Source organism: Betta splendens, chromosome 2 (genome assembly GCF_900634795.4).
Source record: "Betta splendens chromosome 2, fBetSpl5.4, whole genome shotgun sequence".
NCBI classification, from domain to species: domain Eukaryota; kingdom Metazoa; phylum Chordata; class Actinopteri; order Anabantiformes; family Osphronemidae; genus Betta; species Betta splendens.
In genome coordinates, this window is record NC_040882.2 from 20905769 (window position 1) to 21135771 (window position 230003).

The 230003-nt window shown below is 47.2% G+C and overlaps 13 protein-coding genes and 2 long non-coding RNA genes across 30 annotated transcripts; 7 read left to right on the forward strand and 8 right to left on the reverse strand.

The window, feature by feature from the left end:
• Window positions 1-58858: 58858 nt before the first annotated feature.
• On the reverse strand, window positions 58859-62561 carry LOC114847839 (uncharacterized). 3 transcript variants are annotated; one of them, XM_029137929.3, is made up of 10 exons: window positions 62261-62531; window positions 61618-61881; window positions 61176-61439; window positions 60768-61028; window positions 60116-60223; window positions 59936-60046; window positions 59794-59844; window positions 59672-59713; window positions 59522-59587; window positions 58859-59292 (listed from the first exon to the last, which is right to left on the reverse strand). In XM_029137929.3, exons 1-10 carry the CDS (start codon window positions 62319-62321, stop codon window positions 59258-59260), a joined length of 1263 nt encoding a protein of 420 aa, XP_028993762.1. In that variant the 5' UTR covers window positions 62322-62531; the 3' UTR covers window positions 58859-59257. The 3 variants fall into 3 exon arrangements, with proteins under 3 accessions (XP_028993762.1, XP_055362974.1, XP_055362975.1); XM_055506999.1 differs by lacking the exon at window positions 59794-59844 and having other exon boundaries at window positions 62261-62558; XM_055507000.1 differs by lacking the exon at window positions 58859-59292 and having other exon boundaries at window positions 59672-59709; window positions 62261-62561.
• A 1652-nt stretch (window positions 62562-64213) lies between these two features.
• Window positions 64214-66155, reverse strand: si:ch1073-220m6.1 (uncharacterized). Its single transcript, XM_029138720.3, has 5 exons — window positions 66009-66155; window positions 65407-65709; window positions 65026-65295; window positions 64807-64949; window positions 64214-64726 (listed from the first exon to the last, which is right to left on the reverse strand). Exons 1-5 carry the CDS (start codon window positions 66040-66042, stop codon window positions 64379-64381), a joined length of 1098 nt encoding a protein of 365 aa, XP_028994553.1. The 5' UTR covers window positions 66043-66155; the 3' UTR covers window positions 64214-64378.
• Window positions 66156-66755: 600 nt separating this feature from the next.
• Window positions 66756-75080, reverse strand: kcnj10a (potassium inwardly rectifying channel subfamily J member 10a). The gene is made up of 6 exons (XM_029138705.3): window positions 74594-75080; window positions 70969-71355; window positions 70480-70691; window positions 70138-70269; window positions 69465-69642; window positions 66756-68433 (listed from the first exon to the last, which is right to left on the reverse strand). The coding sequence occupies exons 2-6, from the start codon at window positions 71345-71347 to the stop codon at window positions 68036-68038; spliced, it is 1299 nt and encodes a 432-aa protein (XP_028994538.1). The 5' UTR covers window positions 71348-71355; window positions 74594-75080; the 3' UTR covers window positions 66756-68035.
• LOC129603776 (uncharacterized) lies at window positions 71355-72788 on the forward strand. Its single transcript, XR_008693985.1, has 2 exons — window positions 71355-71673; window positions 72234-72788. It is a non-coding gene; the product is annotated as an uncharacterized LOC129603776 (long non-coding RNA).
• Window positions 75081-81131: 6051 nt separating the features above from the next.
• On the forward strand, window positions 81132-83314 carry pnp5a (purine nucleoside phosphorylase 5a). The gene is made up of 6 exons (XM_029132698.3): window positions 81132-81365; window positions 81864-82033; window positions 82116-82219; window positions 82297-82472; window positions 82546-82736; window positions 82820-83314. The coding sequence occupies exons 1-6, from the start codon at window positions 81343-81345 to the stop codon at window positions 83032-83034; spliced, it is 879 nt and encodes a 292-aa protein (XP_028988531.1). The 5' UTR covers window positions 81132-81342; the 3' UTR covers window positions 83035-83314.
• A 73-nt stretch (window positions 83315-83387) lies between these two features.
• On the reverse strand, window positions 83388-98230 carry capn1 (calpain 1). Of its 3 annotated transcripts, none has more exons than XM_029132688.3 (23): window positions 98075-98230; window positions 95809-95921; window positions 95311-95616; window positions 94036-94105; window positions 93001-93119; window positions 89697-89830; window positions 89086-89254; window positions 87934-88017; window positions 87389-87474; window positions 87212-87286; window positions 86925-87085; window positions 86422-86582; window positions 86296-86307; window positions 85986-86197; window positions 85872-85911; window positions 85733-85798; window positions 85585-85642; window positions 85405-85469; window positions 85200-85268; window positions 85044-85122; window positions 84854-84970; window positions 84702-84760; window positions 83388-84598 (listed from the first exon to the last, which is right to left on the reverse strand). In XM_029132688.3, the coding sequence occupies exons 3-23, from the start codon at window positions 95566-95568 to the stop codon at window positions 84572-84574; spliced, it is 2121 nt and encodes a 706-aa protein (XP_028988521.1). In that variant the 5' UTR covers window positions 95569-95616; window positions 95809-95921; window positions 98075-98230; the 3' UTR covers window positions 83388-84571. The 3 variants fall into 3 exon arrangements, with proteins under 3 accessions (XP_028988521.1, XP_028988504.1, XP_028988513.1); XM_029132671.3 differs by having other exon boundaries at window positions 95798-95921; XM_029132680.3 differs by having other exon boundaries at window positions 95717-95921.
• A 572-nt stretch (window positions 98231-98802) lies between these two features.
• sf3b2 (splicing factor 3b, subunit 2) lies at window positions 98803-105668 on the forward strand. Of its 2 annotated transcripts, none has more exons than XM_029142604.3 (22): window positions 98803-98975; window positions 99389-99435; window positions 99642-99692; window positions 99852-100082; window positions 100295-100330; window positions 100527-100623; window positions 100759-100853; window positions 101059-101167; window positions 101241-101338; window positions 101471-101677; window positions 101759-101881; window positions 101964-102044; window positions 102158-102385; window positions 102473-102622; window positions 102795-102884; window positions 103516-103623; window positions 103815-103922; window positions 104176-104318; window positions 104476-104577; window positions 104678-104777; window positions 104877-105068; window positions 105305-105668. In XM_029142604.3, the coding sequence occupies exons 1-22, from the start codon at window positions 98846-98848 to the stop codon at window positions 105374-105376; spliced, it is 2598 nt and encodes an 865-aa protein (XP_028998437.1). In that variant the 5' UTR covers window positions 98803-98845; the 3' UTR covers window positions 105377-105668. The 2 variants fall into 2 exon arrangements, with proteins under 2 accessions (XP_028998437.1, XP_028998438.1); XM_029142605.3 differs by having other exon boundaries at window positions 101244-101338.
• LOC129603790 (uncharacterized) lies at window positions 103807-104515 on the reverse strand. The gene is made up of 3 exons (XR_008694011.1): window positions 104454-104515; window positions 104151-104356; window positions 103807-103940 (listed from the first exon to the last, which is right to left on the reverse strand). It is a non-coding gene; the product is annotated as an uncharacterized LOC129603790 (long non-coding RNA).
• Window positions 105669-108447: 2779 nt separating the features above from the next.
• Window positions 108448-142971, forward strand: LOC114842575 (phosphofurin acidic cluster sorting protein 1-like). 2 transcript variants are annotated; one of them, XM_055506812.1, is made up of 24 exons: window positions 108448-108991; window positions 126395-126482; window positions 126971-127060; window positions 127496-127621; window positions 129872-130016; window positions 130112-130203; window positions 130928-131005; window positions 131851-131910; window positions 132743-132903; window positions 133602-133695; window positions 134318-134398; window positions 134687-134805; window positions 134878-135013; window positions 135271-135375; window positions 135445-135551; window positions 135770-135924; window positions 136015-136125; window positions 138077-138179; window positions 138257-138299; window positions 138377-138419; window positions 138500-138638; window positions 138752-138990; window positions 139170-139286; window positions 139379-142971. In XM_055506812.1, the coding sequence occupies exons 1-24, from the start codon at window positions 108837-108839 to the stop codon at window positions 139495-139497; spliced, it is 2706 nt and encodes a 901-aa protein (XP_055362787.1). In that variant the 5' UTR covers window positions 108448-108836; the 3' UTR covers window positions 139498-142971. The 2 variants fall into 2 exon arrangements, with proteins under 2 accessions (XP_055362787.1, XP_028984030.1); XM_029128197.3 differs by having other exon boundaries at window positions 108450-108991; window positions 134315-134398.
• Window positions 142972-143730: 759 nt separating this feature from the next.
• klc2 (kinesin light chain 2) lies at window positions 143731-150540 on the forward strand. Of its 4 annotated transcripts, none has more exons than XM_029128257.3 (14): window positions 143731-143966; window positions 145456-145701; window positions 145804-146143; window positions 146588-146804; window positions 146896-147085; window positions 147165-147338; window positions 147432-147531; window positions 147914-147963; window positions 148163-148230; window positions 148363-148471; window positions 148654-148803; window positions 148907-149031; window positions 149425-149482; window positions 149577-150540. In XM_029128257.3, the coding sequence occupies exons 2-14, from the start codon at window positions 145474-145476 to the stop codon at window positions 149658-149660; spliced, it is 1893 nt and encodes a 630-aa protein (XP_028984090.1). In that variant the 5' UTR covers window positions 143731-143966; window positions 145456-145473; the 3' UTR covers window positions 149661-150540. The 4 variants fall into 4 exon arrangements, with proteins under 4 accessions (XP_028984090.1, XP_028984096.1, XP_028984081.1 ...); XM_029128263.3 differs by having other exon boundaries at window positions 143731-143911; XM_029128248.2 differs by lacking the exon at window positions 143731-143966 and adding an exon at window positions 144292-144424.
• On the forward strand, window positions 150537-158539 carry prkd4 (protein kinase D4). Of its 2 annotated transcripts, XM_029128234.3 has the most exons (19): window positions 150537-151863; window positions 152163-152338; window positions 153555-153693; window positions 153842-153973; window positions 154055-154209; window positions 154292-154475; window positions 154728-154811; window positions 155280-155439; window positions 155615-155738; window positions 155974-156051; window positions 156134-156344; window positions 156457-156482; window positions 156565-156637; window positions 156749-156855; window positions 156933-157094; window positions 157272-157370; window positions 157447-157714; window positions 157887-157972; window positions 158197-158539. In XM_029128234.3, exons 2-19 carry the CDS (start codon window positions 152174-152176, stop codon window positions 158359-158361), a joined length of 2418 nt encoding a protein of 805 aa, XP_028984067.1. In that variant the 5' UTR covers window positions 150537-151863; window positions 152163-152173; the 3' UTR covers window positions 158362-158539. The 2 variants fall into 2 exon arrangements, with proteins under 2 accessions (XP_028984067.1, XP_055362789.1); XM_055506814.1 differs by lacking the exon at window positions 150537-151863 and having other exon boundaries at window positions 152245-152381.
• Window positions 158540-159255: 716 nt separating this feature from the next.
• actn3b (actinin alpha 3b) lies at window positions 159256-182703 on the reverse strand. Its single transcript, XM_029128211.3, has 21 exons — window positions 182324-182703; window positions 168969-169083; window positions 168715-168834; window positions 167978-168064; window positions 167126-167213; window positions 166904-166982; window positions 166344-166425; window positions 165932-166017; window positions 165691-165783; window positions 164986-165216; window positions 164601-164748; window positions 164347-164497; window positions 163544-163652; window positions 162497-162637; window positions 162188-162370; window positions 161366-161500; window positions 160964-161143; window positions 160710-160856; window positions 160350-160415; window positions 160096-160254; window positions 159256-159833 (listed from the first exon to the last, which is right to left on the reverse strand). Exons 1-21 carry the CDS (start codon window positions 182456-182458, stop codon window positions 159675-159677), a joined length of 2694 nt encoding a protein of 897 aa, XP_028984044.1. The 5' UTR covers window positions 182459-182703; the 3' UTR covers window positions 159256-159674.
• A 311-nt stretch (window positions 182704-183014) lies between these two features.
• Window positions 183015-192188, reverse strand: rbm14b (RNA binding motif protein 14b). Of its 2 annotated transcripts, none has more exons than XM_055506817.1 (4): window positions 192066-192188; window positions 190322-190674; window positions 189010-190039; window positions 183015-188920 (listed from the first exon to the last, which is right to left on the reverse strand). In XM_055506817.1, the coding sequence occupies exons 2-4, from the start codon at window positions 190668-190670 to the stop codon at window positions 188599-188601; spliced, it is 1701 nt and encodes a 566-aa protein (XP_055362792.1). In that variant the 5' UTR covers window positions 190671-190674; window positions 192066-192188; the 3' UTR covers window positions 183015-188598. The 2 variants fall into 2 exon arrangements, with proteins under 2 accessions (XP_055362792.1, XP_055362790.1); XM_055506815.1 differs by lacking the exon at window positions 192066-192188 and adding an exon at window positions 191997-192014.
• A 32-nt stretch (window positions 192189-192220) lies between these two features.
• On the reverse strand, window positions 192221-202857 carry LOC114842654 (copper chaperone for superoxide dismutase-like). The gene is made up of 9 exons (XM_029128375.3): window positions 202817-202857; window positions 196382-196583; window positions 196182-196254; window positions 195597-195734; window positions 194944-195118; window positions 193846-193906; window positions 193639-193716; window positions 193406-193509; window positions 192221-193155 (listed from the first exon to the last, which is right to left on the reverse strand). The coding sequence occupies exons 1-9, from the start codon at window positions 202840-202842 to the stop codon at window positions 192996-192998; spliced, it is 1017 nt and encodes a 338-aa protein (XP_028984208.2). The 5' UTR covers window positions 202843-202857; the 3' UTR covers window positions 192221-192995.
• On the forward strand, window positions 201042-224317 carry gal3st3 (galactose-3-O-sulfotransferase 3). Of its 5 annotated transcripts, none has more exons than XM_055506818.1 (4): window positions 202858-203371; window positions 215475-215635; window positions 219284-219386; window positions 220070-224317. In XM_055506818.1, the coding sequence occupies exons 3-4, from the start codon at window positions 219298-219300 to the stop codon at window positions 221391-221393; spliced, it is 1413 nt and encodes a 470-aa protein (XP_055362793.1). In that variant the 5' UTR covers window positions 202858-203371; window positions 215475-215635; window positions 219284-219297; the 3' UTR covers window positions 221394-224317. The 5 variants fall into 5 exon arrangements, with proteins under 5 accessions (XP_028984170.1, XP_055362793.1, XP_028984195.1 ...); XM_029128346.3 differs by lacking the exon at window positions 202858-203371 and adding an exon at window positions 213413-214550; XM_029128337.3 differs by lacking the exons at window positions 202858-203371; window positions 215475-215635 and adding an exon at window positions 201042-201380.
• The last annotated feature ends 5686 nt before the right edge of the window (window positions 224318-230003 follow it).

A 230003-nucleotide genomic window follows, 5' to 3' on the forward strand; every position in this document is an offset into this window, starting at 1 on the left:
AGAAGGTCAATTACTCACCAACATCATTTCTGTATGTATTCAGCACTGAAACAAAAATTTAAACAAGATCAAACATAAACAGTATTAAAGACATTTATAATCCAGGTGGTGTTTTATCAGACACATTTACTTTTTCTTAACTATTAACAAAATCTGAGCCACACTATCAGTAAACTGTGAACAACATCCCAGTTTTACTGTGAATGAAGCTGGGTCACATCCCATGTCTATAAAAACCACCATGTTAAATAAAGTCAGAGCTGCTGACGTACTCACAGAATAATGACAGTACACAGAGCAAAGTCAGCTCCATCTTCACATCCACAGACACTGTCGTGTAGAGGAATGACAGCAAACACTAAGAAACAAGCTACAGATCATCACCTGATTCAGAGCTGCTCTGTTCTTCCTTCCTATTCACTCAAACAGCTCTGACCACACGTTAACGCCTCCTGCTGCACAAATATGTTAGTTTGTTTGTTACTAATCTATTAAATGTAAAAAATAATGTGAATTATCACAAACATGGAACTAATAAACCTAAATAGTATAAAGAATTATCTCTGTTATTTGTGTGTCTGTGTATGTTGTGTGGTTGTCATGCAGTAGAATTTACACTATGACCAGTATACTAAATGATCTTGCACTTGTATACTGTAGCACTAGCACCAGGCAACTTGGGGTTCAGTGTCTTGCCCAATGAAACTTCGGCACGTGACTCGGTGAAACCAGGAATCAAACCACCAATGATTGGTGGACGACAGTTCTGGACCACTGCTGCCCCGTACCATAATCAGTCAGGTCCTGAAACATACAGTATGAGCATGCATTACTATACACCTGTAGTACGCCTCTGGCGTTTGCGTTAGTTGTCTGTAATGATACAGAAATGTAGGTCAGTGAGCTTCACTGTCTGTGAGGTAAAATAAAAGTTTTTCTACTGAGACAATTACTGAATTCAAACAAAAACCTTTATTGGCAGTATCAAAAGACCTGTATCAAATCAGTTAACACACAGTGAATCAAATGAACTCTTGAACTCTTTTTCTCAATAATAATAGTAATTGAATTTTTTTGAGCGCACATTGGGGAAACTCACCTGTGTGTTTTCACCCATCCCCCGATGGGAGCAGTGGGCTACCACAGTGCAGCGCTCTAGTGTGATGGGTCTAACTCAAGGACATACCTGATGCACTGGGTGGGCTTTGAACCAGTGAACTTCTGCTCCCTAAGCCAACACTCTACCAACTGAGCCACAAAGCCAGTGCCAGATAGTGAGGACAGCCACAGCTTCCATCTGGTAGAGGACTGCTTCCGTTCAGAGTCTTCCAAATAGTGATGAGAACAAGGATCATTACATCTGTCTACAACTATGCCTGTCCTGCTGCAAAAACAAATCTCCAACATAACCAAGTGTACCCCCTACCCAGGACATGGTCTGTTTACCCTACTTCCATCAAGCATTTCATCTGCAAGGCCCTGCAAAAGCTTCTGTCCTCAAACCCCCAGACTTCTTAATTAACTTAGTAACCTATAAATTGCACATTGGAGTGTGAAGATACAGTAACAGGTTGTTCCAGCTTCGGAGTAGTGGTGCATTTTGTGATTGACGATAAAGTTGGCTATGACTAATAGTTGACTATTAGCAAACTAGCCATAAGAAAAAAACGTGTAAATATAAATTAAAAATTCAATTATTCAAAAAGATTCTTTATGAGTATTGCAAAAAACACATTTTTACTCAAATGGTAAATGAGTTATTCCACGGGTGGTCTAAATCCAACATACAGTGAGTGTTTTATCCATCAGGAAACTACAACCCACGCATGAAGATAATGCAACTCAGATTCTTCCCCCCAGGAATCCCCAGCACCAGCTCACTAGCATCTGTAGACTGGATACCTGTAACAACCTCAGATACAGAGACATATTACTGTCAGGTTTAGCAAGAATGATCAAAAAATGCGGGGTCACGGGGGTGCTGGAACCTAACCCAGCCAGCTATGGGCGAGAGGCAGGGTACACCCTGGACGGGTCGCGAGTCCATCGCAGGGCAAATTTGAACCAATGCTTTGTTTGTTTCCAGGTAGGTCATGCAGTGATTGCTCTGAATATTAATGCACTTTCATTCTTTAAGAGCAGCAGCACGAGCAAGACAAAAACAATGTAAAATGTATTTATATCATTTCAGCTGTTTTCTCAAACATTTATTTATTTGTATAATGTAAGCTAAAGCAGTGTTTTCCAGGTTAGTCGTGTTATGAATATTAAAGCTACATAGGCCATTTAGCATAAGTGTTAGCATTTGCAACCGCTAGTCGTTTTGCAAATTACATAATCAAATAAATTGAAGTAAATGCGACATTACCATTGAGGCACATCTTGAATCAGCCGAAATGTGGTGACTTCAACAGCCTCCTCTACAGCTTCAGGGTCAGATTCGTCATCATATATGTATGGTTGTACTATGCTACCGGACCAGCTGATTATTGTCACTGTGTTAGAATGTATTTAATTACAGTGAGTCCTGTGGTAGGTCCTCAATGTCACATTATTGCCACCTATCGTATCCTAACCCTGCAGTGGCTCGTATTCATGAAGCCAAGTAAAAATAAAAAAACAACAAAAAGGGTATGCGCTTCCGCATAGAGGTGTGGCGACCAGCTTGCAACACGCCCATAAAACTGACCCTTTAGTGATGAGGAATGAAAACCACACATTAAAAAGGGGCAGTGGACAATCTAAAGGGTTTTATAGAATGCCAGGTCGATATGCGAACCGCAGGGGGTCCAGGGCTGAGCTCACCTCGGTGCGGGGGTGGCTGAGGACAATCCTCTCCATGGCCTTCATCATTTGGGAGGTTAAGGCGACGGGTCTAAAGTGGCTCAGCTCCTTAGGACAAGGTACATTTGGAACCGGAACCAGACAGGAAGTCCACCAGAGTACTGCTACTCTCTTTAGGCTCAGGCTGAATATGGAGAGGGCCACCTCACAGAGCTGGTCTGCACACTCCTTGAGTACCCTGGAGCTGATGTTAACAGAGCCTGTGGCTTTCCTGGCCTTTGTTCTCCTTAACTTCCTCCTAACCTGGTTCAGAGTGAGGCACAGGGGGGTGGGCGATGGTTGGTCTGGAGCTGTGGGTTGTGGGCCCTTTGCCCCGTTATGCAATATGTGATACTGTCAATGTCCTCTCCATGTGTACTGCAGAGAACATCCCAGTCTGTGGTGTTAAAACAGTCCTTTAGTTGCTCTGTTGCCTCCTCTGTCCAGATCTTCACTGTTTTTGTCACGATCTGTGCTAGTTCCGCTTTTATTTTGAAGGATTTCCTGTGCATATCTCATCTCAGCTGTTTTCTCCGTCATTACCGGCCCTCATTATACACACCTGTCTGTAATCAGTAATCCACCCCAGTATATAGCCTCCACCTCTTACTCACTCTAGTTGCCAGATTGTCGAGTCTCAGTACCACATTCCAGCGTTTCCAGTATTGCTTCCTTGTTTCTTGATCACGTCTGTTACCGACCGCCAATTTCTGCCTGTCCCTCGTCTGTACCTTCGCCTGGATCTAGTGGTAATATACTGACCGTCTGACCTCGAGATTTGCCTAGCCCTAGTCTGTACTTCTGCCGAGCTCTCCCGTGTACCGAACCCCTGCATGTTTCCTGGATCTGATCTTGCCTGCTCCTTTTGTGCCTGGAGAATTGAGAGTCACTGTGTTGGACCTGGACTGCCTGACTACGTCTGTACAATAAACGTTGTTTATTCATCAAGCCCCTTGATTTTACTGTGCATGTGGGTCCGACATCTGCCGAAGCCTGACAGATTTAACCTGTGGTGTCCGCTGTTTGATAAAGCCAACAAAGAAGTTACAGGTCATTATCATATTATCTGTGGTATGTCTGTTACTGCTTCCTTTTCACACCAAACCCTGTCAGCCACCATTACACTGACAACAACTCATTTCCTACAGCAAGCAGGTACGTTGAGTTGACTGTCACAGTGACAGTGAGGCATCAGATGTGTTAAACCTCATTATTTGTTGCCTTGTTGTCAATGCATCAAAACCACAGCAATGTTTGCATGATAAGAATATACTGTACAGTGCAAGCCTTTTAGCATTTATATTCAGTTTACATACAATTTACAATTAGAGCAAAAAAGTTGTGTGATACGATGCCAAATTCTGTTGAGTGGCAGTAATGTAGTGAAGTGTAAAGAGAACATATTAAGAAGAATTAACAGACATTGGTGGAAGAGACAGGCAGAAATGTGGCGAGACATTTTGCAAACAGTTGATTGTCATCAGCGTAGCAGAACACACATAGTGTGAGTGGAAGCTGGAAGAGGAAGTGGTAAATGTTAGTAGGGTTACACAGTAGAAGGAGTATGTAATGTACATGTAAAAAACATAGCGACAAATGAAAGAGGAGTCCTTTATATTGTGCATGTCGTATGTACTGATTATTAATACTACTACTGGGGTTGAAGTCACAGCAGACTGTACTAAGCACTCCATAAGTGCAGAGTAACTTCAAAGTTAAAGTACCTAAGCAGCATCTAGAAAATATAACTAGACATTAGTTTCTAGACATTTTCTAGTTCCTGTCTGTCTAGAAGGTGGTGAATTAGCATGTGGCCAATTCATTTCTTATCCTGCACTATCTCCGTCTGCTGAACTGAGTCACAGACAAGTTCATGTTTCAACAGTGTCCCAAATGATACACATCAGAGATCTAATAAACTGTGAGCATTAAAAGATAGGAAATACACTAACCAATAAACTGAATCTAGTATAAAAGTTGTCCTTTGCATTGTGGTAAGTGACAGACATCAGTGCTGAGAACAGGAAACGACTAAGTACAGGAAGAAGCTCAGTGTCGTAATGAGAATTGGCCTGAGTTATTTGGGTTCATCCCTGAAGCTGAAGGGCAGGTTCTTCTTAGTAGCTGGAGGATGAGGTGGAATCAGGTCTGTTGACCTTCATCTTTGTAAAGTGACCAGTGCTGCTTGTGACAGCCAGTAGTAACCCACTAACTCATCATTTTCAGTTTGTTCTGTGTCGTGAAGAACCAGACTTACCAGCCAATAACTGATCTCTTCGTGCTGTTTTTGCTGTGTTACTGTCTTTTCCACTTCCTATGTGGGGGATTGAAGGCAGCACTGCTTGCGAAGAGGAGAGATATCGTAGATCTTTTCTACCTATTGCTATCAGACTGTATAATCAGAACTGCTAACTACCTCCCACTACAGTGACTCACCTACTGCATCAGTGGTTACATAGTAGTCTCCTCTGTATAGTATTTGTGCAAACACTGTGCATTATTATATATCTATTGTATATTTACACAATGTGCAACAATTTGTCTGTGCAACATTTGTGCAAACCGGTACAGGATTTATATTTATTACTGTGCAATAATTCTTCCAAGACCTCATACTCTGTTTGTACTGTATTGCAATGTACTTTGCCAACACAAACTGTCTTTTAACTTTTTTTTATTCTGTCGCTGTATTCTCTGCTCTGTACTTTGCTGTTGTGTGAAGTAATTTCCCCACTGTGGGACTATTAAAGATTTTCTTCACTTATATTATCTGGTTTTATATCAGTGGTTTCATGTCAAGACCCGACCATGTAAATATTGCAGGTCATGTTTCATGTTGTCACATTAAAATTCCAGTACAATCTCAGCCAAACAATCATTAATCTAAATCACAAAGCTCCAACCAACAGTGTCACATTAAACACTCAAGTCTTTTACTTTCCTCCTATATAATTAAATGTTGTGATTTATAATTTTGATTTTTCTTTTATCACTTGCTTGGACATCACTGTTTTTCTGTGTGATTCTAGTTATCTTTCATATGAATCTACCAGCCTGTAGAAACACTGATAGACAACATTGGGGTTTTATGTCACTCGTTTCCTGTTCTACTGATGGATGTCTCTCCACACACCTGTAAAAATAAAACAACATCAAATATGGGTCTGTGTACCTTTTGTTCAATTGATTACTCGTTTGAAATCAAAAATCGAAAAATAAAAAAATTAGGCGTTTTTTTCATTATTCCATTTTTAACGTGGTAATGAAAAAGGAAAAAAAAACTTTTTCTGACATTTCGTTTTATTCATGGATCAAAATGTTGAATTTTAAAACATCTTTGAGCTGAGATCATTTTTGCTTTTATGTTTTCTGAGCTGAGCAAAAAGAAATCCAAGCTAACTTCATTCTCCAGACATATAAAGCACATATTTCGCTCATTTCCCAACATTAGCTGCAGAAAGAGGTGACACGAAGCACAGAGAAATAAGCAAAACACAGGACGATCAGCACAGATCCTCTCAGATCTGATTTAGAAAAGACTCGAGCTGGTGTCTGTCCCGTCACCTGATCGATCTCCAGTCTGACAGGCTAAGTCTCTTGATCGTCCTGACAATTGTCTGCAGAATGATGCAGCTGCCATCTATTTGCAATTAACCCTGGTACAGTATATAGTCTCCAGTACTCACCTCAGTCGCTTGCCAGATTGTTCTCTCCTCTTCTCCTCAGCATTTTTGATTCGTGTGCTTAACGAGTATGCGACCACAGGCTGTTTTTGTTACCACCGATTGCCTTGTCTGTCCTGTACTGTAGCCGTGAGTATCCTGTTGCAACCCAGCCTGTCCCAACCATTGTATTTGCCTGCTCCTGTACCGACGCTGACTGCTTTCATGTGTATTGACCTCTGGCTGTCCGGTGGAACCCAATTTTGAGCATTAAACAAACTGATACCTACCTTCTGTTCTCTGCAGCTGTGCATGTGGGTCCACTACGTCAATCCGCCTGACAGAACAATCTGGCCATACATGGACCCAGCCAGCCTCCATTCTCTCGTAAATAAATTCACAGTTTTGTGTTTCACCCGCTGCTCCTGCCACCTGTCCTGTTGTGATATTACCGTGTTCATATGTTAGTCTATCTGAAATAATAAACACTCATATCTTAGATGATTGGTTGAAGTCATGTGACCCCTGACAGCTCTGCATCAATCATCATACTATACCACTTCCAGTGTATCCAGGTCCTCTGAGGGATTCGTACACACATGTATCACCTGCATCAGTAAAAATCAAACTAGTTGATTAAATCTGCCTCTTAAAAAAGCAAAGCACCATCCATACTGGCACGACTCCAATCTCAGTTTTGTGATGGCGCTAGGCGATGTGTTCATCCGTGGTTTGTCGGTCCGAGTTAAGGATTGTTTGGCAGTTCGTGGCTTACCTGTTGAATTAAATGCGCTAATAGCTCTAGCCATACAGACTGACCACCGTCTGTGGAACAGCAAACGGGAACTCCGGGACAAATGCAGGCGTAGGTTTCCAGAAACCATGTCAGTGGACGTGTCGCCCATGGACAGATCTTACACCGATCCTTCCGGAGCAGAGCGAGCTCTGTCGGTTCTGGTTCTTCCCTAACCCAGGTTGCCATTGAAGAACTGATGCAGTTGAGCTGAGCACGCTTGATAGAAGCTGAGAAGAGGAGAGGCGCGAGCAGGGATTATGTTATACTGTGGCCGGTCAGGGCATTACGCTATGGGATGTGCACTAAAAGAGACTCACCGTTAAAACACAGGCTGGTGGTGAGCCGAACCGCGACGTGCAATGCCTCTGCCCACAGTGTCACTGACGTCCCGCACCAACTCCATTCAACATGCAGACCTGATTGACTCTGGGGCGGATGCCAGCCTCATGGACGCTGAGCTGGCAGAGAGGCTAGGAGTTGTCATCTTGCCCATGGACACCACAGCACTGGACGGACGTCAGCTCTGGAGGACTACTCACCACACCGGATCCGGTCACAATGATATTTTCTGACCCACAAACAAAACAGATTCATTTTATTGTTGTACCTGCATGCTATCACCCTGTGATTCTGGCACATACATGTACCTGGCTTCGCCTGGTTGGACTGGAGAAGTGGGGGAGTGGAGTCCATGCTGCTCCAGCAAGTGTTTCCCGTCAGATGCTGGCCCGCTTCCTCCAACTCATTGGGAAGGGAGTTGAGTTATTGTCTGGAGCCTAGATCTAAATGCGATCTCCGCAATGCCTGCCACTTGGTGCAGATCCGTGAGGGGGATGAGTGGAAGACAGCCTTCAATATGCCAAACGGGCATTATGAGTATCTGGTGATGCTGTTTGGTCTAACCAACGCACTGACGGTTTTTCATTCCCTTGTGAACGATGTACAGTATCAGGGCCCATGATAAATTATTTTGTTTTTGTCTACCTTGATGACATTCCCATTGTTTCTGGGATTCGCTAATTTCTATCAAAAGTTTATTCGAAACTTCAGTCACATTGCCTCACCTCAGTACGGCCATGTCAGCATTTACTTGCCATCTAGCCATGTGACTCTGCCAGCTGCAATGTATTCAGCATTAGTCTCTGGTATTTATGCTCGAGTACTCACCTTATTCAGTTGCCAGATTGTTGCCTGTAGTCACCACTTTCCAACGTTCCTAGTCCTGTTACCTTTACCGTGCCTTGATTCAGTTCCGCTACCAAGCTTGTCCCCAGCCATGTCCCTGCTATATCCGTCTGCCAGTGTACAGTAAGTTGACCTTAGCCTGCCTCTGACCACGGTTTTGGTCTATCCTTGTCTGTGCTGTTGCCAACGAACTACCTGGGTTCCAACCCACACTTATACCTGTGGATCCTGTTGTTAATATTAACAACCCCACCTTTAAGATCAGGCTTAAAACCTTCCTTTTTCATGAAGCTGATCAAGAGATGGTTCAGGTCACTAGCAATGATTGTTAGTCACAGGAACCATCTCTTAGTTAAGCTGCAATAAGCATAGACTGCTGGGGGACTTAATTTTGGTTTCCTTCTATCTCTTCTATCCAATAAACTCCCATCATTGTTCCATTGTTCCACCTTGTCTCTTTCTCTCCAGTAGTTGTGCCTCCCATCACTCTCTCTTTCTCTTTCTCTCTCTCTTTCTTAATCCTATCAAAAGTCAGCAGCCAATAGGAGGCCAAGGCTGCTGACCAATGACATGACGCTTACTTTGTGTCAGTGTGAAAGAGAAGCAAAGTGACTGCAGAACTAGTATTTTAGAGTGTGTGTATTAAAAAAGTCAACTTTATTGTCAGTTTCTACGATATGGATACGATATTGATACGATATATAAATGAGTTCTATAATGTTGTCTTTTATTTTATTTCCTGCTCTGCAGCTCTAAACCAGTCAGAAGCACCTAATAAAAAGGTTTTCTCCAAGATGCTGATGCATCATCCTGTTTGTTTAGTTTAGTAACACTATCATTGCTTAGTGTCGATTCCCCCATGGGGATTAATAAATTACGTACTGTATCTCTATCTCTAATACTGTATTTCCAACCAGATGATGACGTCACAGAGCAGCTCAGTGTCACACTGCCCCCTACTAGGACGCCTCTGATATCATCCAGCTCTCAGCTGGACCTTTGGTTCAGTTTACCACGACAGACAATTGTCAGTTACAATCTCTATGCTTTATAACATGAATCATTTAATTTTGTTATTGTTGCTCTTATTTAAATATGGCCGTAGACCAAACAGACAAAACTCATCAAGTCAAGAAACAAACATGGTGAAAAATCAGCAATCACTCACCTGATAAAGTTAAATCCATGGTTTCACGGGTTTTTATGTGATTTGTTTACCTGTGGACACTAAAACACTGGTATCTACCACTGTCTCCTGTAGACAGAGCTTTTGTTCTGTATTGTCTATATGAAACTATTACTCCTACATTCTTGATGACTCTGATTTCCTAGTCAGGGAGTTTGTCATCCTTCGTGTCGCACGTGAAGGTTACAAACTCACCAGTATAATGCCTAGACCTGCTGGGGTCAAGGGTCAACACAGCACCTGGAACCCAGCAGCAACCATATTAATACCAAGCCCAAGGTCCCCTACTGTAAATAGGGGACCTTGTGGTTTGAAGGACTGATTGTGAATGACTATATACATACTTATTATCAAATTAAACAGAAGAGCTTTATTGCTTTATTAATATATTTCGCATGCATCAAACACATCCCAAAAAAACTCAAAAATTCTAACAAATCTAACAGTCTGCACCAAAACATGCTAGACAGTAAGGCTGGTGAGATATGACAATGCTAAGCTAAATGCTATGTATGCTAAAATAAATGGTATGTATGTTCAGTTTTCACTTTTAGTTGATGTAAAGTTATAGTACTGGTGAACCAAGCCCATTTTCTGTATTTTCTACATCCTAGGTGATCATTTAATCAATCTGCACATTTCTCGCCTTTCTAAAGCATTTTATTGGCCTGACATATGGTCTTGTGTTTTCCACATTGTAAAGTTGCATTACATTGCATCAGCGTCTGGCCAATTCTGACTGTCAGGAAGTGCTGTCAATCTCATATTGGTGTGTTTAGTTCAATTACATGCAGATTACAGCCCTGCATATAGAAGCACAGTCACTCGGCCCCCGCTAGTGGCTGTATTGTGACATGTTTGGACTAGTTGGACACTGCTGTACAGTTAGATATGTAGTTTGATAGGTGTAAATAAGCAATATTTGGATATATTGATCACTTTTATTGCTTTTTAGGTGCTATAGTTGTGGGAAAACATGACCAATCAGCATTAGAACCATTTTTTCATAATTTTTACCTGCTTCATCAAAACCATCTTTTGCTGATTTAATGTTCACTATTTGTCATATGATTTTAGTTTTGAAGCTACTGAGGGATCAGAAATATTCATCCTGAAAGCGGATTTTTCTTTGGTGGTAACTGTCAGGCTTGGGCAGGTGTCGGACCCACATGCACGGCGCAGAAACACAGATGTGATTAAGTGCAGGTTTATTCGGTGATACAGAGTTAGGCGGTCCAGGTCATACACAGTTCGTTCCAGTAGACAATACACAAGGGAGCAGGCAATCTCAGAGTCAAGGTCCAGGCAGGGTTCGGTACACGAGCAGACTTGGCAAAAGTACAGACAAGGATCAGGCAAAAACTCACGGTCAGATTATCAGGCACGGGTCTTTCACAGGTAGCAGGATATACAGGGTTCAGGCAAGAATCAATGGTCGAGGCGGTCACGGTCAAAACACGAATGGCTAACTATAGAATGCTGGAAAGAGTACATGAACTAACAATCTGGCGGCTAGAGTCTGTGAGAGCTGGAGGTTAAATACTGATGAGTGATTGCTAATTACGGACAGGTGTGAATACTGAGAACCGGAGAGTGACAGGAAGTTTAACAAAATAAACCCGGATGGGACATGTAACATGAATCATGACAGTACCCCCCCCCCCCTATGGCGTCTTCCACGGCGCCAACGAGCCCCTCCCCCCTCCGCCCAGGGCGGGTGGAGGGAGGAAACAGGAGGAGGGCTCGAATCTCCCCCCCTCGCCCGGGTGATGAAGCAGGGTGGGTGGAGGGAGGACATCAGGAGGAGGGGCCAGCGCCGGAATCCTCCTCGTCTGCAGAGCCGTGGCTGTGTTGCCCCATCCCGTCCGGGGACGGGGCCTCAGGATGTGCTGCGTGAAAGTCCCTAATGAGGGACTTGTCCAGTATGTCCCGGGCCGGCACCCAAGAGCGTTCGTCCGGCCCGTAGCCCTCCCAGTCGACCAGATACTGGAAGCCCCGCCCCCGACGTCTGCAGTCGCGGAGGTCCCGAACCGTGTAGACAGGCCCTCCGTCCACGATCCGAGGAGGAGGAGGCGGTTGATGAGGAGGAACCATGGGGCACGATCTATAGGGCTTGAGGCGGCTGATGTGGAAGGTGGGGTGGATCTTCATTGTCCTGGGCAATGAGAGCCTCACAGAAACAGGATTAATGATTCGGGATATGGTATATGGACCAATGAATTTCGGAGTCAACTTACGGGTCTGGGCCTGCAACCTGAGGTCCCTGGTGGATAACCAGACCTGATCGCCCACCTTGTATTCTGGGCCCGGTGTCCGCTTACGGTCGGCCGCCCGCTTGTACTGGTCCCGTGCCCGCAACATGGTGCGCCGTGCCTGCAACCATGTGCGACGGCAACGCTGGACCAGGGCGTGCGCCGACGGGACGTGGACCTCTTCCTCCAGGGCCGGAAACAATGGCGGCTGGAACCCATAGGCGCACTGAAACGGGGTCAGCCCGGTGGAGGCGCAGGGCAACGTGTTGTGGGCGAACTCCACCCACACGAGCTTGCTGGCCCATGACCCCGGGTTTCTGGAGACGAGGAGCCGCAATCCTACCTCCAGCTGCTGATTGGCCCGTTCGGCCTGTCCGTTGGACTCGGGGTGGTACCCCGACGATAAGCTAACTTCTGCCCCTAGGAGAGAACAGAACTCTCGCCAGAATCGCGAGACGAACTGGGGCCCTCGGTCCGACACAATGTCTGAAGGGAAGCCATGGAGCTTAAAAACATGCTCGAGCATGGCTTGGGCCGTAGCCTTGGCTGACGGCAACTTGGGTAGGGAGATAAAGTGGGCTAACCTGGAGAAGCGGTCTACCACCGTCATGACGACTGTCTTCCCCTGGGAGAGTGGTAAACCGGTGACGAAATCCAGGGCTAGGTGTGACCATGGGCGGTGCGGTACCGGCAGAGGACGCAGCAGACCGGCCGGTCGCTGATGCGACGCCTTGCCCATGGCGCACGTGGGACATGCTGCGACGTATTCCTGGACGTCCCTCTTCACCGTCGGCCACCAGAACCTCTCCCCCAGCCTAAACAGAGTGCCAGCCACCCCGGGGTGTCCACTTACTAATGAGGCGTGAGCCCACTGGATGACCTCTCCCCTGAGGTCGGGTGGCACGAACAGCCGGTTGGGCAGAACGCCGCGTGGGGCTGGACGGTCGCGGTTGGCCTCCCGTACCCGGCGCTCCACCGACCAGGTGACTGCCCCCACCAGGCATCCGGGTGGTAGGATGGACTCTGGTTCTGCTGGATCCTGCTGCGCGTCATACAGGCGAGACAGAACGTCAGGTTTCACATTCTTTGATCCAGGACGATACGACAGGTGAAAATTGAAACGGCTGAAGAACAGTGCCCATTGGGCCTGGCGTGAATTCAGCCGCTTCGCCGTTCTCAGGTATTCAAGGTTCTTATGATCCGTGTATACTAGGAAGGGCTGGTCTGCCCCCTCCAGCCAGTGTCTCCATTCCTCTAGGGATACCTTTACCGCGAGCAGTTCTCGGTCCCCGATGTCGTAATTCCGCTCCGCGGGGGATAGCTTGCGGGACATGAAGGCACATGGGTGGATCCTACCGTCCGTGGGATCCCTCTGGGACAGCACGGCCCCAACTCCGGAGTTGGACGCGTCGACCTCCACCACGAACTGCCGCTGTGGGTCGGGCATCCGTAACACGGGTGCCGTGATGAAACTGCGTTTCAGACGCTGAAACGCCTCCTCTGCCTCGCCTGTCCACTGAAAAGCAGTCTTACATGAGGTTAGCGCGTGCAGTGGGGCGGCAATACTGCTGAACCTCCTGATGAACTTTCTATAAAAGTTGGCAAATCCTAAGAAGCGCTGCACCTCCCTCCTGCTCTGAGGGACCGGCCACTCCTGAACTGCCTGGGTCTTGGCTGGGTCCATTTCGATCTTGTCCCTGCTGACAATGAATCCTAAAAACGAGACCTGGTCAGCATGGAACTCACATTTCTCTGCCTTAACATATAATCGGTGTTCAAGTAGTTTCCTGAGGACCTGGCGGACATGAGCAATGTGCTCCTCCTCGGAGCGGGAAAAGACCAGGATATCATCAAGGTATACAAAAACAAAGTCATTAATCATGGGACCGAGTACCTCGTTTACAAACGCCTGGAAGACCGCTGGCGCGTTGGTCAGACCAAAGGGCATGACGAGGTACTCGTAGTGTCCATTCGGGGTATTGAAGGCCGTCTTCCATTCATCCCCCTCTCGGATCCGAACCAGGTGGTAGGCGTTACGGAGGTCCAACTTGGTAAAGTGAGTAGCTCCTGCTAGCAACTCGAACGCGGAGGATAATAAGTGAAGAGGGTAGGAGTCTCTTACAGTGATGTCATTGAGACCCCGGTAATCAATGCAGGGCCGCAGGGAACCGTCCTTCTTCCCCACAAAGAAGAACCCTGCGCCCGCAGGAGAGGATGAGGGACGAATGATACCTGAGGCCAGCGCGGAGTCCAGATATTCCTTCATAGCCCGGGTTTCCTTGGGAGAAAGCTGATACAACCTCCCCTTGGGCGGCGTGGTCCCTGGGCGCAGGTTGATCGCGCAGTCATGTTTCCGGTGGGGCGGAAGGGAGGTCGCACGGGCCTTGCTAAACACTGCGCGAAGGTCGTGGTAGCAATCAGGGACTCCCGTCAGATCGGCCTGCTCGATCTCCTCACCGGTTGTCGCTGTTGCCCCTGCAGGTGCCTGTTGGGAAACTGCGGGCTGAAAGCAAGTGTTCATACAATCCGAGTCCCATCGGCTCACCTCCCCCTTGCGCCAATCCAGTGTGGGGTTGTGCAGCCTCAACCACGTGTGGCCCAGTACCACCGGGTGGTAGCATGACTCCACGACTAAAAACGTGATTCTCTCGGTGTGAGTGTCAGAAAAGGTCATTATTACCGGCTCGGTTCGATGGGTAACTCTCCAGAGCCGTCGTCCGTCCAGCGCTGCCGTCTCCACGGGGGAAGCCAAGGGGATTGCCGCGATGCCCAGTCGCTCCACGAGTCCGGCGTCCATCAGACTGGCATCAGCTCCGGAGTCAATGAGGACCGCCTGCTGGACGGATCGGGTACTGGAGACTAGTGTTACAGTCGGTAGTGAACGAGCGGAGGCGCTACCTAAAATTGTTCGGCTCACCGCTACCCTCCGCGCTAGTGATGAGCCATGTCTTTTAGCGGACAGTGCAGGGCGAAATGTCCGGCCTGACCGCAATACATGCACAGTCTATGGGAGCGTCGACGCCGCTTCTCCTCCTCTGTCAGCCGTGCGCGTCCGATCTGCATCGGCTCCTCTGGCGACGGTCCCACCTCCGGGTTCCGGGGAACGGTCTGACCGCCAGGCTCACGCTGCCCCCTCCTGGGGCTCGTAGTGCGAAGTCGACGGTCCTCCCGCAGCCTCTCCTCTCGGTGGTGCTCCCGTTCGTTGCTCCCCAGCCTACGGTCAATTTGTATCGCCAGGGCGATCAGAGCGTCCAAATTGCTGGGCAAATCCCTCGCCGCCAAGCAATCCTTGACCCGCCGAGAGAGTCCGCGGATAAATACATCACCCAATGCGGTGGCGTCCCAGCCTGCTTCTGCGGCTAGCGTGCGGAACTCGATCGCGTACTTCGCCGTCGATCTACCGCCCTGCCGAATGTTCACCAGCCGCTGAGCCGCCTCGCGTCCCGGGGTGACTTCCTGGAAGATCTGTTTTAATGCGGTGGCGAAGGCGGCGAAGGTGCATATGCAAGGAGAGCCGTTTTGCCACTCCGCTGTCGCCCACGCTTCCGCGTCCCCCGTCAGATGTGAAATAGCGTATGCCACTCGAGCGCGTTCCGATGGGAACGCGGGTGAATGTAGTTCAAAATGAATCTCACACTGCGTGAGAAATGCTCGACAGTCTCCTGACTCACCAGAGAAACGTATCGGGGCGCCCAGCCTGGCGTCTGGAGCGACGGCCAAGGGAACCGCTGCGGCCAGAGGCGCAGCCGCGGCAGTCTCTCCCGTCGAGCTCTGAGTCAGGCGATTCATCGCCTCAGTTAATCCTGCCATCGCCGTCTCCTGTCGCAGAACACACTCGGCCAATCTCTGGAGAGCGGCGTTGGTTTTCTCCTCCTGCTCTGCTGCTCGTTGCTCCTGAGCCATGAGCTGTGCTCGGAGGTTCTCTGCACCGGCGGAGTCCATTTCTGGCCAGATTGTTCTGTCAGGCTTGGGCAGGTGTCGGACCCACATGCACGGCGCAGAAACACAGATGTGATTAAGTGCAGGTTTATTCGGTGATACAGAGTTAGGCGGTCCAGGTCATACACAGTTCGTTCCAGTAGACAATACACAAGGGAGCAGGCAATCTCAGAGTCAAGGTCCAGGCAGGGTTCGGTACACGAGCAGACTTGGCAAAAGTACAGACAAGGATCAGGCAAAAACTCACGGTCAGATTATCAGGCACGGGTCTTTCACAGGTAGCAGGATATACAGGGTTCAGGCAAGAATCAATGGTCGAGGCGGTCACGGTCAAAACACGAATGGCTAACTATAGAATGCTGGAAAGAGTACATGAACTAACAATCTGGCGGCTAGAGTCTGTGAGAGCTGGAGGTTAAATACTGATGAGTGATTGCTAATTACGGACAGGTGTGAATACTGAGAACCGGAGAGTGACAGGAAGTTTAACAAAATAAACCCGGATGGGACATGTAACATGAATCATGACAGTAACACAGTCTCAGCATGTTGTTAACAGAACGTTGCCATGATGTAGTTCTTGTTTTATTGTTGATCAACTTCTATGAATCTGTATAAAAATACAAAATGTTATTGAACATAACTTAGATACACCAAAAGGTCAAAGCATTGGAGTCAGTGGAAACCAGTTAATCTGCTGCAGTTCACAAAATGTTAAGACGCCAACGATGTCATTAATCTTCAAGTCAACTCTTTCTTTTCTGTATTAATATTTACAGTTTTACACATCTTCTGAACTTAGTTGTGCAGACAGACATCACACATTATTTGTGGGTCTGACTTGTTAAAAACTGCAATAACTCACCTGTACATACATTTTACTATAAACACAAAATAATAATAAAATAATGGTAAATGGTCCATACTTATATAACCACCCTTCCAGGATCCAAAGCCCTTTACACTACTTCTCATTCACCCATGCACTCACATTCACACACTGATGCCAGCAGCTGCCATGCACCGGCGCTCGCTTGAAACATCATCTGGGGTTCAGTGTGTTGCCCAAGGACACATTGACAAATGGACCACAGCGAGTGCTTGAACCGCCAACATGAGACTCTGTCATCATTCCAGGAACCAAAGCGCTTTACAGTAGCTTCTCATTCATCCATACATGCTCACATTCACTGATGCCAGCAGCTGCCATGCACCGGCCCAACCAAACCAATGCAAATTTGTACCTGTGGCTGCATTTGGATCAAAGTTGCTGTAAACACGATCTTCCTCTGTATCATCAAGTGTCCCTGTAAAGATGCTAAAGTTTGACAAAGTTTCCACAACAAGTGTCATATAATCTCTGCATTAATCAGATATTATACTGTATCACCATCATTGTTTCCAGAGCCTCCGATTGATTCATAGACACAAACATCATCTACATGTGAGTGAGGACAAAAGAATCAAACTTACTTTAAACAGTGTGTGTCGTACAAAGTGAGTGTTACTGATCATGACGGTGATGATTGTCAGACTGACCGTGGAGCAGAGAGGAGTAAAGCTGAGGTTCAAGCTGGTTGACTGTTTGCTGTGTAGCAGAGCTTTTATCAGTGCTCACACTTCTGTGTGCTGTGAATACAGAGAATGTGAATTATTGTTAAGGTCAAAACAAGAGACGAGACTGTGGAGAAACATCAATTATTATGTAGATTTATACTCAAACTGCTGCAGAGCTTCATCATTTCTTTTACAGAATTTACAGGGTCTGACCTTTTATTTTTCTCCAAACACACAACAGGAGCAGCTGCAGGAAAACAATCACTGAAAGTCTAACAACCAGTCCAACAGTAAAGGAGGCAGAAAATGATGGCGCTTCAGGACTGAAACCTGTAATTATACGTCAGCAGGTAAAGACAGAATGGATCAACAAGATACTGATTAAACAAAGTTATTGACATCATTGCTTAAAATCAGAACACTGTTCTCCTTTAAAGACAGTGTGTAACTTAAACTCTCATGGACCAAAAAAAGCTCAATGATACAGACAGTCAGAGATGCTGACGTATCAACCTCTGAACAACAGCTTTTCAGAGCCTTTCTGAATTGCTTTGAGACTTTGATTTAACATTTAACATTTACATTTACATTTACATTTACATTTACATTTACATTTACATTTAACGTTTACATTTATATTTAACATTTAAATTTAGACTTTTGCACATTTAACTAAATGTGAGACAACATGTTGTGTCATTTACTGTAGTTAAATGTGAGAAAACTAGTTATGGGTTTTACATTCGGCACCCACTAGACAGAAGCTATAGATCATCATGATGAATAGCTGCTCTGTTCCTTCGACTTACTATTCAGACCTGACCACAAGTTTATGCTTCCTGCTGCAACTTTCTTTAGTTTGTTAATGTTCTATGAAATGAGAATACAAATTTTCTTAATACTGTTATTGTTGTGCGTCTGGGAATATTGTGTTGTTGTTAGGCAGTAGAATTTACACTACTGTATGATCAGTGTACTTTAAATTTGGGGCGCTCAATCCTGGTCCTACAGTACAGAGCTACGTCCTGCTGGTTTTCCAACTCTCCCTGCTGTTACCTAGATCAGGTGTGTCAGTAAGCTGCTGACTGGGTAAACACACCTGGCCAAGGTAATTAGTATTAGCTGGGACAGGGAGAGTTGGAAAACCAGCAGGACAGTAGCTCTCGAGGACCAGGATTGAGCACCCCTGCAATGCCAAATGGCTAGTATAGCACTAGCACCGGGCAACTTGGGGTTCAGTGTCTTGCTCAATGAAACTTCAGCACATTGAGCACACTTGGGGAACCCAGAAATCAAAGCACCAGGGGTGGGCGATACTGCAAGCTTTGATGTCCAATATCAGTAAATACTGGACCAGTATCACTATTTATACCAATATCGATACTTTTTAACAATGAATGCCTTATATAATATAAATACATTTTCATGACTTTCAGATGTTCTGTGTTGTTATAAATTTTATTATTAATTTAATAAAGCCCAGACGTAGTTTAACAGTAATGTATAATATAGATTGGTGGTGTTACTAATGTATTTAACACCATTTTGCAGATTGTACAGGTTGCTGTTGTTTCATTTTCGGCTTGAAAATATAACTCTTTCTGTGTCCTTCTCCTGCTTGTTTGTTGGCCCAAGTCGCTCAGTCATGTGAGATCTCAACGTGAGTGGGAAAGAAGGAGGCTGGTGTGTCTCCGCTTTACTCTGGCATACTGTACGGTGCACAGGCACGGCGCTTACACACAGGCACTTAAAGACGCAGACAGACAAGATAGTTAGGTCCCGTGTTTGAAAAGAATGGCAACAGTGCATACGAGAGTAAACACTCAACCAAAGTATCTATATATTTGTCGGGGTATCGATCAATATCAATATTAGCGTTGGTATATTATCACCCACCCCTACAAACCACCAATGATTGCTGGACGACAGATCTAGCTCTTGACCACATACTAGTGCTGGGCATGATTTAGATGTGCTAAACCTAGCGGGTGAGAAAAAACTAATGAGCACATCCACAGACTCACCTTCACAGACCACACCAGCATCCTCTCTGTGGTGACAGTTGTGTGATCCAAACCCTGGGTGATGGCACTCAGAGAGCTCTGATTCACCGCCTGTGCATGCTACATCGTCCAGCCAGATGGGTCCACTGTCGGATCCGAAGGCTGCACTTTGTGGCGCTGATAGGACCCTGCCGCAGCCCAGCTGTCTGCACACCACCTGAGCGTCAGCCAGGTCCCAGGAGTCGTCACACACCGTCCCCCACTGTCCGTTGTGGAAGATCTCCACTCTGCCAGAGCAGAAGCTGCTTGTTCCATTAGCCAGACGGACCTGCCCCTCAGCTGGTGATGTGGCCGTCAAGGTAACAGTTGGATACGCTAGCACAGGAGATGTTGGAAAAACAGTGATATTGGCACCTGATTCAACTGAAGGAAAAAAAAATTAAATAAAAATAATAATAATAATAATAATAGTAGTGCTGGACACGCGTTAATCGCATGAGTAATCGCATTAATATCAGAAGCATTCCTTCACCGAGATATGGGAGCCGAGAAATCTGATGGTGGGGTCAGCTTCCACACATTCACTATTTATAATGAGTGGGGCATGGACCTGTCCATGTTTCCTGAAGTCCATGATCAGTTCTTTAGTTTTAAGGACATTCAGTGACAGGTTGTTCTGAAAGCACCAGACAGACAGGTTCTCTACCTCAGCCCTGTACAGTACGCTGTCTCGTCCGCTCCATAGATGAGACCAACCACCGTTGTATCATTCACAAACTTTATAATGGTGTTTGTTGCGTGGAATTGTGTGCAGTCAGAGGTGTACAGGGCAAAAACAGGGAGCTCAGGACACAGCCCTGAGGAGAACCAGTGCTGAGTGTGAGCGTGGAAGAGAGGTGAGGGCCAAGTCTATGGTCTGCTTGTCAGAAAGTTTTTAATCCAGGTGCAGGTGGGAGTGGGGACCTGTAGATTAAACAGTTTAGTGACAAGTACACTGTTCAAACCTTTGGGGTCACCCAGACAATTGTGTGGTTTCCATTAAAAGTCACACTTTGTTAACCAGCATGAGTTGTAAAATGAATAGAAAATATACAGTAGTCTCATTGAAAAGGTTAAAAATAATGATTTGTATTTGAAATAATGTTTTTTTTAGTCCTCAAACTTTGCTCTCGTCAAAGAATCCTCCATTTGCAGCAATTGCAGCATTGCAGGCCTTTGGCATTCTGGATGTTAATTTGTTGAGGTAATCTGGTAATCTGGGCCTTCTTTTGTACCATTACTACACTGCAGTGACAGTTTCTGGAAATGGGCCTCTATACACCTAAGTAAATATTGCAGCAAAAATCAGTCATTTGCAGCTAGAATAGTCATTTACTGTACCAAATTACATTAGTGATGTAAACATCAGTGTACAGTATTTCTGAGTCGTTCATTGCAAAAAAAGTGCCTTTCTGTTAAAAATAAGGACCTTTCTAAGTGACCCCAAACTTTTGAATGGTAGTGTACTGTATGTTTCGGATGATGGTGTTAAACGCAGAGCTGTAGTCCACGAAGAGCATCTGCACATAGCTCTGTTTGTTCTCCAGGTGACTCAGTGCTCTGTGGAGTGTGATGGCCACGGCGTCCCCTGTGGATTCGTTTGCTCTGTAGGCAAACTGGTGTTGATCGAAATAGGGCGGAAGGCAGTATGAGATGTGCCGTGGTAATAGACGTTAGCATTACAAGTCTGTAGTCGTTCAGGCTCGTTATGTTTGTTTTTTTGGGGATGGGGATGATAGTGGCAGCCTTCAGGCACTTAGGGACAACTACAAGAAGGCCTATGACTCAATGCCTCAAACATGGATCATGGAATGGTTGGCACTATAGATCCAAGATCAACAGGACTCTACTGTACAGTAAGAACCTTCATCAAGCACTCAATGGGAAAGTGTAAAACAACCCTAGAGGCAAACTTTAAACCGATTGCTCAAGTCAACATCAAGTACGGCACATACCAAGGAGATGCTCTGTCCCCGCTGCTGTTCTGCATAGGCCTGAACCACCTCAGCCAGAGCCTCACCAAGACTGGTTATGGGTACCAACTACGGAATAACACAACCATCAGCCACCTCCTCTATGTCACAATCTGGGTTTTCTGTTTCTCGTTTTACTCTGAAGGACTCTGGTTTCACTTATGTTTTGGTTTTCTGTTTTATTGCATAGCAGTTCCGGTTTCCTGTCCATCTCATTAGCTCCAGCCTTACTTCCGGTTCTCATTAGTCACACCTGCTCAGATCAGTAATCACCCCACCTGCATACTTAAGCACCACCAGTTCCAGTACCCGTTGCCAGATCGTTGCATGCCAGTCAGCACCTTCCAGCGTTTCACCGTCCTGCCTGTTCGTGTCTCGGCCCCGCTGCGTGTTCCTGACTTCCGATTCCTGTATGCTCCCTACCGGTATTGTAAAACTTGTCATCTCTGTTGCCGAACCCTGCCTGTTTACCGGACCCGATTACGCTTATCCCTTGTCTGCTACGAACCTGTGCCTACCCGTGTATGACTTGGACTGTCTGTGACCTGGATAATTACATTAAAGATCACTTTAATCATACCTCCCGTCTGCTGCGTCTGCACTGCGCATTTGGGTCCTTTCTCTGCCGTTCCGTGACAGAACGATCTGGCCAGACATGGACCCAGCCGGTGCCCAGCTCTCATCCAGGTCAACGACCGCATTCGTTTTTTTTGTTTTTTTTTTCCCTTGCCCTGTTTGTTTGGCTCCGTGTGCAAGTCAGGCACCGGAGCAATGGAGTTTTCATGCCCGAGTCTGCCGGTGAATATCCGCGGAGACCTAGAGAGGTTCGCTAAGGCATATGCGGAAGCGCCCAGCCTTGAGGACCGTCTCCGCCACGTAACGCGTATCCCGGAGTTCAGACGTATTAGGAAAGACTACATTCCCTACAGAGAGATTTGGCACGCGCGCTGCACCCGTGCCTGCGCAGCTGTTCCTGTCGCCGCTCCGGCGGTTCACGGCTCCGTTCCTGCCGCCAAACCAGTGGATCATGTTCACGTTCCTGTTCCTGTCATCGCTGCGGCGGTTCATGTCTCCGTTCCTGCCGCTGCTCCAGCAGATCATGTTCCCGTTCCTGTCGCCGCTCCGGCGGTTCACGTTCCTGTCACCGCTCCAGCGCCTCCAACCCAACCTCCAAGCGCTGCCCCCTCTGTTCGCCACTCGGACCCAGCTACAGAGACCCAGCCCAGGTTGGCGGGGACTGCGGCAGAAGCTCCAGCTGGCGCGACCTCCTCCTGGAGGTCGGCGGGGACTGCGGCAGAAACTCCGAGGCTGACAGGAGCGGGCGCTAAAACGGCGTCCTCGCGGGAGCCGACAGGAGCGGGCGCTAGAACGGCGTCCTCGCGGGAGCCGACTGGAACGGGAGCTAGAACAGCGTCCTCGCGGGAGCCGACAGGAACGGGAGCTAGAACGGCGTCCTCGCGGGAGCCGACAGGAACGGGAGCTAGAACGGCGTCCTCGCGGGAGCCGACAGGAACGGGGACAGGAACGACCTCTACATGGCTGACAGGAACAGGAACGACCTCTACATGGCTGACAGGAACAGGAACGACCTCTACATGGCCGACAGGAACAGGAGCGGCGTCCCCATTGGAGCCGGCAGTGCTGCTCTCTGACTCCTCTCTGGGGCCGGCAGTGCTGCTCTCTGACTCCTCACTGGAGCCGGCAGAGGCTGAGACGGCGTCTACTCTGGAGCCGGCATGGCTGCTTGCAGCTGCCGAGCTTGACGGAGTAGACGTCGGGCCTGATCGGGTGTGCATAGCACTTGTTCGACGGGTGGTGCCCTCTGGGTGGGACAAGACCTGAGCGTGACTCGACTGGACTGGGACCTGGACGTGACTCGGCTGTTCCCTCGTACCCTGGTCTGCTGCCGAATCTGCGGTGTTCATGAGGTGGGCAAAGAGGAACGCAACCGGGGGGAACACTGGAGGTGGATCCGCTGTGCCACGCTATCTGGGATACCTGCAATCGACATAACACAGTCAGTAGGGGAGCCGAGGGAATCCTCTGCCGGGGAGGAGAGCTGCTCGGCCACCGTGACCGAGGTCTCTGGACCCTGGATCCCGGAACCGTGCCCTCGTTGACGTCGTCTGGGGCGCCTGCGGCTGACCGTCGTCTGAGGCGCTGAGAGCGGCGGGGGCTGGGTCTCTGTAGCTGGGTCCGAGTGGCGAACAGAGGGGGCGGCGCTTGGAGCCGACAGGAGCAAGGTCGCGCCAGCGGGAGCTTCTGCTGCAGTCCCCGCCGACCTCCAGGAGGAGGTCGCGCCAGCTGGAGTTTCTGCCGCAGCCCCCGCCGACCTCCAGGAGGAGGTCGCGCCAGCTGGAGTTCCTGTCGCAGTTCCGGCTGCGATTCCCCACGACCCCCAGGAGGAGGTCGCGCAGGCTACAGTTCCTGTCGCCGTTCCGGCTGCAGTTTCCCACGACCTCCAGGAGGAGGTCGCACCTGTCGCAGTTCCCCACGACCTCCGGGAGGAGGTCACGCCTGCCACGGTTCCCACCGACCTCCAGGAGGAGGTCGCTCGGTTCCGGCCGCATCTGCATCGGTTCCTGGTGGTCCAGCGCCGACCACGTCTCCACGTCTGTTCTCACCTCATCTGCCGGACTGGTGGCCTCCTGCTGTTTGGATGGCGCTGCCTCCTTCGGCGCCGTCCGCCTCGACTCCGCCACCGTCACGGCCGTTCGCCTGGGGTGAGCCCCCTCCTGCCACGGCGATGGCGCAGCCTCTGCCGTCGTCGCCCAACACGATCCTGGGACCCCCAGAGCATTCCCGTTGGGAGGGGGCTGGACTCGGCTCCGCCCTCCCGGACCCCGCCAGCTGTCGTGGCGGACTCCCCTGCTACCACCCTCCAAAAGAGGGGGGTTTCTGGTCCCCATGGGGCCGTTGGGGATGAACTCTGTGAACTTTCTGTTTCCGGTTTATGAACTCCTGATTTGACCCTCCTCCGGTCCTCCCTCTGCCCACCCTGCTTGTTTGCCTTGAGGGGGAGGGATTCGGTCCCTCCTCCTGAGACCGCCCTCCACCCGCCCTGGTTTGGGGGGGGGCCTCCGTGGGCGCCGTGGTAGACGCTCTAGGGGGAGGGGTACTGTCACAATCTGGGTTTTCTGTTTCTCGTTTTACTCTGAAGGACTCTAGTTTCATTTATGTTTTGGTTTCCTGTTTTATTGCATAGCAGTTCCGGTTTCCTGTCCATCTCATTAGCTCCAGCCTTACTTCTGGTTCTCATTAGTCACACCTGCTCAGTATCAGTAATCACCCCACCTGCATACTTAAGCACCACCAGTTCCAGTACCCGTTGCCAGATCGTTGCATGCCAGTCAGCACCTTCCAGCGTTTCACCGTCCTGCCTGTTCGTGTCTCGGCCCCGCTGCGTGTTCCTGACTTCCGATTCCTGTCTGCTCCCTACCGGTATTGTAAAACTTGTCATCTCTGTTGCCGAACCCTGCCTGTTTACCGGACCCGATTGCGCTTATCCCTTGTGTGCTACGAACCTGTGCCTACCCGAGTATGACTTGGACCGTCTGTGACCTGGATAATTACATTAAAGATCACTTTAATCATACCTCCCATCTGCTGCATCTGCACTGCGCATTTGGGTCCTTTCTCTGCCGTTCCGTGACACTCTACATGGATGGCATCAAGCTGTCTGCCAAGAGTGAACGAGATATCGACTCGCTGATCCATACCACCAGGATATACTGTACAGCCAAGACATCAGAATGTCATTCGGACTGGATAAGTGTGGTCGGATGCTAGCAAGGAGAAGAAATGTAGTCAGAACTGAGGGGATAGAACCACCAGAAGGCAAGATAGTGGATGTGTAGGATAGCCACAAATACTGTACCTTCCCACAGGCAAATGGTAACTGTGAAGAGGCTGCAAGGAAAACAGCAACCACTAAATACCTCCAAAAGGTAAGGCAAGTCCTGAGAAGTCAGCTAAAAGGGAAGAACAAAGTACAAGCGATCAACACCTACAGTACACCCTCCCAGTCGTCAGGTACCCCGCTGGCATAATAAGCTGACCAAAAGAGGAGATGGAATCCACTGACATCAAGACAAGGAAGCTCCTTACAATGCATGGAGGGTTTCACCCCAAATCCACCACCCTAATAGCTTAGCTAATGCTAAGCAGAAAAAAGGAGGCCGAGGATTAGTGAGCATCAAAGCCACTATCCAGGATGAAACAACTAAGCTCCATAAATACATCAGGAAAATGGCCACAACAGATAATGTGCTCAGTGAATACCTCAGGCAGCAGAAACTAGAGGAGGGGAAGAAAGAGGAGGGGCCGTCATGGATGGACAAACCCCTGCATAGTTTGTACCACCGACAGATAGAAAAAGTGGTTGATATCGACAAATCCTACCAATGGCTGGACTGAAAGACAGCACGAAGGCACTAATCAGCAGGATCTGAGTACCAAATCAATAGAGGCTGGGATCTACCACACCAGGCCGGATCCCAGGTGCAGGCTGTGCAAAGATGCCCCTGAAACAATCCAGCACCTAACAGCAAGCTGCTAGCAAGCAGGAAACACCATAACCAATTGGCCAGCATAGTGTACAGGAACATCTGTGCTGAGTATAGGCTGGAAGTCCCAAAGTCCAAATGGGACACACCTCCAAAGGTGGTTGAGAATGACAGAGGTAAGATCCTTTAGGACTTCCAGATACAGACTGTAGTGACTGTAGACTAGTAGTGATGGACAAACAAGAGAACAAGGCTGTAGATGTAGCAATCCCAGGTGATAACAACATCAGGAAGAAGGAGCATGAGAAGAACGAGAAGTACCAAGGGCTGAAAGAAGAGGTACAGAAGATGTGGAGGGCATACGTGTTACCCGTGGTACCACTTAGAGCTCACTGGGGGGCTGTACTATAACTCTCAAGCTGGGGGAGTGGCTCCAGCAGATCCCAGGAACAACATCTGATATCTCTGTCCAGAAGAGCGCAGTCTTAGGAACAGCTAAGATACTGCACAGGACCCTTAGGCTCCCAGACTTCTGGTAGAGGACCCAAGCTTGCAGTATTAACACCACTCCAAAGATGGGGCGAGTGTGGAAGGGGCAAAAGATGTATGTAGGAAAAAAAGAAGGACAATTACTCACTTTTCATATGTGGCAGATGCCACTTGTGATCCAGGAAGGGTATACACAGAGTGGGATCCCACCGCAGACGTCATAATTACGACCTTATAAGGAAGACGCCAAGTACCATCTGGTTGGATGTGTGTCAGCTGTAGCGTGCAGACGAACGAGCGACCAGCAAGAGAAGTTGCAGGCGCAGAGCGTGATAAAAGTGCAGTGGTTTCTGTCGCTTAAGGCGTGCGGGATGAGAAAGAGTGCTGGTGGTACCGGTTTTAATCAGCGCTGCAGATATTCAGGTATGTGGAGTTGAAGTTCAGACAGGGCCTCCCTAATGATTTATGGCTATGCTTAACGTTACTGCGTCATACAGGGAAGACCTACTCCTGCTTTCTTCTTTACCCTTATAATATGTTCTAATCTCTTTTGTTATTAACTGGGTTTTGAGCCCCCGCTGTGATGAAATGTCACAGTCTGGACTTTTGTTTGGCATTTCCTGTTTGATTTTGACATCTCCTGTTTTGTTCCTGCCGGTGTTGTTTTGTCTAGCTTTATATTCAGTCATGTGCCTTACAGTACCAGCTGCATCCACTTAGGGATCAGCCTCTGTATTTAAACCCCATGTCAGCCCATGTTCAGTGCCAGATTGTTTGAACACGCACATGTGTCAACTCTTTGGCGTTACCATACTCCTGTAAGTCTGTGTTTTGATCTTAGTCTGTTGTTCACCCTGTCTCTGCTTCATCCCCGTCTGTACCTCTGCCTGGATTAACACTTTACCGGTTCCTGATCATTGCCTGTCTGACTCTGAATGTGCTTAACGTTTCTTGTTTCAACTGCCATTAAAGAACAGTTTATTCAAGCCTTGCTCCGAGCTGTGCATTTGGGTCCTTCATTCCCTGCCTTCCTGCTAGTGCATGACACAGATGTAGTTTGATTGTAATTGTACGAGGAAGCCAGGAATAGGAGCAGGGTTGTTGTACGGTTTCCTTCAATTATTTCTTTCTGTTTGTAAAGGTTGTGAGTGAGTGAGTGAGTGAGTGAGTGAGTGAGTGAGTGAGTGAGTGAGTGAGTGAGTGAGTGAGTGAGTGAGTGAGTGAGTGAGTGAGTGAGTGAGTGGTTAGCGGCAGGCCCATGTCGCCTTCTCTAACCTTGCCGTGTCCTGTTCCCGCTTAATGTCACCTGGGTCATTACTAGGGAAACGGTTTTAATTGTTACATGTGGTTTCATTATATTGGGGGTTTCCTAGGTTTTAGTGATTGCTGTGTTTTTAACGTTTAAATGCATTATTGTAAACAGGTGCAATAAACTCTGTGAACCTATACCTGCTTCTGACAAACCTACCCTCCTTCACTACTGCATCGGGTCACACATAGATGTTCATATTCAGCACTAAAACTAAGATGGAATCATCCTACATAAACAGTAATAAAGAAATTTATCATCCCAGACCCAGATAATGTTACTTAACAGTTGTTAATTATTCCCTGTTAAATCTGAGCCACACAGTAAACTGAAGAACAGCCTCCCAGTTTTACTGAGAATGAAGCTGGGTCACATCCCATGTGTATAAAAACCACCATGTTAAATAAAGTCAGAGCTGCTGACGTACTCACAGAATAATGACAGTACACAAAGCAAAGTCAGATCCATCTTCACATCCACAGACACGGTCGTTGTCGCTGTAGAGGAATGACAGCAAACACTAAGACACAAGCTACAGATCATCACCTCATTCAGAGCTGCTCTGTTCTTCCTTCCTATTTACTTAAATAGGTCTGACCACAAGTTTACGCTTCCTGCTGCACAAATGTGTTAGTTTGTCTCTTTAGCAAACGTTTGGTAGTGTTCTATGAAATGAGATTAATAATATTCTTAATACTGTTATTGTTGTTGGTCTTGGAATATGGTGTTGTTAGGCAGTAGAATTCTCACTATGATTAGTATACTTTAAATCGACGGGTGGTGCCCTCTGGGTGGGACAAGACCTGAGCGTGACTCGACTGGACTGGGACCTGGACGTGACTCGGCTGTTCCCTCGTACCCTGGTCTGCTGCCGAATCTGCGGTGTTCATGAGGTGGGCAAAGAGGAACGCAACCGGGGGGAACACTGGAGGTGGATCCGCTGTGCCACGCTATCTGGGATACCTGCAATCGACATAACACAGTCAGTAGGGGAGCCGAGGGAATCCTCTGCCGGGGAGGAGAGCTGCTCGGCCACCGTGACCGAGGTCTCTGGACCCTGGATCCCGGAACCGTGCCCTCGTTGACGTCGTCTGGGGCGCCTGCGGCTGACCGTCGTCTGAGGCGCTGAGAGCGGCGGGGGCTGGGTCTCTGTAGCTGGGTCCGAGTGGCGAACAGAGGGGGCGGCGCTTGGAGCCGACAGGAGCAAGGTCGCGCCAGCGGGAGCTTCTGCTGCAGTCCCCGCCGACCTCCAGGAGGAGGTCGCGCCAGCTGGAGTTTCTGCCGCAGCCCCCGCCGACCTCCAGGAGGAGGTCGCGCCAGCTGGAGTTCCTGTCGCAGTTCCGGCTGCGATTCCCCACGACCCCCAGGAGGAGGTCGCGCAGGCTACAGTTCCTGTCGCCGTTCCGGCTGCAGTTTCCCACGACCTCCAGGAGGAGGTCGCACCTGTCGCAGTTCCCCACGACCTCCGGGAGGAGGTCACGCCTGCCACGGTTCCCACCGACCTCCAGGAGGAGGTCGCTCGGTTCCGGCCGCATCTGCATCGGTTCCTGGTGGTCCAGCGCCGACCACGTCTCCACGTCTGTTCTCACCTCATCTGCCGGACTGGTGGCCTCCTGCTGTTTGGATGGCGCTGCCTCCTTCGGCGCCGTCCGCCTCGACTCCGCCACCGTCACGGCCGTTCGCCTGGGGTGAGCCCCCTCCTGCCACGGCGATGGCGCAGCCTCTGCCGTCGTCGCCCAACACGATCCTGGGACCCCCAGAGCATTCCCGTTGGGAGGGGGCTGGACTCGGCTCCGCCCTCCCGGACCCCGCCAGCTGTCGTGGCGGACTCCCCTGCTACCACCCTCCAAAAGAGGGGGGTTTCTGGTCCCCATGGGGCCGTTGGGGATGAACTCTGTGAACTTTCTGTTTCCGGTTTATGAACTCCTGATTTGACCCTCCTCCGGTCCTCCCTCTGCCCACCCTGCTTGTTTGCCTTGAGGGGGAGGGATTCGGTCCCTCCTCCTGAGACCGCCCTCCACCCGCCCTGGTTTGGGGGGGGGCCTCCGTGGGCGCCGTGGTAGACGCTCTAGGGGGAGGGGTACTGTCACAATCTGGGTTTTCTGTTTCTCGTTTTACTCTGAAGGACTCTAGTTTCATTTATGTTTTGGTTTCCTGTTTTATTGCATAGCAGTTCCGGTTTCCTGTCCATCTCATTAGCTCCAGCCTTACTTCTGGTTCTCATTAGTCACACCTGCTCAGTATCAGTAATCACCCCACCTGCATACTTAAGCACCACCAGTTCCAGTACCCGTTGCCAGATCGTTGCATGCCAGTCAGCACCTTCCAGCGTTTCACCGTCCTGCCTGTTCGTGTCTCGGCCCCGCTGCGTGTTCCTGACTTCCGATTCCTGTCTGCTCCCTACCGGTATTGTAAAACTTGTCATCTCTGTTGCCGAACCCTGCCTGTTTACCGGACCCGATTGCGCTTATCCCTTGTGTGCTACGAACCTGTGCCTACCCGTGTATGACTTGGACCGTCTGTGACCTGGATAATTACATTAAAGATCACTTTAATCATACCTCCCATCTGCTGCATCTGCACTGCGCATTTGGGTCCTTTCTCTGCCGTTCCGTGACACTCTACATGGATGGCATCAAGCTGTCTGCCAAGAGTGAACGAGATATCGACTCGCTGATCCATACCACCAGGATATACTGTACAGCCAAGACATCAGAATGTCATTCGGACTGGATAAGTGTGGTCGGATGCTAGCAAGGAGAAGAAATGTAGTCAGAACTGAGGGGATAGAACCACCAGAAGGCAAGATAGTGGATGTGTAGGATAGCCACAAATACTGTACCTTCCCACAGGCAAATGGTAACTGTGAAGAGGCTGCAAGGAAAACAGCAACCACTAAATACCTCCAAAAGGTAAGGCAAGTCCTGAGAAGTCAGCTAAAAGGGAAGAACAAAGTACAAGCGATCAACACCTACAGTACACCCTCCCAGTCGTCAGGTACCCCGCTGGCATAATAAGCTGACCAAAAGAGGAGATGGAATCCACTGACATCAAGACAAGGAAGCTCCTTACAATGCATGGAGGGTTTCACCCCAAATCCACCACCCTAATAGCTTAGCTAATGCTAAGCAGAAAAAAGGAGGCCGAGGATTAGTGAGCATCAAAGCCACTATCCAGGATGAAACAACTAAGCTCCATAAATACATCAGGAAAATGGCCACAACAGATAATGTGCTCAGTGAATACCTCAGGCAGCAGAAACTAGAGGAGGGGAAGAAAGAGGAGGGGCCGTCATGGATGGACAAACCCCTGCATAGTTTGTACCACCGACAGATAGAAAAAGTGGTTGATATCGACAAATCCTACCAATGGCTGGACTGAAAGACAGCACGAAGGCACTAATCAGCAGGATCTGAGTACCAAATCAATAGAGGCTGGGATCTACCACACCAGGCCGGATCCCAGGTGCAGGCTGTGCAAAGATGCCCCTGAAACAATCCAGCACCTAACAGCAAGCTGCTAGCAAGCAGGAAACACCATAACCAATTGGCCAGCATAGTGTACAGGAACATCTGTGCTGAGTATAGGCTGGAAGTCCCAAAGTCCAAATGGGACACACCTCCAAAGGTGGTTGAGAATGACAGAGGTAAGATCCTTTAGGACTTCCAGATACAGACTGTAGTGACTGTAGACTAGTAGTGATGGACAAACAAGAGAACAAGGCTGTAGATGTAGCAATCCCAGGTGATAACAACATCAGGAAGAAGGAGCATGAGAAGAACGAGAAGTACCAAGGGCTGAAAGAAGAGGTACAGAAGATGTGGAGGGCATACGTGTTACCCGTGGTACCACTTAGAGCTCACTGGGGGGCTGTACTATAACTCTCAAGCTGGGGGAGTGGCTCCAGCAGATCCCAGGAACAACATCTGATATCTCTGTCCAGAAGAGCGCAGTCTTAGGAACAGCTAAGATACTGCACAGGACCCTTAGGCTCCCAGACTTCTGGTAGAGGACCCAAGCTTGCAGTATTAACACCACTCCAAAGATGGGGCGAGTGTGGAAGGGGCAAAAGATGTATGTAGGAAAAAAAGAAGGACAATTACTCACTTTTCATATGTGGCAGATGCCACTTGTGATCCAGGAAGGGTATACACAGAGTGGGATCCCACCGCAGACGTCATAATTACGACCTTATAAGGAAGACGCCAAGTACCATCTGGTTGGATGTGTGTCAGCTGTAGCGTGCAGACGGACGAGCGACCAGCAAGAGAAGTTGCAGGCGCAGAGCGTGATAAAAGTGCAGTGGTTTCTGTCGCTTAAGGCGTGCGGGATGAGAAAGAGTGCTGGTGGTACCGGTTTTAATCAGCGCTGCAGATATTCAGGTATGTGGAGTTGAAGTTCAGACAGGGCCTCCCTAATGATTTATGGCTATGCTTAACGTTACTGCGTCATACAGGGAAGACCTACTCCTGCTTTCTTCTTTACCCTTATAATATGTTCTAATCTCTTTTGTTATTAACTGGGTTTTGAGCCCCCGCTGTGATGAAATGTCACAGTCTGGACTTTTGTTTGGCATTTCCTGTTTGATTTTGACATCTCCTGTTTTGTTCCTGCCGGTGTTGTTTTGTCTAGCTTTATATTCAGTCATGTGCCTTACAGTACCAGCTGCATCCACTTAGGGATCAGCCTCTGTATTTAAACCCCATGTCAGCCCATGTTCAGTGCCAGATTGTTTGAACACGCACATGTGTCAACTCTTTGGCGTTACCATACTCCTGTAAGTCTGTGTTTTGATCTTAGTCTGTTGTTCACCCTGTCTCTGCTTCATCCCCGTCTGTACCTCTGCCTGGATTAACACTTTACCGGTTCCTGATCATTGCCTGTCTGACTCTGAATGTGCTTAACGTTTCTTGTTTCAACTGCCATTAAAGAACAGTTTATTCAAGCCTTGCTCCGAGCTGTGCATTTGGGTCCTTCATTCCCTGCCTTCCTGCTAGTGCATGACACAGATGTAGTTTGATTGTAATTGTACGAGGAAGCCAGGAATAGGAGCAGGGTTGTTGTACGGTTTCCTTCAATTATTTCTTTCTGTTTGTAAAGGTTGTGAGTGAGTGAGTGAGTGAGTGAGTGAGTGAGTGAGTGAGTGAGTGAGTGAGTGAGTGAGTGAGTGAGTGAGTGAGTGAGTGAGTGAGTGAGTGAGTGAGTGAGTGAGTGAGTGAGTGAGTGAGTGAGTGAGTGAGTGAGTGAGTGGTTAGCGGCAGGCCCATGTCGCCTTCTCTAACCTTGCCGTGTCCTGTTCCCGCTTAATGTCACCTGGGTCATTACTAGGGAAACGGTTTTAATTGTTACATGTGGTTTCATTATATTGGGGGTTTCCTAGGTTTTAGTGATTGCTGTGTTTTTAACGTTTAAATGCATTATTGTAAACAGGTGCAATAAACTCTGTGAACCTATACCTGCTTCTGACAAACCTACCCTCCTTCACTACTGCATCGGGTCACACATAGATGTTCATATTCAGCACTAAAACTAAGATGGAATCATCCTACATAAACAGTAATAAAGAAATTTATCATCCCAGACCCAGATAATGTTACTTAACAGTTGTTAATTATTCCCTGTTAAATCTGAGCCACACAGTAAACTGAAGAACAGCCTCCCAGTTTTACTGAGAATGAAGCTGGGTCACATCCCATGTGTATAAAAACCACCATGTTAAATAAAGTCAGAGCTGCTGACGTACTCACAGAATAATGACAGTACACAAAGCAAAGTCAGATCCATCTTCACATCCACAGACACGGTCGTTGTCGCTGTAGAGGAATGACAGCAAACACTAAGACACAAGCTACAGATCATCACCTCATTCAGAGCTGCTCTGTTCTTCCTTCCTATTTACTTAAATAGGTCTGACCACAAGTTTACGCTTCCTGCTGCACAAATGTGTTAGTTTGTCTCTTTAGCAAACGTTTGGTAGTGTTCTATGAAATGAGATTAATAATATTCTTAATACTGTTATTGTTGTTGGTCTTGGAATATGGTGTTGTTAGGCAGTAGAATTCTCACTATGATTAGTATACTTTAAATCGACGGGTGGTGCCCTCTGGGTGGGACAAGACCTGAGCGTGACTCGACTGGACTGGGACCTGGACGTGACTCGGCTGTTCCCTCGTACCCTGGTCTGCTGCCGAATCTGCGGTGTTCATGAGGTGGGCAAAGAGGAACGCAACCGGGGGGAACACTGGAGGTGGATCCGCTGTGCCACGCTATCTGGGATACCTGCAATCGACATAACACAGTCAGTAGGGGAGCCGAGGGAATCCTCTGCCGGGGAGGAGAGCTGCTCGGCCACCGTGACCGAGGTCTCTGGACCCTGGATCCCGGAACCGTGCCCTCGTTGACGTCGTCTGGGGCGCCTGCGGCTGACCGTCGTCTGAGGCGCTGAGAGCGGCGGGGGCTGGGTCTCTGTAGCTGGGTCCGAGTGGCGAACAGAGGGGGCGGCGCTTGGAGCCGACAGGAGCAAGGTCGCGCCAGCGGGAGCTTCTGCTGCAGTCCCCGCCGACCTCCAGGAGGAGGTCGCGCCAGCTGGAGTTTCTGCCGCAGCCCCCGCCGACCTCCAGGAGGAGGTCGCGCCAGCTGGAGTTCCTGTCGCAGTTCCGGCTGCGATTCCCCACGACCCCCAGGAGGAGGTCGCGCAGGCTACAGTTCCTGTCGCCGTTCCGGCTGCAGTTTCCCACGACCTCCAGGAGGAGGTCGCACCTGTCGCAGTTCCCCACGACCTCCGGGAGGAGGTCACGCCTGCCACGGTTCCCACCGACCTCCAGGAGGAGGTCGCTCGGTTCCGGCCGCATCTGCATCGGTTCCTGGTGGTCCAGCGCCGACCACGTCTCCACGTCTGTTCTCACCTCATCTGCCGGACTGGTGGCCTCCTGCTGTTTGGATGGCGCTGCCTCCTTCGGCGCCGTCCGCCTCGACTCCGCCACCGTCACGGCCGTTCGCCTGGGGTGAGCCCCCTCCTGCCACGGCGATGGCGCAGCCTCTGCCGTCGTCGCCCAACACGATCCTGGGACCCCCAGAGCATTCCCGTTGGGAGGGGGCTGGACTCGGCTCCGCCCTCCCGGACCCCGCCAGCTGTCGTGGCGGACTCCCCTGCTACCACCCTCCAAAAGAGGGGGGTTTCTGGTCCCCATGGGGCCGTTGGGGATGAACTCTGTGAACTTTCTGTTTCCGGTTTATGAACTCCTGATTTGACCCTCCTCCGGTCCTCCCTCTGCCCACCCTGCTTGTTTGCCTTGAGGGGGAGGGATTCGGTCCCTCCTCCTGAGACCGCCCTCCACCCGCCCTGGTTTGGGGGGGGGCCTCCGTGGGCGCCGTGGTAGACGCTCTAGGGGGAGGGGTACTGTCACAATCTGGGTTTTCTGTTTCTCGTTTTACTCTGAAGGACTCTAGTTTCATTTATGTTTTGGTTTCCTGTTTTATTGCATAGCAGTTCCGGTTTCCTGTCCATCTCATTAGCTCCAGCCTTACTTCTGGTTCTCATTAGTCACACCTGCTCAGTATCAGTAATCACCCCACCTGCATACTTAAGCACCACCAGTTCCAGTACCCGTTGCCAGATCGTTGCATGCCAGTCAGCACCTTCCAGCGTTTCACCGTCCTGCCTGTTCGTGTCTCGGCCCCGCTGCGTGTTCCTGACTTCCGATTCCTGTCTGCTCCCTACCGGTATTGTAAAACTTGTCATCTCTGTTGCCGAACCCTGCCTGTTTACCGGACCCGATTGCGCTTATCCCTTGTGTGCTACGAACCTGTGCCTACCCGAGTATGACTTGGACCGTCTGTGACCTGGATAATTACATTAATGATCACTTTAATCATACCTCCCATCTGCTGCATCTGCACTGCGCATTTGGGTCCTTTCTCTGCCGTTCCGTGACACTCTACATGGATGGCATCAAGCTGTCTGCCAAGAGTGAACGAGATATCGACTCGCTGATCCATACCACCAGGATATACTGTACAGCCAAGACATCAGAATGTCATTCGGACTGGATAAGTGTGGTCGGATGCTAGCAAGGAGAAGAAATGTAGTCAGAACTGAGGGGATAGAACCACCAGAAGGCAAGATAGTGGATGTGTAGGATAGCCACAAATACTGTACCTTCCCACAGGCAAATGGTAACTGTGAAGAGGCTGCAAGGAAAACAGCAACCACTAAATACCTCCAAAAGGTAAGGCAAGTCCTGAGAAGTCAGCTAAAAGGGAAGAACAAAGTACAAGCGATCAACACCTACAGTACACCCTCCCAGTCGTCAGGTACCCCGCTGGCATAATAAGCTGACCAAAAGAGGAGATGGAATCCACTGACATCAAGACAAGGAAGCTCCTTACAATGCATGGAGGGTTTCACCCCAAATCCACCACCCTAATAGCTTAGCTAATGCTAAGCAGAAAAAAGGAGGCCGAGGATTAGTGAGCATCAAAGCCACTATCCAGGATGAAACAACTAAGCTCCATAAATACATCAGGAAAATGGCCACAACAGATAATGTGCTCAGTGAATACCTCAGGCAGCAGAAACTAGAGGAGGGGAAGAAAGAGGAGGGGCCGTCATGGATGGACAAACCCCTGCATAGTTTGTACCACCGACAGATAGAAAAAGTGGTTGATATCGACAAATCCTACCAATGGCTGGACTGAAAGACAGCACGAAGGCACTAATCAGCAGGATCTGAGTACCAAATCAATAGAGGCTGGGATCTACCACACCAGGCCGGATCCCAGGTGCAGGCTGTGCAAAGATGCCCCTGAAACAATCCAGCACCTAACAGCAAGCTGCTAGCAAGCAGGAAACACCATAACCAATTGGCCAGCATAGTGTACAGGAACATCTGTGCTGAGTATAGGCTGGAAGTCCCAAAGTCCAAATGGGACACACCTCCAAAGGTGGTTGAGAATGACAGAGGTAAGATCCTTTAGGACTTCCAGATACAGACTGTAGTGACTGTAGACTAGTAGTGATGGACAAACAAGAGAACAAGGCTGTAGATGTAGCAATCCCAGGTGATAACAACATCAGGAAGAAGGAGCATGAGAAGAACGAGAAGTACCAAGGGCTGAAAGAAGAGGTACAGAAGATGTGGAGGGCATACGTGTTACCCGTGGTACCACTTAGAGCTCACTGGGGGGCTGTACTATAACTCTCAAGCTGGGGGAGTGGCTCCAGCAGATCCCAGGAACAACATCTGATATCTCTGTCCAGAAGAGCGCAGTCTTAGGAACAGCTAAGATACTGCACAGGACCCTTAGGCTCCCAGACTTCTGGTAGAGGACCCAAGCTTGCAGTATTAACACCACTCCAAAGATGGGGCGAGTGTGGAAGGGGCAAAAGATGTATGTAGGAAAAAAAGAAGGACAATTACTCACTTTTCATATGTGGCAGATGCCACTTGTGATCCAGGAAGGGTATACACAGAGTGGGATCCCACCGCAGACGTCATAATTACGACCTTATAAGGAAGACGCCAAGTACCATCTGGTTGGATGTGTGTCAGCTGTAGCGTGCAGACGGACGAGCGACCAGCAAGAGAAGTTGCAGGCGCAGAGCGTGATAAAAGTGCAGTGGTTTCTGTCGCTTAAGGCGTGCGGGATGAGAAAGAGTGCTGGTGGTACCGGTTTTAATCAGCGCTGCAGATATTCAGGTATGTGGAGTTGAAGTTCAGACAGGGCCTCCCTAATGATTTATGGCTATGCTTAACGTTACTGCGTCATACAGGGAAGACCTACTCCTGCTTTCTTCTTTACCCTTATAATATGTTCTAATCTCTTTTGTTATTAACTGGGTTTTGAGCCCCCGCTGTGATGAAATGTCACAGTCTGGACTTTTGTTTGGCATTTCCTGTTTGATTTTGACATCTCCTGTTTTGTTCCTGCCGGTGTTGTTTTGTCTAGCTTTATATTCAGTCATGTGCCTTACAGTACCAGCTGCATCCACTTAGGGATCAGCCTCTGTATTTAAACCCCATGTCAGCCCATGTTCAGTGCCAGATTGTTTGAACACGCACATGTGTCAACTCTTTGGCGTTACCATACTCCTGTAAGTCTGTGTTTTGATCTTAGTCTGTTGTTCACCCTGTCTCTGCTTCATCCCCGTCTGTACCTCTGCCTGGATTAACACTTTACTGGTTCCTGATCATTGCCTGTCTGACTCTGAATGTGCTTAACGTTTCTTGTTTCAACTGCCATTAAAGAACAGTTTATTCAAGCCTTGCTCCGAGCTGTGCATTTGGGTCCTTCATTCCCTGCCTTCCTGCTAGTGCATGACACAGATGTAGTTTGATTGTAATTGTACGAGGAAGCCAGGAATAGGAGCAGGGTTGTTGTACGGTTTCCTTCAATTATTTCTTTCTGTTTGTAAAGGTTGTGAGTGAGTGAGTGAGTGAGTGAGTGAGTGAGTGAGTGAGTGAGTGAGTGAGTGAGTGAGTGAGTGAGTGAGTGAGTGAGTGAGTGAGTGAGTGAGTGAGTGAGTGAGTGAGTGAGTGAGTGAGTGAGTGGTTAGCGGCAGGCCCATGTCCCCTTCTCTAACCTTGCCGTGTCCTGTTCCCGCTTAATGTCACCTGGGTCATTACTAGGGAAACGGTTTTAATTGTTACATGTGGTTTCATTATATTGGGGGTTTCCTAGGTTTTAGTGATTGCTGTGTTTTTAACGTTTAAATGCATTATTGTAAACAGGTGCAATAAACTCTGTGAACCTATACCTGCTTCTGACAAACCTACCCTCCTTCACTACTGCATCGGGTCACACATAGATGTTCATATTCAGCACTAAAACTAAGATGGAATCATCCTACATAAACAGTAATAAAGAAATTTATCATCCCAGACCCAGATAATGTTACTTAACAGTTGTTAATTATTCCCTGTTAAATCTGAGCCACACAGTAAACTGAAGAACAGCCTCCCAGTTTTACTGAGAATGAAGCTGGGTCACATCCCATGTGTATAAAAACCACCATGTTAAATAAAGTCAGAGCTGCTGACGTACTCACAGAATAATGACAGTACACAAAGCAAAGTCAGATCCATCTTCACATCCACAGACACGGTCGTTGTCGCTGTAGAGGAATGACAGCAAACACTAAGACACAAGCTACAGATCATCACCTGATTCAGAGCTGCTCTGTTCTTCCTTCCTATTTACTTAAATAGGTCTGACCACAAGTTTACGTTTCCTGCTGCACAAATGTGTTAGTTTGTCTCTTTAGCAAACGTTTGGTAGTGTTCTATGAAATGAGATTAATAATATTCTTAATACTGTTATTGTTGTTGGTCTTGGAATATGGTGTTGTTAGGCAGTAGAATTCTCACTATGATTAGTATACTTTAAACCAGGAGTGCTCAATCCTGGTCCTCAAGAACTACTGTCCTGCTGGTTTCCCAACTGCGAATGCCAAATGGCATGTGTATAGCACTAGCACTGGGCAACTTGGGGTTCAGTGACTTGCCCAATGAAACGTTGGCACATGACATGGGGAAGCCAGGAATCGAACCACCAATGATTGGTGGACGACAGATCTACTGTAGCTCTTGACCACTGCTGCCCTGTAACATCATGAGTCAGAGAATGTATTACAATTCATGTGTAGTTTGACCCGTCTCTATTCATACATTCTCTCTCACTTTGGTGAATTCAGTTTGTGACTTTTCCTAAACAGAGAAATGCAGCTTGGTGAGTTTTACTGTTTGTGAGACAGTCACTGAACTTAAATAAACCACAGTTACTCAGTATATCGACAACATCTACTGTATGTTTAATATATCAATAAAGGTTTTCCTCTGAGGTGTTACAAATGCTTATTGTAAACACAGATTCTGTGTAGAGTTGATACCTTCTCCCAGTGTCTCTTTGGGTCTGTAGCTTGCTGGGTACCATGGGTTGAAATAACCAGTAAGGCACACAGCCATGTCGTGAACTGCTAAGCAGGGTACTCGCTCATTCAATCAGAGTCTTTTATTTTATCTGCCCCTCAGACAAGATAATGTAGAGTCATGCAAACTGACAGCTGGGATTGGCTCCATCAACCACAACTCTTATAGTGAAAAATCAATGGACAAACTGACGTATAGATGGGAAAACTTCAACAGTATCAAAGAATCATTATTGAATCAGGGAACACAGTGAACTGAATGTAGCTGTTCTGCTCAGTTGTGTTTGACGGTGTACTTTACTTTAGCTGCTGTGGAAACAATGAAACAGCAAGTTAAATACATCAACTCTTCACTTCCTCTTCACACATAAACTGTGGGTTTTCCATTGTCATTGTCAACAGTGTTGCAAACAGAAGAGACAGTTTATACATAAGATGATTATGAGATGAGTATTTGTATATACTGTAAGTACATAATAAAGAAATGATGGCAAGCTAACATAATGATAATAACATGATTTATTACAGTATGTCTGAACCTACTGTAACACATCAAGCAACAAACATAAAGTCCTCATTTTAATTAAAAATGAAAAGTTCAAACTATAGAAACATTCACATGATGTTTTTATATTATTACCAACTTTATTCAAAACTAATGATACACATTGAGGACACATGTTAAGAATCTGTAACAGTCTGGTCCTCGATGGTGCTGTCATGTTTGTCTCGTCTGTGTGTGAGGTCATTTCATGTTAATCACTTGCATCTGGTTCCAAATCTTGTATATGAGGATTTACACTGCTCATAATTGTTTAATTGTTGTTGTTGTTGTTGTTTTTGTTGTTGTGTGCCTGTCTTCTCCCCAATCTGTTCCACTGCAACCTGGTTTGTTTGCTGTTTTCTGTAAGTTTGTTTCTGCACCTACAGTAGTTAGTCTGAACTTTGTTTGTTACTGTGTTAGTAGGTTTGTTCTGAGCTTCGGCTCCTGCTTTACAGTTATTATACATTAACCTCACATTTTTTGTATTGTTTAGCCTGTAACTCTATTAAATCATTTATACTGTAGATCCATTTGTCCTGTGGTTTGTGCATTTGGGTCCTGTCTTATTAATTTGTCTGGCTTTTTATATGGACAGTAAATTGAGTGAATGTAGTGTGTTTAAATAATCCCAGTGATTCTAGCTGGTTTGTCTGCCTTTAGTGGATGTAATAATTCCTCAGTTAGTCAGCATGTGTCTTATAGAGTTTAGTACAACTGACAAGAAAGAAGGGCGGCAGGCCAGTCAGTGGTTTGCACATAACTGAGAAGTGAGATTCATTAACAGCAATGTCATTTTGAAAGCGGACAAAATTTTCAAGGCAGAAGTATCACAGGCGATGATTCTGATGCATCCTAAATGAAGGTTTTGTAAGCTCCAAACTTAAACAAGGTCATAAACACAAGCCATCAAATGAGGATCAGCCTCAATATAATGATCAAATATATACAAATGAAAGATAAAGTTGTCCAAATCACTGAAACATCTGCAGAATCAACAACAAAAATCAGGAGAACAGTATGTGGCTCAAACAGACCAGAACCAAGTAACCATCATTCACATACCGTAACACGTCTCCCTCAGACTTTATGAAGAGAAGACGCTTGAACACAAAGCACTTCAGTTTGGCGCTGAGAGTAGAGGTGGGAGTTTTACTGCTTGATCACAGAAAAAAGCTGGTTGCCTACTTACATTATCCAGAAGAGAAGGTACTGTACTGGTCTTGAGAAAGGAGGGAAAGAGGAACAATGAGTTTTGGGTGGAAAGGATGATTGGGAGTAGGGAGTTACTGTAGATTTAGTGTTTACAGACAAGACAAAAGACCAGAGATCAAGAAGAATAGGTTCAGAGGGTTTTATAGAAAGCACAAAGAACCTGTCACAACAACCGACCCACTTCATTTGAGTGTCTTTACAGTTACGTTGTATGCAATCCTGGTGGTGGTGAGATACAGTACAGCTCCTTGGTATCACTCGAATATTCATCATTAGTAGAAAACAAGCCCAGGTTTCTTTTCAGAAAGGCTGACAAAGTGTCATAGTTGTGTTGAGCCTAATGTCCTTTTAAATCTCATTAGCAATGACTTCATAACTTTCTTTACCAATAAAATTATTATCGTTATCCAACGGCTTTAGATTTGCTGCTATAACCTGTTTTATTGCAAATAATTTCCCAAATAATTAACATTATCCAGTAAAACTAAAAATATACTTGTCAATATTCCAAAATCGTAAAGTACAGTAACATCTACAAATAACAGTGAAAATAACAAAAAGCCCCTAAACTTACATCCACTTTCCTTCACTTTCCTAGGACCTAAGGCTCAGTTATAACGCCAGGTGGTGAACTTTAACTTCAATATGATGAACATAATAAACATGATTTATCACACTTCAACCTAGGAAACTCACAATATTAAAGCAAAATAATATTGCCTGTATTAATATAGTAACTTTATAAATGCTGTAGTCACAGTCTCAGCACATTAACAGAACATTGTCGTCTGGTTCTTTTGTAGTTGATCAACTTTTCTTTTTGCATGTGGATGAAATTACAAAATGACATTAAACATAACTTGGAAGTGTCATCACTAGAGACCAGTTAATCTCTCAGTGATTCTCAGTGTGTTTATTTTGCAGTTAACTAGATTTTCATTTCTACAGTAACCAATAATTATTTGAATATTAAAGAGACTTACATCATTAGTAAACACCCCGACGTACCTGTTTTCACCTTTCAACACAGTATATAACACAAGTTACATACTTAACACAATTGGCTTGGATTGGCAATGTCGTCATAGTCTCCCTCTGAATCAGCATGCGTCCCTGTAAATATCATATTATAAAGAAAAGCACATACAATAGTGTTACAAACAAGGCAGGGACTCATATGCAAGACAGACAGGGTTCTTTTGAAGCCAATCAATTTATTTACAAAAACACGAAATCACAGCACCGCAGGGAAAGCACAAAACCAAAAAAGACTTTTGTGCTTATAAACAAAAAAATCTCAAAAGGAAAATGCATTTTCAATAATGTTGTAAATTGCAATGTGTTATAGATTTGAGACTTCAACTCTGTCATCATCCTTGTCAGAGAATTCACGTTGTGGTCACAGCCAATAATGTGTAAATTTATCAATGTGATATGTTTATTATTTGATGTTAATGTTTTATGTTATAAAACAATAGTAGAGCTCTCTCCTCATGTCCAAATAAGGCATGAAGTCTAGATGTTTACTCATGAGAAACCAGTCTACGTGGCTAGAATTGGCCATGGACCGTGTTATGAGTGTTCCCAGAACACTCTAGAACTCCCCCAAACTTTGGCCATCAACCAGGGTCAGCTTGACACTAGCTGCAGATGCTCTTCCAAGAACAAACCTTCTCAAACTCAAAAACAAACTCTTTAACCCCAGTTACTCAAAAACTCTCACACTACCTCAGTTACTACATTAACACCCACAAGCAATAATAGTATAGTGAACTGTAGCTGCTCACAGCGCCACAATCCGTTTGTCAGGACTCGAAGCAGGCGGCGGACCCACATGCACAGCACGGAGGCGAGATGATGATTAGACACGGGTTTATTCGACAAAGCAGGGTCAGACGGTCCAGGTCATACACAAGGCGTTCAATGAAGCAGTACACAAGGGAGCAGGCAATCTCTGATTCAATGTCCAGGCAGGGTTCGGTACACAAGCAGGTTCGGCAAAAGTACAGGCAAGGACAAGACAAACTCACGGTCAGATTATCAGGCACGGTTCTCTCACAGGTAGCAGGATACACAGGGTTCAGGCAAGAAGCAAGGGTCAAGGCGATCAGGGTCAAAACACGAGTGGCTAAACAAGAGATGCTGGAAAGAGTACGGAAACTAAAGAAATTCAGGAAACTCACGAAACTCAGGACACTAATGAAACTCGACAATCTGGCGGAGAACTAAGGACACAGGTGGTGGTTAAATACACGGAGACTTGATTACCGATTACAGACAGGTGAGGTGAATGAACTAGGGAGTGAGCAAATGAACTGATAACAGGAAGTCTACCAAAATAAAACGGGAAGTAGGGTGACAACAGGACATGGCGTGAAACATGACAGACAACAGGACATGGCGTGAAACATGACAGTACCCCCCCCCCATGGCGCCTTCCACGGCGCCCACGGAAGCCCCCCCCCAAACCAGGGCGGGCGGAGGGTGGTCCCAGGAGGAGGGACCGAACCCCTACCCCACAAGGCACACGAGCAGGGTGGGTGGAGGGAGGACCGGAGGAGGGCCAAAACAAGAGTCCACACGACACGACAAAAGTCCACGACCAGGAAAAAAACACGAAGTCCAGGGATTCCCTCACGGAGGGTGACGGCGTGGCGAGATCCTGCTCAGCAGCCGCTGAGCCAGGGTGGCACTCTTAGTGCCCTTGAGCTGGGCCGATGTCCCCGAGGGCCACCCCGAATGGCAACGTCCTCCAGGCGGACGCTGATCCGAGGGGCTGAGGAGTCGAGGTGGACGTCGCCGCAGGAGGCAGCGCCATCCACGCAGCAGGAGGCGCCGAGGGCGAGGCCACCAGTCCGGCAGACGAGGCAGGAACCAGCGGCATCCTCCTTGGACCACCGCGACGAGAGACAGGAACCAGCGGCGCCCTCCTTGGACCACCGCGACGAGAGACAGGAACCAGCGGCGCCCTCCTTGGACCACCGCGACGAGAGACAGGAACCAGCGGCGTCCTCCTTGGACCACCGCGACGAGAGACAGGAACCAGCGGCGTCCTCCTTGGACCACCGCGACGAGAGCCAGGAACCAGCGGCGTCCTCCTTGGACCACCGCGACGAGAGCCAGGAACCAGCGGCGTCCTCCTTGGACCACCGCGACGAGAGCCAGGAACCAGCGGCGTCCTCCTTGGACCACCGCGACGAGAGCCAGGAACCAGCGGCGTCCTCCTTGGACCACCGCGACGAGAGCCAGGAACCAGCGGCGTCCTCCTTGGACCACCGCGACGAGAGCCAGGAACCAGCGGCGTCCTCCTTGGACCACTGCGACGAGAGACAGGTGCAGATGCGACCGGAGCCGAGCCGCCAGGAACCGATGCAGGAGCGGCCGGAGCCGGGCCGCCAGGAACCGATGCAGGAGCGGCCGGAGCCGGGCCGCCAAGAACCGATGCAGGAGCGGCCGGAGCCGGGCGGCCGGAGCCGGGCCGCCAGGAACCGATGCAGGTGCAGCGGGAACTATGACGAGCGCGACCCCCTCCTGGAGGTCCGCCGGGACTGCGACGAGCGCGACCCCCTCCTGGAGGTCCGCCGGGACTGCGACGAGCGCGACCCCCTCCTGGAGGTCCGCCGGGACTGCGACGAGCGCGACCCCCTCCTGGAGGTCCGCCGGGACTGCGACGAGCGCGACCCCCTCCTGGAGGTCCGCCGGGACTGCGACGGGCGCGACCCCCTCCTGGAGGTCCGCCAGGACTGCGACGGGCGCGACCCCCTCCTGGAGGTGCGCGGGGACTGCGACGGGCGCGACCCCCTCCTGGAGGTGCGCGGGGACTGCGACGGGCGCGACCTCCTCCTGGAGGTGCGCGGGGACTGCAGATGGCGCGACCTCCTCCGGGAGGTGCGCGGGCGCTGCGGCTCCGAGGGTGACAGGGACTGGAACGACCTCTCTCGGGTCGACAGGAACGGGGACTGGAACGACCGCTACAGGGTCGACAGGGACTGGAACGACCGCTACAGGGTCGACAGGGACTGGAACGACCTCTACTTGGCCGACAGGGACTGGAACGACCTCTACTTGGCCGACAGGGACGGGAACGCCCTCAACTTGGCCGACAGGAACTGGAACTGGAACGGCCGCAACATGGCCGACAGGAACTGGAACTGGAACGGCCGCAACATGGCCGACAGGAACTGGAACGGCCGCAACATGGCCGACAGGAACTGGAACGGCCGCAACATGGCCGACAGGAACTGGAACGGCCGCAACATGGCCGACAGGAACTGGAACGGCCGCAACATGGCCGACAGGAACTGGAACGGCCGCAACATGGCCGACAGGAACTGGAACGGCCGCAACATGGCCGACAGGGACTGGAACGGCCGCAACATGGCCGACAGGAACTGGAACGGCCGCAACATGGCCGACAGGGACAGGAACGGCCGCAACATGGCCGACAGGGACAGGAACGGCCGCAACATGGCCGACAGGGACAGGAACGGCCGCAACATGGCCGACAGGGACAGGAACGGCCGCAACATGGCCGACAGGGACAGGAACGGCCGCAACATGGCCGACAGGGACAGGAACGGCCGCAACATGGCCGACAGGGACAGGAACGGCCGCAACATGGCCGACAGGGACAGGAACGGCCGCAACATGGCCGACAGGAACAGGAACGGCCGCAACATGGCCGACAGGAACTGGGACGACGTCCCCTCCGGAGCCGGCATGACTGCTTACAGCTGCCGAGCTCGACGGAGGAGACGTCGGGCCTGATTGGGTGGACCTAACAGTCGTCAGACGGACGGTGCCCTCTGACTGGGACAAGGACTGAGCGTGACTGGACTGTACTGGGACGTGACTCGACTGGACTGGAATGTGAGCGGACTGAACGGGGGCCTGGACGTGACCCAACTGAACTGGGACCTGGACTGGTCTCGACTGGACTAGGCTCGACTGGACTGGGACCTGGAATGGTCTCGACTGGACTGGGACCTGGACTGGGCTCGACTGGACTGGGCTCGACTGGACTGGGCTCGACTGGACTGGGCTCGACTGGACTGGGCTCGACTGGACTGAAACCTGGACTGGGCTCGACTGGGCTAAAACCTGGACAAAACACGACTGAGCTGGAGACTGGGCAAAACACGACTGAGCTGGAGACTGAACAGCGCGCGGCTGAACGGGAGACTGAACAGCGCGCGGCTGAACGGGAGACTGAACAGCGCGCGGCTGAACGGGAGACTGAACAGCGCGCGGCTGGGCTGGAGACGGGGAACCGCGTGAGTGCAGGAAATCCTCCCAGCGGAACAAACATGGAGCTGGGCAGGTTGGTGCAGACAAGACGGTCCGACGGGGCTGGGAGAAGGAAACGGAACCATCGGCGGTGCGACCGGCGCTGGCGTGGTGCGGAGCGCGTCGCTTAACTCATCGAACCTCGCGCACAGTCGCTCATAGAGGCGACGAACACTGGGGCGCTCTAACGCGCTGTCCTCGTCCTCCAGCGTCAATATCGCCACCTCCACGGCGCTGCGCTGGTTCTCCGGGTTAATCGCCCGTCGGTAATCCTCCGCGAGGATCTTAAAATAAACTCGTAGCTCGCTAGGTAACTCGGCGCAGGTAAATTCCATACCCCCTCGGGAGAATAATACTCGCCGTTAAAAAAAAAAGAAGCGAGAAAAAAAACAGTCACTGACCCGACCGGAGGCTGAGTGCTGGCTGGGTCCAAGCTGGCCAGATTGTTCTGTCAGGACTCGAAGCAGGCGGCGGACCCACATGCACAGCACGGAGGCGAGATGATGATTAGACACGGGTTTATTCGACAAAGCAGGGTCAGACGGTCCAGGTCATACACAAGGCGTTCAATGAAGCAGTACACAAGGGAGCAGGCAATCTCTGATTCAATGTCCAGGCAGGGTTCGGTACACAAGCAGGTTCGGCAAAAGTACAGGCAAGGACAAGACAAACTCACGGTCAGATTATCAGGCACGGTTCTCTCACAGGTAGCGGGATACACAGGGTTCAGGCAAGAAGCAAGGGTCAAGGCGATCAGGGTCAAAACACGAGTGGCTAAACAAGAGATGCTGGAAAGAGTACGGAAACTAAAGAAATTCAGGAAACTCACGAAACTCAGGACACTAATGAAACTCGACAATCTGGCGGAGAACTAAGGACACAGGTGGTGGTTAAATACACGGAGACTTGATTACCGATTACAGACAGGTGAGGTGAATGAACTAGGGAGTGAGCAAATGAACTGATAACAGGAAGTCTACCAAAATAAAACGGGAAGTAGGGTGACAACAGGACATGGCGTGAAACATGACAGACAACAGGACATGGCGTGAAACATGACACCGTTGCATTACAATACTGTACTATAGAAGGCTAAGCATTGTTGCAACAGTTACATCTCTGAGTTCTGAATGGTTTGATTTTTCTATCTAATGTAGAACTGACACAGTAGCAGCAAAAGGCACGTCTGGTTTTAGTCACCTTAAAGGTTGATATTTTCTGTAATATATGAGTGCATGATGCATCATAATAGTTTACATACTGTATGGATCAAACTGCTATCTACTGTATGAGGGAGACATTTACATTTTTGCCTCTGTTTTAAGCAACTGGCCTGATAATCATTCCAAGTGACTGTCGAGCTGATGAGTTTTGAGTTGTTCAGGCCATTAGCAGTACACTAGCATGTACGTCGCCTAAACCCCTTGTGTGGTTCTATTCTCACCTATTACTAACATTTATTCTCAGTGTTATGGGAAAAATTGTCTCTTCCTTATTTCTATGTCTCTTCCTTACTTCTATGCAGTTATTATATGATTTATGACTTATGTTCTGCAATTAATATCTTATGTTTTGTCTTACTGTATGCATTTGACATTTCACCTAGATTGTTCAATGGTTGTCTCTGCCTGATAGACTCTCAACTCTAGCTCCCAAACCCAAGGTCGGGGAGTTGTGTCTCTGTCTGTTGAGACTTGGTGCTCCTTTCTCACAGATAGTTGGACGTCAGCAATGCAGGTGTGAGAATGTAAATATCTTCACACACACTGCGACAGGGAGGAGATGGTGCATGTAATTTGATTGGGTTAGAAAGACATTCCACCGTAGTCGGACAGAGAAGCTAAAAGGCAGAAGCAACTTGAGGATCGTGGGCTCTTTGCATCACACCTCCGTGGTGTGTGCACTGATCTCCCCAGCTGGTTTTTGGTTTGTTGATGTGCACGATCAACATCCATGCTTTTTATTTGCTTTCCCCATTATTTTTATTTTCTTTATTATTTCAATAAATTGCACAAAAGGACAACTCTCTCATCTACTTCTTTATGGAAAATTTCCACCACAGAAATTGGCGTTTACGAACAGGATCCCGCGGCAGGTCGTCTGGACGGTGTGACCAGGGACGATAGTCCTGAGGACTAGGGTCGCTCAGCCTCCAAACCTCTACAGACATTCAGAGCTGGGAGGACTGCTCACCCGTCTGGATCGCCTCTGACGAGATCCACGAACTCAGATTCAAACTCAAATCCTAATTTGGTTCGGCTCGGTGAGAGAGATTCCTTTTGATTCGGGAAAAAACAAAAAGATTGGAACTTTTATTTTTAATTTAGCTGAAACATTTCAATTGGTTGAAAAAAAAGGAAAGAAATCTTCTATTTGGTTGAAACACTAAATTTGAAAAAGGAAAAATAATTAGATCCAGAAAAAAAATTCCAATATTACATGTTCTTAATTAGGTGAAAGTCTGCTCTGGGTGGTGAGACGTCGGTTGCTAAGGGTTGGCTCGTGGAACCGAGCTTCCGTCTGTACTGAGGATACAGACATGTTTTTTTGATCTGTGCGTGGTCCACACGTGGGGGACTGAGTATAAAAGACGGCTTCTGAAAGAGGGAGTGCGTTTGCAGAGTGAAGTATTTTCAAGATACGAGGGACCCGGGCCTAGAGGGGCCTAACGTTGAGGAAATACTTCGGGAAAGGCTCTGTCGCCAGATCAGGTTGGTTCCCTTTTACGGAGACGTCCGATAAAAAGGCATTTTGGGAAGGTTCCGGCCGGAACACACAAAAAATCTAAGGCAGGAAACCGCCGGACTCTGAAAGACGGGTTCGGGGCAATTTGAGTCTTCACCACCAGACAGCAACCGTACAAAACTAAAAGTAATTAAAGTAAATATGGTTATTAGTGCGTTTCATGTTTCCATGAGTGGGAAACTGGTTATGGGTTCAAAAAGAGAATCACTTAGTGTAAAGGACATACGCACCTTAAAAGAAAAATTAGATACAAAAAGATGAAATTTGAAAAAGCAAAACTATCAAAACTAAAGCCCTAAAAGAAACAAAAGAGTGATGAGAGTAACAGGAAAAAAGGAGATAACAACTCTGGGGAAGAATTGTTTGCACTCTGCCACACCACACACACACCACACACACATACACACACACATATCATGCCAAGAGCAAATGCTCCCATTCTTTCTGCTCTCTATTCTAATGCAGAACCGAGCGCGATGAGGGTAAATCCGGATCTGGACTCCTTTCCCACCATCAGCAGAAGAACCGAAGGAGAAGAAGCGCCTGATCAACAACCAGAACAGAGTGGAAGCTCTGACACCACAGCAGCTGGAGGACACAGACCACAGCATGGACGCCTCAGCGACTCTCACAACGTCTGCAGCCATCACGTTCTGGGCTCATCAGATGAACCAGCTACTACACGCGTGTGTGTCTGACACAGACACCTGCTTATGACAATCAGCAAAGGAAAACAAGGACAGAGCAACAGCAGAGAAGACGTGCTCTGACACAGACACTGGTTGAAACAACAGGAGAGGCTTCAGAGGTGATCGGTCCAATAGAGCTGCATGCGAGGATCCAGGAAAGGTCTGTCATCGAGGAACAACTGTCCCATTGAAAGGCTTCACCCGCTGGCGCTCACATCAGACTGATGGTTGGGGAAGGAGGAAGGTGACGGTTCCTTTTCACGTGATGTACAAGACGGTACCGCAAAAACACACACACATTCATACACGCAATGAAGAAACACGCTTACAGCTGATACACGCTCAAATTCATGTTCATGCTTATCTGCTTATTGCAATGAAGAATCGCTTTCTGCTCAAAAAAAAATCCCACAGAGTGATTTTACAATGATGACAAACAGCTAAACGACAACTGCTGCATGACTTTACAGTCTGATGGGTTTAAACTATTTTAACTTGCAACAAATTCAGTAATAAAATCCTTCATGTTTCTAAAAATACTTGTGCACAATATAGGTTTGTCTGGCCAGACTATAGAAAAACAAAACCAGACTATAGAAAAACAAAACCAGACTGTAGAAAAACAAAACAGACTATAGGAAGACTGAGACTGACTGAAACAGACTATCAATGACTATTAAAGGGAAGACGACTATTAGAGAGAAGTAATAATAATTACTGTACGTACCAGACTATTAAAGAAAAACTTATTCTTTCACTGTCTTGTGCAACATCTGACAGCAAGACACCGTAACATTCATTTTTGCTTTCAAACTTGTGCCCAGTTAAATTTTTAGGAAGAGATCTCATCTGTAGTTTAGGTATTTGATTGATTTCCACTCCAGACGGAGTGCAGGTTACATCTACAGACATTCTAAATAATCCCTCTTTTGTTGGTGTTAACTTCAGCTCAGCTGTGCTCTTATCATTGGCTGCTGAGGGGGGGCTGTAACTGAGGCCCTCATGCAGGCTGCATCACAGCTTGTTTATGATTTCACACACACTCAAACTGACCTCAACTTCCCTCTTTTGGGATGAACAGGTCTGCGCTTGCGATTTCTTTTACTAACGAACAAAAAGATTTTTGATTTTTATTCTACAGTTCCACACTTCCCTCTGTGAAAACATGATGGAGACAGATGCAGGACGTGGGTCCTTTCGTGAACAGATGTGAACGGGGTGGAGACTGGTGAACGACTTCCGACCCCATGTGATGTATTCAACTACTTTGCATACTTTTAGAAAACTTTTTTTTATTCTGCCTGTCATGCACAACAAACAGTGAACCTCCACATTCTAATGACACACTACATGTTTTTATTTTCATTTCAGAGGACGCTCTGACCCAACACTCAGCCTCACAGGAAGCCCTGCTTCCCTGTGGCTCACACACAGACATGATGTAGGTTTGATCAGAGGATGTGAACCAGTGGTCATCGCACCTAAATCTGACCACAGACCATGTAAACAACAACACCCTCTTAAAGGAAGCCATAGATGGTGTTACTGCAGACACCACTAAGCTACTGAAACATTGGATGCTACAGGCCACAAAGAGAGCCTGTCTAAATTACACTTTGTTCAGACAAAGGTTATTTTCTGGGTCATTGTAATTACAGCTGATGGCAAATCCATCTCACCCAACTGAGTTAAAGCAATTTGAGACCTGCCTAAACCGTGCACGTAAAAACAGCTGATGTCTTTTCTAGGTCTTTGTTCTTATTGTAGGACCTTCAGTCCTAACTTTACTGTCTTTGAGGCCCCACTCAGGGTTCTGATGCAGACGTCTTCATCGTCCACTTCTTGTCTCACGTGGACGTCTGAGGCTGAACAACGTTCACTGACCTCATGCTTGCTCTTCAGTCGGCTCCTACTTTGGGTCTTCCTGATCTGACCCTACGCGACCTTTCACTCAAACAGTGGATGAGAAATCAGGTTGTACGACTTCTGTTCTTTTGTCCTCATACTTTGATTCTTTTGGAATAGATCACATCTTTCTACAGCCCGATGGCTTAGATACAACACCACCTGCTCAACATGCTGAACGTTACTATCAAGAGGTCGTCTTTGAAGTCTGGCACTTTGCTAAGACACTACTCTGCTCAGGCTGCAGAGTTGATCACATTGACTGAAGCTAGTAAACGAGCAGAAGGAGAGTCTGTTACCATCTACACAGACTCACAGACGCTCTGTGGAAGCATAGGAAGCTTTTGAAGTCTGATTGCAAACGTATCTCACTTCATGATTAGGTTCTGCTTTGCTGGACGCTGTCCTGCTGCTTACAGCTAATGCTGTTTGTAACTGTCCGACTCACAACATCAGTGATGACTTTGTTTGTGCCGACATGCAGCTGCAGACGCTGCTGCGAAGGTCACTGCCCAACAACCCCTCCCTCTCCTGATCCTCGTTTCCTCTCCTCATCCTTGTTTCCTCTCCAACTCTCTCTATCCTTTCCTTCCTCTCTCCCTGTGCTTTAAACATTTTGTACCTCACAGGAACGCAGACTCTGGCTGACGAATGGTTCCACCTGTAGCCATGGAGTCTGGTTTGGGCCTGATGGCAGCCGTGCCGCCCAAACACCTTTTCCCCATAATTCAGATTTCCCAACAGGTGAAAGCAGGCGACAGGACCATTACACCATCCAACCAGGGCACTGGGTGATCGTTAAGGAGTTCAGGAGGAAGCATTGGGACTCCAAACGATGGCGAGGCCCCTTCCAGGTCCTTCTGACGACCCACACGGCTGAAAGATCGCAGTGAGAGTGACTTGGATCCACTCCATCCACTGCAGGAAGGTCCCAGATCCAACAGACGACCCTCCATCTACATCTACACCACACGAGAAAGCCACCACTGACATAAAGAACTGAGAAGGACGACCCTCGCTGTGCTCACACACGCACTGAGGCGAGGCTGCGTTGACCGTTCAGCTAAAGGTGTGAGCCAAGCGCCGCCTGAAGCTGCGCCGGTGAATCACACTATCAGACCATACATCTACACACACGCTCCTGAGAAAACACACACACGAGCAGCCTTGAGTTGCCGACGCTGGACGACGTGTAGACTCTTCACATCATGGGAGTGACAGTGACTCAGACGACATTGGGAGGAAACCTGGCGGTGATAACGAATCCCAAGTGTCTCTGTGATCAGCTGATCACAACCTGAAGAACCCCAACGAACTGTCAATACTTCAACACACAGGTTGGAAACAATCTAACGCTACTGTTCAACAGGAAGAAGCAGATTGTTACGAGACATCAATTGTAAACATGCTTTGTTAGACTTCATTTTATGTTACTTGGATTGTTGCCTTTATCATATGATGTTTCTATGTAACTTTACACACTACTTTTGAATGAGAAAATTTCACATAATTCACAACACTGAGTTTAAATATCCTAAAGTTGATTTGGTGTTTAATTTGCTCACAATCACTTTATTCACTGCTACAATTACTTTTTATCCTTCATTTACAGATGACAGAGGTTATGAGACAAAACGCATCATCATTCTGGTTAAATCCCTGAATCTCCTATTCGCTCTAGACGCAAATGTACAATTAAAGATCCAAAAGTATGAAATCTATCTTAAGATTATATGAAACAGAACCCCATCGGAAACTCTGGCTATCATAAATTAATTGTCTTTATTACATTACAATTGAATGGCCGTAGACACGTTGTTAGCAGAGAAAAAAGACGGTTGTGTTATGTTTGGAGACGCATGTTGTACTTACATCCTGAATAACACTGATTCTAATGGTATTGTGGCGAAGGCGCTCCACGGCCTTCAGAATCTCAGCTAACTCTGGTATAGATTCTTCCTCTTGGAATTGGCTAGACGAGATGTCTGGAAAATGGAAATCTGTTCTCATGTCCACAGCTGTTTCCTTTATCATTGAGATGGCTGTGATTCTCTTGTTTGGTTTTTGCGTTATCCCACTGGTTAGAGGTCTCATCATGCGTGCGACCTCAGCAACACTCTCGTATCAAATGACACAATGCACTATGTTCAAAAACCCCAACTCTAACTCACTTAATGACTTTGACGATGGTATGGGCTCATTTTCTTCACATGCCGATACAGAGGTTATTCTTGTATAACTACCCACAAAATCAGCTCCCAACCTTTTGTCCCTTAGTTACTTGCATTTTATATGGAGGTGTATTTTGAATCTTGATGAGTTAATACCCTTATTGTTTCATTTGCATGGATCTTTTATTATTACAGAATGTGATGTTGACAATTTTTATTCTTTTAGTGGTTGATTAATGTGTAATCAAAAGGGGGGAGTGTTATGGGAAAAATTGTCTCTTCCTTATTTCTATGTCTCTTCCTTACTTCTATGCAGTTATTATATGATTTATGACTTATGTTCTGCAATTAATATCTTATGTTTTGTCTTACTGTATGCATTTGACATTTCACCTAGATTGTTCAATGGTTGTCTCTGCCTGATAGACTCTCAACTCTAGCTCCCAAACCCAAGGTCGGGGAGTTGTGTCTCTGTCTGTTGAGACTTGGTGCTCCTTTCTCACAGATAGTTGGACGTCAGCAATGCAGGTGTGAGAATGTAAATATCTTCACACACACTGCGACAGGGAGGAGATGGTGCATGTAATTTGATTGGGTTAGAAAGACATTCCACCCTAGTCGGACAGAGAAGCTAAAAGGCAGAAGCAACTTTAGGATCGTGGGCTCTTTGCATCACACCTTCGTGGTGTGTGCACTGATCTCCCCAGCTGGTTTTTGGTTTGTTGATGTGCACGATCAACATCCATGCTTTTTATTTGCTTTCCCCATTATTTTTATTTTCTTTATTATTTCAATAAATCGCACAAAAGGACAACTCTCTCATCTACTTCTTTATGGAAAATTTCCACCACATCAGCTAATACTAACCATTACACTTCAGCTTCATATGCAATAAAACAGAAAGCGCTTTTACTGGTTTGCCTATGTCTCTTCATTCTCTTCAGGCCTCATGAGAAAATCTACACCTGGATTTGTGACATTCTGCCTCCGCGCCGCTAGAGGCGCTCCTGGGGTTTTGTGTGGGTCTGTTTTAATTTCCTGTGTAATTAGTTGACCCACCTGTTTTTAGTTAGTATTTAAGGGATGTCATTTTGGTAAGACACTGTTGGTGTGTACACTCGGTGTAGCTAGATGCTACCCCATTGTTACGCTTGAGGAGAGTTTGTGATGCAAAGGAGTTTTGGTTTTGCTTATGTCCTGTCTCACCACGTAAGTTTTGTGAGTGTCTTATGTTTCATGTTTAGGTTTTGCCCGTGTTACGGAGCGTGTTTTGTTTATGCCTGTTAGACAGTGCTGTACTTAGTTCTTAGTTGTCCTCAGTTTATGTCTTGTGTTCATGTGTAGGTTTCTGCCCGTAATGCATGGAGCGTTTAGTTTGGATAGTGAGTTTGAGTTGTTAATAACGTTTACCTGCATTGCAGTGAATTTTAGTTCTTCCTTTTGTGTTGAACTGAGTCCTGCTGTGCAGTGAGTTTTGTTTGTGCTTAAATAAACCTGGTTATGTTAATTGTACCTTCTGTGTTGGGTCGTGCATTTGGGGTCTCCCCCCTCTCCTGTGTTCCCTGCGACCTGGTCTGCCGGTTGCGGCCAGGTGTCTGTGTGAGGGATTACACAGAGCTGTGTGCTGGAAGCACGTCGGCCGTGGTGCCTGAAGCCTCCGCTCAGTGTGAGCGCGTTCTCCTCCCGGCTCCGTGAGAGCCGTAGTTCTCCCCACTTGGAGCGGGTGCTGTCACCGTCTCTCTCCACCACATCCCTTCTCCTGCCCCAGGGTTCCGTCAAGCCCCGCCGGTTCGGGAAACCGACGGGGCGAGTTCGTAACAGAACGCTTTAAAATGGCATAATATAGCTCCAACCCTATGAAAAAGTTAATTTGCATATATTTTGCCACCCCTGCATCGTCGGGCCGAAGCCATCGGCATCAGTTATGGTACTTACACGGCCTTTTCATGTACTTTAACCAAATACAGACTTTGAAGACCATAATATTAGAGTGTCCAAGCCGCGACTGCCTTAAGTCAACGTTTAAGTTAACTTTTAGAGGTCAACAGGCCATGTCATTTTTTCCCCAAAAATAAAAGCGCAACACACAAATAAAGCAGTTAGTTATATACAGTACAGCATTACACAGGCGACCTCTCCACACCGCACCCTCTCTCTCCCAATAATCTCCCACACAGATTCTTTTCTAGAAACAGCCAAATCAGAATTTAATGATTCAAGTTTTCTAATCTTACCCACATTTGCCCCAAACATAGAGAGTCGTCCTGTAAAAGCTTAAGCGCTCTTACCTGCAGTGACGACCGTTGTGTGTCCAGAAGTTCAGCCCTGACAACTGTCGGCTTTAGACTCGGCTCCTTTTCGCCTGCTTGTTGTGTCTGTAGTAAATTTACAGCTGCCAGATCAAAATGGACAAACTCAAACCACATTTAAACAGACATATCTCAAAATTATTACAAGTGGTGACATAATATTATCAGCAAGGAAGAAAGGACAGAGCAGCGGTGAGACGTCGCCTGGTCTCCTGCAGGAGTGTCAGCCTGAGAACTCCAACGTCCCAGACAGCAAGTCATCCATCGGTCTGTGGGGCTCTGCCCCTCTAAGGCTGAGGCACGAGCTTATAGACCCTGATCCTACGTCAGCTAGACATCTGGTTTCGTTCTAACTTCTGGCCTGATACCACAGGCCAACAATAAGTGTTTACTCAAAAATAAATGTCTGTTTCCTGGAGTCTATCCCAGACATTCCTTAGACAGTGACTCTGCCAAAATACAAGGGTTATAATACAGTCACTGCACCTGAACATGACCAGAACAGATCGTTGACTACCTATATAATAATATCTAATATGATACATAAATATACTACAGTGGCTTTACTGTGTTCCCCTGTTGGTCCATCTGAAACAATACAGTCACAAATACTGTATTCAATCAATTACAGTCAATAAATATTTAAAAAATTCAAACAAAGTGAGTCATGACAGTGATGATTGTCAAACTGACTGTGGAGCAGAGAGGATTAAACCTGAGGTTCATGCTGGTTGACTGTTTGCTGTGTAGCAGAGTTTTCATCAGCGCATAACGCAAATGTGCTGACACATACCTTTACTTGAAATCTATGAAACAGTTTGATCAGTAGGGTTATGCAATTAGATTACATTAAATTAATGCAATTTCACACAAAAAGCTTGTGTTTTGTTCAAATACCTGATGCACTGGTAATGAGGAATTTCATATTAATATTAACTATTTCAGCAGTTTATAGTTATGAGAAATATCTACATGAAATAAGATAAGACATAAATAATTGATTCTCTTGTAGAAACTTTGTTGTCTGTAGGAGTAAACTGCACTACCCTCTGCTTTTCAGACTAAAGCTTTACTAACTCAGCCTCCTACAGTAAGCATTATTTGTGTTGAAGTAGTTGGTGCTATATTATCTAATAGATAATAGATCAGGATGATCTTATTTTATAAGATCTATTAATTATTTCAAACAAACGTGGTTTATGTTTATGTTTATTTTATGTGTAAAATTGCAATTAACTTTATGTAATCCTTTAACCTGACTGAAAGACAAATACTCTCTTACCTAGTATTTGTGTTAAAATTGCATAGAAAATTCGTGTAGTGAAGTTACATAAAGAAACAAAAGTTTCAGGCCTGATTATTTTTTTGAGTGTACCTACAATTTACAATATGTTTAAAGGAAAACGTCACTGATTTTTAATAGGAGCGGACCAAAACGACCTTGGCTAGTATGTAAGAATGAAGGAACACTCAGATTCCTCCTTATTATCTATGCAGATAAATTATCATTTATTCCTCTGTAAAAGTCTTCTCACATCTCAGAAGACCTTTTGCCTGGGGCTCACAGACTACAACTAATGCTTCCTGGTTTTCCTCTGTACCTGCCGCAGCATTGGTTGGGCTGAGAGGGGGCGGATTCAGGCTAAAATGGGGCGGGCCCATTTTGAAAGGGGGCGGAGCCAGCCTTCTGGACCGATACTGCTACGGCCCTAATATTCAATGGCCGGATGTCCCGCTGTAGATTATTTAGAAGACAGCGAGTCCTTCAGCACGCACAGTCTGATATTCGTGGTTGGAAAATTATGTAAACTGACCAGCCTATTATTATGAAATATGTTTCATTATGCTGTAAAATATGCTTATTATTATGAACATTTATTTCATAATGATCATTTTCATAATAATACAAATTATTACATCTGCCTTTTTGTTTAAATGCAGAAGTTTTTATTTCAAAATGTTGTTTTTTATTTAACCAAGTAAATGCACAAATTAACCCTAGTGCCATTGTAGACACCTGCTTTGATGAAGCTGAATTTACTCCCTAAAGTATTAAAGTAAACCATGTAGTGTTACTTCACTCAGACTGAGACAAAAATAACAGTCTCTACTGAAGGTGATGATGCAAACAGACAAGCAGAAACCTGTACATTGTTCATCTACTGATTTCTAGTGATGGTGAAGCCACCTGGAAAAAACACTGAAGATGGAATCCTGGTCACAGAGAATAGTAGTAGTGTTTGATGAATTGATCCTAAAGGCATTACTGTAGGTGGTGGAGATGTTAAATGCATTAGGATGAAGGACTGGACTCAAGGCAAAGAAATTTGTCACCTGATCTCAACTCAATGACCAGACCATGTTTGAATTTTTTAATTTAATTTGTTTTTATAACACTTAACAAATAAAAAAATAAAAGTACAAAATAATTTACACTAATGCGTTTACATTTACAACATGGATGACAATAAAAGTGTAATCGTCAATTGGTTTAATGTCAAATTAAAAGTCCTCTACAATCTAATCTGCCTAACAATCATTAATCTGAATCACAAAGCTCCAACCTACAGTGTCACGTTAACGATTGTGACTTTTACTTCCCTCCTACATAATTAAATGTTATGATTTATAATCTCCATTTTTCTCCTCTCACATGTTTTGACATCACCGTTTTCCTGTGTGTTCTAGTTATCTTTCATATGAATCTACCAGCCTGTAAAAACACTGACTGAAAGACAGCAGAGGTTTTTTTTCACTCGTTTCCTATTGATGGACATCTCTTCACACCTGTAAAAATAAAAATACAAAATGTCAAATATGTTTAAGAGGCAAAGCAGAGAAGAAGTCAACATGTGTTGAAATGAAGCTTTTTCCTCTTTAGGCTTGTTTTCCTTTTTAACCAGTAGAAATGTGCTTTGAAGTCTGTCTCATTTAAGCATCACTCATAGCTTCATATTCTAACTGCATATGATGCATTTTATTTTAATGACAAAATATCTGTAGAGATGATTTGTACCTGTGGCTTCATATGGATTTACATTTATGTAGTCAGAGCTCCCTTTTGTATTATCATCCCATAGCCCTGTTAACACAATCATAATTAAGATGTACTGTAGACATTCTTGTTTTCCATAATTAGAGACTGGGATTTCTTTTTTATACCTACCCTGCAGAGTTGTGATATTGCCGTATTCATTTGTTGGTCTGTCTGAAAGAATAAACACTCTATTGATGATTGATCAAAGTCACGTGACCCCTGACAGCTCTGCATCAGTCATCATACTGTACCACTTCCAGTGTATCCAGGTCCTCTGAGTGAATCGTACACACATGTATCACCTGCATCAGTGAAAATCAAACTAGTTGCTTAAAACAGCCTCTTAAAAAGCAAAGCACCATCCATGTAATAGACAGTTAAGGTGGGACTGACCATAAGAAAGAGAGGCATAGGCCGGCGCTTCACTCTGGTTGCCCGTCGACTGTATGGTGGGGGTTTCATCTACACTGGGAGAAGAGTGAACTGACCTGCTGCAGCACGATTCTGTGGAGAGACGCGTGTCAGGAGCACAGAGCGCACTGGAGCATGAGAGTCTGAAGTGAAACCTCTCACCCTTAAAGTGTTTGACCCAACACAATGGAAGCAGGAGGATAATAGTGAATAAGCAGACCAGTCCAACGACCAACACCACAGGCAAGGAGCTTTCATTTCTTCCCAACACTAAAGCAAATAGTGAATACTGAAAGTCAAAGTCATGTGCACTTTACGTTGACCATGTTTCTTGTTCAGATAAACACCAGGAGGAAAATGCTGCTGCTCTACTCTGTCGTTTTGGATCGATTTGATAGAAAAACACACTGGAAGGTTTTTGTCCTGTCTTCAACTTACAGCTCAGACTAACAGAGTCCCTCAGTCACAGGACGGACAGGACTCATCAGGATCAAACCTGCACCTGGACGACAGTCACAGGAGGGTCAGTTCACCCTTCAGTCCAAATAGTAATTTAAAGCCTTTACTTCAAGTCATTCCTGTTTCTTCACTTTCACAATAATGACCTTTGACATTTGACCTTCAACCATTAAAATGTTTATCAGTGTTCATCAACGAGCTGAAGCAGATTTGGTACATTTGATAGTTAAACTCTTTTATCGCTGATGTTGCAGAAGCACAAGTTTACGGTGACCTTGACGTTCAATCTAATCTAATCATTTCAACTCTGGTGTTGCTGTCAGAAGCTTTTAATCTTGCAGGTGTCACCGCGTACCAGTTTTCCTCACTGTCACTGCAGGACTGCTGTCTGACTGGTAACCCTGAGATCCTCGTTCTCCTCTGCAGACATAGACGCCGCCCTTTGAAACGCTGAGGGTGCTGCTTTTGTTGGTTTCCAGTGGATAAAATTCAGAAGGGCTCGGAGAATACATGAACAGGAAGCGGTCCCATCCCTCAGACTCGCTCACAGAGCAGGTCAGAGTCACATTGGCTCCTTCTGTGCTGTCTGCTCGCAGTGAGGCTCTGGGTTTGTTTGCTGTTCAACACATGGACGTGGTGATGATCATATTTCTATGATAAACCTCAGTCAAGATCATTTATTGACATATGGAACTAAACCAAGTATTTACTCATGTTTCCTGGCCAGTTCAGAGCTAACTCTTACTGTTTGTGTCATACTTACATGACACGTCCACTTTGAAGGCTCTGCTCCAGGTTGTTTGTATGTAGCCCCTTCTCGCCCGGCACCTGTAGTCTCCACTGTGTGATGTGGTGACACTGGCGATAGTGAATGCATATCCTGTACGTTTCTTAAAGCCGGGTGTTTTCCATTGATACGTCCACTGAGCAGCTTCACCTCGTAGAATGTGACATGAGAGGGCGACCCTCTCACCACTGAATAAGGGGGTCCATTTGGGCTGCCGCCTCACAGTGATGCCACTACTGACTTGTAATAGAAGATTTTTTTTTATTTCTCTGGTGTTATTTGTTAGAAATCAGAGCAGGAATGAGAAATCTACATGTAGGACTGGCATTTTTTAAGTTGCATCACTTTACTGAGGATTTCAAAGCTCAGCGATACACAAAGTATTGCATGTCAATTATCTCATTTTGACTCAACTCACCTGTCTTGACCATAGTGACTGGATCACTTTGAGGACTGGATGAATTCGTGCTCCGCCCTTGGCAGGTGTAATCTCCTCCAGAAGAGACCGTGGCCGTGGCTGCTTCATAACCAAGTAAAGGCTGATAGTCAGAAGTGGCTGATGAACGATGGAACCACATGTATTCGAGGTTTTTATATCCCTGCACAGAGCAGGTCAGAGTTGCGTTGCCTTTTAGTGGGATGATTGTCGTCTTAGTCGTCAGAGTGGCTTTAGGCAGAACTTCTAGAAAGTTACAAAAGCAGTGAAACAACAACAAAAACGGGACTGGAATTACTTCACAGGGGAAACACTGATGAAACACATGTGGACATGCAGAGCTGTGCCGCCTGCTGCAGCTCAAAGCATCCTGGTGCAATCTGTGGCCTCTTTCTGGTTCTGCCCCAGCGCCCTCTACTGCCCCAGAAACACACTGCAGTCCTTCGTCCTGTACCACATCCTCTACATAAACTAATAATTAAAAATTAAATTATAAAACAGGGGTTTTATAATATTCTACATTGTGTTGCAGTTTATTATAAATGAAGTAAAATGTGACATGTGTAGCTGGTTGAGAACTTTTATATATAAGAGTCAATAAATGAAAAGACAGACGATCACTGACCTTTAGCGTTTCCATCGACGAGACAGATTAGTGACATCAGACTGGACAAAGGCAGAATCATCTTCACATCCACTCACTCTGCTGCTCGTCTCTGCTCTGAATTTAAACAACAGCAAAAGCAGAAATAACAGACGTTACCTTTAATTCAATGCCCCCTAATAAAGTCGTGATGTCTTATCTTCCTTCTCTGCGTGATTTGTAGGAACTACCAAGTCTTTGATTGCAACACATGTAGTTATGTGTTTGCTTCCTGATCACTGCAAAAAAACATTAGGACAAGACCCTTTACACAACAGCTGAATTAGATTATGACATGACTTCCACTTCCGCCTCTCGAGGAGTGCAGACGTGTTTTCTCTCTGCTCCCACTCTGCTTTTGCTTGCAGTGTCCTTGTCTTGTCTTTTTCTGAGCACCCTGATCTGCTATTCTGGAATAACATTTTTGAACATGGAGCTAATAAACTGGTCACTTGCACGCATTGGAAAAAATGTTTTCACAAAGGAAAGAATCTCCGGGAGAACCCCTCTGCCCCTTGGGGACTTTTGCCTGCGGGACGCGTGGGACTCCTGGTGCCCCCTGTGTCTGGAGCCTCTGTCCATCGAGGATGCAGAGGATCTATTCATATTTTGGACTTTGATAACAGGGCTACTCATGATTGGCTTTGGTGGTGCCCTGCTTTATCGGAAGATTGGAACTTACAGTCTCACTGTCTGTTCTCCGACCTTATCTATCTGTCCTGATGAACCCAAAAAAAATTCAAGCAAGGTTTCCACTTGTACTGTGTGCCACTGTATGTGCATGTTTTTTCTTGTTTGTACTGCAATTTGCTTCCACTGTCGGACTAGCGCCGGGTAACCTGGCTGCTGATGGGAATTTCCCCGCTGTTGGACTAATAAAGGCATTCTATGTGTTTACTTGTGGTTACTACAGAGATGAGGTCTGAGTATTTTACCTCATATATGCACATATGAGTGTGCATATATGTCTGTTCATGACTATTAAACTATTTAATCTCTATAAAGTGTATTTGACTTGTTTCTGAATAATATAAAGTAAACAACAACGTCCCCATAACAGAGTGAAGAGGTGTCACATCACATGTGCTGTCAGATCACTTTACAGGAGGCTTAGTCCCAAACTATTACTAGAGCTGAAGTGATGCGTTTCCCCTTCCAACGTCTGAGCCAGTGTGGCTCTACTGGTGACAGACAGGACTGTTACCAGTAGATTCTCTCATTCTCTTTTCCAGCAGGGGGCGCTAGCACTTCTCCAACACCGGACCTTGGGTTCGTCTACAGAAAACATCTGGATGTGTAAAAGTCACTACAACAAAACATTAATTTTCATTAAGTTGTTTTTTTAAGCTTTTTTGACAAAGTCGTTGGCTGTGCTTGAGCTCCTCCCAGTCATCACTGGAGAAGAACATTGAACACAGAGGCAGCTCACTATCACAAACACGGACAAGTAAGTCTGACTGTATGTCTGTGGTCAGTGGGAGGAAGTGACTGTGGCTTGGTGCCTCCCTTCAATAAGGACGACTTGATGTTGATCGTTGTAATTGGTTTATCCTCGTCTGTCTCCCCCTTGTGGTCAAGTTCATTCCTCACGTTTCTTTTTTTCCGTCATTTTTGCGTTTAAGGTCTTTGCACTGTAGGAGCCTCACAGACAGGGAGACACCCAGACAACATGGGATCAAACCCAAGCCCAAAGTCACATCGTTGTATAAAAACTTTACCATGCTGCAGCTAATATCTGGCCCAGCTGGTGGATTTGGGGTTCCGCGGTATCATTTGAAACATCTGCTCTGAATATTCAACCTCCTGCTTCCTGTTGTTTTTTTTCTTACTGCTTCCTGTGCAGGCTTCAACGCTTGGCTAGTGTTGCAGGTTCATCCATTGAGGACAAGTTAACGTCTCCTTCTTGCAGCAGCAAACACAAAATACAAATTAAAATGTAATTTTGACATTTATTAAGATGTTTCTGATAATATAAATAGTAAATAAATTGTTTACGTTATAAGACAGAAAAAACACATTATCAACTGGTGATTGAACTCATCTTCAAGCATCTTTTTATTCTTTTGCATCAATGTTCCCATGATTCCCCAGGTTTCTGTTCTACTGTTTATGTCGGGGCCTTTGCAGCATGCTGTACACTGTGTCGACTTGCAGGGGCTGCTCGCCCTGTGAAGCTGATGCCACCTGCGCTTCCTGTGGTCCTGTGCTAACTTTGCAGTCGTCGCCCGTCCCCTGAGAAGGTTTCCGTTTGGTCGGCTGTAAAACGCTGTAGACCGTGTTCACCGCAGGGCCGTGCGTGGAGCCGGGCTCCTCTCTCGTGCCGCTGGTCTCACTGGGATGGATGGCGTCTACGTTCTCATAGGCGACGGATGAGGAGGTAGAGACTCGGGGCTCCCGTTGTGTCGGAGACTCTGCCTGCTGGTTCTCAATTAAATGAGTAGTGGATGTCTGACAATGGAGAAGCAATGAAATACTGATCATTATTAGTCCATACGGTGAAAATGCAACTAGATACAAAGGCAATTTACCTGATCAAGCTTCAGTAACAACAGCTTTTTAGTTATAAAGACGATAAATACAAGTAGAAAAAGGCAAACTGCTATAACTAATAATGTGAGAAGAAGCTGTTGATCTGGATCTTTGGGTTCAGGCTTCTTAAAATGACTGTGGCCTGGAACAACATGAAACACTCTGTTAGCATCTCATTAGCTTGACTGACAAACACACAACATGATGAGTGTACATACACGTTGATGGAATTCTTCTGAAAACACTTTTTGTGCTGACTCTGTTGTTGCCACTGCAGACGACCGTCCTGTTGCCGGTGATGCTGATGCCGATGCTGATGCTGATGTTGACCTCGCTCAGTGACGCCTGCGCCGTCCTGCACGCGTCGGCGTCGCAGAAGGACCACAGCCACTCGCTCCGGATGGAGCAGTTGACTGAGATGTTGCACATCCCAGCAGACGTGTTGGTGTCCAGCTCTGACATGACTACGACAGGTCTAGGAACCTGACCTGCAACACACACAGGCATCATTACGGCCTCCAGCGTTAGGATGAGTAAAACTATCACAATGCAAAACTCAGACATGCAGAAATGAGTAAACACAGTTAAAGAGAATTTACCTTGAACAATGATTCTGTACTTCTCATTTATATAAGAAAACGAGTCAATGAAATTGAATTCATAAATGCCACTGTCTGCGTTGGTCAGGTTTTTAATACACAAAGAATTGTTTTCAGAATCATAATCCACTTTGTTTTTTAATGTAGAGTTCATGCCCTTTTCAGAAACACCATCCCTTTTTGGTCCTGTTCCTGGCAGAAGCCAATGAGCTCCAAAATGCGGTGGAGGGTGTTTTACATGCAGACATACGGAGCTGTTTTCCAGCTGATAATAAACCCCTGTCACATCTTCTGCTGTGATACCTGGCAATGAACATCACAAGAAGAGAAATTTACTACAGAGACAGTGGCAGTGACATTCACTACATAATAATAATAAGACATACATATCTAAAACCTTTAGTTAATCATTTACATTGTTGTTGGTGTCAGTAAATCTCAGCAAATATCAATAAAACAGGCTCCTAACAAATTATGCTGTAGCAAACAGTTTGTTAACGCTGCACGAGGTCCAAGAGCATGGAACTAGATATTCTACATTCTAAAGTTTCTTTCTAATCTGATTCTGAGATTTAACCAATAAATAATCATCAATATCTCACCTGTAATAATCCAGTAAGTCAGAAGAAGAAACATTGTCAACGCACTAAAGATTCTTATTGTTTCAGACAGTGTGAAGGTCTTGAACCGGAAGCAGCGTTTTAAATAAAGGGTTTCCGCTCCAGGAAACCAAACAGCAGGTGTTAGTCTTTAGACGTCACAAAGTGGAGCTGCTCGTCATGTTACAGCATTTATTACTGTATGCAACAAACTGTACACATATCTTTACGTACTTTACGTAGATCTTTAAGTACTTTAGTTTATATTATCGGAAAACTACTATACTGGACCTGTCCTTATAGTTTTATCGTAAGGGTTGTAATGTGGGGGCGGGGCTAAAGAATTGACACCAATGATGAAACATGAGAAAATTCTTTATTCTATTAAAATTATTAAAGAAAATATTTTGTAACTTTGAATGGTGATTTTTGAGATTTGACTAAAGTAAAACATAGTTTAAATATTTGAAACATGAACGCTCTTTCAACCTAATATTATTATATTTATTAAATGTTACTCATGAATTAATAAGTGACATAAATGCAATTGGGAAAAATAAAAATTATTATCTAGCTTTAGCAATTTTTTAAAAAGAATAATTTTGTGTTGTGCATCCTTATATAGAAGTTGTTAATATATTTATTGATAGGCACTATATATACATCACTAATTAGATGGATTTCTTCCAGTTATATGAATCAACAATATGCTGTGCAATTTGTTATATAAACAATCACATTTTTCTGTCATTTGAATTATTTTCATGGGGTTTGTAAGGATGTTTTCAATTATTACAAACACTGTAGCAGATGTTAAAACACATTAATTATTATATTATTATTAACATACCTGAACAATAAACACACGTTTCTGTTTCCGTTAAATAAAACCAAGGTGCATACATATTTAAGTCAGTATTAATTTCACTGTTTTAATAGCTTTGTTTTTAGATCACTGGAACAAAAGATGTTTAAGTACACAAAATCTTTCTGTCTATTTTTATGTCATTCAAATTGTTTATCACTTTTTATTTGACAAGAATAAAAAAAATGCTAAGTTAAACATATGTCAAATACTTTTACACAGACTGTACAAGAAAACTCATATAACATGTCTGTCCATGAATACACCAACATTTATCACTCACTCATCTACACAACACACACATCCACAGCATTTAACGCTTTATTCCAGTGCATTAAGTACGTTAGTCCTGTTATTCCCCCTTTTGCCACCTTTTCAGTTAAAGTGCTTTTAGTAATATTATTGAACATATTTACCTCAGTAAAGATGACTTTCATATCAAAAACAACAATATTTTCAGATTTAAAAAGTAACAAGAAACAGATAAGACTTACATTCCTTTAAAATCTTTTTTTCAAAGATCATATTTTCCCAGTACATTGACACATTATGCAAGTATTTTAGTAATTAAAAAAGAAGCAGGACACAAATCCAGTGATTAACACCCTCATTGGGTTCAAGTTCACCATGAATCTCACCTGGTCAAATCAACTTCTCTTCAAATAAAAGTTCTTTAATAATGTTCTTTAAAAGGTGACGCCGTGTTAACGCTAATGATAATGATAATAAGATTTCTTTTTTATTCAGTGTTTTCTGTAAAAGCTAATGAACAAACAGTATCTATAAATAGAGTGCAGAGGACTCCTGCAGTGAACATCAAGGCATCCCCTAAAGCACGAGCGAAGGAACCTGTAGAACACGTCTCTGTGTCGCACGCTTGTTCACGGTGGCTTCCATGGGTTCCACTGAAGCTGATTGCACACACTCACACTGCGGGCGCAGCAGAGCATCGCCGGGTGCTTTTCATCATGTGGTTTCACTTGAAACATGCGTAGGCTGCGCGTTGATTATCTGCTGTGAGTGTTTTCATGGTTGTTTCTTGTCTCGGTTTCACATCATCTTTCTGTAACCTCTGTGTTCCTGCCGTCTGGAGGGTCGAAGCACAGCACTGATGCAAATGCTGTTTCTGTTGCTGGTCCCCCAGGCGAAATCCACATAAATGGCCTCAAACATTACTAATCCTCACGCTCAGCGGGCTGCTATCTCTGATCCTGCCCCTCTCGCGCCCCTTCTCCTCCCCCCGGTAGCTCTCCTCCAGCCGCACCTTCTCGGGGTCGGTGCCGTCCTCCTTCCGTCCATGGTGGGACGTCTGCGACGGGGGCAGCGCCTGCTTGAACAGGGGAGGAGTCTTGGTTTTGGCCACTTTGTCAAAGAAGGCAAAGTCGGCCACGTATTTTCCCGCGGGGGAAAGGGAGACGACGGGGGGGAACTCGTAGCCCCAAAGGATCTCATCCGGAAGGTAGGACGTGCGGACCTGGCAGGTGGCGGAGGTCGGTTCCACCGTGGCGCTCATGATGACCAGCAGCTCAAAGTCAGCCAGCTCCGGGTCGGTCCAGCCGCCGCCTGGAAGGCAGCGGAGAGGGCAGAGTGAGCGGGATCGTATGATCACACACACACACACACACACACACACAAACTGCCACAGAATGATGTACATGAGTCTATTTGTCTCATCAGAGCAACAGTCAGACTCCTGCATCATCAGCCCCAGTCAGATGTAGACTCATCAGTCCTCACCCAGAGCAGAACACACTCAAACCTGTTCCCACGGGCTGGTGTCATGGGTGGTCAGACCACCTGTTCACCACTTTGGTCTGAAACCTGCACCTGCACACTGCTGCCATGTAGCATGCCCTCAGCTGCTGTACAGTGTGCTGTTTATCTGTTGTTTCTAAGAGATGATGGCTTCCTGCCATCATCTCTTAAACCCGTGTTGTATCCTGTTACTCGCTCTCGTCTTTGTAAACATCCTGCCTGCGAAGGTTTGCACCTTCAGCGCGCTTTGTCTCAGATCTGGAGCTCTAAGTCAAGAGAAGTGGATCAGCTTCGATTCCATCAGTTTGCGGTGAATTGAACAACAAAGCAGCTACTGTTATACTATACGGGCCTGACTGTAGTACTGTTCACAGTGTCCCTTTACATGATGAGTTAAAGTTAAGGCTGCAAAAGTGCAATAGCGCAAAGCAAAGGTAAAAAACAAATCTGCAGAAGCCAGAAGCTAATGAATCATGCACGCAGCACCGTGACCGGAGTCCGTCGGATGCGTTCATGTCCACGGCTGCAGCCCTGTAAGTGGATCTGCGCAGGCTTGGTGTCAGCGCTTGCACTGTGCAGCTTTGTGCTCTAATGAGGAGTCTCAGCGTCTCCCTCACACACATTCCAGCCAGAGAGACCTTCTCCTCTCCTCAAGTGCCAAAGCAGCACGTGACCGTAAATACCAGCACACCTACAGGTTCTGTACATTCAGGCCACTGAGCTCTCATGTAATGTAATATGCTCCATAACTTTATGTCAGTTTGATCCTGACTGAAGGTTCTCTGCTGGAAGATGTCACTAAGCTGACGCAGAGTCGAGCTCTTTAATGGCAATGATACCTTTTGCTGCCCAGGCTCTGAGGGGACTGGCGTCATCAATGATGTGGTAGAAGGTGAGGGGGATGATGAGGAAGGGGCTGTCACTGGACGTGTCCACCTGGAACGGCACGTTGCGCTGGTCCAGACGCACAGTCTCTCCCTCCTTCGTCAGGGACGTCTGAAGCAACTTCCCCGTCACCTGGGAGCCAAGATGGAGTCAGTAAATGTGGCCAAGAGGCTGCAGGAGGCTTCCTGTAACCAAAGGGCCTCAGGTTTAATACCTGCACCGGCCAATATCTGTATCAGTAGCAATGAAAACGTAAGCTATGGCCTGAGTGAGTAATGAGTCAGCGTGTGAGTCATTACTACAACAACAGCAGTAAAGCAAAGCTTTTGACAGGTCATAAACCTCAAAGTCTAGTTACAGGAGGAATAACTCTATGGTAAAGGTAAAGAGCGGAACAAACAGCAGCATCTCAGGTTGTGAATGGTATCATGAGGTATAAAACATATGTGACCTACAAGTGGAATTAATTATATTAGATTAGAATAAAATTACACTGCTGTGTGAAAAACCGATGTCATTTTAATATCGAGTCAAAGAAGCAGATTTTGGATGAATGAATTTTGGGCCTTTATCTGGCGACGTTGTTTTATTTTGCATTTAAAGCCTAGACGTGTGCTGATTAGCGACCTGGCATCCCAGCAGGAGGCTTTTACGCATATTGGCAACTCGGATCATGAGGCACGGTCGTCCCTCGTGGGTCGACACGACCGCATGTTGGCTGAACTTCACTGTCTCGCCTCGTTTCTTTGGTCGAGCAACCTACAAGGAAGATAAAATGTCAATGTCAGTAACCTTGGATTCCTGTTATGATTCATAGTAAATATTTCCTCTAACCAGTAGAACTGCAAGTTGACATGTGATAGAGGTTTATAGCAAATTGGGAAGAAACATACGGTCGCTGACAAAGCAGAGGCCGATTACTGCTGTACTGATGAGTCTGATTCAGTCATAATAAATATTGCCATCTACCTTTGCCAGGAAGGTGCCCGTGATGAAGATCTCCATCACCATGGTGATGACCAGCTGAAAGATGAGCAGCACGATGGCGAGCGGACACTCCTCAGTGATGCACCGGAAGCCGTAGCCAATTGTGGTCTGAGACTCCAGAGAGAAGAGGAAGGCCCCCGTCAGGGTCTTCACCTCCATCACGCATGGAGTGTGGTTGGAGGGAGGGTCGAACTCTGGAGGAAAAACAGAAGATGTGAGCATCGGAGCGAGTGAACAAATGACCAGGGAACATGAGTCTTTCTTCATTGTGCACTTCCATGTCCTTGTTTCTAAAAACATGACTTTTTGTGTTAGCTACAAACTTGAGGACATGAAGTTAAGGAGGAAGTTACACAGATGTTCAACTTCCTCTATCTGCAAAGTTAACAAGTTTTGTAAATGAGACAACAACCACACATCTTCTTTCTTTCATGCTTTTTCGTTTTGCTTGGAGGGCCTTCAGACTCTTACCCAGTAGGTCTCCATGCACCATTGCCACCAGATACCACAGCAGCCCAAACAGGAACCAGGTCCCAGCAAAGGTGGCCGAGAACAGGAAGAACTTGTAGCGCCACTTCATGTCCAGAAAAGTGGTCCAGAGGTCGCGGAGGTACAGCGCCCCGCGTCCGCTGACGTGCTCGATGCGCACATTGCTGCGTCCGTCTTTGGAGAGGACGCGGCGCCTCCTCCTCAGAGCACTGGGCCCTCCAGCTCCAGTCCCTTCTGCACCGGGACCTCCGGTACCACCCGGGGAGCCCAGCAGGGGCTTGGTGATGTCAGTCTGCGTCTGGGAGTGGCATACTTTCTGAGGGGAGGAGCCTTCAGAGGAAGGGGGCGTGGCTGAGGTCATGGCAGGTGCTGCAACAGGTAGTAAGAGGAGAAACATATAGACGCAAAAAAAGTGGTGCTGCGTGCGAGCAAAAGAATTGAAATGAAGAAGCGCATTAAAGAAAAAGGAGAGTGGAACATTTAGGAGGAGAAAATGGAGATCAGCCCGTTTTTCCTGGGCAGCTTCGTGTCTGTCCACGGTGGTCCTCCCGCTCCTTTCACTGGAGGCAGCTGGCCTCGCCAAAATAAAGGCGCTCTTTCAGCTCGAAGGCACAGCTGCTCTTTCACATTAAAAGCATGATGGTGTTGGCTCATTCATGTGTCACAGCGGACGACAACTGAATGGAGGTGAGGAAACACTAAAGGCCCCTTAATTCACATGAGAGCGGTGAGCGAGGAGTTCGTTTGGCTGAAAGCTGTTTTCGTTGCCTGCTTTACTCTGTTTAACTCTAACTATGCAGATCATTTCTGATGGGCTCGTTGGACACGTGGCGTGTTTCGTGCCCATGTTGTGTTTGGTTGCATGGTGGTGTAACGTGACTGAGTTTATGTGTCATAGTGCCGGTGCAGCAGTAACTCAATGAGACGTGAGCCTCTTCGCCACCAGCTGCCTCTGACATGTGCTTTCCCCACCGGACCGCCCCGCTGCTCTCGGACCCGTTTTGCTGCGGTTCCACTTTCCTTTTTCTCCTCGCGTACTCCTTCCTCTTCTTCTTCTTTTCTCTTGTTCGCACCCTCTGTTCGCTAAATGGGCCTTTTGTCTCAAACGGCCTCTGCTTCCCGCAGCAAATATTGCAAAAACCCCAAACAGAGCAACACAAACAGAAGCGCGAGGACCGAGGCGATCTGATACGCCGTGTCCTTTCCTGTCCTTTCTGACCCTTCTCTCTCCTCTCCCCGTGCTGCAGCTCACACCGAGGGCATGAATAGAGATCTGTGTTGATGTCTGTGCCCTGAATAATAAGATGTGGAGGGGGGCGGGTCCAGGGGAGGCCCACGTGGTGGCCCGGGTCCACTTCTGACTGAACCCTGAACCGTTGGGGCGTCTGCCTACACATACAGTAAACACACGCTCCTGTATACAGTACAATGGATTAGCACACACGCAGAGGCCACGCTAGCTAAGAGAAATCCTTTACTTCCTGCTCTTTGACGCTCGTGAAAAGTGAGGGCACCAATTAATAATTAAACTTTATTAATCATGAAATGCTGCTCTACTAACAGATTTAATCAGTTTAATGTCAGTACTGCTTGACTCTGTGTCTTTCTGCAGGTGTCGGGTGTCAGTCTCTCCAGTAACTGGCTCCACCAGCCAACCTGCTGTTCTCCACTCTCTTCCTCTCAACCCGACCAGTCGAGGCAGATGGACGCCGGAGGTTCCTTCCATTAAAGGAGGTTCTTCCATTAAGAGGTTTTCCTCTCCACTGTCACATGTGACGTAAATAAACTCTTTAACGATTCAAGCATGGCATAAATACTTCTTTATTGCTTTTAAATGGGGAAATTGTATGATTCTAATGTTCTTACAGCCTAAACGTAACGCTTTTGATGGAATCTGATGGATTCTGACTTTTTCCACTAAAGGTTAGGATCGCTTCCTCTCCGTCCGGCCTTCCGTCCATCTCCTTCCCTCTGTCCCGTGTTCACAAGAATCCTTTGTTTTCCGGGAGATGAAAGGGACAAAAGCCCCCATTGAAAAATACAACTGGGTGAGTGAGTGAGTGAAAGCGAGAGCAAGTTGGACGGGGAGAGAGAGAGAGAGAGAGAGAGAGAGAGAGAGAGAGAGACAGAGAGAGAGCACCACTGAGTGCCCAAGTTTGTGTGGTGTGCACTTGGGACTGTGTGTGATTGTGCGCTATTATGCGGCGCTTGACAGCGTGAGGGGGCAGAGACGTGGGGAAGGAGAGAGGGAATAATTGGTTTTGAGGGGAGGATTGAGAGAGAATTGAGCATCGGGTGACAAGAGGAGTGAAAGAGGGAGAGGGAGAGGAATGGATGAGGAAGGAGAGAGACACGGATCAGTGACAAAAGGCGTCATTAGTATTCCAGAGGAGAGAGTAATCCCTTCCACTCAGTGCCTCAGTGTCCGCGGCCATAAAGAAGCGACAGGAAGTAGCCCGCGCTGAAAAGGCGCAGTGGCTCACATCACCACAGCAGCCTGTGTCTAAACATTAGGACAGGCCACGCCAGGAAGGCAGCGCGGCACAAACGGGCACAAACAGCGCCGCGTGAAGGATTCACTGCCGCACACAATGATGCCAATCACTAGCACCCAAAACTAGCCTTACACGCTAGCTTTACTGTGGGCTTTGCAGGTCCTTGATGCTGTTGGTCTAACATTACATTACACTGAAGGAAACTGAGCCGTATCCATGGCGACCAGGCATGTGTCTCGATGTCTCAACCTCCGCCTAAATCGAACACTTCCCTAAAGCGCCGGCCGCCGCTTCCTGAGCCCAGTGAGAGTTACAGCGCTGCCCTAAAGGAGACAATGGAGAGCGGCTGCGGCCACAGGGCGCTGAATCCTCCTGCAGCTCCACTGTGGGCTTCCACTGAGCCGGCAGCAGCCGCTGACCTGTGGCCCTGCTGTAAATCTGACTGCGCTCCCGCTGTGGTGCTGATGAGAGTAGCTGAATGGGAACAGGCTCTTTGCCCTGACTAAATGTTTCCGAGCCACTGTTTGTGCCTGTGGCTTGATTTGCTTTCACTTTCAACCAACCTCGTCCCACATGCTGGACCTGCTAAGTGTTTCCATGCATTGTAGGTGCTACTTTCTACCACCTGCACCTGTTCTGCATGAGTCCATTGTGGTGTTCTAGGGATTTTCCTCTGGATTTTTTTTTTCTGTAGAATCACACTTTTCACGTACTGATAGAACTGAGCCGCTATTTCTGTGCTGCAGCCGTCAGACACTGTGGGACCGACTCAACAGCGGAACCTGATATATTTGTACACTCCACAACCCTCCGCGGTGTCAACACAGCACTGTAGTGTCAGCGAGCGCCAACAGCTCAGGAACAGATACATTTCATGTGCTTGCTATTATATTTAACAAACAAATGAGGATGCTGATGAGGAATAAATGCTCAGAGTTTTGTAAAAATCTTTAGTTTAGAGCATTTAATGATGCTGATGTTGCAGATTAAGTAATAAGCAGGTTGCTAAATAGTGATTGGATGATTAATCTGATGCTGAGTCTGCACACGAGTCAGAACATCTGCTCTATTAAAAGTTCCCCCCCTGGTTGATTTTGAAATGCGTCTCTTACCTTTCTGTTGACTCAGAGGCAGCAGAGAAACGTGATGGTTCAATCTGCTTCACTGTCCGTCAAACATGTGAAAAGACGGGCCAACTTCTAATCTGTCATAGAAGCAGCCCCCCCGATCCGCCGTTGACAGCTAACACGCGTCTGACATCTCATCCTCCGCGTCGGCGTCAGCTTTTATACAAAAAACAAGCAAACAAGCACACAAACAAACAAACAGGCGGCCGGCGATCGCCCAGCGGCCAGTCCGTGTCTCCGCAGGCTGGTACTGGTGCTGCTGGTCCCAGCGCCCTCTCACTGTGTCATTATGTAATCGGATGAACAGGGTTTGCACTTCTTCTTGCCAGCGAAGCGAAGTGAAGTGAACTTAAGGAAACTTTTGCTGTCCACTCCTCCGGGACCCCCCTCAGAGCCTCTCTATATAAACCCAAACGTGGTCGCTCAGCTGCTGTTTCACGGCATTTTTAATTCATTAATTCAACTCTCCTCCCTGCCTCTCCTCCCACCCTCCCTCTCCGGCCCTGTCTCTGACTGTACACTATAAAAGGGCCTCTTTGTTGCGAGGCCTCCTCTGCTGTTTCAGCCTTTGTCAACTTTCTCATGTAAATGTTTGATGGCTGGAAGATACAAGCCTGGGAGCTGTCGCGCTGCAGCCGAGGTATTTACAAATCAAGGGCAGGAGAAAACACCACGGGGCTCTGTTCTCGGCCGCTCGGCTTCCTGGCGTTTGGCGTCGGCCGGCGTGCGCTGAATGAACAGAGTCGGCGCATCTCTGTGAGGCCGTGCCACGTCCGCCCGCGCGGAGGGGGCCGCGGCGCGAAGGCGACATGACCCTGCTGTGGATGACCGCCATTCATTATTCACCAGGCCACATGTCAAAACACAGACGGGTGGGAGGCTTCACCTTCATCACGAGCTGCGAGCGCCGAGTCCCTTCTACCTGCAAACCAGAGGAGCACTAAAGACACGTAACGAGCAGCTTTACACAGTCACTGCAAGTTTGAATGCAATAATATAACACGTGGAACTATTTTACTGACACACAAACTTTAAACTCAGTTATTAGATGCTGCAACTCAAATACTTGAGTACTATTCTCTCTCAGCTATTTTATATCCTAGTATCTTATCACTGTTAACTGTTTTCTATTTATCAACATAATGGCAAGAGACTAAGAGACACAATCATTGTACATGATTACATTACTACAGTGTGTAACGATGCCAGATGTGGGAAACACCAGGACACTATTAAAGGAGCACGTTCACTGCGGCCCATCACCTTAAAGAGTTAGTCTTTGTCTCCGCAGGAGCTGGATAATAAGGTTTATTTTAATTCAAAGAGAGTAAAGAGGTCAATGTGTCCAAGTCTTTGTTGTGATGGGGGTTTAATTTATCGCGTGCTCGGATGAGAGCGGAGCGTAGACGCATGAATCTCCAGTTCCGACGCGCCGCACAATGGAGCTGATGCTGCACAGCGTTCAGTCGGGCTGGTTTCACACACGCATCAATCTGGGGCCTCTCCGTCCCTGCGTTTTATGCGTGTGTTTACCTTCTGAGTGAGGGTCCGTCAGGCCAGGGTGGTCGTCGGCTGCTCAGAGACACAAAGCAGCCGGTGAATGAACAGGTCAGAGAAAAGCAGTCCATCAAGGTGAATGAGAGACGCTGAACAGCTGACGTTCTGTCCTGCGATGCCTCAATCTGTATGAACAAATGCATTGGTGAACATTCTTTTTAGTTTTAATCGAGTTCAAGTTATGTGAAGGTTGAAAAAAGAAACTTGAAACTTGAAACACTAACTTAAAACAAAGTATAAAAATGCACAGCAGCTGCAGATGAGGAACCATAACCTTTTTCTCCTCTCTGAATTGTGTCAGTGAGGTCAGAGGTCACCGGGAGGGGGATGAGGTGAGGAAAGGGGAAAGAGAGAGGGAGCGAAACTAGAGAACGAGATATTGTACAAGCACAAGGACGAGCAGGAAGGAACAGACACAGATGACGGCAACAGAAGGAAACGAGGATGTGATGGTGGAGCAGCTCCTTCCTTCTTCCTTCGGTTCCTCCCCTCTTTGTCGATTCGCTCCCTGGACCCAGGATGCGGTTTGTGCCTCACTCATACAGGATCCGGAACATGTCACCCCTGCCTTTATGTCTACACACACACACACACACACACACACACACACACACACACACACACACACACACACACACACACACACACACACACACACACACACAATCAATTCACACTTTGCACTTTTCACACGGATGAATAAACCACAAAAGCTACTTGTTCTACAGAAGGACAGGAAGCTGCAGATTCTACAAACTGTAATGTAAATACATTACAGATGCTGGGTTTTAGTTCCTCACATCACATCTGGCCAGATGCTGTGGATGAGACCAGCAGCGTTGCGTCATCAATAGCAACTGCCTCTTGTTCAATATGTGTATCACATATTGGAAACAAGTGTGGAGTGGAGAGTTTGATTGCGTTGTTAAAGGTGTTGTATTTGATGACGTTTACAGTTTTATCATTCGCTTCGACCTGTTTTGCATAACTAGGTTCCATTTATTGTCATCATCACTATTACAGCAGCGCATCAGACACATGTAGCAAATGTGTGAACCCGTTCTCATTGGATTGACACATTTTCTCCTCCCTTTTACAAAACAGTTAACACTGACGTCATTCAAACAGTCGAAACTCCATTGTTTTAATTTTGTGACCAAAGGAAAACCATCTGTTCCTAACTATTAGAAACCAGTAAGACCAGTGTGAACTCACCATAGCACCTGTTTGACACTCCTCCACAAAAATCTTCAATTTGTTATCAGTCTTTAGACCATAAAAATGGTGCCAGGTCTGTGTTGTTCTTTACCAGCGTGGATGGAGGAGGTCTCGAGCAAAGACTATCAACAGTTGCTGTGTCTCATCCTCCAATAGACTTAACTGTATTTTAGTTTACATGTATTTTCTGTAATATTTATAATATTTCAGTTCCTGCCAAAGTTTGAAAAATGAATGTCATGGATTTAATAAATCAAAGCATTTCTTCATCTGGATCAAATTTAATAAATCAAAGCATTTCTTTATCTGGATAGAATTCTTTGCATACAGTAAAAGTTCAATTAAACATAAACTAAAAAGACAACAAATAGCAACAGGCTTCAATGACAATCAATGAAGCACTGATTCACACTGAGATCAGTGGTTTGTATTTTGCTGTCCACTGTGTTATGACTGATTGGACGTGTTCATGTACGTGGTTGCAAGTTGTATTGTTTGAAGGCAAAATGAGTTTTGCTGCATATTTTCAGTGTTTTGACACAGTTAGAGCCCTTATCAAACAAAGTGTGTCATTATGACATTGGAGCAGCTGTTTAGACCTGTGTGTGAACTGTTTAGAGAATGTGTTGTTTCACTGGACGGCTGCGTCAAAGCGACTGAAACAGAAACATGACAGGTGTGTACAACATGATCGAGTCACATGTCACTGGAGGGGTTTTCCTGTTCATCCCGTCAAATCCAATTAAAAAGTTCTGCTTTATTTTTTTTCTGAATGCAAGACTAACAGCATCATGCTTTGCAGCCATCACAGACCTTTTCATGGAGGTTCTGTGTTTCCTCCACAGTCAAAGAGGCTGCAGCAGTGACCTCTAGCGGCCACAACAAGATTGACGATTATTTTAGCAAAGCTTCAATCTGATGAAACAAATTTCTCCAATCAGATAAAATTCATTTTGCACAAAGAACACAAAGATGGTGGGTCTGAAGAAATAGGTCAACATGTGGCTTACTGAGACTGAGAGCTCTGTGGTGCAGGTAAATAAATCATCTAATTTCCATGTTCAGGTCAAAGGATTTTGCCCGATTCTGTATCTGATGCTGCAACATCCAGCATCGTGTCTTCAGTCACATTCTGTATCATGATTATTCTTGAACCAATGATATTTTGCGCTTAGAGCGTTTTGTCTCACTTATTACCAGCTATGTAAGTGTGAGCCTAACGTGACCCAATGTCTTGTTAACTTCAAACCTCGTGACTGACTGTGACGCTGCTCAAACCCGTGGCACATAATCTTTAGCCATTTGTGTCACATTAGGCAAATATTCAGCCTCTTTTCATGTCTTCAAGGTTTGAGTGGCTGTTGAAACTAACAGCTTTGGCACAGAAACCTGTGAAGACCAGCCAGTCATGTCAGACAGCTGTTACATAACACATGCTGCACAGAAAACCAAAGCCAAAAAAAACCCACAATCTGCATGTGATGTGTTATTTCAGCAGATGAGAACTTCTTGAGGAGAATTCTGGGTAGTTTGTGGACTTTCCACATGCCCATGACCTTTGACCCTGCTGTGGGGTTTCATCCTGATCATGTGTTCTGAGCTTATGGGAGTCCAGACAGTGCACAGATCCTCAGCTTCTCTGCACAGTCATGTGACTCATGTTCTTTCAGGAATCTAACCCTACCGTTAACCTGGTGGCGTTCAACCTCTAGGCTCAAAGGAAACTACTGTCACCTCCCTCCCAAATGCCACCACAAATCTCTTTACCTTAACCTGCAGCATGTGAGGAAGGTCATGGTGAAGCTATGAAGATGTCACCACATCAGTCACGTTTTTCCACTTGTGTAAATCTGGTAAAATTGTGTACGTGTTGCTGTAAATGTTCCTTCTGAACTCACTCTAATGAAGCTCAGCCACGAGCCTTTGTACATTTTAACTGATCTGTTGAACTGATCTTTGCTTTACGCTTACACTCACTCCTCCAAGTGACAAAAAACAGAGTAAAATGTGGTTGATGTTTTTGAGCATCCTAACCCAGACGAGCCATTTTCAGGCTTTTCAGGCATTACACCTGAACCTCCACATATGGACTGTGCCAGAACCTTCGGCTGTGCACAGCGCCCCCTACTGACTCCAGCCTCACATAAAGCTGAACTCATACTTTAAAGGTGTGCATGCAACTTGGTCTACTGATAAATCTGCTGTGTGGGAATCACCTTTTTGCGTCATTGTCTACATTCTGGATTTTTCAAATAGGATTCAACCTTTTACGCCATTTCCCTTCATGTCAATATATAGTACGAGTTAAATGTGTCTGTTATACTGTAGTGTGTCAGCGTATTTGCAGAAGACACAGAGCACAGGGACATTTCTTTATAGAGTGTCATAAATGAAGAAACCGGAGAGGAGACAGAGAATAACTGAGTCTGAGTCATTCAGAGGTAAATGCAAACAGGATCAGGGGATGGACTCGTGAGACGATGGCATCTCTCGTCTGTCTTGTGAGCCTACAGTAGATCTACCAGCAGTGATGAACGGCGGAATGTGTATCGAGACATGTGATGTGCGTCTCCACGTCAGACCTGCATCTGTATTCAGCAAATAAAGACTGAAAGGTTTCATGAACCTTGCATTGACATTTTATTAGTCTATACAAACAGGTACAGAGGTCACAGCCAGACGGGCCTCGCTCACTGGCTGAACCAGGGGGCTGTTACAGTCTCAGCTTGGGGGACGAAAGAGGTTACTGACTGCTGGCGTTATCACACAAAGTCAACAGCTGTCCTCAAAATGAACCGGCAATAAGAAAAAGCCGGAGCCCAAACACAAAAGCCATAATATAAACTAAGGGTGACGTTTCTTGCTAAACAGCTCAAGGTCCGGCTCAGATGCAGGCCTCTCTGTTGTGGCCCGTTTAGATCATGATGAGGCTGTAGAGCTGCTTTGTAATGTAATGTAATTCTATACAGGTAAAGCACAAAATAAACACAATATTTAAAAAAAGAGGTGTTTTATATCAAATAGTGATAAAGCTTGAAAAACGAGGGTTAATGTTTATTTACTGGCCCAGACAGTTTCAGTAACATCATCGAAGGGTTGCATAAGCCTCAGTGAATGACAGCGTCTGCAAAGGGACAAACAGCAAAGGGCACTTCGCCATTTGGGCAAAAGGATCAAATGATTTATTACAGGCAATGGAAACATATCTGGGCCTTCCATTAGTTGAACAAACGGGTAGAAGGGAAATCTGTTTGTTAATTCAACCTTTCAAATGACTGTTTAATTAAACTTAACTTGAATAATTGATATAATAAATAATTAAAATTTTTAATTCATAGAAAATGCTTGAAATGCTGCTATTGCTGCTGTTATTGTATTATAATAATGTTATTGTGGGTGAACTGATACTTCTTCAGTCTTCGCCTATAAAACCTCTTAAGAATAAAAGCACTGGCATGAAAAGCATATATTTTTGTTATACAGCATTTTATCATCAGCTTCCGATCGATACGGATTAAACATTAACGTCAACATCCTGCCGAGAAAAACAGACGCGATCATCAAACACATGATGTCTCAAAACAGAGTCCTGAACATCCAGTGACACTGTCTACAGCTATTAGACCAACACGCGCCTATGAAGGTGTGCCCGTCCAGCCAATCACGGCGCCAGATCCACCTGCGTCATACTGTAAAGGGGCGGGGCTTGTGAGAGGGGCGGGGCGAGGAAAGGTGGCGATGGCGCTGAGTCCTCTGGCCCTATAATAAACCCGATGTCTGCGCACTTTCTCCATATACGAGTCAGACGGACTTGAAGCAGGAGCGGATTCAAACGAAAGGACACGGAAACTTTGTTTGGTTCATTTGTTTATATTCACAAAAGTTTTTTTTAACATCTGGATCAACGCTTTACAGCTTTGGACGAGCGCATAGTCAAACTTTTATTTTTTCCTCACACAATGTTTCCAGACGCAAACAAAGGGTGAGTATAGTTTAAAATGTAGTTTCACCCCCAAATGTCGCCTTCACGGTCACGGTTTATCAGTGTGTGCAAAAAATATCAACGTTTGGCTGACAGGGATTTGACAGATGTCCGTTATCTGATTATTTTAACATTAAAATTAAAGCTGTCAGATCAGATGTGTGTATAGGGGTCGGAGCAGTTAAAGGACGATAGTTTAGTTAGCAGACATGAATGTGAGTCAAGACTTTACCATGACTCTACAGGAATGTGTGTGTGAGACGGAGTCACATCCTCGTTAGTAGCAGCTCTCAGATCAGTCCTGCTGCCATGCGAACCAAAGTTATGTAATCGCATGCTAACCAGTATGTCACAATATGAATTAAGAGGCATGTGGTGAATACGGCCATTATGTCAGTATCGTGGATTAATGATGTTACTATTATACGCGTGCTGCTCATCTGGCTGTGGTGACGTGTCTCCACATGGAAACGCTGCTCCTCCTGACACACCTCGCAGCTACACCTATGACGACTGCAAGGCCACCGCCGACTGGCTGCTGGCCCAGACGGACGTGCGGCCCACGGTGGGCATCGTGTGCGGCTCGGGGCTCGGAGGCCTGGCTGACATGCTGAAGGACCAGGTCATCTTCAACTACAAGGACATCCCCAACTTTCCACAGAGCACCGGTGTGTGGAGAGCCAGCAGGTCATCGACCCGTCGGCCGGGGGTCACCGACTGCACTCACTGCTTCTGTGCTTGTGTGTCCAGTTCACGGCCACGCCGGGCGGCTGGTGTTCGGCACGCTGAAGGGAAGGCCGTGCGTCTGCATGCAGGGCCGCTTCCACCTGTACGAGGGCTACCTGATCCAGAAGGTGCGCGCGCTGCCGATCCGTTGATTGGCCCGTTCGCCCTCAGTGGGGGGTCATAACGCCTGAGCCTGTGCTTCCAGATCGCTCTGCCCATGCGCATCTTCAAGCTGCTCGGCGTGGAGACGGTGCTGCTCACCAACGCAGCCGGAGGCCTCAACCAGGACTTCAAGGTGGGGGACGTCATGATCATCAAAGACCACCTCAACATGCCCGGCTTCGCCGGGAACAACCCGCTGGCCGGCCCCAATGACGAGCGGTAGGTGTCGAGCGCGCTCAGAGCCGCTCACGGCGCGGACGCCCTGACAGCCGCGTGGTCTCTCCTCCGGCAGGTTCGGCGTGCGCTTCCCCTGCATGTCGGACGCGTACGACCGGGAGCTGCAGCAGATGGCCATGGACATCGGGCAGGAGCTGGGCTACGGCGACTTCCTGAAGGAGGGCGTGTACTGCCTGCTGGGAGGCCCGTCGTTCGAGACCGTCGCCGAGAGCCGCATGCTGCACAAACTGGGCGTGGATGCTGTTGGTGAGTGGCGCTGGAGCCGGTGTTGTCAGACGGTGATGTCTTCTGCTGATGTGAGAGGTCAGCGTCCTGTCGCTCGTCTCCAGGCATGAGCACCGTCTACGAGGTGATCGTGGCGCGCCACTGCGGCATGCGCGTCTTCGCCCTGTCCCTCATCACCAACCAGGTGGTGATGGACTACGACAGCGGCGAGAAGGCCAACCACGAGGAGGTCCTCCACACGGCCAAGCTGCGGGCGGAGCAGCTGGAGCGGCTGGTTTCCACCATGGTGACGAGGATCGAAGACAACAAGAACAACTAGGCCTCGGAGTTGGAGGCGCAGCAGCACTGATGAGCAGTACCACCACGATCTGGCTCAGTATTCAGGTGCCTTGTTTGACACTTACGTTCCTGATTTTTTGTATCAGCTTAAAAAATGCATATTTGTTTTAACTTAATGTGATCAGCTTGTACAATTTAACTTAATGAGTCAGAATGTGCCGTAAAGATCCTTTTGTTGTGTTGACGTGTGTACAGCAGTGAACGCAAGTTATTTTCTTGTGCTTGTTTTTTTAATGTTATTAAAGGTGCTATTTATTGATCATTTGCGGCATTTTAATTTGTTTACTCACTATGATACACATTAACTGAGTCAGAGACTTTGTGAAATCCCCAATGTTTATTTTTTAAATGGCGTACTAAAAACTGTACACAGTAAACCAAAGCCTTGCATGATGGATGAGTCCAAAAGGGCCCAGAATGTTCCCATTGTAAACAGCAGGTAATGTTACATAAGCATTACACCACAAAAACAGATGTAGGATGCGTTTCATAATGTAAAAGTGCTGTAAATCCTTGTTTTGATTTCTGTTTGCATATATGAGGATGAGAATCAAAGGTAATTGGCTCAAACTCAGGCAGTTTGGCTCCAGGCTAAAACGATTTGGACACTTCATCCTCCACTCTCCCCTCACGTACGGCATGTTTGGTTCACAAATAACATTTTAATAGAAAACAGGCAGACAACAAATCACATTTCACACAGCATGCAGAAACCAGACCCACAAAGATTCGCCTTCACCTGAACTTAAGCCCTTGTTCCACTTCAAAGGCAGCACTAAACCATTTAAACCACATCCGGCCCCGTCTTTAATACAAAAGGCTTCGCATGTGTTTTAAAACAGTCATGTTCAAAAGCTAAAAAAAAGGGAATAAAACACAAAACATTCATGGACATGACTCCACACATTCTCTGTGATGCAGCAAACCAGCATTGGCTCATTAAAGCTTCAGGACTTGAAGCAAAGACTGACAAGAAAGAAGCAGGAAGTTCCAGAGCAGCGACGTCGCTGCAAAGGCTGAATACCAAAAACCACATGCCCAGGTCTGCACTGAATGTTGAGTTAAGATGCTGGTATGTGTGACAGGAGGCTACAGTACATCACTCCTAACCATCACTACTAACCACCTCATCGGGTAAATGCACCCAATAGATTCCCTTACAATTTTTATTATATTAATACCTTCACTGTGATTGTTCTTCTTCTGTTTGGTCATGTAAATCTAGGCAGTCACTCACTTCTTTAGCAAAAGCAAAGATGTTTCTGTAGCATCCAAACATTTCGCTATTAAAACTAACCAGATGGTTTATTCCTTCACCCGCAGTGGCTTTGGCGTTTGTAGTATTAATCTGTAATCATGTACAGGCTTCAACCGCTGTACAGATGTTCTAGGTCTGCCTACAGCAGAACGGAGCAGAAAGGGGGAGAACCGGAAGAAATAAAGGCACTTAAACAGCGGGTGCAGAGTCTGGAGCTGCAGCCGGACGCAGTGCATCAGTCAGAGGGCGGTCCACACGTCTAGGCAAACATGGTCAGCGTGATCCACTGGGAGACGGAAGGAAGAAGGGAAGATCGTTACAAATCAGCCACAGTAGATAATAAACGATTAAACATGTCCCGGGAACAGTATCTGACCACGTGGCCTTACCTGGAAGAAGTTCAGGTAAATCTGACCATCTCGATCTGTGTCCAAGGCGTTAAAGGTTTCTGCACAAGCACAAACAAACAATTATTGGCAGTCATTTCAGATGGTTAACATTATCTGAGCCACTCGTGAGCGTGTGCGGTAACCGGACTCACTGAACATGGTCTCCAGTCGGACCAGGCAGGTGACAAAGTTGTCAAAGTCGATGGACATGTCGGCCTCGGTGTAGCGCAGGATGATGAGCTGGAACAGGTGGTTGGTCAGCTTGAAACCTGGCCGAGGGCAAAACGGTTAAAAGGCGACAGAGGTAAACACAGCAGGACGCTGAGCGGAAGCAAACAGTACCTGCAGATTCCAGAGCCATCCTCATCTCATAGGAACTCATGGTGCCCGATTTGTCATAATCGTATTCTCTGAATATGGTCTGATGGAGAAAGGACACAGAATTAGAGACAGGGAACGGGGGAGCAGAACCGAAGACGGGGCTCAGCCGCCGCTCACCAGGTATCGCTTGATCTTTTCCCAGAGGACGTGAAACTCCGTCAGACCCAGCTTCCCGGTGCCGTCCGTCTGAGCAGAGGCGTTCAGGAACGTCAGGAAAACGCGAACAATGAATCTACTTTTTTTTTTTTTTTTTATTGTGTTTCATCAGGCAGGTCGCTCAGTGTAAATCAGCTTTAGCTGCAGTGGCGCGTTACAAGGATACGTCCATGAGGTTCACCATGCTGCGGCAAGCCTCCTGCGAGAAGCCGTCGGTCTTCAGATCTTTGTCTGTCATCATAGGGACACAAACAAGCCTTTAACTACAGCTAATGCTAATAACTAAACTAACTCCATTAGCAATAAGTGAAATGTGTCTCAACAGCCTGGCTCCTCCGTCACCAACGTTTTTGGATGATTCTGTTCAGGATGGTCTGCAGCTCCGTCACGCTGATCTCCATGTCCTGTTGGCACAAGCAGAGAAAGTCCAACACCATCAGTGTGTCACAGCTGCGCCGTTAGGCACTTCCTGTGCTGTGTGGGTGCGTGAGTACCGGTCCTGCCAGCTGTCTGAACAGACTCTTGAACCCAGCGTCGATCTGGCTCTCGTCCAGTCGAGTCTGAGGCACAAACAGACACAGGTTAAGCGCTTGTTATGTTAGCGGTGTTAATAAAGCCGGTTCGTCTCCCCACCTCCGCTGGAATATTCGCTGTGATTTTGTCATCAAGCTCCCTGAAAGAGAAAGAGGATCACTCAATATGGAACTAAAGGCGTCCGTCACGTTGGCGAATGCTGGCTCCACTCACTCAGACAGGGCCGGCTTCTCAGAGAAAACCCTGAGGACAAAGTCGGCCTCTTTGTTGGGCTCAAAGGTGGAGGGGACGATGATGTATTCGCCCACAGGCAGCCGCAGCCGCGAGCTCACCTCCCTCAGGTTGATGAAGAGCTCGGAGCGCGCGCTGGACGCGTTGGTGAGGAAAAAGTCTCGCTTCAGGTGGACGCCCGACTGGCCCTTGAACTGAGGGAACCCAAAGGGTGCGTTCACGGTCCACAGAACCTTCAGCTGTTCTACCCATTACTGAAGAGCTAATATTCAGGAATACAATAAGATCATACCTCCTTTGGAATCTGTGAAGGAGAGAGAGAGAGATGAGGCGATCATCATCAGTGGAACCAACAAATGTTGAAGAAATTTTAGATTCAACTACGAGATGCATTCAAGGTCAAGGTTCGTTTGCTAACCTCGTACAAAGCGAATCCGATGGTCTCCATGTCCTGACCCTCTCTGCGTTTCTTCCTTCGGTCCTTTTGCATGAGAGCAACCAAAAAGCTGCACTCTGGTTTATTGGGACTGTCCGGATGCTGCAGAGCGATCTTAAACTGGGGGTTCAGCCAAAAAGATGCTGCAAACATGATGGTCCAATTATAAGCATATCGGTGAGACTCTGGCTGGACTGTTTACACTAAACCTAATTGGAGACAAATGAAAACGCAGTCTGAGGCCACAACAGAGGACAAGCTGGTCAAATACCAGATTCCTGTTCCATGCGACTCTGTCCATGATGAGACATGTCAGGATTTAATTTAAAGCAGCTCATTGTTTCGCAGGTTCTTGTTTAAATGAGAGTCACTGGTTCACATTCCTGCAGTAAATTCACTAAATCCAGTGTAAGTAAACACCACATCCCCCTTTGGCCCAAGTGTCCATCCAAAACACATGCGTCACAGTGATCTACACCTGGTACCTGGGTAATTCCTGCAGCCTCCGGCGGTGCTGCCTCGCCTCCACTCTCCCTGATACAGAGAAGTGCTCCATTTCTTCATCTGGCTGTTCTCCAGCGCGTCGGCCGTCAGGTTGCAGATCTCCAGACGGGAGAACTCGCGCAGGAAGTCACTGAACGACATCCTGAAAGAGGAGACGGGACAGAAACGGAAAGGGAAGACTTTAGGCGATGGTGCATTCAGGGCCATGTCATAATCAGAGCCCATGATGGCTTCGACCTGCTACAGGCAGCAGCATGAAGACTCTCACCAGAATTCACCGTCCTCGCTGCATTTCTGAAGCCGTTTTCTTTCAGAGGGATCCACACCGTCCCACTCTCTGGCGCTGAGGGGTCAAAGTCAAAGGCATCAATATCTTCCCCTGCTTCAGCTTGAAGGCGTTTATAAACACACCCTAGTTGCATCACAGGCCAGTGTTATGTCTCACTTGTCACTCCAGGCTCCCGTCCACTCCACCTCCCCCCAGGGGTTCCGGACGCGGACCAGCTTGGTCCTGCTTCCCCTGTACGTCACCTACGGTCAGGGCACAGACACACCACATGACGCCTGTGTGCGGTGAGACAGTCTCAGCTACATGTGAGGACCACAGGTGATGGACGCAGCGCTGCCCGCTGAGAGCTGCTCCAGCTGACGTGACTTTGGAGTGAATTGGTTAATTTTTAGACGTGCGCCCACTTATCCAAACACATTACATAAAAAACACAGGCGTTTACTGTAACTTATGTAACATGTGGTGCAAGTCAACTGCTCGGATTAGAGACGGTGGCAGAAGGTGCTCAGCTTCTTTAGTTTGGGGCATAAAGTGATAAATTGTGCATTTAATCCTCGATGATGCCTTTTAAACCTGTTATTGTCATGTTATGACTATACAATCATTCATTTTCTTAATTTCTGGGGTTTGTGGGAACACAGAACAGTTTGGTTCCGACATCTCTCTTCGGAGTTTAAAGGCATTAAACCCCTGCAGCTCACCTCTTCTGTGCCAGTTACAGAGTAGGCATGTCCCTTCACCAGCTTCTTAAAGGTGACGGCCTCCATGTCTCCAGAGCTGGTGATCTGTTGACACAGGGAACATTACACAGTTAACAACTTTAGTCCCAGCGACCAAGATGGAGTCAGATCCACTTCTGTCACTGCTGTGAGACCTCATTGGACTAGAAATGTTTAGAATGTAATTTAACCCTTTTCAGTGTAAAAATAGACTCTAGTCTAGTGTTTGTATATAAATTTCACTAGTTTCTTACCTATATTTACTCTACAAATGAGCACCTCTATATTTAATTTCTTTTCTCTGGCAGATGAATTAGCTCTTTTTTTAATCAAACTGCACAGGGAGCTTTATTTACTGAAAAGCGTCCTTGAACCAGCCAGACTGAGTTCAGTCTGACCTTTGTGCAAACAGCTGCCTCACAGAGACGCTGACCTCCAGACACTAACACGCTAAATGCAGCCGTCTGATAACGGAGCTGCGCACGTCCCAGTCTTTGCTGCCCTCTCCTGGTGGCTTCACACCTGATGACTGGTGGCTTCACACCAAACCTCAAGGCCTGGAATCTCAGAGGAGGCTCACTGTTACAGCTAATGAACACAATGAATGTCTTACAAAATGAGGAACGAATCAGCACCCTGCTTGATGAGTCTTAAGATAATTAGGCCATAAGAAACCAAGAAAGTTCCAACAGTAAATTTGCCTGTTAATGAGTCAATTAGCCAGCTAATCATTTTGCCCCTCTACAGGATTAATATTTAATGTTTTTGAGTGTGAGATTTTAAGATCAAATGTCTGGTGAGCAGCTAATCGCCGTGAGGAGCATTGAGAGTGAAAAGCGCTGACTTCAGCCCCGTCCGCTGGCTGATCTATTCTTACAGTAAAAACCACCAGGAGGCAGTGAAAACGGAGATGATGGATCGTTTTCATTATCTTTATATCACACACTTTAATTATTTCTGCTTATAAGTCAGGAAGAGATTAAAACAAGCGGAAACTGAGGGAATTCTAGATGAGAACTATGTTGAGAAGCTTCTTGTGATTTAAATCGTTTAGATTTTTTACAGTTCAATATAAACCTTGCAACTTGAAAATGCAAATGTTTCATCTTGCTTGTGAAAAGCTGCTGTACTGACGTCTATGGAGCACCCCAGCAGCGATCCTCTTTCTATGGCCCGTCTCATGATGCTGTAGAGGTCGGCGGGGGCTTTGCGCAGCTCGAACATCTCCGTCACGCCACCGGTGAAGTCCTCGAAGCCCTCGGACGTGCTGCCGCCGGACAGAGCCTCATAACAGCCGTTGAGCCTGGGAGACGGTGGACGGGTATGAGTCCTTGGGGGCTCGAGACCAGAAAACAGCTACACGAGTACAGATGGTGATGGTTGGCGAGTTTCATGGAAAACAAAGCAGCTAAAACATCTCTCAAAACACGGAGAACCTGTGGAGTGTGTGCAACAAACCTTACGTCTCTTTTGCCACTGTGTACTTACTTGTACACACTCCACACACACGTATCATTAATTTATGATAAATTAGTTAAAATCCAGTTAAAAGAAAGAAAAGACTTAATAAAGCCTGTGAGTCGAGTCTGAGTCCAGGACTTGAGCAGACGGGTTTGTATGTCATGTTTACATCACCGTTTGCAACCGTGAGAACATTAGAGTGAGGGAAAGGCCACACGGCTCCCGCAGCGATCGCTTCCCCCTCAGCCCGAGGGCGTCAGCGATGGGGAACATCTGCTTCTTACTTGGCGTAGGCCTTTTCCAGCAGTGCGCTCCAGAACTCGGTTCCCTCCGCCGAGTGCACGAACAGCAGCTTCCCATCCTTCACTGGCAGCCGGTCATCGATGACCACATCCACCCACTCCCCAAACTGCCAGAACTGAACGGCACAGGAGAAAACAGCGGGATCAGAAGTCTCATACAACACGTGTAACAGGTGAAAGAGGCTCAAGAACTTACTACTCAAAACAGATTAGAATTCATGTACCATATAATGCATTGTTGTGTTTTAATATGAAACACAGTAAAGGACTTTTAGCTGTGAACTTAACAGAATAAACAATAAGTGATTAATAAAACTTGTAACTAAACCTGAAAATCATGTGAACATGCATGATTCACGTGCACAGTCGAAACAGTCCATTTTCTGGACAGGCACAGAACACAGATGGCAGCAGACAGGCCTGTGTGGCTGCAGACCATCGAGCACCAGCTCGTTAGAACCGCTGCACACACACACGCACACACACACACAACGCCTCAAAGCTGGGTGGGTCACCGTGAGCCGCCTCAGAAAGCAAACGAATGCCAAAGCTCTTCTTACCGGTTTGACCACTCTCCAACAAAAAGGGCCTTTACGTTTATAGGAAAGTTAAGAATCTGCTTTAAAACCAATATGTCACGACAACATACACATTGAAAACAGGTTCTGTGTTGCAACAGGTGAACTGCAACACCTGTGAATTAGGACACAACCAAGTTCTGTGAAGGAATTCAGACGGGTTCAAGGGTTTCTAAGAATTGTTGTTTTGAATGTTCACCTCAGGTTTTAACAAGCTGCTGTGACCTGGTTGGGTGGAGGCCATCAGACAGGTGGAGCAGGGAGAAGCTAATGGGACCACAGGCTCCAAAACGTATACGCCAATGAAATGACACCCGACCGTACAGCTTGTGTGCAGGTTGTCTGTTTGCACCCACCCTGTGAATCACCCGGCACCAAGGTGGTTATTAGTCAAAACTGACGCCTGAGCCGGAGGCCGTCTCCCGATCCTTCTACAGCCCAAATGCAGGTGGTTTTTCTTTGCCTTTAGCATGTTGTGGTGAACAACTGTGAGCAAACTTATAAAATTGGACAAAAAAAAAAAAACTTCCTGGAGGGTAAACAATAAAACCCACAAGGCCATAGTGCAGTAATTTAGTGATATGAAAGAAATACTTCTATGTCAAGTAACTGGATTAGTGGAGGAGAGAAAGATGGAGGAAGAAGATACTGCAGGACGGTCGTGTGACAAATGAAAGTGTGCAGCGTGAGCAGTGTGTGTGTGTGTGTGTGTGTGTGTATTTGTACTGATGAGCAAGTGTAATGTGGTTATAGCAGCAGAATCAACAGAATGGATGCTTGAAATCTACACGTCCTGCACAAATAATTCCACCTCTGAAAGCAGTTACAAAAGTCAGAGACTTCCTTCAGTCTGATACAGATGAACACATCCACCACATCTGGCACAGCAGCCAGTTCATGCAGAGGTCCTCTCACTCCATATGGAATAATAAAAACAATAATAAATAAATAAATAAATAATAACTCTGAGGTGACTCACGGAGATCTGAGCAAATTATCCAAAAGGCTGAAAAGCTACCAGCTACCAGCGGCAACAAGCTCAGACAGATGAGGAAAATGAGGAAGTGAAATGACTACAATGCAGCATGGAGGCTAATAAAGCTAGCACTAACACCGGTGACTCTTCAGCAGTGTCATCATAAAGAGCAGCTCTGGGAGAATTCAGGCCAAACCGTTTCCTCTCCCGTGGATCATTTTTCTGTGTGTTTGCATTTATTGATTGTTGGATATCAGCTGAGTCAGCTACAGCAAAGCAGCCCGGGATTCAGAACCTTTAGCGACTGCTACCAACAAAGTGGAGGGTTGTCACAAAGCCAAAGCCACATACAGTACGACAGCCTGCGTCTGAGTCAGTACTGTCTGTGCTGCATTTGTCACGATGTCGTGACCCAGGGTGACCTCAGAGTGTGCCTGTGTAGTAATGTGAACGTAGAAAATTCTTGTAATTAACAATAATATATAATAATAATTATATATATAATGATTTTATTATTGTAAACGTTATAATTTATGCTGCATTTTATGCTGCAGTTCATTTACTGAACTGTAAATAGTTGAATGACAATAAAAGCCGAACTTGACTTGACTTGTGTGGTACAGTGAGAGTTGGCTCCTCTGATGTGAAATGTAACTTTGATGTTACAGACTTCCCCTCTGCTCCCTCTTTCACTTCCTCCTGCCTCCTTTCTCTCGCTCCTCGCAGACTGAGGCTCTGACTGGATCAAACAGTGCAGCAGGAAGTGCCATAGTGGCAAATTATGAAATATTGGTGTGAAAAAAAAAATGATAAAAACAACTAGAACGTAACAACATCGAGTCCATAACCATCGGTGGCGACCTGTCATTTGCACATGCACTGTATTTGGAGTCGCTGTGGACACACAGAGGTGAGCCACAGGGAGTGTTCACAAAGCCACACTGCCTGAAAACACGGGTGTCAACAATGCAGTCTGACACATGCTTCTAGAAGCCTGTCCATTTAGTTTGAGTTTACACAGTGTTATCTGAGACACTGATGTTTGCCTATAAAAAATATAAAACCCAATAAAAAAGGCCTCTGAGGAAAATGTAAATCCACGTCAGTAGCCTGATATGAGTATAAGTCTACAGTAGCCCAGGAGGGACAAACCAGGATGAACGCTGCCGCAGACACCGTCATTATGACCAACAGCACAGTTTTACATAAACTGGACCACGTCCTGAAACAATATCTGGAGCTGGATCATTTTGGTAAACGTATACTGTACATGTGGTGTCCGGGGTCTTGTTTTGGATGCATTGCTGAATTTGTGTAGTAAAATCTGCCATATGTCAAACTGTGACGCTAAACCACTGCAGGATTCCTTATCTCACACTGGAATGAATGTGTTCGATTGAGCGGCTCAGAGAGTGCAGCATTACAGGCTTTACAATCAGGGAAACGTACTGGTCTCTCATTTGCCTGTAGCCTCATTTGTGTTTTCATACGCATCCTTTTTGCATAAAAAAACAAAGGCCGGCTGATGATGTTCTGCCTCTCAATGGAGCTTTGGAGACACAATACAACAAGCACTGTGTGTGTGTGTGTCACAGCGCAACAGGACGGGTCCACAATGAGCCTATAATAATTATCTGAGTATTTCAGTGTTGTTCAATGAGCCGCTATAAGGGTGAGAGGCGTTCACTGTACACATCCTAGGACATGCACAGGCCGTGAAGGCTGCCGTCACCTGGAAGTGGAAGATGCCTGCATATCCACTGCCGAAGCCCTGGCCGTGAGGAACCACTCTGTGGAGGACGTTGTCGTTCAGGGTCAGCGAGGCGATGGCCGCCAGCAGCCAGCAGTCACCTGAGGAGAAAACACACGGTCACCCTGCATCCGGCTCCGAAGACAAACAGGATGAGGGTTTATAACCACTAGAACCAGCTCCACACTGGAACTGGGATTGGATCTGAGCCACGGTAGCCATTTCTATTATTGCAAGTGTTGCAAACGTTTGTGACTGACGGACTGTTTCCATCCGTCTATTTGCAGTGTCACCATGTGCGCAGGCTGCGGTTCATGATCCCAGATAAACTAATCACATAACAACGTCTTTGTTTTCCTATCTGTTCCATGGAAGCTTGGTCCCAAATGTTCAACATGAGCCCATTAGTGGAAGTAGTGGTACATTTACACTGGTTTCGTGTACAGCTGCACTGCGTAATTTAATCTGCGCTAATCCAACGTGTCCACAGCAGCTGGAGGGTCATAACAGGACTGGGAGTCATGGGTAAACTGGCTGGATGTAAAACGAAGCTCAGCCTTTTTACGACTGCGCACCTGCTTCTGTGGGCGCGATCAGCCGTTCGGAGGCAGAAAGGTGGCTTCTTATGATGCCGGTGATATTAAAACAAAAAGCAACGCGGGCGGACGGCCCTGTTTACAGATGTGAGGCCGAGGAACAAAGCATGAATTATAGATGCAGCTGAGTGTCGGGCAGCAAACGGCAGCGGCAGTAAACTGTTACTGATTCCCCTGAGTCGTGTTCTGTTCCGTCAATCACGCCCTAATTTAATCTTCTCTGTTGACGTCGCGCTCACTGAAACCTGCTGCACGGTGCAGTGTCCAGGCAGACGTCACCCCGACACAACCAGCCTTTCAGCCTTTTCTGCAGGAGTTGCGCCAGAAAGCTGCTGGCTCTGCTGCTCGTGGCTCGTATCCAGGTTCAGGTCCTCCCTCTCCTGCCTTTGATCCGGAGCAGAGCTCCAGTAACGGGACTCACCCAGAGCTCCCTGACAGATGTCTGTGCGAGTCGCTCCGTCCACGATGAACTCGGGCCGCCTGCAGATCTCCTGAGGACACGCAAACGCACACACACACACACACACATATAAACAAACACAAGTTATGCTCCTGCATAGACTACCTGATGACCTGAACGCACGTCAAAAGCTATTCAGGACACATTTAGCGTCTTGTTCACATCCACAGTTTTTTGTTTAGCAACAAAAAACAGGCATTAACTGTATTCAACATCCTTGTTCAGCCGCACACGACCCCTCAGACCCGTCTTTCATGAAGCACACCGCACAGATTTTGGGGGGGATGTGAACATCATGAACCCGCTGATGCCGTGTAAATATTACAGATCCTGTGGTGCAGGCGGGACGCATGCATTATGGAACAGACTTTTTGGAGAGCAGTGGCCCAGAGAAGCATCAGAGCCGAACACGCAGCACACGGACATGCTAACACACATTCACACACACAACGGAGCCTACACGACGAGAGTGCAGCTGAGCTAAGAGGCTGCAGTCACGCTGATGATCGCCAGCCCAGGAGCTTTTACCATCACCGGCGGTCTCACTGTTTTATTACAGCGCTGACAGCAGCAGCCTGTCACAGTCAGTAGAAATCCAGCAGTAATGAGAGCGTGTCGTCTTCAGGGGAGCCGCGATAAACACCTAACGGAGAGAGACCCACTTTGTCCTCTGGTTTCATACTTGGCTATAGGGAGCACTCGCATGCATTTATTATGCAGTGAGCAGCGATGAGAGACGCAGAGGAGAAGACTCGGAGACAGGCAAGCAAAGTATCGGGCGCTGGGGAAGCTGCACGGGAGCAGAAACCATGTGACACAGTCGCCACAGACACTTCCAACCGGCTAAAGAGGAGCAAAGTGAATTCACGGCTGGTGTTGGAGCCTTGAAATGACGGCTACTAATCACGGCTGACAGAAACGCTAGCGAAGCAACAGATGACATTTGGTTGCGTGGATGGTTGAAGTGGCGAGTAACAAAAAGGCTTAAAGCAGGGGTTCACTCACTGCTAAAGTCACCTGTTAATGTGTAACAGACCTGATGCAGGCAGCGAACAAATAAAAACGCCTCCTTCCTTCACAAACAGCTCAGAAAAAAGGCTGAGCTGAATCTACATCCTTTGATAAACACAAGGCTGAGGCGTCATAAAGGAGGAGTCACTGCTCCTTAAACTTAAACATTCCTTGTAAATCCACCACGACGGGCACGTGAGTCGGTCAACTCGGGGGGTTTCTCACCGTGGGCCTCATCCAGCGCACCCCGCTGGTCTTGGAGGACCTTGGTCCGAGCTCCTTGAACCCCAGCGACGACGCCTCGCACGGGAACAGGCCGTCCTCGAAGAGCCTGCCGCCCCGGAGGCACTGGTCCCGCAGGCAGTCGTAGTCCTGGCCCAGGAACTTCACCGCTTTGTGGTTCTGTCCCAGACCGTCCTCACGGTCCCACTGGCTCCTCAGCCTGGCGGCCATGCCTGTGGCCACGATTGGCTCCTCTGCCATGCTGGGTTCCTGGCGTCAACGGCGTCGGGTGAAGCCAACGGTTCCTCTCTGTTGGATATTTAACGAGTGTAAGTACAGTAAGATGTTGCAGCTGTGACCTATTGCAGACACACGTGCACTGGCAGCACCGGTGTCAATCTGATATAACCTGCTAACGGCTGCAAGGCTCAATCAAGAATCTGAGCTGAGCATCAGTGGATAATGTGAAGCCATTAAAAATGGATGAGACCAGAGGATTGCCTGTGGTTCGAGATGCCGCAAGTGTGACACAACCGCAAGCAGGATCCGGATCAGACCCTGTGTCCTGATGCCAGCAGTGCAGCGTCAGTCCTTCCTCGCCCGAGCAGCAGCACCTTCGGAGAGAGAGAGGAAGACGAGAGGGTTGAAGACGGACACACAAGCGAGTCTGTACATATAGTAGGCGGACACTCCCTCTGCACAGGTCTTATACAAAGAAAACAGTCTTTCACAGACGAGATCAACTACAATAGGTACATAACTGCTGCCGTCACTGAGCGACGCTGTGTGTGTGTGCGCACAGTGTCAGTGGCAGCCCAGCGAAAAGTGTGTTTAATCAGATCAGATCTCCACCGTGAGGTGTATTTACTGTGCACATGGCTACGAGACAGGGCAGTGAAGTAGAAGCTGATGATCCAGAACACGTAAATGCTCTCTGCGTCTCTTTAATTAAGGAGAGCGCCATCATTAGAGCCACCGCCGGGCTTGACAGAACTGGAGCTTCAGACAGAGCTCACTGTCACGTCTGTGTGTGGACGCGCGCGCACACACACACACACACACACACACACACACGAGAAGTACACAAAAGGATGGTTTATTTTTAACATCCGTTTTTATCCCCGTCCTTTCAGCTCTGCCGCTTTTCAAAAGTCCCCACCATCCAACTCCTTCTCGGTTTCACGACTCCACTGTCGACGGCGGCACAGGCTGGAATGAACAGCTCTCATTGGCCGAGAGAACGCAGCAGAGCCGCATTTCAGTTTGCACTGTTCACCATGCACCACACCCAATAAAAATGTCACAGTTTGCACGGCGAGGGAAAAAATGTTCCAAGCAACAGAACAGCAGAGTTCCACTGATGACAGGAACATATTAAAAGAAGTTTAATCTCCTCTATAAGAACAACCAGACACGTTTTTATGACGAGCACAAATTAACAACGCTTGCTTCTCAGGAGCGGAAGCGGTGGCACAGGAACAACAGCCGATAAAATCCAGATGTGGCAACTGTTTGCTGAATGTCTGAGAGAAACGAGGTATGTTTGGAGTATCAGTACAACAACAACAACTACCACCACTAACACGAGTAATGCTATTTGGATACACCCACTACATGTTGTGTTACTACACACCCTATTATACTGCATCTGGTCACATGGACAGACAGAGTCACATGGAGAAATAGGACGAGGTCTCACTGCAGCTTCACGACTATAGGCTTGTTTTTAAGTCTCTCCTGTGTTTTAATTGTCCCATAACATCTACACAAGGCTACACTCGCCCACTCACAGACACGCCTCACCTGAACGGGGAAGTGTAGAACCTCTCAGGCATATGGGGTCGGTCCGAATTAATTAGTTTGGTAGAAATAAAAACATGCAGTCACAATTATTCAGCAGATGTACGTAATGTAACATCCCTGTTCCTGTAAATGTGCTGATGTGTGTCAAGGTGCCATTCTGGCCACGGAGCAGGAGACCCAGAGCCCTGGTTGTAACGGAGCGCCAGCTGTAGTGTGTGTGTGTGTGTGTGTGTGTGTGTGTGTGTGTGTGTGTGTGTGTGTGTGTGTGTGTGTGTGTGTGTGTGTGTGTGTGTGTGAGCGGTGAGGCCGCCTGCCCGCCGTGTATTTCTGCATGTGGGCTTCAGATTGCAAACACTATGAAATGAAATATCCCAAGTGTCTGCTGGGAGGGGCAGACCCGCAGAGAATCCACACTCAAAGTGTCCAAAAGAGGCAAATAAATGCGGAGTGCGGCAGATTGCTATCGACGCATACAGTCACAGCGTGTCCGTGCGCCTGATTTAAACTTTTGGCGTCACGCGTGGCTGGCTGAGATAAAAGCGGGCGCTCCTGCTCGCAGGTAGGTGTGGTTCCGAGGTTACAATGTCCAACTGTTCAAAACGAAACTTTCTCAGGTTTAGCAACACCGTGGCTTCTTTTACCGCACTTCATCGGCAGCGGCAACATCCGCGAACGACTGCGCGTGGGGAAATTAAGACATGTAGCGGAAACAAACACACGGCCCCGCGCAGCGGCTTGTTTGGGTGCTGTCGTAAAAGTGTAACACGAGTTTCAAGCGAGAAGTTTGGATGATGGAACTCGTTGCGTTTTTTTACGTGAGTTCCTCACGGACGCAAAGTTCTCGTCGTGAAAAACTTCCAACTAGCATGTAAAAAAGTACTGCAAGTAAAGATTTATATCATCCTGCGCCCTGACGCAACCTGTGCGCAAGAAGCGCATATCACACAAGGAATGTTGGATTTACCTTGAAAAGATGTTTTCTGTACGAGGACGTCGTTCGGACATCCAGTGCGCTGCTAGACTTTATATTTCCCTTCCATGTTCAGTGTAGGTCGACGCCTCCCTGCTCTCTACCAGCGCTTATTAAATAGAAACGCCCCGCTGCCTCCGTTCTGATCTATTGGCTCTACTGTGCCCCCTTCGCAGTGCGCCTGCGCAGTGGACGCGGCTCATAAAAACTGCAGGGCTGCGCTGTTTTCGTGTGGCTGTGATGTTTTGTGCTGCATTGTTAAGCAGCTCTGTCTGGATAAATGCTGCTCATTATTTTAGCATTGGGTAAAGTTTTAATCGTAGCATTAAAATATTGCAACAATTAAAGTGTCCATATGTTTCTAAGACTGTAGCTAAACAAACTGGACACACTCCTGCACTTTGTTGGTGCACCTTTGTATTTTAGTGGATCACATTAAACTACTTTATACTGTATCAAGTTGTACATGCATTTACTTACTTCTCTTCTTTCAATAGTTTTATGTAACTAATGTCCTGAACTGATTTCAAGCCTGTATTGTCTTTAAAATCATTTCTGTTATTTCACCATTTTAAGCAAGATTCAGACACCGAGTCAACACCGACACCTACGGGTCAAAAGAGGTAAATGCCGCTGTCCTCCTTTCCGACTTCATGTCCCATCGGGCATTATGCGTTTCCCATGATGCTTTGTGCCAGTCCAGTTCTCGCTCTGTCTCGTGTGTGTTCTCCACTGCCGCCGTTGTTCCATTGAGAGAGGCTCAACATGGCATCCGACGGACCACCGGGTACTGAATCTGTCCCGTCCGATTTAGGGAGCGCTATTGCTGCTTTGAATACATGGAGCAACCCAGAGCTTCAGTCCAAGCTGGCGGAGTTGGGAGCGCCCGCAATGGGTAAGAAAGGACCGGGAAAGAGGCGCAGTTCGCCTGTAGGTTGTTTAGCTATCAGGAGCTAGTCCTAGCTAGTGCTAGCTACCGTACGCAACCCTTCCGTCGCAGTTAGCTAAAGCTAAGTGTGCAGTCTGACACGTTTTTGGGTCTTGTTTGATACACTGATAATACTCGTGTTATAATTTAGCGGATGCTTCAAGTATCATTTACGGTGTTTTTGTGTTCGTAGCTAGTTGGCTCACAACTTTGGCTGAAGCGAGAGAGTTAGCGAATCAGTTAGCATTAGCCAATCGCGAATACCATTCTATTAAATTTTTTTGAGAAATTATTTGTACACATTTTGTATTAATGGAATATATTTATTTTTGTCGAATAAACAAAGCCAAAATTTTGTGATAATTCCTATTTTTGTGCAGGTCCCAGAGAGGAGCTGATTGACAGACTGAAAGGCTACATGATGCAGGTAAATTGCCTGCGAGGACTTGTCAGCTATACGAAAAATAATAACTAAAGTTTAAATGAAAAAAACAACACACATTGGTATCGGTCAATACAGTATTTTTACCTTTTAATACAATAATACAAATAATATTTCTTGAGCTCTTCTGAGCCAAATATTGTTTTGAATGACAAAATGTCCTCACTTCCTTTTTGTGTGTTTGTCTGCAGACTGGGATTCTGCTTAGTAAACCTGGTGATGACAAACCACTGGGCTCCCAGGTAAATATTATAATTGGATCACATTAACAATACCTTTTATATCTCTGTGTACAGTGATTAGGTGTATAATAATATTTCATTTACATACCAAGAACCAAGTCAAACCTTCATATGTGTTAATAGTAAAGCTTTGACCTCATTGTTCTCAATTTCATCCAGATGTCAGGTATACCTCCTCTGCCACCAATGCCAATGCCACCCATGCCTCCTGGTATGGGCATGCTCCAAGCTATGACCTTGATGCCTGGGGGTCCCCCTCCACCTGGTATACACATGGGCATGGAGCCTCCAGGTTTGCCTCCTCCTGGCATGTCACAGGATGATCAGCTGAAGATGGTGCAGCAGAGAGCAGCTATGGTTTTACAGCAGGAGGAGAGAGCCAAGCAGCAGGTGAGATGGCCTTTAAAAACATGAGATATTCTGTAAATTAAATTGAATGCTAAGAAGCACAACAATTTTTCTTCGAAACAGACGTTGACAAACACCTCTCAAAAATGGTAAAAGTCTTAACTGGGAAAATTAAGTACTGTGAATTTGTCTTGTTAGAAAGCTACTCCGTTAACAACATTACATCATGATCATCATTTATGTGTGTTTTGTAGGGTGATGAACAGGATCTTCTGGAGCAGCAGAAAAGGGTACGCGAATAAATATGGTTAAATGTTTAAGATGTTAATCCAAGATCATTTGTTCCAGAAGCTGGTGTTGTATGCATGTTTATATCAACCCTTTTTTGTCAGTCTGAATGTATTGCAGTTATATAAAAATCCTTTCTAACCTTTATAGAAGTCATAGGTTCCTCCTTTTTATTATGTTCTCATTTGTCTGTATCAGGCTGCTGTGTTGCTAGAACAGGAGCGCCAACAGGAGATGGTCAAGATGCAGCAAGGTTCAGGGCCCAGACCAATGGCTCCTGTTAGTGCAGTCAGAGGTAAATATCATGGGTTCCCACTGCAAAGTACTCTAACCAGTCTATTTTGAGACGCTTTTTTTCACACCGTTTTTTACAGCTTACATTTAGTATAAATGAACAAACCCACATGAACTGTAAGCTGTTTGTTTGTAGGTTTGGATTCTCGTACACCGCTGCCTCCTGGTATCAGCATGTTGCCTCCCCAGAAACAGAGAGTACCACCACCTCCAGGAGAGGACAACAGAGAGGTCAGGAGACTCGGCTATGTATAAATGTTGGGATTCATATTTTGTCTTCTAAACCTTTTACCATAAGCTTAAATTTCATGTTTGTGTTTAACTTTTAGACATGAAACTGTATTTCTTGTGGCTTGATTTTTGATCACCCATTGAGTGGAAGATGATGTTGAACCTCAAAACCTTTTTTTTATTATTATTTTGGTTTCCTTTTTAGGTCTGGCAAAGCGAGGAGGTCAGTATCACCGGGCCTAAGATTCCTCAAGCTCTAGAGAAGATCCTCCAGCTAAAGGAAATCAGACAGGAACAGCTCACTGACCCTACAGGTCAGTACAGATAAAGGAGCCTGTTGTACAGTAATACTTGCATATTAGGGTCTAACTTCTATTCTTTCCTTAGTAGAGGAGGGAGGAGATGACGAAGGAGCAGACATGGATGTCAACTCTGGTCTAGGCATGTCTGAGACAGAAGATGATGACCAGTTATCTAAGAAAGATGTAAGTCCTCCACCCCACTATATTTTTAGAAACCTCCTTATTAATTTGTTGTTTTAGCAGTTGAAATATTTACCAAGAACTAATCCTGTTTTCAATGTTTTTTTTTCTTTATGAACCAACCTTTTTCTTTAGAAAAATCGTAAACGCAGGAACCGCAAGAAGAAGAGCAAGAAGAAGCGAGCCCTGGAAAAGAAGGAGCAGGCGGAACAGCAGCAACAACAGAAGGAAGGGGGTGAAAAGGAGAAGGACCCTGAGGTGGAGATTGAGTATGTCACAGAGGAGCCAGAAATTTATGACCCTAACTTCATCTTTTTCAAGAGGATTTTTGAGGCATTCAAGGTAAGGCATGTTGCATGTTGTTTTTGTTACTTGTAGTTGTATTTTCAAGCATTGTTGCATTAATTGTATTCTTTTGTTCAGCTCACAGATGATGTGAAGAAAGAGAAGGAAAAGGAGCCTGAAAAGGCAGAAAAGCTGGAGACTACTGTGCTGCGGAAAAAGGGTTATGAGGAAGCCAAAGGGGAGAGTGACGATAGCGATGAGGTTTGAATCCTTACATCTCTTAGAAAAAGAGTGTGAGAGTGTGTTTATCTTCTAAAAAATATATATTTATTTCCATTTGCAGGAAGTTAGACCAGATCAACCTAAACTGTCGAAGAAGAAACTGAGGAGGATGAACAGGCTGACTGTGGCTGAGCTCAAACAGGTAATGTAATCAAAACCCACTTCTCTTTCTTTTTTTTCTAAATTAAAGTTTGATGTAAACAGAGAGAAACAAGATGTTGAAGATCTTCTTTCATCCACTCTATCATTTTGTAGCTTGTGGCTCGTCCTGATGTGGTGGAAATGCATGATGTCACAGCCCAGGAGCCTAAACTGCTGGTCCATCTTAAGGCCACCAGGAACACGGTGCCAGTTCCCCGCCACTGGTGCTTCAAGAGAAAGTATCTCCAGGGCAAGAGAGGTATAGAGAAGCCCCCGTTTGAGCTGCCTGAGTTCATTAAGAGGACAGGAATCCAGGAGATGAGGGAGGCCCTGCAGGAGAAGGTGTGATTCAAAAGTCACAGTGCCACCTCAACTGTTTTACCTTCTGCATATTGTTGCAATAAAGATTTTTTTGTTATGCGATCACAGGAAGATGCTAAAACTATGAAAACCAAAATGAGAGAGAAGGTACGACCCAAGATGGGAAAGATCGACATTGACTACCAGAAGCTCCACGATGCCTTCTTCAAATGGCAGATTAAACCCAAGCTCACAATCCACGGAGACCTTTATTATGAGGTACAGGTTCTTGACTTTCTCACCTTTGCGTAAAATCTACTTATTATTCATAGTGTGAATAAAGTGCTTAATTTTGAATGAGGGTTCAATTTGAATAATGACTATTCTGCTGGCAGTTTTGCATAAGGCTCCACCAACTGACCTTTTTGCATGTGTCTGTGTGCCTCCGCAGGGTAAAGAGTTTGAGACTCGTCTAAAGGAAAAGAAGCCTGGGGACCTTTCCGATGAACTGCGTATCGCTCTGGGCATGCCAGTCGGACCGGTGGGTTCCCCTAATGCTGTCTGATAACTAATATCGAACCCCATTTTTAAGCAGGAAATACATAAATACATATGATATAATTAGGATAATGTGAGAGTTCTCTTATGCCTGCCCTATGTGTTGTATGTTTTTCTCTCCGATTGATCTGTTTTTTAATTTGCTTTTGCTGAATAGTGTGAATCAGTCGAGCGGTGTTTTCTTCAGGGACATTTGATTCAATTCAGTTTTATTTATATAGCGCCAAATCACAACAAGGTTATCTCAAGGCACTTTACAAGGTAAGGTTTAAGACCTTACACAACTAAACCCAACAAATCCCATATACAGCAAGTCTTTAATTACAGTTTGACAGTAACAGTGGAGAGGAAAAAACTCCCTTTCTAACAAGAAATAAACCTCATTGAGACAATAACTAAATGAGGAGATAATGATGTGACTAGTATAGAACAGCTTCTTTGTAATCTAAACTGGGGCACACAAAATTTTAGATCAAATTAATTGTTGGATAGTTAGTCTATTATTTAGCATAGACTAGAGTATAATTATTTATTGTCACTCTGCAGAGTTGACAAAATGAGAACTTTATTTGTAAAATGTGTTTTTGCTGATGCAGTTGTTGTGTCTTCTACAGAATGCCCACAAGGTGCCGCCTCCCTGGTTGATCGCCATGCAGAGGTACGGACCTCCTCCATCCTACCCCAACCTCAAGATTCCTGGCCTTAACTCCCCCATTCCAGATGTAAGAGCAAAATGAATATATACATATATGCCTGCTGCAAGTCACACTTATTTGATATTTGAAATGTTGTTGTTGTTGTTTTATTTACATTTAATGTTAACAAAGGGTGATCATTTTAATATGTTAGTTCTAATTTCTGTTTTTGGCTCAAAGCTTCTTAAATGTTTGTTGTCTTCATCCTCTTTTGTCAGAACTGTACTTTCGGTTATCATGCTGGAGGCTGGGGGAAGCCACCAGTAGATGAAATGGGTAAACCACTCTACGGTGACGTGTTTGGGACCAATTCTGTGGACTTCCAGGTAACAAGACATCACACCCTGTCAGGAAATACAATTAAAAATAAAGATATAAATTAGTTCATGGTATAACCAAAGAGAAATGAACACTGTAAAACTGAAAATTAAATTTAAATGTTCCTCTCGTGCCAGTGTTCTTTTTTTTTTTTATGTACAGTATCGTCTAATTCTAACAAGCATGCATAATGTCCTTAGTTTAATCCTTCTGTTTTGTGATTATGGTTAACTAACCATATAAATGTGTCTGTGTGCTCAGGCCAAGGCGGAGGAGGAGGAGGTGGATCACACGCCATGGGGAGAGCTGGAGCCTTCAGACGAAGAGTCATCAGAGGAAGAAGAGGAGGAGGAGAGTGACGAGGAGAAGCCAGACGAAACTGGATTCATCACACCAGCAGACAGGTGCTTTACCAATATAAATCATCACTGAGCTGCTGCTGCTGCTGCTCAGTGAAGAGATCAACAAGTTCTTGTTTTTGCTTGACTCGTGTTGTCTTGTCTGGCCTCATGTGTCGAGCCCAGTTTGAATAAGCTCACCATATTTCATTTTGTGATTCAGCGGCCTGATCACCCCCGGAGGCTTCTCATCAGTCCCTGCTGGCATGGAGACCCCAGAGCTGATTGAGCTGAGAAAGAAAAAGATCGAGGAAGCCATGGATGGGTGAGTCATTACAGCTCTGATTAAACCAACATATATTTATAGCTCTTACCTGCTTTTAGTGGAAAATAGTAATAATTTATAAATGCTGCTGTGTTGGTAGAAATGAGACACCCCAGCTGTACACAGTGCTTCCTGAGAGACGAACTGGCCCTGTAGGAGCAGCCATGATGGCCTCCACACACATCTACGAAATGACAGGGGTAAGACGACCCATTATGAGTTTGAGACCAGATAAGTAATAAGTAGGTTCTATGTGTAGCTGTGCCTCTCATCTGTCTGTTCCTCTCTGCTGCCTTCAGGCCATGCCGAGTCGCAAGACAGGTGGAGGGCAGGAATCCCAAGGAGTGGAGGTGGCCCTGGCTCCAGAGGAGTTGGAGCTGGACCCTATGGCCATGACCCAGAAGTACGAGGAGCACGTAAGAGAACAGCAGGCTCAGGTGGAGAAGGAGGACTTCAGCGACATGGTGGCTGAGCACGCTGCCAAACAAAAGGTACGCAGACACATGAAAATTCATTCCACTTAACCAATTAGCCTCTGTTTAACCTTGTGCGATGTGTACTTGACATTTGGTCAAGAACCAACATTAAACATTTGCTAATATTAAGTCGCTGGCCCAGGGTTCTGTGGACGACACATCTGTCAAAAACCACTATCACTTTCATTTACACTATAATTTGAATATTAATCCACTATTTTTTCTCTTTCTGCTTAATTAATATCATGCAGCAAAAAAAGAGGAAGGCCCAGCCACAGGACACGCGAGGTGGTGCCAAGAAATACAAAGAATTCAAATTCTAGATCTGAAACACGAAACGCTGCTGGAGAAGAAGCCACAAAAGGAAGTGAAAGCGGAAGAAATGTACTTGGTTTTTAATTTCGGCGGATGCAACCTGCAACACCAATCACCTGTTAGATTGGTGACAGAAAATGCATTCTTTCTTTTTTTTTTTTTTTTTTTTACTATAAATAGATGAAGCCGTCGTGTAATAACAGGAGGACTGTGATGCTTTTCCTCTCTGACTCTGTTTTACATTGTGGTTATTTTTTCACTGTAACCATGTTTTGTTTTGTAAATAAATTAAATGAGAACAATTGTGACTTTACATGTTCATTTAATTTGATGTCAGGGTCTACTTTCAGTAGTTAGTCGTGAACCAGTGGTGAAATTCTGAGTCTGTCTGACAATTTAGAAGAGAGAAATGTTGGTTTATTAAACTAAGGACATAGACAAACTGGCCTAATGTGGCCGTTTGATTGCACAATGACATGATGTAGTGCAGTTCTGCACATATCCTATTGCACTTAGAATGATCTAAGACCCAGAAAAGGAGGCTCTGCCAGAACCACGTGTTTAATTCTTATTTTACCTGGATGGTGGGGGTTTTGTCTGTCTGCTGTAACTATGTCCCGTGTGGATAAAGCCTGTTTTTCTTACAGATTTTCATGAACACACAATAAAGACTCCCCCGGGTCTTAACCAAACCGGTTGCTGTGGTAACACCAGCGATCACTGCCTGAGCAATGCTGCCGGGGGAGCACCGAGTGCGTGAGGCACTGGAGGGTTAATGTCTTTCAAGTTATGACTCATTAATTCTCAAACGTGTAAAACTCCTTGCTCAAGTTTTCCAAAACAAGCAGCTGCAGCCCAGCGTTCCACGGCTGGAGGGCAGTGGAGGACCTTGAGCATGATCATCACCTGACTGAGGCACAGTGACCTAAATAGCTGCAGCCACTTCACGCTGACTTGGTCACTAGTGCACACACCATCACAATCACAGGGAGCAGCAGCTTGTTGACAACCAACTGTTCACATGCTCCCACTGGGCTGTTTATAGGAAATACCTGAGCTGTCTAATATAATTAGCTGCTACCTAAATATGCAATATGTATGTATGGATTTGGTGTGTTTTGGCAAATAATGCAAAATCAAAATTAAACTTCAGAAATGAATCCAAAACCTACTTAAAAAAAAGTATTGTACATACTGCAACAAGCAGTTGCAGTATGTGAACTGCAGTCATGTTGCATAAGAGCTGGTATGAACTTAACTGACTGTGACACTAGATTTGGAGCCTGTGCAGTGTCACTTGATGACCTGGCAGATTTGGGGCGCTGTGTAAAACAGTAACCCGGGATTATCCCGTGACCACCGTTTAATCTGCTTGATTCTAATCTCTTTATAAATGGAAGAAGCTGGTGCTGCAAAGAAGGGTGTTAAAAAGAGCATGGGGCTGGCAATGCATTTAAGTCATTCGGCTGATAATCCTGAGCCAGGCGCTGACAACAGTGGGCCAGCTGATGCAGTGACTGTCACACGTCTAACGTAAGAGAGAGTGAGCTAAAGGTAAAAACACTGCTGTCCATGCATGGCTGGCTTCAACTAGGCTATGCACATATAAAACAAACACTCATGTTAAGTCACTGTGGTATAATTTCCCACCCAACATCTGTACACATCTGTACAGAACATATACCGAGGAATGTCAAACTACAGGCAGTGACATCAACGCAGCAATGACACCTTCTGAATCATATTCCGGTTCAGAGCCAACGTGTTCTGTGAGCAAACTCTGCACCTGCTCTGTGAAGGAGGTAAAAGTAAAAAAATGGCTGACAGGAAAGTTGTATTTGATAGATTTAGTTTTCACCTACAGTACGTGCTGTTTTCTCGGCTTGAAGCCACGTAGTGTACCTGTTACAGTGAGAAAACCTGTTCTGAACATTCTAAGAATTTTTCTTTGCCAGAGCCGACGGCTAATGAGCCAAATGTTCAATTCACAGGCTGCAACTGGTTTTACTCCGCTGTGAACGTGTCTCAGCTGTGTGAAATAGAACAATATCCAGATTTACCCCACGGTTTAAATCCATGCCTCTGTCAGTAGAAGGTGTGTTTCTGCCGTTGTAGTAGTTATCGCTTAGATTTTGTCTGATAATAACAAAAGCTCTGTTCACATTAATTGTGACCTTTTTACTTTGTGACCTTTACAATTCACTAGTGTTGGTTTTGAGTTCAACGCTGAACACAACTAGGCAAAAATATAGAAATTATGTTAAATTATAAGCGGCTGTAATATAATTATGTAATATGTGATTGTTTATTAGTTAAACAAATAAAATAAATAAATATATTTGCAAATTAAATGACATTATACAGTATTGATCAGCCTCTCTCTCGGTCTCTCTCTGTCTCTCTCATTGTGTGTCTCTCACAAGCAGCACTGGCGCTATATAGGATCATCTGCTCTGTGGTGAAGGATGGCCTTGTTTTTACTTTTGTCTTCAAATGAGAGTTAGCCCATTTCAAAGCAGGGGCGGCAACTATTGGTGTTTTTTATTTATTTATTTGTATATTTAATTTTTAGGCTTCTGGCCCAGCCATTTTTTTAATCTGTGAAACTGATTGATCTCGTTCGCTGTTTTATATTTGTCATTCGATCATGACAAATAAAGTTTATTGAAAAATCAAACTCTCTCTCTCTTTCTCCCTGTCGCTTGACCATAGAAGTGTAGCTCTTGGCTCTCTCTCTACACCATAGCGGTGTAGCTCTCCTTGTGTGTGCGTGTGTGTGTGTGAGAGCGAGACTCTCTCACTCTCTCTCTCCCTCGCTCTGTCGCTCGACCATAGAGGCGTAGCTCTCACTCTATATCTCTCTCTCTCCCTCTCTCTCCCTGTCGCTCGACCATAGAGGCGTAGCTCTCGCCCTATCTCTCTCTCTCTCTCTCTCCCTGTCGCTCGACCATAGAGGCGTAGCTCTCGCCCTATCTCTCTCTCTCTCTCTCTCTCTCCCTGTCGCTCGACCATAGAGGCGTAGCTCTCGCCCTATCTCTCTCTCTCTCTCTCTCTCTCCCTGTCGCTCGACCATAGAGGCGTAGCTCTCCGCTCTCTCCTCGTTGTCACTTGAGTCACAGAGATTTCCGCTTCCTGCACCGATAAACAAGCAGCGCACTTCGCGCCGAGGCAGACACGGACACAGAGGGGACCCACGCCCGCGCGGACGCGGGGGATTTGGCGCCTGGCCCCCCGACGACTGCGATGTTTTCACCGTCGCGCGGCGATTAGCTGCGAAGTGACCGCGCCGCCGGAGCGTTGAACGCGCGCGCGCGCCTGCTGGAAGGACCGAGGCGGAGGACGGCGCGCGGACGGCGGCTCGGATAATAAAGGAAGGGCAGCGCGCCGCACGCACGCAGGGAAGCCCCGCGACGGCGCATTCCTCCCGCTAGCTCCGACGCGCAGACCACGCCGTCTCCAGCCGCCGGCATGTCGGAGCGAGGAGGGCTGCCGCGGACCGGGGGCGCCCCTTCGCCCCACATGCAGCCCTCCAAGCCGGTCAGCATCACCTCCAACCGGCCGGTCCACATGAACCTGTACGCCACCTGGGAGGTGGACCGCTCCTCGCCCAGCTGCGTGCCGAGGTATGTGAGCGGCGGGGACGGGGGACGGGGGGCGGTGGGTGAGACCAGCATGACTTATCGTTTTCAGGCTCGTGAGGGGGAAGTGACCCCGTCTGGGTGTTTTAGCCCGGGGCACCACACACAAGCAGCCGAGTGTTTCTACTGGAGACGCCGTCGCCTCGGATGATGATGCTGTGGTATAAACGCATTAAAGCGAATGAAATCACTGCTTGATGTGGATATTTACCACTGGAATTGACCTGTTTTAGTCCCATGTGACCAGAGCCCTGTACATTATTATCACAAACAAGCCTGGATGTGCTTGTGTTGGAGCAGCTTCCACCAGTTGTTGTTGTTGTGCGCAGACACAAACGCTGATGAAGCGCTGGGTTTCACGCTGTCACTGCAACTGTAGGTGAGCGCCTGGTTCAGAGAAACCCAGAGGAGCTCCGAGGTTCTGTTGTAGACGAGCAGGACTGAGCCTCGGGGTGATCGCAGGCACAGACGACTCTTGTGTTTTGGGGGAATAAAGTTCTGTGCGCCTCCGTGACGTGTTGATCTTTGCGGCTGCGACGCAATAAAGGTTTCTGTTCATGTGGGCACTGCAGCAAGGTCACAAGGGATGAGGCACGAATGCACCTACGCTCAGTGGCAAACAAAGAGGAGGAGGTGAGCTGTGCCTGTCTCACATGCATGAAAGGAAACCCATCAGCTGTCTCACTCTTTGTGTTTATATATAATCTCCGGCTGACGTCTGACTTTATGATCCTGTAGTAATAACTGGTCAGGAGTTAGAGTCAAGGTCAAAGGTCAACAGCTGGGACGGAGCTTGATTTAAAAACTAAGTGTGCAGCTCAGGTTGTTGTTGTTGTTGTTGTTGTTGTTGTTTACATCTCGTTTTAAATTGGACGACTTGAATTCAAATTGAAGCATAAGTAGGATGAAATTCAACACGCTTTAAATAAGTGCAAAAAATGTCTGAAATGTTTGAAGGATTCCAAGATAGAAAGTTGTGGCAGGGGATGAGCTGGCAGAGTGGTGCTTCGTCACATCCAGTGTTGACAGCTCACGACTCCACTGTGTCTGGACAGTGTCACGACACTGAGACGTCCAGGAAAAAAAACAGGTGGCTGCAGACGTCCGTACGGTCCCTGCACACATCACAGGCACCGCTGCTGTGAGCAGTGGGTCGGTCCTTCTGTGCAGAGGAAGTGGCTGAGATGCAAGAGGTTTTATGTAGTGAGGAACAATGAAGCCCCCGTCCCAGTTCACCTGGGCTCCCTCTGCTCTGCTGTCAATCATACGCAGCACCCACAGTTCCGTGGTTCTTGTCACAGCCTCGACTTCTTAACCTCACTTGTAAATCTTCCCAACGTGACACCCAAAGTTTTCCCTGGAGTTGTGGTAGCTCCAGATGAGCCCAGATGTTTTGGTTGCTGAAAGCAATTAGCGGGACTAAGGCTCGCTGGTAAAAGCGTGGCACGGGGCTCAGGCGCTGACTTAATGCTGCTTTCTAAAATGCCCCGGGGCTTTGCCGGGTTGGAAGCACAGCCCCGAAGGTGCGCTTTGCCTCTCAGTGTTTGTCTGGGTGAGTGCGATACAGTCTTGCTTCTATATTTTGGAAAAGTTTGCATGAATAAAACATCCATTGTTAGCCTACATTTGAAATGTTTTCCTCCTGACCTTTCTGGGAAGATTCCGATCATCACCCTCTTTGTGGATATTAGCGCGTAAACACAGTCAGGCGTCAGACCCTGAAATGTGAACGTGGCTGTTTTCGTTGAGGGGGGAGCTTCTTTTTTTTTGTGTGGTGTGCAGGCGTCACGGTCCGTCAAATATCTTCGATTTCACTGCGGATGCAGCAACGCCGGGGGAGACTTGCAGAGGCAGAATAAATGAAAGCGAGGGGATGAGAGAAGCGGAGGACGAGGCCGAAGCGCCGGCTCTGTCACGTACGTTTACACAGGATTTGTCTGTGACGGGGTTGACAGGTCGGGGGGGAACCTGCCCGACCGCACACGGACTTCCAGCGCCGATGAGGCCCAGTTGGGCCTGTTTGCTGCCTCTCTCCGGGCCCAGGCGCTCCCGCTGCAGCGGCGCCTGAGCACTTCCCCTCTGCAGCCGAGGTGCAGCTCTAACCTCTTCCTGTCTACCCAAAATGCCACATGGTATGTTGTTTACGCAGCGCTGCGAGGAGCGCTCCCCACTGCAGGCACAAACATGCACTCATCCAGGCTTCTCCTCATTTCGTTCGGGGAAAGCTGGAGAAGCACTCGGCGCGTTAACTCATTGTTTGCTTGGTGGTATTTTTGGTCCAGGACGTTGGAGCTACACAGGAAGCGTTTATGATGATACCGCTCGTCTGGTGCTTGTCACAAGCCAAGTTTTGCAAGTACACCGCCTGCCTTTGAGTGTTTGTTCTAAAGGAAATCGACTCTCAGTCATTTCAAAATCTGCTCCACCCTTCCTCATATCCATCAACGCAGCACGGGTGCCCCTGAGGTCATTTCTGCGTTTCCTCACTTCTATTCTCTGCTCGAGAGAAATAAATCATGGCGCTGGCTCCAGACCAGCGCTCTCAGCGCCGTGTCGCGGGCGATTCCTCCCTCCGCCGTCCCCTCTCGGTCATCGCAGCCTCCTCCTGTAGCTGCCGAGCGTCAGGTATTCCCGGAACGGGGCCGTGTCATGGAGATCCTCGCCTTGCATTATTCAGGAAGGCCTCCGTGCAGAGCCCTTACAGGGAAACATCCCATGATCGGCCCATAGAAGGAAGCAAAGGTCTCTGCTCTGTGCTTCACTGACGCCTCCATCCATGAGTGAGTCGGGCGTCTGTTTCTCACTCTGGCCACAAATCAGGTTTATAGGAAGGAGTGTGGAAGCCAACATGGGGCATAGCACAGGAAACCTGCCGCTGCAGTTTGAGAGGGAGCCCAAAACAGCACTTCCAACCTTTTCACCTTAAAGCAGTTGCAGTTGTGCGCTGTGACTTTTGTAGAGGTCACAAATTCAAACCCACCAGATTTCCTCTTTCGTTCTTCGATTGGAAGCTGCAGTCGGTTCGCTTCAAACTCTCGCTTTTAGTTTCTTCACCGTTTGTAAAGCGGCCGCAGAAGCTGGATTGTGATTGTTCAGTTGCTGCTCGTGCATCACGTTGAAGTTAAAAATACCCATATGAATAAAAGAAGCAGCAGGGTCATTACATTAAACTCAGGCTTCTCTCCTGGCCCGGTAATGAATACTGTTGACGCGAGGAAGCGTCCTGCACGAATGCAGGATGTTCTGAATTATACATTGTGCGTTTGTTAGACACGTTGGCTATAATTGCCCTGCAACACAATAGCGGGGACGACGCTCGCCGTTCCTCGAGTGTCAGCGTCACCGTATCTGGCCTGCCCCCTGACAAGAAAGGCCCCGCGCTGAGCGCACGCTAATGGAGGCGCCGCGGGGCGGGAGCCAAGAGGCTGCGGCGCTGCTCGCGGCTAACGTGGACCTGCAGTGGTTCCGGCCCGCTCGCGAGCCCTTCGCCGGAACGTCTTCCAGCGCCGCGCTACAGCCGTGAATGCTGCTGTTCACCGTTGATGAGACTCTCAAGGTCGCGGTGTCGCCACATTACTGGAACGAGTCTTCAAATCCAGTGAAACGCACCTATTATCGCTCCATTGGCTGCAGCTGCAGGCCGGTTCAAAGGTGGAGCTGTCGGATGAGCCTGACTTTTAAAGGGAGCGCTAGCAGCTCAAGAGCTTTCTGAAATGCGGTCGATCGCAAGAGGTGAAAAACAAAAAGAAAAGCTGTAATTATCTGCAGCTGAAAGCTCGTCTGTAAGTCACAACCTGCGTTTGACTCATTTTAGCCTGTCAAGAATTTTAGTTGTGCTGAAGCATGAGGCGTTGCACCGGCATCCTCTAATTACTGTAAATATCGGTGAAGCTGCAGTAGCGGCTGTGGTCGTCAGGCTGGTGTGGACACTGCTGTGGTCTGCTGAGGAGCCCTTTGTTGTGGTGTTGTTATGTGCGTGTGTGTGTGTGTGTGCGCGTTTTCCATTTTTATGACCACACGGACTCAGTCTTCAGCAGCGATTGCTCTGCAGTGAAATCACAGACCTCCACCAGCCTGGTCAAACACACACACACGCACGCACGCACGCACGCACGCACGCACGCACGCACGCACGCACGCACGCACGCACGCACACACACACGCACACACCGGATCATGTTATGACAAAGCGTTTTCTACATAATCCCATGTTCATCCTTCGGGAGCATGAGCTGGATCCATAAGCCTCACGATTGTGAAAAGTAACCGTCCAGCGAGGGGACACAGATGCAGCGGCTCATGCGTAACAGGAAGCACATCTGGACGTAAACAACTCGGCAACCAAGATGTTTCCATGCATTTGTGCATCTGTGCAGCTGCTCTGTGTCCATACGTCCTTGTAAATACTACATAATCCCCTCCAGCTCAGGTTACACACAGTTTCCCCCGGGTGATAACACAATCCTGTAATACACTCAACACTGATTGACCTCGACACTTTGACCGTCCTACTGGGTTACTCCCAATAATTTATTGACGTTCCTTCGATACTGCACAAGTCTGAGGTTTTTACCTGGCTTTAGCAGATTAGCTGTGCCCTCCAGGGCGTTATGCTAAACTAAAGCTAATATTTGTTCTGTAGTGCGCTCAGGTTTACCCAGTTTCAAGCCCAAAGGCACAGATACAGCACCAGCGTCTCGTGAGCTCAGTCGCTGCTTCCGATCCCAACTCGCGTCGTCACCCCCCATGCTCTCGGCCCGTTCTGATGGCTGCATTCGAGCGGATCCGATTGGCCGATTACCGGGAAGCTAATACGATGGCCCAGTCCGATTAGGAGGTTTCTGTTCCACGGCGGTCGGGCCGGCTACGTGTGGTTGTGCACGGTGACGGGCGGCACGGGCCGATGGCATCGCTTCCCTGTCTGCAGCTAAACTGAATTAGGCGTGTGCTCTGCTCATTAATCTGCAATCGCTTTTACGAAGTGTGTGTGCGTGCGTGCGTGCGCGCGTGCATCAAAAGAGGATCCGTGCTGCCTTGCTTCCAGTATGAGACCCGGTCAAGTCTACATATTTAACAAAACACAGGAACTGTGCACACGGGGACATTTTCCACTTGCTCAGCGTCTTATCTGCTCTGCACTCGCACTTACTGGGATCACATGCTCGGTGTCGCAGGCCCGTGGCGGAGGCCAGGCGAGCGCTCTGGATAACAACGTGCCAACTGGCAGTAACGCGATTAGCCAACGTGCCCACAATGATAACGGCCTTTTGAGCCGCTGCAGCCGAGACGCACGGCGCCGCGCTGACAACGCGCCGGCTTTGGGCCGAGGTGCACGTGCTGCGTTTGAGTGCGAACGTGTAAAGGTTGAGTCTGCCCCGGTTGGGAAGGCGCGAGCCTGCGCCTGTCCTTGCCCGTGGGATGTGGGGCGAGATGGAAGGAAAGGAAAAGAGAGGGAGGCAGAACCAAAACCCGCACCTGCTGGGTTTATTTAAAAGGCACTAAAGCGGTCAAGAATGAGCCGGTTGCCACAAAAGCGAAAAAAAAAGGTCAAGGCCGAAGCTGGAATATGGGTTGTCTGCAGATTCCCGCTTCGATCAAAGCTCGGCCCCGTGTGAAAAGCCAGGTTGTCACAGCCATAAGCAAACACCGGCCTGGTGCTAAAAGCTGCTGTAATGTGCTTTATTTATTACTGAATGGTGTCATCTGACACGACGTGCAGCCCTTCGTCTGGACCTGGACGAGTTGTGATTAGCTAATGCAGGCAGGTCAATGGATTCTGTCTGGCAGAGCGTTATTGCTCGGGGACACGGTGGGTTCTAGTCTGTGCTGCAGCCGCATGTTGGACTCTGTCTGTGGAAACATCTATGAAACGAAACCCCCCCCTCAGCCTTTCGTCGCGTTGCTTCTGCGGTCCGTCTGTGAAGTCACAGCAAGCGCCCTGACCCCCCGCTGGGTTTCAACGTGTGGCCGCGTATCCGCGCTGTCGCCTTTCGTGCTCCGCAGCAGCGTCTCGCCAGCAACACTTGTCTTTTTCCGGCTGCCGGTTCCGTGTGAGCGGCACTCGGCCTCTGCAGTGGACGCTCATCGGATCCGTTCCCGTGTGCATCACGTCCCGTGTCGCTGGGTCTTGATGTGTGTGCATGTCACTGTCTGTTCGTGTTACGCGCCTTCAGCAGTGTCACTTTCATTATATGTTTAGCAGAACTTGAGTCCGTGTCCTGCCTGACCTTGCACTTAAGTGTTGCTTGTGCTGAGCATGTGTGTGTGTGTGTGTGTGTGTGTGTGTGTGTGTGTGTGTGTGTGTGTGTTTGTGTGTGCACGTGTGTGTGTGTGCACGTGCAGATCGCCTCACCTAGCGGCTTACAGTACGTCACACAGCGCTCGGCTGCGCGTGCGACCTGGCGGCGCGTCCTCGCTTCGGGCGAAGTGTCGGCTCGTGTCAGCTGGGTGACTGTTGCTCTCGACAGAGGCGCAGCCGAGAAAGACTGGAGGAGGGAGATTACCTCCCACAGCGGAGAAACCATGATGGGAGGGGGGGTTGAACTGGTACGAAACCCCTGGGCTGTCACTCGCATCTCCGTCCGTCGTTGGATTTAAATGTCGGTTTTAAAGGTGAAAGACTTCAATCCACAACCAATGATCGGATGAAATCACAGTCTTAAAGATCCTCCTTCTAATGAACTGAACGCTACAAAGCACGTGGGCACAAAAGCCAGAAGTGATCGGTTAATAAACCTTCATCTGGGCGTAATGGAGCGGTAACAACGTCCCTTCAGTCTAACTGGCAGGCTGGAGAACAGGCGGGTACATCATGAATGAGCGATGAGCCCAGGCACACGGAGGGTGAGGGCGGGAGGTGGAGGAGAACAAGGGGAGGACGGCCGCGGCGAGTTCAGGCGCCAGTGAAAGGATTAGCCTGCGAGAGCGGAGGGGCCGGAGCGGATGAAGGTGAGAAGAATGGGGGGGGGGCATCACAGAGGGTGAGCCGGCGAAAGGGAAGGGAGGCCACTGACGCGGAACAAATTAGCTGTGTGCACACGCCTCCTTCCTCCTCCTCATCCTCGTCCTCTCCTGTTTCTTTGTCTTCTCACCTTTTCATATGTCTCATGCTTTTTGCCCCCCCGCCCTCAGCGTCGACGTCACTGCCGCACAAACGGGGCCAACTGAATCCAGGCTCCTTTCGTCTCCAGGCTGTAACTCGGCCTCTCCCAGCGCCGCCGCCGTGACGGATCCACGGCCGTGGCGCCGCCGCCGTGACGGATCCACGGCCGTGGCGCCGCCGCCGTGACGGATCCACGGCCGTGGCGCCGCCGCCGTGACGGATCCACGGCCGTGGCGCCGCCGCCGTGACGGATCCACGGCCGTGGCGCCGCCGCCGTGACGGATCCACGGCCGTGGCGCCGCCGCCGTGACGGATCCACGGCCGTGGCGCCGCCATCGTTCCCGGAGGCGTCTCAGGCGCTCGGCTGCTGCACATTCACCTGCTGTCGCCCGTCATCAGCGTCGGGGTCCGGCAGCTGTTTGCAGCTTCTCTTAGAAATGACGATGCATCAAAGCAAACCGCTCGCTGAGCGGAGTCAGAAACAAAGGGAACAAGGCTCGGTTTTATTTTGTGGTCTTCGTGGGATGTCCTCCCACGTTTGGCTCACTCACCTGCTGTCCAAAAATCCATTCCTGACCAGTAAAGGCTTAGCTCACCTCATTACTAACAGTTCCATATGACTCCTTTTCGGTTTCTTCATGACAGGACCGCAGCCCCGTTCGCTTGGCTGCTAGTTTCCCTCCCAGAGGCTCAGGAACCTGAATGTGATCGGGATCTGAGGGGAAATTCTTGCTTGTACCTCCAACATTTAGGCGCTTTTGTCTGTTTACAGTAAAAGCCTTAAGTCTGGCTGTGAATAACGCATGTGAGGTTAGGTTTCGTTTCTTTGTTTTTTTGTGTCTGAAACCCGTCACTGTGCTCTGTGGTCTAAGTGCTGGCACACGCTTTGAACATGCTGCAACATACTTTTAGTGTGTTGAGCCCAGTGCCGCTTGAAGGCACCATGTGGTTCACGTCTTCCTGGTTTCTAATGCTTTGTTTCACACACCGAGTTCAGGCCAAAGGCAGCTGTTTGTCACTACTGCTGTGAAAAAAGCAGTTCACGCTTGTGTCATTTGCTCATTGTTACGTAACAAAGAAGTGTTTTAATGTGTTTGTAGTGGAGATCGGATGCAATGAGTGAACCTAGTTCTTTTTAAATGTTTCCAGTCCAGTTGTAGTTCAGAGCTACAAACTGATGTGCACATGCGACACTAGCCCCAGGGAAAACACACACACACACACACACATATATGGAGATTTCTTACCCATTTCCCAGATTCGTGGCTTAATTCTCTTCCCAGCTCGTGCTCCCTTTCTGTCCTCTCCATCATTTTACATTAGGCGCAGAAAGGCTGAACTCACTCCGGCCCCACCACCACCACCCCCTTCTTAATTTTGACTTTCTCCAGGGATTCGATTTGCAGTTAGCGTCTCCAGAACTCGCACTGACATAACACGCACGGCACAGTCCACTCACATTCCTTCCAAAACGAGGCAGCGGCCGCCCACGCAGCGTGTACGATACGCACACTCGATAGCTCAGTATAACAACATCAAAAATGAAGTGCCCACCCACCTACATGCAGTCACACGCTCAAATAGCTCCCCTGCTGTGGGCAAAAGCACACAGCGAAGAACCATAGAGCCGTGCCAGGACTTGGTTGTGGTGAGCAATAGGTCCACGCACACGCACACGCACACGCACACGCACACACACTCACTCTTCAAATTAAATGAGTCACAGCACAAGAAAACACAAACTGCCTTAAAGCGGAGGCCACCAGAGTGGTGTTCATACTATATACTGTCCATATGGGTCACACACACCACAGTCATGTTGTTTATTACCTGTAACCTTCCTGCGCCAGCGTGCGCTCACCCACTCAGTTTCTCCCACACTTAACACACGCAGATGTGCTGGCTGCTCGTGTGTATTCGCCGGTAGAAAGGCACATCCTCACGCCGTAGGTCGACTGGGTGAGGGCGGCCATAGCAAAGGCCACTAGAGCCTCACCCTAGTGTATTTAAAGGTACTGTACCTTCTCAGAACCAAGACAAACCCAGCGCCGTCAGCCTGATATGCTCGTATAGGACTGTCCACTTCGGCTCTTTGCTTCTGTTCTTCTTCTTCTTCTTCCGCTGAGCTCACAGGTCAAATTTCCGGCTCCGTCTAGTGTGTAGCTGCACCTTCGTTTCCCATGACTTGCTCCTCCGAGTGTAGGCAGACTTTCAGAAGCTGAGCGGGTGGCGTCCAGGGCTGATGTGTGGGCCGTGCCCAAACCAACATGGCCTACATCACTGGGGAAACAACCGAACCGTGGTGTGACCCAGAAACATGAAATGAGCTTCAACAGCACAGACACCATGCGTCTTGTCATATGTTACTGTGTCACAGCAGCTTTAATTTAAAACTTATATAAGATGTCATAAAAATTAGAGTATGATGTCATTGTATCTGCTTCTACAGTAAACAAATGTGTCACATTCAGTTGAGACCCTTCATCTACTTGGATAGAAGTGATGGCCATTAATAAATGAGTTCGTAATGACGTGTGAACGAAGACATTCAAATCTCATTACTGGAGCAGGCCTTTATTTTATGGACTAAAGGAGCCTTAAAGGTATTAAAAACCCCAGTGACTGCTAGCAGAGGCAGCTGGCAAGCGTCATGAAGTGGAGCAAACTGCGAAGGAGAGAGACGGCGAACGCGCGGGACGGGCTGGACTGAAATAAAACCAAATCAATCCAAATCCTGTGCTGGAAGAAGCGAGGGATTAGACATCGAACCGGGGAGAAGACGAAGGAGCCGGGTGGCTGGACGGAGGCGCTATCGGATGGAACAGATGGGGAGGATGGAGAAGTGTGACTCGCCGGGGGAGAAATGGAAGAAATCCTTGAATGGAGGGAGAGAGAGAGAGGGCGAGAGAGAGGCCTGTTCCTGGTTGGCGACGGCTTGTGTTACTGGGGGAGATGAGAATCCAGGAAGAAGCCGCATTAAAACACGCCTTCGCCGTCCGAGGGCGACCGGGCCACACACCTTCAGAATTAACACGGGACCCGTTTGGACGTCGGAGGCGAAACGCCGGCAGCCGCGGCGCAGGGAACAAGCTGGCGGTTGCATTAATGGCCTCAGATGGCGAGCGCCCGCTGCCTGTCGGCTCCACGCGCGCCGCGGAGGAAGCAAACGTCACGCAGCAGGAACCGGCGGCGCCGGCGCCCGGCTCCATTTCACGTCTAATCTACCTGAACGAAATATCCTGCTTCAAACGCCTCTTCTGTCAGCATCTCGCGCAGCATCAGCAGCCGCACGTCTAATTATAGCTGCAGACGTTGAAACCTCCTAGAGCGTCCTAGACGCGGCGGGAGTTGATATTCACATTGTTTATTTGAAGCAGATGAACGTTTTATGACTTTATTCACATATGGTGCCGCTCACATTAATGCTGGTAACCGACCAGTCAACCCTGATTAATCTCATTTAACCCTGTCACGCACACAGCTGTGGCGGCTGAGCTGGGAGAAGCTTCGCACCTGAGCACCGCGTGCGTCCTGTGTGTGCGGGTAATGAGCCGCCTTTGGAGGATGCCTGGAGCTCAGAAGTGAGGATTTGCAAATAAAGGTTGATTCCGTGGGTGGAAACGAGCTGTAAACGTAGAATGACTCCAGTCGCCAGGCACCGGTAGCGCCCGGTTAGTTTCCTGTTGCCGTTTGTGCTCGTCTTCTCTCTCTCTCTCTCTCGCTCGCTCCGATCGCCCGTCTCCCCCTTTGTCAGAGCTAATGGCGTGAAGCGTTCATGAATATTGATCAGCTGACCTACAATTAGCTTCCCCCGCGTGCGTGTTGGCGCTGCCCTCCCAGCGTGAGGCTCACGCGTGTCAGCGCTCGCTGATGAGGTCTGAACCAGGACACGACCGTTCCGGCCCAGTTCCAGCCGGGCCGATGTGGTGCCGCCGCTGCTCTGGGGGTGTTGCGCGTGTGTTGATGTTTGCTGATCCACACGTGATCCTGGTAACAATGTGTTCAATGTAATAGGTTATTGTGGCAGTGATGGGGTGCAGTCTTGTGCTGTGTGACCCAGACTCAGTGGGTCCGTTTCATCTCTTAAAGGTAGACCTTCTTTTCCAGCGCCGCGGATGTGTCATATTTTTATAACCAGATTGTTCATAACTCGAAACCACAGCGTCGCCCGCTCCGTGCGTCAGACGATGTCAAATGAGATTCCTCCCACCTGCCGTTGATGTTTGTTTTTGTGGATGTAACGTTTTTATTTTTGACTGAGTCACCTAATAGACACGCCAGCTGAAATCCTTGGAGAGTCGAACACGCAGCCTGCGTGGGCGCCTCCGTGGAAAATAAACCACCTTCTTAATCCTGACAGTAAGTCAGAGCCTCACAACCTCCTCTGGTCCTGCTCCAACCGTGAGTGTAACATCTGGAGGGTGATGGCGATGGATTCAGCGTCTGCTCTAGAAGACACGTCCTGAATAAACAAACCACGGTGCCCTGTCCGTCCTCCCTCGTGCTCCCTGCTCCGCCCGCTTCCCTGTAGCTGCTGCACCACAGCCTCGGCCTCGCTGGAGTCTGGCTGCGATGTGACCGGCATGTTAAATAACACCGGGCTGGAGGGTGTAACAGACACACACAGACAGACAGACACACACACACACACACACACACACACACACCTCTAACTCTAATTTCCAACCTCATCTTCAGCCCTAACACAGTTTCCCCTCTCGTGATTGATGTCTCGCCGCCCAACGCCACACCTCGCCCCACCCTTCTCGCCTCTGTAGGTCCCGCCCCCTCCGGCAGCTCATTGGCTGCCCCGGCGACGTCTGAGGGTCATGGATGCGAAGCGGAGCAGACTGCGGAGCTTTGTGACTCATTCTGCTCTGTAGGCAGGTCGTAAAAGCAACCTGAGGCTCCTGAGCTCAGCGCTGATGCCGTTCAGCGCAGGAATTCAACCTCGGCTGCGTTCATGTGGCATTTACGCTGTTGTAAATCAATGTTTTGGCAGCTTTGCATGAAATGAATCCAGTTCCTCATCTGTTGTTTGTTGAACACTGGGGTCGAGTCTCCTCCTTGGATCCCTTTACATTACAACAGACCACACTCCTTTTATCAGACTGAACCTTATCTCCCTTCGCTGCCTGCAACCAACGGCCACACACGCTCACTCTTCAGCTCTGTGGGATGCGTTCAGGAATCACTTCTGTCGACTGCATCGTCATGTAAAAGCACGAAGAGGAAGCAGATGTGCTCAGGCTGCCTTCGCTGAGCCCAGGGCTATTTTAAGACGCTCCTTCCTAAGGAGCCACATGCTTGTTATTGTAGGTTCCTGCAAGTGTCCGCGCTCACATATTCGACTGACTCTGCTTCTCCTTTGTTGTTTCTCCATGTTCGTCTGTACAGTGTGCGTTGTCAGGTTACTTTGCATGGACATGTGTGTGTTTCGTGCACTGATGAGCTAATTGAAGACTTGGGTATTGATCCCCCCTAACACTCCTCCATGTGAGGTTTTAAGAAACATTAGCTCTGGTTTCACCTCGTGAAAATCGACAATGACTCAGATCAGAGTCGAGTGTTGAGGTCATCGCTACTGGATCATCAGGCTTGGAGGATTTTGTAAACATGTTTGTGTGTGGACTTGTTCGGAGCTCAGCCATAGATCCTCTAGGATCAAATAGGCACTGGAAAGGTGGTAAACAAGTAGACGACGGTGCATTTTCCCTTCACCACAAAGACACAAATACTAATCACACTCCATTACGCCTGTGTGTGTGTGTGTGTGTGTGTGTGTGTGTGTGTGTGTGTGTGTGTGTGTGTGTGTGTGTGTGTGTGTGTGTGTGTGTGTGTGTGTGTGTGTGTGTGTGTGTGTGTTCTCTCCATGCTTCCGGCTGCCTGAGTGACTGTAGCTACAGTTGTGTTTTCATCAGGCTGTCAAAATGTCAGAGTGACTTTTTAAACCTAAAATCAGTTCCCTCTCCATGAATTCGTAGGCTGACGACACAGTGAAGGCATCAGTGGTTCCGCTGACTGAGTACACGTCTTGACTTTGACTTGGCGTTCTTCAGATAACACATCATACAGCAAACAATGTGTTTGGCCTGCTTACGCAATCGTTTGTGGTTTGGCTGAGCGCTTTACAAATCAGGAGCAGGCATTTATTTGAAATCACTTCCTTGATGTTGCATTTAGGTGTTCGTGGGAAGCGTTCGGTATCACTGCGTCAGCTGAGGCTTAGTTTCATTGCGTTGTTTTTCAAGTTTCTGAGACAGACGCAGCATTTGTTACCCAGACGTAATTGCATCATGAGAACTGAATATAGTTACTAGCTATTTATTTACTTTAAAGTCATTTTTATTATCTGTGAATCTGTCCCTTTTTGATTTTGTTGAACCACATATTTATTTTTGGCAGAGATGCACATGTGCTGCAACCACAGCTTAATTGTTGTTGACTATATGGGGCCATTTTGAAAATGGCTGTGTTTGATATTGATATGGCTTCTGTCATATAACAGATACTGTCCATTTGTGTCCCACGCGTTCAATGTGAGCAAAGTTTGGCCTGACTGTGCCCCAGGGACACATTCACGTAACAGAATGATGATGAGTTTGGAGGGGACGAGCAGCGGATGCCAATAACGGAGGAGGGGCTCTTCTCTTTCTGTCAGCGCTGCCATTGATCACGATCACAGAGGAGAGCAGGGTACAGCACGTTACTTAACAAAGGAGACGAGGCGAGCTGAGACCAAACAGAGGTCGTATAAAGAGACAAAAGAAAAGAATGAAGGCCACGTTTTTCTCAGGGGGGACGGGAGGAGAGAAAAGAGGGTTAAAAAACGCGGGTGTGTTGGTTTCTTTGTGCTGTGTAGTTGGCATGTTGTTGTGTTCTATGACATGGCAAGGTCACGCCTCCCATCGGGGCTGTTGTCAAGGGAACCATAGGCACCTTCCTCTTAAAGCCACAGGCAGTCACGCCCACTCGTCCATGCTGATGGACACGAGCATCGACTGCTAGTGAAGCCGCCAGTGGACGAGGCCTTTGCTCTGGGAGGATTCAGTCAAGGCTAAATAACTTTATATAGCATCTTGCTTCAAGTTTTAAAAGTGGAGCCTCATTGGGAATCTGTGACTGGGTTTCATTAGAGTTTGGCATTTCCAGAATGTCATGGGTCGATCCTCCCACGGACATTATCGAGCCGCTCTCCACCTCCGTCAGCTCCCGTCTTTCATCCACCCAGGTCTTCTGATGGGAAAAAATAAACAGACAAATATGTGGCAGGAAGAGTGCGGGCAGGTGTCAGCCAGAGGGGTGTGGAGCGCTAATTCTGATGACTCAGATCCCGAGAGCGAGATCGCCTCCAGTGTGGAGTCTGTCTGTGTGGAGATGATGCGTTCAGGGACCCACCAGGACTGAAACACTGTCTCCCACACGCAGACAGAGGACGACCCTTTACTAGTAAACAGTTCAACATCAAAGTTTTGTTATTATAATGGACTTTATTATGTACTCTATTCATTTTGTACTACTAAAATGTACTACTGCAACACAGATTTGGTCATACTAGACAACAAAGCTAATTATGACTATAATTGGAAGACGTGTGAACCGTAAAACCACTCATTGAATCATTAGCACAAAATATAAAAAGCTTTAATATAATATCATGTGCCAGAATTACTATTTAAACTTATTTATAAATTTCCACCACACATAGAGAAGAAGTGAAACTGTTGCGTTATAAAGAAAAGTGGTTTGTCACGTGCTTTCTAGTGAAGTTGTGGTGTTTCCAGTTGTTGTTTGGCGCCCGTAGCCATTAGAGGAAATGCGACCTGAGGCCCTTCCACGTCGGCCTTAACGGCTGCGCGTGGCGTCTGCGGCTGCGTCTGCGGCTGCGTCTGCTCGCGCTCTCGTCAGGTGACCTGTTCTTTTCCACAGGTACTGGTCTCGCAGCAGCACCGAGGCCTCCTGCGGTTGCCTAATCCTCTGAGTGCCAGACGGGGGGGGCTGCGTGACTGCACAATGATTATCAGGGAGTTTACACAAGCACATAAAAGGTTTTCAAAGCCGGTCTAGGACTCTTTTGAATAATTGAATAATTGCTGCTTCACACCTTACTGCACATGCGGCCTCGCCCAGCCTGGTCAACAGCACTTGTTTTGGTCACGTATGCTCAAATTAGACTATAACGGAGGCTTCAAAGCCTCTTCTAAGCTCTGACTTTAGTCCTTATGGGAAAAAACATCATGACAGGCTTTTAGGCTGTTTCTAACTAACAGACGTTTTACATCCATTTCTAGTAGATGAACAGATGAAGCTGCATCACACCCCAGATTTAGGTCCAAAGAGATTTCGACCCTGGTGGGAGATAATCAAAAGACCAGTGAAGCTGAACTGCCTGAAAAACAAATTGATTAGTTCTATTTTCCATCCCAGCTTGTAATTACATCCCAGATGTTGCCGTGTAGAAGAAGCTGTGTAATAAACAGTTTTTTTTCTGGTGTTCCTGTAGAAAACGTGAGTGATTCGTGAGGACTTGAGCCTTTATTGGTGGGTTCTTTGGACTGGTCTTGCTTTGGTGAACAGACTTCCGGGCTGATGGGGAATTTGCTGCGTCCTGTTACCTGTTACACAGCAGCGTTGAAGCCGCGGGGCTGCTCTCTGGAAGCGCATCTCTGGGGAAAGTTTGGGTTCGTTCAGCCGTTGCAAGTAATGATCCACTGAGCCGCTGATTACGGTTCGTGTGCTGGTAAATTGAGGTTCTGTCGCTGCGGCGGCGTCTTGGGTCTTGGTCTGTATCCTTGTTTCCCTCTGTCTCCTCTCTCCCCGCTGACGGGCTCACGCTCAGGTGCTTCAGCCCCCGTCTCTAATTGACCTCCGGCCTCTTCTCCGTCCTGATTGGTTCCACTCGGCGGAGGCCGTCTGGTCGGTGCAGACGCGCGCTGGGATTTTTCTTCATGGCTTCGGCCGCTCCGCTTTGATCTCGCGCAGCCTCGTGATCGAGAACGGGTTTTTTTCGGCTGTTGCGTCAGCGGCGGAGGCCACTCGTCCGCCGCGGTGCGAGGGGAAAATGAAAGGCAGAGATGAGTGGGTTTGAAGCGAGGAGCTGGTGCTGCAGAGGTGTTGGTGACGGCTGTTTGTCACTAACCTCTGCCTGATCTCTGCATCTCCATATTATTCCAGCTCATTCTCCTTCTACCTATTTCTGTGTGTGAGTGTATGTATTATGTTTAGATCCAGATGTAAAGACTATAATTGAGTTTTCTCTCTGCTGTTGATGTTTCTACTTCAAATTATGCAAAGTAAACACAGAACCAAATGCTTTTCACGGCTCACTGCCTTCAAATCTCTCCTTGCGTCGCACATTTCAGTCACATCGGCGTTGTTGCTTTCTCTGCTCCTCTAAATGAAGTCAGACTGTTCTGGGGAACAAAGCAGACGCTTTCTCTTTTTCTGTGCGCAGTGTCAGACAGTTCATCTTTAGCTTATCGCATTGTGTCGGCCTCTGTCATCTCCGGATCTCTCTTTTCCGCTGATGCCGTCCTCGATTTCCTCGTCCCGTTCCTCCCTCCTCTGCTCTGCATCCTTTGTCTGCTTGTTGTTTCCTCCCCGGTATTTGTTGCTGTCTCCACATTTCGTATTCATCATCTTCCACGTCTTATTCTTTCCCTTTCTTCTCTCCGGTCTGTTTGTGTTTGCCTTTTTCCTACCTCTGTTTTTTTCCCCCTTTGTTTTCTCTTATGTTGAGATCGCCGCCGGTGCTATTTTTGTGGTTTTCTTTTTGTCTCTGAAGCCCTGGAGATAAATTATTGAGCAGAATGACCCCTGGCTGTACAGCTGCTGTTTGGGTGTGATGCATTGGTCTTTTTCTGACTCCATATTGGTTTTTTAATTGCTTCTGCTCTTGTGCGTTTAAGCATCTCTGTTTTTGTGTGTGTGTGTGTGTGTGTGTGTGTGTGTGTGTGTGTGTGTGTGTGTGTGTGTGTGTGTGTGTGTGTGTGTGTGTGTGTGTGTGTGTGTGTGTGTCTTGCTTTGTCTCGAGTCGTACTCTGTGTGCATTTTAATGTGTTTGTGCAAAGTGGAAACTTGTAGCTGAGGTGTAATGTTTCTTAAATGGGCAGCATCCAGCAGGATGCAGGAGCAGATGTAACCACGGTTACAGGAGCCACTGCATCAGGAGTTGACCCAAGCATAAAAAAGCTACTTTGGTTCATGGTGTCATTTATTGTGATGAATGGAGTTGTTGAGCTTAGCATTAGCCCTGATCTCTTCCTTGTCCTCCATGTCTGCCACAGGCTCTTCAACCTGACCCTGAAGAAGCTGATCATGCTGAAGGAGCTGGATAAAGACCTCACGTCTGTGGTCATTGCTGTCAAACTGCAGGTACGAGGCAACAAGAGGCTTTAATGTGTGAGCAGCAAGGATGTTTCCTGCTCTTTTCCAACTTAAACCCTTTTAAGATGTTTACACTTTAGCGCTGTGGCTTCGCTCCCATTTTCCAGCTTTGTTGCTTGTTTTCTCTCGTCTTTGCCTTCATCTTGTTTTCTATCTGAGTAAATCTAAGTTCTCTATTTCTGGCACGAAATCCACTTTGAGCCGTTTGCGTTTTTCTTCCACTTCCTCAATCTGCCCTCGCTGCTCCCTCCTATCAGTCAATTTCATCTTCCATGCCTCCCTCGTTCTTGGCCTCCTTCGCTCCCACGCTCCTCTCAGCATGTGGTTGATAAGAGTTCATTGTTTTGACTCCACACACACACACACACACACACACACACACACACACACACACACACACACACACACACACACACACACACACACTTCTTCCTCCTCTCATGATTTTGTCTTTTCTCTGTGTGTCTCCTCCTCAGGGCTCCAAGCGAATCCTGCGCTCCAACGAGATCCTGCTGGCTTCAGCAGGTCTGACGGAGACAGACCTGCAGCTCACCTTCTCCCTGCAGGTAAAGACGAGGGGTCAGAGGTCGTCGGCCTGTCAGTCAGGCACAAGCAAAGCACGACTTCGTCTTGAATTTTGCATACGTGTTTTTGTCAGCCCTGTGTTGAGCTCACTCAACCTGTTAAAGTGCACACAGTGCAGATGCTACCTGCACCAGACGTCCTGATACAAACCATCCTTTTCCAGTTCTCACATGTCTAAATGCAGCCTAGAGGTCAAGTGCACTAAACTAGACAACAGTGCATGTGCAGGCAGCTTATTAAAGGCGCAGCAGAGAGATTTCATGGCTTTGAACTTTGTCACAGGAGCTGGTTTGTTCCACTCGTGGAGACGTCCGGTCAGCGAGTGTGACGGTTAGTTAGTGTCCGGTCTAATGGGTGAGTCACCCACCACTCAGACATCACCTGCTAATGTATGTGTTTATGTGTTTAACCCGCAGTACCCGCACTTCCTGAAGCGAGATGCAAACAAGCTTCAGATCATGCTGCAGCGGCGGAAGCGATACAAGAACCGCACCATCCTGGGCTACAAGACTCTGGCGCTGGGACTCATCAACATGGCCGAGGTATCGCACATGCGAGTGGTCTAACTAATAAATCTGTTATCAGAACTTGTAGACGAGTGGCTCCATAGGACGATACTGGGTGAAGGCTTTGTGCCTTTTAGGCCCTGGTCACCTCCACAGCAGCAGATTAAGGTTAAGCTGCGTGTCTGAGGACACGTCGTCTGCGAGTTGCTGCGTCAGCGGAGTGGACGTCCCAGCTGATGTGAACTGTTGACCCAACAAACTACCCGCTACAGGCCCGTTTCCCTAAACACTCGGCCTCTGCTTCCTGCCTCAGTGCAGCCTTGGTGTGACTCTGTTCCCCCAGTGTCCTCCAGTCTAAACTAGAATAACCCAAGTGATCTTCACTCACACTCATAATAATAACTTTTATTCATAGCGGTGCCTTTTGTAAACTATTTTTAGTGCTGCCCTTCATCTAACCTTGGTCTAAACTCAATTGGAGCGAGTGCACTTTAAAAGCAGACATTGGATTCGGATCTTTGGCCCAGCGTTCTGTCCTCAGCCACCGCAAATGTCACCATAAATCAAACCTCCAATTAAATTGTAGCCTCTTTCGCCAAAAGCTTTTCCCATTCTCCGTCCGCCACAGTAGGAAGCGGTTATAAAAGGCTCTTTGATTTATGTGGTACGTGTGTGTGCACATGTGGACGGTGAAGCTTTTACAGCCTAAAACGCCTCAAACCAACTGGCACAAAAAAAAAACACTATGCACAGAAATGCAAGGCTGATCAGTCGGTTTGCTCTGTTCGAAACTTGAAACGCAATTAAGGCAAAATACAACAGCGAAATTATCTGAGTACAAGCAGTACAAGTACACGCTGAACCACCGTGAGCCAAACGGCCTTTCCTAATGAAAAGGCGTCTTGAAGTGAAACGTTCCAGCCTGTTATGATGCTGCGACAGGAGGTTCTATCAACAGGTTTTGACAGCAGGCGAAGGACACGACAGCCGTTTACCTGGAGTTGTGCTTATTAATGTGAAAGAGGAAAAAATAAGATCATGAGTACGGTACTGTACTTGTCAGTTTTCTGCTTTCAGATGTTTGATATTCTACGTTCGAATGGTGTCTATAAGGTTTTATGCGACGCCACATGATTTTATTGGTAGCTTTTGTTTTTCAGTTTTTGTTCTGTTTATGACTGACCAGATAGAAAGCATTTTAATTTAAGTGGGATGTTTTCCCTTTAATGGCTTCTGTCAGCTCCTGCTTCCAGTTCACACGCTCATTACTTCCAGCACTTTAATTCATTGCTTTCTAACAGGACTTGCTTTAGCAGCTTTGCTTCTTTTCCATTAAAGTGGCAACTTGACTTCCCTCAGATTTCACTTTGCTGCCTCTGTTACCCAGAGCACATGGCAGGAAAATAAAATAGCCGCTCTTAAAAGCTGTAATTATCTCAAAGATGTTTGAGGGAAGAAGCAAGTAACGCGTCACATCGGTTGATGCAGAGGTTTGACTGAGTTTCTTTAAATGGGCTTTTAAAAAGCTGCGGTGGACTTTTAACGACGAACCTGCAGTGAATCCATCAGCAGGCGCGATGGCTTCATGGAGAAAGCTAACCATATAACAAAAACGTACACACGCAGCCGTGTTTCCCGTGAGTTATGCGCGTTGCATCCTCGCGTCGGCCTCGTCACATTTGCATAATTGCATTTTCTGACTGGCAAACGGTCGAGAGGAGCTGCGTTTAGAAAGCGAGCAGGTTAGCAGAACGCAGGCTACGGCTCTTTAATGTGTGGGTAGGGCTGCCTCCATGATGAGCTGGCCAGGATTCATGAACTCAGACACACACACACACACACACACACACACACACACACACACACACACACACACACACACACACACACACACACACACACACACACACACACTCTCTCTCTCTGCAGGATGCTGCCGCAGCCTCGTCACATTTTTATCAGTTGTCTCAAGTGACAGGCTGTGGTTTCTTTTTTCTCCTAATCCCCGGCTGCTACTTGTTGTTTCCTTGTCACCCTCTTCTTCACATCTGTCCTCATTCCTCCCAACCTTTGTGTCTGCGTCTCGCCTGCTGCAGGGCTCTCTTCCTCTGTCTCTCTTCCTCTTCCTCTCTCAGTCATGCTTTTGTGAGCGTATGGAAAAGTTGATGCCTCTGAACAACAACCTATTTCTAATGAACTGTAACAGTTTATTACCTGTTGCAAACCACCCTAAAGAGATTTCAGGTTGCGATCGCAGCCCGCGTCACCCGTTGTTCCTGCTCTCAGGTGATGCAGCATCCTAGTGAGGGAGCCCAGGTCCTGGGGCTCCACAGCCAGCTGAAGGACGCCTCGGTGCCCGTCGCTGAGATCAGAGTCTACTCCCTGTCCAGCCAGCCCATCGACCACGAGGGACCCAAGGCCAAGATGTCTGGTGAGGACACATTTGCTGTGCTCCCACCGTCTGACCCTTCCTAGGACGGTCCCCATCCCACCCGCCTCATTCTGCTGCCTTTCATCTTCCACCAGATCGATCTCCAGACATCGACAACTACTCTGAGGAAGAGGAAGAGAGCTACTCGTCAGAGCAGGAGGGCAGCGATGACCCTATACATGGACAGGTGAGTTTAGCATGGCATTAGTCCTGAGACAAACATGCAATGGGTTACAGCACCAGCTGATTTGCCCTGTGCTAAAAATGAAAGGTTTACTTTTAAAGCTGAGGTGTACCTAATAAAGTGGCCAGTGTGTGTATGTGGGTGTTATCACCCAATCAGTCAAGAAATAGTTGAAATAAGCAACTGTATCTCAGCAGAACATATGATTTGGAAGATACATTTATTAAAAATATTCTAACTGTTGGAAACCGTCAATAGAAAATGAAACATTTTCCCTGTCTAAGTGTGAACGAGCGAAGAAAATCCGCGGGTGCTCAAACTGAATGGCTTATTTGCTTTTGCCCCATTTCTTCAGTCGGTTCAGTATTAAATCAGCAGGGGACAAGTTCAGAAACGCGCCGGGGTGAGCGTCAGCACACAGCTTTCCCATTTATTTTTTGTTGTGTCACCTTCTTTCTGGGATTATGGGGGATGGAAGAGGAAACGCGATGGGCCCATCGGTGCCAGAGATTGAAAGGAGCACAGACAGCGGATCGCGATAAGAGGAGGAACAAGGCTTGGATTGAAAAAGACTGAAAGGGGGAATGGAGGGAATATGAAAGATAAAGAGGGCGTGGAAAGAAAAAGAAAGCACCACGACTGGAGCGAGTGGCTTCAGCCTGTAAATTAATTCCAGACACGTTCTTTTAAGTCCTGATCTAAACATTTCTCCCTTTGTGACTTTCAGTATCTGGACGATGATGAGGAGGAGGTGAGGAAGAAGAAGCCGAGGCGTAAGCTGCCGTCCAACGCCGCCATCACCAGAGTAAGAGGAACTTTCCCAGCCTGCCTTTGTCGGCGCTTGTTTAGTCTGGAAAGCAATTTACAGCGCAACTCGCTCTGCGAAAAGGCACAAATGAATTCGATTCGACCGGACGAGGGCCCAGACCCCCCCCCCCACACACACACAAACACACACACACAACCCCTGCTTCCTGCCTCGCCTCACTCAACCTCTCCTCCACCTGTCACCGTGTCCCCCCTCCTCCTGCTGGGGTTTCGTAGAAATCCATTTTCTCCCCTTTGCTTTCGATACTTGTAATTCAGACCAATTTTCCAGGGGAAACATTGAGACGAGTGAACACAAGCCGCTCGCTGCTGCAGTGACAGAGCGCCGTGCGCTGCAGCTGGAAGGCCGGGTCCCAGTCCAACCGGCCCTCCTCCGCCTCCAGCAGCAATCATTTATGTGCATAATGTGCATCAAGTTTGTTTTCATGAAGACATGCAGTTGATATCAGTTAGAATATAAGTCATCATCGTCGTCATCATCCTCATCATCATCTGCTCGTTGGCTCATAACTCCTTCTGCTTCGCTCTCTCTCTTCAGCTTAGTTCATCATGTATTTACATGTTTCTGTTGTTTCCAGTTACTGCAGGTTTTGAGGTTTAACTTTATGGTTTTATTTAGATCAACACTGTGCAGCCAAAATAAATGGCGTCTGTAACTACCAAGTAAATCCCTGAGCTGCTACAGAAATATCTGTAACCACGGTCTGAGTCATGCAACATGTTGCTCCTGTCATAAATCCATAAATCTCGTTTGTCACACACATAAAAATGTGAATGTGTCACGTTAACTGTCTTTTTTTTTTTCATTTTCTTGCTCCGCAGCAACCAAACATCAAGCAGAAGTTCGTGGCGCTGCTGAAAAGGTTTAAAGTCAGCGATGAGGTAGGAGCAGCGTCTTTCCTCGCTCGACGTCTCCTCTTCAGGCTAATGTGCAGGACTCTGTTTGTTTGAGCTTCAGAGCTGATGCTGAAAGTGTATTTGAGTTTAGCTTTGAAGACACTTGGAGGCACGTGGGAGAGATGTGGCAGAACAACAGAGAGTCAGCTGGCAACTCAAACCACACTAAATACTGTAGATTAAAATAGAACAGTGGTGTGTGTGTGTGTGTGTGTGTGTGTGTGTGTGTGTGTGTGTGTGTGTGTGTGTGTGTGTGTGTGTGTGTGTGTGTGTGTGTGTGTGTGTGTGTGTGTGTGTGTGTGTGTACCTACTAAATAATAACAGCATAATTGATGGTTTTCAGGTTAGATTCATATGCCACAAATCCCCAGGTTACTAACACGTACTGACAGTTTACAGTCTGACTCTGCTTCAATGTTTTGGGTTCATTTTAAAGGTTCTCACTTTATTTTACCTCTAGAAACAAGACGAGCACTAAGAATTAAATATTAAATATTAAACTGAAGAAGTGTTGGCGCACAAATCATCTTTGTTTACAGCCACCTGCTGGTCTGCACAGCTTTTTATTGGTGCCTTCAAGTGCAGTGGGACACTTGGCTCTGATATTAAAGTTGTTGTGGTATGTAAACAGCTGGCACCAAATGTGGAGGCTCAGGGTCAGTCAGCAGGAGGATCCGTCACATCTCTGTTCTGTTCAGGGTTGAACTTACTGCTCTTCACACGCAAATGCTAAAAGTCCTGTTTAGATGAATGACACCAGTGCTGCGTGTCCAGACTGTCCTCTTGTTGCTCACGGTTTCTCGTCCGCGTCCTCCAGGTCGGCTTTGGCTTGGAGCACGTGTCCAGGGAGCAGATCCAGGAGGTGGAGGAGGACCTGGACGAGCTCTACGACAGTCTGGAGATGTACAATCCCAGTGACAGCGGGCCGGAGCTGGAGGAGACCGACAGCATCCTCAGCACACCCAAGCCCAAGCTGAGGTACAGCCACCAATAGACACCTCAGCCTCACAAACCAACACAAACGCTTGGTGCTCTCACACCGGAATCACTGTCAGCTTTCTCCAGCCGCAATTCAGCGCGCCCTCTGTTGGCAAAATCGGGTATAACAGGCATATAAAGCTTTGCTTCAAGCACAACTGGGTCACTGAGAACCAAATTCTCATAATCAAATTATTATGTCAAGTGGTCTTTTTAAATAACCTTATTTTTGAAGAAAAGTATTTTTCCTAATTAAATGGCAATAAGTTCAAAAACAGGCCGATTCTTAATAATGTGCTTCAGACAGAAATGGAGAACAGAACATAAAATGGCCTAAAATTCCTACTTTTAACAGGCTCTAAAAATAAAAATGAAATCACACTAACAGCACAGCTTGAAGCTCTAAAGTGGCTTTTATGTTGTAAACACACGGTGCCGCAAGAGGGGAACAGCTTCTCTTTGTGATATGTTATTTTGGTGTGTGGTGTCGCTTTTTGGGGGATTAATTATATTAAGACATTTATAACTTAAAAATATTTATAAATAAAAATCCAAAATGGGTGAGTAAGAACAAGGAAGTTCTATTTAAATGAACAGATGAAATAGGAACAGAAAGAATTTGTGGAAAACAAAACAAAGTAAGAATATTTGAAAAAGAGCAGACGAGAATCATTTAATCATCCCTTTGTTTTAATCAGGCCGTTCTTCGAGGGGATGTCTCAGTCCAGCTCACAGACGGAGATCGGCAGCCTGAACAGCAAGGGCAGTTTGGGCCGCGACACTTTCAGCCCAGTGAGTATCTGCGTCCATGGGAAGCGGCGCTGAGGCGTTTGAGCTGCAGCGTTGGAGCTGAGGGACGTTTGAGTCAACTGATTCCTCCTCCACGTCTCAGCTGCTGTAAATCTTTATGGCTCCTTCGAAAGTGTCTGCCTCTGTGTGTAAAGTGCGACACGCAGCTGAGGCGTAAACTCCAGTGACACTAACGCTCCGCGTGAAGCGCTTCACGCTCACAGGTGAACGAGCGGCGCCGCAATAAAAGAGTAGAGTCACAGTAACATGAAGCGCCGCTCAGTGGAGCCATCGCCTGTCTACACGTGCCCCGCGGGGGGGCAGCGCGTAGCCGGTCTGAAAGGACCGATCTGACTTGTGTTTCCTTAATGGAGCACAGACCCAGCAGCTCCATGCAAAGCGCCTGCGCTCGTTGAGCTGAATGAATGGCGTTCGCTGGCTTCCAACAGCTGCAGCGCCTCCTTTCACCGTGTTGTGGCTGCCGCCGGAAACACGTTTTAACTCCGCTTCATTACTGGGACACGTTTTGTCTGGCTTCTATGAAGACCAGCGCCTAGTGCGGCTTCTTTATGACTTCTGTTGTTCGCTGACGCTCACCGGCTGTTGTTCCCCGTCTCTCCAGCAGGGGGAGCAGCCTCCTCTGGAGAAGATGAAAACCTCTCGCAGCCGCAACCTGGAGGAGGCCCTGTCTGAGACGGACACGCTGGTACGAGTGCGTGTGTGCGTGTGTGTGTGTGTGACAGTGAATGAATGGTGTGACAGGGACTTTGTTAATATCACTCTGAGGGGAATTTGCTGCCATCTGTGCTGAGAGAAAAAGCAAAAACTAGAGTGATTAAGCACCGAAAGAGGACTCTCCTGCAGCTCAGTTTGTCTTTTTCACTCTGTGTGTGTGTGTGTGTGTGTGTGTGTGTGTGTGTGTGTGTGTGTGTGTGTGTGTGTGTGTGTGTGTGTGTGTGTGTGTGTGTGTGTGTGTGTGTGTGTGTGTGTGTAGGAGCTGCCTGACCAGGAGCTGTTCCCTGAGGGCCCCTCCATCACCGTGTCTGTGGCAGAGAAGCCGCGTACGCCCATGAAGAGCAGCAAAAGTGAAACGCACAGCATGCCGTCACCAAGGTACCCGGTATCCGCTAAAACTCGGCCTGTGTGCGAGTACACGGTAAAACATCCCGCTGGCTTCCTCCTCAGGCTGGATGGAGGCCACACGCCCCGACAGAAGCGCATCAACACGCCCATGAAGGAGCGACAGCCGTCCAAGCCTCTGAGCGAACGGACCAACAGCTCGGACTCAGAGAGGTCCCCGGAGCTGGGCCACAGCACACAGGTACGCCCGGGCCGGCACCATGAGTAAACACAAATAAAGAAAGCAGGGGGTTGCACAGAGTGGCTGGAGCTGAGGGTGAGCGCAGAAACAGCTGCCTTTGTTCTGTGTCCCCTTTGTCTTTGCCTAAAGTAAAGAACACGCACCCTGATAACGTCTGACTCCCAAAAATGAATTATGTATGTGCTGGTGAGTCATTTGAAGAGAAAACGTCTGACTGGAGGCGGTTCGTGTGTGTGCGTGTGTCCGTGTGTGTGCAGCTTCTCAGGAAGGCCGTGTACGATCAGCTGAACCAGATCCTGGTGTCGGACTCGGCGCTGCCAGAGAGCCTGATCCTGGTGAACGCCACGGACTGGCAGGGGCAGGTAGGCGGCGCCCGAGGCCGCTCTCTGAGCACCGTTCCCTGTTCTCACGCCTGCGCTCCTTTGTTGCAGTACGTTGCAGAGCAGCTCCAGGTGCAGAGGCACCCGGTGGTGTGCACGTGTTCGCCGGCTGAAATCCAGGCGGTGCTGTCGGCCGTGCTCACGCGCATCCAGAAATTGTGAGCGTTTGCCCTTTTGGAGCAGTGACCATTCAGAGTGCTTCTGTTGCAGGGTCTGATCTGCCTCGTGCCGTTCTCCGCTCTGAGGCTTAGGTTTCTGACCCCTCATGACTTCCCCTCCTTCTCAACGCCCTCATCTGCTAATGCTCTTTACCCTCATCTTTCATTCACCGGTGCCTTCTGCTGACCTAACGTCCCCGCTCTCTCTCCCTCATCAGCTGTAACTGTAACTCGTCCATGCCCAGAGCCGTGAAGGTGGCGGCGGTGGGCAGTCAGAGCTACCTCGGGGCCATCCTGCAGTTCTTCGTCACCCAGCTCGCCAACAAGACCTCGGACTGGCTCAACCACATGCGCTTCCTGGTGGTGCCTCTGGGTGAGCCAGCGTTTCCATGGTGATCAGAAGCTCCCGCTCCCGCTGTCAGACTATGGAGGGGTGCAGTTCACTTTTCTCTCCATCTTCCAGGCTCCCATCCAGTCGCTAAGCACCTTGGAGCCCTTGACAACCGCTACAACGCCTCCTTCCTGGACGGGGCCTGGAGAGACGTGTTCAGCCGCTCGGAGCCGCCGCAGACAGGTGGCACCGTCAGAACTTTACACGCGATCCCATCAGAACCCTCCACACGCTCCCATCAGAACCCTCCACACGCTTCCATCAGAACCTTCCACACGCTTCCATCAGAACCCTCCACACGCTTCCATCAGAACCCTCCACACGCTCAGAACCCTCCACACGCTCCCATCAGAACCCTCCACACACTTCCATCAGAACCCTCCACACGCTCCCATCAGAACCCTCCACACGCTCCCATCAGAACCCTCCACACGCTTCCATCAGAACCCTCCACACGCTCCCATCAGAACCTTCCACACGCTTCCATCAGAACCCTCCACACGCTCCCATCAGAACCCTCCACACGCTCAGAACCCTCCACACGCTCCCATCAGAACCCTCCACACACTTCCATCAGAACCCTCCACACGCTCCCATCAGAACCCTCCACACGCTCCCATCAGAACCCTCCACACGCTTCCATCAGAACCCTCCACACGCTTCCATCAGAACCCTCCACACGCTCCCATCAGAACCCTCCACACGCTTCCATCAGAACCTTCCACACGCTTCCATCAGAACCCTCCACACGCTTCCATCAGAACCCTCCACACACTCAGAACCCTCCACACGCTCCCATCAGAACCCTCCACACGCTTCCATCAGAACCCTCCACACGCTCCCATCAGAACCTTCCACACGCTTCCATCAGAACCCTCCACACGCTCCCATCAGAACCCTCCACACGCTCAGAACCCTCCACACGCTCCCATCAGAACCCTCCACACACTTCCATCAGAACCCTCCACACGCTCCCATCAGAACCCTCCACACGCTCCCATCAGAACCCTCCACACGCTTCCATCAGAACCCTCCACACGCTTCCATCAGAACCCTCCACACACTCAGAACCCTCCACACGCTCCCATCAGAACCCTCCACACGCTTCCATCAGAACCCTCCACACGCTTCCATCAGAACCCTCCACACACTCAGAACCCTCCACACGCTCCCATCAGAACCCTCCACACGCTTCCATCAGAACCTTCCACACGCTCAGAACCCTCCACACGCTCCCATCAGAACCCTCCACACGCTCCCATCAGAACCCTCCACACGCTCCCATCAGAACCCTCCACACGCTCAGAACCCTCCACACGCTCCCATCAGAACCCTCCACACGCTTCCATCAGAACCCTCCACACGCTTCCATCAGAACCCTCCACACGCGATCCCATCAGAACCCTCCACACGCTTCCATCAGAACCCTCCACACACTCAGAACCCTCCACACGCTCCCATCAGAACCCTCCACACGCTTCCATCAGAACCTTCCACACGCTCAGAACCCTCCACACGCTCCCATCAGAACCCTCCACACGCTCAGAACCCTCCACACGCTCCCATCAGAACCCTCCACACGCTCCCATCAGAACCCTCCACACGCTCCCATCAGAACCCTCCACACGCTCCCATCAGAACCCTCCACACACTCAGAACCCTCCACACACTCCCATCAGAACCCTCCACACGCTCCCATCAGAACCCTCCACACGCTTCCATCAGAACCCTCCACACGCTCAGAACCCTCCACACGCTCCCATCAGAACCCTCCACACGCTCCCATCAGAACCCTCCACACGCTTCCATCAGAACCCTCCACACGCTCAGAACCCTCCACACGCTTCCATCAAAACCCTCCACACGCTCCCATCAGAACCCTCCACACGCTCCCATCAGAACCCTCCACACGCTCAGAACCCTCCACACGCTCCCATCAGAACCCTCCACACGCTTCCATCAGAACCCTCCACACACTCAGAACCCTCCACACGCTCCCATCAGAACCCTCCACACACTTCCATCAGAACCCTCCACACGCTTCCATCAGAACCCTCCACACGCTCCCATCAGAGTCTGTCAGACTCGTGTGTTCGCTTTTCACCCATGCATGTTTTTTTTCTGTGGGATCCAGATCAGCTGGACGTCGCAGGTAGAATCTCCCAGTACATCAGCGGGGCAACTGTGACGCATCAGCTGCCCATCGCCGAGGCCATGCTCACCTGCAAACACAGGACGTGAGTACAGGCACCGCTCAGTGTGTGTTTTTACAGCAGCCTTTGTATTGACGTCTGTTGCCTTTCTCTGTTTTAAGGCGAGAGGAGGAGTCCTACCAGAAGTTCATTCCTTTCATTGGGGTAAGACTCCACTCCTCCACACACATGCTCCTCCCTGCCATGTGAACGTCCCGCTCACATCAGCGCTTGTTTTCCAGGTGGTGAAGGTCGGCCTCATCGAGTCCGGCTCTTCTCTGACAGGTGGGTGCTCGTTTTCAACACGTCTCAGCTCTCACACAGACAGCGCTCTAACATGTCCCCGTGTCATGTCCACCGAGCAGACACGGAGGAGGGCGTGGCTGTGAGCCTCGCCGTCCCCTCCACGTCCCCCCCGTCCCACGGCTCCCCCTCTGGGATGATCAAGGAGGCGGCCACTCCGCCCTCCTCCCCCTCCATGGGCAGCGTCCTCACAGTACAAGGGTAAACATGTCCTGGTCCTTTTTATTCTTAAATCCTGACAGTTCACACAGTGTTCGTTATGTAATGGCACTGAAGACAGTGTGTTTTATATGACATTCTTTTCTGACGCATAGAAGCCCCAGCATGTCTCACGGCGTGGACGCCATTGGGCTGCAGGTGGACTACTGGTTGGCCTCGCTGGCCGAGAAGCGGCGGGAGGGCGAGCGGCGCGACACCGGCTGCAAGAACACGCTGAAGAGCGCCTTCCGCTCCCTGCAGGTCAGCAGGCTGCCAGGTGGGGGCGCCACCGACCCGCAGGCCCAGGTCAACACTATGGCCATGACGGTGGTCACCAAGGAGAAGAACAAGAAGGGTGAGATGGACAATAGATAGGTGTTACACGGTGTCTGTCCATATGCAAATATATGTATAAAGATCTACTGAACAGAAAACTTTATTTATTTATTTATCGCTATCTAATCAATATCAATGTGTGTATTCGTTACGACCTGTGTTCTTGCTACGTGACTGAACTCCCATTTTCTCCTGAAGTTCCCATCTTCTTGGGAAAGAAGACCAAGGAAAAGGATGTCGACTCCAAGAGCCAGGTGATTGAAGGCATCAGCCGGCTCATCTGCTCCGCCAAGCCGCAGCAGACCATCCTGAAGGGTACGGTGGACCGCCTCCATTTTGTTTTTGATGTGTGTGCGCGTTCACCGTGGCTTCAGGCTCAACTGACTTTTCGGTTTCCGTTCCTTCAGTGTCGATAGACGCCGTGGAGTGGAACGACGTGAAGTTCTTCCAGCTCGCCGCCCAGTGGCCCACTCATGTCAAATACCTGCCCGTTGGACTCTTCGGTTACAGCAAGCCCCCCTCCTAGGGCCGGGCCACTCTCCACTCCTCGGCTCGACCCCGACCCGATTCTCCTGGAAGACGTCGAGTGGCTGAACTGTTTTTCTTTCCTCAGTCTCATGTTCCCTACAGTCGTCTTGTTTCTCTTAGCGGAGGGTTCGGAGACAGAGGAGGTGGTGTCGGGGAGCTGTTACTAGTCACTTTAAGGCCCCTTACAGCGTGTAGGCGTGCGTGCATGCACACGTGAATGTACAGTGTGTGTGTGTGTGTGTGTGTGTGTGTGTGTGTGTGTGTGTGTGTGTGTGTGTGTGTGTGTGTGTGTGTGTGTGTGCATGTTTGCAAGGGGCTCACAGCACAAGTTCATTAGCTAACTGCCATTTATGTTTCCGTTCTATGGAATGCAGCCGCATGCGACAGCTCACAGATTTCAAGCTCTTGCCCTCTGACCCTCAGCGTTTGACCCGCGACCCTTGGTGAAGACGTGGACGGTCGCCTGGGACCCCCGCATGCATGCTCGGCGCCATCGGGCTGCGCCACGCGCGTGCCACAAATAGTATCTCAACACAGATTTTATTGCAACGGGGCTTCAGTGTTTGCATGAGGCAGGAAACACTGGGGAAACTCTGCCCAGAGTCAAATCAGAGTCTGGCAAGTGTTGAATTTCTGCTCAACCTGTTTAAACACTGTACATGTCCTTACAAATAGACCCATTCATATTTTTATGCCAAGGGCTTCCGTCTGACAGTTTAACACTTTTATTTCTGAACCAAAAGAAGTCATTTGGGTGTATAATGACGAAGATATAAAAAGAATATATATAAATGGGAAGTGTTCTTTTAATTGCTCTGGTGAAAAATAGTGAAACCTTCCCTTTATTGGTGTTTTGTGATGAATAGTGTACGTTTATGTTGAGAGTTACAGAATCAGGGCAGGGGCTCCTGTGATGTGCAGTTTTCTTTATCTTCTTATTTGCTATGCACTTATGGATAAACAAGGACCGTGTGTGTGCAACTAAAATATAGATGATCCTTTTAAAAGCAGCCTCGGCCAAATATGCAACAGAAAACTGAACGAGGAGGATGTTAACGAACTACTCGAACTGAATATGACTTTATTGGCAACAGATTGGCAACTTTTAAAGCAACAACCACAGTGAACAGAATTCACTGTGTAATGAACGCGATATATAAATGGAGCATCTGGGTTTCAGTTACATGGGCTCTGGTCTGCATCGTGCTTTCTCTAGGATCTTGTGAGGTGATTAGTGACTGTACAGTAACTGGTAACAAGTGTGTGTATGTGGTGAAATAAGTGTAATGTGGTCAGAAACAAAACAAAAATAACTCAGTGGGAAAAATACTTTTTTACCATGTGACAGAGTGAGTGAGTAAGTGTGTGTGTGTCTTTGTAGTGTGTCACAAGGCAAATGCTGATTTTACCATCAAATAACTAAAAACTACTCCAGACTAAAAAGAAATGTTACTGAATAAATTGATTGGGTTGGTTTTCGGTAGCAGAACGTTTCTCCGCTGGTGGATTCTAATGATGTGTTGAAGGTTTTCAGCTCATCAGTCTCATCTGCCTTGTGTCCGCTACACGGTGACGCTCTCCATCCATAAAGTATTAGAACTGTTATTTTTTTAGTAGTGTTGATGCCACTGTCTTGGTGACGAGCTCCTTCCTGTGTCCACGTTACAGTCTGCAGCATCTGTTACACCCAGTTTCAGGCTGAAGGGTTTCAAGCCTCCCATTTGTTCGCCCTGTTTAATTCATGACCAGCTGAACAAACGCTGATTCGTTTGATCACTGATTCCCTTAATGTTTGAATGTATTAAACTTTATTTACATGTGCTGCTCTTTTAGTTGTATGTAACTCAACTAGATTTTAGTATAGTTCTCATGAATGGGCAACAGCGAATCTGAAAACCTGTGTGAAAACAGTAATGCATCATGAAACATGGCGATCGATAGCTTGCGTTGCTGACAACTACTCAAGGGCTTGAGAGACAGACTGAGGGATGGACTCTGCAAAGAGGCTGGATTCAGTTATTCCTGGACAATAAGGTTACTTATACAAAATGAGAAAGAATCTAGTAAAATGAAGTAAAACAGTACCTTCACCAAGAGAGAGTACAATCATTTCACGCCTAAATTCCCCCATACGTGATCTTTTTATTGTAAAAAACTGTATTAGGCGTCACAACCAAGCTGTTTTAATGCCTTAATGAAAAGATCATTTTTACCAATGAGTTTTTTAGGTTTGTGTAAAATATATGATGATTGTTTTTGCAGCTGGTTACAAACAGTACGTAGCTTTGCTGTAAATTGAGATGATGAGTCATTAAAAAGGATAAAAGAGGTTTTCGCCATTAAAATTAAGACATTAACGGCTCACTTGCGTGTTAATACATTAATTACCTAACGCATTAAGAGCTTTTTGCTTTTGTTCTTTATTTACTTTTCCCCTCACAACGTCACAGTCGCATCCTCTGATGAAATGTCAGGTCCAGTAACCGTTACAAGCAGCCTTTACTAACGAATAGCTCCTCACTAGTAGTGCTCATCAGATCATTGCAGTGATGTAAATCTGTAGCCTTTTGTAAATGGTTTGTGGATGTACTTTGTGCTCGCACCCAGTCACTGATTAAACTCAAATTGGAGTCAGTACTCTGTCATTAGAGCGACCACACAGACCAAATCCCTCACCAACGTAAGGCATGAAAATTGGATAATGCCCAGAAATCTCTGTTTGTTTTTGGGTGCTGCTGAACAATAAAGTGATCCTAGTTTTTCAGTGTTCTCCATCCTCTGCTGTTGTTCTAGTAACATTTAGACCAGTGTCTCTTTGAAATCGCTGGGTGTTTTGTACGTCTTGAACTCGTTCCTGTGTGTTTTTTACCTGTACCTCTGTACCTGTGAAGCTGTGACGATGGTTTCTCTGTCTGTGAGTGACAGTGGCTTAGAGACTAGGAGCTGTTTGGTCCATCAATAATTTCTGTCAGTGATCAGCAGTCTTTTCTCTCCACCATCCTCAGAGGCGCGTCACTCTGATGATGGCAGTTCTTCACCAGGCTTCGCTAAGCTTAGCTGCTCACATCACCTTAAAGCTCTCCACAGCTTGTAAATTTGCCATCTGTCTTCATGGGAACAGTATTTGCTCATGAAAGCATTCTGCCTGACGAGGTTCTGCTGGGAGCAGAGCTTCCCAAGCTCGTGGATGTGTGAAGACGATTTTTGCACATGCCATTGTTTCTTCAGCTTATTTGCCTTTTGCCTATAACAATAATTATAATAAACGATGAGGCTTGTACATATCAGATACTTGTTACATTGTACTTAGTTCTTTTTGTCTCAGTTTTGTTTGTTTATGTTCATTCAACATGTTTTGTATTACTGCTTTTTCATGATTCATTTGTCAGTCAAACAGATGTATAATGAAAAGTGAAAGTGTTTATTGTTTCATTCATTTTTTTAATAAAATCCTCCTGATTTGTTTTCTCTGTTTTAGACAATTCTTTATTTTTTAGATTTCTTTTGCAACTTTGCAATATGCTTATTCTATAATACTGATTTTATAATTGTAGTTGCACCATAAAGCACCTTCATGTAACAGAAAATGAACTACAAGCAGCCTTTGTCAAATTTCAAGAAGAAAAATGGGGTTTTTAAAATGAAAGAAAAAAAGTTTGGTCCAAATACAGAACTTTAAAGTAAATAATAATAATAAAACAAACATAAAAATGATAACCTCCCCATCGCTTGCTTTTTTAAGAAGGGCTCTAACCATGTCCTACATCTTGCTATTATTCATAAAATGAATAACCACTAATGACTTATTAGTTATTAGTTATTGAAAGTGGAATGCATATTATACATATTACACAATTTTACTACAAACAGACTTAGGGGAAATTTGATCTTCTTTGGTTTTCCTGCAGACATTACAATGCTTTGTTAATTTGTTACAGACTGTAGCTTAGACAGTGCTATTAATGACAATAAAAGAAGTGGCACTGAGATTTTAAAACATTTAAATTTTATATTTCATTCCATTAGTAATTTTGATAGATTAAAAAGCAAGTAGAAAAAACATAAAAATAAAAAAACAAAATACAGCTTGAGGTTTGTTGAAAAAGGAACGAATTTGAACAAAGTCATGAGGACAACTATTCATATTTTCTAGATCCAACCGCTGGCGGAAGGATACAGACATAGCTAGTTGTGTCCAAATACCGCACTGTGCCAACACCGCGTGTATTATCTTGATACTTTACTTCGTCTTTGATGGTGGATGCTGGGTTTACAGTCAACACATTAGCCACATGCACTGTAGCATCATCTGTTCTGTACTCATTCATTCTCATACTCTCAATGATGACAACCGAATAGCGGAACTTGTATAAACTGCCTGTCCTCCGTTGCCAAGTGACAAGCTAGGTGAGGTAAGGTGAATGAGAAGCTAACGCTTGGCTAGCCGCCCGCTAATGCGGCTATTAGGTAAGTTACAGGGGCCGAAGTGTCGTAATCGCATTAAAGTAAACTCAGAGGTGTGTGAGCTATTTGTGTTGTGTGTTCACTGTCCAAATTACGAGACAAGGACAAAATGAGCCGGACAGGTGCTCACTTACCGTTATACAAGCTGCCTTCAAAGTAAAGCTAACATTAAACGTGATGTTAATGCGTATCCTGCCATTTATTACTGTGTTGTTTGGCGTTTGAGGCACAGATAAATAAATATATCTAATGCTCCACTTTGCATCCAACGGCATTAGTCTGCTAAATTAGTTTTCTACTTTTCGTCGCGCTAATGGACGCTAAGAGGTTTTACTTTGAAAGATTCTCCCGGAAGCAGTCTGTTTTGTGTTTGCGCGCTTTTCGCTGGTCCGTTCCGAGCATCACAACATTGTCCGGCTTTGTTCGAGGGACAGAAAGCATCGCACTTGACTTCGATGAAGGTAAAACCTGAACAAACAGTAAATGCCACCATGGATATTTAAAAGCAGTCATTTCCTTTTTTTTTAATTGTATTTTTTCTAAAGCTGCCAAATCAAGCGCTACAGCGTCGGTGCCGCCTGGACAGTAAATGTGTCATCTGTGATCGCTAGTGCTGGGCCTTATGAAACACTCGTATGTAATTTAACGTGTTATTATTTACGCCAATTAGTAAAAGTACACAGCAGACTACTGCGCGCGTCGCGGTGTATTTGTGTAACATGGAACAGTTCGGGCCTACACTGTTTACAAACAGTTAACTCGTCGGGAGCTCGTGCTTAAACTCATTTTTCGTGAAAGGCTCGCGCTCGCTGCGTCGTCTCTTCCGGCTTCGTCCGTTTTGACCACCGCTGTCCGGTGTCGGTCACCTTGGTTGATCCGCCGCCGGCCACGCATCGCCTCTGCCCGGCCTCGGGCCTCCAGCATCCGCCCGCTCATCCGCGTGTTCGCTGCCTAAAATAGCCCCGTTCGACGCGCGTGGACGGGACACGAGAGCGAGCCGCGGACGTCGCCTCTCGGGACGCGTCGCGCCGTCGCTCGTTGTGCGCCTAGAAGCGGCGACGTTGCGGGGAAATGCTGAACAGTGGTGCATTGCAGTGAGTGCATGAGGCGGATGGGAAGGGGAGGGGGGGGGGGACGGGCCCAGACGGGAGGGAGCGGGAGAACAGGTGCGCCTGCTTCACCAGAGCAGGAGGAGAGTCACGATGATGCACTTCTGGCTCCTCCGTCCTGCTGCTGCTGCTGCTGCTGCTGACTCCATGTGTGCAGCCTAAATGTCACTAGTTACTGTGGCAGGTCTCCTTCTACAGACCAGTCATTATGCATCTGTGCTCTCCACCTTTGAGCTCCGTCGCTATAATACCCTTATTATGAGTCCAAGTGTCTCTGCAATGCTCCCCTGTGAGCTTTTGGTTTATATCCAAGTAATGTGCAGTTTTGACAGGGTAAAATACCTCCTCTCATCCTCGTGTTCTGTTTCTCTTCCTGCCCTCAGTGTGTATGAAACCAGGCAATGTCCACCATGGTGTATCCACGTGAAGAAGCTCTGGAGCGACTCAGTCAGGATGAGATCGTGCTCAACACCAAGGCCGTCATGCAGGGCCTGGAGACGCTGCGCGGGGAACACGCCCAGCTCCTCAACTCCCTGCTGGACTGCACGCAGCCGCCTGTCGCCCAGGAGAAGTCTGGACTGCTGCGCAAGAGCCTGGAGGCCATCGAGCTCGGCCTGGGGGAGGCCCAGGTGAGAGGCGTCTGTGTGCGACGTCACGCTAGCAAGCTAAATGCTGCGTCGAACATACGTCCACCAGTTTAATGCTTTAACTCACGTGCGATGGGTCCTCAGGTCATCGTCGCCCTGTCCGGCCACCTGAGCGCCGTGGAGTCGGAGAAGCAGAAGCTGCGCGCTCAGGTGCGCCGGCTCTGCCAGGAGAACCAGTGGCTGCGGGACGAGCTGGCGGGAACGCAGCAGAAGCTGCAGCGCAGCGAGCAGTGCGTCGCCCAGCTGGAGGAGGAGAAAAAGCACCTGGAGTTCATGAATCAGATCAAGAAGTTTGACGACGACGTCTCGCCCTCAGAGGAGAAGAACCAGAGCTCTGGGGGAGGGGGGGGCAGCGGGGGTGGGGGGGATTCCTCAAAGGACAGTCTGGACGACCTGTTCCCCAATGATGACGACCAGGGGCCAGGTATGACATCACCAGTGGTAGTTAGACCTCAGACAGGCGGCCATTTAGTCACTCGTTAGTGAAGAAACAAGTAGAGGACGACTCACAGCGAGACTGGAACTGAACAGTTGGTAGTTTTTATTTCCAACCTTCAGTGTATGGAGGCAAGCGACCTTTACGCTGAGGAGCGTAAAGGTCGCTTGTCCAGCACATTTAGTTTAGCTTGTTCAGCCCCCCCCCCATTAGCCCTGCACCGCTGGCTTCTTGGTCCGTTTAATTATTGATGGCTGAATACTCAGAAATCCTCTGCCTGTGTTCACTTTTTAATGCAACTATAACCTGGTGAGAAAATACAGTAAACTCAGTGTTTCTGGGTTAGTTTACCATTAATCTATCTACAAAAATCTACCCTCAGAATGGACACAGAGTAGTGTTGGCATCTGTAGCTTGTTCGTTTTCCTACAGCGCAGCCCAGTGGAGAGGCGGCCGCTCAGCAGGGAGGCTACGAGATCCCCGCCCGCCTCAGGACGCTGCACAACCTGGTGATCCAGTACGCCTCCCAGGGCCGCTACGAGGTAGCTGTGCCGCTGTGCAAGCAAGCCCTGGAGGACCTGGAGAAGACGTCTGGACACGACCACCCCGACGTGGCCACCATGCTCAACATCCTGGCCTTGGTTTACAGGTGGGGCTCAGACAAGGCATGCACATTCAGGGAGGCTACAAAGGTGGTAGTTCTGATTTTCAACAGAATATTGTTTCGTGTCCTCCTGCAGGGATCAAAACAAATACAAAGAAGCAGCTCACCTCCTGAATGATGCGCTGGCCATCCGGGAGAAGACTCTGGGGAAGGACCACCCAGCTGTGGCCGCAACCCTCAACAACCTGGCTGTGCTGTACGGGAAGAGGGGCAAGTACAAGGAGGCTGAGCCGCTCTGCAAGAGAGCGCTGGAGATCAGGGAAAAGGTATGAAGTGGCACCGCGCTCAACCCGACCTGTGCAATGTAGACTGAATTAATGTGTGCACACGTTTCATCCATTCCAGGTGCTGGGGAAGTACCACCCAGACGTGGCCAAGCAGCTGAACAACCTGGCCCTGCTGTGTCAGAACCAGGGCAAGTACGACGAGGTGGAGTACTACTACACACGAGCCCTGGAAATCTACGAGTCCAAACTGGGAGCTGACGACCCCAACGTGGCCAAGACCAAAAATAATCTGGTGGGACAGACTGGACATGTTCTCTTGATTTATTGTGTTCTTTTTTTTGTAAGTCGGTTGGACACAGATTATATGGTCCTTGTTTCTCCTCAGGCTACGTGCTACCTGAAGCAGGGGAAGTTCAAAGACGCAGAGGCTTTGTACAAAGAAATTCTGACCAGGGCTCATGAGAAAGAGTTCGGCTCCGTCAACAGTGAGTAGCGCCAGCAGAGAAGCAGCTGAGTCAGTGTTATCTCACATTCTGTCAAAACGCGGTGGTCGCTGTTTAATGGGACTCTGGGTCGGGCCACGCCCTCCCCTCACCCGCTCAGCACGTCACGGGATTATTTCATGCTAGCAAAGCGAGCGAAGCGGCTTAATGCTGATGTTTTCCTCCTACCAGCGCTAAGCCTGTCAAACCGTTACATGGTTCACACGACACAGGGCCTCAGTAGGAATGTGCTCAGAGGTTTACTGAAGGAGAGATGCTTAACGTTGAACCATAGGTCCTTGTTACAGTAGAGAGGTCATTTGTTTCACCTGTTCGCATCACATTAGCGCCAACAAGTATGTTTCCTTTTGTCCTCACTGTACAGATGACAACAAGCCCATCTGGATGCACGCAGAGGAGCGGGAGGAGAGTAAGGTTGGTTAGGTTGACCTTTTCTACTGGTGATATTGTTTGGCAGACAGCCTCATTCTGCGTGTCAAAGTAAGACTAATGGAGGGCAGCAGACATTATAAATGTCAACAGCGGCTTCTTTAATGGGCAGTTTAATGAGCTAATGCTTCATACGCAGCTCCTTCTGCTCCATCTCGCTTTAACCATCCTCTCCCTCCATCAGGACAAACGCAAGGACTCCGGCCCATATGTGGAGTACGGGAGCTGGTATAAGGCCTGCAAGGTGGACAGGTGAGTCTGCATTACATAAACAATTGTAGAAAACCTCTGCTACTGTCAAATGTATAGGGAATAATTACATTTATTGAACAAATAATGTAAACTAGAAGCCAAAGGGATTTTTACTGTTTGGATGTTTTGCAGCCCTACAGTGAACACAACCCTCAAAAGCCTGGGAGCGTTGTACCGTCGCCAGGGCAAACTGGAGGCAGCAGAAACGCTGGAGGAGTGTGCCAGCAAATCACGCAAACAGGTGCGTCACAACCGCCACAGTAACACTGAGTTACTGCTGTTAGATTAGCTCCCCTTCCTCCAGCTCTGAGTGATGAAGCTCAGTCAGGAGGTGGAAGAGTGAGCACGCTTTGAGGTTGGCCACATGCAAAGCTGTAGTTTCCTAATGCTTAACATTGTAGTTTTTCTCTCTCTGCCCCTCAGGGTATCGATGCCATCAACCAGAGTAAGGTGGTGGAGCTACTGAAGGACGGAGCAGGAGGAGGGAGTGACCGACGACACAGCAGGGAAGGAATCAATGGACCAGGGGGACAACGTGGGGACGAGGGTGAAGACTCTGCCGAGTGGAACGGGGTCCGTTTATGGCGCTGGAGTCAAATCAGTGCTATGACACATGGAGGAACATAAACCTGCACATGAAGTCAGATCATCCCAGTAAAATGTTTTTCCTCTTCAGGACGGTAATGGGTCTCTGCGTCGCAGCGGCTCCTTTGGGAAAATCCGAGATGCTCTGAGAAGGAGCAGTGAGATGCTGGTGAAGAAGCTGCAGGGAAGTGGCCCCCAGGAGCCTCGCAACCCGGGGTACGACTTCAGGCGTTACACTGGGTCTCCGTTAGGGTTAGGTGCAGCTGAGGGTTGTCACACGACAGTCTGAACCCAATGATGCTAACATTACAACCACGTCGGATGGCACTAAAAATTAATTAGGCTGAAGTCAAATTTCTTAGGAATTTACCCAATAAGGAAAGGTTCTTTCATATTTGACGATAATACATAAAAATATTATATGTAGAGATGTCAACCAATATATTTTAAGTATAATAGTCCTGTGATCTTTGTTTAGCATTTTTAGACCTTCCCTTCAGACTTTCATCTTTAAATAGATGACACTTAAAAGTAACTAGGTTTCACACGCGTGTGTAGGTGCGTGTGTGAGATCTGACTTCACTGTGTCATTGTGTGTTTTCTGCTCAGATTGAAGAGAGCAAGTTCGCTCAATTTCCTCAACAAAAGCACTGAGGAGACCACACAGGTACAGCTCTGCTCATTCCGTGTATTAACTTCTTAACATTCCTAACAATCCCCACATTGTCCGGAGCTTGTACTAACGCACGCTCCGTTGCTAGGACGCCAACTCCGGACTGTCGGACTGCAGGGGACTCAGCGCCAGCAACGTGGACATATCCAGACGCAGCTCCCTGATTGGCTAGGCAGAGACTGGAGGCGAGGAGCGGCTCGACTGGTCGGACAAACGCACCTGAAGCTCAAAGCAGAGATCAAGCACTTGTACCTGCAACATTTTCTTTTCTTTTGAGGAACAACACTAAGAAGCGTCTTCACACTAGATGTCATCCTGTAACTGTAGGACACAGTCACTGCTGCTGCTTTGCTGTACAAACTGCTGCCGGCGGTTACATTCATTTATCAGCATGTTGTGTACTAGAAAATGGAATGTCTGCAGCTAAGCGCCTCGTGTTTTTGTCTCGTAGCAACACACTGGACCTCACAGAGGCTAAATATACTAGACTATAACGTTAGAACTAAAAGGTTAGCCCTAACCATTTAAACCTCACGTTTTGCCTTTATGAGTTTTTTGTATATAGTTTTAAATTATTTGGTATTTTGTTCTTTGTATATAGTGCACAGTGATTTTGTTTTTTAGTTGGTTTGTTTACACATTGGGTTAAAGATGTCAGGTGAGAAACTACTGCGAAAAGAAGGAAGGATAAAAGGAAAAGATGAAGCAGGAACTTATGAGTACCTCAGTCATTGACAGTAGTACCAGGACTGACATCCAGCTGATAACACTGCATCACAGTGCTGTGTAATGTTACTGCTCACACGTCAGAGCTGCTACTGATCGGGTTTTAGTTTTTTTTTCCCTTTTTCTCTTTTCTTAATCCTATAATAATCAAATATAACACAGCCAGAGACATTATTTTAAATACATTTACAAATAAACCTCTATCACTTCTAAACCCTCACCTGGCACTACAGAAGCTTTAAACCAACACTAGGATCATTTGCTTTTATTTCATCTGTTCTGCCGATAATCATTTGTTTGGTTCATTTCAGTTTGTACAATCATTTCGCTGAAAGCTGCAGGTCTCTTTTTTTAGAGGAGTTATTCTGTCAGCCAACGCAGAGCATCTGTCATGGTGATTATTGTGATTTGTCTGTTTTTGTGTTTTTTTTCCCCTTCAACTGTTTGTGAAATGTTCAAAACATCTCCAGAACAATCCTGAGAGAAACGCTGAATGTCACCGGTGGATTTCGTCAATCACAATCAAGTAGAAATCTCGCCTGGTGCTGTCCGTTCTCTGCTGTTGTGTTTTACTAAGGTTGGATTTTGAAGGTAGTGAACACTATGATGAATGTTTATGTCTTATTACTTATGCTGTTTTTTTCTATGTCCTTTTGAACCACTCTGTAATCAGATTAATGCCAAGAGAGCTGTCCACTGAATGTACAGTCAGGCTGTGTTATTTTTTACCTATTGTTCTGAATGTTCTAATGTAACAAAATCCGATGGGTCCATTTGAGACGTTCTGAGCGATTTCCAAACGGGATGATGCTGGTTTGTGGACGCTTTTCCTCAGCGTTGGTGCAGCCACACCATCTCCACAGTCCTCCAGTCGCCCTTCTTAAAATCGCTACATACAAAGAATGTTGTGTCTGAGGAAAGGTGGTGCAGGTGATGATGGAGAAGCAGGAGGACAAACGAAAGTGCTTTGAAAAGATGCTGGGAAAAGAAATGTGCTTTAAATGTTGCAGCAAATAATGTACAGAGCCTCCATGTGTATGTGTCACCCAAAGACAACCATTTAACCACACAGGATCTTAACACACAGTGGTGTAGAAAGTGTCACTATCCACGTCGCAGCACTCATTCATTCAGCCTGCCACTGTATGAATATCATATTTGGCTCAGAAATGACTAGATGACGTGTTTCTGAAATCTGTGTTGCTGGAGGAAACATTAGACTCGTGTTTCTCTGCTGTTGTGGGCAGGAGCTGTTGATTGTTCGTGGGGGGGTAGTTTCAGCTTCATCAGATGAAGGATGTGACTGTGAAGAGGCCAACCTAAATGTGTGTTTTATCCAAGGTTCAATAAATTCCAACGCCACTTTTCCAGCGGACTCAGTGTTTTGTGTGCTGAGGCTGAGCATTCACAGAAAGCTTGACCGTCGCGTGTGTTTTTCGCAGCTCGGTGTGAAGGTGTTAACTAGAGGCTGCGCCATCGCAGTGACTTCACACAGATGATGTCTCTGTAACTTCCTGTCTCCTGACAGCCGAGCCCCACACAGGAAACCAGACCCACCAGAGCTGATGTGAAGAAGTGGCAGATCAGCTGTCGCCATTGAGAGTTCTGCCTTCGAGGTGCTGATCGGCTGAATGACCCGGGATTAGACAGTAAGACTAACATTATATGATTCATTTGCAGTAGTAGCAGGAAATCTTTGTTTTCAGCTCAGTGATATATGAAGCATGAAGCTGTTTTATTCATGTGCTCTGAGCGTTTCAGTGTTTCTCACGGTTATGGGCTATTTTAAAGTTGCACTGTGTTCATTATTAACTGCTGGTACAGAACTGAAACCCTCAACTGCTGCTGAGTAAAGAAGTGGGTTACATTCTGTTTAGACTCAGGCATAAGATTAAACTTCTGCAGCTTTTTGTCAGGACCTCATTCATTCTGTGTCATTTCCCGACAGGCTCCATCTCCATGTGCGCAGCTCCTCCCTCCAGTCCCACCAGTCCCACCAGTCCCACGGCATCGGCCCTGGTCCAGTTCCAGCTCGGCCTGTTCAGGGAGGTGGTGCAAGTCTCCGCCGGCAACCTCACCTACCGCCATGCGAAAAGGCTGGCGGCCGACATCATCGAGCGCAAGGTGAGCGTGACGGCGGGGCTCCGCCACCGGAGCTGCAGCTGAGGTGTGTTTGCTGTTCACATGCTCCGGGTGCGGCCGGGTGGAGCCCGCCGCCCCTTTCTCAGCGCAGGCTGCTACAAACAGGCCCGTAGCTGCTCAGCCTGCGCGTGGAAACCTCCAAACCGTTTGACACAGTTCCTCCTGGAAAATACTTTGAAAGGTCAGCGCGTGCTCTCGTGGGGCCTGTGTGGAGTGTGGGAGTGTCTGCATTGTCTGCTGGAGGATGTTGTGGTGGTTTTGTCTGCAGCGGATGCTCACTACACACAAACTCGTAATGTGCTGTGTGTGCTGTTAAAGCAGGTTACGTTTAGTTTGTGTAGCAATCAGACTTAGTTAATTCAAAGAACTAAGTAGTTGTTTGACTTCCAGCTCCACCGTCGGCGGTTTATCGATGCCCTGAGACTATAGTTGAGGTTGAAGAGCAGCTGATGAAGCGCAGGTGTTTCTGTGGCCGTAACGCTGCCTCTGCTTCTCTCTGGTCGCCAGCAGCACAGAAAAGTTTCCGACCGCAGCCTCACGCCCGGCGCCTCCGGCGCTCACGCAGGCGCTCCTTCACCTCAGGCCCACAGGCTCGAGAGCAGACGTCTGCTTGCTGATCCTCCACTCATTCACTCCCACACTGCTGCTTATTGACCAGGGCCCAGATCAAGCGTCCTCCTCCGTCGTCCTCACTCACCAGTCAACAATGAGGACACGATGTATGACGACTGCGGCTCATCCCAGCACATTCAGCTCTTCCATGTTCAGACATGTGCCCTTCGTCTTGTCATTGTCATCATTGTTTCCTTTTTGTGGTGTAACTAGGACATGTTTTCAGATCGGCGGTAGATTATTTACGAATCATTTGATTTCTCTGAAGTCTTTTATTGTTTTTGTTCCTGTAATTGTTTCTTGTGTTTTCCAGTCAAAATAGAGACTTTAAACTACAAAGTTTTTTCATACAGTTCATCTTGAGGCTCTTTTGTGCTTTGTTGGAAAGAACGCTTATAGTCAGAGAAGTCACAGTGAACCAAACTCAATAGATAATGGTGTCGGGGTGGGGGTTTCCACGCAGCTCGTTTTTCTATTAATATTGAAGGTTTGTCAGCTTCATCTACTGGAAGTGATGCAGCTTCACCGTGTTTTATATTTAGCCAGTGTGTTGGATGAGGTCTGACAGGCCTGTGTCTGTGCTCAGGCTCCGGACTGCAACGTGGTGGGTGTCGGGGAGAAGGTTCTGCTGTTCAGACACCAGCCGTCCTCCGAGCAGCTGCTGCAGCGCCTGTTGGACCACGACCAGCTGCAGGACGGAGACCTCATCGAGGTCATCATCGCAGGTCAGAGGTCACTGGGTCTCCAGATCCACTGGGTCCTCTCTGTCATCAATGTAACTGTGAATGTGACAGAAATTCAGGCAGAATTGAATTATATGGTACACAAATATAGTTATTGTAACACTATTAAAGCTTCTCTGTTCCGACTCAGGATCGGCCACCGTCACAAAGGTGCGGATCCGGCCACACTCTCTGGTGGTGCAGTCGTACCGGACTCCCACCTTCTGTCACCACTGTGGAGAGATGCTGTGGGGCCTCGTTCGACAGGGGCTGAAGTGTGACGGTAGGCGCCCCCCCCCCCCGCCGGCTCAGCCGTAGCTCGGCGGCGTCCAGCGTATCAAGCCTCTGCCCCACCTCTCCCCAGGTTGCGGCTTGGACTTCCATAAGCGCTGTGCCCTCCAGTTGCCTAATGACTGCAGCCGAGCGCGGCGGCAGGTCAGCACCAGCTTCTCCCTGTTCCCCCCAAGACGACCTCGCACGCACTCGCTGTCCAACCAGGCGGGAGGCAGCCTGGAGGAGGTGAGGTCACCAGCGTAGGCCCGTTCTCAGCCTTTCACGCAGACCTGTGCTAAACATGAATCTGACATCTGGCCCCGAGCAGATCAGCATGTCCAAGCCCTCGTCCAGGCCTCCGTCCTGGGCGGAGCCTCCGGTGTGGCTGGGCGCCAGGAGCCAGCCTCAGGTGCCTCACACCTTCCACATCCACAGCTACACCAAGCCCACCGTGTGCCAGCACTGCCACCGGCTGCTGAAGGGCCTGTTCAGACAGGGGCTGCAATGCTCAGGTGAGACCAGCGCTGAGAAATGGATGAAGAAAGGACATTGTGTGCAGGGACACTATTAAACATGTCCAAGTGAACAGTGTGTCCAGGACATTTCATTCATTAGTCATTATATCAGCACAGCCATGTTCCTGTTCAGCAGATGGTGCACAGATGATGATGAGGTGCTAAAATGTGGTGAAATTACTGCAGCAACTCCTGGAGAACATGCACTGTGCTTTATTCATGTGAGGCGTTGCCTCCTCGTCCTCCCAGACTGCAGGTTTAACTGCCATCGCCGCTGCGAGCCTCTCGTCCCCAGAGACTGTCCAGGAGAGAGGAGAGGCGTCAACGGGGAAGGTGAGCTGAGACGCTAATACTCCGTAATGTAACTTCCATTCTCTGGAAAAGTCTCATAACGCTGTGATGGCTCACGGCTGATGCACTCAGCCAAAGTATGTAATGGGTTCAGAACTTGGTGGGACCTTAAATTCCCAGAACAGCCGCATGTAGAGATGACGAATAGAGCATAAGGTCTCAGGAAAATGTGTGACGCATGATGAGATATGAGATTAGAGCAGAGAACAGATAACTTCATTATTTAGCATCCTGCAGCGTGCTCCACTGTTATAATCAAATATTTATTACAATGAACAGTGGTTTACCTTTAAAATTTGATATTTTACTTTAGTAAAAAGAAGTGATGAGATAATAAGGACACCAGCTGTTTCCGATGAATCAGAGAAGTTAGGTCATTGTGATGACTTCGTTGCTATGAGAGGAGTCACAGGCTTTATTTTTATCCAGCCCATAATGTCGTGTTCCCAGAATCCCCGTCAGCGCGTCACAGCTGCCCACCAGACGACCAGGACAACGACTCAGAGCTCACCAGCACATCAACACTAGACACCTCTGATGACGAGATGACCACGGACGAGGAGCTGCTGGTCCAGAGCAAGGACGAGGAGCCGGTGCGGGAGCCAATGAGGTCAGAGGCTCGTTGGTTTGTTGTGGTGACATCATCGCGCCTTAAACCACCACACTCTTATCCCGCAGTGCCCCCTGCAGGCACTGACCACTTAACGCCTCGCTTTGCAAACTGCGGTGGCGCCGCGTCTCCTCCTTGTTCACCTGTTGCCGTTTGTCCCGTGCTGCTCCGTCAGCCCGTGTTTCAGCAGCTACATCCCCCTGATGAGGCTCGTTCAGTCGGTGCATCACACTAAGAGGCGAGCGGGCGCCGTCCTGAGAGAAGGATGGCTGCTGCACCACACCGACAGTGACGCGCTGGTGAGACACACCCACACGTCAGCACCGGTTCTTACTGTGTGAATCCAGATCATCATCCATCACATGGATGCAGTTCTATAGAATACGTGTTCATTCAGATACAGAACCGCATGTTATTCCATGTGTTTTTGTGTAACTGCCAATCAGGTTGTAAACTTTTTTCCTCTTTCTATAAATCGTCCAATTTATACAAAAACAATGACTCATGAGTTGTTTCTGACTTCTTTTCCCTCAGAGGAAACGTCATTACTGGATGTTGGACGGGAAGACTATCACTCTGTACCAGAACGAGAGCAGCATGAAGTACTACAAGGTACGAGCATCAACCGCGTCACCAACACAGTGCGCTTTAATGCGACCATCATCAACCGCCCCCTCCCTCCGTCCCGCTGCAGGAGATCCCTCTGTCTGAGGTGCTGGAGGTCCGAGGCTCCGGCCAGCTCTCCGTATCCACGTTGCCAGGCAACAAGGCCCACTGGTTTGAGATGGTGACGGCCGTGCTGGTGTACTGCGTGGCCGGGGAGGACGCAGCGGAGTGGGAGAGCGCCGTCCGTCAGGCCCTGATGCCGGTGCAGGGCAGCGGAGGCCACAGCGAGGAGAGCCAGGGTGAGATGTGTAAAAACATACAGTAAGGCATGAGAGGAATGCATCAGTGTAGCAAGTAAACTTTGTTAAATGAGTTTTTCATTTTTTTTCTTTCCTCCTTTTCTGTTTACAGATGCACATTCACTGAGTGACAGCACGGTGAGGATCAGAGTCTGTTCAGCTGATCGTCTGACCTCGCGTATTAGACGCGTATTACAGTTGGTGCTTTCTTTTGTTTCAGGACATCAGCTCCGTGTATCAGATCTTCACAGATGATGTTCTGGGTTCGGGACAGTTTGGCGTAGTGTACAGAGGTGAGTCCAGAAGCCGTGGCTCCAGCGGTGCCAGAGGCAGATGCTTCTGTGTGCTCTGCTGAGCTGGACACAGTGGTGGTCAGTCTCACTGAGGCATCTTCTGTTTCTAAGGTACTCACAGGAAGTCGGGTCGAGCCGTTGCGGTCAAAGTCATTGACAAGACGCGCTTCCCCACCAAAGAGGAGCGAGCGCTGAGGAATGAGGTTTCCATCCTGCAGGTACGTTGGCTTTGTGTTCGCTCCCACAGCCTCCATGTACCACGGCGTTCTTCTAGCCTGCTCCTGTGCCCGACCAGAGCCTGTCCCACCCCGGCGTGGTCCTGCTGGAGGAGATGTTCGAGACCGTGGAGCACCTCTTCGTCGTCATGGAGAAGCTCCACGGAGACATGCTGGAGATGATTCTGTCCAGTGATAAAGGCCGGCTCCCTGAACGCAACACTCGCTTCCTGGTCACACAGGTACAAGACCAGGTCCCAGTGATACCATAGAGAAATGAGATATTTAGACAAGTCAGCCCACCAAGATTATCTTTCAAGGACTCAACAGCCATGATTGCTTTGGAGAAACGTCCTTAGTAACTAAAGCCTGAACTCTTCTTCATTGTCTCTTATCAATGCTGTGTGTGTCTGATGCAGATCCTAGAAGCTCTCCGGTATCTGCACGTCAAGCACATCGCTCACTGTGACCTGAAACCTGAGAATGTCCTTCTGGCCTCAGCAGACCCCTTCCCTCAGGTCTGTATTGTCCACAGCCTCATTCTTCTTCTGTGGTGCAGCTGTTCTCATTTATTTACAGTAACTCCTTCTGCAGGTGAAGCTGTGCGACTTCGGCTTCGCCCGGATCATTGGTGAGAAGTCGTTCCGGCGCTCAGTCGTCGGGACGCCTGCCTACCTGGCGCCCGAGGTGATCAGCAGCTGCGGCTACAACCGCTCCCTGGACATGTGGTCGGTGGGCGTCATCATGTACGTGAGCCTGAGCGGCACGTTCCCCTTCAACGAGGACGAGGACATCAAGCAGCAGATCACAAACGCTGCCTTCATGTACCCTCGGCAGCCCTGGGCCTCCATCTCCCTGGAGGGTACGGATGCCTTCCCACAAACCTGTGGGGTCCCCACTCAAGTCCAGATGTTCTGTGGCTGGGACATGAATAACAGCTGCAAAGCCCGAGTTTGCCCCCCGCACATGCTCCGGTTGGCCACCGGGGGCTCCAGGAGACCACTTTTAAAGCTACTCTCTCTCTCTCTCTCCAGCTGTGAGTCTTATCAACAACCTGCTGCAGGTGTCGGTGAGGAGGAGGTTCAGCGTGGGCAAAGCCCTGGGACACCCCTGGCTGCAGGTCAGAGACCAGCGTTCTGATTGTTATTCATCAGCCAGTGTGAGCTCGTTTCAGTCTTAATGTAGCGTGTAAGCTTATTAATAAAAAACAAAATAAGGTCTTCTTTCAATTAGCTTGTTCCACATTGTTTTTAATCTTGGTAAAGTCTAGTGAAGCATTTTGCATCTGCACCCATCTTTGAACGCTGTAGCCCGTCTTCATCCCCCCTTCTCCTCGTCCTGCAGGACTTCCAGCTCTGGTGTGACCTCAGGGAATTTGAGCACAAGCTGGGTTGCAGGTATGTGACGCACCTTGATGAGGAGGAGCGCTGGCGACGCTACGCCCAGGAGAGAGGCGTGGACTTCCCTGCCCACCTGTGCTGGGACCCCATCAATGACCCTGACATGTGACCTGGGCGTATAGGTGAACAGACTGAGCAGCTCAGAAAACCACTCAAACCTCAACGTCTCATCCACTGAATAGTTTTCCAGGCATTCACACTCATTCCCAGCGGTGCTTGGGCAGCTTTATTACATGTACTTGTTTATCACATATAATAAAAACACAAACTGCTGTTTAGTAATATAATTTCCTTTTATTCCAAGTTGTGGTTCTTAAAATGTAAATGTGTAAAGTGCCTTTTTGTGGCATCAGGGGTGATGGACAGAATGAGATAAGGATGATGAGGGGAGGAGGCGAATGAAGCACGGATGACGGTTACGTCAAGTCAACTGACCTGTCGTCTAAGAATGGGACCAGAACCCTGCCTCCTCACTGACATAGGCCTGCTGTGGTCCCACGTCCACAAGCGATTCTTCTTAACTTTCCTGAAGCCCTGTCCTCTCACTGCTCCACCCCTCCCTCTCTGCCTGTTTCACTTAAATGCACAGTGGCCAGAGGGAGGTGCGTGTCTGTCGTTCTTTCCAGCCATAACAGTTCATTCTTCTGTCTTCATTCGAGTCCACATCAAGCCACAGGCTCTTTGTCTAAATTTACCCACAGTGCTTTGCTCGAGTTGCTGTCTTCGCCTTAATATTCGTCACTTCAGTGTAGGTGCTCTCATTCATCCTCCGTGTGTTCCTGAGTGTCTTAGATTTTTAAGATTTCTGGGTTCAATTTGAAGTTCCAGGCTTCACAGTGCTGGAGTGTATATATTCTCAGTGTTTGACTGGCTTCTCTTCTACAGCTGCTGCTGGCTGAGATTAAGGGCAAATGGGAGGACAGTCTGACAAAGACAGCATTTCTAAACTTCAACACAGCACACATCTGCATAAATACACAAACAACCAAGCCAACTGACCAACCGGTTTTTATATCACGTTTAATAACCCTTCTACAAAAAATGTCATGTGGAGAGAGAAGAGCAGGAGGCTTTGCTCAAATCCGGAGCTGTTTAAACTTCTTTCATTCCCCCTTATCAGTTCCTTCGGTTTAACATCGGCAGGTATGTTATATGTATGCTTACATAAGTTCAGTGCAATACCTGGCCCACTTCTGGTTTTTAAAGGCACTTAAGTGAGTCTAATGCTACAGTAGTTTGTAAGATTTGAGCCCAGTCTCCTGCTCTCGCCTCGTCTAGGCAGTGTTGATGGGGGTTGGAAGGGCAGATAGTTAAGAATTGAAGGAGTTAAAGTTTAAGAACTAAGCATGAGGAAGGGTTTAAATTGCTCTCTCCAAATAGGAGAAATAGGGGGGAGAAGGGGTGAAGTGAGAGGGGCTGCGTTTATAAGTCGCTCTCTCCGTACAGAGCACTGGAGAAGGAGATGTAGTCCAGGGCATCGGAGGGGCTGTTGGGTCCGATGAACCTGGTCATGCGGCTGATGCAGTACTCGGCCTGCTCGGGCGGCAGCTCCCTGCGCAGCTCCTCCACTGTGATGTAATTCTGGAGAAATCGGAGCGATGTGTGATTCATGATGATGATTTTCGGACCAAACCTTCTGGCATTTTCACACTGCCTACGTACTTTGTGTTTAAACTCCTCAACTTTAAATCACTGTTTTCACAGCAACTAAAAACTTAACCTTAAATTTTTCCTTATGCTTTCCCTTTGAACAATGCTGACATCTGAGTACATGGCAACCAGGATGTTGTGTATATATATATATATATGCTGTCGAGTGTAATGGGCTGCTTCGTGTCCTCACCTTGTCTGAGGCCAGAATCTTGAAGGAAGCCATTACTTGTTCTGCAGTGTCTGTCTCAGCGGTCTCACGGGTCATGAAGTCAATGAAGGCCTGGAAGGTCACAACGCCCGTGTTGTTGGGGTCCACCAGGGTCATGATACGAGCAAACTCAACTTCACCCTGTTAGAGAGGCATGTATTATTTCTATTATAATACTAAAATACCCTAAGGCCTAATAGGTAAACATTTTAGTATCTTCAGTAAACTGAACGAACCAGATCGTAACCCATGGAGATGAGGCAGGCACGGAAGTCGTCTGGGTCCATCATACCGTTTCTCTTCTGCAAAGGAAGTAATAAGAAATTTTAGGTTCATTACTGAAACAAACACTAAATGTGACAGAATCCTCTATGGCTTAATTCATTATTGGATCTATAAGTTAATAACAGCATTAATCATTTAATCAGATCATTTAGGGTAAAAATGATGTGTGTGTTGTGTGACCCATGAAAACAAAAACTGAGAGACAAATTTGCCCAATATGGGATCAATAAAGTTCAATTATCATTAAAAAAAGAAAATGATTTGGCAAATACACTAGCTACACAAATCCTGCCTGTTCTTGAACGCCTCACCCTGTCGAAGTGGTTGAAGGAGGCTCTGAACTCGTTGAGCTGTTCCTGGCTGATGCCCTTGGCATCGCGGGTCAGGATCTGGTTCTCCACCTCGTTGATGGTTCTGGCGATGGTGGTGAGCAGCTGCTCCCAGCCCACACGGACATGCTGCAGCAAAGGAGAGAACGCAACTTTACACCAACGAAACAAAAGAAGAGGTGGGAAAGGAGAGCTGTGGGAAAATGTCAGGCTCTACTGGAGTCCGTGGTACGTACCTCCATAGTGTAGTTGGTGTGCTTGTTGTCGAAGATGAGGGACTCCTGGATGAGCTGGTGGTCTCCCTCCAGTTTGTCGATATTGGATTTATAGTTGATGATGTTCTGCTCATATTGTTTCAGGCTGTTCATCTGTTCCTCCAGGGAGCCGGCAATGTCCACTGACACATGGCTGATCTCCTTCAGGTGTTCAAGGACAAACAGAATGATTTCTATACAGGCATATACTTCACCTTTCTTTGTGTTTCATTTACAGCCGTGTTACTGTATGTGTAGACAGTTGTGAACATGTAACTCGGTTGTGTTTTGGCTAGAGGGCAACAATCATGTCAGGTCCAGTCTAACTTTAGAGTTTCCTTTACTGACATGACAGTGAGGTGTTGGATTACGAGGACACTGTACCTCCATCTTGGTTTGAATCCAAGGTCCAATGATGTTGGACTGGGCAGCAAACTGGCGCCTCAGTCTCTCGTTGGCCTGCTGTCTGGCCACCTCCTCCTGAAGCATTTGGTCTCTGAGGGGCACAAGGTGCTTCACCTGCAGGGGCATACAGCAGATTCAGAGCATTCGTGCGTCCTCACAGCTGGAGACTGAAGCTGAATCATTTGACCGCCATCAGTGGCAAGATAAAACATGCAACCACTGTGTAACCACGGCAACAAAAAGGCAAACTGTTCCTGGTCTTTTTGCAACTCCACCTACACAGTAAACCCCTTTACAGCCTCACAGGTAGCTTTATAAATGTTGGATGGATTAAAAGCCCACATTTACTCTGTACATTTAGCTCAACTTAGAAGCCACAAAAATATGTCTGGACCATATATACAGAAGTTCTGGCCTGGTTCAAGCCTGGTGAGCAATTACCCAGCTAGTTATTTGAACAGGAAACAAGCCGAAGCTGCCTGCAGCATCAGGGAAAGTAAAATAAGTGCAGGATCACAGAGTCAGCAGCATTGGTGTCGCCCTATTTCTGACCCGTCACTATGTATATACTATGCTTATTATTAGCCAGGTGACCGTATGCAGTATGCAGAGGTTATCATAATCCTAAAGGTAAATTTAAAGGCCTAAATGTTTGTAAAAGTTCTAATTCATCCAGGTCACATTCATCCCACAGCTTCTGGTCTGACTGTGCTTAGTTTGTGGATGATGTCTAACTTGTAATTTGTCCTTTCTGCTCCTCTACATATTGCATGAGATGATTTAACTGTTTGTTTGACTCACAGTGTCCCACTTAGTGCTGATGTCCTGGGGGCTGAGGTTGGTGTATGGGTTGATTCCAGACAGTTTGATGCCGTAGGTCTGGGCGATCTTCAGGATCTCGTTGTGGATGCCCAAGGTGGCCATGCGCTCCTTGTCGGCCTCAGGCAAAGTGGCTTTGAACTGATCGTGGGCGGTGATCAGACTCTGTGCAGGTGACGAGGAAGGTGTATGATCAGAATACTCATCAGTGGTCTTACTAACATGAAAACACAAGGTGAAGAAATACTTGTATGGCCATGTTTGCCTCCATGGTGCTGGGTGGTACAGTACCTGGATCTCCTCAATGCTGTGGACAATGAACATGTCCTGCAGGTCCTCCATTGCTCCGTCCATCCAGTTGTTGAAGGGCGCTGCCCTCTTGGCAAACTCCAGGTACAGCTGATCAATGGTCTCCCATAGCTTCTCCACACGCTAAACACACACAAAACAGCTGTGGATCAAACCTTTGCCCAAGCGAATCCCATGAGTCTCAATACACTTAATGGCCCAAAAAAACACAGACACATCCACATTATTAGGATTGAGCAAAAGTGGCTAAAACACAACTACTTACTATATACGCAATGAATTTCTATCTCAGTTGATTATTGACATGTATGTCTCAAGGGTAGTGAGTCGTCTGCTGCTGTAATGCACATTTTTACTGCAGAAAAATCATTTTACTGTCTTGAATAGATCTCAAAATGTGTCCTTGTTCTTGATGTTCTTGATGATTTACAATTTTAATGACAGTGGAAATCCAGAGTGGTTTTAAAAAGGCAGTCTTTATCACCGCTATACACTGTTCCCTAGAAACTCTTAGCACTTTCCAAAGAGCTACTCTCTGATCTGTCTCTAAATGACTCCCACACACACACACACACACACACACACACACACACACACACACACACACACACACACACACACACACACACACACACACACACACACACACACACACACACACAGCAGTGTAGCTTCTCACACTAGAACTTCTAAGGTTAAGATGCTGCTTATGCTTCTTAATCAATGTAAAGCCTGCAGAAACAAGCAACAAGAAGAGGAAACCCCATTCCAGAACAGTATATAATTCATGGTCATGAATCAAGACTTTAGTTTACTCACAAGCCATTACTTCAGCTTGTCGCTTGGCACAGCTTGCAGCCACTTATATTACTGTTGTAAATCCAGAGAGCTGCTGGCGCTGGTGTTTAAGCAACAGCAGGAAACATCGACCTTGATTTATCTTATATGGGCATTTTCTTAACATTGTCAAGGAACTTGTTTATTTCATATGCATCTCACCATGTTTAATATATAAAACTGTCCGCTTACCTCCAGTGAGTCCCTCCTCTTCTGGGTCAGGGTTCCCAGGTTATCCCACTGGTCACAGATGCCCTGGCAGCGGGCGTTGACTGAGGCAGCATCATGATAGTCGAGCTCACTGAAAAAGACCACAATCAAAACAATCAGTGAGGCACGATGAAATATTCAACCAGACACCTGTGCCTGTCTTATTTCCTTTGTCCAAATTGTCACATTTGCCCGCAAACAACTAAATTTGATGCCATCACACTGTATTTAGGATTTGAAAGCCATATGAGAACATTTAATTTTATTAGTACAAAATACCTGCTTTTGAAGTCTGGACTGATAAATTATGGGTGGCATGCATACATATTCAGCACCATCAGTCTGAAACACTCATATTATAATGTATATAGCATCAAAGAGATCAGCTCCATGCTTACTGTGGAAAAAAGCCCAGAGGAGTAGTGAGGAATAAGGAAATAGTAAGATCAGAGGTTTCTGCTCTTTCATGAACCACCCTTTCATCTTTTTATCTGTCACACCACGATGCTTTCCACATAGATGGTGCATCTTTTCAGCCCACTGCATTGAGATAAGTATCTTTCCTATCATGACCATCAGGACTCATGAAACTCACTTTCTTCTCTTTAGTACCACCTGCAGCTTCCACGTGAGCCGTTCTGAGATCAGACTTTCACTTTTTCTAATTACTCCAGCATCCTCTTAAGTTATCCTCCTCTAGATCACAACTTTTAATGTCTCGCCACATAATGTTGTCCATTTTTAGGACAGAAATGCTTTTTTCCAGCTTTCCTCATATGTCTTACTTTAGTTCCTGGGCGATGGCAGCAATCTGCTCCACTCTGTCCTGGTGAGCAGCAAGGTCACTCTCAAAGGCTTCGTGCTTCCTCATCAGAGCTCTGATCTCCATCAGAGAAGCTGACTCGTAGTCCTTCTGGGACAGCAGGTCCTCCTTACCTAAAACACACACACGTTTGATCTGCTGTGGAAATGTCTCCATGTACCATGTCATTTGACAATCGTCTCTATTTCTCGCACAATGTCTTCATTGTGTCCTCACCTGCAGTCCAGGCCTCATGCATGGCACACTTCTGTTTGAACTTCTCAGCCAGGTGATCGAGTCTCTCCAGGCGGCGGATCTCGGTCAGCAGCCACTCTTCATACCCCTTCTCTACTTGTTCCAGGCCCTTCCAGGCATTGGCAATATCCTGGAAGGGATGAAGAGGTTTGATTACTGCAATGTGCAAAGAACTACAGTATATGTACCTCTCCTTGCCTCCTGATTGAGGGATAATTCTTGTCCACCACCACTAACAGATTTGTTTTTGTTGTATCACAGAAGCTTAGGAAGGATTTTAACAACTTAAAGGGATCTGAGCGTCTGATAATCCACACCAACTCTGCACCAACAACAATGCACTAAGCTAAAAACTCATCATGCTCACCGACACCATCTTGCCCTCAGAGGGCATGAAGGCAGGCCTGTTGCTAAGCCTCAGCTTTGTCTGCAGGGTGTTGAAGTTGATCTCCAGCTGACATTTCTCCTGGACTCGGGGCGGCTTGTGGACGCGACGGTAGTCACGGAAATCTTCCAGTTTCTGCTGCATAGCGCGCATGGTCTGCTCAGCCACGCGGTTCTCCAGCCAGGGGATGGTGCGGCGGATCCACTCCAGCAGCTACAGACGCCAGAGAAATAGATGACTGAGAAAACGTGAAGATGAGGGATTTATTTTCTTCCTGCCTGTGTTATTTACAGATTTAAGATAGGCATTGTACATATATAGTTTTTGTAATCCTACCGCTTTATATCTTAATAGCTGCACTGGCTGCTTATCTGGGCTAAACTGCCTAAACAGCCTTGTTGTTAAAAGACACTCTGCAAACAAAATACAGGTAAATAATTACTATGTGTCATTATCGACTGCTGCCATGTACAGTAGTAAAACAAAGTGATGAGCTTTTCAGCTGTTACTGTATTTTCTCTCATAATACTACAAATTTGAGCGTAGTGAACGTAGTGAAAGCAACATGATGTGAAGTAGGATGAGGAGAAAGCAGTGGGTTTGAACTGAACATTAAAGTATGGTTGCAGGAGGAGCATGTGCAGGACAGACTGAGAGTGGGTGAATGTGGTTGCAGTTGTTTCTCACCTCGCTGGCCAGCTTCTCATACTCCTCCATCAGCTTCTCATTCTCCTGGTTGACGGCCAGCACCTTGCAGATACGGTTGGCAGCTGTCTCAGCCTGAGAGCAATAACATTATCATACATTTACAATGCAGGACAGATAACCAGTTCTCACACTAACTCATTTGGCTTGTCTGTTTCTCTAGAATCTTTAAACATAGGGTGTTTTAGCCAAAACAGCCTTAAGATTATAGTCTCCTTCTGACCTGTTCAGCACCAGCAAAGGCATGATAGAAACAAGACACGTAGGTCATGATAGCCTTCTCATCAGGTTTGGGTGTGTTCACAATATCTGGGAGAGAAAATATGAAGTAGTTCAAGAATTACCTAGTATGGAAAAAGAATAAGTAATAGAATTATTACACCTTTTGCATGTCCTAATGAACTTTTCTACAGCAGCCTAAATGAGACAACCTTCTGATTTAGGAGGTATCTTAATAAAGGTTAGCTCCATCAGTGACACCACAGGGCATTACACTGTTTTTACTTCCTAAATGCAGCTTCAAGTAAAAGTGACCTTTCCTCATTGTACCATCTGTTGTTATGTGTTTTTGCTGCCGTGCAGGTTCTCTGAGTGTCTGCACCACAAACAGTTTTGCCTGTGTTTCGCTTTTTCACCTTCAGCATCAAGCATTTTTGGGATGTCCAGGAACTTCTCAGCCACCTCGAAGGCAGTGTTCAGGTTACCAACGGGGTCATCCTGCAGGCACACACAAAATTACTGTACATGCACAATGTCATGAAACCTCTAAAGGATGTGCATTATCCAGCCTGGCAGTTATTTGTGAGGTAAAAAAACAATATTTTTTGGCGAACAAGATGCAAGTGTGTGGATCTGATTTCCTTCCTACGTTCTTTTTATTCCAACAAATGTCAAAAACATTTTTGAAAGAAGAGTTGTTCTCTGCAATATATGTCTGCTAAAAAGAAATATAGCTCTGGACATTATATTAACCTTTTAAATTGAAAGGCAGTGTGGTCAATTTTCGATATGTACTTCATATGCTGTATGAACCACTGAGCTACAAAGTCATGTATAAAATTAAACTTTTAAATATACATATATAGACTCCAAAATTATACACTAGACTGTAGTTATACAGAGATTCAATTTCAAAAAGATTGACAATGACAAAGTAGATAGAGGTGATACAGTAGCTAAGGGAAAGATAGATCACCTTTCTCAGTTTGGAGTAGTCAATGAGATCAGGTCTATGTCTGTGGATGAGGGCACAAAGAGCCAGGCCATCCTTCCAACTGAGACGCGAGAAGGGAGAAAAGAGATGAGAAAAACACCACACAAATAAAATGAAAATAAAATAGAGTGCAATGATTGGAGCAGTAGGAGTAACGCAGTTGCAGTTAGCTACAGCTGCCACAGTTCGGCGTTGCAGACCCACCTGATGTGGAAGTTTTGCACATTGACGTTCCTGTAGGGGGCAGTCTTCCTCTGGCACCACAACAGCAGACCCTCCTTAGCAGAGGTCTCTGTAAAACATGAGAGGGTGATGATGACATGATGGGAGAAGAAGGATGAAAAATGGCAGGAAGAAGACGGGACAGGTTTGTTTAACCAATTGGCCATCATGTAAAGAGAAAACTTTAAATGTTGAAAAGTGCAAATGTCCAAAAATGGGTAATATGATAAATTTGACTGCATGCAATGTTTCTCTGCTTACAATAGGCCTTTTAAAAGGTACATGCAGGTACAGGTTTGACGACACGTTCCTGCACCAGTAGAGAGAAGGCGAGTTATGAGAGGTCGGAAGGCCAGTGGCTATATGACAACAGAAGATATTGAAGAGCAGGGGCAATAAAAGCAGAGTTAAAGATGAAGAGTTGAAGGTGAGGGTGAGAGGCGTGAGGAAGGACAGGGTAAACAAAGTCTGAGGCTTTATAAATAAGGATTTATTGTGACTTGACCTGCCTGACAATGTGAAGTATGAAGTGACATAAGGCACGGGTGAAGTTCAGGGATATAATATGATTTGCTGCACACTCGCGTAAAACAAAGCTCACTGCAGTACATTTGTTAAGACGTATTCACTGCTACACAAGAAGGAGTCAACAAAAAGCAGATTACAACTAGACAAGTGGCTCTATAATAAATCGGGGCTTTCCTCAGTGCTGGAGGGATGCTGGAGGTTGCAGTCGTAAATGCTAGACTATAAAGCTCAGTATTATATCACTATTATAACACTTAAGTTAATGTTAGATTAATAATTATACGCTGAAGGTTCACGTATACATACCTTCCACAGAGATGTCTTGGATGGCGAAGCGCAGAATGATGGTCCAAATCATACCAAGGGTCATCTTCACATTGCCATCAACAATTTCTGCACCCACACACACATACAAACGTTATTATTAAGGCAACGGGCAGACACTAAACGACTGAAATCAGCTCTTTCACTATGCCAGAAGAAACTGTTTGAAGTGTGAAGGCAGTGCTGATGATATCTCACAGCCTGAACTTTTTACCCTAAAGGTTGTAGTCAGTTTAACCTCATGGGTCCACAAATCCTGAGCGTGACTGATATGATTTAAATCCTGTTAATGTAGAAATCATATCAGTGTAAAACAGTTCCCTGTTGTTTGATTAGTAATGTTATGTTTATTGTAACTCCATTATCCTTCTGTACTGTACCTGCTAAAAGTCCTGTTTGAACCATAAGCCAGTGATAAATGGTTTTAATCAAGGACATATTTTACTCCTTGGTATCTTGATATATAGTGATTATTTTGCATAGTCTTGATGGTTTTTAAAAACAGTTATTGGTATTTGTTCCCAGTTGGATCTGTAGTTCTTACTTTCCTGTCACTGCCAACTCATCTGAATTCTCTCGAAGCTATGAATTTCAGCAGCCATCTGGTGCTCGAGTTACGTCCAAGAAATGCAAATATCATGTCACCTGGGTATATACATGATAAAAAAAACAGGTAGCGTAAATATAACACAAGGACAATGTCAAAGCAGGCCTCTCACCCTCAGCACCAATAGACACCAGCTTGACCCCCTTGCTGCAGATGAAGTCTAGAGCTTTATTCACGTTGGCAATCTTGTGGAAACGCATCTTGCCTTTGTCTGGTTTGGGCAGCCTCTCGCCTGAAAGAAAAGACATATTGAGCGGAAATGTTTGCGATAATATGTCCTGTTATGTCTGATCATCTGCTCCAGTTTTAACTACAGCACCCTATCATGGATGCACACGGGCAGTGTATGTGTGTGTGTTGATGCACCTGATATGACCTCCAGCAGCAGCATGAGTTTAAGGCCATTTCTGAAATCCTCCTCAATGTTCTCGATCTGTGTGCCAGCCTTCCTCAAGTGGGAGTTACACCAAGCTGTGAAAGTCTAAGAGGGAGAGACAGAGGGAAGGTTATACACCGTCACCTGACTGACTGTGTGACAGGTACATTCACAGACACTGACAGCAGGCATCACAACTTCACAAAAGGAAAAAAACAAGTCCTGTAACAAACAGCACAGCCATCCTGTTGGTAGCAGGGTCAGCTGTCCTCTTTGCTTTGTGTTCTTGTTATGACTCTGGCTGCTGACGGTGATAGTGCAGAGACATACAGTGACATTGGTCTGACAGCCACTGTCGACTCAACAGCCCTGAACAATGTGGAGGTGACCTCTGGTTTCCATTAATATTTAGTTTACTTCTGTTTTAGTTTGTTTTACTTCGGATAACATCATATTCCTCACCTCATGTTTATAAAGTGTGTAGTGCTGAAATAATAAATCTACAAGTTTTACTTAACCAGTTGATATGAATAGATATTGTAGATTTTGTAGTAAGCTGTATTGAAACATTATACGGCATCTTGTAAGGCTGAATGCTAGATCTCAGAAACCAAAGTGCTCTTTCACGTCACGGTGCACAGTGGGTCGACTGCAGACGGTGATGGAAATGGCTCTCGGCCGAGTGCTTGCTTTGGGTCTGTTTGGTAAATGGCCTAATGGCGCTGTTAGTGCGCGACGAGGACAATTCAGTTGGTTCCATCAGGGCATTCAATCAGTCACTGAACTGTATTTAGAGAGCTTTCCTGGTGTTAAGCTAGAAATGTGAGTATGGGATGTTGGTATGTTTGAGGGCTGTTACTGCAGAGCCAAAACTTCACCGGGGTTTGGAGCATGTGTGGGTGTTGAAGCAGAATAAGCACATGAGCTGAATAACTAACTACAGATGATAGCGTGGGCGGAGTGACGAGAGAGACTGAGCAGGAACGCGACAGAGAGAGAGAGAGAGAGATGTATAAATTAGCAATGAGGCAGGTTTGTGCTCTGTGTCAGTATAAACGCTCCATTAGAGCACAGCACATTAAACAGTGTGGACGTGGAAATGTCTGTCCATTAACTGTATGTGGGTGTATATTCACATCTCTGGATGTATAGCTGACATCTGCACTCTAGTGTGACTGTACAGCTACATGGATGGACAGAGAAGCAAAGCACCAAAGACAGACAGAAGAGGCAGTGACACAGAGTCTGTATCTAAGCGAGGGAGGAAGGAGAGAAACATCAGTGACTGACAGGAAGGAGATGGGAGAGTTAGTGAAGGAAGACGTGGGAGCAGTCACTGCACTTCACGCTGGAGTTAAATTAAAGAAAACTGATTACTGAACTGAAACACTCAGTCAATTCACCTTTCTACAGTTTTTCTGCAGCAAGTTGCTTCTTTGCAAACTAAATACATCAATGGGCTTTTAAGTCGGTTTGAGCAAACACATAACAGGACGGACACGATGTTCTAAAACCCTGGCAGACAATCTTTAATGTATGTATTTATGCAAAAGTGGCCCTACTGTATGAATACAAATACTCGAGGTACATAGCATAGCTACATTGTCAGATAAATATAGAAGAACACGTTCAAAAGCCATATGAGCAGCATCATATATGATAACAATTAGGGCACATTTGTACATTAGGTCTTTCCATGCATTTAACCAACAGCAGTTAGTTTGAAGTGATGTTATATTTATATAAAAAATGTACATAAGCTGTCTTATTATAAACTAAATGTATTAGAAATAACCAACTTCTACTTCAAAATGATATTAGTGCTTGTAGTAAATGCAGCACTTTTAGTTTTTATTTATTTATTATTTTAAAATAGTACTTCTGTTTCTTATACATTAGCAGGATTTAAATACTTCTTAGACTTCCAGCAGCGGGTAGCTTAACATCCTCACTAGCATTTCTATTGCACACTTTGTACCTTTGGGCAGCTTGTAAAACATTAGCCCATTCACAATGAAAGACGCTTATAGACAGAGGGAGGCAGTGATGGAGGGAGGTGAGGAGCGACAGGAATGCCCAGGCCCTGGTGTAATTCGATGTACGGGACTGAAGAGAAGAGGAGGACGCCTGTCCAACCAGCCGGGGTTTCAGCAGGTGTTCGTCATCTTTGCCACGCATGACCAAATTTAGCAGGACAGGAGACGAGAAGGTGCGTAAAGGAGGTGGAAGAGGGCCAAAAGAGCAGGGGCGCGGAAGGGGGCAGGGGTGGGGGCTAAATTAGGGAGGAGGAGGTGGAGAGAGGGTGAAGGAGGTGCCGGCAGAGGCTAAATCAGGTTGCTATGAGACACCACTGGACAGCTGAGAAGGCAGGATTCCTGAGGTGAAGTGTAAGCGTCCAAGATGGAGAAAAAAGCAGGAGGAAGCAGAGAAGGAATGGATCGAAGAGGATGGCGCGATGTGAAATAATAAACTTGAGAAAGTGTGGGAAAGATGAGCGCAGGGAAACCTCGCCAGCATCAAAAGAGAGCCGTTACAAGCTGAACTGGTGGTAATTGAAATCAAGGATTCGCTCAACCTGCTGTAATTAAACCGGAGATAAAAGCATAATCCCAAAGTCATTAAATCCTAAATGCTTAACAGAGGGGGATAAAAACAATCCTCTGTCATACCTGCGACAATCACAGCTATTGCTTCTAGTCCTCTGCCTCTGTAATGCTCTATTATCTCATTCCACTAGGTTGTTTCAAAGTCTGTGCTGGTCTACAGAGTCCATCGGCATGAAGTCACCCCCCACCCTCCCCTCCGTCCATCCACACCTGTCGGTCTGGCCTGGCTCAGCTTGGCTGGAACGGTTCTACAGGTCTTTCTTGTAAAATGAGGTCATGGTAGTCCAGCTGAATGCCTGTCATAACTACGCTCCCCCAAGAGAAATCAGGGCCTCCAACCCTCAATACAGCTGACACGCAACACCCATGCACACGGGTGTCCACACAAACGCACACAACAGGCTCGGAGCTTGTAATAATGTGAGCTGCTTGGGCTGACGCAACCACAGAGCCGCCTGGAGTGACTGCTGCCAGCCTCGGAGGGGAGGCCACGAGCAACACGCGTATTCATCACTTCACTTCTGTTGCAGGAAAAGCCCCCATGTCGTTTGGGCACAGTGCAAACCGTTAAGGGTGGGTGGAAGAATGAACAAAGGGCAGTTTTACCATAATCCTTTCTAAATGTGTCCTTCACTACTGCCATGTTAAAATTCCTAAACTAAACTTTAGTTTCTTATTTAGTTTCTGTTTCTTATAAACCCTATTAGGGTTTTGTTAATCAGCATTTTAAGCCGAAAGACAGGTTAAAAACTATTAATATATTCATCTCAATATTTTCGTTATAACAAGTGTTCTGATAATTGTCATAATATCACGCAGTATTAGCCTGACAACAGGCCCTCGGAGCCATAAACTGAGATTATTTAGTTTTTACTTGGGTCTGTGGTGCCACACATGCATTTACTCCACATACTCCAACACATTATTGCAGAATACAGATAAAAACGTGCAAAAACAATACAATGACCAATAAGGGCACATGCTGGAGTGGAAAGGGCGGACGTTCTATTATAAACCCAATGCGGTCCATTTCATAAATGTTATGTTATTGTATACCGGAGAATCATAGCGTGTGCTCATAATAGAGTACGACAGCACACTTTTATTGCAGCTTTAAAGATTAAGCCCATAACCTCATTCTATCAAATACAGTCAGTTTAAATAAAAGGCCTGACGTAGTGCTTACAAAGCACAGAAAAGCATCTTAACTCAGTCTCTTCAGCTCTTTTGCTGCTGAGTCTCTTTTTTTGTGTGTGAGCCCATAAAGTATTATTATTATAAACAGTTCAATAACCTCTGTACATGTTATTTTAATATTGATCACATGGTCTTATAATTATGGCATAATGTAAGGCAGGTATTTACATCTGACCGCAGGTGTAAATGAAGACCACATGCGTTTTGACATAGCTCACTCCATTCACACCTGCCTCCTGCAGTTACCTTGGTCCCACAGCTGTTCTGCAGTCATGTTCCTGGCTCTCACACTTCATCTACATGCACACTAACACATCACGGGCCACTCTGTGTTTTTTATGTGCAGCTTATTGTGTGCACTGTGTTCCTTTGTTTGTAAAGGTCACTGTGTTTGTGGCGCTTGGAGACATGTAGATTCAAATCTGGACAAAATCATAAATATCTTATGACAGGGAAATGTTTTAAATTTAGTAAGAAAGTAAATATAGCTAAATTACTTTAGCTGCTGTGGTGAGTACTGGTCAAACTAATAAATTAAATATGTAAATTTAAACTACACATACTGATAAAAATTATTTGTTGTCTTAACAAATAGAAAATCTGATGCCATCTACACACACACACACACACACACACACACACACACACACACACACACACACACACACACACACACACACACACACACACACACACACACACACATATATATTTGGAAGGTGAAGGCCACAGTGGTGTCTGTGATTGGACCCCCAAACTGGAGGAGTGGCTACAACAGATCCCTGGAAAAACATCCGAAATCTCAGTCCAGAAAAGTGCAGTCCTAGGAACAGCAAGGATACTGCGCAGAACCCTCAAGCTCCCTGGCCTCTGGTAGAGGACCCGAGCTTGGAAAGTGGATGAGACCACCCGTGGAGGGTGAGAATAGAGTGGTGGTATATATATGTAAATAAAACAGCGCCTTTCTCAGTCCGCCTGTATGACCACCTGTATAATAAGGGAATGTCCCCCCCTTCTCCCATAATATAAAACTCTAGTTCAAGTGTCAACAGACCACAGGTCAGTACTTACAAAGACACAAAATTACCCCTGTATTGCAATAGGGTTAGAGGATTGCTAATACTGTCATTAGAGTAACAACATCTACATAATAAAGCCTAAAATAGAGCATTGTCAGACATCAGGAACTTTCTTGAGCTTTTCCAAATTCATGCACAACACTGCAAGTTCTCAGTTTCCCCTTTATTCTAATTTGAAATATTGGCTGACATGCAGCTTCCCATTGTCAGCGTCCACTCTGAAAATCTGACTAGGACATTATGAACTGCACGCAACTGACTGCAAGTGAAAGAAGTGTAACAAGCTGTCAGCAAATAACCGAGTGGAGGAAAGGGGGATAATTTGCTCATCCATCAGGGCTGATGGATGGAAACTGCCCCAGTGCAGAGATCTAGCTTTACTCGCTCTACTCTTATACTGCATTTCTCACGTCAAAAAAAAACCCTAAATACACTAAAAAAAATGTTATAAACTCGGTGACAGTTGCCCTTGAGCCATATCTGCTCGGAGTGGATAAACAACACTTGGCACCCCAGAGCAAGTAATAAAAAAATACACAAGTACAGCTGCAACTAATGAAAACAGTAAAGCTGGCCGTATATGTGACGTCTTGAATAATTATAGGCATCACTTGTCACAAGGACCCTTGATTAAAAAAGCAGGCCTGAATCTTATACAATACTTTGTCACCCTCAAAGGAGATGTCTATAAAACATGGACAGTAAAACAGCACAATGACTATAAAGCAGACGTCAGGTTGGTATGTTCTTACTAGTACAACACCTTAGTTTTATTCCTGAGGCCCTTCAACAGCACAGACCAGCTGACTGCTGTGGTAGGAACAATATAGAAAAATCCTCAGGTTTGAATTTCTGACTGGTTTGAAAGAATCACCTACTTGTGTCAGAAGACTTTAGTAAACAATCGTCCTAAATCCTGCAGTGGGTTTAAACAGCTGATAAGGTGACAGGACCACAGTGGAGGCAGAGGGCAGATGAGTTACGACACCTAACAGCTGTAGCCGACATTTAGAAGCCACCAGCCTCTCTCTCCTCCCCTCAACTCCTCTTCCCCTTGTGAGCTTTAAATACACCAGACCCCCATCCCCAAATGTGAAAATGACATACAACTGTGGACTCCCGCCCACCCACCCACCTATTAGGTTAGCCTGAACTGTCCTGGCCCATGCACTCACCTCTAGCCCCCCTACAACACCTGAACGGTTATTACTCTACTGCTTCTGCAATCACCCAGGAGCCTCATACCAGGTATATTATTAAATACAGTTGAATCAATACAAAGTAATATTGTGCTTATACAAATAAACAATGCTATGTTAAAAATGTTGATATGTTGATATGATGTAAATTCTTCCTAGTGTATACTAGTTGTACTTTAATTGTGTGAGTCAGTGGTTTCCAAACCGGAGGCCAGAGAGGGTTGAAAAGAAAAAACACCTTTTGAATAATTCAACAGACTATTAACCAAACTTTAGTGGAGTAGTAATATCAGTTATCAGTATAATCCAGTCAAATGACTTCTCTTCTCAAATCTTTGGCATTATAAGTCAAACATTTAGTGGTTCTCAATTCTCAAATGTCAAAAATTATAAATAATGAAAAGAATCATTAGCTGTAAATTAAAACTGCAAAAAAGATTCTGGTACGAAACCCTGGGCATAATATTCTTCAAAAATCCATCACTCTCAAAAATACCACATTTCATAAATAACTACTTGTTACTAGTAGATAAGGCACGAGCAGACAACTTGATTTTACAGCCCTGCTTTCCACCGCTCTGCAAGATTAACAGGCTCCCATCCCAGGCACTCTGCTCAAAACGGGGACACCGACGCAAGGCCTGAGTCCAAACCCACGGATTTACATCTGTGTTTAGAGGATAAAAGGCCTAGGACCCCTTGTCCAGGAAAAGGCTGTGTGTATGGGTGCATCATCTATGTGCCAGATGCCAGTGGGATCTACTGCAGGCACAGGGGATTTCAGCTGGCAAAAGTACAGGTGGAGCAGGTGATAACGGGAGCACAGTGAGAACAATGCTAATGTTAAAAATGAGGCTTTGTTCTGTATTATTCCTGCATCTAGTTAGTTTACACATCAGATATCACCAGAATATTACAATACTACTTATTTATCTGATTTTCATTCACAGCAGACAAGCAAGCAGGACTTGCACAAACACACACAGGTCAGTCAGTGCTCTAACAAAATGGCTTGTACCACACAGATATACAGTCCTGACTGCATTAGCTACAATCCAGGTATCCATTTATTTTGTGCCTGCGGCTGAACGACCCGAGGGAACGGATGGCTAACCTGGTTCAGTCAATCACTTGTTTTGACAGAGCCATCTGTCTGTGTCGTCATACTAATTGCTTGGGCTCAGTGTGGAGAAACACTGTGTCCTGTTCGGCTTCATTGTGCTGCTTCACACGCCACACAGTCTCAGGTTGATGTGCAGGAGGCTGCTACAAGCACAAAATACAAGCCGAAACCAAATAACAGCACCCTCCAGCAGTGCCTGTCTGTGTGTGTGCACAACTGCAGGTGTTCACTTCTCAGTAGTGACACACACGCTGACAGGGACACATTGTGGACATGAGTCATAATCTGCATGTCATAATTATTCTATGTTAAAAAGACAACTGAGCGGGACGAACAAGGCTTTGGCAGATATTTAGACAAAACTACCAGTGAACAAGGCGTTATCTTGTTTATTTTATATGATTCAATCTGGATGTTGCATGCAGACAAAGTTATGAACTGATTACATATTGTGTGTTAGTGGTGATGGATTACATTAAGGCACATGATAGGAGGAATATTTATGAGTCCTGTCTATCATTAAAGTTGCTGGAGTACTATTAACATTTTCTGGCATATTTTAAGGTATAAGGATATGTAAAACAAACCAGTAAGGTCAAGTTATTATTTTTGCCACTGTGACTTTGTAAGAAAAAGAACACAGATTTCCTGCTTGCTCTGCATATGCATACATACACAGAGCATCAACATCCTTCATTATTCACTCTATTACAGCCCTTGTCCTCTTTTTTTGGTACAGAAGTCAACAGATGAACTGACTGTCTGCATGATCGATGGTGGAGACTAAAGGTGAGTGTATAGGTTCATAGTTGGCGGCAGCAGCAGCATGCCAGATCCTTTGTTGTTTAATGAGCACGGCGCTGGCTGACGACCAACAAGATAAATTGGTGCAAGTGATTGTGGAGACTTTACGGCAGTGTGGCTGGGCAGGAGGTGAAGGCAGCGGGTCGGACCTAATTTTAGCAGGCTTTCCTTGAAATAAGAAGCAAAGCTGTGCAGGCAGAGTCTGCCAATTCACACAGTCATATACTGAAACAACACGGTTTTGCCATGACAGTTGCTAATCTAACCACTCATCTTAAATAAATACTGTATAAGACACAAAAATGTACCCCTTCATGTTGATGAAGACACATTTTGCTATTGCAACTGGAGCTCCCACAGAACTTTATGACTGCATCTTTTTAGACTATTATGAAGTACATAATGATCCCGTCATGACCTCAGTCCTATTATAAGAGACCCATCATCTGAGCAGACTGACGACTGTAACTGCTGCTACCAACCATCTATAAATATCTAGTGCAAGCAGCTCGCAGTTGGAACTAACATCCTGAGCTTAGTTCACTTTTCATAAAGACACGTTTGGTGCTCCGTTTGTCTCGTAAATGCAGCATTCTGAGTCTGGCACCATTACGAGCCGAGGTGACATTGTGCAGGTGTTCTGCTATGTATCCTCTGAGTGTCGTTTGTTACTGAGGTCACAGCTTTGGCAGCTTGTGACCACCTGCTTCCTCAGACACAGGACTCCATTTTAATACACACACTGAGTCTGTACAATGATTACATCTACTTACACGGTAGCAGCAGCATTTTAAACATATATTTATTTGTTGCTGGCATATTTTTAGTATATCTTAGTTTGTTTTGGAGAATATTGATGCAACTCAGCAACACCACTGTCAACCTAGCAATTTTCTTTAACTAATCTTACCTTTTATTCTATTTACAGACCCACAGGAGTGCTCTGATCTGATCAAGATGGCTACTCTCACAGACCATCAATCATCATTTCCATTTCCCCCTGCTGGACTCTGACACTGCTGCTGTATCATGTGTCTGCTTTCCCCATTACAACACCCTACAAGAAATCTTCTGTCTCCTAAAAACATCCAGTGTCTTTAAAGAAGCTCCTCTCAAAAATCACTACTAACTCACAACATATAATATAATAATTAGTATGCAAAGTATAAATTAAATAAAAATGTACATGTATACACTAATGTTCCTCAGCCTGTGGCCTCCCAAGGCTCCTGCGCCTGCACTAAAGCAGTTTATAGAAGCCTCCCTACATGGACACAGCTTCTGGAATAGAAACTGCTATTTGATCTGACTGAAAGCTCTCTCACCTCTCTACTTATGTTTAACCATACTCTCTACACGTATCACACAACACACATACAGTACTCTTTAATCCCATTATTTTTACAAAGGTCATCTGGATTAAAGCCTAAACTCTGGCAAAGTTAATTAATTAACCTATGTCCAGCTATCTGTACAGTTCTATAATACAGTGTAGTCTGATTTATACTAACATTGTTTAGCCATAATCCACAACCTTAGACTTGTCTTTTGTGTTAAAACTCCAAATTTCTAGTCTTGACCAGCAACCAGCTGAGTTTACCTTTCTTGAGTTAATAAAGTTTTTCTTATCTTATCTCTTATTTTAGCTCTTCGAATAAAATGTCACGAGAGGTCCAGAATGCAGCTCAGGGTTCCTAAACAGGGATCAGATGACACTACAGAGTGGATCGTGGGCAGGGGAATCTAAGATGCCCCCTGTTTGTCCAGGGGCTGAATCTTGGGATTAGCATCAAAGTATTTTCCGAGGTTCCTCATACACATGATTTATTGACTCCTATGATTACCAAGATGCCTCTGAGCTCTCCTGTTGTATATTCCTTTTCCATCTTCAGTCAGCTCACAAATTAAATCATGCCATTTCATCTTTTCAAATTATCTCTGGATCCTAACCCTTTAGACTTGTTTTTCAATTTCCTTAAACATTTGATCTGAATCTCTGATACATCTAAAAATATAGTATAGTTAAGATTACAAAGAAGATATAGGGTAAAACAAAGACTTGTCTAGCACATTATCAGAAATGTCATATCCCTGTGAGCATATAACGAAAATTACCAAGTAAGACAATGTTATTTATATATCCAATTGTAATCCGAACCACTTCCTCAACACCATCTAAGAACAATCATGCTTTTGGTATGGCCTCACTAAATGTGAAAGCTGCTACACTGCTGCTTCAGTATAAGAGGTATAAAATGAGAGTAAATAAAAAAACAAGTGGGATTACTTTGACTGTCCACACAAAAGGTCATTAATCAAGTTGATAAACATCACATTACTGAAGATAATGTTTACCCTTGAAAATCACTCTTTTGACCAGTTCATTCATTCAAGTAATGACATGGTGATGTCTTTGGTTTATGTATTATTGCTCAAATAATGTAAACAAGATAAAGAGACACCATGAGTACTAGCATAGACCTATGAACTATTACAAACCCAGCATTTATGTGGGTTTGCCTGTGTTCAGCATTACAAGTGGTCTGGAAAAGCTAGTCCTCTGCAAAAGGTTGGATAAAAATCTTTTGGCCACTAGATCATCAGCATCTAAGGTTAGGATGACATCAGTAAGTCTGGAGAGTTGATCTGCCTTCATTTGACCTTTTTATGGAAAACCTAGCTCTTCTTATTTGCAAGATTACAGCTGCTTTGAGGAACAAATATCTTCCAAGATGTAAATATCATCACACCGTCCTTCCGTGGCCTATTTGACACCTTTCACCACATGCAATATCTAACTTAATTTTTGCCAACTCCCATTACATTACATTTCTCCTCCAGACTAAGCCACGTATCATTTAACCAGCAATCACCATGAGCTGCTTCATGATAAATATAAACCAGTGTCAAGATGTACAATTCAAACATGTGAATGGGCACGACAAGCAAGCTGTGCACACACTATTTCTAATGTCTAGTATCAGATTCGGCATCACTGTGTGTTGACAAACACTTTATTACTGTGTGTCAAGTGGTGAGCAGGATTTTCCACTGAAATTTCAAGGGTATAAAAGAGAACAGGTGCTGCAAGGGTTTCCTTTTCAAATCACCACATTGAAAAATGATGCACAAGCTATATTTATGGGCTGATATCAGCTCCTTAAGCTAGATTTTACATGCCGCAAAGAGCAATGGAGTATGATGACCTATTTCCCTGGGAAAACCGAAGAGAGGGGGTTGCCTAGCTGCACAAAGACCATTATATCATTTTACACTGAAAAGACTGTCTTAGAAATAGGATTAAAAAAAGAATGTACAAACTCAGAAATGGAAAAAAATAAGAAACGGTGCTAAGTATTATTCCAAGACTTACAAGTGAAAGAAAGAGTTTAACCTGGATAGGAAGAAGAGAAAGAGACAAAAAGAAAACAAATTTAAAAACAGGTTGCAAAGAAAGTAGGAGAGAAGCAAGTTAGAAGGTATTTTTAGAAAGAGGTTTATTTGTAGGACTGAGAAACCAACCCGTGGTGTATATCTACCAGTCTTGCCATCTCACTCTGTTACCATCTGTTGAGGTCTCTCACGTTGACACAGTACCTTGGCTCTATAGGTGGGGGACAATTCTGCAGACCTACTGCAAAGGCCATTTAAATAGACATGTCGAAAGTACTGCTGTTGTTCTGTATCGTACTGACAGAACTTAGTTATTTTAGACTCATGCTGGGTTTTATCGCATTGTTAGTAGCTTTTTCTAACCCTAAACACTTGACTCACATCTTCATTTTTTTATGCCAACTCTTAATGCCATGTTCTTGCACGTGGTCCTTTTTCCCGGTTACAATTAACTGGATTTTGGGTTCATTTAACCATTGTTAACTTGTTATTCAAATATTAAATGACTGAATTTCCCTCCTTTTTTATAGTGTTGAGATTTAAACAGTTACATGAGGATATACAAAGCAACCAATTTGATCACATTTGGACAACTTACTAGAGCTTATAACCTATATTTCAAGTTGTGACCCCTCATTTAACTATCTGCAGATGGCAGCCAGGTCTTTAGCTGAATTCATTGGGAGCCTTTATGTACATATGTCTTCGTATAGTTTTTCTACTACCACGCTTTTTATTTTATCAAAATAAATTATATATATTCTCCGTGTTATGAAATTCATAGATCTTTTACAACTCGCAGTATGAGTGTGGTTACTTCACAAAACTGCCATTCAACATGGCGACCAGGGCATAGCATACCACAAGCATTAGGCTACCTAAACAAAAACGATTCGTTTTTTTACACGATTGGTGTATAACGATTTACACCAGGAAAATAATCTGGTATACCAATCCCCTTCAGTATCTGTATTAAGTAAACATTTAGTAAAAATGAAAACTCCATTAACCTCTAAAGGCGCCGTTTCCGTCGCAGGTCAGCGGCGGCAGATGATACCTGTAACGGCGTTTAGCCGGACAGCTCGTTAAACGCACCTGTCACGGCTGGTTACCTAGGCAACACCCGCCCCTACCGGCTAGCTTAGGGTGGCTAATAATAACAGGCTAAAACATACTTTCTACTCACTTCATCTGTTTTGCTGCTACTTATGTTGACACAAATGTTTTCTTTAATCTCCACTAACGTGTTGCAGATTGTGGCGTCATATATTCTGAATTTTCTCAGCCGTGGTCGGATGAAGCTCCTAGTGGCTGTTGGAGCAACAGCTTTGGTTTGGCTACAAGGTATGTTCCTGTGTTTTATTGTGTCTATGTATTAGAGATAAACAGCAACAACTAGTAAAGTTTAACCTGGTCATTAATGTATAACTATTGTTTAGCCCAAAGTAGCCGTTCAGTTTATTTAATTAAATGACTAAACTTTCCTCTGCTCTCAAACAGCTGTGCTGTCATTTATAACGTCTCTGTTTAATGTGGCACTTCATTACGGCTTAATACGACTTTAAAAGAATAGTATAAATGTAGGCTGAAGACGGTCGTTATATATTTAGACAGACTTGGCCAAGCAACCAGGGGGGTAACTGAAAGGCAACACTGAGAAAGTTCCACAGCTTAAAATATCTGCGCACACAGCTTCCAGCAGGACTGAAGTGCCAGGTGCGAGAACAGCTAAGGCGCAGATGGCTAGTTTCATATTAGGCTGCTTCAAATATTACACAATCAGGATGAGGCCAATGATTGCGAAACCAATCCAATTTGTCATGTATAAATGTTATAACATATATAAATAATTGTAACTGCTGGCCGCGTGTTCTGTAAAGTTTTTGCGTAATTACGCACGACGGCACGAACGTAGCTGCTCCCAGCGTGCAGGACCAAACGTACCTTCCTCTGCTGCTTCTCCCAGGCAGGGTCCAGCAACAGGTCCCTGTCCCAGTCCTCCTCCTGGGTCATGTACGATTCTTCATGTTGGATCGTGTAGGAGTTGCTGTATGTCATTTGGGTTTCGACAGCTGTCATCGTGCCGCCTCGATCAGGACTTCGCCGGTCCCCCTCAGCTTATAGTAAGAACAACTTAATCAGCAGTAGAAGCGACCGCGACGCCGTGAGGGCAGGGACTTCCTTCAGAAGGGTGGTCTCGTTCGAGGGACAGTTGGGGATTGCAGAGACCAGACTCCACGGGTGCGAGGTGCCTGTGCGGAGGTGGTGCTCCCACTACCAGAAGACCCTGCTGGCCGGTGTTCCTTTCCTGGTCAAAAGTGGCACACGTGATCGCACCCCAATAAGTATGAGAACCGACAGCTTGAGTATCGGGTTCTGACCCTAAAAAGGTGGAAAAGGCGGGGTAGGCTCTAGCGGGCGGGTCTAGGGGGCTCCTGAGTGGTGTGGAGAGATGCCACTTATACGCTCCCTCGCGCATGATGTTTTTATGGACAGTGCAATGCACCTGTTGCTGTTAGTGACCCTCAATGACAAACCCATACCTCTGTCGTTTCTGCAAACCTCACCCAAAAGTAAAGGATCAAAGAAAATAAAGGATCAAACAATATTTACAATAAACATTCAGAGACTTGGCTGATATAAAACTGATTTTATTAATGGTTGCATGCAGACTGAAAAATGCCTAGACAGTTTAAGAAATACAGATTAAAATGTGAATATGCATACACAACCATACAGTATTATTTGTTTATATCAGAATTTGTCATTCACAGTAAACATGTTGACGCAAACATTGTATCTAACATTCACCAACTACCCCCCATCCCATTAAGTTTTGTGCTGGAACAAATGTCCTTGAAATGAACAGATCCACATTGCTATTCTCTTTGGATGGCATACTAATCTGTCACCCTTGTCTTTGGAAACTAGAATCACTTGTATTATAATTAATCAGGCATTTTAATGTAACTACAGTCGACTTGGTCCATTTACCTACTTTAAGTTTCTTAACTACTGTGCGACTATTTGTGGTTACCGTTGGAGACGTTACTGTGCTACTACTGAGCTAAGTTTACAGTTGATCACTGTAAACATAAAGAAAAACCCGAAAAATGATGCTGAATTAACAATGTTAAATATATGCAGGCAGGTGAAACTGAACATTAGCCTTCTAACGATTGAACTGTATTCTATCCTGCAGGGGTTCATTTTATGTCCTTCCCCTGGAGCTCAGGTAATGACTGACAGGAGCATGAGTACAGTCTATTATTTGATTTTCATTTGTGCTGTAAGAACTAGAACAGTTCTGATGACATTAATGAATCTCAACTTGCAAACTCAAAGGCAATATGGTCTATATGGGTTGTGCTCAAAACGTATTTATCACAACACCTAACTGAAGTAGACTGCATTCTGAATGCACACACACACTTGTGCATCTCAGCAGTTACCTGCTGCAAGAAAGCAGATGTAACCTGCTGGATCCTATCAAAGAGCATCTGGATTACTGAGAAACTGTCCAAAGCACAGAAGGCAGGAGAGTTGGTGAGGAAGTGGGGAAGAGGCTGCAGCGAGTTCAGTGTGACTGGGAATTCGGAGCAGGGGGTTGGAGCTGCGTGGCTGCATTCACCCAAGCATGGGATGCCCAGATTCGCAAGCGCCTAAAGAAGCCTTCAGTAAGGAGTAGGGGGAGTGGGGAGAAAAATAAAAACTGGAGCTCTGCGCACCCTGATCATGGAGGCTCTGCCGCACAGTTCATTAAACTGGCTTTTCCTCAGATGTGCACAAATTTGACGATGTTGAAATTAGACTTTCCGTGTTTCTGGGTGCTGTTTGGTCAACTTTCTATAATCAGTTCTGGAATTCTACATTGGAATAAACAAGGATGTTGTGCAGAGACTAGGCAGCATTATCGTGACAGTTCAATGCCATGTACAAACCGATCCAGATCAGTCTAAACAAATATAACAATCGACAACAGGCCCCTCCAAGATCAGGAAGGTGAGGTCAGGGGACAGCCTCCACAACCGACTCACCTTGTACTCAACTCATCTATTCATTTCCCTCCTTCGTCGTCCCTTCTGTTTGTTAGGCAGACAGAAAGCAACGGCCTCTTTGTCTCGACTCCATCTTGCAGCTGTCAGAGCAAATATCGGACAACTCATTTCATATCCTTTAAAGCCAACAAGTGTGGGATTGTGTGTGAGGGTTAAGTTCTCTACTTCAGCACATGGACACATCTTAACATATAGCAACACATACATGTTAGAGCACATTTCCAGCCAGTCCAGCTGATTCCAGTATAGAAGGAATAGTGTAGAGCTGCCGTACCAGAAAAGTCCTATAGGAACCCTGAGATTGGGGAGAATCTACAGGTCAGACTGGCCTCGTACCTAGGCCCATCTTATAGGATGTTTCTGATTGGCACACAGGCTGTTAGGGACACAAAGGTCAGATAACTCTTATCACAATGAGAGCAGGAGGTTGGTTTGTCATTTTGAATGTACTGAAGCTAAAGTTCTTTTGAGGAACATGACATAAGATCCCTTCCAACAGCCGTGTGGAGCAAACCCAGCATTCAACAGTTTTAGCAAAGCAGCTTGTCCAACATTGAAGTCTTGCTGTGTCATGTTACTAAGTCCGACGGCGGGCCACCACACACACAATGTCCATTGGCAAGCCCAGGCCTCTACGGTAACAAAGGAGGATGGGGAGGTTGGGTCAGGTGGGTGGTTCTGGGAAGTTGAGTCCGAGCCAGAGCCACAAACCCAGATCCAAGGTGGCAACGGCGGTGGCGGCGGAATAAGCGTTTGTGTGCGTGAACGGCGGAGAAGAGAGGTGAAGCGGGACATTTGGATGGGGGAGGAAGAAGGTAAGGCAGGGAGGGAGGGAGGGAGGGAGGGAGTGGGAGGGGTGTTGAGGGCGGCGAATACGGCGGTGGAGAGGAGTTTACTAGCGGGCAGGGAAGGGGTGGGGGTGTATCCATATGTGCCAAGTCTTACTATTCAATGAAACACACGATCAACAGTTCTTCAAACATCCATGCTCACGTTTGTTCGACACTCACACACACACGCGACTCTTTATTCACTTGATCAGACCAGCACGACACATCAGCACAGTCAGTCGCCTTGTACACTGATGACAGGACTCAGTTTGTTGAGGACGTCTTAGCCCCACCCACCCACCCCTAATGAGGAGAGGCCCAAGGCTGCAGGTGTGGCACTGCCATTGCAGCTGAGAAGGAGCTACGGACTGGGGAGAGAGGAGGTGGTGATGGCAGAGGAGAGGAAGAGGGGAGGAGTGTTTGGTCAAGGCACAGTCAAAGGAGGGGCGGCAGGTGGGGAGAGGAGAGGTCAGTGCTTTCATTAAGTTTGGTTTTGTTTTCATTTACCTTGGTGGTGAAGAGAGAGAGAACAAGTTCCCACTGCGGTGGCGTCGCACTAAAAGTTGTCCCCATGGCTCACGCCGCCACATTCACGCACGGCTGCACAGTGGCCGTTCCAGGTGGCACGGTGACCTAATTCAGTTGAGATAGTTAGTTCAGAGCTGGACTGTCGTGGGCCCTTTTTTTGCGGCAAAGTTACAGATCATCACACATGCAAGTCTGATAGAGTGGACACAAAGACACACGGAAAGGGAGAATTTGGTGCAGCGGGGAGAGACCAGACCAGACCAGACCAGACACACACCCATCAACCCCAAGAAGCAACAGGACTGCTCCACAGATCAAAATGCACCCAGGCCATTCTATCTGTGTGCCTCTCCCCAGCTCTCAATGAGATTTCACACTGTCCTTTCAGCATCAAATCCGTTTTAGGAAGACTATATCAAGTCTTCCTTGTCAGAACTCAATACTGAAATTTATTTGTTTAAGTGCAGAGAGCAAGTGCTTTCACATAAATGCTGGTCTGCAACACTGCTTGAGAGGCTGGAGAGAGAAAGGAGCGCCAACCTGCACTTACCCTGACCACAGAGAGCAAAGCAGGGCCAGCATCTACACCTGTCTCCCCTTGGGTCCCCAGTCAAATGGGTCTGGTGGTCATTTTACACAAGAGAAACAGATAATGGAGAAGAACAACATAAACAAGAAGAAGGGGAAATGTCCAAACCCTTGCTGTCTTTACCACAGTAGTCAGCCACACATTCTTTATTATAAGATTTATAGTATACATATTTTAAAAAAAGCATGCTGATTTTTTTTATTTGTTTTTTTCTAAAAAAAAAAAAAGGTCTAAACTAAAACGCTTCTCTAAAAATACGATCTCAAACATGGCAAACAAGTAATATTCGCAAACCACGTATTTCTACAAAGGATGCAACTGGTATGTGTTTGTATATACAACACAGAACGATTACACCGTGGGATGCAAAAGGTCTCTTAACTACTAAAAACCAGAGGAGGAGAAGGGGCAAAGAGCGAGGCAGTCAGGTGATCTCAGTGAGTATGTCTGTGTGTGCATCAGACCGCTGTCAAATAGTCCTTGCAAAAAATTTTACTGATTGTAGAACTAGATTGGTGGAATTTGCCACTCAGGAAATATTCAAGTATAAGTGCAAAGAGTATATGTAGATCTAGTTTTTAATCCTGATCAAACTATCCTGACGTAGCCAAGCTGACCCAAGATGCAAAAAAAAAAAACAAAAAAAAAAACAAACAAACTTTTTTTTGCAATTGAAATCTGAAGCAGGTCTGTTTTTGTGGTGTTTGAAAAAAGTCGAGGACAGTCGGGACGACTGGAAGACACTGCCCCATGCCTCACTTCACTGGTGCTTTCACTGTCATTTCTGCTTAAAATCATCAGCAGATACTTGTGAACCTGTGAGGCTCAAATTGTGGCTTTTGTTAAACAAACCAATGCAAATCTAATACATAATTTTCAGTCCGTGAGCCAGCTTGTAGTTTGGACACTAAGCTGCAGGGGGCTCACGTTATCCCCCTTTGAAATGATTAAAAAGTAATACCACAAGCACTTGAAATGGGCAATGCCTCCATTAAATGCACTTCACTCAAAAGCTTAGGCACGTAATTGAGCTTGTCAAATATTCTCATACTCCTAATAGGACATACTGTATGTATGGTAATCTATATATGCAGCAGTCACTCAAAGGGTTATGTCATAGTTACAATCATTACACCCCCCTTTTGATTTATATTACATGTAAACTACATAACAAAACAAACAATTAAAAAAAAAGACTATCTATAAAAAGTCATTGTCTTCAACATCCAGCTCCCAATAAACTGCTGACCCTGTACCTTTCCAAGAAGCAGAATGAACTGCTGACTGGGTGAGAAGTGAGGAATTAAAATAGAATACAACACAATCTACACTGAAATCTGATCTGCGAGGTAGGCAGCTGTAGGTAGAGAGAGAGGTGAAGCAGTGTCTTTCAGCACTCCAGTTAAAACAAAGGAGGGGAAGAGGTAAAACAAATGGCGATCCAGGGGAGATCCAAACATTACAGTACATTTTATATGTGCTTTACGTTTTGTTTTTCTGCAAGGTGCAGTCTTAGCTGCTTCGTTTGTGCGCTGCAGGGTCAGTAGCTCGCACATATCTCTCTCTCTCTCACTCACTCAGAGACACATCTACATCTACATTCAAGACGAACTCCCCACCCCAAACACATCAACCTTGGTTCTGCTGGACACACTGCACTGCAGCCAGGACACGATGTGTGTTCATCTGACTCCCCATCTGCTCACATCAAAATCTGAACACTTCAACGTAAGGCAAAAAGGTTTCAAATTAGCTGCCCTCACTGATCATCTAGGCCCAAGGAGAAAAACAAGGTATGGTTGTAGGTTTGGCCTTAGAAAATCATAACATGGTTGTCAAAGTAAAGGCAAGTGACACAACTGACGGGGTCAGTGTAATACTGGCACAGGTGTAGGACTGGCACAATAAAAAGTAAAAGAAAAGGATAAAGAATGCCCAGAACACAGATAAGAGCCTCCCTCATAGCTGCACTGTGCATGTGCAAACAGGACCAAAGTTACCAAAGTCCCTCACAGAGCAGGTTAATAAAACCAAGAAGCCCCCAGTTTCAAACCCTACGCCACACACTTCGAGCCCCCCGCACAAACACACACATTCTCTCATACACACGCATACAGCTGCAGTAAGGTGGTCACGTTTGGGGTGGAAGTGGATGTTGGGGGAGTCAGGTTCGGGGCAAAAGGGGTGGGGTGGGGCAGAGAGGTGTGTGTGTGACTATCGGAAGGGGGGCTCAGGTGTGTGAAGGGAGAGTTCGGGGCGGCGGAGGATGGCCTCCTTGCGCGTGGGCGGCGGCAACGGCGGCTCATACACCCTGGGCACAGCCATTGCGGCTGCCACTGCTGCGGCAGTGGGGACCACTGGCCTGAGGGCATCCAGCGTAGCAACCGGTTGGGCGCTCATCGTGGGTACAGCTGCTGGTACGGCCGACACGGCCTGTACGCCCGGTATGGCAGGGAGGGTCACCGCGTTCTGTGGTGGGTAGGCATACTGGAACTGGTGGTACTGCTGCAGCTGCTGGTAGTACTCAGCATAATACCTAAATACAGCGGAGAGAGGAGGAAGAGCAGAGGGTTTAGAGGTGGCACTTTGCAACAAGACAGTAATAGAGCAAATGTCCTACTGTACCTTGCCATGGGGTCCTCTGCAGCCTCAACCGCCTCCTCGGCTGCTCGCCCAGCTGGCGTCGGGAGCAGGGGCCTGCGTGGCTTGGCTCTCTGGTACACAAAGGGCTTCAAGACGGGATCCGGTAACAGGGGTGTCGATCTCCGCAGGGGACTCCGGTCCCTCTCACCGGACTTTGCCGCTGCCGCTGCAGCAGCTGCTGTCTGCTGCTCAGCCACAACCTGCTGGCCCTGGGAGAAGTAGTGGGCCTGCCTGGCCGCCTCAAAGATGGCCGTCGTCGGGTCCGTCGCTCCCATGGCGCTTATATGAGCGTAGGCAGGGGTGGCGGCGCCGTACAACGCTGGCGCCACAGAGTAGGCGGGGTTTACCGCTGCTGCTTGCATCTCTAATCCGTGGGCGGCAGCTAGATAAACAGGGGGGTTGCCCACTGCTGGGGTGTATACTGGAGTTGTGTAGGCAGCAGCCGCTGCAGCTGCGGCCGCCGCTGGGGTCGCCGCCACCTGGCCGTAGATATTGGGGGTCATTGAGCTGTACACTTGGGTGGCGCCTGATGAGAGAGCTGCCTGGCTGGCCACTGTTCCATAAAGCTGATTGGCAACATTGGCACCGTACACCTGACTGGCAAGTGCCCCGTAGACAGCTGGGTTCACTGGGTTTCCATCAGTGCGAGTGCCCGTGGTTATCCCAGTAAGAGCTGCGTACGTGGGATCGAACGTGGAGGTGTTGTAGACTGAATTGTGCACGCTCTGTTGGACCTGCAGAGGCAGCCCGGCGGCTGCAGCGGCGGCGGCAGCCAAGACTGCTGCCTGACTCTGGTACTGCTCCAGAGACGGCTTCCCCACAGGACATTCTCCTGCATAGTGGCCCTGTTTTCCACAGTTAACACAGGGGATCTTCCCTGTCGGTGCCTGCTTGCTGGGCTGGACCTTGGACAGCTCTACAGACAGGGGACGGCCCTTGAACGAGGTGCCGTGTAGAGCTTCAATGGCCTGCAGTGCGTCTTCCTTGTTTTCCATGTGAACGAAGGCATAGCCTGTAAAGGAGGAATGCCTGGCTGTCATTAAGCGCAAGGACAACAGTTAGGATCACAGCTGCATTGCCACAAACACTAATTACATCTCTTTACAACAGGGCTATTGAGGTTTATCTTGTTTGCACTCTGTGAACTTTGCTCCGGTTTAGCACAAAGCTCTGTCTCTTCATTTATGTAAAACATGCGCAGGCACTCAAATCTATCAGTAACAATCACTGCATTAAGAGGAATCAAGTCTAATACAAGATGGAGGAATTCAAAACACACAAGTTTTTCGCTCACCTTTGACCTTGTCGCACTCAAGAACCTTCCCAAACGTCTGGAACAACTGCTGCAGATCTTCTGTGGTGCACATCCCACTCAGGTTGCCCACGAACACCTTGGTGGAGTGCAAAGGCCTCCCCCTCGACTCCTCCACCACCAGGTTCCGACCACGGAACTCCCGGCCGTTGAGCTCCCGGATGGCGCGCTCCGCAGCGCCCTCGCCCTGCAGGTGGATGAAGGCGAACTGCCGCAGCACGCTGCAGCTGACCACCTGGCCGTAGGGTTCGAAGATGGCCGACAGCTCCTCCTGGGTGGTGTCCAACGCCAGATTGCCCACAAAGAGCTTCACTGTGTGGCTCTTGTCCATGGCGCTGCAAAGATGTTTCATTTCAGCGTCAAACTTGTGTTTATTAGCCAGAGCCTAGACAGGTTGAACAGGCTCCAGATTTAGATCAAAGCAATCCGGCTGATGATTTGTGGTTCAAATATTAAAAGCTTTATTGTTAAAGGGCGTGAAATCATAAAAAGGTGCCAAGATAAATATTTAAAATCCAAACGCAAAGCTGAGCCGACCACTCAGGTCAGAGCAGCTCAGATTAGTTCGCTCAGAGCAGGAGACGCCAGAGCAGCCAGTAAACACGCTCCATTTGTTAGAGCTCAGGGTTTGAAGACCATCACTCGGTGGAGAGGAGGCTGTGATCAGCCACAGGGCTGAGTCACGCTCACGCAATGGGTGGGAATATTTACAGTCACAATAAGAACAACGCTTCACGACATCGGTGTGGAGGTTCCTGCCTTGAAAGACGACGCCACTGCTTTTCAATTTGCTTTCTATGGTTTCTGTTTGAGGTCGCACGCATATCTGAACATTCGACCCTCCTTATTAACATATGTGTCTACATCTAAGTCCTTAATCATATAGACTGTGTGACCCCTGAAGTTGCCTGGCTCCCTTTCTTTCAGGCTTTGGGTCGGGCTGGAGTGAGCTGTTCCCTTGTCTTCCTCCTGAATAACCTTTATGCCTGGTAGTAAATCCGAGGCCAAGGCGGAACGTGACACCTACCAACGTGACATTTCTATTTTCTGGTTAACACCCCGGTCAGCTGCCACCGACTGCACTACACCCGTTGGAGAACAAGGCGAACGCCACGCCGTTACCAGCGCTAATACAGTACATGTGCTGCGTTAACGCTGGGCTCGTTTGAGGCAGAAACCGAGGGAAGCGGCTGTTCTGATGACGCAGCACGACGCTGAGTCGACACATTTTTTCACTTTGCATATTTAAGGGCGATTAAAACGTGTTAAAGACGCACAGATAGACGGGCAGGTCGCTGCAGCCGAGCTCGTGTTTACGGCAACAGAAACGTGAATGGCGACACGGGATGCTTCTCGTTGCTTTTCGCTCAGGTGCCCGAAGAAAAAAAAACACACGAGTCTCAAAGCGGAAACGCCAGGAAAACACGGTGGAATGTAATTTCCCCGCGTCCGGACGATACACGCTAAATATCCGCTACAACGAGCGGCTCGATGGGCGATCGATACAATGTGGCAACAAACAATCCTATTTTTCAGCATAGAAATGAATAGAGTGCAACGCCGACGGATCCCTGCGCTGCTACACGCCGCTAATGGCCTTTGTAGCGCCAACACACCCTCAGAAAACGCCTAAACCTTAAGGGCCTAATTCACTTACCTCCCATGCGGCTCTGATCACAATAATATTGCAGAAAAGGCGATTAAACAAGAGGCTCTACCATCTTACCTAGGCGGTGCTGTGTTTCAAAATGGTAGCGCCTGCTTCCGTTTGAGCGTCGGGCATACTGCAGAGGGGGAGGGCCGGGGCTGCCGCCGCCGCTGCACCCGGAGGATGCTGAACCCTCACAAAAGCCCTCATCAAATGACTCAAGCAACGTCAGCACATGTCTGCTTCATTTATTAGAGCCGCTGGACGGACAAAAGGCCAGCGCCGAGGCGCAGGGACGAGCAACAAGTGAGGAAGCTCATTATGTGCGCACAGGAAGCGTGACACGCGCTGCAGAAGACAGTTCAAGTGCAAAACTTTACAACAGCTCTCTACTTACAACTTCTTAAAAATATCCATTTATTCTTCGTTATATGTCTAATTAAACCTATTTGAGGAAAGCTAAGGATTAAACAACAGTCTTTAATACAACCCTCAGACTCAAAAGAAAACCAGCTGAACATTTACAGGGAAATCCAACAGGCTTATTCAGACGCTCCATGAAAAAAACATGTACGTCCCAATAGTGATGCCTTCAGCAACAGCAAACATGAAGACATTAACAGCAGACTGCACATTTCAAAGCTTCCTCCACTGGAATGACTGTGTGGATGGGCACATCATACAAATACACATACATATTATTTGTTCTGACTTATTCAGAAGTGTCTGCTTTTACACAGACCTGCATCTACAGACATTCAGATAATCAGAGGAGACTTTCACTGATCTCCTTTAGTGCATTTAAAAGCCTCAGAGGATGCTCTCTGCAGCTCTGAGAGCATCTGATTTCATCAGAGATCATTTCCAAGAAAATAAGGCCATTTTTCTTTGGCTGTGGGGAAACGTGTTCCTCCATCCTTTTCGCTTCAGCTCTGGAGCAATCACCAAATCTCTTCCTTTTTCTTTGCTTGCTCTATTGAAAGCACTGCCGGTGTTGGTGTCCCAGGTTCAGAGGTGTGCCGCCGGTGTCTCTGCGTTGGCCTTGCTTCGACCTGGCCCGGCTATGGGCCGGTCCCTCTCCTCCCACAGCGTGATCCCGTCACAGGCACAGATCCGTTTGGGATTTTCAAAGAGGCCTGCTGAGCGGGCAATGATGCCACAGGCCAGCCTGGAGAAAACAAGATGGGGTTCATTTACTGGTAGCTCTGTCCAAACAGGTTATCATTCGAAGGAGACTTTTCTGCTGGCGAAGATTTTAATCACTTCTAAGTATTCGAGTTCTGAATCCTAATAACAGCATTATGTCTTAATTAAACCAGAAGCCATGTGAGAATGCACCACAGGCCCAACGTTACCAGAGTTGGAGCCAAGAAATTCCAAAAGTGTATTAATACTAACATATACTGTTGCTGACTCACCTTTCCCCAGAGTTTCCAGTGTGCTTGGAGAGAGGGTGACCACCTCGACCCAGGTCGTCCTCCTGTGCATCTACCACTAGGGACCGGCCAATCACATCCCACACCTGCAACGTGGAGCAGAAATGGAGCTGAAAGCCGCTTTGGGATATTTTTTTTTAAGAACTGGATGTTAACATCCTGAATTACGTATGTGCGTGCGTGCGTGCGTGCGTGCGTGTGTGCGTGCGTTTTACCTTTAGTTGGCTGTCCTCTAGTCTAAATGTTGCTCTGCCATCTGGTCCAGCAACAACATTTCCCAGATCACCTACATGCTGATCAACAACACAACCATAGAATTAAAAAGACAGACCAAACAACACTAAGGAAATTAATGATAAATAAATGAAATCTACTGATATGCCGACTTTAACAGAGCGCTCAGTAATCAGACTCTACTATACCCGCTCAGAGTCCTCTGGGGATCCATGTTGTCTTCCATGCGGGTTGTAGTGCTCTCCACAACTGTAATGGAGACATTGCATACCTGCTATATCAGTATGTTTACAGTGAGATACTGCAACAGCCACATATGAACTGAGATCAGATGTCTGAACGATGTGATGTGTGTCTGGTTTCCCTGTCAAAGTTGAATCAATCTGTTAGTGTTTACATTTCTCAATATAAGATATTGATTTTCTGACTGTAAATCAATAGATATGGTGCAGGACTCAACAGGACTCAGGTTGTTTTATAGAAATGTGTCAAGAACTGGTAAAATGAGGAAAACAATAACATTCATTCATAACTGACTGTTATTATGAACTTATTTAAGACCAAACCACATAGGATGGCAGGTTATCTACAACTCCCAGCATCTTCAGCACTGTGTTGTGTGTCCAACTGCAATAAAAAAACATTATGAATCCACTAAAGCTCTGAAGCACTACGAGAATTATTAAGGACCATTACCCCTTTACACAAGCCTATAGTATTATGACTCCGAGCGGATGATGGCCACATTTAATATATGACAGTGGGTTCTTGTGTTTTGGCTTCCTCATTAATTTTTTACATCGTAAAACACAACATACTCCAGTACGACTCCAGCTCCCACTGTGACCTCATTAATAAAACATATAGTCGTATTAGCGTCATTCTGACAGCTTCAACTTTTCATTAGTAAAATGATGAAAAAAAGAAAAAAATTACTAAAAGCTTAACTAAGGAGTGGCCAAGCCATTATGAGCTGCAGAGGCCATAGGATTAAATACATAATACATTATAAGACAAGTGTATTTAATACACTGTGTGCATGTTTAATAGACAAAAGAAATGAATTATGTATTCAACACATTTGTAAGAGCTTAAGGCTTCACTAAACGCCCTCTGGTGATCAACACCGAATGCAAACAGAACTGACTGATTTAAATTGTTTACAGGGTAACTCCACTTTAAATAATAGAGCACCTACAGAATCTTTCACATGAGTGCAGCTTGTGTATTTAATGCTATGTTTATGTGAGGATCACATCAAACAGGATCTCGCCTGGTGCCCCTACCTGCTGCAGTCCCGCGTGAGGTCCCCCAGCGCGTGCACGTGGAGGCCGTGAGGTCCAGGCTGCAGCCCATCGATGGTCCCATCAATCAGACATCGCTCCTCAGACAGCTGCAAAAAACGCACCACCCCCTGGATTGGTCCCACACCAGCCATCATGGCCACTGCTGCCCCCAGGTCTGCAAGAATAAATCACTGGTTCACCGCTGTTCCTTCCTAGGAGCACAGCCGATGATGACCTCACCCCACAGGGCTGCTGTTCTGAGCATGTTCTGACCAGGTTGTTCAGTCGTCACCATTTGTCACATGCTCATATCTTCATACCAGCACATTTTCATGCATATAATTCATCAAGAGGGGGATGAAATTCATTTGATAGCTGAGATATCTGACCACTAACAGATGCCATGATGAAGATGTTATTCCCTTTAGCTGTCTGTGATTATGTGGCTGGTTAGTGTATGTGTCAACTGGATCAGTTATCTGCAATCTTTGCTCAGCAGTGAAGTCAATGACGGCACCATTGTAAGACTGGTTAGCCTGGATTTACAGATTTCTACATTTTCACATACATAAAACGAGGATTTAGTAAGTGACGTTAATAAACACAAAACTACAAAGTTTGTCAGTACTCTAAAGCGCCTGGTCGTTTCTCACCTCGCTCTGATCCTCCGATGCCCTTCAGCACAGCCCTGCGTCCGGTGCTTTCTATCAGAGCCTGAACCTCTGCACTGGCCAGAGCGGATTCCACCAACACCTGCTCCTTGCCCACGTCAACACTGACCGACTTCACTCCTGCCAACAAGGTAAAGCCAGTTTCATTTCTTCTAGCCTGAGTTTCAACATTTTAATATCAGCCGCAGCTAATGTAGGGGACCCAGCGGAGAAAATTAACATATATATACATATATGTGTGTGTGTGTGTGTGTGTGTATATATATATATATATATATATATATATATATATATATATATATATATATATATATATATATATATATATATATATATGTAATTGCATAAAGAGCAGTCACCTGAACTGAGTACATGTCAAACTTATTTAAACTGCAACTCAACAAAAGGCTACTGAATATTAACAGTGTTTAGTTTTATTTATTTGCACAAGAATAAGACAGTGAAGTGGGGTTGTGCGTGTTTTTATGTTTGTGCTGGGTAGATATATATGTAATGTCGCGCTACTACGAGACACCGGGGGCTGCTCCTTTCCTCGTGCTCCCTCACCCGGTTTCCCGTCCAGAGCAGCTCTGACCCGATCAGCACAGCTCTCCCACGTCATCTGCACCGTGAACTCCAGCTGTGAGGGAGAGAACACAGCCAACACCTGTAACCGCACAACCCCGAGCTGCAGCCGAATCACGCGCGCCGTCACTTTGTCACAACGCACGACACGAGGTAAGAAACGAAGGCAGAGGCGCTCAAACCTTGGTGGGTCTCTGCGACTCCATTCCGTGGCCGCACGTCACCGCCTGCGCGAAAAACAGTGTCTTGAAAAGGAAACTTCCCACTTTTTCAGAAACGGAAGCGAACCAAGGAACTGTGGCCGCCGCCAGGAGCCGCCATCTTGGTGAGGTCACGGTGACGACGCTCCGCACGTTACCGCCACCGGGTGTCGGTGTCCCGCAACTGCAGAAAATGAAAATTCAATGGAAAAATTATGTTTTTGTTTCATGTGAGATGAGATTAATCATCTAGTTTATAATTATTATCATTAGTTTAACATTTTGGCTCATTTCCTCTATATTAACGATGCCTTTGCAGTAGACTATGTCAGTTTACATACATGTAAATTGCTTTGTATCACCTTCCTGTATAAAATGTGCTATTTAAATAAAGCTGTCAGCTCGTGCAGACTCTTTACTTTACAGTATTTGCATTAGTACACACCATTGGTTGTAGAGCTGTATGCAGTATTATAATTATACAGTAACATAAGATATATTTTAAAATTTGTATTCATAATGAACAACAATCACCTACAGTGGTAAATCAAAATTGTGAGAAATAATTTTGAATGCTGACTAAATTCAAGTTTTATTTTATCAAACAATTTACCTTATCGCATAACTCATCATAATGAACTTTTTTACATGTCAAACTTTTCCTCCTTTTTGTCTTGTGGCAGAAATAGACTTCTACCTTTATTTCTATTCTGCACTGCTGACACATTTGAATTTCCCCTCTAGGGAAAAATGAGTCAAATAACAGGTTGACAGAGCTGTTATTCATACAGAAGGGAAGGAAACTGTCCAACAATAATGAAACCTCAGGATCTTCAACTGAAAAAATATATTGCCACAAAGTAGCTGCTGATGGATGTCCATCGCTTCCCACAATGTGACTCAAGACATTTCATAGGAAGCTGCATCTCATTGTACCACCTATGTTTCTAATGTCTTTAAGCAGATTTACAACCTGCTGTAAAGTGAGCAAAACCAGTGGTTGCTAAGAGACTGGAAAAACACATTTAACTCCAGGTATTCATATAACGAGCAAATTACTGCTATGATAATAATACAAGTACCACTGCAGGTATATGAACATAGAAGCAGAACAGAAATCAGCCGTAATGGTTTTTACCACAGTCAGGTGGGAGGAGGAGGAGACAGATGATTGTAGTGATTGATTCCTCCGTGGCAGCAGGCAGTAATGATGATTGCTTCCTCCAGTATGTGGCAGCCTTCGATCCAATTTGATAATGTTTATAGATTATTGTCACAAAGTTGATTTGCAGATTAAAGCTTGCATATTGCCGACAACCACTAAGCTGATGACTGCTTCACAGATGGAGCTAAAACGTGTGTGTCCATACATACTGTACCACAGATAAACCACTGGAGGACCCTGATGTCGCGTAAAATCTGGGTCACAAGCCTAAAATAAAAGCTTCTAAATCGGAACCTCTCCCGTTTAAATTTGTCTCGATTAGTTCAGAAAGTGGCACAAATTTGCCTCTCGCGCAACATGTGTGTTGATCCAGAAACACGTCCGTCATTACAACTGAACAACACAGAGAGGCCGATGTTTTACACAGTAGAAAGCCGGATGGCAGCCCAGCTAGAACACAGCTCCTTCTGTATGTGGTGGCTCATTGACTTTGACCTTTGACCTCAGTAATATGACCGCAGGAATGAGGAGATTTGAGCCAGCGTGCCCTCATCTCGAAATGGCTTCACAGGCTTTTTAAGTGCGTGCTGCTTTTTCCTCCAATACTCACACTCTCGCGGCAGCGATTAATTTATTCGGTGCATGGGAAACGATCTAAAGCCTCTGCCCTTACGCTGATCCTCAGCACTGAGCTCTCTGTTCAAAGGAGCGGAGGCAGAGACACCTGAGCCCAGGGGAGGGGGATTTCATTAGCACACAAATATGCGTGCAGAAGCGCGCACACAGCATGAAACCCAATCACTACACTGTCCACAGCCGAGTCATAGCCAGTAAATAGCAGCAAGCATTCAAGGCAGACGGAGGAACGAGGAAGAAGAGGCACAAAAGACAAAGCTGGAGAAACGAGACCAGTCTGCACAAGGAGTCTGACAAAGAGGAGGTTGTGGCTGTGGAGGGGATGGAGTTGACAAGCCTGTTTGGAACAGTGGAGTTTGATGTGCACTAAATGAGGCACTATGTGTGCTCTTCTGCTGCCGTTGGCGCCGAGCAGCAGGTTGTGTTTCCTATTAAAAACTTCCAAGAAGGTGATGCAGCCAGAAGAAACAACGCAAATGGCTGTAAGTTGTTTAGAGACGAGAGTAGATACATTATCGTGCAGAGAGAAGCTCGGGACAAACACCTGACAAACCGGTCACACATGTAAATCATGTGTTCAGCTCAATCAGAACAGACAAAGTCATCTTTCATTTAGCATCATCACGCAGCTGCTGGACTGCAGAGCACAGACAGGGAAGACGAGCGAAACAGGAACAGACACGGAAATTAATGATCTACATCCATGTTGGTGTTTCCCAGCATTTAACCTTTAAAATATTGCACACATTCATCTGTACAAACAGAACGCAGACGGGAAAAGACACTTTTATCAAAGAACAATCGTTTCATGACCACTAAGCAAACAACATTTATGGGGAGTTGGAGAAATCCAACTCCCCATAAACAGGCATCAAATTTACATCAAGCAACCTTGGTCCAAGCGTGCTCAGTTCAGCTCCCCTCTTATCTCATATCTACAGTTAAACCCACCGCAACGTCTTTGTCTTCTGTGGCCATAAGCCTCGTTAAAGGTTTAACTTTGTACAGGATCCTAAAACGATCTAACGGACTTAACCATTAACACGTCTGTGTTCTATTATCAAATACCTACAGTCACACTGGTCAGGTGGTCACTGCTGCTCTGTCCAGCACTCAGCGTCCCAGAGTCCCCGTCCTTCTGTTGCCTTCCAGACTGGTTTTAATACGCTCTGTCCTCCAGAGGGTTCGCTTTGGAATTTAATTAACCCTCGTAAAGAAGGGAGAATGGACTGAAAAGACAGGAGTAAAGTGGCAGCAAAACACCTCTGCACAAACGCATCATCCTCCTCAAAGTAGAAAAAAACTGACTAATGTAAAAACATGAAAATGGCCAGAGGTCGCAGCCCCTGTGCTTCTTTCTCAGTGTCCAAACAGAGCTGCATACCTTTTACAGCTCGTCTGATTCCAGAGAGAATCAAACCGATGACCCTGTCCACGCTTTGCCGGCGACACCCACCATAACCTCATCGCGCTGAATAATTCAGCTCCCGAGAGCAGCGGTGGGGCCTGTTAGGGGTGTAAGGGACCCCACGGAGGTTGAGGTTGTGGCGCAGCCCAGCCAGAGAGCTCCCGGCGTCTGCTGATTGCAGCCTGACGGCTCAAATGGAGGATGAAGCCGAGCGTGTCCGTGTGGACGGCGTCCAGGAGAGAGACCCCCCCCCCCCCAGAGGCCCAGGGAGCACACAGGCCTCAAGTCCTTAACGTTCACAATGCAAAAAACTAATCTGTAACATTTGCTGACTAGAAAGTGACAAATGCAAACGGATGTTTTTACACATTCGATGAATCAACAGGCCTCAGAAATGCAAGAGATTAAACCGAGGGAAGCTCCCGCCTGAAACGGATTTTGTCCACTCAGCACAGAGACGTCATTCACTGCTGCTGAGCCACAAATAAGCTTAAAACAATGAGCGCAATAAATTCTGATGCCGGGACGGTTTAACAAGCTGCAGAGCAGCTCCACAGCTCATCACAGAGACGATCAATAGGCAGAAGAGACGGCGTGGCCCAATCAGTCAGGGCTCCTGTTCCTACATGAATAATGACCCGTGTGGAGGCGGCAACGCAGCACCTCATTAAATCATATCGCTCACGAGTTCGGATCGTTGCTCAACCTGCGTGCGTCATGACCCAGCATGCAGGAAAGCGCAGTGAGGTCACGGTGAGGAACGAACCAGAACCGAATCAGAGGACTGGAATGTGCTCAGACGTGACGTCCGGGCCGTCACTCACCTAGCGAGACACGGACAAAGGGACGCTCGCAAGGAGGCGCTGAGACGGTGACAGGGGCTTGTTTGTTCTCTGCCGCTCACCCACTCAGCAGCAGCAGCAGCAGCAGCAGCAGCAGCCAAGGAAAGGGCTTGTGGTACAAGCGAAGGGAAAATAACCTGTGTCATGTATTATCCCAACAATGATCTTTGTTTGGTGAAGGCTGAGAATAATACATGAGAGAGGCCCCGCTCCTCCATTAGCCCGGGGTCCCACAATGCGCCCCTGACTGCTGCTCATTTCCATATGAGCCTGTCATCAGGTTTCAGTTCAAATTCAAATGACCCTCATTAACATGGTCGGAGGATTTCACACTAAAGGGGGGGGGCTACAAGTTGTTTTAAACTCCATCATCTATCATATATTGCGTTTAATTAATGTTACTGGCGCATGGGCGAGTTTCCGTTAAGGTTGTCCATGCGCGTTAATGTGCACGCGCGTGTCTGTGGACCATATGTGCTTGTTGTGTGCCCGCGTGCCAAGCGACGGCCCATCATCCCCGCATCACAGACGAAACACGCGCATTGGCTACCGAGGAGCGAGAGGGGGAGAGAGAGAGAGGGAGAGAGAGAGGGGGCAAAAGAGAGAGCGTCTGCCGTTGAGCCGCGCGAGGAGCTGAGTGGCGAGGAGCCTGCGATGACAGACGGGCACCACCTCGGCTGCTGCACGGACCCGCGACGCGTGCACGGCACCAAGCGGCACCACCGAACGGCGCCGGCACCGAAGCAGCGAGTGTAGGCTCAGAGGCGGAGGAGGAGGAGGAGGACCGGAGGCTCTGCCAAAAATAAAGCGATAAGAGAAGGAGGAGGAGAGGGGAGGAGAGCGGGGGCAGGCAGCCGGCTGGCCGGGACGCGGAGCCCGTGCACGAGGACAAATCACCGCCACGACCGTCACGTCTCTGAGATGACAAAGGTGAGCGGCGGCGCGTTGACTCTTGTGTAATGTCCCCATCTCCGTCCTACATGGCGTCTTTAATCCCCGCGGCAGAGCGGTGGACACGTCCCGCGTGCCGTGAAGGAGAACGCGGGGCTGGCGTGGCACACGAGGCGTTATCACAAAGGCTCGCGTGTTTGTTTGTGTCTCCGTGCCGCTCCGTGGCGGCGTGGGGACGGTCCACGGGTGCACGGGTGACGCTCGCCGTGGCGCTGTGACGGTCCACGGCCACATGTGTGCCTTTTTGTGGGAATGCGCGGCGGAGTGATTTCATCCAGCACGACCCCCGAATCTAATCTGATCTGGCCCACATCTCGCGGTGTGAGACCTCCCGGGGAGATTTCTGTTGTTTATTAAGTCTTAACAAGCGTTACGCGCGCGCGCGCGCGCGTGTTGTGTATTATGGGGATGAGTGAAGAGAAACAATGTTTATCGCGTTTGTGCCGAGGCTTGTCAGGATGATTGATTTGTCCTGTTCAGTCAGATTAAGCGCGCGCGAACACCTTTGCCGACAAATTAATTAAACTGCTCCGAGATTATCAGCGCGAACCCACTGATGCGCGAGGACGAGAGAGGGGGGCAGCAATTAATGACAAACTATTTATATCCGGAGCTTCATTGGGTGTAGTTTGCGCTACTAACCCCGATAGCTCAGTGTGGGCTCGATAGTTTCCACGAGGCAGATGGAGGTGCTCGGTTTGGGTTTGGATGAAAGTTAGATGAAGTCCATCCGTCCTGACTGGCGCCGGCCTTTATATGCAGCCACTCACATTAATTATTGGATTTAATGCGTGGGGGATTAACGCTGTCCGGGATCGACCGGCCGCACCGCACCGAGCCCCGGTCCCCACAGCAAACAAACCCACCGCGGACGGTGTCGGTGCCGTGACCCAGGCCGCGCGTGGAGCAGGCGGGAGCCTGGAAGCGAGGTGTCATTTGAAAAGCTGTTAAATCAGTGTAAGGGGAGGCTGAGCCGGCAGATGTGATGTGACAGGTCCCTCATTCGAGAAGGGCCCTTCACGCGCGTTCAGCTGCACAGGGAGGCGATGATTTGGTTTTTGTGGCGTGTGAATGTGAAATACAGCAATGCAGCCAAACCCGACGTTCTAACCTGTGACTTGGTTTAGTAGGTAAAAAAGCGAAAACGAACAACACACTGTAAGTGGAGAGTCGCCACACGTTGATACAGAGACAGAATAATGTAACATTACGTATATAAATCACCCAGCAGTAGTTTCATAAAGGTTTGTCAGCCGTTATTTGTGCGTGGGGCAGATGTGGACCAAAGGCATCCGCAATAAAGCAGGTAGTCATTTGACAGAGCGCACACACACACACACACACACACACACACACACACACACACACACACACACACACACACACACACACACACACACACACACGGTCTGCACCTGTTCTCCCACTGTCTGTTTGTCATCCTGGACCATCACCTGTTGATTGGACGTGTCCGCGTCTTTATACGTGTTTGACACGTATAAAGACTGACTGGATGATAATAAAGGCGCACACGCGTCCATAAAGTTTTTTATGGGGTCATGTGATAATGTGGGACAATGTGTTAGAATGTGAGTTGTTGTTAGCAACAAAAGGCGGATTAGAGCCAGAGCCGTTATGAGCCGTTGCAGAGCGTTAAGTGCTGCGAGTCGGAGTCCGAGACGCCTGATCCCGGAATCAGCTGGAACTCAACGGGTCCTAACAACTTTTAAAGAATGTATTAAACCAAGACAAGAGGTGAGATTAGCGGCTTCGACGGCTGAGCGGAAGTAGGAGCTTGGACAGGAACGAGTTGAAACGGACGCAGCGCTCGTGGTCCGGAGACGCGTGCGTCACTGATGCTCAGGCGGCAGCAGAGGATGCGCAGGTCCCGATTCAGGTCCGCTCTCCTCTGACGGCGCGTCCAGTTATTAGAGAAGGACGCGGTGAACTGACAGCCCCATCCACTACAAGTAAGTAATAGAACTGGAGGCAGAAAAACGCCCACAGACCTTAAATCCGATCGCGGGGGTTTCAAACTCACTCCTACAGAGCGTCGTCGACCGAGACGGAGCGAAGTCCGACGTGGAGGAGCTGGTAAACCTCAGTTTAAAGGCAGATCACGTGACAGTAATCAAAAACCACATGACAAAAAACGAAATCTCGGTAAAAGAGCATTCAAAATAAGAGGGAAGTAATAAAACATTAGGAGAAGTTAAACATTTAGGAGGTGAAAAAATGACACTGACCTCTATATTATTATTTGCAAACCGAGCGTACAGGAACTTGGGAAGTGTCACTATAATACCTCCACCTGACTTCAGCCTGTCTGTCTGCGTGTTCTCAGCCAGGACAGTTAGGACGAGGGCGGGAGCTGGCTTAATAAAGTGTTTTACGACAGGTCATTTACAAGCACAGACCTGAAAAGGTTCTTTTTTTCTGACACGTCCACTGGAACGAAACAGACCCAGTGATGAATGTGCGCTCACTTTGGAGAATAGCAATGCAGGGAGTAAGAATAGAGGCTGAGAGGGGGTTAGGAGAGAGAGGACACGCATATACTCCTAAACACACACACACACACACACACACACACACACACACACACACATACACACACACACGCACACACACACACACACGAAGCATCTTTGGAAAAGTCAATATGATGAAGTGTGTTGTGCTGAAGATTAACTGCGTCGCCGCGTTGAACCTCATCATGAGAGTCTCTTTGGACAGAGGCCTCCCGTTAAAGGCAACGCTCGGGGAAAGAGGGTTATTTCTACAGTATTAGTCGATGATACACGGCTCAGCGTGCGGCGTCCCTGGACGTGACTGCTCTCAGGCCCTCAGCCAAAAACACACAACTGTTTACTGCTTCCCAGGAAAACTGCTGTAACACTCACTCCGTTATTCTTCCCAGTCAGGCTGTTTGCAGATGTTGCCCTAAAATAGAATGTTTAGACGTTCAGACACAAGCGTGCCCTTGAGCAAGAGGATTTGACCCTAGAGTATGTGAAAATAAGCTTTTATCTGCTTAAAATGTCTTATATTATATAAGCACATTTCTATAATTAAAACCGTGATCAAATAGTCAAATTAAATAATATAATAACAACAATTGGAAGTTAAGCCTTGAGGTTTCTTCGCTCCTATTGTATAAGATGTCAGGTTGATTCGTACAAACGCCGGCTGAATCAGAGTCACTTAGTTCACCTTGACTTGTTGTTTAACCTTCATTTAACCTGCCAGGCCAAGTCGGACGGGATTATTACTGGGAATAATGAAACATGACAAGGGGAAAAACCCTCCTGATGGTGATTTAGGGCAGCAGACAACATGACGGCAGGAAGCACCAGGTCCAGTCTTTGGAGTGGACGACCCTCGGGTGCAGGCGTTCGCCGTGCTTGTCTCCGCCGCCACGATCAGCAGGTCTTTTTCATGCGCATTAATGGAGCCGGAGTGATTAAAGCGCCTGTGATTAAAAATTGACTGGTGGGCATCTGAGCTCCTCACAGTGAACTGGAATGTGTGTGTGTGTGTGTGTGTGTGTGTGTGTGTGTGTGTGTGTGTGTGTGTGTGTGTGTGTGTGTGTGTGTGTGTGTGTGTGTCTTTTTTTATGCAACGTGTGGATGTGAGCCCAAGCGAGATTAATGCTCCATGTTAACAAACCTTTTGGTTTGACCCCAGCCAGATGCAACAACACGCGCACACACACGCGCACACGCACACGCACGCACACACACGCTCTTGAGCCCCTGTTGGGTTGATGCTGGGCGTGAGCGACCCACACACAAACACAGAACACTGGCCAACTTTCAGCCACTTTGATGCATTAGTGCAAAGGTGCATTTTATCCCTGTGATGGGATCAGATTGATTTAGATGAAGAGGCAGCGCTTCAATATTTCAGATCAGTAATAAGATTAGAGGTGAGGCATGTTCATGGAAAGGGTTTGAAGTTGGGATGAATTTCCATACCTTCCTTCTTCTATCACTGAGTCCTATTGATTCCCCATCAGCCCCGGCCGGACCACAGTCTGTCCATTAGCGAAGGCCTGCACCTGGACACTAATGAGCGAGTGAAGACTGTGATGATGTTACAGGAGACCAAACATCTAGAAAGCTTTTAATTTGGTAGTCCAGCTTCTGTCTGCAAACAGATGGACGGGCGTTTGCTCGGGGTTTGGGCCCGGCTCCAGGCTGCTGCCCTCGGCGTGGACGTCCCTCTGCCGGGTTTCAGCAGACCCTGGATTAAAGCGGTCTGGGCTGGAAGATTACGGACAAAGTCCGGGCTCTGGATGACCCTGCTGCTCGCCTCCAAATCCATTCTGCAGATAAAGTATGATTTTCATGAGAAAAAACGCTCTTTTATATCATTAGTAAACTTGTCCAGAACAATAAGCTAAATGAATGGGTCATCTGTGTTGACGCTGTTGACTCTGTTTTGGCCGAAGCGACAGACTCACATCAGCATGTTGTTGAGGGCGTGAAGGACGGCGGGTCGGGTCGAGTCAGCTGGGCTCAAACCTCTGGCGAGGAGAGGCCACGCAGCATCCGCGGCCTGGAGGAGGTTCAGGTTTCTAAAGCTGGATAAACAGCGGAGCGATATCAGGGCGGGCAGGTGACCTGGACACACAAATCGCCGCCGCGTCACAAATCCTCATGGTCCAGACTCGCCAGCGAACCCCCGACATGGACGCGAGCCAGACGGGCCGCCGATCGATACGGAACCGGCGTAATGATAACGGATCGAGTGTCACGCTCAGCCCTGCGGCGCATGCGATTCAGCGCCGTGGGCCCACTCAGCGCGATTGGCGCTGGACGGGCCCACGAGCTATAAGATGATCAGATTCAGTCCAGATGCTGCTTTACAGTCATTACCGTACGTACTCCTATGGACCCGACGTTCAATAGAAGTGCTATGATCATATTATAGAGATGGGAGTCCACCTACAGAATGATGTTAGTAAACTATTACTTACAAGTCGCAATGTGTAAATTGAAGTGAGAAACTGCATTAGATTAGAGCCATTGTATAAACACTGATTACTGCTTTAAATGTAATCAAAGCCCCGTCGCCCCCTGAGGTCGTGTTTACGCTTTTTAAAGCTCCCGTCCTCCGTTCGTTGGAGTTTCCCACCCGAAGCTCGACACGAGGCCGATCGCCGCTACGATCGGAGATTTGGGCGTGTTGTTTACGGTGCTTTTTCCCATGAACCCAGAGGAAACACAAACCGGCTGCGAAGAGAAAGACGAGGCTCGCTCCACATCAAACAGGCCGGGCTGCTCCGCGTGGCCGTAGCCACTCGGGTCCGGAACAACCGGCCATTCGATACGTTATCTATAGAATCGGTCGCACGAAATAATCCAGAAACCGGAGCCTCGGAGGCGAATATCGCCTTTCAGCGTCTGGCTCAAAGGAGGGCTTCATCTGGAGGGTCTGGGTTCGACACAGCTGATGGGGAGCGCGTTGGTGCTTTGTCTTCAGAGGTCGGTTTAGACACAGGCTGCGTCTCGGGGGGTTTCAGAAGAAATGGCAGGATTTTGAAAGCAGTGAAATTGGGACTGACACTGATTTGTTCCAACAGTAATGGGATTTCACCTCAAAACCTCAGTTTTGTTTGTTTAAGCTGGAAAATTTATTGTTATGGGAAACCCAAAGATATCAGAAGGCTTTTCTTTGCTGGATGATCTGATTTATTTTGTAGACTCTGGGAGATAAACTACATAAACACAGACGTTAATGCGTTTGATTCCTTTTCTTTGACTGCTTCTCCTGCACGACGAGGCGTTCGGGCCCTCTGAGGCTTGTTGTTGCTGCCTGAGGCCTTTGATATATTTACCTGCGTGAATGTTTGTGGGTGTTATTGAAGGTTGGTGCTTTGTATTCAGGCGTCCTGAGGCCATTGGACCTGTCTGTGTCCTCACACACACAGGTCTGACCCTGCTTCTGTACCCGCGAGGACCCCTGTGTGTCCACTAACCACCGTGAACCACGCTAACAACTGGGTCTACTGGGGGGAATAATAGCATCCTACTCTCCTAATTCAGGGAGGAGATGTGAACAAACCAAATCATGAAATCTGAAAAAAATGCTGCCTCCTTGTCTTGAAACACTTTGGCTCTAAAATGCTGAAAAGCACTAATTGAAGGATATGAGATCCAATCTGAAATTAACACATCGAGAGTGACTACTGGTTGGTGACACATATTTTATATATTTATAACATTTGTAATTATTGCATCCCGGATCACCAACTCCTTTTTCAGACAAAAATGAAATCCTGAACAATCGTGACATTTTGTGACATTTCAACAGGTCTTTGACATTTCTCATTAATCAAAACAGGCTTGATCAGAGATCTCTCGCTGCAGAGTGGCGACAGCTCCGACTCTGACCAGCGTAAACCGTATGTTGGCTGAGGGGAAGCTTGGGAAAGTAAATGCTGTGATGTTCCAGTGGAATCCCAACGCGCCTCCGTGTGGTTCACTCTGTCCTTTTGCCTGCGCAGCCTGCAGCACCGGCACCACGGCGCGCGGGCCTTGGGTCCAGATGCTCAATTGGTGTGTGAAATCTGATCAGGGTTTGATGCAGAGGAGGCCGCTGCTGTTTCTGCCCCGTCTGGCGGCCCGGTCCTGGTGGCTCTGCATGGTTGCTGGGTCCAAGCTCGGACTCTGGTGCTTTAAGGGCACATTTAGGTTCAGATCCTGGTGAACTGGTTCCGTGTTGTTTGGTTGTTGAGCCTGTGGTGGTAACAGGTGTCTGTCGCTGGTCCAGACGACCTCCAGCGCTCCCACAACCATTTTCTCTGATTTCAACGCATTCCCTCTGTTTGCCTTGCATCTGTGTGACGGTTGGCCTTCCAAATCTCTGCCGGCCCACCTGCTCCTTTTTCCATCACTATCACAGCTCCAGTGATGCCATGATGTGTCGCAGTATCACACGTCGCCTTTAAAGTCATTTCACTAACTCTCCCGTCTCACCTCAAGGGGCTCATTTGCATTTTTGAAGTTCTCACAACTCCTTAATTCATTCTCTATCTTGCCTCATTAGTTTCTCCCCATTTCTCGCTCGTCTCTTTCACCACGGGCAGCCGGCCCATCTGCTTTTGACATTTTTAGAATGGGGGAACTTGTGGGAACAGCGTGCTTATTGTTCCACTGATTCCGTTAATAATTCAGACTCTCTGGCCGCGCGTCTGAAGTACAGACAGACGCTGCTCACGGCTCTCGGATCCTGACAATTGAAGCTGACGCAGGCAATGCAGCCTGATGCAGTCTAGTGTCAGTGCAGAGGGAAAAGCGAACCAAGAGGCGCCCAGCTCCACTTCCAACACAATAATGGAGCTGAAACACTGTGGTGGAGGTGGACGTCCTCTCTGCCTGTTGCTTCCCTTAATTCCTCCACACGTCACCACAACATTATGGCTTTGTTGCTTTTTAATTTCTCAATTATCACAGCGGAGGCAGCCAGAATTAACCAGGGACGTCTCTTCTCTCAGAATGATAAACAGGGCAATAATCAACAAACTAGGCGCCCATTAAAGGCCATTTAACCCAGTCATAATTGGATATGAATGAGGACGGCGGCTCCTCGAGTGCCGTCTAATTACTCCGAGGGATTTTCTCTATCAGAGATGCTGCATTGATCTCGTATGTATTGATCCTGCTTATTGCTGCTTGCGCGGCGGCTTATCGGCGCATTAGCCTGTGTTTGTTGCTGAACGAAGCCGTGTGGGTGTGAAAGCAGCGGCGCTGCTGCTGGCTCTCAGCTGTTGCACCATGCGGGTAATTCTTGCAGCTCGGGCCTGTTCATCTCCACCGGCGTCGGCCTGTGGGTCGCCTCCGGGGTGGACGGCGTCAGGTCAGAGTTCCTCAGCAGCGGTGCAAATCAGACGAAGGCCGACCGGGTGAAGAAACATGCGGAAGACGTTGGCTGGGTAAATAATTGAGGCCAGCGTGTCCACTGTCAGTAATCCAACTCCCGCAGCAGGATGAATAAACCGGGTGTCTCTGAGCTAAACTTGAAAGTGACATTTGAAAGGTAACGGAATAGACGTAGTTGCTTATGTGCTAGAAAATAAATAACATGAAGCCACAAGAACTGATGTACGTCCTGCTCCAAAGGCTGATCGATATGCTTGGAGGCCCACGGTTCACAGCCAGACGTCTTTATTTTACCCAGCGTCCCTCTGTGAAAAGCATTTTGATCATCAACCAACCACTTACCCGTCTGCAGGCGCATGCGCTGCATCCTCCTCCTGCAGGCATTTCATTCTGCTCCCACTAATCACCAAAGGCCACGCTGCCGCGGCTCCACCGCGGTGGCTGATGAAAGCCGCCGAGCCTTTTCAAACCGGCGGCTGCGTGTTCGGCTCCGCTGCTGAGGAGGCTTTAATGCTCCTTCTGTCCCCAGTCGTGACAGCTCCTCCGCTTAATTGCGGCGCTCGCAGCCTCTTTGGTTTTGTGCTCAAAGCTCCGCGAGGTCGAGACGTTTCCAGCGGGATGAAGTGGAGAGTTGTGGCGAGGGGTCGTTGTGAAGTGCAGCGTCCTGCCAGCGTTCGGTACATGTTTTCTCTCCCGCTGCAGCAGAACACGGCGCCGCCTGACGAATCGGGCTGCGGTCCAAACGAACGCGCCGCTCTCTGGGCTCTGCTCGAGTAATTGGCGCGGAGCATAAGAGCAAAGCAGAGGCTGATGGGCCTTTGTGAAACCATACGATTACATTAGGAACAGCGGCGAAATCAAAGCGCGTGCCGACGCCATGGACTCTGCAGGTCAGGACTCAGGTCGACTGGAGGCGAGGACTCGGCCTCAGACATCACATTCATTCGCTAAGAAGAGTTTCCCTGGGATCCATATAAATGCAAAGGAGCTGTTTGTGAGGCCCTCCTGTACACACACAGTGTGGAGTGCTTATGATCCAAATGGCTTTTTTATTTGGGCGCCCGCTGAGGCGTTCTGCTCTGCAGCTCACTCGAGGGCTTGGTAATAAGTAGAAAACGATTGATTGTTCATTTCTGGACAAAGCCCGGAGAAAATTGAAGCGGCCGCCTTTGCTGTTTAAAAACGTCGAGCCGGCGTTTCCGCCTTGGTTCAGAATGAATTCTCTCCTGAAAGTGAAGCCCACGTTGTAAAACTGCTCTCCTGAGGTTTTAGCCTGACATGCAGCATGTGACTGAACATGTGTGAAAGGGGCTTCAGACGGCGGTTAAACAGCAGCTAAGCAGCAGCTCCCATCGCTCGCTGACAGGGTTTCGCTCCTGGGAGGAAGTGGTGGCGTCGATCATGGTGTCTGACTGGCTTCCATTCGATCAGCCTTCACACGGTCCTGGTGAAGTCCTCTTGAAAAGCACTCTGCTCTGCTGCCGTCGTCGTTTGAAGTGACCAGCAGTGACCAGCTTTTATTATCACACACACACATAACATTGTAACGCTGTGCTGATGTTTTCTGCCCCTGCCTCCTCTTCCTCCCTGGGTTTTTCTTAACGCGCTTGCCGCTAAGAAATAATCTAAAAGGCTTTCATCAATAAGTACAAGGCCTGATGTTGATTCTGTTCGCTCAATCAGTCTGGAGCCTCTTTCATTTTCTCCTTCCGTCTTCGCTGATTCTTTGTTCCCGCTAATCCAGTCCCTCTCACTTCCTCTGTTCTTCCTCACCTCCACCCTCCTCCCCGTTCTCCCCCTCCTTCCATCTCGCTCATCACTCTCTCCTGGGGGTCATTTATGGTGAGATAAAGCCTGTATCTGTGGGTCCGCGGGGAGTCTACCCTGCAGACAAGTAATGATCCAGACACAGTCCCAGGTGCACTCATCCACACACACACACACACACACACACACACACACACACACACACACACACACACACACACACACATGCGTGCTCCAGCGCAGGCAAGCGGTCGTTCTGAATCTGCTTTCCTCTGTATCTCTAAGAGGTTGGGGACCAGGGTGGGTGCTTCAGGGGCACCATGGAAACGCAGCCAGACAGCCCTGACTGTCTTTGCTGTGCAGATAAAGGGATGTAGGCTGAACTGATGGAGAGGAGAAAGGTCCAGCACAGAGGAGGAGGCAGAGTCAGTGCAATTCAGATTAAAGTAATCGGGCTTGGAGGGAAACCGTGGGGAGAGTGATAAAGGAACAGGCAGCGATACGGAGAGAAGCTGAGATGTTTCTTATCTGGAGGCTTTTTTAAAACGAAGTATTTCACTCACCCCGAAGCAGCGCGGACGCATCGACACCTCATACAGTAGAGCACAGAAGTCATAAACAACGCTTATCGCCAGGACGCCCAGGTTGAGCTACGACGTAGATACAGGAGCTGGAGGGCTTATCGGAAAACACCGACGCACAACGCGCTCCCGAACTACACGTTAACGCAAGATGGGCGTGATGACACAGCGATCCTCACTTTGAAAGTTCTGGTGATATATTTTCACTAATCTCACACAGTTACCTTAACAAACTGAAATTGACTCATGAGCACCGAACACAACACAAAATACTTGAACCACACAAAACAAACACAATGCACTTGTTTGGTTTTATCTGACTTCATCAGACGGTTCGCTGATGTAGGGCCTCGTCACAAAGAGCAAGAAGCATATTCAAAAACAGGTCTGAGGGCTTTCAACGGCGCATCTCCGCAGATTATACACACAGCAGCCTCTTGATGCAGCCATCTAAGTGTAGGAAATGGGTTTAAAAATATCTCCGGTCTGAGCTTCAGCAAGAAGCCGAAAGTGTCAGGGTTGAGCAGAGGAAGGAGGGCAGTCAAAGAGGCACGGCTGCAAAAAAATCAGGCCTCATAACTCCGATTGCTTTTGAGGATTTCAGAGATAAAGCCTCAGACGTAAGCAGACGTCCTTCCTGGAAGATGAAGGGATTTCTTAGAACGAGTTTCTTAGAGGCCAATGCCTTTTATTCACCCTCCACAAGAACCCACTCATGATTTATACAGTAGCATAACACTGTTTATAAAAAGCCCAGCTCTCTCCCTCTCTCTCTCACAAATAGATCCTAAAATCATACAAAAGTCAAGCCTTTGTCCCTTAGCGGCTGCAGATGTGGAGGTGATGCAGACCTCCATGTCAGGGTGCAGCTGTTCGCAGTCTGGCCAGTTGTTCCTCCTGCGCCGTCAAGGTCACCTCATGAAATCCAGTCGAGTGGAGTCACTGAACTTAGTAGTAATAATGTAAATGATGTCACATCTGATATCACAATTTTGAATAATCCACACATCAAGCTGTAAGCAAAGCTCTATTTCAGAGGGGTCAATAGAAACTGTTTACAACCTGCTATCGCTGCAATTCAGCAGAGCTTTGATGGAAATACGGTGGGAACACAAAACACTAGAAGCAATTTGTTGCTCAAGGTTTGTTTACTACATTCAGCAATAAACCAATGGTGGAGTGTATTGTAGAATACTAATAATCTAAACATCTTTCAAATGTTATTTTGGCTGAAACTTTCCCCGTGTCACTGAACATCTGAATATTACAGTAGCAGATTTTTCACATCGCATTATTGCCCATCAGAGCCTGCGCATCATCGAGCAGGTAGCGAATTATCATTTTGCACATGAAGAGCAGAGCTAATGCGGATGCAGCCCTCAGGTCTGTGCTCAGCAGCCATCACCCCGTCTCTGATAGCCGCGCAGAGGCTCGTCTCGCTGGAGGCTGCGCCCTGAACAGCTGTGCGTCTGCGTACGATGGCCGCACGCCGACATATGCTCACGAGGTATTGAGTGTTGCGGCCGCTGTGGTATGTTTGCTAGCGCGGATGCACGAGGACGCACTGTAGGCACCCGGGGGTCAGAGTTTAAAACACGACTGCGCGCACGTGACTTACTGTTTGTGTTTTCTTCCTGAAACCCTACTACTGGGTTGAGGTTGAACTGTCCCTGGGGGCAGGTCAAAGGTCATCACGTGGGTTCAGTACAGATGACAAGATCATAGAGCGAAGCAGCTGCTGTTGCCTCGGAGGGCTGAGCATGAAGCTACCTTCATACGCTTATTAGGCTGCAGTGTGTGTGCGTGTTTGTCCGGGGGGGGAGCATGTGTAGTGAACATCTGTGTAACTGTACAGGGACTAAATTTGTTATTTCTGTTCCTGTGTCATGTATTGTAGGCATTGTTTGTCTCACTTGCGTCCCTCGTGCATTAGTGCGTGTGTGTTATTTTCTCTTGTTTGTATTGTAAGTAATTCTCTGCGTTAGAGACGTTGAACTTAGCCCAACACAAAACTCTGCCCAGACTTCTTCCATTTGTTTTCATTGACATTTTAGAGATAGAATTTTTTTTCAAACGGCAGCAGCAGCAGCAGCAGGAAAAGTGAAAAGACCTCTGGGAGAAACGAAGGCAAACCGGCAGAAATATAGCAGAGATAGGAGGAAAAATGAACGGGAGCGATAAAGTTGGAATCACCTACAGGGAGAAATGTGAGAGTAATTCAGGCACACACCTGCATCTAAAGTCACATTGTGTACGCAGCCCCACAGGCTCTGAATAAAAATGGCCGCACAGTCGCAGGAAAACAAAACACTGCTCATGTGGAGGAGCAGGTGAGAGGTTTAGGTTTCTGTGTATGTTAATGCAAAATCTAAATTTCTTTAGCTTAAACCAGCTTCAAATCTGTGCTTCTTTTCAACCTCGGCAGCTTCCCTGAGTTATTAACTTGTTTTGGTTTAATGAAACACAGCTACACACCTGCAGATGGAGTAGAGCATTTCCTGTAGCAGCTCATATGCCAGCGTTTTCATTAGGAGGTGGTGGAGATCTTTTATTATTTCTAGTGAGTTTACAATTGTGAGACATTAAACTGAATTTCTAATATTTGTGTGCCAGCTATACGACATAATCTAAGTCTCATATGTCCCACTCTGATCAGTCTGGTGTCAGGATTCTGGCTGGCCCTGGCTAAAGCCAGCCACCCTGTTGTTTTTACCCTGGACCACACCTTCTCCATCACCAGGCCACGCCTCCGCGTTGGACCACGCCCACTCCCCCACTTTCCCTCTGTAGACTCCTCACAATCAGCCCAACTCTCCACACCTGTGCTTCCCCTCTGCCTCCCTTTAAAGACTCCTGCAGCCCGGCACTGGGTGCTGGGTCATTATCACCTCATCTCTCACCACTGCTCACATCAGGTCGGTTACTGCATTTGGGGCTGTTGATGGGCTCCGTTAGTCACGCGTTGCTCAGCATGTAAGACGTGCAAAGGCACCCATCTTTTTGATTGATGTCTTGCAGTAGCCTTGTTGTTCATGTTAAGCCTTAACCGTGTTTTGCTCACGCCATTTCGCTAGTTTGCTTTAGCCACGTTTGCTCATGCCGTACCCTAGCCTTTTCATGCATGCCATGTTGGTAGCTATTTGTTTGATTATGCCATGCTGCTTGCCCTCTGTTCATTTATGCCATGCTGCTAGCCCTCTATTCGCTTATGCCAAGGCTAGCTCTCAGTTTGTTCACAGCAAGTTGCTAGTTTTAAAGGAGTGTTTTGTGTTTGAGTTTGGTTTAAAATAAATTGTTTTCATGGATTCATGGCCCACACTTGGGTCTGGCTTGGTCCAAACAGACTTCCACAGCCCCGATCCGCCATCTTGTGTGGCGGATTGGGACAGATGGGTCCATCCAGTGCAGATCAGTGCTGATTCCTCAGCACCATCCTCAGGAACTCAATGGGATAATACTGTAGGAACCACAACCCTGAGGCCTGTTCTAAAGAAGCTTCCTCACCTACTTGTCATGTGTTGAAATCCTTTACCGAACACTCTTCCTTGTGGATTTAACCCTCGCCTAATCATTAAATCAATCCGCGACGCACTTCTGCTGTCTATTCTCTTATTTTAAATCATTGTTTGCTAAGCGACGGATCTGCTTTCTTTTCACTCGGCTTTCATGTCTGCAGCGATTGTTAGAGGAACCCAATCAGAGCTTTTTAATTAAAGAGGCTGGAGTGTTGGTGGCGAGGGTGGATGAGGGGGAGAGTCCAGGCTGCCGACTGAAAGCCACTTAAATCCCTTTCTTATTAACTCTCCGTGACACATGATCTACTTTCACCTTCCTGACAGGGCTACGGAGCAGCTCCTCTTACCGCACGCACCAGCCGCTGCACCTCTGCCGCATGAATTCATGTCATATCAGCCCCAGCGCTGCGGTGCACCTCTGAATCAGGCCGTCTCGTCCCGTCCCATCCCTGCTCTTCTCTTCATTAAAGCGTAATTCAGAACAGGTATTACGTTGACATTTTCTTATGCAAATTGGCCCGGAGCTTGAGCGCAGGAAGCCAGTGTAACTAAATGTAATTGACTAGCCTGGAAAAGGTGACATGTCTCAGACTAGTGATGAGAAGTTCATCCTGTCCCACTTCATGCAAATAACTTCACAGAGCTAAATGTAGCTGTAACAATTCAAATACTTCATGGTTACATTAGATATGAGGTTTGAGACTTGCTTAACTAGTGAATTATCATTAGCTGAAATATGTGAATAAAGCCAAAATAATTTATTCCTCAACAGAAAATATCCTTTTGATGGTGAGAATGGTCTGGTTCCTCATGTGGGGGTCATGTGTCTCATATCAACTAAACTTCAATAATGAACTCCTCCAAATATCTGCTTCTTAGACTTAATCACAACTAAGTTATGCAAAGAAATTTTGCCTTAATCAGCATGTCTATATTAACTCTAAATTATCGCGTATTTGATTTACTGACTACAATTATAAGAATAATTTGTTGTGAATTGGCAATACTGTACTTACAGTAAATAAAGCTGAATTGACATTTACTGTCAATTCTGTCCCTTATTAATTTAAAATTTTTTGATTTAGTTGAGTCTGTTTTGCTGGTGTAACCTCTTCTCTGAATAAATCACTTATCTCAATAAATTGCCTGTTATCGTCCGACAGCTCAAGGTTTTTGCGCATGTGTTCCAGGACCAGTTAATATCTGTATTATTGAGGCCATTGGATGATGATCCTTATCTCAGTGCAAAGTACAGAATGCTAGAGCTGCTTTGAACAGGTGAACCTAATAAAGTGGTCAATGAGTGCCATGGGTCCTGTAGCTACTACACAGAACCACACAATGATTTTTCTTTGTGTGTTAAATTTGAATGTGAGCACACCTCCTCTTTCTAAAGCACATCACCCAAACTCCCGTCTGGTCCCTTCCCTCCCAAATCTGGACAGATCTCTCGGTGCGCCTGCTGAGGGTAACAGGCTTTCACATCTGCCTCGGGTCGTCAGGCGGCTGACAGACAGGAGAAGACATGACGATATGAAAAGCCTCGACTCGGGCACAGTGAAAGAGGAATAAAACAGAAAGTGTGGCAGAAGCACATTAAGGTGTCATGTTTAATGTGATGGATTATCTAGCCAAGGCAGTTTTCAAGTCACTGGAGGTTGTTTTTCATTCTGTACAAGATTTAATGGCAGCAAATGGCTTTTTCTAGAGGTACAGGCCCAGAACCGTGCTCACCCGGCACAGGAACGATGTAAAGGGGAAAAACATGTTCAGAAAATAGGACATTTTATTTATTAAAGGCTACAAATGAGCTTTTCTCCTCCTGTAAAAGTGCTTCGATGCCGCCTCTGCGAGGTGGAGATATGGCTTTCTCTCAAAGCCACGGTGAACTGTAGTAGCAAATAACAATCTCAGCATGTTACTTATAAAAGAATCCATTCATAACAAACTAAGTCCTGCTCCGAATGTCAGGATCCTGGGCTTCTGTTTCTCCTACTCTGGACCACACCTTCTCCCTCACCATGCTTTGGACCATGCCCACTCCCCTCGCTCTCACTCAGTAGACTCCTTGGAATCAGTCCCATTTCCTTTGTTCAAGCCATGCTTCTAGCTATCGTTTGTTCATGTTGTACCGCTAGCCGCGTCATGCTATGCCTTAGCTTACGTTTTTTGCTAGTAGTTACCTTGGTTATTTGTTCAGGATTCTGTTCATTGAGGGTTTTTTGGCTCACTCTGGCTTTGACTCGGTCCGAATCGACTCCCAAGGACCCGATCCGCTATCTTGGGTGGCGGATCTTGACGCTGAAAGCCAAACAATTTGTCAAGGCCTCGCTGCGTGGGCTACTTTTACTCTCAGAGGAATGGCGGCCAGTTGCTTCTGCAGCCTTAGGATGTCTAAATGGCCTCTTTCCAATGCAAATAAATAAATTACAGATGCATAATACAATTAGTCGAGAGGAAATAACAGATTAATATTTTGAGTAAAAATAGCAAAAGCGTCTTAGACTCTTGCTTCTCAAATAGAAACAGGGTTTTGCACTGTTGATTAGACTTTTGCAAATATCTGTGGGGCATTTTCACAATTTCCTGTCATTTCAGACATTAAACAATCAGCAGATGAATCAATAATGATGATAATGATGGTTGTGGCCCTGCACAGCTGCAGAGACTTTACCCTGGTGTGTGAGGCAGAGGCAGAGGCTCTGCGTCCCCTGTGATTTTAATTAGTGGAGGAACCCAAACCGTTCCCTCCTCTGTGAAAAGCTGCAAAGCACAGATCTGGGTTTGAATAAGTCCAGTAATGGCTGATACACCGGGTGTATGAATAAGTAATGACCCCTCTTCCCACAACATCTGTCAAGGTGCCCTAAAGCCACACACTTAATGACTCCAGCTGCACTGGAACGCTGCAAGACGCGAAAGTATGAGTCAACAGGCCGTCGAACGTCCGAGGCCGAATCAACACACACGTCTAATAGCCAGTTGTGACATCTTCATTAATCTGTGCATCAATTAGTGCCAGAGCATCGGCGCTTGTTTAGCATCAGAGAGGGATTAGCGCACTGGTGCACGTTGTTTTTATAAGCACAGCTGCTGAGGCAGCACAGTCCCAGCTGTTCGCGCGAGTTGGAGGTGGAAAAAACAAATGTCAGGATTCACTTTTCTTTTAATCTCCGGCTGCTCGGCACAAGGTCAGCCGTCAGCTCTGACCTGGAGGACCAGCGGGCGCCCAGCGGGGGGGCTTTGCTTAACACAGACATTAGTGATGCTGCAGAGCCAACCAGCAGCTAGTCCTCTCACCTTCCTATATCTGACTGCAGTAGCACCACCTGGGCCGGAACCCGCCCCCTGAGCCCGTCTGGCTCCTCTGGGCCGCTGTCCTGCTTGTTTCCAGCCTTTCCCTGCACCTGACTGGTTGAACACTCGAGAGCAGGGACATCTGGAAAACAAGCCGAAGCGCCCTGGACTCCTCTGTGGCCGCTCGCGCTCCTCCACCATGATTTGGATAAAAGCGTGCTACAGTCAAACCACAGCTGCTGAGTGTAACCGGACCCGGCGGGTCGCTTCATATCAGAACAGTGTAATCAAGGAGACAGTGGCTGGGCATTGTTATGCGAGTGAGACGCCGCGGAGACGGCCCTGGACTCCTTCCCAGGTTCCGTTGGCGTGGTCGCGTTTCAGCGGCGCGGGTCAAGTGACACCGAGCTCTCGGACGGTGAAGCGCTGCTGGTTCTTCGCTCGGCCCTCGTTACAGACAGGGCCGAGCGACGGGGCCATCTGTCCGCGGGCCGAGCCAGGGATTTAAAAAGCCCGACGTGGTCCTTGCAGCTGTGCCAGGTGACGGAGGTATCATGCCTCGAATTATTACCGTGACAAAAGCCACCTCCTGCTAATGGATCCCAGCAATTATCAGCAAAACAAAATGTCCGCCTCGCCTTTGTTCATTTCTGCTCTCGTCCGTCTTTCCACCTCATGAACCTCCCCCTCATTTTCTCCTTTCTTCCTGCTTCTCACTCTCCTCTCCTCTCACCTCAGCCTCCCCCTTCCTCCCTCCTTTGTTGTCACACTTTCCTTCTTCACCTTTTTATACCTATCCACTTAACTCACGCTCTTCTCCGTCTTTGCCTCCGCAGTCGTAGCGCCGCAGATGAAGATGTCTCAGAAGAAGATCTTCCTGGTCTTTGTGGCAATCAGCACGGTGAGCCTCCTGCTCCACCACGGAGGCCATTTGAGCTGGTGAGTGATTGAGACGCAGCCAACGTATGCACGTTACACAGCCTCTGTCACTGTGAGCCCGTTCGGTTCTAATTGCAATTAGAACTCGACGGCAGGCCGAGTCTTTTCTTTCCCCGTCACATTCAAATTAACACAGTTGCGGCCTTATTTTAAGTCCGAGATATGGAGAGTTTGTGAGCCGGTGAGCCGGCAAGTTGAGCGAGGGACCAATTATAAAAGTAGGGGAAAGTATGTGTTTGACAGCTCTACATTCTGCTCTCATACTCTGCTAATCTCAGTGTTTTGCTCATGGAACCTTTTCCCATTCTTGTCTTACACTGTTGCTTTTTCTTTTCACACATTGCTTTCACACATTTTCTCTACTTCAGCTATTAATTATATACAGTATATTTTCTTTGTGGCCCTATGCTGCGTGTAATTGGACTTTTTTGAGATTTTTATTGTAGCTCTTTCCTTTCTTTACAGTTGTTTCATGCATATTTACTCTCAATAGCTAATTAATCTAGCAATGCTTTATTTTTTGCTACCATGTAGTAAACAATAAACAGTGCTGTCCTTTGATGACATTTTGCATAATTTACTATACATAAAATTGACTCTTATAGTAACTCACGTTCCAACATTTTACTTGTTCTGAGAGCTAATGACAACAAATGAATTCTGCCGCTTGATGTTTTCTCTAGGACCTTTGAGGGCTTCCATCTGGGTTGCCCTGTCCCCCGGTCCCACCCTTCCCCCGGCTTGAAGCCCAAGCACACCAACGTGGCCTTCCTCAAGACCCACAAAACGGCCAGCACCACCATGCAGAACCTGCTCTTCCGCTTCGCGGAGCGCAACAACCTGACGGTGGCGCTGCCGGTGCAGGCCTGCGGCCACCAGTTCTGCTACCCGCGCTCCTTCACCTCGCACTTCGTCCACCCCCACACGCTGCCGCCCAACATCATCACCAGCCACATGCGCTTCAGCAAGGCGGAGCTGCAGCGCCTGATGCCCAACGACACCATACACGTCACTATCCTGCGAGAGCCCAGCTCCATGTTCGAGTCCTTGTTCAGCTACTACAACCAGTACTGCCAGAGTTTCAAGCGGGTCCCCAACGGCTCTTTGGAGGCTTTCCTAGCGGAGCCGTGGCGCTACTACAGGCCAGACGAAAAGGACGCCATGTATGCGCGCAACACCTTGACCTTTGACCTGGGTGGAGACAAAGATCGCCCAGCAACCGATGTGGCTTACGCCCGGGCCTTCGTGGCCGAAGTGGAGCGGGTCTTCTCCCTGGTGATGATTGCTGAGTACTTCGATGAGTCTCTGGTCCTCCTTCGCCACCTCCTCTCATGGGACCTCGACGACATTCTCTATGTCAAACTCAACATGCGGACAATGAGCTCCAAGCGGAGCCTGACCCCCGGGCTGCCTGCAAAGATCCGTGCCTGGAATTCCCTAGATGCGCACCTCTATGACCACTTCAACGCCTCCCTGTGGCGCCAGCTGTCCGCCCTGGGCCCGGCCTGTGTGGCCAGGGAGGTGCGGCTCCTTCGACAAGCCCAGGAGAGGCTCATGCGAAGGTGCTTCGGGGGGCGGATGCCCCTCCTCCGCTCAGCTGCGCAGATTAAAAACAAGGATCTCCGTCCGTGGCAACCTAGTGGAAAGGTTGACATTGTCGGCTACGACCTGCCCATAAATCTCAGCAACGGTTTTTTGAGCCCGGCCCAGGAGCTCTGCCTCAAGCTCATCATGCCGGAGGTCCAGTACACGCGGCTCCTCCTGCGTTCCCAGTCGCTGCGCTACCGTAGAGGCTTCCAGCTCCGGCCCCCACAGCAGTCACACTCCCCCCAGCAGCCCATGCGCTCGCTCATGCCTCGGCATTCTCAAGTTCATCATATTCAACCGATACATGTGGTCGCTGCAGGCGCTGCCTCAGGAACAGGGTCCACCTCCACCTCAAAGACTGCTGTAGGAAATCAAGGGCAGACTACAAAGTTAGGGCCCAAGTTCTCACAGGCCTTATAGACTGTACAGTTTTCCAATGTTTGAGCCCAACAGGCTGCACTGATCCACCCATCCTGACCTATGAGACAATGCTGGTTTGCTGTACCTCGACAGTAAAGACATTAAGATGAGGAATGATAAGAGAAACACTGGATCCCTGCTCTGCTGCATGTCTTCACCTGACCACGGCGGATGGGAGAAGGTTTGAGGTGAAAGTGATTCTTTGAAGCAAATCTGTTTTGTGCAACCCAGACTCAATAGGGAAGTGGCGGCAGTGGACCCATTGTGAGGCACAGAGTGCGCTTTGTGCACGTCACACTGGTATAATATCACGTTACGTGCTTTCATTCTGTGTTTCCCCGGCTCTCCTTTGCACTCTCCCACTCTAACATATGCCACTTCAGTCCTGGAGAGAGGCATAATGACATCAAGGGATCAACTGTCAGGCCCTCAAGAGCCTCCTAAGTGGCCAGACAGACAGGGAGATCACCATACCATGAGTAGAACAGCACAATAGACAACTCTTCTCTTACAAACTCTGGATGTAAAGCAGAGGCTGGGGGTCAAAAGGGCCACAAAGAGAGAGTTTTCCAGAGGGTGAGAGTAGAACTGGTTTCTCCCCCATTACAGACTGAGCCAGGCCTCATTTGGATCTTCACCTTTTCCTCCATCCCGTTATCGAAGGTGTGTTGCTTTCCTCCCGCCCCGTTTGGCTTTACACTGAAGGCAGCATGAAAGAACAGGGGTTCTATTTTTGAACTAGTGTGTAATTGCAATAAGACCTTCACACCTACAATGTGTTGAGGTGTGGACTCATTAAGCTACCAGCAACCACGTCACAACGCACACGCTGGCTCGAGCCCTAACCTACTGTAAAACCACTTGACAGGACAAAGACTTGAAGCCTGCGAATCGCAGCATGTGAATATTTAATTGTGGCCTCTCTCAGCCGTGTGTTGGGTTTCAGGGCCGTACATTCTAATGAAGGACGTTCGGGGGCGTGAGGGCCGAAGTTGAACTCGGAGCGTCGGTGGATTGAGTTTGCTCAGAAGCTGAAACGCCGTGGCTGAAGCCAGCTGTGATTGGTTGTCGATGCGTTCTGCTCATTATGTGTCATTCATGTTGTTGAATTCCTCCAGCGCTCAGCAGGTTACTGTGGGCTGAAGAAAGTGTGTGTCTGCGTGTTTGTGCGTGTGTGTGTGTGGCAACAAAAGGAAATTGTCTGAGATTTATTATAAAATAAGCGTAGTATTTATTATCAGGACTTACTTAACTGACTTTTCTTACGAACCAGTGGATACAGACTGTGACGAGGCGTTTGTGGACCATCACGTCCACTCCAGGCTGCAGAGCTAGAACAAGCGTGGCACTGGCATCAAGCTTTCATTCTACACGTTATTCATAATAGAACACTACTAAGACCACCTCTGAAAACCAGCGCTGTCACGTCAACGTGAAGCCGTCACCCAGCAGTGCTTAAGAGCTCGACCACACTGCGCTTGTGGTTGGAGACTGCGGCGATGTAGGTTAGAGTACGAACAAACACACAAACTGCTGCTCCGACAGGAATGAAAAGTAGAGCGGGTGGAAGAGAGACCTGGGTAGAGGAAGCAGAGTCGCATGAAAAGCCTGCGAACATTTACATTGGAAGTGTTTAACCGCGCTTAGCGGGGCACCACAGCCCTGAAAGCAGCGGCTGCACAGCGCTTTTTATCACTTTGCTTTTGAAGCCGTGTTCAGCACATAGTCAGTAAAAGCAACAAACATTAGCTCGTGTTACTTTTAAGCGATAAAGGCTCCTGGTTGTGTGTATGTCAGCAAATCCCATGAAAAGACAAACACTACAAATGCCCCAGTGTGTCGGCTGGTTCCTGCTGAAGACGAGAACAAGTCATTTATTTAGAAATAGTTCACTGTTTCCTTTTGTGCTAGTTGTTACGGAAGTTGAATAAAAAAATATTAATTAAAAAACAGTGCATTTGTTCATTGGACACACCTCTTTAAGTGGATATATGGACCGAGCCCAGTATTCACTGGTTAATAATAGTGTGAACATATGCGTAAATGAGATAAAACTATGTGTCAAAATGCTAAGTTATGATTATTTTACTCTCAACATTTTTAGCAGTGGAACCAAAGCACAGAGTGGAGGCAGCTGATGCCTGGGTCTGGGTCACACTGTGGGAGAAACCCTGTTCATGTGAGACGGCTTCATGCACCCAAACGCTGAACTGTTTTTTACACATTTATTTATTACTTTTTGAATAACACGGTGATGAAGCACCTTAAATGTTTAGTGGACTCAGACATCTTTAGGTCCTGTCCGTCCACATACACACCAACAGCCTCAGTCTGTGGGGGAGGAACAAGCGTACATGTGCTAAACGTAGAGATGAGGTGAGTTTCCAGTGTCTGCAGAGACTCTGCGCCGCGTCTGACTGGAGGCCAGCTGAAGAACACGTGTTCATTCCCTTCGCCCGTTCATTTCTCATCCATTTTCTCCGGCTGAGGCTCTAAGTGCTCTTTGATTGTACGACTTGTTCTGCTTCTTGTGAGCGAGTTTCAGTAATGGTCACGCTGTCATGTCTCAAGTGTGGGCTTTTTCTTTCCCTCATCCAGATGAGCTTTAAAAACATTACACTAAAGTCTACCCATTAGCTGCTGCCTCTCACTGGGCGACACTGGGCATCTTTCTGTGTCAGAGCGATGTTTGAATAAGGAAAAACCCACTTTGTGATTCTCTGACCACATTGTTTTCTTCCATCCTTATGAACGTATCTGTGAGCTGCATAGAATGAGACCTGATTTTTTTGTTTGGTGACTGAATGCAGAAGCTTGGGTGTAATGGGGCTCAAAACAAAAAGGCCAGTGACAATCAGAGCTAGGAGCCCCAAAGCTTTGTTATGATGGATGGTGATAAATAAAGTCTGAATGATTCCAGTTCATCTGTGACCGCGTGTTTCTGTTTCTTTCTGAAATTTCCCTTTTCAATTCTGATTTATTTAGATATGCGTCGACTCGGGTAATTCTGAATATTAGAGCAATGCACACACACTCTCCTCATCAGCGGCGAAACATAACTCAGAGCGGCGGTTGCTCAATTAAGATTCTGATTCTGAGCGCTTCCTATTTCCCTGAAGACCCAAACCAGACATTTCAGCCTGCAATCAGTCGTCTGGAATTACCTCCATCCAGCACGCGTGCCTAAATGAGTGAACAAATTGCTTCTCGCAGGGACAAAAACAAAATGCAAAGCAGCGTGTTTGATATTACTGTGATTGAAGCAATCACGATGCTGTGTCCGCGCTGTCTGTCATTATGGCCTGCTGTTGCCATGGCGCCGCCTGCTGTGAGGCGGCTTTCTGGACCAAAGAACCGCTGCACCTCTTTGTCTTTCTTCTCACATCTTTGCTGCCCTTTCTCTTTCATGCGTTTCCATCATATAATCATGGTTAATCATATATGCAATTATGGGAGGAATTGTAGTAATTTAATAATAATATACAGACAGACAGCGCACCAGGCGTCTCATTTTATTACATCTTTATTCAGTTTTGTTCTTTTCAGTTTGTTTTGGAGACAACTAATAAATCTTCTGACAAATTGCCATGAACTCTAACAACTAGTTTCTTTCTTAACCCTTTCTGTGTTCATTTCAGTGAAACTGGACTTACTGCAAATGACCTCTTTTTAATTCATTTGAATTCCACATCAAGGCTTCACACATTTGGTGCCTCCAATTTCACTCTCGCTTGGCTAGAATCCATCCTCATCAGAATAACCAGAATGTTTCTTACAATAACGTTGCATCACCCTTTCCTGTAGTGAAACATGGAGTACCCCAGGGCTTGATCCTCGGCTCTCTCATCTTCACCTGCTGGCCAAATTATACACAGTCATGGAATTAATTTCCAGGTCTTGTGAAAGCTAATGATGATTTGTCTTTCTGTCCATGACAGACGCAGAGATTTGAATTCACACCTTTACGTCATCCAGAGTGGATTATTGTAATCTTCTGTTTTCAGCTTCGCTCGTCTTAAAAGTTTTCAGATGATCCAGAATCCAGCTCATTTTTAACATTTTCCAAGCTTAAAACTCTCCACTGCAAAGGATTTAATTAATTCCACAGCCAGGCATGTGATGTACACACAGTGTTCTGTGTAGCAATGTATATGATTATTTATTTGTAAATGAACAAGTTGAACTCTGGGTAAATAACAGGCAATAAACTGAAAGAGCTTAGGCTTAAAGCTCTTGAAGCGAGTGCTTTGCCTTGATTGAGCTTTGATTGGGGCTAAACTGTCAGGCGCCTGTCGCGGAGGAGAAAGTGCATTTCCAGGCTCCATGGATTGAAGCTTGGTGAGTCACTTTGCTGTCATCACAGAAAAGATTATATACAGTATAACATCAAGGTTAGATACGCTTCTCTAATATCAGCTATGGGGGAAGAGCTACACTGTAGGAACAACTGCAGCCTTCAACAGAGAATCAGCAGACCGACGCAAGGCAAATAAGAAAGTATTCATCAAACACCACATGGTTGTCTCATATATGACATTTCTATGTTTTCAGTGGTGATGATCATTAGCCAAAGTATAAACGTAGTTTTTAATCAGAGAGTTTGAGGAACTGATTGAAGATTAGACCTGAAACATTTTTTCTAATGTGTTTTTTGTGAAAATGGCAATTGTAATGGACTTGACCCCCATTGATCTGACGTGGGTGATGTCACACAATGAGGACTGATCTGATCTAACACTTACTTAGAATTGGACTACTGACAAACTCTGTTTATGACAGATCGCAACCTTCCTCAGATTTAGACCAGATTTTATAAAGCTTTAGATCAATTAACAATTTTAGTTGTATTAATTCTTGGAAATAAACTGAGACTCCAAATTTACTCTTTCATATGTCTTGTAATTTTAATCCAATTGCTATAATGTCGAAATTCTTTCGTAATGTGGGTTTATTCACTGTCTTAACACTGCGGCCCTAACACCAGCAGGAGGACGGCTGCAGCTCTCCAGCTCATGTGTTGGCAGCGGATGTTTCAAGCTAAATTCAGTCCAGCTTTATGAGTCACAGAAAGCAAGGAGGCACAGCGGCGTGGCGCTTTCGACGTGTTTTTCCCTTTTGTGAGTCAGAGAGTGTTGGAACAATGCGGCAGCACAGGAGGCCGACTGGGTGGGCTGTTAGAGCCGCTTATCCCCGATCATGTGTGCTCATCCCCTCTCTGACTAACCGCCCCAGTCGTTTCACAGGCGCCGCTGACATCGACGCTATGGTACGGCTCGCTCTCGCTTTCACTCTCTCCTGCAGAAACAATTTAGTTTTACATGTTTTTCTGAAATTACGCAAGTGAGCGCGGCCAAAGAGCCACGTACTGTACGAAGTTACTGAAGTTCTACAGTGCTGAGCTCTCATTAGCCACAAGTTTGAAGGGTTGAGCTGGGACGCAGCTCATGAATAAAAGCTGGATAATCTCTACTCTCAATTCAAATTATTGCATTTACTCAATTTAGTCACACATTTTTAAAATGAGCAGATCATACTCGTGCCCTGAAGCGGGTGGAGACAATGCAAGTGGTTAATGGATGGATGTATAAATGAATAGCACCATCATATAAATCATAAAATGATAGACAATAAACTGTATGGATGTGGTGCAGGGACCAAGTGAAACAATGAATACGCCTTTTAAATGTTACTTCTATAATCAGCGTTTATTGGTTATGTAAAATTATAAGTGTTTATTTAAGACTTGACTCAGTTTCCTCTTCAACGGCTTGTTTCTAGACAGTCTGATGAAGGAGCCAGATCGCTGGCCCACCGTGGGACCGCTGAGCTGTGTGTTGTAGGGATGAGGCACCGTTGCTTGACGGGACTCGGTGGCTGAGATATGAGTCTGTCTTACCTGCTCACAAGCACGCAGCTTAATATCGGATCCTCTGCAGCGTTATTGCTGTAATCCCTTAAGGTTCCTTTATCAGACCATCTGGCTTCATCAGTTTTCAAGAGCTACAGCCTGAGCGATGCTCGAAGCATTGGTTCAATTATTGCCTGAAAATAATTCATCATCACGCCCTCATGTTCATCTCTCAGGAATGAAATACAGGTTTTCATGCAGAGACGTTTGGCGAGGTGGCCGGTGGATGGAGCGATAATGTGATAAGGGGATGTGGGAAAAGAGGGAGGCCTGATCCTTTTCAATGGGTGGACTCCCATCATATGTGATCACAGACCACCAGGACCCTGATTATGTGTTAACTGCAGGGACAGATGGATGGACAGACATCAGCTGGTGTTGTTGTGGGTTGTTTTTGTTGAAAGCAGCCAGTGAAGGGACGGAGCCTAGGTCTAATTCCTGTGACAGACGTCCCCACTCCTCCCTCTCGCTGTGTTTGGGATGTGGAGTCACGCCTGCGGGAGCTAAATCATCTCTGCGTAAACATGGAACAAACAAAGACTTCTGCAAAAGCACACACTCGCGGAGCGTCACAGGAAAACACAGCTTCTGGCACGAGCGTGCCTCGACTCATGAAGTGACAGGTACAGACATGCATATTCAGCCCTGCCTTGCGGATGAGCGGACGGGGAACAAACGCACGCGGACAGACGGGTCCTGTGGTCGCGGAACAGATTTCACTTCTTTTGTTCTGGGACACAGAACTCTGGCCGACACTGGGCTCGAATCGTAATCTGACTCCGTCAGCGTGGATGTGATTCTCGGGCACCAGGGTTGTAAAAAGCCCTGCTCATCACCACACACAGGAAACTTTCTTTTAACTAAGGAACTCAATGCGCCCCTGGAAATGTTCCTTCAAATAGTCCAGAGACCTCGAGGAGAATTTCTTGAAATAGCGCCCCCTGCAGGGCTGCGGGGAATAGCGCTGTGATGTTATTGTCATGATGCTTTTTAATGCTCATCATGATGAACATAAACACTAAAGTGCAACTAGCACAAAAGCAAATGGGTTGGGTTTAGTAAAAGAACGTCTGGTCTGACGTTACTGGACTTTTATCGTCCCTTGAAACTGGAAAGACATTAAATATTCCATATTAAGACACTTGAATACAAGAAAGCATGATTCATGCAGACGCACACGTTGCAAACAAGCGTAAACTCCTCATCTTTATTTGCCTTCCACGTTTCCAGCAGCTGAATCGACTTCGGGCCTGAAACCTCCACCCACGGTCCTGTTGTTTACTGAGACTCCCATCGCCACGGTTCAAAGCGAGCCTCGCGCTCCCCTCTGCAGAGCACCACTCGCTGACCCCAACCTACACAGGAGCTGTGATCTAAAATAACACAAACACCGCTCTGCGCAGTGAAGCCTGCTCAGTGTCCATGAAAGGAGAATGTGTTTTTCCTGCTGTTATTTCTGTTTGGACGTGGGGTTCAAGACTTCAACCGGGCAAAATATGTGCATGCTAGTGAAGTCAGGGAACCTGCGGGGTGTAACATGTGTGCTTATACACTCAGACCCACTTCATATATACTAAGACACTGTATATATAAAGCGGTGTGTGTGGTTTTAATCTCTCCTGCCTGCGAGCTGTCAGTCTGGACCATTATTACTGACTGGTTGTAGCAACGCCTCCATAAACATTCATTAGCTCCACACATCAAGCAGGAAAGAGAGACGACGCTGCAGCCGAGCCGGGTGTGTAGGTGTGCGGAGCTACAAAGAGCATAAGCAATGACACAGACTGGAGTCGAGAGGGGCCTTTTTCTTTTAGCTTTCAATCAGCTCCAAACGCACTGATTCCAACGTCTTCGTGTCCAACTGTTCCTGTGTGTTATCGGCCGGGCGGCTGAGGGAGGATGAGAGGATGAGTCCAGGGCAGAAGTGTGTGAAGGCCCAGCATCAACCAGACCCAGGTGCAGCCGGTTAACACGTGTGTGCAGTGTTAAGGTCTACATGTAGAGTAAAGGTTTAATGGAGCTGGGAGCAAATGATCATCAGTGTGCAGATGTCTGCTCTTTGTGCTGTGTCTTCGTGCCTGATTGAATCCAGGTCGTTTCTCAGCTCAGCGTCTTGTGTGTGTGAATCACATTCCTTCGTCAGGACAGGTGAAGCGTTGAAACACTTTATAAGCCGTAGCAGAGATCATGCACGGTCAGATTAGAACCATTTATTTGTACTAAATAGCTGCAGCAGCCCTCCAGGTATTTGGCTTTGTGTGATGTCTGAGATTAGAAAATCCTCTGCACAAAGTGCACACATCCCCCTGCGCCGTCCACCAGACCCTTTGGAGGTTATTAACATGAATGTGGAATAATTCATGAGCATCTCTACTGACTGACTGGAGCCTCCACCCCAGTCCATTGAAATGCAAGCTAATGAATAATGCAGGTTCTCATATTCGGCATCTACTTGACGAGGACTAAAAGGGTGACACATGTAGAGACGCAGACAAACCCAAACAGTCCACGAGAGACGTCACCCTGGAGTTTGAGGAGCGGCGACCTGTGTGCGATGATCCTGGGTCCTCCTGGTACCGGTCGGAGTCTCGTTCATGCAAACCGGGCCTGCAGAGCCTGTCCCTGCACAGACGCAGAGAAGGACGACACCCGCCCGCTCCGGGTTTCTACTCGTATACGTTGACTCAGATGAACTCTGAACG

What these genes read in the sequence shown, in the direction of transcription:
- LOC114847839 (XM_029137929.3), bottom strand. Translation starts at nt 62,321, where the DNA reads ATGATTCTGCCTTTGTCCAGTCTGATGTCACTAATCTGTCTCGTCGAT. An exon ending in AGTGACAGTGAGGAAAACTG is followed by an intron (nt 60,224 to 60,767) that starts GTACGCGGTGAC and finishes TATTTGCTTTAG; the next exon opens with TGTTGGGAAGAAATGAAAGC. An exon ending in CTATGCCTCTCTTTCTTATG is followed by an intron (nt 59,845 to 59,935) that starts GTCAGTCCCACC and finishes TCACTGATGCAG; the next exon opens with GTGATACATGTGTGTACGAT.
- si:ch1073-220m6.1 (XM_029138720.3), bottom strand. Translation starts at nt 66,042, where the DNA reads ATGTTTCTTCTTCTGACTTACTGGATTATTACAG. An exon ending in GTACAGAATCATTGTTCAAG is followed by an intron (nt 65,296 to 65,406) that starts GTAAATTCTCTT and finishes TGTGTGTTGCAG; the next exon opens with GTCAGGTTCCTAGACCTGTC. An exon ending in CAGAAGAATTCCATCAACGT is followed by an intron (nt 64,950 to 65,025) that starts GTATGTACACTC and finishes ATGTTGTTCCAG; the next exon opens with GCCACAGTCATTTTAAGAAG.
- kcnj10a (XM_029138705.3), bottom strand. Translation starts at nt 71,347, where the DNA reads ATGACCTCAGCCACGCCCCCTTCCTCTGAAGGCTCCTCCCCTCAGAAA. An exon ending in GGTGCATGGAGACCTACTGG is followed by an intron (nt 70,692 to 70,968) that starts GTAAGAGTCTGA and finishes TTTTTCCTCCAG; the next exon opens with AGTTCGACCCTCCCTCCAAC. An exon ending in CGGGCACCTTCCTGGCAAAG is followed by an intron (nt 70,270 to 70,479) that starts GTAGATGGCAAT and finishes TCTTCCTTGTAG; the next exon opens with GTTGCTCGACCAAAGAAACG.
- pnp5a (XM_029132698.3), top strand. Translation starts at nt 81,343, where the DNA reads ATGTTTCCAGACGCAAACAAAGG. An exon ending in TTTCCAGACGCAAACAAAGG is followed by an intron (nt 81,366 to 81,863) that starts GTGAGTATAGTT and finishes CACACCTCGCAG; the next exon opens with CTACACCTATGACGACTGCA. An exon ending in AGGGCTACCTGATCCAGAAG is followed by an intron (nt 82,220 to 82,296) that starts GTGCGCGCGCTG and finishes CTGTGCTTCCAG; the next exon opens with ATCGCTCTGCCCATGCGCAT.
- capn1 (XM_029132688.3), bottom strand. Translation starts at nt 95,568, where the DNA reads ATGGCAGAGGAGCCAATCGTGGCCACAGGCATGGCCGCCAGGCTGAGG. An exon ending in CTGTAACTGGCACAGAAGAG is followed by an intron (nt 87,475 to 87,933) that starts GTGAGCTGCAGG and finishes CCCTGACCGTAG; the next exon opens with GTGACGTACAGGGGAAGCAG. An exon ending in GCATGGTGAACCTCATGGAC is followed by an intron (nt 85,269 to 85,404) that starts GTATCCTTGTAA and finishes GCCTCTGCTCAG; the next exon opens with ACGGACGGCACCGGGAAGCT.
- sf3b2 (XM_029142604.3), top strand. Translation starts at nt 98,846, where the DNA reads ATGGCATCCGACGGACCACCGGGTACTGAATCTGTCCCGTCCGATTTA. An exon ending in AGGAGAGAGCCAAGCAGCAG is followed by an intron (nt 100,083 to 100,294) that starts GTGAGATGGCCT and finishes TGTGTTTTGTAG; the next exon opens with GGTGATGAACAGGATCTTCT. An exon ending in ACCAGTTATCTAAGAAAGAT is followed by an intron (nt 101,339 to 101,470) that starts GTAAGTCCTCCA and finishes CTTTTTCTTTAG; the next exon opens with AAAAATCGTAAACGCAGGAA.
- LOC114842575 (XM_029128197.3), top strand. Translation starts at nt 108,837, where the DNA reads ATGTCGGAGCGAGGAGGGCTGCCGCGGACCGGGGGCGCCCCTTCGCCC. An exon ending in CCACGGACTGGCAGGGGCAG is followed by an intron (nt 135,376 to 135,444) that starts GTAGGCGGCGCC and finishes CCTTTGTTGCAG; the next exon opens with TACGTTGCAGAGCAGCTCCA. An exon ending in GCAGCAGACCATCCTGAAGG is followed by an intron (nt 139,287 to 139,378) that starts GTACGGTGGACC and finishes CCGTTCCTTCAG; the next exon opens with TGTCGATAGACGCCGTGGAG.
- klc2 (XM_029128257.3), top strand. Translation starts at nt 145,474, where the DNA reads ATGTCCACCATGGTGTATCCACGTGAAGAAGCTCTGGAGCGACTCAGT. An exon ending in TCGGCCTGGGGGAGGCCCAG is followed by an intron (nt 145,702 to 145,803) that starts GTGAGAGGCGTC and finishes ATGGGTCCTCAG; the next exon opens with GTCATCGTCGCCCTGTCCGG. An exon ending in AGGAGCGGGAGGAGAGTAAG is followed by an intron (nt 147,964 to 148,162) that starts GTTGGTTAGGTT and finishes TCCCTCCATCAG; the next exon opens with GACAAACGCAAGGACTCCGG.
- prkd4 (XM_029128234.3), top strand. Translation starts at nt 152,174, where the DNA reads ATGTGCGCAGCTCCTCCCTCCAGTCCCACCAGTCCCACCAGTCCCACG. An exon ending in CATCGAGGTCATCATCGCAG is followed by an intron (nt 153,694 to 153,841) that starts GTCAGAGGTCAC and finishes GTTCCGACTCAG; the next exon opens with GATCGGCCACCGTCACAAAG. An exon ending in ACAGGGGCTGCAATGCTCAG is followed by an intron (nt 154,476 to 154,727) that starts GTGAGACCAGCG and finishes TCGTCCTCCCAG; the next exon opens with ACTGCAGGTTTAACTGCCAT.
- actn3b (XM_029128211.3), bottom strand. Translation starts at nt 182,458, where the DNA reads ATGACAGCTGTCGAAACCCAAATGACATACAGCAACTCCTACACGATC. An exon ending in ACAGCATTGAGGAGATCCAG is followed by an intron (nt 162,371 to 162,496) that starts GTACTGTACCAC and finishes TCACCTGCACAG; the next exon opens with AGTCTGATCACCGCCCACGA. An exon ending in CCTTCAACCACTTCGACAGG is followed by an intron (nt 160,416 to 160,709) that starts GTGAGGCGTTCA and finishes CTTCCTTTGCAG; the next exon opens with AAGAGAAACGGTATGATGGA.
- rbm14b (XM_055506817.1), bottom strand. Translation starts at nt 190,670, where the DNA reads ATGGACAAGAGCCACACAGTGAAGCTCTTTGTGGGCAATCTGGCGTTG. An exon ending in TGAGTGCGACAAGGTCAAAG is followed by an intron (nt 190,040 to 190,321) that starts GTGAGCGAAAAA and finishes CCTCCTTTACAG; the next exon opens with GCTATGCCTTCGTTCACATG. An exon ending in GCAGAGGACCCCATGGCAAG is followed by an intron (nt 188,921 to 189,009) that starts GTACAGTAGGAC and finishes CGCTGTATTTAG; the next exon opens with GTATTATGCTGAGTACTACC.
- LOC114842654 (XM_029128375.3), bottom strand. Translation starts at nt 202,842, where the DNA reads ATGACAAACAGACAGTGGGAGAACAG. An exon ending in AGTCGCAGAGACCCACCAAG is followed by an intron (nt 196,255 to 196,381) that starts GTTTGAGCGCCT and finishes TCTCCCTCACAG; the next exon opens with CTGGAGTTCACGGTGCAGAT. An exon ending in CTCACGCGGGACTGCAGCAG is followed by an intron (nt 193,907 to 194,943) that starts GTAGGGGCACCA and finishes TCTCCATTACAG; the next exon opens with TTGTGGAGAGCACTACAACC.
- gal3st3 (XM_029128337.3), top strand. Translation starts at nt 219,298, where the DNA reads ATGAAGATGTCTCAGAAGAAGATCTTCCTGGTCTTTGTGGCAATCAGC. An exon ending in CACGGAGGCCATTTGAGCTG is followed by an intron (nt 219,387 to 220,069) that starts GTGAGTGATTGA and finishes TGTTTTCTCTAG; the next exon opens with GACCTTTGAGGGCTTCCATC.